Below are 288,358 nucleotides of genomic sequence, written 5' to 3' on the forward strand. Positions count from 1 at the left end.
GGCGGCAGTTGGACACAACTGCTCAGTGCCCGCTGTGGCGGGGGAGTGGGTGACCCAGCGCTGCCCCCGGGCCGCCGCGCGGCGCCGCTCCTCGCCCCGCCCGCTGAGCCGGGGGGTATAGTTAGGCACTGAGCGAGCGCGGAGCTATGTGCCCTCTGCGCGGGGCGCCGTGTCCGGCCGCTCGGAGCGGAGGCTTGTGGGAAAGGGAGGCTGGGTGTCAGGCTGAGGGGCGGGAGGCGGAGGATGGGGGCGGCGGGAGGCAGCGGCAGGGACAGTGACTCGCTGCGGGCGGCGGCCGCTCCACGGACTGAGTGACACCGCGAGAGAGGGGCAGCAGCGAGCCCCACGCCGCCGCCGGGAACCGCTTCTCCCGCCCAGCGCCGCCGCCGGAGGAAGAGGAGGGGAGCCAGCCTCGAGCGCCGCCCGCCGCTTTCTCTCCGCCGCCGCGGGTGTTTGGCTGGTGCAATGGCCTGGCCGGTGCCGGGGACCCGGCAGTGACTCGGTGCCCGCCCAGAGCCGTGCTGAGCGGGGGGGGAGGCGCCGCGGGAATCTCTCTCCCCCCGCCTCGCTCATGCCTTTGCAGCTGAGAGGTGCCCAGCAGTGGAGCAGCCTCAGCCTCGCCCAGGCGGGGAGCGTCCCCTCTGCTCCCCGCCCTGCTCCTGAGACAGGGCCCAGGCCCGACCGGGAGCCCCCGGCTTCTCCGCAGCGCTAGGCCCCAGAGCGGATCCCGGGACCGGCTATAGCGATCTCCAGCCAGGCAGGTCGCCACTCGCCCTGCCCCGCGGAGAGCGGGCGGATGAGCCAGCATCCGACAGCGAAGATGTCCGCTCCCCCCGCGTCTGCGCCCCTGGAGCTCGGGGAGGGAGCGAGCCGCCAGAGGAAGCTGGAGTCCATGATCCGAGACCCTCGGTCCCCAGTCAATGTGGAAAGTTTGCTGGTGAGTTAGACCCACCCCGGCACAAAAGGAGCCGCGAGAGCCTCCCCCTCCCAGGCATCGATGGATTGGCGGGGCGGGTTGACAAAGAGAGCGCTCTCCTTGGCTTGCTGGGGGTGGGGGTTCATTCCAACGTGGATAGGTTTGTGGTGGATGTCCCCTCTGAGATGAGGTGAAAGGAGTGCTTGCCCACAGCCCTTCTACCTGAGGGGATCTGCTGGGGGGGGGGGGGGGTTGGAGGAAGCTCTCACTTGGGGCTTTTGAAAGAGATGAAGAGTGGTGTCCCTCTGAACGAACTGGGGTGGGGTGTTAGTGAGATCCCTGTTGGGGGAGAGGGTGACGAGAGAAGGCCATGTTGGTGAGAACGTGCTCATCCAAGGGTGGCAGCCTGTCTGGCGTTGGGAAGAAGAGGGGTAGAGAACAACTCGTTTTCCTTGAGTGAACTTTGTGTTGGGGCGGAGGTGGGGAGACGGACTGTGGAGTGCTTCCTGCTTGACTGACTGCGGGTTGACTGAGAGGGCCCTTTCTTGGATGGATGAGGGAAATGCCTTTGGATGGATGGGCAGAGTGCTTCTTACCCTTAGCTTTATTTGCACTTTATGCACTCAATCTGATATCAAAGCAGGGCACTAAGTTTATTGTGAGAATTGGAAGTAAATACATTCCTCTCCCCATGTGTCTTCTAAGTGTGTGCTACCACCTCCTCCTGGGCCCCCCCAAACTAAAGCACCCTCTATTGTGAAATTAAAGATAAGGCTTGCGCCCCAGGGCATGATGAAGACACAGTGCAGGAAAAGAACATGCCTAGGAAAGAACTGTATCTTGGGTTTATAGCAATGGCACTTATTTCTCTCTGCCTTTTGTAACATAGCATTTGTTTTCCTGTTTGAGTATGGAGTGCTGTTTTCTTCCTGGGGAAATCCAGTCCTCCATGAAGGAGTAGAAAGGGAGTGTGAGCTCCCCTTTTGAAACATGTAAGCCCTAAAAAGGTGGTGGGGGTGAGTATTAGTGTTTTTATCAGGCATCAGGTCTTTTCTGCAAGAACAGTGTTCTGTGACAGAGAAGTCTTAGTGTCTGCAGGCTGTGTGAAAGGTTTGGATGTTTTTCTTTCTCATTGCAGGCACTCATTCTGAGAGGCCACAGAAATCATTTGCAAAAATGACTCAATTCTGTTTGGCCAAAGTACAGGAGCTGACAGCAATAGTGTGTGTGTGTGTCTGTGTCTGTGTCTGTGCTGGAGGGGTTGGGTGAGAGGGGAAGGGGAGAATTCAGGGACCTTCTGTAATGTGCATGAAGTTATTTTCATGCCTCTTTTATGTTGTGCTATTCTTGTCATGGATACTCAGAAGTGTACTGTCACCGATGATTTTTGCTGGAGTGGGTAGGATGTGGTGCTGCTTATTTCACTGGGCCTTGATAGGGTATAACCCTGGCCAAAGCAAAGAGAGCTGCCTCCGGGCTTCCCTCCCAGCATTTTTGTCGGCATTTCACTAGGAAAACTTTGACCTATGGCCAGAAAGGGTAGTTAAAAATAGTATAGCGGATCTGAAAAACTCATCAGGTTAATACTTAATGCTGGCTGATTTTTTTTTTCATGTTATATTTTCAGCTTTTATATTTGTTGTTTTTGTTCTTGGGCTTGGCAGGACAATATTGTAAAAGCACAGTTCTTAATGTGATCTTGAATAAAAATTGCACGGTGCAAGTGTCAGCTTAAGAGTAGTTTTGCCTAGCTTATACATTTTGTAAAATTGCACCAGTGTAGATCAGCTCATATAATAAATTAGACAAATTACCAAAACAAGGTAAGATGTTTGTTGAGCAGACCATTAATGCATATTTTTTATAGTAAAGGACATAATTTTGTCATGTTCACTCTGTCTTACTAAATAGATGTATCTTAAATATTCATTATAATGAATATCAGTGGATGAAATTGTACAATTTTGTGTGTAAACATTATACTATTTAGATCCCTCTCAATTTCATACCTCTCAGCTATTCAGAGAGTAAAAAAATGTGGTGTTGTACATGAAAAGTGTAGCAATTTTCCTACAAATATTTTCACTTTTAGAGCTTGGTAGTGTTGCTTTGTGAAGTTTGGCTTGGTATTCTGTGCTTGGTTTCTCTTAGATTGACTAGGATGAATACATTCAAGTTGTGAAAAAGGTTTCCTTCTAAACAACTAGTTAGGGCAATTTGTGCTGAAGGCAGAAAATGTACTTTAAAGTGGGAATACAGTGGCACATATTGGACATGGGGAAACAGTCTTCAAAAGACAAGTTACATTACAAAAAAATAATGTTTTACATTATTTTTAGGTTGATGAAGTGGTAACTGATCATTGCCTGAATAGGAAGAGCTTAGAACATACACTATCAAATGGAATCTGAAGCTGAATATATTTCCTAATACTGGGCATCTAATAAATCATAAAATAGCTGCTATTCTGCATTTTATGTGTGTGTTTTATTCTTGGTAAAATGTAGAGAGGGAAGAGTAATAATCTTAATCTGCAGCACGTGGTGGAAATTTGAAAATTGATAAAATGAGGTAAGAATTACCTTTCTCTAAATATCAGTTCTATTGCCTAGCAAAGGCTGTACTATTCAGTAATTTCTAAATGAAGAGATTTTTATGTGCTGTTTGGATCATGGCTAAATACTCATCAGTAGAGTCTATGGAGCCCAGTACACAGATACGTAGATTTAAGACCATCTAATCTGGCCTCATGTATATTAGGGGCTGTTAAATTTCATCTCTTTATTGAGTCCAGGAACTTATTTGATGGTAACATACCGTCCACAAAAATGTTGACATCAAGAGATGGAGAATTCACTGCTACCCTTGAAAATTTGTTCCCATGGTTAATCACCCTCGCTGTTTTTGTTTTTTAAATGTGCCTTATATCTAATTTGTCTGGTTTTAGCTTCCACCCCTGGTTCTTGATAAGTCATCCTATGCTATATTGAAGAGTCCTATAGTACCCCATATATTTTCCTTGTGAAGATTTACATACAGTACTACAATCAAGTAATGATTTGTCATCTTTATGATAAACTGAATGCATTGAGCTCATGCTTAAGGCATTTTCTTAAGTCATTAAATTATTTTTGTGGCTCTTGTCTGCACCTTCTCCAGTTTTTCAAGGTCCTCCTAAAAATATGCACACCAGAACTGTATGCAGAATTCCAGTGTTGGTCTCAGTGATGCCATAGCCAGACATAGATTGCTTCACCATTCATTATTCCACTTCATATATCTAAAGATTGTTTTAATCCTTTTTGCCCAAAGCATTGCTCTTCAGTGAGAGCTCATATTGATGTGCTTGTCCACTGTGACCCATATCTGTTTTTCAGAATCACTGCTTTCTGGGACATTGTCATTATTCCATGGATACAGACTGAATTTTTTTCTTTTTGGATGTATGACCTTGTATTTGGTTGTATTAAAACACATTTGTTTGAATGGGACCAGTTTACTAAGCGATACAGATTATTCCATAGTACTTGACGTGTCCTCCTCATTATATACCATTCTGCCATTCTATGTCATTCACAAATTTATTGGAGCTGATTTTATATTTACTTCCAGAACATTGAAAAAATGTTGAATAGTGTGCCACCTAGTACAGTACTGACTCCTCTGGAACCTTACTAGAGATACCACTCTTCAGTGATGATTCCCCACTGACAGCTGCTTTTTTTACATGTCATATAACAATTTATTAGTCTGTTTAGCTCATCGTTTATTATGCATCAGCATTATACACTTCATTTATGTAGCAGTTGCATCACTCAATAGGTTTGTTCTTACTAGGATTTAAAAGTGTATTAGTAAGTGATCGCTAATACTTAACATACTTTAAAACTAGTAACCACAAGGGATTGTAGACTGAAGAGTTGAAGTTAGATCCCTCCTTTGATTCAACTCTATCAGTTTAGTACACATGCCATTCTAATAGTTTAATGTAGACTTTTTTAGCTAATGCCTAAACAACACAGCGTACACTTTGATTTGATCTAAGAGAAGAATAGTAGTAGTTGAGTGTTAAATATCCTGGTATAGTCATGCCTCCAAAACTTTTATTTAAAACCAGATTGCTTATTTCCTTAAAATTCATCTATTTTCTTAAAATGAAGTGTGACTTATAAACATATTTAAAGATTTTAAAATATGTTAATGGAGGAAAGCCTCATAACAAATATTTTCTGTCAAATCCTAGGTATTATATCAAGCATAGATGAGACATATTTTTGGAGATTAGGTAAAAGACCGACATATATAGGCATTCTTTTCTATCTCAGTGTTTCTCAAGTGGGCTGCTGGCCCACTTTGGCGAACCGGAGCCAATGGGGGCCGTAAGGCTCTGTGACTGCTGAGCCGTTAGATAAACAAAGTGGAGTGACCTGTTAGCATCTTTTTCAAAGTGGGACCATGGCTTGCTTTGAAAAACACTGTTCTGTGTACAAGTGTCATCAGGGGAATAAATTAGGGATTTAAGAGGTTAACTGGTTAGCCAGTTACCTGGTAAGCAGGCAGCTTCTCAGCCTGCTTGCAAGATAGCCAGTTAACCGATCCAGCCGGCTGTATCCTGCCTGCGGCTGAGGCAAGCCCAGCTGGATCAGCACTGTGGTGAGCCTGGCTGGCTGGTCCCTACCCACAACATGGCAGGCTGGAGCAGTCTCAGCAGGCGCATCTGGCCTGATTCTGCCTGCAGCAGGCTGGCACAACCCTGCTGTGCAAACAGTCCTAGGTGGCTGGACACTATTTTAGGGTGTTTTTACATCCCTAGAATAAATGTTTCAGTTTTATTCCAGCTTTACTAATTGAGGCTCCAATTAATAAAGCTGATCTGTATTAGCAGATCACTTAGCAGAGCCACATTTGTTTAGGGGCTTCATATTTTAATAAGGATCTGCTACATGGATCAGTTTGTAGAAGAGAGTCTTTAATAAGGAAAACTTTGAATCAATTCCTATTTTTTCTTTTAATTGAGAAAAAATCTCCTTGATTGGCATGAATTTTCCACTGTATAATTTTGAAAAAGTAAATTAGTCCATCATTTATTAATTTTTACAGGCAAACACCTGGAAGAGCCAGTAGGCCAAGTCTACACTACAAGTTAAACCTCTTTAGTCCGGCACCCTCAGGACCTGACTGGTGCCAAACCAGAGATAGTGAGATAGCAGTATAGTCTAGCAGCATTCCCAATACTTGTACTTCTTACTGGGCTCTGAGAAGACATTTAGGGGTAAATTAGAGCTACAGTAAAACTCCTGTGGTCTGGCATCCAATGGTCCAGCACTCCTGATGGTCCGGCACCATCTGGAACCTGGAAGTGCTGGACAATTGGAGCTGCTCTGCCCCTGGCTTCCCTGATTCAACCGCTGCTGAAACTGACCAGCGGCTGACTCCGTGAAGCCCGCGGCAGAGCAGCTGGGGTGCTCTGCCCGGGGTTCCCGGAGTCAGCCGCTGGTCAGTTTCAGCAGCGGCTGAATCGGGGAAGCCTTGGGCAGAGCAGCTGGGGTGCTGCCGAGTTGGTCCCGTAGCGCTGCCCCTCAGTCGCCAGGCATGAAAGGTGGAGAGCATAAGGCATGGAAGCTCAGTTCATCATCTGTCCTGTGTGAGAGAGGAGTATGGGAGTGTGTGTCACGTCTCTTCCCGTGGGGTTAGGTATGTGTGGGTGATCCCATCCCATGTAAATTCTAAAGCCTTAAAGATCAGAAGGTAAATAAAAACAGTCCAACTACCTGGTATTCCTTTTTAACAGGGGCTCAGTCCATTTGATGTTGAACATTTGTGCATTGCCATAGAACTTGCCTGAATATGAGCCATTTTATGAGGTGTCTTGTATTCAGCGTAGGGAAATATGGCCATCCTATTTATAATTCTGGAAGCTTGATTAAGTTGCAAAAGTACCTGAAGAGAATGAGCTTTTATAGCAGAAGAACTCAAGGATGATGGGGGCATGGAGGGGAGGGGCGGGGGGCTAATAACTGTCTACCTGAGCCATCCTGTCCATTGCATGGTTTTGGGGCAACCGCCCTGGACACTGTGCTTTGGGGGTCCTGTGGAGCCCAGGCCAGCCCAGGGAAGTAGCTAGTGACGTGGTGCCAACAGTTGGAGGTCTGGCCCACCCCTTCAGTTATCAACTGTGGGAAACAAAGCAACCCTGCCTGCTCTGCTCCCCTGGTTCCCAGCTGCATCGCTTTGTTTCCCACAGACAGGAGGGGTGGTTCCACCCATTTTCTCAAGCCTCTTCCCCTGAGTGATGCTGCTGGTAGCTGAGGGAGTGGATTGGGCTGGTGCCAGGTTGCTAGGGACAGTTCTCCCACACACTAGGGGTGATGTGGGGAGGTGTCGCCTAGAGGTTGTGGTCATATCAGATAGAATTGCTCGATTTCTGTTACTTCTGTTCATTGTTGGCCTACAGTCTTAATGGCAAACTTCATAGTAGAGCTGACTAGCTGCTGTTTCATTGCAGCTTTCTAGGTTTGAAAATCTGTTTTTTTTTTTTTTTTTTATTATTTCTGCATTGGAATAAAAATTAAAACATTTCATTTTGGCAAAAGTATTCTGACAAGTTTTATATCTCATATCTTGTTACAACAAATTCATCCACGTGGGTGGACCACTGTTCAGCCCCATTGATTTCTGTTTAGGGGCTCTCTGCTATAAAGATCAGCATGAATCAGTTTGCAAGATTGAGTCCTTAATGAGCACCCTTTCTCTGTTCAATAGCTACAGTGATTTAAGGAAAAGTGAACTAGACAGTTTTGTGAGTTAAAGAATTTTTTGGTTTAAAAATATAGATTGAAATAAATTTAGGGTGCCTTGCTGGTGCTCTACCTTTTTTCATCAAGCTATTATTGATGCAATCTAATATCATAAATAATTGGTCTTGTTGGCTGAAGGTTACTAATCTATTAAATTGAAAAAAATGGCACTTTTTTTTAAAGACGTATGTCTATTGTGTTCTTAATCCATATTGGGGCTTACCAATGTTTCATCTGTAGAAAGGACCTGTGACTAAACCATTTGCATGGAGAAGCCAGTTGTGTATTTTAAAGATACAAATGATTGTGTCTTAAGAAATAGGTTACATGGTAAAGATAAAAAAAAGTCACGGATTAAGTTTTATATTCTTACCCAGACTTTGTTTAAGCTGTTATAAAAGTCATCAAATGATTTTTAGTAACAGATTTATTTAAAATACTTTTTATAATGGTACATAGTCTTAGTTAAGAACAAGAGCATTGTGTTTATTCTGGCAGCCTTTTATGAGGCATACACTTTTTAAATTTGTCTATAATACTGTAAACAGTACTGAAGTTAGTGCTTCATTTGTAAGTCTCACACACACTGTTTTAGGCCTTTCTGACATTAGGGAAATGTTAACAAGAATTCCCACCATTGTTTGGAGTACTAGTATGAATGGGATGTCAGCTGCTTTCCATATTCCAAGCACTAGGTTCATTAGATCTGCCATGAACAAGGTTATGTGACACAGTGCTTAAAATGGCAGCAGTGGTGCTATATACATCCCATTGCTGAAATTTACATTGTTGCTGTTTTGAGAAATGTTAAACAAAATTATTTAATCTAGACAGGGCCTTACTTACTCACTTACAGGTATTTGTTGGATGCAGCTCTTACGGTTTTTTTTTTTCTGCATTCGTTTTCTTATTCAATAAACTCATATTTTTATTTAAATTAGATTTTTTTGGTTAAGTTAAAACATACTATTCTTTTGAAATTGACAACTTATTTTATGCCCATCTTACTATAATTTATTAAAATAATTTAAGTTAAAAAATAGCAAAAAAGGAAGCATCCGACCCTGTACCAGCTGAAAGGGTCTATAAAGCAACATTTCTCATTTTCATAGAAAGTTGGGTTTATAGTCCAGTTGGTGTGAGACTGGCTGGCTTCCTACGTGGCTCAGTGTGGCTCCCTAGAAGCAGAAAGATGTCCCTGTTGCTCTTAGGCTGAGGAGTGGCCACAAGGAGTTTGGCATGTGTGAGAGGGTGTGTGGATGGGGATTTGGGTGCAGGGCGGGGGATTGGAGCATAGAAGGGGTTTTAGGATCTGGGGGTGCTCACGTTCGGCCGTTCCCCTTAAGCAGTGACCTATCCCTGCTGCTCCTAGCAGCAACATGGCTAGGCAGTTCTGCATGCTGGTCTCTGCCCACAGGCACCATCCCTGCAGTTTGGGGTAGGGACAGCACAAAGAGCTGCAAGGATGCCGCCACCTCTAGGAGCATCAGGGTTAGGTTGCCACTTGTGGGGAGCTGCCTGAGGTGAGTTTCCTCCCCAAGGAAATTAAAAGGTACAGTGCCAAAAGTGAAATCCCTGCAAGCTGCATGGAAACTTTTCAGAAACTATAATAGAGGCTCAACTTAATCGTTTACCCCAAATTAAAACCCCCCCACAGAGAACCAAAAAGTTCTACTGTGGCTTATGAACCAAGTAAAAGAAGAGATAAAAAGGCATAATTTAAAAAGTGGAAGTTAACATAAGAATGGCTGTACTCGGTCAGACCAAAGGTCCATCTAGCCCAGTAGCCTGTCTGCTGACAGTGGCCAGCACCAGGTGCCCCAGAAAGGGTGGACCAAAGACAATGATCAAGCAATTTGCTTCCTGTCATCCCTCTCCAGCCTCTGACAAACAGAGACCAGGGACACCATTTCTATCCCCTGGCTAATAGCCTTTTATGGACACTAACCTCCATGAAATTATCTAGCTTCTCTTTAAACTCTGTTATAGTCCTAGCCTTCACAGCCTCCTCTGGCAAGGAGTTCCACAGGTTGACTACACGCTGTGTGAAGAAGAACTTTCTTTTATTAGTTTTAAACCTGCTACCCATTAACTTCATTTGGTGTTCTCTAGTTCTTCTATTATGGGAACTAATAAATAACTTCTTTATTCACCGTCTCCACACCACTCATGATTTTATATACCTCTATCATATCCCCCCTCAGTCTTCTCTTTTCTAAACTGAAAAGTCCCAGTCGTTTTAACCTCTCTTCATATGGGACCCGTTCCAAACCCCTAATCATTTTAGTTGCCCTTTTCTGAACTCTTTCCAAGGCCAAAATATCTTTTTTTGAGGTAAGGAGACCACATCTGTACACAGTATTCAAGATGTGGGCGTACCATAATTTTATACGGGGGCAGTAAGATATTCTGTGTCTTATTTTCTATCCCTTTCTTAATAATTCCGAGCATCCTATTTGCCTTTTTGACTGCCACTGCACACTGTGTGAAATTTTCAGAGAACTACCCATGATAACTCCGAGATCTCTTTCCTGATTTGTCATAGCCAAATTAGCCCCCATCATACTGTACGTATAGTTGGGGTTATTTTTCCCAATGTGCATTACTTTACATTTATCCACATTAAATTTCATTTGCCATTTTGTTGCCCAATCACTCAGTTTAGTGAGATCTTTTTGGAGTCCCTCAGTCTGCTTCTGTCTTCACTATCCTAAACAGTTTGGTATCAGCCGCAAACTTTACCACCTCACTGCTTACCCCTTTCTCCAGATCATTTATGAATAAGTTGAACAGGATTGGTCCCAGGACTGACCCTTGGGGGACACCCTTCTCCATTCTGAAAATTTACCATTTATTCCTACCCTTTGTTTCCTGTCTTTTAACCAGTTCTCAATTCATGAAAGGACCTTCCCTCTTATCCCATGGCAATGTAATTTACACAAGAGCCTTTGGTGAGGGACCTTGTCAAAGGCTTTCTGAAAATCTAACTATACTATATCTACTGGATCCCCCTTGTCTGCATGTTTGTTAACCCCTTCAAAGAACTCTAATAGATTAGTAAGACATGATTTCCCTTTACGGAAACCATGGTGACTTTTGTCCAACAAATTATGTTCTTCTACATGCCTCACAATTTTATTCTTTACTATTGTTTCGACTAATTTGCCCGGTACTGAAGTTAGACTTACTGGTCTGTAATTGCCAGGATCGCCTCTAGAGCCCTTTTTAAATATTGGTGTCACGTTAGCTACCTTCCAGTCATTAGGTATGGAAGCCGATTTAAAGGATAGGTTACAAACCACAGATAATAGTTCAGCAATTTCCCATTTGAGTTCTTTTAGAACCCTTGGATGAATGCCATCTGGTCCTGGAGACTTGTTAACATTAAGTTTTTCTATTTGTTCCAAAACCTCCTCTAATGACACTTCAGTTCGGGACAGTTTCTCAGATTCATCACCCACAAAGAATGGTGCAGATTTGGGAATCTCCCTAACGTCCTCGGTCGTGAAGACTGAAGCAAAGAAATCATTTAGTTTCTCTGCAATGGCTTTATCGTCCTTGATTGCTCCTTACATATATCGATCGTCTAGGGGACCCATAAGAACATAAGTTATGTTCTTATCTGTGCTCCCCCTGCTGGCCCCAGGTCAATCAGGGGGAGCACATGAAGTCTCTCGCTCCCTGCCCCCACTCTGCAAGGGAGTGCTGCATTTAGAGTCAACTGCCTGCTGAGCAGCAGTTGGCGGTTGACTTTAAGTACTGTGCCCCTTGCAGGGTTGAAGGAGACTTGGTGTGCTTCCCCCCGCTCCAAGCCCTGATGGGAAGGGGGAGTGCACAAAGTCTCCTCCTGCCCTGTCAGGAGCACATGGCGCTTCTAAGTGCTGCACACGCCTTGCAAGGCGGGGGCAGGGTAGGAAGAGACTTTGTGCGCCTCCCTCATCCCTAGACACTGATTGGCCTGGGGGCGGGGGGACCGGCAAGGCCTCTGCAGGCTGAATCAACTCCCGTGGCGGGCGGGATTTGGCCCACAGAGGCCCTTTTGCCTATCCCTTAGCTAGCCAAAAATTTAAAAAGTTAATAACCAAGTTTGTTAAAGCACATCTGAAGCAGGAAGTCTACTAAACAACCGGTAGGGCCACTAGACTATTAAGATGCTAAAGGAGCACTCAAGACGATGAGGTAATTGTGGAGAAACTAAATGAATTCTTTGCATTGGTCTTCCTGGCTAAGGATTTTAGGGAGATTCCCAAACCTGAACCATTCTTTTTAGGTGACAAATCTGACCCAGACTGAGGTGTCATTAGAGGAGGTTTTGTAACAAATAAATAAACTAAATGGAAACAAGTCACCAGGACCAGGTGGCAATCACCCAAGAGTCCTGAAAGAACTCAAATGTGAAATTTGAGGAACTACTAACTGTGGTGTGTAATCTAACCTTTACATCTGCTGTAAAAATGACTGGAGGATAGCTAATGTGACAACAATTTTCAAAAAGGGCTCTAGAGGTGTTCCTGGTAATTACAGTCTAAATTCAGAACTGGACAAATTGCTTGACACTACATTAAAGAATAGAATTGTCAGATGAGCATAATTTGTTGGAGGGGAGGGAGGGGGAAGTCAATATGGTTTCTGTAAAAGGAAATCATGCCTTATTAATCTACTAGAATTCTTTGGGGTGGGGCCAGCAGCAAGTGCAATCTGGCCCCACTCCTGGGAAGCTCCCTGCCACCCCACGCCAGTGCCTCTGTAAGGCAGCAGCGCAGGGTGCCAAGTGGGAACCGGTCTGCAAGGGGAGGTAATTTAAAAATCATCTCCCATTGCAGACCAGCTGTTTGCCACCCCATGCTGCAGCAGTCACTGTTCGTGTGGGTCCAAGATCCCTATGCTCCACAGCTGGGAAGGCAGGGACCTTGCGCTGAGTGGGATGAGGAAAGTTTGGCTCTGATGGGGATGGAGCCTAGGTAGTGGGGGCGGGGCCGTGGACTTGTCTCCCCAAGTCCTACCTTCACCCACTGCCCTTGGGCTCACATAAACAGTCATCACTTTGGTAGAGTGTTTTCCCATTCTTTATTTTCTACCTGTGTGAGTTCATTTGGGAGCATAATGATTATCTGGTTTGTCCTCATAGTTATCAGGGCAGTTAATGTACTGGATGCGATATACCACATTAGTAATAGGCATGTGTAAGATCTATGGATGTTGTAAGGTATATTGTGGGGTCTTGATCATTGTAGCAGTGGAGATATGTCTGCAGGTTTTTCATGTGTTGTTCTGACAAGGTCTGCTTTGAGTTGATATGCCCTGGGGAGCTTGCTTCTGATGATGAGGTTAGGGGTATTGTTTGAAGGCCAGAATTGGGCATTCAGGGAAGATTTCTTTCAGGATGGGGTCCTCATCAAATATGGGTTGTAGTTGTTTGATGATAACTCCATATGGATTCCAGTGTGGAATGATATTTGACAAGTAAGGGTATCGGGGGAGGGATGTTGGGTTTTTTTGTTTTGTTTTTTTTTTTGGTCCTGAACCAGGTTCTCTCAGGGTATTTGGATGTCCTTTTCCATAATGTGATCTTCTCTTGTGGAGTGTTCTTGTTTAGTGAACGTGGTTTTAAGTGTATTAAAGTGTATATCCCGGACTTTCTCTTTGGAGCATATTCTGTGGTATCTGAGTGCCTGGCTGTAGATAACAGATTTTTTTGGTGTGTTTGGGGTGGTCATTGGCTCTTTGAACATAAGTGTGATGATCAATGTGTTTCTTGTATATGACTCACTATAAGGTTCCATTGTTGAAGCTAATTGTGATGAGCAGGAAGTTAATTCCAGTGTGGGAGTGTTCCAGAGAGAGAGATCAGTAAAGGGCTGATGGTTGTGGAAATCCATGAGGGAGTTTAAACTGTTCGTCTGGAGGACTAAAACATCATCAATGGATCACAGTTATATCATTAGTTTTGTGGTATATTTGTCCAGTAATTCTTGGCATGGGTGGGGAGCCATAGAATGACAGAATTGGAGGACTGGAAGGGACTTTGAGAGGTCATCTAGTCTAATCCCCTGATTCATGGTGGGACTAAGTATTATCCAGACCATCCCTGACAGGTGTTTGTCTAACCTTCTCTTAAAATGATGCAGAATCCATGATCTCCCTAAGTAATTTATTCCAGTACTTAACCACTGAGACATTTGGGAAGTTTTTCCTAATGTCTAACCTAAACTGCACTTGTTGCAATGTAAGGTCCTTGCTTCTTTTTCTATGCTCAGAGTTTAAGGAGAATATTTTTTGTCCCTCCTCCAAGTAAAAAATCTTTTAAACTGTTTCATGTTACCTCTCTTCTCTTCTCCAGACTATACAAACTCAATTTTTTCATCTTTCCTCATAGGACATGGGGTTTTTTTTTATTTGTTTGTTTGTTCTTCTCTGGACTTTCTCCAATTTGTCCACATCTTTCCTGAAGCACATTGCCCAGAACTGGACACAGTACTCCAGTTGAAGCCTGATTATCACAGAGTAGAGTGATAAAATTACTTTTCATATCTTATTTACGATATTCTTTTTCATACATTGGAAAATGTATGTTTTGGGTTTTTTTGCAACATTGTTATACAGTTAACTCTTATGCAGTATGTAATCCACTGTGATCCTGGAAATCCCTTTCTACAGTCCTTCTTCCCATTTTGTATGTATGCAACTGACTGATACTTCCTAAATGGAACGCCTTGCATTTGTCCTTATTAAATTTCAACCTATTTATTTCAGGCCATTTCTGCATATTGTGCAGGTTATTCTGAATTTTAATCCTGTCCTCTAAAGCTCTTGCAACTCATCCCAGCTTGGTATTGTCTGCGAACTTTGTGGCTATATCTACACTGCAGGCTTCTTGTGCAAGAACTGTTTTGCTCAAAAGGTCTTGTGCAAGAGCACGTCCACACTGCCATGTACTTTTGCGCAAGAGCATCCACGGCAGTGTGGACACTTTTTTTGTGCAAGAGACCCCTGTTGCCCGTCCACAATGCCTTCTTGCACAAGAGCTCGTGTGCAAGAGGGCTTATTCCTTGGGGGGGTGGGGGGGAAAGGAATAACTCTTGCCCAAGAAGCTCTCTGTTCCGATGCTTTACTGTAAATTTACTTGCGCAAGAACACGCGTGCAATGTAGATGCTCTGCAAGTTTTTGCGTAAGAACAGTTGTTCTTGCGCAAGAAGCCTGCAGTGTAGACATAGCTCCCAATTGTCCTTTCTATGCCATTATCTAAATCAGTGGTTGCCAACCTGTGGTCCACAACGGTACTGCAGAGAGTCCATGGAAAGTTTAAAAGTAAGGTTCGGGCCCACCTTTTTCTTTTTCTTTCCTTTTCTCTTTTTTCCTCCCCCCCGGGGGGGGGGTCTGTGAAATTTTAATAGATTGAAAAGGGGTCTGTACGCTCAAAAACATCAGGAACCACTGATCTAAATCTACGAGATCTTGAACAGCATTGGATCAATAGCTGCTGCTTATCCCTTGCCCCCATATGCCCTTTCAGGTTGACAAAACCACGGATAACTACTCTCTGGGGATGATTTTCCAGCTAGCTATGCATCCACTTTATGGTAGTTCCATCTAGGTTGTATTTGCCCAGTTTGTTTATGAGAAGGTTATGCAGGTAGGGAGGGAGAGCTCAGTGGTTTGAGCATTGGCCTGCTAAACTCAGGCTTGGGAGTTCAATCTTTGAGGGGGCCATTTAAGGATCTGGGGCAAATCTGTCAGGGATGGTACTTGGTCCTGCTATGAGGATAGGGGACTGGACTTGACCTCTCAAGGTCCCTTCCAGTTCTATGAGATAGGACAGTATAAAAAGCTGTAGTAAAGTCAAGGTACACCACATCTACAGCTTCCTCCCTAGCCTCAAGGCTTGTTACCCTGTCAAAGAAAGCTATTAGGTTGATTTGACATGATTTGTTCTTGATAGAGCCATGCTGACAGTTACTTATCACCTTATTGTTTTTCAGGTGTTTGGAAATTGATTCCTTAATTATTAGCTCCATTATTATCCCAGGTACTGAAGTTATGTTGACAGGTCTGTAATTCCCGGGGTTGTCCTTATTTTCCTCCTTATTGACTGGCATTCTTTGACCTTTTCCAGTCCTCTGGAATCTCTGTTGTCTTCTGTGACTTTCCCAATATAGTTGCTAATGGCTTAAGTATGTCCTCAGCTTCTTGAGTATTCTAGAATGCATTTCATCAGGCCCTTCATGATTTGAAGAATTCTGACTTCTTTTTTCTAAATAATTTTAACTTGTTTTTTTCCCTATTTTACCCTCTGATCCTACTTCATTTCCACTGGCATCCACTATGTTAGATGCCCCCTCACTACTAACCCTATTTATTGAAACTGAAATGAAGTAGTCATTTAGTACTTCTGCCATATCCACATTTTCTGCTATTGTTTCTCCCCCTTCACTGAGCAATGAGGTCTGCCCTTGTCCTTGGCTGTTGTCTTGCTTTGAATGTATTTGTAGAATGTTTTCTTGTTACCTTTTGTGTCTCTAGCTAGTTTAATCTTGGTTTGTGCTTCTCTAGGACTGTTTTTCCCTTAGTCTTGTGTCCCATGGAATCTTACCTACCAACTCCCTGAATAAGCTAAATTCTTGAAACCCATTATCTTTAGCATGCTGTTTTTCCCTTCTACCATTCCTTTTAGTCGTGAACTTTACTGTTTCTTTTACCTAAGCTGCCTTCCACTTTCAAATTCTTAACCAGTTCCTGCCTATTTCATCCTAATAACCATGCCTTTTCCCATGTTTGAACAAAGTTGATATTGTTGCATGTAAATTTGTTATGGTTGAAGATGAAAGGGATGAGTTTAGCAATACGTTTTGGGTGGATTATCTGGGGATTGTCTATTACCTCGGAAATATTTGAAGCAGGCAACTATGCCATTGTTGTGAGGGATGTTGTAAAGGGAACTGATGTCCATGTGAGGATGATGTTCTGTTGTGGAGTTGGTAGAAGAGAAGTCATTTGTATCCTGGAGGAAGTTGGCATTTTCTGTGGTTAAATGGTATGGGTACTGAGATTTCTTCACTAACTATGCAGTGGCCAGATACATTTTTTTTTTCCTGGATTTTCTTGTTTATGCATCTTACGAAAAATAGGGATATTAGAAAGTGGTTATTTTAATAATCATGTAATTGCTAAATTTTGTAGATGTTACATCATTGCAGTCCCCATCCCTGGGGTATCGAGTAATCAGTGTATTTCTGGCTCCACGCCTGGGGAGCCACCTCTCACCTCCCACTGTTGCTCAGTATCCAGGCCCCCTCGGAACAGAGGTTGCTCCGTGGTTGCTCCAGGTCTGTGGGGAGCCTGAGTTGTACTAGAGGCAGCAGCCCAGGATGGCAGGTGGCTCCCCTACATGCTCTTCATAGAAAACATGGACTGGTGGGCTGGGACTGAGCCAGCCTAACGGTTTTAAATGCAGAACACAGTGGGAGGAGGGTTGTTGCAGTTAACCAATTAGCAATTGCTTATCAGTTAAATGGGTAGCGGACTAGCAGTTAATATCCTTAATGAAGAATGTAGAAGGTGAATGGGGGATGGATTTATAAACTTTTGGGCTATGTCTACACTGGAGGGTTACTGTGCAAGAACGGCCATTATTCTGGAAAGCATTCACACTGCCCACCTGCTCTTGCGCAAGGAAATTTACAGTATGGCGTGGTAAGAGAGCGCTTCTTGCGCAAGAGCTACGCTCTTTTCTAACAGATGTAAGCTCTCTTGCGCAGGAGCTCTTGCGCAAGAGGTCAGTGTGGATGCTTGGCAGGGATTTCTTGCGCAAGAAACCCCTATGCGTAAAATGGCCATCAGAGCTTTCTTGCGCAAAAGCACAGTTCGCACATCACAGTGTGGATGTTTTCTTGCACAAGAACCCTTGTGCAAGATGTTCTTGCGCAAGAAGCTACCAGTGTAGACATAGCCCTGGAGTGGTTTGGGGAAGGATTTGATGATATCCTTTAAGTTCCTGGATAAATTTTGAGGTGTTTTTCTTTATAGTAGGTGGTGTAGAGAATTATTGGTTTGCCTCATTAAGATACTTATCACAGTTGATGGTTACAATGGACCATACTCTCAAATGAATTTACATAGGAAATTGACAAAAGATAAAAATTCTTCATTGCAAAATGATTATATCTGACCTATCAATCCCCACAGGAAACTTGCACAACACTTCAATAAATAGCCTGGGAGTTAGATTATTCTGCTAGACACCAAAATCATGGACCGAACAGATATACTGGATTTTATGTTTACTACCATAATCTGTAATCCATTAACCCCTCTTTTTGTCTTTTGACTGCAAAGGTGTTAATGTACCACTGTAATTTGAATGGTCCCTTGCAATATGCTAAACAATGTGTTGCACCTAGCATTTTGCTGTGACGCTGGGAGTTCCTTATATTTCCCAGACTTGAAGATGAACTCAGTAGGGTTGTAAGTGACTAGTCAACTAGTCACTCCCCCCCTTGCTGCTTCTATCAGCTTAAAAACCAGTCCTCCCCCAGCACCATCTCCACAGGGGGGCAGGGGAGGCAGAGGTGTAGCAGGAGCTGGAAATCACCGGATTCTCAGCTCATGCCCATAACCCCGCCTCCTTTCCCCCACACTCATACTTTTTAAATATATTAAGACCCACCAGGCTCTTAATACATTTAAAAGGTTAAAGTGTAGTGGGGGAGACCATGTCTGAGCCAGGACAGCTGATATTTTTTGGCTCGTGCCTCCCCCCCCCCCCCCCCCCCTCCACTGTGCTTCAGCCTTTCAAATGTATTCAGAGACTGGCAGTTCTTTTATTTATATTTATCTGTCTGTCTGTCTGTCTGTATAAATGTATAAATAAATAAATAAAAGGCAGAGCTCCCAGGGCCAGGAACGAACTCAACTGTAGCTCTGCCATTCTCCCTCCCCTCCCCCCATCAGTCAGTCAACTAGTTGATGGACATTCCATCAACTAGTCGATTATCTGGTTAAATGCCATTTAACATACCTAGAACTCGGTGTGCTTCAAAATCTTTCTCATTAACAAAAATTGGTCAACTTGAAGATATTACCTCACCAACCTTGTCTCTATTTTGCTTAATAGCCTTTGGTGAGGGACTTGTTAAAGGCTTTTTGAAAGGTCAGGTATGCTATATCCACTGGATCACTCTTCTCCACATTTCAGACCTCACTCCAAATTCTAATGAATAGGTGAGGCATCATTTCCCTTTAAAAAGCCATTTTTACTTTTCCCCAGCATATCATGTTCTTAGACTTGTAATTGTCAGGATCACCTCTGGAGCAATAGGCCCTCCAATTTTTCATCCATGTGTGGAATAAATTTTGTTACGTGCACCGTTAGAAATACATGCTGGTGGCCGTGGGCAGTCTGCTAATAGGCTGTCCAACATTTGTATCTCTCAAGGTTGGTCACCCAAGCACACAGTTGATAAGGAAGCCATTTTAAAAAAAATAATCAGTGTTTTATTTGTCATTCTCCAATCATCTGGTACAGAAGCTGATTTAAGCAATAGGTTACATATCACAGTTAGTAGTTCTGTAATTTCATATTTGAATTCCTTTAGAGTTCTTGGGTGAATATCAGCTGGTTCTGGTGACTACTTATTGTTTAATTCATTAATTTGTTACAAAAGGTCTTCTGTTGATACCTCACTGTGGGATAATTTGCTAGATTTGTAACCTGAAAAGAACAATGTGAGTGTGGGTATCTCACACTTTCTCAGCCGTGAAGACAGACTGAAGAATTCATTAGCTTCTCTGCAATGGCTTTTTCTTCTTGGAGTGCTTCTTTAGCATCTTACTCATCCGGTGGACCCACTAACTGTTTAGCAGCCTTCCTGATTCTGATACAATTTATCTTTTGTTAAGTGCATGTTGCTTTTTGTAATTGCTCTTCTGATTTTTTTTTTTTTTTTGGCCTGAATAATTATACTTTTACACTTGCCAGAATTTATGCTCTCCTGTATTTTCCACTATAAGATTTGGCTTCCAATTTTACAAGATGCTTTTTTAACCTCTAACTGCCTCTTTTACTCTCTTGTGCAGCATTGGTTTCATGCTTGGGGGTCCTGCTGCTGGTTTTTTTAATTTTTTTTATGTTGTACATTTAATTTGAGCCTCCATTATGGTGTTTTAAAATAGCTTCCTGGAGTTTGCAGGCATTTTCACTAAGATGACTTTTCCATTTAACTGATGTCATTTTTGTGTAGATCCCCTTTTTGAAGTTAAATCCTAGGTTTCTTTGGGATTCTTTCTTCCTACAAGGATGTTAAATTTAATTACATTATGGTTGCTATTACTGCGCAGTTCATCTTTATTCAACTCTTGAACCCCATACTATGTGCTACTTAAAATTAAATAAAAAATTACCTCTTCCATTGTGAGTTCCAGGACTAGGAGCTCCAAAAATCCAGTCATTAATGATGTTTAGAATCTCTGTATTCTGTTCTGAGGTGAAATGTTCTCAGTCAGTATGGAGTGAGTTGAAATCCCCCTTTATTATTGAGTTTTCTGTTTTTGTAGGCTTTCTAATTCTCCCCTAGGATTTCACAGTCACCATCTCCATCTTGGTCAGGTGGTCATTAGTATATACTGTGGTACTCTTAGTCAAGCTTGGAATTTCTACAGGCAGTGCCGGCTCTAGGCACCAGCAAATCACGCAGGTGCTTGAGGCGGCACATTCCCAGGGGTGGCATTTCCAGGTAAGCAGCCACCCCTGGCCCTGCCTGGCCCTGGCCCCGGCCCCGCCCCACCGATTTTAAAGGGTCGTGGGAGCTCGGCTCTGGCTGTGTCCCCGGGAGCTGACTGCGGAGCGTGGCGTGGCCAGGCTCTGCCCCTCCCCTCCGGCTTCAGTCCTGCCACTGCCCCAGCCCCCTTCACCGGCGAGAGACTGCTCCCTGCCGGCCACCTGGCTCACTGCGCCTGCCCTGCGCCCCTCTGGATCTGTGCCACCCATTCCCTGCCCTGCTCCCCTGCACCCCAGTCTCCCTGCTCTCCCTGTTCCCTGCGACTCTCTGACTCTGCGCCACCCATTCCCTGCGCTGCCCCTGCATCCTGGTCCCCACGCCCTTCTGGGTCTGTGCCCCCCTTTCCCTGCACTGCCTCTGGACCCCGATCCCTCTACCCCCCCGTTCCCCACATCCCATTCCCCGTGCTTCCCCTGCACTCCACACCCTTGTCCCCCCAATCCCTGTGTCCCTCTGGCTCTGCACCTCCCATTCCCCGCACCACCCCTGTAGCCCCCACACTGTTCCCTGCACCCTTCTGGTTCTGTGCATCCCAGCACTCCAGCCCCCTGGTTCCCCTAGTCCCCGCACCCCTCTGGCTTTGCACCTCCTATTCCCCACGATGAACCCTGTTCCCCATGCCTCTCTGGCTCTGCGCTGTCCCTGCTTCCCATGTGGGTTGGGAGTGAGGGGTGCTTGTCCATTGGAAGGGGCTGGACAGGGCAGAGAAAATGCTGTTGTGACCCAGCAGCGAGTGAAAGGGGAGGGGGAGTTTACTTGAAGCGCCTTTGCATTTATGGGAAAAAAGCATTAACATTATATTTGCTATTTACGTATAGGGCTAAAATGCTGGGATGAAAACGAAAACAAAACAAAAAAAATTGCAAAGTGCAAATGTGTAAAGCCGACACAATTTTTTTCGCTTGGGGCGGCAAAAAACCTAGAGCCAGCCCTGTCTTTAGGTAAAGATTGTGTGGTACAGTTTAATTCATATAAGCTTTTTACTATAATTGACTGTATCCTTTCTGTCACATAGTGTCACTCCCCACCAGTGTGTCCTACTGTCATTCCTGTATATTTTATACAATGGTATTATTGTGTCCTGTTGATTATCATTGTTCCACCAAGTTTCAGTGATGTCTACTATATCACTATCCTCATTTAATACTAGGTACTCAGGTTCACTCATGTTACTATTTTGATTTCTTTCATTCCTATTTCAATGCAGGAAAAAAATAAATAAGGGAGAATGAGATCTGCTACAGGTTGGATTTCCCTTGTCCAGCACCCTTGGGACCTGACCCATCCCTAATGATGGAATTTGCCAGCTCAAGGGAGGTCCCCTGCCACCAGTCTCCCAGGATGCTCCCCCTCCCTGTGACTGGCTCTGCTCTGGCTCTGCTCCATCTCCACTGCCACTGGGTTCTAGCCTGCAGGTCTTGGACTTGGGCTCCAGTCGCTGGGGCACCCTGTGGGTAGAGCTCCCCAGCTGCTGTGGCCCTGCTTTTCCCCTGCCTGTCTGGGGATCCCTGGGGACAGGGCTTGCCAGCTGCCACGCTTCTGCCATGCTCTGCCGGGGATCCCTGGTGATGGGGCTTGCCAGCTGCCCTGCTTTTGTCGCAGGCTATTCTGCAACTGCCCCAGCTGGCCAGGGCTCCCTGGGCTGGGGCTTGCTGGTCCCTCTGCTGTCCTGCCAGCTGGGGTTCCCCAGGAATGGGGCTCCTAGCCAGTTTACACTCCTGGGTGCTGGGGCTTTCTGGTCTGGGTTGCCAGACCAAAGAGTCCCAGATTTTGGAGGTTTAATCTGTCCTATTAACTTTAAGAACATGGTGACCAGGAGCAATCAATCCAATACTCTAAACACAGATAATATTTCATTTGTTTAATAAATAAGATAATTTGAAATGCAAAATATGTCTTGTAATGCTCTGGATACATAAGTAAAGGATTTTCATTTAATTTAAATTAACTTTAACATACTCTTTTGTGCATTTTGAACTGAATTTCAGATTCTATCGTGTGTGTGTGTGTGTGTGTGTGTGTGTGTGTGTGTGTGTGTAAAAAAAAATATGTATTAAGTAAGGTATGCATCATTTACAATTTTTTTTCAAAATAAAAATGTAGAAATTAAAAATCTAAATTTTCCTTTAAAATAAGCAATTTAAATCACTCCAGCTTCCTAATTTATAAAACGAAATAATCCTCAATGTGTCTCCTAGTTACAAGTGTGAATTAGTGAGTTCCCACTGTACTTTAAAAAAAAAAAAAAGAAAAAAACCCAGACATAAGCATCCTACCAAGTAAGTAATGTACAAATTAAGTTTATATTTCTCACTGTCAACATGTTATACAGAACGGATGCTGACTTTTAAGATTAAATTACGTACAAACTTCTGGACTTTATCCAAGATCAAGTACAGTGCTGGGCTCATGATTGGAGAAGCAGAAAGCCTTATTTGTGCATTCTATCCCAGGATGTGACACTTAATTTTTTCTATCTTGCTGCCAAACCTGATTCCTAGGGCAGAAATATCCAGAAATAAATTTCATGCAAGTTACTGCCCTGTCCCCAGCACTGTTTTCTTGGAGTAAGGGAAATCAGTTGTATTAAAACACTCAAGGGACAAAACAGGTCATTTTCTGTAGTACAGAATCAAATAAGGATTATTTTTACAGTTGTACAGTTTGGACCTCCCTAGTCTGGCACCTTTGGGACCTGATTAATCTCAAACAAGGGGATTTGCTGGACCAGGGGAGGTCCCCTGCCAACAGCCCCCAAACTCGCGCCTGATGAGTGCTGCTAGCTCTTCTGGCCCATGCCTAGTCCCACTGCCCATGGGATTGGGCTCCAGCCCTAGCCACTGCACCTCCTCCTCCTCACTGTTGGCCCGCAGAGGCTCTATGACTGCTTCTGGGGCCAAGGCTCCACAGCCACAACTGGTGCCAGAGCTCCCTGCTATGCTGCCTGCCCCCCTGCCACAGGGCTCTGGACTGAGTTGCCATTGCCCCTCCCCCTCCCCCATGCTCCTGGCCCTGTTGCCAGAACTCCCTGGCTCTGGGCTCTGTGGTACAGGAATATACGTGGTCCTGCCGGACCAGGGAGTTCTGGTTTAGGGAGGTACAACCTGTATTTTTTTTTCTTATAGAAGAACAATGCTGGGGAAACATTGCGCTAATGGTCTTTGTTTTATAGAGGAAAATGCATTAGCAATATTGATACTGTGGCGATTGATTTACTGGATCTTTTGCAGTGACATTGGAAGCATGTGAGGGATCAAATGGGAATCACTTTTTTCAAAATATATTAAGTATGGGGAAAGTTATGACTTTCAGAATATAAAAAATATAATGAAGTTTGGGTATAATGTAGGAGTGGCCTTTAAAATGTATATTTCCAGTCTCTTAAATCAGTTATCAAAGTAGGATGAGCTCTGTCAGAACAGGCCTGATTTTACTGTGGATTAAGAATATACATGTAAATGGGAGGTAGGAACCAGAGGCTTATTTTTAATATAGGAAGAGACCACCTAGAATCCTAGTGAAGAGGACCAGTTTTATCCAGATTTTGAATTGTTTAACATGTATATGTGTGCCTATTAATATGCTGTCAGGGCCAGAGTTCAATTATTTTGTTAAAATATGTATTGCAGTTTAAGGCATATCTACAGCTCAGAATTAGTTGAGGTATCTTTATGATTTTAATCAGTACAATTCTTCTCTGATGCTATGCTTTCAGCTAACTCACACTCCATTCATGATCTGTATGGCACAGTATGAGAGCTCTTGTTGAAATCATCTGCACTAGCAGTTTATTTCACTTGTACTTTCTGGGTTTTTAATGGCTGAGAGACACTGAAAAAAAGAGAGGGAAACCTAAAGTTTTAGCTATAGAAAAGGAAGACTACAAAGATTTTTATTTAAAGTATTTCTGAATATAAGAACTTAAGGGCCATGCAGGGGGGAGGGATAGCTCAGTGGTTTGAGCATTGGCCTGCTAAACCCAGAGTTGTGAGTTCAATCCTTGCGGAGGCCATTTAGGGATTTGGGGCAAAAATTCATCACAGATGGTACTCAGTCCTGCTGTGAAGGCAGGGGACTGGACTCGATGACCTTGCAAGGTCCCTTCCAGTTCTAGGAGATATGAAATCTCCATTATTTAAAAAAAAAAAAAAAAAAAAAAAAAGATCAGACCAAAGGTTTGTCTAACCCAGTACCCTGTCTTCTAACAGTGGCCAATGATAGGTGCTTCAGAGGAAATAAACAGAACAGGTATTGATTGGGCAACATGTGATGAATTATTCATTCTCAGCTTCTGGCAAAAATTGGCTAGAGACACAGCTGAGCATGGTTCTGCATCCTTGCCCATTGTGCCTTATAACTAAGGCTACATTTTAGTCATGGGTGTTTTTAGTAAAAGTCATGGATAGGTCACTGGCAGTCAACAAATGTTCATGGTCCATAGCCTGTCTGTGGCTTGTACTATATATCACTGACACAATCTTAGGGGTAGGTGCTCTTGGGGGAGGCAGCCTAGAGGGTGGGCTCCCCATGGTCATGGTGTGGATGCTAGGAGGGAGGGGCATGCCACAAGAGGAGGGAATGTGTGATGGGCCTGGTAAGCTCCCTATACACTTCCTTGGAAGTGGCAACATGTCCCCTTCTCAGCTCTTAGGTCCACGCAAGTGCTAGCTTTATAGCTGCTTTTGTTCTGGAACTATGGTCAGTAGGAACTGTGGAGGAGACAGTGCTGCTGAGGAGCTTCTTCAAGGAAAGTGCTGCCCAGAGACCTCACCCCCTTCTGCGTGTTAACACCCAGCCCCCTTCCATATCCAAACTCCTGCTTTTGCTGGGGCAGAAGGGCTCTGTGGCCCAAGACTCCCCCAGCAGTGATGGTGCAGCTGGCCTGGGACTGCCCAAGCTGCTCATGTGGCCCTTGGGCCAGCTGAACAGGTTTTGGCAGAAGTTATGGTGGTTCCAAAAAGGTTATGGAAGCTGTGACTTCAGTGACCTCCGTGACAAACTTGTTACATAACTAATAGCAATCCATGAAATTATCATATCGTCCATGGATTTATCTAGTTCTTTCCTGAACCCTGTGATAGTCTTAGCCTTCACTACATCCTCTGGCAAAGAGTTCCCTAGATAGACTCTGGATTATGTGAAGAGATGCTTCCTTTGCTTATTTTAAACCTCTTGCTTGTTAATTTAATTTGGTGACCCCCCCCCCCCACATTCCTTGTGTTTAGGAAGTGTTACTCATAATTCAGTTACTGCATGCCATTTATGATTTTATAGATCTCAATCATATTGGGGTTCAGAATGCAGGCTGCCCCAGGGAGAGAACAACCCCCACCCTCTCCTCACCTGGCCCTAAGCTGCTGAGGGAAAAGTGTCTGTACCTGACCACAGTAGATGCAGCAGGCACGCACTGGGGAAGGGGTGCGTGTACCCTGGCCAGGGGTAGAGTTGCCAGGTGTCCGGTTTTGAACTGGACAGTCCAGTATTTGAGCTTTCTGTTCAGGAAACAAACTGAGAAAATATAAATGTCCAGTATTTTCTAAATAAGATGTAATGTGATTGTGATGTAATGTCAAGTGTGTCCGGTATTTTTGTTGAAACCATCTGGCAACCCTAGCCAGAAGACAGACGCACAGACAGATACACAAACAGAGGACAGATACACAAACAGAGAAACTCTCTGAAATACATAGTAGATAGCTGTCCCTTTCATCACCCCTACCCCCTGCTGGCCCAATGGGGTTATATCTGTCCTGGTCCCCAAGTCTGGCCCCTTGCTTGACCCCCTGTGGTCATTCTGCAATTTAATTGTCTCTCCTTCCAGACCCATCACTTTCCATTTTATGAGAATTCCAGGCATATCCTGTTTTCTTAGCATAACCAAACCCTTAACTAGCTTTAAGATATGATAAGAAGAAGCTGCATACTACATTTGGTGGTTATAGCTCTTACTGTTTAGGTAAGCACTGGGTTGAGGGCTGGGGTTGCCACCAGCTCCTGGCCCCCTTGTCTGGGCTGGAATAAGCCCTCTGCTTGCAGCAGGCCACGGACAGGGGACTACTGTCTGGGGAACTGGTTAACTGTCACCTGGTAAGCATCATCTAGTAAGGGTGATGGATAACTAGTTACCTTTTCACATCCTAAGTTTTCAGAGAACTATTCATAATGATTCCAAGATCTCTTTCTTGAGAGGTAACAGCTAATTTAGACCCCATCATTTTACATGTATAGCTGGGATTATGTTTTCCAATGTGCGTTGCGTTGCATTTATCAACATGAAATTGAATCTGCCATGTCTCACCCAGTTTTGTGAGATCTATTTCTAACTCTTTACAGTCTGTTTTGGACTTGTCTATATCAAGTAGTTTTGTATCGTACACAAGTTTTGTCACCTCACTGTTTATCCCTTTTCCCAGATCACTTATTAATATATTGAACAGTACTGGTCCCAGAACAGACCCTTGGGGAACACGACTACAGGCAGTCCCCGAGTTACGCGGATCCGACTTATGTCGGATCCGCACTTAAGAACGGGGCTTTCTCGCCCCGGAGCTCGCAGGCAGCGGGACCGCCCAGAGCGCAGCGGTCCCGCCACCTCGACCTCCGGGGTGAGAAAAGCTGCTCCGGGTGCCCCTGGTCTGCTGGGGACCGTCTCCAGCAGACCAGGGACACCCGGAGCAAAGCCGGGGAGGCGGAGGGGTCCCGCACCTGTGAGGCTTTGCTCTGGCAAAGCCGGGGAGGCGCGGGACTCCGCCGCCGCTGCGGCTTTGCTCCCGGTGTCCCTGGTCTGCTGGAGACGGTCCCCAGCAGACCAGAGGCTCCGGGAGCAAAGCCGCAGCGGTGGCGGGGCCCGCGCCTCTGAGTCTTTGCCACAGCAAAGCCTCAGAGGCGCGGGACCCCTCCGCCTCCCCGGCTTTGCTCCGGGTGTCCCATGTCTGCTGGGGACCGTCTCCAGCAGACCATGGACACCGGGAGCAAAGCCTCAGAGGCGCGGCACCCCGCCGCCACTGCGGCTTTGCTCCTCGTGTCCCTGGTCTGCCGCCCCCCCCCCAGCAGACCAGGCTTTTGTTGTGGACCCTGGGGTAGAGCAGCTGGGGTGCTGCCGAGTTGGTCCTGCAGGGACCTACCTGGCAGCCCAGCTGTTCTGTCCCAGGCTTGAGATTCAGCCGCTGTTGAAACTGATCAGTGGCTGATTCCAGGAAGCTGGGGGCAGAGCAATTCTGCCTCCAGCTTTCTGTAGTCAGCCCCTGGTCAGTTTCAGCAGCAGTGGCTGAATCTGGAGCCAGTTCCGACTTACATACAAATTCAACTTAAGAACAAACCTATAGTCCCTATCTTGTACATAACCCGGGGACTGCCTGTATATAACTGTCTTCATTTAGAAAGCTAGCCATTTATACTTTCGCTTTTTTCCCCTCTCTTTTAACCAGTTTCCAGTGCATGAGAGGACCTTTCCTCTTATCCCATGATAGCTTACTTTGTTTAAGAGTATTTGGTGAAGAATCTTGTCAAAGTCTTTCTGGAAATCTAAATACATTATATTCACTGGATCCCCCTTGTCCAAATGCTTGTTTACCCATTCAAAGAATTCTAATAGACTGGTGAGGCATGATTTTCTTTTACAAAAACCATTTTGACTCTTTTCCAACAAATTGTGTTCTTCTGTGTATCTTGATCATTCTATTCATTACTATAGTTTCAACTGGCTTGATGGTATTGAAGTTAGCCTTAGGACCCCTAATTGCTGGGATTGCCTCTGGAGCCAATAATTTCTTTCTTTCCCTGCAATGCCTCTATCATCCTTGAGTGCCCTTTTTGCATCTTTGCTGCTTAGCTGGTGGCTGACTCTAAGCGCAGGCGTTCCCTTGCAGGGCGGGGGCAGGGAGCAAGAGACTTCACGTGTTCCCCCTCCTCAGGCCCTGATTGACCTGGGGGCAGCAGCGGGGAGCATGTGAAGTCTCCTCCCACCGCCAGGGGCATGGGTACCTAGAGGGAACCGCCAGCTGTTCAGAACTGGGGGGAGAGGGGGAGAGGCAAAGACTTTGCACACACCCACTCCAGACCAATCAGGGTCTGTGGGTGGGGAAGCACAGAAGTGTCCTGGCCCCGCCCTTTCTGACTGAGGCCCCGCCCTTTCTGACTGAGGCCCCACCGCTTCCAGGGCCACTCAGTGCCACTCAAAAATTTCTGAAGTGGCCCTCGGTCAGAAATTATTGCCCACCTCTGTCATAGGGACTCCAGAGATGCTTGATTTGATCTGTTGCTCAAGCTGAAGGGAGGAAGAACTAAATAGTTGGATGCACATTGACTAACTGCAGTGTACTTGATGCAAATGTATTTGCTCTTTTAAATGTAGGCGCTCTTAGTACTCAACCATTACCTGAACAAATTATTGATTCCTGTGCTCCTTTGGGAACTGATTTGCTTGCCTGTGGACAAACATAGCTGATACGTAAATGCCTTGCAACACTGGCAACAAAAGTGCCAGTTGATTGCCTTATCTCTTTCGTTGACATGGTTGCCTGCTTATTTACATTATCTCCCATAAATGTGAACACACTTGTTTGTTGTAGTGATTGGCTGAAGAAGAAGTAGGACTGAATGGACTTGTAGGTGCTAATGTTTTACATTGTATTATTTCTGAGTGTAGTTTATATAAAAAATTGGCCAATGGGAGCTGCCTGGGCTGTGTTTGCAGTGCAGGCAGTTCACAAGGTCTCACAGTGCGCAGAGAAGCACATGGCCTCCACAGCCGGCCGCTCTGAGTAGTGTGTGGAAGCATATAAGACAGGGAGCCTGCCTTTGGCACCCCAGCCCCTCTCCCCTCCAAGCCAGTGCCCCCCTTCTTCACCCATGTAATCCAAGCCCCCTGTGTCTCTGTTTCTGCACCCATACCCCCTCCCTGCCCCATGTCACAAATCCCTCCTGCCCTAGGTCACAGCGCAAACCCCCACACCACCTCTTGCACCCCTGTCCCGGGTTAGAACCCTCTCCCAAACCCTGCACTCTCCCCTGTACTCCTTGGTTGCAAAGGGGGCAACTGCCTAGGGGACCAGCAATTCTTAAGGGCCTGGGGCTTCTGGCCACTGCTGCTACTGAGGCTCGAGCCCTTTAAATTGCCACTGGAGCACAGTGCACTCCGGACAGCTCTTAAATGCTGGGCCCATGCGGCATGCTCTGGGTGGTGCGGAGGGCTGACTTCCCCAGCCCCTCCCCTTCCACCTAAGGCTCCACCCCTTGGGAATGCAGAGCTGCCTCCCTTCCAGGGACCCGGCATGACTGTCGGATCCTCTGGCCCTAGGTCACAACTTCCTCCTTCACCCAAAAACCCTCCCAACCCCCACACCTTGTACTGCCTACCTCAAGTTCCCATCTGCATGCAACCTCTATCTCAGACTTTGTAACCCCTCCATTAATATCATGGAAGAGTGCAGCCCTTGACCACTTACCAAATTCTTGGAGTGGCTTCTCATCATAAATTAGTGCAAACCTGTGATCTACAGCAACGTAGTTATAGTGACTATTGTGCTGTAATTCAAAGAAGAAAATGAGAGAGCCTATTTCTAGGCCCTTAAAGAGAAAGATGGATACACATACCAAAAAACCCAAGGCTGATATAACTATTTCTGATGTAATATACACTTTTAAATACAGTAGTTGATAAATTTTTATAGACGTAAAATAAAGTTCATTTTGAGTGGACAGACTATTTTAAACTATTAAGGGAGGATCTGGTTACTTCAGTGATAGGTTTTCTTTTTTTAGGCAGTGGTGGTTGGAAATGTAATGAAGCATTCACTAAAGTTAAAGTGGAACTGGTACTCTCAATTCCTCACTTCTATATCTTTTGAAAGTATGTCAAGTATGCTGTATACAGGAAAGAGAGTTTTTCAGTTTCATCACAATCTGTTTTACATTAATTTATTTCCTAGTTGTACTATGACATTAAGCAATTCTGAGCACTGTTTTAATAAGAAAAACACACACAAAATACAAAGACAAAATACATGAAGTATCAGAGTTCAGGAGATGACAGAACTCACTGTCTATAGATATAGACTCTTGTGGTCGGACATACCAAAGGACAAAGTCATTCTCAGAAATATATATTTGAATGAAATTCAAGGAGTTCAGCAAGTTGTTTTTTTTTTTTTTTAAAGGTAACATTTATTAAAGGAACTATCAATGTAAAAATAGGCAATTATTAAAAAAAATATTATTATACTTTCTAGGTGTGCCCAAACTTTCATTCTTTACCCATGTTAGAATATGAGCTTGAAAAACATTTCTTTTAACAAGGAAGCTGTTCATTGTGACATACATGAACTTCTAAGTTCCTGTTGCTTATCTGTGGGCTATACAATGTTTCTCATTACAAATTCTTGTTTCCAAGGATTTATAACTAAATGGTTACTTTTGGATGAAATCCTACAAAGATTGACTATTATCTTATTTGTTGGAATTTGAGCCATTTAAAAAAAATGGCATGTACATTGTTTTTGTTTGTTTTGTTTATAAGTATCCTTGTTAAGCCCCAATCCTGCACACATTTTCAAATATGCTTAATTTTAAGGTAGAGAGGTGAAAGGGTAACCAGTTACCTGGTAAGTATCACCCTTAATTCATGATGCTTACTGGATAATGGTTAACAGTTACCCTAGAGCAGCCCTTTGGGGCTTCCAGGTCCCAGCCCACATGGACTGGGAGTCGGCAACCTCACATGGGAGAAGGGTTCTGTTCTGCAATGTGATTTGTCCTTTTCATATTTGTTCACTTTTTTTTAATTGTATCCTTTGGTATATATGGTTGTGACTACTTTCTTCCACTATTTGATCTGAGGAAGTGGGTCTGGCCCACGAAAGCTCATCATCTAATAAACCATCTTGTTAGTCTTTAAAGTGCTACATTGTCCTGCATTTTGCTTCAACTACCCCAGACTAACACGGCTACATTTCTATCACTATGGGAGAAGGGGTGGAAGTAGCAGTAGGAAGAGAGGACTGCCAGCTCCCAGCCTGTGGGAGCCTGCTAACTCCTAGCCCATGAGCCTGTGTGGGCTGGCAGCTCCCACCCACCTGTGGCTGCTTCCACACTCCCCTCACCAGACTGCCAGTTCAGCCCGGCTGTGGCAGGGTATGTGTGTGTAGGGGCCTCTCCAGCCCAGCTGGCTGGAATGCCCCGCCCACTCCTGGTTAATCATTTAACTAGTTAAACTTAATGTTGACCCAGTTAACTAATTAAACAAGATTTTTAAGCATGCAAGTAGTCTGGTTTACTTCATTGTGACTACTTATTTAAAGTGAGGCACATGCTTGTGTGTTTGCTTACAGGTTTGGAATTTAAATAGCAGTTTGTTGCAAAATTGACTATATGAAAATGTGACCTTTCGATATGTAATGTTTGTGTGTTGTTTTATAATAGATATTTTATACAATTTCTGTTCTTTAAATCTTCCTTACCACCGTTTAGAGCAGTGGTTCCCAAACTTTTCGGCATCATGCCCCCCCTTTTTGATTTTTGAGAAACCCTCACGACCCCCCTCCCAAAAAAGTAGCAGCAAAACTTGGAGTGGGATTGATGGGGGGTGTGTGTGTGTGTGTGTGTGTGTGGCTGGGTCCCCTCGTCCCCCCTGAAATTTCTTCATGCCCCTCCACGGGGGCACACCCCCCAGTTTGGGAGCCCATGGTTTAGAGAGTGAAGGAGTAATTTAAATAACAGTTGAGATGCAAAAACTGAGACCTATTTTCCAGTAAAAGTATATGCTTTAATTGTTTTCCTGAAGTGTGGGTCTGAGTTTGGATGTTTTTATTTTCTTGTAACTGTGTAAGAATCACTTGCCTTGAAATCATTCCTCTTCCGGATAACTGTTTTGAAATACACATGCACTGTGGGACAATAATTCATTCTGTTTCATTGATTTCCTCACCTTGTTTCTCAGTTCTTTAATTGTGGTTGCATGACCACAGATGTACTATACTAATCTCAGTGTGAGGGAAAAATCTAAAGGTGAAGAAGATGTCCTGGACCCACAGTGTCCTGGACCCACAGGCCTGATTTTCTGGTATTTTGTTCAAGTATTTGTGACATAGTGGGGATTGTATTCACTTGTGTAGTCACTGTATTCACTCTGTTTTTGTATTCACTTTGTTTGCTTTGTTGTGTTGTATGTGATTCTGCTGTCCTGCACTGTTCTATAGTAACTCTGTGTGTGTGCGTGCCTCAGTTTCCCTGAGTACTGCAACACTGTCTGGATGAGGAGGGGAAGGTTGGGCATTACTCACTGTGGCAGTATTTTCACTCTCTCAATGTCCTCAGGACCAGGTGACAGCAGATAACACCTTGGTCCCAGGACTCTGAACAAAGGAGGGGACTATAGAGCTGTCATGGAGTTGCTAGGTGTGTGAGTTTAGTTTTTTGACTGGCTTAGGGAGGGGCAAGTCTAGCTGGCTTGTGGGGCTGGGCAGGGGCCCAGAGCCCTGGCTCTGGGTCCCCTTATCCCCAAGATCAATTGTACTGAATGCTATTACAAGAACCAAGAAGAAGTCTGTGCTATGCTGTCAATGAGTAAACCTTCTGTTCTACTGGCTGGCTGAGAGTCGCACCTAACTGCAGATGGGGGTGCAGAGGCTGGCGACTCCCCCACACTCCATGGCAGAGGTCGTATGGACTGCACCCTGTGGATAGAGCATCTGGCAGTAAGTGACTGGGGTGAAGTAGAAAGAAGGGGGGACTTGCAAGAGCCAGGTGTGTTGAAGGCATTGAGAAGCAGTTCCAGGAAGCAGAGGGGCCTAAGGATGATCTTCAAAAGGGGTGTTGCTCCTAGGAGGGGTTTCTCCTGTGGTCCATGGGAGGTGGTCCCAGGAGGCAGAGGGGTCTATGATCTAACCCCCGGAGGGTTGTGATGCCTAAGGAAGCTGGCACACTCAAGGGCTTCTTCCTGGGAATTATGGGGTGCTGCAGCATGGGCCTGTGAGTCTGTGTGACCATGCACCTGGGGCGGACGCCATGTCCTGAGTCCCCAGCCCTACACACTCCCGGGCGTCTGACCAGCTTGTGGGGATTACAGTGGATGAGAAGCTGGATATGAGTCAAGAGTGTGCCCTTGTAGCCAAGAAGGCTAATGGCATATTAGGTTGCATTAAGAGGAGCATTGCCAGCAGATCCACAGATGTTATTATTCCTCTTTATTCGGCTCTGGTGAGGCCACATCTGGAGTATTGTGTCCAGTTCTGGGCCCTCGCTACAAAAAGGATGTGGACACATTGGAGAGGGTCCAGTGGAGGACAATCAAAATGATTAGAGGGTTGGAGCATATGGCCTATGAGGAGAGGCTGAGGGACTTGAGTCTGTTTAGTCTGCAGAAGCGAAGAGTGAGCGGGGATTTTATAGCAGCCTTCAACTTCCTGAAGGGAGGTTCCAAAGAGGATGGAGAAAGGCTGTTCTCAATGGTGACAGATGGCAGAACAAGGAGCAATGGTCTCAAGTTGGGGTGGGAGAGGTCCAGGTTGGATATTAGGAAAAACTATTTCACTAGGAGAGTGGTGAAGCACTGGAATGGGTTACCTAGGGAAGTAGTAGAGTCTCCATCCTGAGAGGTGTTTAAGTCTCGGCTTGACAAAGCCCTGGCCGGGTTGATTTAGTTGGGATTGGTACTGCCCAGAGCAGGGGGCTGGACTTGATGACCTTCTGAAGTCTCTTCCAGCTCTATGGTTCTATGATTCTATGATTCCACCTAATTCCGTATATTTTTCATGAGGTTGGGAGAGTTAAGGAAAGACAAGAAGGTAGAAGAATAAAAGAGATGTAGATAATAGCAGATTGAGAATAATAGGAAGGCTCAGATATGGGTACCATAAGGACTGAAAAGAAAAATCACTTACCAAAAGTGGATTTTTCTGTTGGTTTTTAAAAAATGAAATACAATGCACTGTACTTAAAATAGACTCTTGATTTATAGTGGTCAAAAGCAAAATTTCCTAATCAAACATTTAAATTTAGAACACGCTGCTTTGAATGTAATGGACTATATTAGTTCTCTCAGAATGAAATTGTGGAAAGTGCAAGTATAGAAGTCTGTTTTGAGAAGCTGTAGAAGTTTAAATTTAATATGTAAAATTATTCCTAAAACAAGCACATTTTTTGTAAATGTCATGCAATAATATTTGTTTTTATATGCCTTGTACTGAAAATTCAAATTCTCCAGTCCTGCTAATAGAATTCCTTTCTCTTTTTATTTTTAGCAGAAAATGTCTTCTGTTGTTGTGATTGGCAGATTATGTAATCTATTGTATTTGCAACTTTATATTTATTCTGCAATCGGTAGTTCTGTACTAGACACAGTTTATGCTTTTTAGATTACAACAACTATAATGGATGAACACAAACACCCCCAAGTAACCAGCATATACTATATACATTTTTATAGACTCAATATGTGATGTTTGAATTAGAATATTATATTGGTGCTATTATTGTGACAACTCTGGGATTTAAAAAATCCATTTATCGGAGCTCCACATATATATATATATATATATATAAAATGACGACAAATTCATTGAAAAACATAATCCCTTCAAAAAAAGTAATGTCCGTGCTCTGAAGACAAGCACTCTGTTCTTCCACAGAGTCAGAACAGTGCAGGCAAATATAATTGAAGTTTCTACTACGGATGTTAAATTTAGATTAATTGGCTAATCGAATAGTCGATAAGGGTGTTTCTGCCTTTGAAGTGTAACAACAGCCCTAGGGATAGGAACTTTTAAAAAAGCAGACCTCACAGTTAAGGGCAGAAGAGACTTTATTTTTGAGTTGATTTTGTGTTAATGAGACAGACACCCCAAAAGGGATGTTGTTATTGGACAGAAGAATCTATGATGTTAATGAGGAGCCTGAGTGAAGGGAAAACCAAGGCCAACCTTTGCAGAGCAATGCTTGGCCAGGAGGGGGGACACAAGGGTAGATGCACCCTTTCATATGAGTCAACAGTGTGACACTGTTGTAAAAACAGCAAACATGAATCTGGGATGTTTTAACAGAAGTGTTGTGAGCAAGACATGAGAAGTCATTCCTCTGTGCTCGTTAGGTTGCAACTAGAGTATTATGTCCAGTTCTGTGCATCACTTTTCAAGAAAGATGTGGAGAAATTGGAGACTGTCCAGAGAAGAGCAACACAAATGATTAAAGATCTAGAAAACATGAGGGAAGACTGAAAGAATTGGGTTTGTTTAGTTCGGGAAAAGAGAACACTGAAAAGGGGACATGATAGCAGCTTTCAAGTACCTGAAAGGGTGTTAAAAGGAGGAGGGAGGAGAAAAACTGTTCTCCACGATCTCTGATGACAGGACAAGAAGCAATGGGCTTAAATTGCAGCAAGGGAGGTTTAGGTTGGACATTAGGAAAAAACTTCCTAATTGTCAGGATGATTAAATACTGAATACATTGCCTGGGAAGGTTGTGGAATCTCCATCACTGGAGATATTTAAAAGTAGGTAAGATAGATGTCTAGGTCGTGTGTGGCCCTGCCATGAGGGCAGAGGACTAGACTTGATGAAGACCTCTCGAGGTCCCTTCCAGTTAGTGTTGTATAAAAGCGGCGAGAGTCCTGTAGCAATTTATAGACTAACCGAAGTGTTGGAGCATAAGCTTTCGTGGGCAAAGGCCCACTTCGTCAGATGCATGTCTAACACGGCTACCCCTCTGATACTATGATTCTACGTGACTCAAATCCTCTGCACCCTTGCTTCTGCACCTATAACCCTTCCCTGATCCTGTACCCCCTCCTATAAACCTCCTCCACATCACAAACCTCTCCCAGACCTTGCACTCCATTCTCCTACCCCTAGTCCCAACTCAAATCCCCGCTCCCACTCCTGCCTCAGGTTACAACCCCCTCCCAGACACTGCACCCCCTCCTCCAGCCATCCTCCAGATCACAACCCCTCCTTTATCCACATTCCCTCTGAGATCCCACACCACCTCCTGTATCCCAATCTCTTACCTCAAGCTTCCTTCTGCACTCAACTTCCATCCCAGACCCTGCACCTCCTCCATTAATTGGAAGTGTGTGGCCCTTGACCACTTACCAAGTTCTTGCAGTGCCTCCCCCATCAAAAATATTGCCCAACCCTAGAAATGTGCTTGATCTATCCAGTTTTTCACTGCCAGCAGTTTAACTTTGTTTTTTGGGCACTTCTCCAGTGTTTCTTGAGGTTCCTTTCAAATGTCAGCAGCAGGGTGGTTTGATTTAAATGAAGGCGGTTTAAATCATCAAAAAAAATCACTGATTTAAATCATGTTTCCCACTGATACTATTTATATATTTCTTCAAACAGTGGTGCAACACTGATCACTACAACTTGTTAATTTACAGTTCAGTATAGCATTTTACAATATCGAAGAGGGTATACTTTGAGTAATTTTTTTAGATGCCTGGATTTTTATGAATTTGGGTAATACTACTAGAGGTGTTAACTTTGTATTTGATCAAATTTGTATCAGCTACATAATTAGTCGATAAGGGGCCCCACTGCGGCTCTGCAGTTTAAATGTAGTAAGACAGGCCTGGGCAAAATACGGATCCGCTCGCCAAGCCACCGGATCTGACCTGTGGAGGCAGCTCAGAGCGCCAGGCAGACTCCCCGGCTTGCCCCGCAGCCCACTGCAGAAATGTGGATGTTGGGCTTCCTTTCTGTTTCAAAACTGGAGCGGGGGGGGCGGGATTTCAGGAGCTGCCCTGCCCCCAGCACAATTCCATTGACTGGTTTCTGGCCAGAAACCAGCCAATGGGAACTCCTTGTTTGAATAACAGCTAGCCAAGAAGAACCCCACACACCCTCCTCGGCTCAGTTATTCAGTGAAGCACATGGCCAGGCAAGCAGGTAGGCTGGCTGGCTGGGAAATGTTTTAAGCTCTGCAGGCAAGCAGGCTGGTTTGGCTGCTGGCTGATAAGTCTTCTGGCCACAGCCTGCCTCTGGCACCCCAGCTCCTCCCTGCCCCAACCTTCTGTCCCCCCACTCAACATATCCAAACCCTCTGTCCCCCTCTTACAGTCAAACCTCCTACTAGATCTGGCACCCCAATCTCCTGCCCCAGATCACAATCCTTTTCTACCCTAGCTCACATGCTAAACCCCTGCACTAGGTCACAACCGCCTCCTTCACCCAAACTCTCTCCCAGACTCCAGTCTCCCCACTGCACCCCAGTTCCTTACCACAAGCTTTCCCTCTGCACCCAATCTCCATCCCAGACTCTGCATCTCCTCCATTAATATCATGGAAGAGTGTGTCCCTTGACCACTTTCCAAAATCTTGGAGTAGCCCCCAGTCAAAAATTATTGCCCACCCCTTAGTAGGAGCAGGGTGCTCAGGCAGCCTGGCTCCTACTATGTTAAGAGCCGCAATGGAGGTATGTCCGAGACCCAGCGTGAGCTAGGACTGAGTGGTTCCAGTTGATGCTGGATCCCTGACCGCTGTGCATCTGCTTGCCCTACCCCTCCTGCACCGTGGAGACAGTGCTGGGGGAGCCAGCTTTTAAGTCAGCTCCCCGCAGCACTGGCTTCTGCTTTTCTCCTCTCACTGCCTCTGACTCGACTAGTCGCTTACACCCCTAAATAGTACATAATATTAATTACCTGTACCAAGCTGCACATGCAGCAGCAGTACATCAGGAATGGCAAGAACCAAATCACATACAAACACAATATCACTTATATTTTTTTAAATTGAATCTTAAATGTTACACAGATGTTTCACACATTTGCAACTGATGCCATCTCCTGAGTTGCCAGCTGATGGTTGTCCTTAAAATCTTTTTTTTTTTTTAAATTTTCAAATTTTATTATTTCTAACAGACATGTTCTCAGAACATGAAATGTATGGAACTCTTAAAACTTCTACAACTACCTTCCCAACTTCTACTGTCATTTTGATGCAGTTCTGATTCCAAGTTACCAAAAGAGCAAAGGCTGATTGTTCTTAGAGTGCACTTAATTTTGGAGTAAGCCCCATAGAAAACACGTATAAGATAGGATTCCTTTGGAAAAGCTGAGTTATGCTGAAGGGAATTAGACTGCTGGCCTCACCATTATGGTCTCTGGCTGATGTTCCAAAATAAGGGGCATTTACTATGCAGTATCAAATAAAATGACACTTACTGTCAACTGGTAACTCTAGATTTCTCTTACTGCAGTTTTCTGTACAGGCAGTCCCCGACTTACGCGGATCCGACTTATGTCGGATCCGCACTTACGAACGGGGCTTTTCTCGCCCCGGAGCTCGCGGGCGGCAGGACCACCCAGAGCACAGCGGTCCTGCCACCGCGTCCTCCGGGGCGAGAAAAGCTGCTCCGGGACTCCCTGGTCTGCTGGGGGGGACTCCCCAGCACAGCAGGGAGACCCGAGCAAAGCTGCACAGGCGGCGGGACCCCGTTGCCCGTGCGGCTTTGCTCCTTTGCCCCGGAGCAAAGCTGCACAGGCGGCGGGGTCCCCCGCCTCTGCGGCTTTGCTCCTGTCTCCCTGCTGTGAGCACAGCAGGGAGACCCGAGCAAAGCCACACAGGCGGCGGGACCCTGCTCCTGTCTCCCTGTGCACAGCAGGGAGACAGGAGCAAAGCCGCAGAGTCAGGGGACCCTGCCGCCTGTGCGGCTTTGCTCGGGTCTCCCTGCTGTGCTGGGGAGTCCCCCCCAGCACACCAGGGAGACCCGGAGCAGCTAGTGCGTCCCCCGCCCCCAGCAGACCAGGCTTTTGTTGCGGGACGCCTGGGGTAGAGCAACTGGGGTGCTGCCGAGTTGGTCCTGTGGGGACCTACCCGGCAGTGCCCCAGCTGTTCTGTCCCAGGAGACAGATTCAGCCGCTGTTGAAACTGATCAGCGGCTGATTCCAGGAAGCTGGGGGCAGAGCAACTCTGTCTAGGGCTTCCTGTAGTCAGCCGCTGGTCAGTTTCAGCAGCGGCTGACTTGGGGACGCCTGGGGCAGAGCAGCTGGGGTGCTGCCGGGTTGGTCCAGTAGCGCCAAGGAGCGATGCTGCGGGACCAACCGGCAGCGCCCCACCTGCTCTACCACAGGCCCCCGGCTTTGCTCCACGTCTCCCTGGTCCGCTGGGGGGGGCACTAGCTGCGTCCCCCCCCCCCCCCCCCCCCAGCAGACCAGGGAGACGTGGAGCAAAGCAGCGGAGGACCCGGCCGGACACGCGGCCACTTCCAGATCAGCTGATCTGGAAGCGGCCGCGTGTCCGGCCCCGGGTCCTCCGCCGCTTTGCTCCACGTCTCCCTGGTCTGCTGGCTCCCCCAGCAGACCAGAGAGACGGGGAGCAGCTTTTCTCGCCCGCTCCAGTCCTCCGGGGTGAGAAATCCTCGTTCGTAACTGCGGATCCTACATAAGTCAGATCCGCGTAACTCGGGGACTGCCTGTACTGTTTTTTTTGGGGTGATAGATTCTAAACCTAGTTAACTAATTAAATGTCATAAAGATTAGCTAAACTAAACTATTTTTATAGCAGCATCCGGCATAGCACATAGCTTGGGAATTTACTTGTTAAAGCACACTTACACAAAGGCCTAGAGAGAGTCTTGAAGAATGATGCATTGCAAAGTTGATCCACATGGTTCTTCAGACATATACGCATCTCCTTCCATATCATTTTCTTCCAATAAGCAGTTTTTCTTATGTTTCATTCTTGCAGCTAGTCTCTGCATCATTTTCTTGAGATGTTAACTAATGTGTATTTGTGCAAACGTAGGATTTTTTTAGCGGTTACATGCGGGGGTGGGGAGGGGAAGTAAAGCTGGTTCTCTGTGAGCCCTTGCTTCTGCTCCCCCTCCCCGGCTGCATCTGATAAAGAGGTAGCACTACCTGGGTGTGGAGGTGGGGGGGAGAAGCAGCTCCATGGGAACTCATTGTATGTGGGGATCTAGCTTGAAAGCACCAGCTCCCACCTCCCTCCCCCTGCTGCGGCCTCTCTATCAGAGGCAGTAGGTATAGGAAGGGGGTGGAGGTGGCGTTTGTCAAATATGTATTCATTTATAGAGTCTCTCAGTGCTTTATGCTTTCTGTTTTACTCTATAGTTTTCCTTACTTGAAAAAAATCATTTTTCAGCTAGTGAAACACATATCTTAAAAGCTTTCTGAAATTGAGATTAGTGTCACAAGCTTTAGTGTCACAGTTGTTTGGTGACTGTGCAGCTCCCATTAGCTGTTGGGTGGTGGTGCCCCCAGCATCAAATTGGCTGGTAGAGTCAGCACCTATGGTGTAATGCAGGGGTGGGCAAGAGGCTGACAGCAGGCTTGATGCGGCCTGCTGAGCCACCGGATCCAGCCCGCAGCCACCTCCTGAAACCCTTAGGTAGAGAGTAGCTTATGCTTTAAAAAGCCAGTTGCTCTCTGCTCTGGACTGCAGGGGAGGGAGTCTTTGCATGCTGCTCCCTCAGCAAAATCTCTCCGCTCCCATTGGCCATTTTCCGGCCAATAGGAGCTGAGAAGTTTTGCTGGGGGCAGGAGCAGTGTGGGAATTGTTCCTTCCTTCCTCCTGCGCCCCCCCATGCTTCGAGTAGAGCCATGTGGAGCAGCGAGCAACCTGCAGCAGACAGTCTGACTCAGGTTTCTGCAGGGCTGCTGGCTGGGAGCCAATTAGGTAAGTGCCTCCCCAGCAGAGCCTGCTTCTAACACCCCATCTCCCTTCTCACTACCTGCTCCACAACTCAAACCCTCTGTACCCCTTCTCCCAGGGCACAACTTCTTCCCAGACCCTGCATCTCCTCCAACACTCCTCCCCCAATTCAGAATTCTCACTTGCACCTATACCCCCTCCCTGGCCCCGCACACTAATCCCCAGCTCAGGTCGCACCCAAACCCTCTGCACCCCTGCCCCGGGGATGGACCCGGCTCCCTCAACTCCCTCCCAAACCTTGAACCCTCTCCTAAAGTCCCTCCCGCAGGCCACAATCCTCTCGGGGGCCATGCTCCCCAGCCCCAGATCACAGCCCCCTCCTCCAACCAAATTCCGAGATCCCTAACCCCCTCCTGCATCCCAGTCCCTTACCCCAAGCTCCCTTCTGAACTTAACTTCCATCTCAGACACAAACCCCCTGCATAGAAGTGCGGTCCTTGACCAATTGCAAAAAGTTTGGAGTGTCCCTTGTTTAAAAATTATTGCCCACCCCTGGTGTAATGGATTGGGTCTATAGCTTCCAGCCAGGGGCCCTGGGTTGGTCTGGGAGTGTAGTATTTGTCTCATTCCTGCATTCCGGTTTGAAGAACCTGGGCCAGTGATACCCTGGTGAAATCCACACAGGAGCAGACTTGCCAGGCAGTTTGATTAGTGGTTTCTTGTTGGCTAATAATTTAAATGAAATTGTAGCCTCCTCATTTACCAAATTACATCATATGTATCTCATAGTTTCTGTATCTGGATCAAGAGTGGTGGCTGTATTTGAGTCCTATAAACTCTCCAATTCAGGCTAATATTAGCAGGATTACTGAAATACTGATGTATTTGCTTTGCTTTTCTAGGTCCCATTTTTTGAGTAAGTTTAAAAGAAAAAAATACTTTTCTTTTCCATTTTGACATAGCCACATAAAGTCACAAATATAATGCACATTCCTTTTGCAATACTTATTCATGCTATTGTTCATCTGAATTCAGATACTGTGAAAAATTTGCTTTTACTTAGGAAGACTTTCTCAAATCTGTCTTTCAGTGAATCTATTTACTGAGGTTTTATAAAAATTATTTTTCTGGGTGGAGACAAAGGTATTTTACACTCAGTCTGCCTCAGGTCAATTGCATTCTGCTGTATATAAATCAGCAGTTCTCTTAACTGCGGGTCAGGGCTGGCATTAGACTTGTTGAGGTGGCATGGCTCGGGCTTTGGCTTCAGCCATGGATGGTGGGGTTCAGATAGGGATTTAAGTGACTAGTCAATTATCTGATAAGTATAAGCATATCAGATAGTCGACTAGTGATGCGACTAGTTGCATCCCCCCCTTGCTGCCTCTATCAGTGCTCAGGGAGCCCGCTTAAAAGGTGGTTCCCCCAAGCACTGTTTCCATGGGGGAGGTAGAGGCAGGGGCGGTAGAGGCACAGTGGGAAGCAGCGCAAGCGGGGACTGAAACAGTCTGCACTTGTGCCACTTCTCCTGCGATTCTGCTTTTGAAATGTACTAGAACCCCAGTGGGGGTTTGAAATGTACTAGAACCCCAGTAAGGCTCTTGCTGCAGTTCAAAGGTGAAGGGAACCTTTATTAACTACTTAACGAATCAAATAGTCAATGGGATTTCTATCAAATATTTGATTAATCTAAATTTTGTATTCCAATGTTCAGGTTACAGCCTTTAACCTGGGACTGAAACCCTTGGACTTTAGTTTTGACCCTCCCCTTCCCAACCGTTATTGAAATGAAGTACACAAAATGTTGCAACCTCAATATTGTGGTTGAGCCAGATGTCCTCAGAGCTCAAAGGAGTAGAACAGTTAAATTTCAAAGTGGACCTTAAACATTACCCAGACGTGAACTACTTCGAGACAGGCCCAAAAGTGAAAACAACAGAATTCTGCTTGTCATCACCTACAGTCCACAAATTAAACCCTTCCAACACATTATCAACAATCTATAACTATCCTGGAAAATGACCCCTCACTCTGATGCCTTGGGGGAAAGGCCAATCCTCGATTACAGACAACCCCCTAACCTCAAAAAAATTCTTTCCAATAACCACGTAACACACTTCCAGCATAATCATCCATGAACTCAACCCTGCAATCAGCCCCGGTGCCAACTCTGCCCACACATCTAAACAAGCGATTTCATCACTGGACCCAACCACATCAGCCACCAAATCAGAGGCTTATTTAACTGCACATCCACTAATGTGATTTATGCCATCAAATGCCAGCAATGCCCCACTGCCATGTAAGCTGGCCAAACTGGACAGTCTCTACTGGAAAGAATTAATGGACACAAATCAGATATCCGAAAAGGCAATACACAAAAACCAGTTGAAGAGCACTTTAATCTATATGGACACTCATTAATGGGTCTCTAAGTCATCCTTTTGTTTCAGGCAAATTCCACAAGCCAAATATACAGAGAAGGGTTGGAACTTAACTTCATTTACAAGTTTAATTCTTATGCAAATAGTATCAACAAAGACATCCGCTGGTTCGCACACTCACTTCCACATCCTATGACTTAATCTACCAACCAAACAATGGAGGTCCTAATGGTTCTTATCAGCCTCTTGTAACTATTTAGTTTTTAAGGTGCTACTAGACTATTTGTTGTTTTTTATGTTTTTCCTTTTACAGACTAACTCATTTATCCCCTGAAGCTTTTAAACATTTTGGTAACTCCTTTTAATAAGGTTGAACAATGGGCAATACCTTTCACATAAATTAGGGGCATACTCCTTGTTTGACTTCTGAGCAATTGTACTTTGCAATTGACTTCTGACAAATCCAACTTTGTCTTTCACCTTCCTCTCAACCTCATTGTATCTGCATTGATTCCCTGCCCTTTCCAATACAGAGAATGGCCTGTAGCTGCAGCACAAACTCAATGCATACTCTGAAGTGGCAGTATAACATAATTTATGATGTATCAACCAGTTGAGGGGCTTTTTGAGTCCATGTGGTTGACCGTTCTTGACCTGAAACTTGCTGTTTGGACAGTGCTGGGACAGAATGAATATTCCTGAGATAACTGGATTATTGGAATAGATTGACTACTAGTTTGATTAATGTACTTCCAGCTGATTACAAGGTGTAACAGAGCATGCAGAGTTACTTAGAAAGTGATTTTATTTTAGAGTAATGTAATTTTAACAACGGCCACAGGACACATCTTCACATCTGAAGGTCTTGGGAATGAATGCCAGAGTTTAATATATATACAGTAATACTCAGGCATTGCACTGATAAAGAATTTGGTTTTAATGTTGTAATTTAAGGGTTCTGAACAAAAAGTAAAATTTCAATTTTTTTGTGCATTGGCCTCTGTTCTTAATAGTTGCAGAATAATTGATGTGTAAAATCATTTTGTGTTTCTCACTGGATGAATGATACAGCTAGTCTGCTGAAAACAAGACTGTTTATGTAACTTTCAGTTTAAGTATGATCAGTAAATTAAATACTCTACTGTGAAGGAATTTGCTTTCTCAACTAGTTATGTATTCATCACAGTAGACTATTGTAGTAATAGTTCTTAGGGGTGGACAGATTCTCTGTTCTCTCTCCTCCATGCATTACCACGCAGCAAGGAGAAGATTGAGAAAATTTCATGTTGATTATTCATATCTTTGTTTGGTAAAATGTTATTGTTTTTAAATTGTGTACCAAAGGCCACTGAATGGTTATGGCAACTAGTTTGGGTGATTGTCAAGGTAGGTTTGGAGTGGGTTGGGTTACTGTTTGATACATTTTCAGCTTTAGAATTTGAGCCCATTGATGTACTACTTTTTTGATTTTTGAAACACACTGCAAGGCACATTTGCTTTTTTATGTGAGAGAGATTAGTAGGACTCTGTTGCTACATCATAAGGATTAGAAATAGATATTTAGTTGCTGAGTTATGATTTATGCTCCATGAGTAGTTAGTTGTTTGTATAACTATTTTTAAAATGTCAAGGAATGCCAGGAGCAAAAGAGAGACTGTTTTTGTACTGAATGAACATATAAACTGAAAAAATAAATAATTTCAGAAAATGAATGTTTCTAAAGTGACATGATCAGACTCTTGGCCAAATAATCAAAACCCTCAGTCATTTGTCCTGGCATAATCTGGAATAACTTCAACAGTAGTTTCTGTTAGTTTGAAAACTTGAAGTGAAGCCGGTTCCTTTTTCATAAGTATTAACATAAAAGGTTCCCTAGTTTGCAACACAGGGGAGTGGAGGAATCTGTCACAGTGTTGGGCTTTAAGGTATTTTTAAAACAGGGTAGAAATAATAGAAAGGTAGGGCTGGAAGGGACCTCAAGAAGTCATCAACTCTAGCCATTTATGTTGAGGCAGACCAAATAATGCTAGAATAGTAATAGAGATGTAGCCCTGTTAGTCTAGTCTAGCTGAAACAAAAATCAGAACTATGTAGCACTTTAAAGGCTAACAAGATGGTTTATTAGGTGATGAGCTTTCGTGGGCCAGAAGTGGGTCTGGCCCACAAAAGCTCATCACCTAATAAACCATCTTGTTAGTCTTTAAAGTGCTACATAGTCCTGCATTTTGTTTCAAATAATGCTAGACCATACTTGACAGGTTTTTGTCTAACCTGTCTTTAAACAGCTCTAATGGTGGGGTTCCACAGCCTCCCTTGGAAGCTTATTCTACTTCAGTCTTCTTTTCTCAAGACTAAATATACTCCATTCTTTTAATCTTTCCTCATAGGTCAGATTTTTCTAAACCCTTTATCATTTTTGTTGCTCTTCTCTGGAATCTCCAGTTTGTCCACATCTTTCGTAAATTATGGTGCCCAGAATTGGACATGATACGACAACTAATTCTTAGTCAGTCCCATGTTTGACATATGGCATTACCCAGGATATTAGTCTTTTTCACAACTGCATCACATTAGCTCATATTCAGTTTGTGATCTACTATAACTCTCAGAGCATTTTTATCAGTATTATCATCTAGGCAGTTATTCTCCATTTTGTAGTGGTACATTTGATTTTTTTTTTCCCCCTTCCTAAGCGTGAACTTATCTTTTATTGAATTTCATCTTGTTGATTTCAGGCCAGTTCTGTATTAGTCATGGTCATTTTCAATTCTGATCTTGTCTTCCAAAGTGATTGCAGTTCATCCACTGAAAATCTCAGTGGTTCCACGGTTATCCGTGCTGCAGGCTGTGCAGTGTACAGATTACCTTTTATACTACAAAGCCCACAGCGAAGCCTCCCCAGGAGCAGGGGCCACCAGCCCTTACCCGTCCAGCTCCTAGGGAGGTGGCTTCGTTGCCCTGCCACAGTATAGCTATCTCTCTATGAGCTGGTTGAGTGTAACCAAGTCCAGTTACCTATAAGCATCAGCTTTTCAGTTAAATGGTTACTTGGTTATACTCTAACATCCCTATTCTCTAAGTCATTAATAAAAATTGTGAAGAGTTATATATCCAGAACACAGCCTGTGGGACTTCACTAGATACTTTTTTCCAGCTTGACAGCGAGTCATTTATAACTACTCTGAATGTTGATCTTTCAACCAGTTATGCACCTGTCTTATACTAATTTCACCTAGATAACATTTTCCTAATTTGCTTATGAGAATATCATGTGGCACTGTGTAAAAAGCCTTAATTAACGAGTTAGTTTTAAATTGCTAAGTCTCTTACCAAATTGATCACATTGCAGTTAAGGATCCGATGATAAGATTTATTGGTTAGATGCACAAAATACAAGACCACAATGATAGTTTCTTCCATCTTTCCTGATCTCTCAATCCAAATCCATCTCCAGGTATTAGTAATATTCATAGACTGTAAATTCTTTGGGGGCAAGAACCATCTTTTTATTCTGTCTCTGTACAACACCAGAGTCTTTGACTGTGGCTCTTAGGTATTCTAGGAATATAAACAAGAGTTTCCCAAGTACCTAAAAGGGTGTCAAGTATCTACAAGTGTGTTACAAGGAGGAGGGAGAAAAATTGTTGTTCTTGGTCTCTGATGATAGGACAAAAATTGGGCTTAAATTGGGTCAAGGAAGGTTTAGTTTGGACATTTGGAAAAACTTCCTGTCAAGGTGGTTAAACGGTGGATTAAAATGCATAGGATGGTTGTGGAATCTCCATCATTGGAGATATTTAAGAGCAGTTTAGACAAACATCTATCAGAGGTTGGGAACTTTTTTTCGATAGGGGGCTGCATACCACTGAGAAGAAAAAAAAAACACAAAACAGAGCTCAGTTTGGCTGCAGGAGAAGGGAGGTGCTGGTAATCAGGGGCTAGACTCAAGGGGAGGGAGGGGCAGGTAATCAGAGCTGGGCTCAGCAGTTTTGCAGGGTTTGGGGGGAGGTGCAGGGAAACAGGGTTCAGTTGTGCTGTGGGCGAGGCATGCAGGGAACCAGTGCGGGGCTCAACTGAGCTGAGGTGAATGGGGGAAGGCATAGGGAACAGAAGGGCAGCTCAGCTGGGCTGTGAGGGGCTGCAGGGAACTGGTGCTGCACTCCCTTGGATTGTGGGGAATAGTTTTGGGGGAGGTGCAGGGAACCAGCGGCGGTGGGCAGCTCAGCTGAGTTGCAGGGGAGGGAGGTGTAAAAAAGCCTAGTGGGGTGTGGGGAGGGGGGACGACCAGGAGCCCTGAAATGACCTCCCTTGGTCTAAAAAATCCCTCATCTGGGACCATTCGGGTCCAGAGGGTGCCAGACCAGGGAGGTCCAACTCCTACCCAAGTCCCCTCCTTACACCCTCCCTCCTAGCCAGATACACTATGCCCAATCTGCTCCTGCTGCCGCCTCCCGGAGTGCCTGTGCTGGGCGTAGGATGCAGCAAGGTGAAACTGAAAATTTATTCATTTTTCATTCTTTTTTATATGCGTTTATATTTTTGGGCTACAAAAAACAGTACTAAAAGAAACAGGTTCCAACTAAAGTAAAAAGTTTGGGAAACCCTGGTTTAGCCAGTCTTCTATCCATCTTACAGTTCATTTATCCAATCCATATTCCCTTAACTTGCTGGCAAGAATATTGTGGATGACCGTATCAAAAGCTTTGCTAAAGCTGGCACTGGGGGCTTTGGGAGGACCAGAAAGAACTTATTTGCATATTCATCATTTTCTTAGTGAATATACAAATATGTAAATGAATGCTACCAGTCTGCCAACAGCTCGTGAATGGATTTACTGGTCCCCGTGTCAAAAAGTTTGGGAACCCCTGACATAGATCTTTGATAAATCTGAATTTCAACCAATGTCAGTAGCTCGCATACTGTGGGACATGACCCTAAAATGGGTCATGACCCAGAAGTCTCCAAGGCTGGTATTAGACTTACAGGGCTCTGGGATCCAAGCCCAAGCCCCATCACCTCGGGCCGGAGCTGAAGCCTGAGGACTTGAGCCCTGGAAAGTGAGGCTCAGGTTACAGGCAACCTATCTGGTGTTGTTGCCTTTGGGCTTAAGCTTTGTCTCCCATCTATTTCCAGGTAGCAGGATTCAGTCTTGACTCCTGGGGTCATGTGGTAACTTTTGTTGTCAGAAGGGGGTCATAATTCAGTGAAGTTTGAGAACCCCTGACCTATATTGCAGCCTTTGGATACCAACTTAGTTTTGTGTACATGATTATAGTAATTTCTCATAGCTAATCAAATCCCTTTGTTTAACTATTGGTGGGAGTTTTGTTGGTTTAGTTTACTTACCCCCTTTTTACAGAGGCAATGGTAATATGTTCTCTTTAAAAAACAAACAAACAACAACCCTGACAATACAGACCTTTCCAGATGATCACACATTCTTTGAAGAAGGAGAGGAAAATGGCAATAATTAATATGACTGTATCATAGGGCACATCTACACTGCAGGGCAAAAGTTGAATTAAACTAAGGAACTTCAGCTGCGTCAATTGTGTAGCTGAAGTTGAATAGCTTAATTCAGCTTTTGGAGCTCTTTACACAGCAGGAAGTCAAAGGAAGAACACTCTTTCTTCTGCTTCATTTACTCCTTGTGAAATGAGAGTTACAGGAATTGGAGTAAAAAGTCCTCCAGTGTACCATTACTTCAAAATAATGGCTTGCTGTGTAGACACGCGCTTTGTTATTTTGGAGTAATGTCATTTATTCTGAAATAATGCTGCTGTGTAGACATAGCCATAGTTAATAAATTAATTTCTATTGTTAAGAACAGCAGAATAACAGATTAAATTGACTCTCAGTAAAGTTTAAATCTATATAATTCCTTAGTATTCTTAATCAGTTCACAATTTTTTATTATTTTTACTGAAATAGTCCCTTGATATGATCAGGATTTTTAATTTTATAGATTTCAGAAACACTGGTATTTGAGCATGCAAATAAAAAAAGATGTGTACTTTTGAAGAAATTTGAATTGTATTTTTAGATCCAGCCAAAGCAAGGATTAATGTTTCCATGACTCCTATTTTGAGTATCTAGTAAAAAGAATTTCCACTGAGAGTTATGGCTTTCTAAATGAAGAGATGTGGTCATAAATATAGAATTACATTAGTATGTAGGACAGGATGATATCAGAAGCTAGAAAAAGGTTTTACAAAATATGAATTATTCCATACAGTAAGATATAACTCCTTTATATTTATTGACTATCTAGTATGTTAGCTTTTTATTTTTAAATGCTGGGTTTTGTGGTAGTATTCTAAATGTTTAGCTGTGACTTTTGAGATAATCTTTAACATTTCTCCATCAGGACCTCAGCCCATATAGCTGAAGAGTGAGTGTGCGCGTCTGTGCGCTTGTGTGCATGCGTGCCGAAATTGTTATCTTTTTGCAGTTCACTTTCAAGTGGAGGATGGGGGAGGAGAAATTTCTGGAGTGCTGTCTGAATATGAAGCTATTTCACCATGTTTTTATACTGTGAAGCAAGAAGTATGGTATCAGCTCAATACTTCTGCTTTCATAAATGTTACCAACTCAGTCCAAGTTGTGTAAGTGACTAGAGATCCATCTTATTTAGAAACGGAGTTTATTAGTGAACTTCTAAATCCATGCTAGTTGGTTGTAAGATAAGTTGTGTAGCTAACCTTAAAAATAATGAAATGATTGTGTTGTGCATAGTACCCCTGTTCTTTCTTGCTCCAGACCAAGGGCATAAGGGGGGATGCAGATCAATCACCTCTCCAGTTACTTTGTCACCACATGGTCTGAGACAAAACCTCCTGTGTCCACAGAGTTAATCGCCTGACTTCAACCTGTAAATATTTGTTGTGATGTTACTCAGAGACTGGACAGCTGTGTCCCCCTCAGCTCTCCAACCTAGGTGCCCTTTACACTGCTTCACTGTGAGAACCACCACTCTTGGCCTGCTCTCACACAGCCTATAGCATTTAGATTAGTCCCAGCTGAGTTATATGAATGCTTTGGCTAGCCACTCTTGAATTATATTGCAGAATGACAACAACAAATTCCCAGTCCCAAAAATGTGCATCTTGTACTGTCCAGTTATTTTTTTATTAATAGAAAGTGTTATCCCAAACTAAGATTCCCAAACTCAGACTAGTTTAGATAAAATAATAAAACAAGTTTATTAACTTCAGAAAGATTTTAAGTGATTACAAATAAGGTTAAAAGTCTGTCATGGAGGTCACGGATTTTGTGACTTTACTGGACTTCTGTGACCTCTTCGGCTTCAGCCTACAACAGTGGCAGGGCTGGAGCAGCTGCAGCCAGCATCTGGCAAGACTCCCACTATTAGTAGTGTTTGCTCTCCCCACTAGGGATTTTTTTTCATAAGACACAGAAAAGACTCTGGCTTTTATTATTAGATAGATGATGCTTGGTCTAAAGATGTTAAGTATCAGGCAATTGACTAATTGACTAGTTGGTAGGGCACCTCTGCCTTTGAAGTGTAGCAAAAGCTGTAGGCGAAAAGTGCCAAAGCCCAGGGTTAGCTGCGGACTCCCCTGCTGACCCCAGGCTCCATGCAGCGCTGCTGCTTTGAAATGACGCGGCTTCCCATGGCATTTCAAAGTGGCAGCTCAGGACAGAGCCTGGGGTCAGCTGGGGAGTCGATGCATTTGCTTATTGAATAGTTAACTAGTCAACTAGTCCTTACCATCCCTAGCTTGGTCCTGCAGTGAGGGCAGGGAACTGAACTTGATGATCTCTCAAGCTCCCTTCCAGTTCTAGTATTCTATTATTCTATTTTTTTTTATATGTAGCCCATGACCTATCCATGACCTTTATTAACAAAGCGCATGACAAAAATCTTAACTGTAGTAATGAGGCATAAAAGTCAGAATTGGTTACAAAGAACTAAAAAGTAAAACCAAGCTAATAACTAACAAGATGAGTGAATTTAAAGCTTATACCAAGCTGGCTGGATATCGTTAGCCGGGACTCCTGACCCAGTTCAATAATGCTTACTTTGTCTTTCAAATGTTGATGCCATGAGAGGCATGGAGAGAAGTGATTTGAGATCTCCATTCTCATTTTTCTTTTATCCTCTTTTGAAAATCATTTCCAGCTGAAGTTTAGGTGATAGCAAGTCTGTTTACATGGGAACCACCAGCTATTCCATTGCCAACATTAAAATGTCTTGCTCTCACCTTTCTTCCTGCCAAAGAGTGGCTGGTTAACTAGCTGATAGGTGTCAACAAAATCAAATAGACTATCTGAGGTGTCAGTTTGCCTTTTGTCTCAGAAGAACTGGCTTAGGCCTGTTTTTCTAAACTTAGAGCATGTTTTAGTTAAGTTAAACAGTAGAATCTTATAACTTTACATAGAGTATTGCCACACACATGAATTTATGTAGCTCTTTTTTGAACCCTGTTAAAGTCCTAGCCTTCACAACATCCTCTGGCATTCACAAAACATTACACACGCATACAAGTCTCTGCAACTGATGTATCTTTTGGATAGGTGGTCATTCATTTGTACCTTCCTCTTCAATGATCGCAGCTTATCAGTCACCCACAGTAGAGTACACATAGGGATGAAGAAAAAAGAAATGTTCCTTACTTTGTATGGTAAGTGGACTTTTTGGAGATGTGGGGTTCCTATTTGTATTCCTTTGCTTGCCCTCTTGTTTGGATCCTTTACTCATCATCATTCATGGTAGAGAAGGAACTGGAGAGGCAGTCTATTTGCACTATTCTTTATACCAGGAGAAGGAGAGCACAAGTGTAGACAAAGGACATTGTTTATAAAACCTTCTATTTTCGGGTACATGGAGTACATGCATATTTATCCACAGTGGAACACACATAAGGGCACATCTTGAGTAATTCCAGTTATTATACAAGTAAGTATCAGTGGGTATCATCCATCCTGCCTCATATAGATCACAGGATGAGGATTCCTGTGGGGAAAAAGAGTATGTAATCATGTAATTAAATACTATCAGAAAACATGCACAAGGGGACCAAATTATGATTTCATAGGCCACCTTAATACTGGCATTTCCTAAACTTTGAGTATACAAGCTCAATGTTCTTATAATGGAGTTTTTGTATGTATTCTATCAGGGATGGGCAAGATACCTGGATCTGGCCTACTGTTACCTGGGGAACTGAGGTAAGCAATTGTTGTGGGAACTAAAGCTAATGGCAATGACTAAGCCCGCGGCCTAAAGCCGGGTGTTCCCCTCCCAGAAGCCAGATTCGGCCTGGTGTTACGTATCTGATCACCATTGGATTGGGTAACCACAAATCAGGCTAGACCAATGTTTAGGGCCAAATCATATATTTTTGAACAGTGTAACGTACATCAACAACAACAGCGTAAACCCACCCTATCCCAGAAGAAAAGAAGATAGATAAGTCCCGGATACAACAAAGGGGAATATACTTTACAAATCAGAGGCAGATGGCGATTGATGCCTGCGACCTTCTACCCTGTGGCTAGTGTAAAGCCTTAGGGGAGGACCGCAGGGAGTCCCTCGCTGACAGGGAAAGGTAGTTCAGTTGAACAGCCCTCCTGCAGGTGGATCTCTGCCTCCAGTGAGTCGAGTAGATTCCCTCTGGGATCGGTGCTTGGTAGCTCTTCGACTTCCAGTCCAATCCAGCGGGTAAGGATGATGGTAAATGAGTTCAAGTCCATGTGGCAGAAGCCAATAATCCTTAAGTGGGGCGTTCCCACACTCGCGAGGCTCTCTCTCCCACACTCGAACAAATCCTTATACCAGAACCCACAAACTAAAATGGATCACCATGGGAGACGAACAGACACTAACAGCAGACAGTGACTGACAGGCTACGATACGGACGGACGGTGGCGAACCTGAACCCTTCCTTGGTCAGGGCTTATAAGTCCTTCAAGGCGGGAAAAGGGTGGTAAGGGTGGTGTGCAGCAAATGGTGCCGTGTGCAGCACTCCAGTAGGGAGGGGTGCACAGTTTCTGAGCGGTGTGCAGCTCATTTTAGTGCCCAGTGCATAGTTTTGGACTGAGTGCAAACTATAGTGCGGGGTGCACCGAGCAGATGACCATGTACACTTAGGTTTTGGCGGGAAAAGGGTAACACAGGGAGAAGAAGGAAAACAAGATGGAATCTAAAGAGGCTCCATCTTGGACATAAGCTTTAAATGTCTTTACCCTGGCAACACCACCAAGCCACCGAATCTGACCTGAGGACCACCCTGCCGAAATCCTTAGTTACACAGCAGCTGCTGTTTTAAGGACAGGGCTGTGCCATATGACTCTCTGCTCTGGTGGGAGGCTTCATGTGATCTCTTCACCCCCAGCCCAATCCTCAGCTGCTTTGGCCAGAAACAACCAGCCAATAGAAACTGAGAGATTGGCCTAGGAGGATGGGAGCAACACATGCCACTTCCCGCTCCTGGAGCTGAGAGCCACATGGAGGGAACAGCCTGCAGTATTAATTAATCTGGGGCTACAGCAAGCAGAGAGCCCAACCTGCTTTGGGGATGCTGCAGGGCTGCTGGCTGGGAGATGCTTAGGTAAGTGCCTCCCAGTCAAAGCCTATCTCTAGCATCCTAGCCCCTCACATGCCCCAACTCCGTTCCCCAGGCCACCATCCAAACCCTCTGTACCTTCCTGCCCCAGGTCACAACTCCCTCCCAGATCTTGTACCCCCTCCTATACCTCTCTCCCAGGCCAGAATCCTCTCCTGTACCCATACTCCCTCCCTGATCCTACACCCCAATCCCCTGGCCCAGGTTACAACCAGTGTTCCTTCTAAGCTGTGCAGCAGCACAGCTTCACAGGTGATTAATTAGCCCTGCCCAGTCAGAGGCTCAGGGCTCCATGCATAGAACTGACTGACTGGGCAGGGCTGATTAATCACCTGTGAAGCTGTGCTGCCATTCAGCTTAGAGAGAACACTGGTTACAATCCCCTCCTTTACCCAATCCCCTCCTTTACCCAAACTCCCTCTCAGACCTCACACTGTCTCTTGCACCCCAGTCCCTAACCCAGTGCGCCCATCTGCACCCAACCTCCATCCCAGACCACACACTTCCTCCATAGAAATGTGTGCACCTTGACCACTTTCCAAAAATTATTGCCCACTGCTATGTTATATTATAAAATTTGGAGTAATTGAAATTGGCTTATAAATGCAGCATTGCTTACAAGAATCCCTATTCATTTCTGTCTCATCAAAAAATTATTTTTACATTCAAACAATAGTGTGAGCTGTATATCATTTTAAGAAAAAAATCAGTGGGGTGGGTTGAGCTGGTCACAACAGTAGTTCACCAAATATTTGTTTGCCTGACACTTAAAAAGTAGAGGATAATTGTGAAAGGATCCTGGTTAATAATTAACCATCATGTGCTAGACATGCTTTTAATAAAGGAGCTATACAAAACTATCTCCATCTAAATTCCGATGTAGACTTTTAGTTTTATTTTCATAATGACAACATGGGTCCAAATACCCCCAGTATTTTTAAATGAGGTACCTAAAGTTCACATAAGTTGATAAAGTAAGAATATTACACTCTTTGTCTGACTTAGAGGACAGCACAAATACTATTTTATAGAAACCTATAGTGGAATCAGATGCTAAAAATGAATTTCCTCATGGATTTTTCTATGGGTTTATCACTATAGTATCTGAGTATTTCATTTACATTAAAGACATTATTTCACAGTACTCTCTGAAGTAAAATGGTAGTATTTCCCCCATTTTACAGATTAGAAACTGAATTAAGAGTCAAACTGTAAAAAGTTTGTTAATTTTAGGTACCCAGTTTGGGATGTTTAAGGCTTAATGTTGTCACAGTACTTAGGCTTTCAACATTTGAAATGCTACATCATACTAACTCCCATTCACTTCAGTTACAGTTGGGAGTGCTCCTCTATTCTTCAAATCAGGCTTTAGTGTGTTTAACTGCCTATCTAGAAATGAGGAACACACAGAAAATGGCCCATAAAAATTTGGTTTAAGTGGTTTTCCCCATATCACACAGGAACTCTGGCAGAGGCAGGGATAGAATCTAGATAATCAGGAGACTCTCTCATTCTTTACATCTTCAGTTTCTGCAGTAAATAAGGCAGGGTTCCAACAAACAACATCTTCATTTTGCTATACAACTGCAATTCATTTCAGAAGCACCATTCATCTTGTGCACTGAATGAGGCTGTAATGTTATGGAAATAATAGTTTCTGATCATGTATTTAAAGACTACATGACATATGCCAGAGAGCATTAATTGCACAGACAACATTAATTCTGGAGTTTCCTAAATGTTGAGTGACTAACTTTAAAACTTTAATGCATTTCCCTAATCATTGAAAAAACACACATTCTGTCATGTAGAAATTGACTCTCAAATGGGTATTCTGCAGTCTTAAATCCACAGCCCACATCTTCAACTAGAGTTAGCAGAGTAAATTATAGTAGTAGTAGTAGGCTGTTATCCTTTTTATCAATCCCTATTAGGGATGTAAGTGACTAGTCAATGAGTCGCTTCCTCCCCCTTGCTGCCTCTATCACAAAGAGGCAGCAGGGGGATGGGGAAAGAGAAGAGGGTGCTGAGGGGAGCCAGTTTAAAAGCTGGTTCCCTCCAGCTTCATGGGAGGGGGCAAGGGCACAGCAGTGGCCAACTTTGAAATATACAAGAGTCCCTGCTGGGGCTCTTGTACATTTCCCATTTGGAATGCCATATGGAGTCTGGGGCCAGTGGGGAGTCCTTGTACATTTCAAAGTGCCCACATGGAGCCTGGTGTCAGCGGGGGGCCCCACGCAGTGTGCCAGCTTTGAAATGTACAAGGGTCCCCAGTGGGGTCTCTTCTGCATTTCAAAGAGGAAGTACAGCATGGAGCCTGGGGTCCCCACTGACCCCAGGCTCCATATGCCACTTCTGCTTTGAAATGCATGAGAACCCCTGCTGGGGCTCTTTTACATTTCAAAGGCGAAACATGGAAGTTCCTATCGACTAATCAAATGGTCGATGGGAAATTCTATAAAATATTCACTTAGCTAATTAATCGAAATTTAACATCCCTAATCCCTATTGCATGTTGAAAGAGAGAGAGAGTAACTTTGCAAATAGTTTTCACAGTTTAGCAGTGGAATCTTGAGACTTGAATACAGGAGGCCTCCAACTTGCAATGCGATTAGTTCAGGGGGAAGTGTTGCAAGTCCAGGGCATCATAAATTGAACCCTCATTTACGATAGGCGCTTTGGACATAAGTCAGGGATTTCCAACCCCTTCTGCACTTGTATAAATGGCTGTAAGTGCGGGAGAGTCAGAACTCGGGCCATCGCAAGTCACGGGCCTCCTGTATCATAAATTCAAGTCCAGATTCTGGAAGGAAGGATGGTCTAGTGGCTAGCATTTCTTCTATTTTTGTCCCCTAGCAGGACATCTCATTCAACCTGCCCTTTTTGCTTCTGCTAGTCCATCCCCTGCTATTGTGTCTAGCCTCTTGCCTGTCTCTGGTTTCCTTCTGCATCTGAGACAGGCTGCTTCCTTGTCCTCCTTGACACTGTATGGGCACCAACAAAAGGAGCATCAAGAGCATAGAAAAGTCAGCTCCCCATCCCAGTGTCACAGTGGCTTCTGACAGCTGGGAGGAACAGTTCTGAGGAAAGGTTCCCAGAGAATGTTCAGCACAGTTGGGATCTTCAGAGATTTTAACTTCCAAACTCTTAACTTTCAGTTACTTATAATTTGATTACATTTGGGTGCATTTCCTGAGTTACTAAAAGAAATGTCTGTCCAAGTAACATTCCCCTGCCAAATATCAATATCCTGCTCTAAAACAGGGAGATACTAAATTTCTTGACAAAGCTTGTAAGAATTTTTTAACATGAACAAAACATGTTTTCCTCCTAACTCAGCTCTCAAAAATAGCTGAAGTTTTTTTGCAGAAAGTTTGCAATGTGTGCCCCATCTCCACGTTCGCACACAAAAAAAATAAAAGTTAGTCTAAAACACACCGAGAATGGAAAACTTCAGACTCTAGTAGTTAAAATTCAGCAACTGAAATAGTTTTATAGGAAAATATTTGTCAACCTTAACTACAACCATTTCTGTCCACTGTTCCTATAATTAAACAAATACAAAAAATGGTAGAACAAGTTGACAGCATATGCTTTTTGTCAGCAAAGGATGGTGGAATTGTGAAATTCTTATCTTTAATATCTGCTTGACTTTTTTATGTGAATAAAATCAAAGTATTCTCTTGAATGGCATGGTTTTTAATTCAAAGATGGAACCTTCATTTACTGTGCCTAAATGGTAAGAGCTAGGGCCACCCAATTTAGTATACAGCTTCCTCTTATCATAACTTCAAACAAAGTAAGGGTTTGGTTGCCCCAGGAAAATGGGATGTGCCTGGAATGGGATAACTCAGTGGGTTGAGCATTGACCTACTAAACCCAAGGTAGTGAGTTCATTCCTTGAGGGGGCCATTTAGGGATCTGGGGAAAATCTGTCAGGGATGGTACTTGGTCCTGCAGTGAAGGCAGGGGACTGGACTCAATGACCTTTCAAGATCCCTTCCAGTTCTTCATTTTTTTGAGGAAGAGCTGTTTTTCGACAAAGGGGGGGAAGGTTCGCTGAAAAAGCTGCATCTAAACTACTTTCACTTTCAAAAGTGAGATCGGAAAGAGATATTCAAATTCCCGTGGAATTTGCATAGCCCCTTTGGACACTGTAGCGTAGTCTAGATGGGTACGTCTACACTTGCTCCCTAATTTGAGCCAGGGATGCAAATATAGGCGACCAAAATCGCTAATGAAGCGGGGATTTAAATATCCCGCGCTTCATTAGCATAATCTTGCCCGCGCGTTATTCCGCTCAACAGCTGATTCAAACCAAGAAGCGCGTTCCAGGATGCGTTAGTTCGAATCAAACCTCTGGGCTCGAACTAACATGACACCTCAAAAAGGAGTAATGCTGGTTTGAACCAAGGGATTTGATTCGAACTAATGCGTCGCAGAGCGTGCTTCCTGGTTCGAATCAGCTGTTGAGCGGAATAGCGTGCGGGCGAGATTATGCTAATGAAGCGCAGGATATTTAAATCCCCGCTTCATTAGCAATTTTGGTCGCCTACATTTGCATCCCTGGCTCAAATTGGGGAGTAAGTGTAGTTGTACCTGATGAGCCCAGAATCACCAGGCAGGTGAAAGGAGCTGGCTGGGAATGCCCCCCCCCCCCCCCCCCCCCCGGTCTGGGACTGTTTCGTATGGGAACATTGTGGGCTGTTTCCCCTTTGTCAGGGAATGAGGGGAAAGTGCAGTTTTCTGGGGAGCACAGGGAGCAGACAAACTTGGACCTGCCCCAGCTGGCAGACATACACCCCTCCTCTGGCTGTGACTGCTAGAGCTTCAGTGGCCATGGAGAGGCACTTCTTACCTGTCCCCAACCTGCTGCAGTGAGAGAGGGCCAGAGTAGTTCTCTCTTCTCAGGTCAGATTGCATACTGAGCCCCTTCATTTGCGTCACACCAGAGTAGTGATTCAAATGAAACGTGTACATTTTAACTTCATATTCCAAGCTACAAAAATTAATTAAGGACCTGAGCAATGCTGGGTAAATCTTCCAGTAATATAAAAGTATGTTAATATATACTAATTTGCTTTCAATTTAAAATCTAAGGTTTTACAAAATGAAATAAAAAAAAATAAGATTAGAACTTTTGACTTATTTTGGCCATACTAGTTAGTTCATTAGGAGAAGGGGGTCTGTTTTCTTTTAATAATGTAAGTCTCATGTTTATATTGTTGAAAGTGTAGTCATTTTTATTACAATTTTAAGCTAACAGAAGTAAGCATATTCAGAATTAAAGCTGATACTTGGCCTTTACCTATTGTGTGCATATACAGGCAGTCCCCGGGTTATGTACAAGATAGGGACTGTAGGTTTGTTCTTAAGTTGAATCTGTATGTAAGTCGGAACTGGCGTCCAGATTCAGCCGCTGCTGAAACTGACCAGCGGCTGACTACAGGAAGCCCGAGGCAGAGTTGCTCTGCCCCGGGCTTCCTGGAATCAGCCACTGATCAGTTTCAACAGGCTGAATCTGGACGCCAGTTCCGACTTACATACAGATTCAACTTAAGAACCCCAGGCATCCCCAAGTCAGCTGCTGCTGAAACTGATCAGCGGCTGATTCCAGGAAGCCCGGGGCAGAGCAACTCTGCCTCGGGCTTCCTGTAGTCAGTGCTGGTCAGTTTCAGCAGCGGCTGAATCAGGGCGCCTGGGGCAGAGCAGCTGGGGTGCTGCCGGGTTGGTCCAGTAGCGCCCAGAGCGGCGCTGCGGGACCGAGCGGCGCTGCGGGACCAACCGGCAGCGCCCCAGCTGCTCTACCACAGGCGTCTGGAGAAAAGCCTGGTCTACTGGGGGGGGGGGGGGGGGTGCGCACAAGCTGCGCTCCCCCCCACCCCCTCCCAGCAGATCAGGGAGACGTGGGTGGCAGACCGAGACGCACCGCGGAGCTGCTGCTTGGGTCCTCCGCGGCTTTGCTCCGCATCTCCCTGGTCTGCTGGAGACCAGCAGACTAGGGAGACGGGGAGCAAAGCCGCGGAGCACGCGAGCAGCGGGACAGCCCAGACGCGCCTTGGCTGTCCCGCTGCCAGCTCCCCACCCAGCAGACCAGGGAGACGGGGAACAAAGACAGCCGCGGCGCGTCTGGGCTGTCCCGCTGCCCGCGTGCTCCGCGGCTTTGCTCAGCGTCTCCCTGGTCTGCTGGGTGGGGAGCTCCCCCCCTCCCCCCCCAGCAGACCAGAGAGCAGCTTTTCTCGCCCCGGAGGACGCAGGGGGTGGGACCGCGGCACATCTGGGCGTCCCGCTGCTCCTGTCCTCCGGGGCGAGAAAAACCCCATTCGTAACTGCGGATCCGACATAAGTCGGATCCGTGTAACTCGGGGATTGCCTGTAATGTAAAAATCTTCAAAAAATGAGGCTGCTGTTGGCACCGGTCTTGCAAACAGATATGCTGATGGAATCCCACGGATTTCATTTGAGTTGCACTCCATGTAGGTATAATGATATGCACTAGCACATCTTTGAGAACTTGTGGACGATGGAAGATACTTGATGACTGAAAAAGGGAAAATATAATATCTATCTGTAAAAAGAGAAATAAGGACAACCCAGAAAATTTTGGACCAGTGTGATGAGGCAGAGTGACCACCCACAGACATATAGGGGTAGGAGCTCACTTGGAGTTCAGCTGTGGAAGGCTACATGCCCTTCTTGAGTCCCTGAGGTGGGAGGTTACTACAGACCTCCAGGAATCTGAGGATTGACCAGGACCACTAACTGACCCTGACCCAGAGGATCTGCAAGCTCGGACTGAGGTTCCATTCCCCAATGTCCCGGAAGACCAGCAGCCAAGCCAGGTATGTCCCAAGGGGGATTTAGGAAGTGACCTAGGGGTAACTGAGCCTGGTCTGTCTGAAACAGTGCTGGTGAGTGAGTCAGTGTGTTGCAGTCAGGATCTCTGTTGATCCAATGGCAGATCAGTCTTCAACTGTTGGGGCTCTAGGCCAGGATGCAAAGGAGCAGATGGGCCTGCATCTCTCCCGCCACCCCAATACGTGGGTGGCAGGTTCCCTCCTCCCCTGTTTCCACAGGCAAAATGCCTGAACTTGTCAGCTGCTGTTCAGAAAAGGGCAACACAAATTATTAGGGGTTTGGAACAGGTCCCACGTGGAGAGATTAAAAAGACTGGGAGTTTTCAGCTTAGAAAAGAAGAGTCTAAGAAGGTATATGATAGAGGTCTATAAAATCATGACTGGTGTGGAAAAAGTGAATAAGGAAAAGTTATTTACTTGTTCCAATAAGATAAGAACTAGGGGTCACCAAATGAAATTAATAGGTAGCAGGTTTAAAATAAACAAAAGAATGTTTTCTTTACACAGTGCATGGTCAGCCTGTGGAACTCCTTGCCAAAGGAAGTTGTGAAGACCAGGACTTTACCAGGGTTCAAGAAAGAACTATGTAAATTCATGGAGGTTAGGTCCATCGATGGCTATTAGCCAGGATGGTAGGAATGGTGTCCCTAGCTTCTGTCAGAGACTGGGAATTGGTGACAGAAGATGGGTTACTTGATGATTTCCTGTTCTGTTCACTCCTTCTGGGACATCTGGCATTGGCCGCAGTCGGAAGACAGATGGACATGCGCCCTGTTTGTTTGAAGCCCACTCCATAATGGCAAGTCAAGATAATGGTTTTCTGTTGATATGCGTTTTAGTAGTTAAATTCCTGGACTGTCATTGCTCATTAAAAGTGCTGCCATATGGGTGGAAATCGGGTAAATATTGTATTTTATTCATATCAGCATAACTGACTTAAATGGGGCCTGCATGTAGTCTTGCCTTAATCTTTATATTCATGCCTATCGGTGTGAAAGAAGCTATTTGCATATATATTTGCACGTACATGCAACCACATGTAAGTTGTGGCATTCGGCATGTAGTGGGAGTATCATTGTGGCCCCCAGGGCTTCAAAGGTAGAGCAACCCTGTTCTGGACTATGTCAGAGAGCTTTACTAACCAGGTGGATCAGTTACAATTAAAATTTGATCAATATTGTGTAACTTGTCAACAATGGAAAGGGACACTTTGTATGACTTGAAACCTGAACATTAATGTGTCTTTTTCCAACTCTACTTCTAGTTTGATTTTCCCCTCGCCTCCCCACTCTGAGTGTAAGTTCCATTTTGGTTGTTTGGCAAGCATTTAACTGAACTAAAACAGTCAGTTACCTATGTGGAATATTAGTAATCAGAATTATTTTGCTTTCCTGTATCCATCAATATACTATTGGAAATCTTGGAGAAATCACCCTTAGTACTGTTGACATAGTTACTTAACACTCTTAATTTTGGGACTCAAATGCATCTTTATGCTTTGAGAATAATGCCAAAGCAACATTTAAAACCAGCTAAAGAATTTATAAATGTATAGTGACATTTAACTCAGGACAGGTTATACTAGATGACTGAATTTTCTGTGATTGCACTGTCACAACAAAAGTAGATATAGAATTTGTTATCTATTGCTGGAGTTTGACGACAAAAATGGCAACAGATGAACTGTGGGAGGGGACAAATGATGACATTTAATAGAAGTGGAAATAATATTTAATAGAAGAATTTCTGGCTAAAATACATATATAATTTTAATGTCTTTATTGCTAACTACACTAGTATTGAAAATAAGAATTATCTATAAAACCTGTGTTCAACAAGTAAGTTATGAATATTCTACTTCTTTCCCCTTTCCTCTAGTTAATCTCTTTTGTTCACCTGTTAAATTTCATTTCAAACTACATAGTAAGCTTTTTAGGGAAAGATTATATCTCTTTGTGTACACTGCCTAACATAAGAGGATGCCAGTCCCTGACTGGTGACAGTATATGCTACTGTATTATAAATGGTAATCAAGGTGTTTTTTCCCCAGTAGTAAAATAAATAATTAAATACAATTCTAGCAGAATTGTTTTAAATATTGCCCAGTTGTAAAATCTGCAAGAAGGACCAAATTTCACTCAAACTTGGTCTATGAAACTGAAACGTGCTGTCTGTTACATGGTTTAAATGTCTAAATATGTATTTACTTATAGATGATGACTACACTCAGAGATATATTTAAATATTATTTATTTTTAGTCACAGTCTAGCCAGATTTCACATGGTTAATACTTTCCAATAATTTAATCGGCATTCATCTACAGGTTGGACCTCTCTGGCCCAGCACCCTTGGGATGTGAGTGATACCAAACTAGGAAATTTGCCGGACCAAGGGAGGTCAGGTATTGGGCTTCCCCGGAATTCCTCTCCTGGCTGCAGCCCCAGCCAGTGCACTGTCCCCAGCCTGCCTGCTGGGCTCTGCTGCCTCCAGTCCTCTAGTGGGGCTTCTCTCCGGGCTGCTGGCCCAGCTCTGGCCGGCAGGGCTCTGTGCCCTGGCTGGTAGGACTTCCTCACTCTGGCCACAGCAGGAACTAATGCCCACACCCAGCAGGGCTCCCTGCCCCGGGCTGATGGAGCTTTTCTCTTGGTCAGCCTCACTCCAGCTGGGGTAGGACTTCATGTCCCTGGCCAGCAGGGCTTCCCTACTTGTTGCCTGCAGACAGGGCTTCTCTATGGGCTGGTCTCACTCCAGCTGCAGCAGCACTCTACTCCTCCAGCCAGCAGAGCTCTCTGGTCCCAAGCCACTGGCCCTGCGGGCTGCCAGCTGCTGGCATTTCTCTGGCTGAGGGGCTGTGGTGCAGCAACATCCGTAATTCTTCCAGACCACTGATGTTGTTGGACCAGAGAGTCCTGGACCATAGAAGTTCAACCTGTATTACATTTCAAATAGTGTTGTTGAACAATAAAACCGTACAAAAATCTTCTTCACATAATAAATGTCTTGAAGTAGATGGTTTCTAGGTATTCATCTGGCTCTTTCAATTTGCTTTTTTATTTCTCCGGGTGGGTAGTTGAGGTTTATAAATGCTTGGTAGAGATCCTGAAGTTTCTGGTCTCTGTCAGTGGGATTAGACCAGACGCGGTTCTATCGAAGGGTTTGGCTATAGATGATGGATCATATGGTGTGTTCTGGATGGGAGCTGGAAGCATGTAGGTAACTGTATGAGTCAGTGGGTTTTCTGTAGAGAGTGGTGTCTTATTTTCCATTGTTGATTTGTACTGTGGTGTCCAGGAAATGGATCTCTCGTGTAGAATGGTCCAGGCTGAGGTTGATGGTGGGGTGTAGGTTGTTGAAATCTCTGTGGAATGTCTCCAGTGTTTCTTGGCCATGCGTCCAGATCATAAAAATGTCATCGATGTAGCGTAAGTAGAGAAGGGATAAAAGGGGACGGGAGTTGAGGAAATGTTGTTCTAGGTCAGCCATAAAGATATTAGCATACTGTGGGACCACGTGTGTACCCAAATAAAGCAAATTGAAAGAGCCAGACGAATACCTACAAACCATCTACTTCAAGACAGACCCAAGAAAACCAACAGTAGAACACCACTTGTCATCACCTACAACCCTGAACTTTAAACCTGTCCAACACATAATCAATAAACTACAGCCTATACTGGAACAGGATACCAAACTCCAAGAGGCTCTGGGAGACAGACCCATAGTCTCCTATAGACAACCAACCTAACCTCAAGATGATTCTTACCAACAACCACAGGACATACCACACTAATACCAACCCTGGTACCTTCCCTTGCAACAAACCCCGTTGCCAGCTTTGTCCACATATTCACTCTGCTGATACCATTATTGGACCTAACCAAGTGAATTATAAGATCAAGAACACCTATTCCTGCGCATCCAGAAATATAATTTATGCTATCCTGTGCCGAAAGTGTCCGTCTGCTATGTACACTGGACAAACGTCTCAGACACTTCGGCAAAGGATCAATGCCCACAAAACAGATATTTGACAGGATCACAAAGAAAAAACAGTTTCTTGCCATTTCAACCAGAAAGGACATTGTTTCAACGACTTAATTACCTGCATCCTGCTTCAAAAGCCTTTTAAAACTGCACTTGAAAGGGAATCCTCTGAACTGTTACTCATGCTAAAATTTGACACTTTGTGTGGGGGTCTTAACAAAGACTCTAGTTATCTTGCCCATTACAAAGATAGCTTGCCCAATTATCACCTCTAATATCATTAGCTCACAGACATTTACCTTCTCCCCCCGCATCCCCCTTCTGTTCTGAAATTTGATTTGTCCTTTTCATATGTGTTCTTTTTTTTAATTGTATCCTTTGGTATATATGGTTGTGACAGTTTTCTTCCACTATTTGATCTGAGGAAGTGGGTCTGGCCCATCTAATAAACCATCTTGTTAGTCTTTAAAGTGCTACATAGTCCTGTATTTTGCTTCAGCTACACCAGACTAACACAGTTACATTTCTATCACTATATAAAAGATGGCATTTCTCCCTAACAACTGCTTTAACATGCTAGTTTTTTCCACCCTTTTCTGGTTTCTGGTATCATTTTTCTGCCTTCTTCACAATTCAAGTTAGGGATATGGGAGATGTGAAATCTGTTTTTGTTTATTCCATTTGTTTATGGTTTTGTAAAACTGTTTAAATTTGAAGGCAATTTGCATTCACCTGCTAATGAGTATTTAATCTGTCTCTGCCAATAGTGCTATGGTTTGTTTCTTTTTTGGGGGCATATTTGCTCATAGTATGATGGGCCCTAAGTTTGAGTAGGTGAGGCCTTTCAACTGATTGGGGTTAATATGTCTACATCAATCCTGAATGGGCTCAACCAGCCGTTATGGCTTTACAATTAAGTGCCAGTACAGGGGGGGCAGATTCTGTGCTGATTTCAGTGAGATTACCTGAAATATTTATTAGCAGAGAATTTGACTGGCTGTTTTGTGGCTTCTGTTTTCTCCCTAATTGTGCTTGTCAGAGTGAACACCACACACATTTAGCTTTCCTCCTCTCTTTCTTAGTTTTTCCTCTTTATTATGGTCTTCGCACTGTACAAGTTGCCTGATGAGAAGGCAAAATTGAGGGCTACTTTCAAAGCCTCCTTTTGGCTAATAGTTTTGTGAAATCCTCTCTTGACGCAGAAGAATGCTGAAAAAAATTAATTTTGATTTGTCTGCTGGAGAAGTGCAATGTAAACAGAGTGTTAAAGTAAATTTACACAAGTGGATCTCTCTTGCATGCGCATATGTGTGCGTGCACACGTGCGCGCGGGGGGTGGTGGTGTCTGGGGTTGCCTATGCTTGCCTGTGCTTTTCCCAGTAATGTGTTTATTTGGTTCCTATTTTTAGTTGTGACAACTTTAAACCTTTTGTAATAACACAAAGAGGAAGTTAACAGTGAAATCACTTTAATAACATATTTCCTGGTTGGAATGACTTATCTATGAGGCTTAGACAGAAGATGTCATTTCCTGGATTACTTATCTTCAGTTTGGATGGTCTGTTTTACTGATCTTTTGACCCATTCATGTTCACCAGTGTTCATAAATGTAATACAGACTTAATGCTGTAAGGTGAAAGATACCTCTAAACAATATCTTACAGCTTAAAACATCTGTTGGTCAATTATTGAAATAGAAAGGTCTTTCATACAAAAACTGTTAACATGTATTTGAAATGGTTCATTTTTGTTTAATGTTTGTGTGGACCTTAAAATCTGCTTTTTTTGAAATTTTATTTACAATAATATTTATTTTCTACTACTACTTCCCAAAATAAAGCAAAAATATTGGCCTTTTGGGGTTGTTTTTAGCTTGTACTTTTATTTAAAAAAAAAAAAAGATGTTTATAAACATCACCTAAAACAAATAGACAAATTCAGGGATAACTTTTAGGCTTTGAAATTTTGCTTGTTTTTACCAGGTCCTGATTTGTTGTTGCACTTTGTGGACGACAGACATCAGAAATTAGGAAGATTTCTAATAATCTAGGTGGCATAATTTTCATCTCAATTGAAATGATTGTTCATAAAAATTTAAACAGCTTTTACATGTAGCTGGCAATGAACAAAAGTTGTGGAAATCTGGGTGATGAGAAAGCTAATCATAGTTAATTTGGTATAACTAACTTGATAAATGTTTACATACTTCAAAAAATATAGAAAGTGCTGGGTTTAAGAGAAGGCTCTTTGACATAAGTGTAAAGGTATGGTGGCAACTTACCATTCCTTAGGGCTTCTTGCTGGCTGGGTGCATGCCTTTTTTCTTTTTGGTGCTGTCATGAATAGGAACTGCAAAGGAGAGTCTGGCTTGCTTGGAGAGCAAGGAAAGGGCTAAGCTAATTTGGAGATACACCCGAGGGAGGGGGCTTTGGGCATTCAGCCAATGAAATGCAGATGAAGTATTTCAAATGAGAGAGGTTTCCTCCCTCCCCCTTAGTTTTGGAGCAAGCAGCAGTTTTTCCCAGGTAGCAAGAGAGATGGACTTTCCCAGGAACAGACTTCTTAAAATGTGTAAGTAGAGAAAAGTTGAGAGAGTCAGGTTTTTGTTGTTTTCCTTGTTTGGGGGTTTGGAAATAATGTCTGAGGCGATTAATTGTTTTTCTCTGTTCTTTTGTAAGGATTACAGCCCAGGGATTCTCCTTGGGTGTGTCTACATTGGCATTCCTTTTCCGGAAAAGGGATGCCAATGAGACACTTCGGAATTGCCAGTCTAGACGCGATTTTCCAGAAAATAAGCCCTTTTCCTACTTTCAAGTAGGAATAAGGGATTCTCCAGAAAAGGGCTTATTTTCCGGAAAATCGCGTCTAGACTGGCGCTTTTCTCCGGCATATCCCCAAGCCGGAAAAAAGCGGCAGCCATGTAAATGCAAATGCTGTGGGGGATATTTAAATCCTCCACGGATTTGCAATTCCGAAGGGGCAAGGTGTTGTGTACAAGGACTTCTAGATAGCCACACAAGACTGTCTGGAGGGACATCCCATCACACTAAGAAATTTAAAAAATGTCAAGGTGTGATGTGATAACTTACATATATTAAGATTCAAGGCCAGGCTTGCCTTAAGCAGACTTCCTTGTTAGGTGTTCACAACCACAACATCCAAACATGTATAAGACTTATAGTTGAGAGAGCCATGTTAATCCCAAGTCTGTTACGACTGGGAGATGTGGGTGACCTATAGAAAACACCAGCATTTTCTTTGGAAAATCCACAACAAAATGTGGGGGGATCTATCACCTCAGTAATGCCAACTCCTTTAGATTTAGGCTCTGATTATCTAGCACCAGCTGAGGTAGAGTGGGCACTGTGTGCTGATATATTTTTACCAAAACTCCTGCCTACGCAACTCGCCAAAGGAGAAAGGAAACAGAGAGGCCAAAAGGAATGGTACAGAGCAGGGTTTCTCAACCTTTTTTTTAGAAGCTTTAGATCCGTGGTCCCCAACATGGTGCCCGCGGGCGCCATGGCGCCCACGGGGGCATTTGCATGCGCCCGCCAGGTGCTTGGGGCTGGCCTGGCCCCGGGCACATGGCGCGGCGCTTGTGGGGGGAGCGCCGGCCCTGGGCGCTTGTGGGGGGAGCACCAGCCCTGGGCACTTGTGGAGGGAGTGGGGGGAGCGCCGGCCCTGGGCGCTTGTGGGGGTAGTGGGGGGAGCGCCGGCCCTGGGCGCTTGTGGGAGGAATGAGGGGAGCGCCGGCCCCGGGCGCGCGGCGCTTGCGGGGGGAGCGCCGGCTATGTACGTAACCCGAGGACTGCCTGTATTTGAAGAAAAAGCAAGCAAGTGAGCCTGGGTAGCCTGCCTTCTGGGAATAACAGGAAGGCTCCCTGCTTGTCTCGCCCCACCCACATGCTGCTAAAAAATGTGGCTACCGGGCCATTTTTCCTTAAAAAATGTGAGCCCAGAGGGGAGGTGGGGGAAGCTTTAGGAGATGCTTCCAGCCCCAGCACAGTCCCATTGGCCGGTTTCTGGGGAGCTGCCTGTTTCAATAACAGGCAGCCACGAAGCACAAAGGAATCCAGAGCACATGGCTGCAGCCTGTGAAGGGGTGGGGCACGGCAGGCAGCAGTTTTCCCTCTAAGCGGCCTGGCAACAAAACTTCACAGCCCCTCCCACTCTTCATAATCTCACTTTTGGATACCTAGTGTCCAGCTTGAGCAGGAACATCTACACTGCTGTTTTTAGTAGCGTTGTAAGCGAGTAGTCGACCCCAGCCAATCACCTATGATGACAAAATGAGTGCAGGAGGAGGTGGAGGTGTAAGGTCTGGGTTAGAGGAAGGGTGCAGGAATGGGCTGAGGGTACTGGTCTGGGCGGGTGGGTGTCTGGGCTGGAGGGAGGGTATGCAGCAGCACACAGAGTCACTTCCTTCTCCCTACCCCTAGCAAGCCAGATTCAGCCTACAAGGCTCAGGGCTCCCCACTCCCTTGCTGCAGGGAGCCCATGCTGGTGCTTTAGCCAAGCAGGGACGGGCTGGAGCACCAGTGTTCCAAGCCTGTGGCCCACCTGCAAGACAGTTACTGACCACTAGTGGTCCTCAGACCACACTTTGAGAACTACTGCTCTACGGTCTTCAATACATGATGAAAATGATTATTTTCTCACTTAATAAACAAATAGTTAAATCTTTACCGAAGAGTTAAATCTTTATGTTCAGTGGCTTCTTTGTTCAAGTCAAATGCATAGCATCTGTGGACACCTCAGTTATCTTTTTTGAACTCTTTTTCAAAAATTATAGTTCCTGCCAATGTTCCCCTCTAATCTTTTCCATCCATATGCTGATATTTTTCATCCATATGCGGAATGAATTTTATATGCATTGAGACGTAAACTTGTTTCTGTTGGTGGTGCACCAAGTCTAGCTGCAGGCACTCTGTTAATCAGCAAGGTGGCATAACTCAGCTAAATACATTCTACTCAACCATGTCTGACTGCTGTTCCCAAGAAGTAACTGAATATGTGCCTTCTGGGTCAATTTCAGTTTGATCAACTTACAGTTAATACACCTGTCTCTGATTAAAGATGCTCCACAGCAGCTCACAAGGACCTGAGATTTTCATATTTTTATTGGTTTGCAAAGGAGGCCTTATATACAATTGGGGAAATGTTAGTCCAAGCAGAAAGACGGAGGTACTTCCTTGGGTGTATGTTCTATGGATGTAAAATCCCAGTTAATCAGTTAAGTTCAACCAGTTAACCAATTAAGCAGAGGTGCTGCTCCAGCCAGGCGAGGGCTGGACAGGCTGGAATGCCCTCCACTCGCAGTGGGTCCTACTGGGCTGGTGATGTTTACCAGGTAACCGGTTAACCATTCATATCTCTAATATGTGCCATTATGGCAGTAGTTCACTTGTGTATTGTTAAGAATAGAATCCGATCACAATTGACACTCCTTTGTTGAAGAAAAAATTGCTGTATAACTGCAGAAAATGGTCTATGCTTCTTTTTAAAGTCAGTACCCATTGGATAGCTGAAAATGGTTTGCATCGCTATGTTAGAATCTAAGATATGTTTGTCAAATTGTGTATTTGACCTGTGTATTAGGTGGAGATTATCATCATACTTGAGGATCATCTTCCCTCAGACCAGTTTTTCTTGAAGGATTTCTTGCTGGCTCTTTATTCAGCTGACCTGTTTCTGATGCCTATTACAGTGTCTTATATAATCACATTTTCTGGACCAAAAGTCTGGCCTAACTCTTGAATTTTGCCAATTAGAAGGAATATGTGGTGTTCTCTACATGTATCTACGTTGTAGCACAAATCTTACATTATAATCCTCTTGAAGACCTAATTGGCCATACGTTTTAACTGTTTTCCACCTCATACATTTTCCCCCATAGTTCTCCTACGTGCTGCTGTGGATGGGTGATTTGGATGCTCTCTGATTCTTTAGGCTGAAACGTCCTTTAACAGTTTTTGTTTCTTCATTACTGTACAATTTATGTATTTGTGGAGACAGAATTTTGGGCTTTGTTTTTTAAGAGGAAAATTCCAGTTCATATGGAATTTGCATTTTTCTTTCTCTGAAGATATCACTGAACTAGATTCTCATTCACCTGTCACTCTTCCCTACAATATTGATAACGATAAGAAATATTTTCAACAACTAAAATTTTTAATGGCCATATTCTGTGGACTTCTCTGATGCTTAGGTTTTGGGGAACTCTTAGGTTACTGAAACTCACTCTCTCACACACACATATATAGAGGTTTAGGCAATTGATTTTAGAGTGAGGATTGTGACTTGAAGCTACGTCTACACTGCAGAGGTTTTTTTTTTGGAAAAACAGCCGTTTTTCTGAAAAAATTTCACATTTGTACACATTGCAATTATGTTCTTTTGAAAAAAAAACAAAAGAACGGAGGGTTTTTTTCCAGCATTGGTAAACCTCTTTCTACAAGGAAGAAGACTTTTTCCTAAAGAGCTCTTTAGGAAAAAGGAGTGTGTGGATGGGGAAGAGGGAATTCTTTCCAAAGAAGAGGAAAAGGCATGGGTGCCTTGGTGGCCACTCCACCCATAGTTATCATAGCTTAAATGAGAGAGAATGTCCATTTAGTGTGGATGCTATCTTTCGAAAAAGCAGATTGCTTTTTCTATGCGCTTTGGCAGTGTGGATGCTCTCTTTCGGAAGAAGTTTTTTCAGAACATCTCTTCCAGAAAAGCTTCTTCCGAAGCTTAGTCTAGATGTAGCCAGAATGAAAATGTTTTAAATTGTAAGGAAGTTCTGACCTGTCTTGTCCTAGGGAGTCTGGATTCAAGATCAGAAATCTAGTGAAATGATATCTTGAGTGAGGAAGAATGTTAAAACACAAGCTGTTGCCTTTGGGCCTGTGCAGTCCTTTTGTGTGCATTAAGATAACTATATTTGCATAATGGGAATGTAACCTGTGCTTGAGTAATATGAAGTCATACCTATTACAACACTTTTAAGATAAGTTAATTTTTAAATTCTAGAAACATGTTTACAGTTAACTTATTTTTATTTCTTTACAGGATGGCCTGAATTCTTTGGTCCTTGATCTGGATTTTCCAGCGCTGAGGAAAAACAAAAACATAGATAATTTCTTAAATAGATGTAAGTTGCACTTAAACATGTTTCATGTTGTCATGATTGTAAGATAAATAGTCTTTTAAGTTGATTGTTCAGAAATACTATACACTACTCATGTGGGCTTTGCTAATCACCACAGAACAGAGCTTGCTTTCTAAAACAGCATTCCCTTCTCAATAGCTACTTGAGAGCCAATTGCTATTGTGATATTTCATTACTCTTACTAATGTGTTGCAAAGTATTTAACAGTATACAATCAATACTAAAGTGTTATCAAGACCAAAACAATACTAGTCAAGTAAGTATTTTTATGATATATGATCCTTACTTTATTTTATCTTTTGTTTAAATGCTAGTGGTAATTCTCAAGTTTTGCGGTTGTTAGTGAGGTTCTTTTGTAATCTGCAGAAAAGATGTAATTACTCAAAATGGCATACACTGTCTTGTAAATAATTAATGAAATTGTACTATTGATTTAATTCAGAAATGTCATATTACTATTTCTCTAATGGATTTTAAAGTATGGTTGTTTAGCCATGTAAATACATTTACTATGCCTGTCTATTAAGCCACATGAAAACATAGCTGTCTGTCTATGCAAGGAAAATTTTCCCAAAAAATCAGTCTTGTTTTAAAACCTGTTGGATCTTCAGTATAGACCAGGATGTGCTGGCTGAGGCAGTTTTTATAGCTAGTTTAGTTGAAACTGTTTTCTAAACTAGAAATCAAGCTTGTTGGGGGAAAATTTGCAGCTACTCTGGAGATACCCGCTCCTTTCAAATTAAGCATCTTGTAAAAGGATGCATAAGCCAGGGAATAACAGGAGAAAACATAACTTCATTAATGTTTGCAAAGATCTGGGAAACAAACATTTTGTTGGTTGTGGGTCCCTTAAGGATAGCGTAGCCTAATGGTCTGTCCACCCCATTATGTGGCATGGCCCTTTAAGAGAGATTGAAAGATCTGATAATACAAACCTCTGGCAGAGAGGAAGCAGTACTGGGGGTAAGAAGCATCCAGGAGGAAATCCCATTACTCTTTCTTTGGACTTGTCTACACTAGGAAATTATTTCAAAATGATTTATTTTGAAATAATAACTTTGGAAATAACAATTTTGAAATCTTCTTTCCTCAGAGAATAAGCTTGAGTACAGATTTTGAAATAACCAGCCCCTTACTTTGAAATACCTGGCTTGGTAGTGTGGATGCTCTGCTTATTATTTTGAAATAAGGGGGGTTATTTAGAAATAACTCCCTAGTGTAGACCAGGGCTTTAAGAGTCTAAGATTGGGAGCTTTATAGCAAGGGTGGGGCTCCCCTTTCACACAACCAATTGGGGATGACCTGGGAGAAGGGTACTAGCATAAACGTTTTAAAACCAGGAATTTTAAAAATAAAAAAGCTGGTCTGCTAAGCAACATAAAGCACAAGTGGCTAACTGAGGCAGAAGCTGGTAAAGGTCCCACAGTTGGCTAATAAACATCTCAAGTTCCAGAGAGGGGATCTGGGAGCTCCTGTTAAAGGAAGCACTAGAAAAATCTGACTCCTAGAACCCAGCTGCATGGAGGAGAACTGGGAAGACTCCAGGATAGGGAGAAAGTGTAGAACTAAGTAGTACAGCCCTGTTCTAAAGAGAAGAGATGAGGATTCTTGCTTAAGGAAGGACTGGAGAGATGCACCCCAAGAAAGAAACACAAAGAGTTCCTGGGCCAGAGACTGTTCTTTGGCCTGTGTTGTGAGAAACATAACTAATAGTATGCTTAACCACTTGACAGTTACAGAATCTCACAGGTATATCCTGGCAAATTTTACCTGCTTTGCTGGGATATGTGCTGGATACTTTAACATTTCACTCTCATCAAAAGAATATTAGTGAATGGTGACAGCCCAGCATGTGGCAGCGGAGTAAAAGTCTGAAAGGTTTAAGGTTGTCATGATGGCTTTTTACAAATCACAAGAAACTTTTTAGCAGTTAAAGCATATTTTTTAACACATTAGGTAAAACACAGCTTGAAATAAGACTAGTGCTAGTTTTCACATTTAAGGGAAGATAATTCAGCTGTTTACCAAAAAATACCAAAACCACTGGAGTTATGGCTTTTAAGCCCAAGCAAATGGGTTTAAAGGCAATGCAGAAATTAGTTGAAAATTTTTAACATTTGTGTTCAAATTGTTTGTTTTAAACTGAAAATATCACCAGAGATATTCACACATTGCTCCAGATCTGTCTATATGACATTATTCTTGAAACTTTTTTTAGATGAGAAAATTGTGGAAAAAATTCGAGCTTTACAAATGAAAGCTGAAGACTATGATGTTGTTAAGGTGATTGGAAGAGGTGCTTTTGGAGAAGTACAGTTGGTAAGAATGTCTACTCATTATCTGATTACTACTTGTCAGCTAGATTTATTGTATCAACTTGATACTGTTAGTGTATCTTTTAATGAAAAGTATGCAAATGTTCAAAAATTGATACTGGTTATTTTAAGTTTCTTCTTGTAATCTACTGTCAAATTCCTTCTTAAATATAAACTTTTTGACGAAGAAACCCAAGGATTAAAATATTGAAGTTGAAATTCTATGTATATACTATATTCTCCAGGTTCTTTCTTGTGCTGAAGCGTAGCAGTATATTAAACATCTTAAAATGAGACCTCTAAAGTACATAACCACAATGGTGGATTGCCAGGGAAAGAATTGAAAGTAGCTTCCCTTACCTGCGTCAGCTTCAGTGTGTTATATGCGTGTCAGTTATGTTTTTTTTTCTTTGCTACAAATGGTCAGTGTGTAATAATAACCGTATCAGAAAACCTCCTTGGTGGTAAAGTACTAATAGGGTAACAAGAAGGTTTTCCCCCACAGATTTTTCTTGTCCCTTGTACCAAGAGCAATAGTTTTATAATACATTCAATTATTCTTATTTACATACAAGATTTGTATTCCCGATTTCTTGTCTGAATTTTTATTTTTAATTTAAAAATCCAAAGTTTGTTTTCAAGTTATATTACCTAATATAAAATACCTGTTTAGAAATTTACAAAAAGATGACATTACATTGAGAGAGCCCCTAAACACTCCATCTGCTCATTTGGGCTATCCATTGTTTCCTTGGCAATTGATTTTGACATGGTCAAAGCTGCCAAGTAATGTTGTAGGATAAATCAATAATTTTAAAATTAAAAGGTGTGTGTGTGTGTGTGTGTGTGTGTGTGTGTGTGTGTGTGTGTGTGTGTGTGTGTGTGTGTGTGTGTGTGTTCACTGACTTTTCATTGTAAATATAATAGATGTAGGACCAGCTGGGATCTGTGTTGAAATGTGCTTATAAATTTTATAGCTTTGTAATAGTTATTTCTAAGAAAAAGAAGGAAAACATATTTTTGCTCTTTACCAAAAAACACTTCTCTAAGTAGTTACAAAATAACACTTCAAGAAAGGATGTAGAAATACTTAGAAGCTTCAATGAAATTTGATACTTAGTCCATTTTTAAAACTAAAGCTGATGAAATAATAAAACAGAGCCAAGAAAATTATCCAGAGTATTTTAATAATAGAATGCTGAAGAAAAACAGGGCAAGCCCATAAGGCTTAGGAAAACTTTTGTTGTTTGTATTGCTGGTTTCCTCTGCAGCAGTCGTTTTGGTCCAGGCTGGATTAATTTTCAAAGAGAAATAGTGTAGCTTTAATATATCTTGACCAGTAAAGACACATTTGGACTGTTTAATGTAATTAGAAAAAGGTTTTATCCTCTATCTCTACACTTAGTGTGATTGATTTATTGCTCCTCTAATTAGATATTAGATTCCTCATTACAGTTACCCTAACTTAAAAAGAAGTTTTGCAGTTTAAATAGAATAAAGCTTTTTGGATAATGTCTTGCATACAAAATATGCCTAAAATGCTTTCCAAAGTGAAATAATAGTTTGGAAGATAAATGGGAAAGAAAAAAAATAGCAACTGTAACAATATTTGCATGACTCATGGGTAACTTGCAAGTTTGGATGTGATTCATGTGAATAACATGAAAAAGCAGTGGGGTTTTTTGTTTTTGGCAAGGTCATCCTCCTCTGACAATGTGGGAGTGCAGTTCTTGCACACTCTACCTCTAAGTGAACTATGCTTAGCTTCAGGAGAGTTAATAGAGAGCCCACAGAATATAGGCATCTCCAGGGATAGCCATCTATCATCAGGGCTTTGAAGATGCATTTTTGAAATTGAGTTACCTGTCTGTTCTTAGTGATAGAATAAGAGAAGCTGCAACTTGGGGCCCTGTTTGTTAGAAGAGGAGCTGCTGCAAAGAATTTTATAAGGTGAAAACTCCTTGCAGGCTTCCTTTCTGTCTGTCTTCTACTACCAGTTCCTGTATCAAGTGTTTCTTTTGTTCCATAATTGCAAGTCAATATAATGGTTTTCTGGTGATACGCATTTTAGTAGTTAAATTCCTGGACTGTCATTGCTCATTAAAAGTGCTGTCATATGGGTGGAAATCAGGTAAATATTGCATTTTATTAATATCATCAGAACTAACTTAAATGGGGTTTGCATGTTGTGTAGTCTTGCCTTAATCTTTGTATTCATGCCCGTCGGTATAAAAAGTGATTTGCATATATATTTGCATGTATATGCAACCACATTTAAGTTGCAGCCCTTGGCATGTGCTGGGAGTATCATTGTGAGCCCCGGGGCTTCCAAAGTTCAGTTGACTAGTCCTTGACATTCTTAGTCTCTACCAGCTTGAAACTTCCTTTAGGAAACTAACTGTGGCTCCTTCTCTATAGCAGCTTTAACTAATTTTACTTCTTTATTACATCAGCAGCAAGGCCTGTGATACTTGTGTAACGCCCTTTTTCCTCCCTGGGTTATTCGGGAGCAGGTCACAGGTGTGCCTGGGCGCCTGATGGCCTTGACATAAGAGATTCTGAGTACCCCAGTAGTGATGTTGTTTCGTTGGGGAAAACCTATCCACCCCCTTGCTGCAGTCTCTTGCTAATGAAGAATGTACAACAACGGTGGCTCCACCTGGCTGGCCTTGTACACACTTACTGGTGTGCCTTGAGAGCCTCCAGGAATAAACTCATTCCAGCAATAATCTGGATCTAATTCCAGAACAACAACTACAAATTATATACATCTAATAGATTACATTAAAATAAACAATATTTACTTAACTTAAATAAACAGGGTTTAACAGATTAACATGAATAACAATGAATAAGTGCACAACAATAATTGGAACTTATATATCTAGCATTTGCACTGCCAATATTGATCCCACCCCAGAGTGTGCACACCCCAGAGTCCCAGACTCTTGCTTGTGTGGGTGTGCTTGAAGAGCTCCAGCTGTAATGGAGATTCTCTGTAGGTAGTGTGTATGAGGGTCCAAGCTATGTAGCAGCTCTGTCCCAGGCAGCACTTTCCTAAAAATGCCCAATTACTTACAGTCTCATGCTGTGCCTATCAGAAGCAGCCTGCTAGATCCCAGTTCCAAAGGCATCTAGTCCCAGTCTGTAGCTGCACTCTAACAGTCCCTGGATTGGATCAAACTCCTCCACAGCAGCCTGGCTCCCCTTCTGTTCCAAAATCCAAGAGCAAAGTCCTAGACTACTAGACCTCTCTTCTCATGCAGGTGGAGAGACCCCCCATCTCCCACATAAGTCACTTCCTTCCTGTTTTTCCCAAGGGCTCATGGGAATTGTAGTCTTTGATGCTAGATTGCAGCATACAGGGTCTTCCCAGAAAATAAGCAGAGGCACCTTTAGTAAGGGGACTACACTTGAAATTACTTTCAAAACCTTTCTTCATCCTAGGACTTTAAGTTTCTTTCTTTGTGGAAAAAGCGATTTAGAGCAGTCGTATAATTTCCTCAAACTGTAGATTACCTTTTGATACAGTCATTGGGAGTTGTCTTCAGGGCGCATGTTATGTGATGGCAGAATGTGTCTTGGAGAGACTTGTCTTCTAAAACACCATTAATTTGTTTTACAGTAACTGTGATGCATTAAGAAAGCATACATTAATCATACTAGCTTTTAGTGCATCATAGTAAAAGGAAGTAAACTTGACAAATTTCCCCCTATATTAGTATTTTGGTATAGGGGCTGATTAATCTCCTGTGAAGCTGTGCTGCCATGCAGTTTAGTGGGAACACTGGTGCCTAAACAAATGTTAGCACCTCGATGAACATACAAACATGTATACATGCTGCTTTTGAGGAAACAGCTTAATAATTCATCTCAGATGTCTTTAACTTAGTTGCTTCACTGATGGCAACTAATATTGATACTACAAGAAAGGTCTCCCCTAGGTCATTTTGAGCACAAGGCCTGCTCAGGACAAAGCAAATGTTTGGATATGTCATTGCCACGTTTATTGATTGTCTTGAGGTGTTTCTGTTCAATGCTGACTGAAGTATTGGATGCATCCTGCACTTTTTCTCAGGACATTTTTTAGCTACCTGATAATTGGATACCACCAGCCCAGTCAGTGGGACTGATTCTTGTCTCCATTCACACTGCTTTGTAGTGCACATGTGCTACATAGGATCTGGTTTCTGTCTGTAATCATCTAATGGAGAATTTCTTTAGTGGCAGGAAATTTTTTTTTGGGCATTAAGTCAGCTAGCTGTGCATGCCACCCACTCCCAGAACTGCTACTCTGATCCCTCCCCCCCCCCCCCCCCCCACTAGTGAGTGATTCCTTAGGGATCATAAGCTGGTGGCAAGTGTTAACCATGACTTTAGGCAGTTTTTTCTCAATGCTTCTGATGAGCATGTTTTTCACTAAGGGCCTCTCTGCCAATATTTCATCTGCAATTGAGCAAAGGATCTATGGATGTTCTGGTTTATGTAATATAATTTTCAGTGCCTCCAACTTGTTTCACAATGTTGATACAAGTTGAATCTCCCTAGTCTGGCACCCTCAGGACCTGACTGATCCTTGACCAGGGAATTTGTCGGAACAAGGGAGGTCAGTGCACCAGGGGCTCTGCTTTTTCTCCTTGGCTGTCCCACTGCTGCCTGGGGCTTTGCTCTCCTGGGCAGGGAGGAAAGGGGGGGAACTGTTTTTCCCCTCACAACTCTGCTGCCACTTGGGTCTACTTTTTTCCCCACGACTCTGCTGCCACTTGGGGAGCGGGAGCTCTTCGCTCCCCCCAGTGGTTCCTGCTCCTACCTGGGGTACCATGCTCCATCTAGCAATTCTGCTGCAGTTAGGGGCTATCCTCAGAGGCCCCACTGCTGCCCAGAGGTCTGCTGCTGCCATGAGCTCTCTCCCTAGCTGGCCTGCCGCCAAGAACTCCCTGCTCTGCCTGGTGGCTCTGCTGCCTCTCAGGGCTCCACTCTCTCAACCCCGTAGGCTGGCAACACTCATGGCCTCATGGGGTCACCCCAATGAGGTTGTAACCCCAATAAGGTTGTATCAGGGGTGTTCCCGGATAAGGGAAGTCCAGATTACAGAGTTTCAACCTGTATTTGGAGTGGAAAAAAGAACTAGTTTTCCAAGTAATGTTACGTGAAGATATGTCAAAGGACAGGTATTTCCTTAGTGCCTTAAATTGGTATTTACTTTAGGGCTGCGTCTAGACTGGCAAGTTTTTCCGCAAAAGCAGCTGCTTTAGCGGAAAAACTTGCCAGCTGTCTACACTGGCCGCTTGAATTTCTGCAAGAACACTGACTTGCTACTGTCTGAAATCAGTGCTTCTTGCGGAAATGCTGTGCTGCTCCTGTTCGGGCAAAAGCCCTCTTGTGCAAATGCTTTTGCACAAGAGGGCCCAGTGTAGACAACGCGGTATTGTTTTGCGCAAAAAAACCCTGATTGCGAAAATGGCCATCGGGGCTTTCTTGCGCAAAACCGCGTCTAGATTGGCACGGACACTTTTCCGCAAAAAGTGCTTTTGCAGAAAAGCGTCCGTGCCAATCTAGACGCTCATTTCCGCAAATGCTTTGAACAGAAAACTTTTCCGTTAAAAGCATTTGCGGAAAATCATGCCAGTCTAGACGTAGCCCTGAGGTATTGCAGCATATTGGTAACGTTTTTAGTTTTCAGCTCTCATGAGCCAACCACCTAAAAAACTGTTGCCTAGTAACAAGCTACGCAAGAGGATGATCCTAAAATGTGCATGCCTGTCTTGGCTCATGTATTCAAGTATGCACATTCCTAATGATATTTCGAGACCTGTTTTGCTGCTTTCCATAGTATCTTGTACCTTGATTATTTTTCTGTTCGTACAACTAGTGCTTATTGTCTCAAGAAACTGTAGAGCCTATAACTGCTCAGAATGAGGTGGTTGTTTGAGATTTCCATGGTTACAGACCAGACAAGAGTCTGTACACATTTTGAAGATTTTTCCTATGAGGTCAATAGGAGTACAGAACACATGCTGTTATGCAAATCAGCACATTCTTAAAATAAACAATGTTTAGTTGCATTACTTTAATTGGTTACTATCTGATCAATAGTTTTCTAGTTGATTTGACTAAATAGTCTGTCCTGGAATATACCAACTAATTCTCTAACCTTCCAATTCTGCTTTTACAAATTTAGATTATTTATTATGGAAAAGAAAGCTGACTCCCTTTTGTAAAACCAAAAAGGGAGATACATGTACAACAAAATTTGTGTTCTGTATGATTCTAGTTACAAGTTCTGCTCATAATTTGTTTTATTCCTCAAAAAAAATTTTAGGAGAATTCAGACATCTGTCCTAAATGTGTTTCATTTCAATACTATATTGTGTCATTATATTGGAATCCATCTCTTTAAAGATTGTAAAGTCTTCAGTCGGTCCTAAAACTGCCAGTTCATCTATCTTTTTATGTCACAGGGATTATCTGCATCAGATATCTCCACAGGGTCACATGTCAAAACTTTGCCTACTGTAGACTTGCCAAAACTACTCCAGATTTTGTGATTTAAAAGTTCTCATTAACACCATAATACAAGTTTCAGACCATTTATTCAGTTGGTGCCTCAATGGATTGAGAAATTGATTGGGAACACAAATAGGAATAAATGGTTAATTTTCAGTATAGGAGGAACCTAAAGAGGAGTATCCCAAAAGATTTGTAGTGAGACATGTTGTTTTAATACTTCAATGATCTGGAAAAGAGAGCAAAAATTGAGGTGGTAAAATCTCAAATGACACTACTTAGGCTAGTCAAAACTAATATTATGAGGAACTGAAGATCCTAACAAAGTTAGACATCTGGGCAAGACTGGCAGGTGAAATTTAATGTAAATAAGTATAAGGTAACATGCTGGAAGGAATAAGTTGAATTACTTATAATAATTGGGCTATAAATTAGTTGCAACAACCTAGGAAAATGTTTAATATGAGTGTGGATAGTTTAGTGAAAACATTTCTTCAGAGTGCAGCATTGGTTAAAAGCAAACAAATGTTAGCTTGCATTATAAATAGGCTATAAAATAATATTGAAGTGTAACTACACTATTATAGATAGGTCATACAGTTGAATGAGGCCTAGAGAAGGACAAGTAAAATGATTACAGACATAGAAATATTGGGAGTTTACATAAGCTGTAACATAATAGGATATGTGAAATCTTTAGAGAAAAGTCAGATGGGTGTAATTTGCCATTTTTTGTAGTAGAATATCAAGATGCTATCTTATAAAGTTAAAAATATTTTAAACGATAAAAGGCAAGCAGTGGTTTTGAACAATGTATAATTAAGCTGTGAACTCACTGCTCTAGGGTACTATTGAAACAAAAAGTTCAATGGATGTTGTGGCTAGGTCCTCACTCAAGCTCCTCGCCCTGGGACACCTTCTTTGTCCACAAATTAGCCGGAGACGCTTTCTGGTGCAATCACCAGTGCCTTTTATTGTCAGTTTCCCACCACCTTCTATTTACAGAGCTTTGGATTACAGCAAACTCAGTTAGCCTCTCCTTCTACCTGGGGAAGCACACTGAGCCACACCCTGGCTCTTCTCTTTGCTCCTCTCCTCTCTTTTCACTTCACCTCTGGCTACCTTATATAGCCCTCTGGCTGATGAAGCCCACAGCTGCTTCCATTAGCCCTTCAGGCCTGGGCTTGCTCAGCTGTCTTCAGTTGGCCTTTTCAGCCAGGCTGTAATGGCAGAGCTCTGACTTAGCCAGCAGCCTGTCACAGTGTTAAAGAGAATTTTATGAATATTAAAATCTGTAATTAAGTTTATTAGAATAAAATTTATAAGGGATTGCAACCATTATGTTCTTAAGATGTAAAAATGCTTTTCTTCTATCTCATTCTACATGTGCTGATGGCTTTTCACATATTGGTTTTATTTTGTTTGTGTCACCATTTACACATGAGTTTGCAGTAAAAATATATTCCAGTTGTTACACTTTGGTTTTAGTCTGTTTTACGTCTGGATAACTTTTAAAAAAGAGTTGTAAAGCTTTGATCTGTGCAGTGCTAATTCAAGGATGTGACTGTCGCTAGTATAGGTGATGTGTATGTCTGTCAAAGTTCCCTCTAATTTTCCATCCATATGCAGCATAAATTTTGTTATGTACACGGAGGCACGTATTAATGTACACCACCAATAAAAACTTGTGCTGCCAGCTGTGGGTGCTCTGCTGATCATCTGGGAGATATTTGAATTAAAGATGTTAAGGTCTAGTCGACTAGTTGCTTTCTCCCCACCTTCCCACTGCCTTTATAAGATTGAGGCAGCAAAGGGGTGGGGGGAGTGTGGGCTACTTCAAAGTGGCAGAGTGCCACACAGACCCCGGGATCAGCTGTCGGGCGTTGCCCCTTTGAAAAGCCACCACGGAGTTCCAAAGCAGCAGTGCCATGTGGAGCCTGGGTTAGCTAGGGACACCCTAGATGTCCCCGAACTCTGTGCAGCGTATCCGCTGAACCTGGAGTTAGGTGGGGAGTCTCCAGCTGACTTGGGGCTCTGTGTGGCATTTCAATGGAATCTGGGATCATATGGGAACTCCCCAGCTGACCCCAGGCTCCGTGCGGCATTTCAAAGCCGCAGCGCCGCATTGAGCCTTGGGTCAGTGGGACTTCCTGCTGGCCCCGGGCTGCACGTGAAGTTCCAACTTTGAAATGCACAAGAAATGCTGGGACTCTTGTACATTTCAAAGGAAGAATGCAGAAGTGTCTATCAACTTAGTCGATGGAAATTCCATTGACTGCTCGACTAGTAAATTAATCAGGATTCAACATCCTTAATTTGAATCTTTCCTGGGTGGCCACCCAAGCACTCAGCTTACAGGGAACACTAGTCTCTGTCATCTGTCAGTCTTTTTCATGCCCTTTTCCTGCTAGCAGGCATTGTCACTAGAGTACATAGACTATTCCAGTTGAATTTTTGGAAATTGTACAGTTGTAAGCTTAACTTCAGGAACGTATCTTCGAGTGTTTTGTTTCAGTAGATAGTCTCAATCAGTTGACACAAAATCCATTTCACTAGCTGTCAGCTTCCTGGGGTTGTCTGCCTTAAACTAGTGAGTCTTTTGGGGGAGAGAAGTGTTTCAGCTAAATTTCATCTTGTCTCCATTCTTTTTAAGAGCTCTACACTATTTGGATGTTCTCTATTCAATGAGCTGTTTCCAAAGACATTTTCTTTCTGTGCCAGCCTCCCAGTTGAACCCTCAAGCCTGGTGCAATTTTTATTAAGGCCAGTGTCTTTCTTGAATAAGGTTCTGCTGTGCTGACCAATTGTTTATAAAAGTCACAGTGTATCAGAGGACAAATTATTCTTGCCTGTTAGTTTTTCATATGGTGACTCCAATAGACATCTTCTAAATTATGCTAGACAATTAACATACTCTGGCAGAATACCTAGAAGTAAGTAGAGTTATAACACTTTTTCCTCTGGCTTTAAAAGCTTTCGACTACAGCTTGAACCTCTCTGGTCTGGCACCCTCAGGTCCTAAGCTGTCCTGGATCAGGGATTTTGCCAAACCAGGGAAGGTCAAGGCTCCCTTGCTGGCTGCCCCACTCCTGGCTCCTCTCCATGGGGCTCCCAAGGCTGGGGCTCCCCGCCTTCCTGCCTGCCAGCTGCGCCAGGGGGCTCTTAGGGGTTCCCCAGCTATGGCTGCCCGACCACCTCCAACCTTGCTACCTATGGTGGTTCTTTGGGTTTCCCAGCCCCGGGTTGCATGGCCGCTGCTTGCCCCGTTGCTGCAGCCCGGCCACACTGCCACTAAGGGATTCCCAGGGTTCCCCGGTCACCATGGACCGTGCTGCCAGGTGCTCTCCATCAGCCTGGCCCCCACTGACATAGGGGATTCCCTGTTTGGGGCCAGCACTCCCCGGCTACCGCCTGGCCCCACTGCTGGGGTTCCCCAGCTGGAGCTCTCAAGCCACTGCCTGGCCCTTCTTCCACGGGGTTCCTAGTCAGGGCTGCCCAGCCATCCCACCCCCACTACTGCGGGAGGGGGGTGTTCCCCGGGCTCCCCAGCTGTCACTGGTCCCAGTTCCAGGGGCTCTCCAGCCACCTGACCCTGCTGAAAGTGGGGTTCCCTGTCAGGAGGGAGGCTCCCTGATGCCACCTGGCCCCGCTGATGCCAGAGTTCCCCTGCCTAACTGTTGCTGTCACCACTGGGACACTGCAACCCCCACATCCTTTCGGCTGGCTCCCGTTCCTGGGGTTCTTTGGTCCAGTAACATCTGTGCTGGACCATGGATGTTGCCGGACAAGAGAATTCCAGGTTTTGGGAGTTTCAGTCTGTAGTAAGAGAGTTCCTAACTGCCTTCAAATTGCGGACGCAGAAATCTGGATTGGTTACCACCTGATGTAGGGGACTTGCCACATCTTAGAAACAGCAGGTAAGAGAAATTAACTTTTCTTTGTTTCTTATAAAGTCTTCTTCAAAAACATAATTACCTCCCCCCCTTCTTTTAACCAACAGGTTCGCCACAAAATATCACAGAAGGTTTATGCAATGAAGCTTCTTAGTAAATTTGAAATGATAAAAAGATCGGATTCAGCCTTTTTCTGGGAAGAAAGAGATATCATGGCCTTTGCCAACAGTCCCTGGGTGGTTCAAGTAAGGAGTGTTTTTTGTTTTTTTTCCTGTTTTAAAATTTAAGTTAAATGTGTTTCATTTTTGGGTCAATTTTGAATATTAAAAATTGAAAATTAAAATAATGGGTCAGATTCTGATTTCAGTTTTGAAGTAATACCACTGTAATTGAATTGGGAATCGGGATCAATGACTTTTATTTAGTTTATATCTGTCCATGCTTATAGGCCAAGTTTTAGGGTTTGTCTCCACTATGGCTGGGATCCCAGGGAGCTTCCCCTCGCATGTAAAGTTGTAACCACTGAAATTTTTCATTTTACTATACCTAGTGCAAACCTGCTAAATGAACAGTCAGTTGCTCCGGTGCCCCACCAGAATAAGATGAGTAAGGGGAATCAATGGGAGTGTTTCTCTCATTGACCCAGCATGGTTTGGATGCCGCGGTCAGATGATCTAAGTTACATCTACTTGAGTTACAGTGCTAATGTAACTCAAATTGCATAGCTTAGATCAACTTGAATCCATAGTGTAGACATGCCCTCAGTTTGATCACTTCAAACGAGGTATAAATTGAAATGGAATTTTCAAACAGCATTGAATGTGTACTCTACCTGAAATGTAATTGTTTTTCTGTGTTTGAAAGGAAAATTGTGATTTGGATCAGCCATTTTTGCAGTTATATAAAATGTGAGGGAACTGAATTTTTGCTAAAAAATCTTTTTTGCCAGATTAATTTTATTAGTGTTTGCAATACGGCTTCATTGTGATGTCATAAACATTACATTGTGTCATTACTGAGTATATTAGGGAAGAAGAAAGTGGATTTAAGTGTAAAGTATTTATTTATGCACCCATGTACCTCAGTCTGAAAAGATAAAAGCCTAAATATAGGGAAAAAATCTTGGTACCTTGATTTAAGAATTAAATAGTTATCATTTGAAATATTTTCAAGTGTGTAAATAAGCTTCTCTGTATGTAAAAGGTAAATACAGCCATTTCATTTGAATACTGAACACTGAATATTACATAGTACAGTAAACTTCCGATAATCCGGCACCTTTAGGACCCAGGGGGTGCCGGATTATCAGATATGCCGGACTATCGGAAGGGGGGGGCTATGAGGGGTGTGGGGTGGGCGGGATGCCACCCCAGACCTCTCATAGCCCCCCCTTCTGATAGTCCGGCTCTGCCCCAGATGTCCCTGATTCAGCCGCTGCTGGTCAGTTTCAGTAGCGGCTGAATCGGGGACGCCTGCAGCAGAGCAGCTGGAGTGCTGCCAGGTTGGTCCGGTAGCGCCGACCCTTGGCGCTGCGAGACCAACCTGGCAGCACCCCAGCTGCTCTTGGGGACGCCTGGAGCAGAGCAACTGGGGTGCTGCTGGGTTGGTCCCACAGCGCTGCTCCTCAGCGCTACTGGACCAACCCGGCAGCCCCCCAGCTGCTCTGCCCCAAGTGTCCCCAAGTCAGCCACTGTTGAAACTGACCAGCGACTGACTCCAGGAAGCCCGAGGCAGAGCTGCTCTGCCCCGACTTCCTGGAGTCAGCCGCTGATCAGTATCAGCAGCGGCTGAATCGAGGACAGCTGGGTGCTGCTGGGTTGGTCCTGCAGCTCCGAGGGACAGCGCTACGGGACCTACCCGGCGGCACTCCAGCTGTTCTGCCCCTGGCTTCCCCGATTCAGCTGCTGGTCAGTTTTAGCAGTGGCTGAATTGGGGAAGCTGGGGGCAGAGCAGCTTCAGTGGTCTGGCTGCCCGCAGCACTTCCGGGTTCCTGATGGTGCCGGACCAGTAGGAGTGCCGGACCATCAGATGCCGGACCATCGGAGTTTTACTGTAATGGCCTGGTCTTTGCTGGGCCCTTTTGAGACTGATGGGACCTAGAGGTGGAAGTCCCAGAGTGTATTCAGTGAAACCAACTAAAGCAGTGTTTCCCAACCAGGGTTCCATGGAACCTTGGGGTTCCGCAGACCATTATCAAGGGTTCCACGAGAAATCGTGGAATAAATAAATAAAATTTTTCTTACTGTGTGTGTGTGTGTGTGTGTGTGTGTGTGTGTGTGTGTGTGTGTGTGTGTGTGTGTGTGTGTGTGTGTGTGTGTGTGTGTGTGTGTGTACATATAAAACAGTTCTTTACAAATACATTTTCTTGACAATAATTTAGCAGTAATTGAATTGCGTCCCCTCTGTCAACTTTTTCTGGCCAAGCAAATGTTTTCATAGGTAGGGGTTCCTCGGGATATGAAAAATTATTTTAGGGGTTCCTCCATGGGGAAAAAGGTTGGGAATCACTGCTTCTAAAGAAATTTGTAAATAAATACTTACTTTCAATGCTTCAATAATCTAACTGTAATATATACCAAGCTGTATTTATTAGTAAAGATAATCACTTCTTGCATCTCCACTTTAGATACACGCTAGCCAGCATTTATCATTTCTACTCTTGCTTGGTGGTGATATTTAGAAGCTGTATTATAATACAGAAAAGAAATTTCATAGCAATTTTAGAGATACCAGTCTCTGTTTAGCTATATCCACTACTCTGAATTGTGCTTGTGTCTCAAAGGGAGCTGAATTTTCAGTGATACCTCGTTATGCTGGACTTCATTCTGAGAAACAGAATGAGAAGCACTTAATAAATAGAATAAATAAGAAAGTAGTAGTTTTTTTTTAAGATTGAGATAAAGAAGTTTTGAAGTTTAGCAGATGTTAGGTTACTGTTAAATTAACCAAAATCTTTATTAGAAATTTTTTTAAAAATTGCCTTGTAACCACTTTAAAAAGCTCTCATTATATGTGGGGTTTTCAGGACAAATTTTTGGTGGCTTTACAGTGTAGCCACCAGCTTTTGCTGGTGGCAGCTCTCATATTTTTTCTAAAAAGCTTGATTAGCTTTAGGGAAAAATGTGCGTATATACATGTCCATATCATTGTAATTTAGTATTTCTAGCTAGTAAATCTATTGTGAAATGTGAAACATGTATGTTGTATTAATACAACTTTTCACAGCAGACTTACTCAGCCCTAGGAAGTCTGGTGACAAATAAAGTCCTGGATGGCAGTCAGGAGAGGCAGTGTAGGATGAGGGGGCTGGGGCCTGAGGTCCTGTGGCCAAATCCTGAAGCCCGATGCCCAGGAAATGGGACCTAGTGCCAGAACATAGTTGTGCAGCTGAAGCCTAAAGCCCCTGTGGCCAGTGTCTACCACTTCACCCCCAGAGTCGAAGCCCAAAGCCTGAGCCCCAGCCACACCTGGGAAGGTCTGGAACTCACCAGCTGCATGTTCCTCCAGTGTTGTGCTCCAGGTATTTCCAGAAAGGGCAGGTTCCAGCCCCTAGGTTGTGGCTGCAAGAAGAGCCCCTGTTGGCAGCATTTGAGAAACACTGTTCTAAGAACAGAGTTCCATTAAATCGCCCATCAGAATAGAAAAATTGCTTTTCCAGATATCTCTCAGGAGTAATTTTCCTTCTTTTCTTTTCTAGCTTTTTTGTGCCTTTCAAGATGACCGATACTTGTACATGGTAATGGAATACATGCCGGGTGGAGATCTTGTAAACCTTATGAGCAACTATGATGTGCCTGAAAAATGGGCCAAATTTTACACAGCTGAAGTTGTCCTCGCTCTGGATGCAATTCACTCCATGGGCTTGATACACAGAGATGTGAAGCCTGACAATATGCTTTTGGATAAATATGGGCATGTAAAGCTGGCCGATTTTGGCACTTGTATGAAAATGGATGAAGTAAGTATGCAGTTGACATATTTTATCTACCACAAAGAGACTGTTCAGGTTTTCATTTTATTGTCAATTACTCAGGGATGTAAGGCCCGAAGGGACGTTCAGTTAATTTAGCTTCTTGATTGGCAGAATATTCTTTGCTATCTAATTTTAAGTGGAAAGAAACTTCCCCTTTTGTTGTTTGTGTGAATTAATTTCTTTGTGCTCACATTCTTAGCCACACATTTGAATGGATCGTGAGAGCTCCTAATTACAACATTACTAATCTAGGAGCAGTTTATAAACTGGCACGTTGGTATAAATTCGGGTTTCTCAAACTTCACTGTACTTGCAACATCCTTATGACAAGAAAAAATATTACATGACCTTGGGTGGGGGGAGGACTGAAGCCTGAGCCTAGCTGCTTCAGATGGTAGGGCCAAAGCCCAAACTCCTACCATCCTGTTAGTGGGGTTCCCAAAGCCAAAGCCCCAGATAGCAGTCCTGTAATCTGAGCCCCACCACCCAAGGCTAAAGCAGCTCTTGAGCTTTGGCTTCAGCACTGAACAGTGGGGTTCAAGCTTCAGCTTTGGTCCGGGTGGGTGGTGGGGCTCAGACTTTGGCTTTGGCCTCAGGAAGTCTGAGGCAACTCTGGCAACACTATTCAAATGAAGTTGCTACCCACTTTGGGTCCCAACCTAAAGTTTGAGAACCACTGGTATCAATGAAATTATTACAGAAGAGGCAACAATATGCATAGTCCCACATACTCATTACTATATATAATTGCTCCAACAGCACCCCCTAGTGGTTTTCAACTTATTTTTATATAATGACATGACATGATTGAACTAATTGGGACTTCTAATGCTAGTATTTAAAATACTGTATTTTTTCATTGCCCAAATGTTAAAATGTACTGCATAATGGACCATATTCCTTAATGGGATGGTTTCAAGATAAAATTCGTAGCTTTAAAAAGCATTATTTGGGCTACTTATAATGCTTTAAAGCAGACTTTCAAAATCTTCTCTATTTTTCAGTTTAGACTTTGTTCCTGTTAAATGGAGAGTAAAATGTAAACAATTAAATTACTCTGAAATTAGACATATTCCCTCCACTCTTGTGTTTTACCCTACAAAGGTACAGTTAATTGTGATGAACGTTATGTGAATATGCAGATGTTTGTTCATTTCCCTTAGTTTTAAAATGTTTCTCTAATTTTTAATATGCTTTTTCGTTTTATCCACTTTGACTTAACTTAGGAGTATAATTTGGCCTGAAAGATACTACTTTAGTGCTGTCTTCTGCTGTATTGGGCTAGAATTTATGCACATTATTTATGCAATATATGCTTATTCCTTTCCAAGCTATTTAACATAAACTTTTCTCTAGTATTTTTCTATAATGTATTTTTGAGTAATACCCTTTTATAGTACAGTAGTTGCAAATGTACTCGGAAATACTGATGTCTTCTTTCCTCCTATCATCTTTCATAAACTTACTGAGAAATGCAATACCTTCATTTCTAGCACCATTTAGCTACTTGATTTTGTTAACACTACAGTGATTCTCTTCCATAGGCTGGTTATTTATCTTAATTTGACTATTAGTGAGACAAGATGGCGGAGATATTATTTTCTATTGGACCAATTTCAGAAGTTAATTCAGTAAAAGATATTACTTCATCCATGTAAAAGAAGTTGGCCAATGACTATTCAATTACATGCTATCTAACATCCCTACTAGAAATGAGATCAGTTTTGCTTCCTACATGGGCACAGCCTGGGCTCCCAGACAGAGCTACTATTCCAAGCATTTCCCGCAGTTCCTGTGGTTCACAGGGCTCTTCTGAAAATCAGGTGAGAAAAGGTGACAATTATTCTGATAGACTGAGTCTGGCAGCCTCAACACTGGTTTGGCACACTGCAAGACTTATCAGTAGCACCCCCACTACAGCTCCTACTCTGCCTGGACGTGATCTCACAAGACCATGGCCATTTACTCCACCCAAACCTAGGGTCCCTTTACCTGTCTGCTTGGAAGTTACATGGCTGACCTGGGTGGAATAAATCTGTTTGGAATACGTTTGAAAGGAACTCCTCCACTAGGGCTATATATCTCGCTAAGTGGAACCGTTTCTCAATATGGCCAATCCAACAGAGGCTCTCTTCAATTCAGTCTTCCTTTCAGTCTGTTGTAGGTTACTTATTCCACCTAAAACAACAAGGTCTAGCCTTCACATCTGTCAAGGTGTATTGAGTGGCAGTTTTAGCCTTCTACCTGTCAGCGAACTGTAAGTCATTTTTCTCTCACAGGATGATCACCCAAATTCCATACTGTCAAAACTCACAAGCCCTCCTTTTGAGCCACTAGCTTTGTGCTCTCTGCTTTTTCTCTCCTTGAAGGTCACCTTTCTGGTAGCCGTTACCTCAACTAGAAGGGTCTCTAAAATCAGAACCACTTGCTTCAAGAACGAAGTCCACCTGTGCCCTGTGACAGTGGGTGTCCCGTGCCCAATGGGACACACCGTCCGCGGGGCCATGCTCTGGGTCCTATTGCCTGCCCTGTGTCTGCCGGCCTCCCAATTTAGTCCAGCTGCTCCCTTGAGGAGGAATTAACGTTTTTAACGTAGTTGCTAGTGCGTGGGCTAATACAATTGTCGCCACTTACCGTGTCCCACCCTGCCCTGCGGGGCGGTAGGTAGGGGGCCCTGAGCCCACCCACTCCTCCGGGTCCCAACCCAGGGCCCTAAGGAAGGTGAGACTGTTTGCTCTCTCTTCCTTTTGGTCAACAGGGATGCCGCCTGAAACTCGTCGACCCACGGGTCATAGGCCCTACCCTGGATCACTTCCTGCCTGCCTCTTCCCTCTTCCTGCTTCCACCCCACGACCGAACCCCAGAACTCCAGCCCATCACATCCTGACTGCCCCAATGTCCAGCCCACCAACCACAATCACCCCGGAGCCTCCTCGCTCCCTCTCATCTCTCTGGCCTCCCGTCTCCCCACTCAGCTGCAGTGGGCCCTTTTTAAAGATGGCACCACAGCGCCGCGTTTGCTACCCAGCGCACCGTGCGCCCTCACATCCCCAGTGTGACGTGGGGTTCACCACAGCTCCTCAGCTTGACGGCGCCTGTGCCATTCCCTAGTTGCCACCGTGCTTACCTCCCTGGGAGGACACCCTCCACAGGGGTGTGGCCTCCCTGCCCAGTGGTGCTTGTACTGTTCCCTGGGTGCCCCTACACCACCCCTATCTTCCCTGGCGTGGCAGCCTCTGTGGTAGTGTGGAGCCCAGTGGCTCCGTCACACACCTCCCCCTTTGAGTTCACCTGTACATTCCCCTTTGTTTCGTCCTCCCCTTCTGGAATCCATGAAAGAGAGTCTGCATTTTGATGGGTGTTACCTGGACGGTGACTCACATCGAAACAGTATGGCTGCAACGATAGGTACCATCGCATAACCCTCGGGTTCATATCCTTCATAGGCTTCAGCCATTGGAGGGAGGCATGGTCTGTTACCAACCGGAACCGGGTTCCTAAAAGATAGTAGTGTAATAAATTGATGGCCCATTTTACGGCTAGCGCCTCCTTTTCTATTGTTGAATAGTTTCGCTCCTGTGTAAATAGTTTGCGGCTCACGTATAGGATGGGGTGTTCAGCCCTATCTACCTCTTGGGACAGGACGGCCCCCAACCCTACCTCCAAGACGTTAGTCTGCAGCACAAACAGTTTTTCGAAGTCGGGCTGCATCAATACCGGCGCTTGTGTTAGGCGCGCCTTTAACGCTTGAAAAGCCCTCTCACTATGCTCTGTCCACAGTACCTTTTTTGGCTGGCTGTTCTTCATGAGTTCTGTTAAGGGGGCTGCTATCGTTGCAAAATAGGGTACGAAGCGCCTATAATAGCTGGCCAGTCCTAGAAACTGACGGACTTGTCTATTAGCGCTCGGTTGGGGACATTCTTGGATAGCGCTTATTTTACTCACTAGGGGCTTCAGCATCCCCCGCCCCATTGGGTATCCCAAGAAGGAAACTTCCTTTGACTGATATGGCATTTGCTGGAATTCGCGGTGAGGCCTGCCTCTTTTAATGCTATTAGCATGGCTTTTAGATGTAAGATATGTGCGGGCCAGGTATTGCTATGTACGATTATATTGTCTATGTATGCCACGGTTTACTGCCATTGGTCGTACAGTATGTTATTCATTAATCTCTGGAATGTGGCCACGGCCTCATGCAGGCCGAAGGGCGTCGTCACAAATGGATATAACTCAAAGGTTGTAGAGAAAGTGGTTTTCTTTTATGACAAAGGGGCTAGGGGGATTTGCCAGTAGCCCTTCGTGAGGTCCAGGGTGAAAATACACTGTGCTTGGCCTAAACGTTCTAGTACTTCGTTCACTCTTGGCATCGGCTAAGCATCGAAGCGTGACACCGAATTTATCTTCCTAAAGTCAGTACAGAAACGGACCACCCATTGGGCTTGGGCACAAGCACTATGGGGCTACGCCAGTCATTGAGTGACTCCTCTATCACTCCCCGCTGTAACATAGTGTTTAGTTCTTCCCGCACAGTGTCCCGCAGTTTCCGTGGGAGCAGGTGTATCATGTCATGGACTTTCTTACCGGATTCCACTTCAGTGTGATGATTCATGAGAGTTGTCCATCCTGGGTGTACAGATAGCACCTGGGTAAACTGTCAAATTAGCTGTTGGACCTCCGTCCGTTGCTGCGGCGTCAGCTCCTCCCTGATCTGTACGGTTCCGCCTCCTTCCCTCTGGTCGCCGCTCCAAGATCCCAACTCAAATTCGGGTGGTTGGGGTTCAGTCAGCATGTTTTCTTGAGGCTTCCAATTTTTCAACAACTTAACATGATAAATTTGGGTATCTTTGCATTTCCCTGACAGTTGGACCTCGTAATCTACGTCCCCTATGCATCGCCGTACCTCGAAGGGCCCTTGCCGCTTCGCCATTAACTTGGATTCTCTGGCCGGTAACAGCAACAAGACTCTGTCCTCGGGTTCAAAGGTCCGTACCTTGGCAGCCTGGTTGTAATACCGGGTCTGCTGCTCCTGTGCCTGTAGTAGATTATCCTGGCAAAAAAAAACCCAGGGCCTGGGTCCGGTGTTGCTGATTCTGCTGCTGCTGCTTCGCCAACCACTCCCACATTTTATTTGACTCCATCTTTCGCTCTCTCCCTTCATATGCAAACCGGGGCTAAGTCTGTCTTGGGCCAAACTGCCCTGCCCCATTACTCCTTATCCCAGGGGTGAGATCAGTACCCACATTCTCCACCATGTGTGACAGTGGGTGCCCCATGCCCGACAGGGCCATGTTCTAGGTCCTAGTGCCCATCCTGTGTCTGGCGGCCTCCCACAATTTAGTCCAGCCACTCCCTTGAGGAGGAATTAACGTTTTTAATGTATGGGCTAATACAATAGTCGCTACTCACTGCGTCCCGCCCTGCCCTGTAGGGCGGTAGGTAGGGGGCCCTGGGCCCGCCCACTTCTCCGGGTCCTGACCCAGGGACCTAAGGAAGGTGAGACTGTTCACTCTCTCTTCCTTTTGGTCAACGGGACGCCTCCCGAAACTCATCAACCCACTGGTCATAGGCCCTACCCTGGGTCACTTCCTACCTGCCTCTTCCCTCCTCCAGCTTCCACCCCACGACTGAACCCCGGAGTTCCCGCCCCTGGTATCCCGACCACCCCGACGTCTAGGCCACGCACCACTGTTGCCCTGGAGCCTCCCCGCTCCATCTCACCTCTCCAGCCTCCTGTCTCCCTGCTCAGCTGCAGTGGGCCCTTTTTAAAGATGGCGCCGCAGTGTCGCGTTGGCTGTCCAGTGTGCACTCTGGCACGCCGTGTGCCTGCACACCCCTGGTGTGATGTAGGTGCCAGCTCACCGCGGCTCCTCAACCCAGTAGCGCCTGGGCTGTTCCCCAGTTGCTGCGCTGTCGTGCTTACTTCCCTGGGGGGGGCCCTCCCTGCCCGCTGGCGGCGTTCCCTGGGTGCCCCAACACCACCCCATCTTCCCTGGCGCAGCACCCGCTTCAGGAGTGCGGAGCCCAGCGACTCTGTCACATGCCCACATATGGGCTTCCTCCCAAAAGTAGTTTCTCTGCCAGTCTTCTTCCTGAAGTCTCACAAGAATTCAGAAGATCAGTGGCTTCATTCATTGAATGTTAGGCATGTCCTTGCCTTCTACCCTGAGAGGACTAAATTGTTCCACAGATCCACACAACTATTTTATGGCAATAGCAGAGAAAATTAAAGGCCTGCCAGTTTCAGCCCAGAGAATGTCACCCTTGATAGCTTCTTGTATTTGGGCTTGTTGCGAGCAATCCAATCCAAAGTATCTGCAGGGCTGCAACTTCATCATCAGTGCATACATCCCAGAATACCGTCATCCAGCAGTCTTGTGACAACATGAGGTTCAGGAGAGTAGTGCTGCAGTCTGCTTCTCCATGAACTTCGAGCCCACTGCCTGTGAGCCATCTATTGTGGAATGGGCATGAGGAAGCACTCGAAGGAAAGAATAACTACTGACCTTCTGTACCTATTGTTCTTCAAGATGTATTGATCATGTCCATTCCATGACCCAACCTCCTACCCCTCTGTCAGAGTTAGCTGGCAAGAAAGAAACTTAGAGTGCAGGCCTAGTGGAGTCCCTAATACTGAGCATATACGCGTGGCACCAGAAGGTGCTAGAGCGAACCCAATGCATTACACTAAGGGAAAAATCACAGGCAACAATGCAGACAGTAGGCATGCATGTAATATGGAATAGATATGAGTATTATTACATCTTGAAAAACTACATTTACAGAAGGTCAGTAAACATTTTTTATTCTATGTTTATTTTAAAGGACTCCTGGTTTAGAACTGAAAAAATACTAGTTCAGCAGTATATTTTAAAGGGTTGACACATATACAAAGACTGCTGAGAGCATTCTTAATTAGAGCTAATTAAGAAAACAGTAATATGTATAAAATTATACTGACCACAAAGTTGAGGGGACCTGCCGATAGTTTTTCTGGGAGCTACACAAAGGTAGTAATCCTAAAATGAATCCTGTTTTCTGTTAAGGAAATTGTTCTATAATAAGACAGGTCCTTTCTAAAGCTTGAAATAGAGATGTTAAAAAGTAGTTAATTAGGAAACCATGTAACCACTGAAAATCTTAGTAATTACACAGTTACATGCTGTGGGCTGTGCACTTTGAAGCTTATACTGCAAAGCCCGCAATGCATCTGACTCCCCAGGAGTAAAGCTAGCTAGCTCTACTCCCAGAGAGACAGCTGCACTTCAGGTTCTGCAGTAGAAGTGTTACGCTCAGAGCATACAGTGTGGGGCGGCATGTGGCTCCCCCAGAGCTGGTGCATACCAGAAGCCAGCTCTTAAGCTGGCTCCAGGTGCCTGTTGTCCCTGCTCCTAGGGAGCTGGCTGCTGTCCCATGCTCTTGCCTCTGAAAAGGAGGCAGCAGTGTGGGACGGCAGCTGGCTCCCTGGGAGCGGTGCTGGGAGCCTGCATGTAACCTTTAATGTTAACCCATAAGCTCAGGCTTGTTGGTTAATCATTTAAACAGTTCTACTAATTACATCCCTAGTTTGAATTATTTGCAGCATTCTTGTAAGTAATTGAGGCAGAAACTACAGGCTTGGACTGAGAATAAAGACTAAACTATCGTCTGACCCCTAGAATGTAGGGTTTTTTTTAATACCTTAAAGTTTGTCTTTATACATTTAGATGATCTGATACTATATGGAATGCAGGAGATCTTTTATATGAGAAACTGTAGAATCAGACACTTGTACTTATTTCTGAAATGACTCCAAATCCTTTGTTATTTTCTACACAGTATGGGGATGTCCCAAGTGTAAAAATATATTGATATTGGCAGGATGACCTCTGTAAAACACATTCCTTCCTCGCACCTATTTTTCTTCTCTAACTTTGAGTTCCTTTACCAGTATTAATGAATCACTCACATAAAGAGCCTAAAAAAATGGCAGCATGGATTTGTGGGAGATGTAAAAGAGGAATCTTACTGTTGTAGAATTCAAATCAACACTTTCTATTAAATCTTCCATAACAGGTAGACACTCAAAATATAATATCTTCCAACCAGCAGATGCACAGAATTGCTAATTGGTCTGATGATATCATCCCTCATATATGGGACTAGCTGGCTTCCAAAGCACAGTTGTTTTTACCTCCCGCAGGAGCAGCATGTATATTCTTGCCCCTAACTGAAAGTAAGGTCTAAACAAAGGAAAGAATGGAGTAGGCGTCAGAGGACTTCCAATCACATGCTGGTATGCAGCTGCCTCAGCTACAGTACTTGGGGCACCAAAAGACTGCAGCCGTTTTGGTTCCATGACTAATGAAACAGCAATCACAGGACTGCAACATGCATTCTAGCTGATTTTTGCTGAAACTCAAGGGACAGGAACCACACACAACACTTGAATTTTCAGACAGACAAGTCAGCATTTCTGGGCCCTTCTGGCTGAGTTCTTAGAGAAGCTCAAACACAAAGGCAACTCTAAGGAAAGGGGAGGTGTTGCAGGAGAGAGAAGGAATGGGAGTGAAGCAGATAGATGAAGCAACCCCTTGGGGGAGAGATTTTTCATCCTTCTAGAGCTCAGCCTTTAGCTCCCCATATACCATTGCACAATGATCTTGGATAACTTTTGCTCCAGCTCTGGGCTGTAGGCCCTGTGGTATGCAGACTCAGGCTCAATATTGTCCTCAGATCTGACCTAACTTATTCCATCATCTCCACAAAGAAGAGTTAGAGGATGCTGGTGCTTTTGTTTCTTCAGAAAAACACCATCAGGAAGCCTCGCTCATCACTTTTGTATCAATATTCTTATACACTGAGACATTCTGACCTCTTCAGAGAGCCCTGGAGATGAGTAAAGAACCATTCTGTGTGCAGCATTTGCAGAAGCCAGTCCAGCTCATTCCCAGCCACAGAGACTTGGGGAATTGAGCAGCACAGAGCATTTATATGAGATACCAAGAGAGAAGACAAAAAGTTTCCCATTTTTCTAAGATGTAAACATATTGTATCTTATTGGAGGAGTCCTTCCGTCTCCCAGTTGGGACTATTTAGCCCCTTTCACCTCCCAGCTCCTACATCTTTCACCTCTGAAATGCTTCTGCCTCTGTCCTAAGTGGAGCAATAACAATCTCAGGAAAAACAAAGGCCCTTTACTTAACTAAAGAGACATGTCACAGAGCTCCTCTGATATCTGGTATCCAGAGCACTACAGGCTTATAGAGAAACAGGCTTAGGAGTTAACGAAAAGAGAATAGTTACAGAAATGTAGCCGTGTTAGTCTGGTGTAGCTGAAACAAAAAACAGGACTATGTAGCACGTTAAAGACTAATAAGATGGTTTATTAGGTGATGAGCTTTCGTGGGCCAGACCCACTTCCTCAGATCAAATAGTGGAAGAAAATTGTCACAACCATATATACCAAAGGATATAATTAAAAAAATGAACACATATGAAAAGGACAAATCAAATTTCAGAACAGAAGGGGGATGGGAGGGAGAAGGTAAATGTCTGTGAGCTAATGATATTAGAGGTGGTAACTGGGGAAGCTATCTTTGTAATGGGTAAGGTAATTAGATTCTTTGTTCAAACCTAAGCGTAAAGTGTCAAATTTAAGCATGAATGAGAGTTCAGAGGATTCTCTTTCAAGTGGAGTCTTGAAAGGCTTTTGAAGGAGGATGCAGGTAATCAAGTCGTTGAGACAATGTCCTTTCTGGTTGAAATGGCAAGAAACTGTTTTTTCTTTGTGATCCTGTCTAATATCTGTTTTGTGGGCATTGATCCTTTGCGAAGTGTCTGAGACGTTTGTCCAATGTACATAGCAGATGGACACTTTCGACACATGATAGCATAAATTATATTTCTGGATGCGCAGGAATATGTGTTCTTGATCTTATAATTCACTTGGTTAGGTCCAATGATGGTATCAGCAGAGTGAATATGTGGACAGAATGTCTATTCTGTATAGTCTGATCAGAATGTCTGTCATCTGTATAGAATCATAGAATACCAGGACTGGAAGGGACCTTGAGAGGTCATCGAGTCCAGGCCCCTGCCCTCATGGCAGGACCAAATACTGTCTAGAGACCATCCTTGATAGACATTTATCTAACCTACTTTTAAATATCTCCACAGATGAAGATTCCACAACCTCCCTGGGCAATTTATTCCAGTGTTTGACTACCTTGACAGGAACCTTTTCCTAATGTCCAACCTAAATCTCCCTTGCTACAGTTTAAGCCCATTGCTTCTTGTTCTATCCCCAGAGGCCAAGATGAATAAGTTTTCTCCCTCCTCCTTATGACACCCTTTTAGATATCTGAAAACTGCTATCATGTCCCCCCTCAATCTTCTCTTTTCTAAACTAAATAAACCCAATTCCTTCAGCCTTCCCTCATAGGTCATGTTCTCTAGACCTTTAATCATTCTCGTTTCTCTTCTCTGGACCCTCTCCAATTTCTCCACATCTTTCTTGAAATGAGGTGCCCAAAACTGAACACAATACTCCAATTGAGGCCTAACCAGCGCAGAGTAGAGAGGAAGAATGACTTCTCGTGTCTTGCTCACAACACACCTGTTAATGCATCCCAGAATCATGTTTGCTTTCTTTGCAACAGCATCACACTGCTGACTCATATTCAACTTGTGGTCCACTGTAACCCCTGGATCCCTTTCTGCTGTACTCCTTCCCAGACAGTCGCTTCCCATTCTGTATGTGTGAAACTGATTGTTCCTTCCTAAGTGGAGCACTTTGCATTTGTCTTTATTAAACTTCATCCTATTAACCGCGGACCATTTCTCCAATTTAACCAGGTCATTTTGAATTATGACCCTATCCTCCAGATTAGTCGCAACCCCTCCCAGCTTGGTATCATCTGCAGACTTGATAAGCGTACTTTCTATACCAATACCTAAGTCGTTGATGAAGATATTGAACAGAGCCGGTCCCAAAACAGACCCCTGCGAAACCCCACTTGTCCTGCCTTTCCAGCAGGATTGTGAACCGTTAATAACTACTCTCTGAGTACGGTTATCTAGCCAGTTATGCACCCACCTTATAGTAGCCCCATCTAAGTTGTATTTACCTAGTTTATTTATAAGAATATCAAGCGAGACCGTATCAAACGCCTTACTAAAGTCTAAGTATACCACATCCACCGCTTCTCCCTTATCCACAAGACTCGTTATCCTATTAAAGAAAGCTATCAGATTGGTTTGACATGATTTGTTCATTACAAATCCATGCTGGCTGTTCCCTATCACCTTGCCACTTTCCTAGGCTATGTCTACACTGGCTCGAATTTGTGCAAATACTTTTAACTCAAGAGTTTTTGCTTTAAAAGTATTTGTGCAAGAGAGCATCTACACTGGCATCTACACTGGTGGAGTTTGAGTTAATGTTTGACTGCCGTGTGTAGTTGCGGGCAGTTAGTTCAGACTAGGGGGATTTAAAAATGGCGCCCGGATGGGAAGATGCAAATAAAGCCTGGGATATTTAAATCCCAGGCTTCATTTGCAACTTCGAATACCTACATTAGCCTCCCTAGTTTGAAGTAGGGGGCTAGTGTAGACATACCCTCAACTCTGAAAGGGTAAGGTGAGTGAGAAACTTGTAGCTATCTTGACTGTGTTGGAATACATTTAGTTGAAGCTTGAATTTAGGAAAATTGAACTTATCACTTTGAACCAGTGTGTTAGCAGATCTGACATTTGACTTTTATTGATTGTTCATCTGGGAAGGAGTACAGATAGACAGGACCTTTACGTTACTTCTGGACTAGGAACTTTAGGAAACATTTAAGGCTTCCAAAACTACTTCGTGCCATGTTTTTCTCAAAAGAACAAAATGGTTTAATTTTAATTTTGGTGAAATACTGTATATATTGTATTCTTTTAATTAAATGGATTATTACTTGCAATTTTTTGTAATTACATAGACTGGTATGGTGCGCTGTGATACAGCTGTTGGAACACCTGACTACATATCGCCTGAAGTCTTGAAGTCACAGGGAGGTGATGGCTGTTATGGACGGGAGTGTGATTGGTGGTCGGTGGGAGTTTTTCTCTTTGAGATGCTTGTTGGTGAGTAATAATTTAATTTTGTCAAGTCGGGACTTAAAAACCTCTCTGGTACGTCTAGACTTACATGCTTCTTTCGAAAGTGATCGTATAGACAGCTATAACTTTTTTGAAAAAGCGATCCATTTTTTCAAAAGAGAACACCCAGGCAATCTGGATGTACTTCTTCGAAAAAGCCCTGTTTGCGGTCAATAACATCTTTTTTCGAAAGAGCTCTTTCGAAAAAAGGAGTTCTTCATAAAATGAGGTTTACCTCTGTTGAAAAAACCACTGCGTTCTTTCGATTTAATTTCAAAAGAACACAGCAGCAGTCTAAACGCAGGTGAAGTTTTTTCGTAAAAAGGCCACTTTTTTGGGGAAAAAACCTGTAGTCTAGACATAGCCCTAGAGATGGAGATTCCACTACCTCCCTAGTTAACCTATTCCAGTGCTTCACCACCTTCCTAGTGAAATAGTTTTTCCTAATAGCCAACCTAGACCTCCCCCACTGTAACTTGAGACCATTGCTCCTTGTTCTGTCATCCCTGAGAACAGCCTCACTCCATACTCTTTGGAACCGTCCTGTCAATTACATGCACTTCTTCCCCCTCCCCCTCACTTGTTGCCTCTGTATCAGAGGCAGCAAAAGGGGGCATGTGGGAGGCGGTACCTAGATGCCACGGAGCTGCCTGCTTTCTTCCTCCCCCATATGCTGCTGCTTTTGATAGAGAGGCAGCAACACGGAGGGTGAGAGGGGCAGGTGGGAGCCAGTACACACAGGAAGCCAGCTTTCAAGCCAGCTTCCCAAGTGTATTGGCTCCCATGGAGCCGCTTGCCCCCCTGTGCTACTGCCTCGTCATCAGAGGCACCAGTTGAGTTGGGGCCAGGCGAGGGCTGATACGAGAGCTGATACGTGTGGCTTTTAGGATGGCTCTCTTCACTTGCTGGCTCTGCAGAGCTACCTCCCCTCCCTCGCTATCTCCTACAGCGGCTGGCAGATTAGGTAGGACTAGTGCTCGCAGGACGGAGGCAGCAGTGCAGAGTGGCAGGGGGCTCCCTGGGAGTGGGGCTGGGAGCACACTGGCTGTTGGCCCCACTCCTGAGGACTATAGAATAATCATGTAATCGAAATTATTTGGTGCAGTTACATGATTATTCAATTACAAGGTATCTAACATCCCTGTTCTGGACTAGCCCTTGCCACTTTACCCTGGAACAGAGATTTGCTCATATAAGGCTAATATACTTCCCTTCCGTCACTATCTTACTCCTCTGGCCTGACCCTGTCACACTTGATAGGAATCTTTTATGATGGTGTTGAAGAGAAAAGGGGAAGAGGGTGGGAGCATTGATTGACCATGGAATCTGCGTGTCTGATGAATGACTTCTGCAGGAGCCAAACTAAGACTAATTAGAACCTAGTTGGGAGGTCTCAGCAGAGTCTGAGAGTTTAATTGATACTAATGTACAGGCAGTCCCCGGGTTACGTACAAGATAGGGACTGTAGGTTTGTTCTTAAGTTGAATCTTTATGTAAGTCGGAACTGGCGTCCAGATTCAGCCGCTGCTGAAACTGACTGCCAGTTCTGACTTACATACAGAATCAACTTAAGAACCCCAAGCGTCCCCAAGTCAGCTGCTGCTGAAACTGATCAGCAGCTGATTCCAGGAAGCCCGAGGTAGAGTAACTCTGCCTCGGGCTTCCTGTAGTCAGCGCTGGTCAGTTTCATCAGTGGCTAAATCAGGACGCCTGGGGCAGAGCAGCTGGGGTGCTGCTGGGTTGCTCTAGTAGCGCCTCTCCTCGGCGCTACTGGACCAACCCAACAGCACCCCATCTGCTCTGCCCCAGGCGTCCTGATTCAGCCGCTGCTGAAACTGACCAGCAGCGGCTGAATCAGGACCAGAGCAGCTGGGGTGCTGCTGGGTTGGTCCAGTAGCGCCCAGAGCGGCGCTGCGGGACCAACCGGCAGCGCCCCAGCTGCTCTGCCACAGGCGTCCAGAGAAAAGCCTAGTCTGCTGGGGGGGGGGGGGTTGTACTGGCTGCGCCCCCACCCTCCACCCTAGCAGACCAGGAGGACGCGGGCGGTGGACCGAGACGCACCGCGGTCCCGCCGCCTGGGTCCTCCGCGGCTTTGCTCCCAGTCTCCCTGGTCTGCTGGAGACCAGCAGACCAGGGAGATGGGGAGCAAAGCCTCTGAGGACGCCGGCAGCGGGACAGCCGCGGGGCGTCTGGGCTGTCCCGCTGCCGGATTTCCCCGCGGCTTTGCAAAGCCGCGGGGAAGCCAGCAGCGAAGCAGCCCAGGCGCGCCTGGGCTGCCTCGCTGCCCGAGCCCCCCCGCGGCTTTGCAAAGCCTCGGGGGGGCTCGGGCAGTGAGGCAGCCCAGGCGCACCTGGGCTGCATCGCTGCCGGCTTCCCCGAGGCTTTGCAAAGCCGCGGGGGGAAAGGGGGGGCCTCGGGCAGCGGCTTTGCTCCGCGTCTTCCTGGTCTGCAGACCAGGGAGACGCGGAGCAGCTTTTTTCGCCCGGAGTACATGGGCGGCGGGACCGCGAGGTCCCGCAGTCCGTGTACTCCGGGGCAGCCCCGTTCGTAACTGCGGATCCGACATAAGTCGGATCCGCGTAAGTCGGGGACTTCCTGTATGTGCTATCTTGTTCTTTCTCAGAGCCTACTTCCGTTGATTCTTCTTTTTTATATCCTCCTCCAGAGCAAAAGGGTCTCTGTATATTAGTGTTTAAAGGCTAATAGAACATTTTCACCATGTGCAAAGTATCATGGCTGATAATTATTGAATCTGTTAAATCAAATGCCTTTTTATTCTGATGAATGTTTTTCTCCTGATCGTCAAAATAGGGAACTTTGGTCACTAAATCTATTCCTCCAGGTTTTTTTTCCCCATTAACCTGTGTTTCAACTCTGAAAGAAATTTATGTAAAAATGGCAGCTTCTTAGTCAATGGATTTGTTCATTTTGCATATTCAGATTATAACAGATCATTTTAGTTACATACATTTTGATTTCTGTTGTTCTTAGAAGTGCAGAATGGACATCATTAAGAGTGATTTCTATTTCATAGTATGCATCAACAGAAGTGTTTAGTAGGTTCCAGTCAATTATTCCTGTGCAAGCCCCTTGAAATTAGTGGATTTACACAGGTGTCACTGAGAGCACAATTGAAAGGCAATGTATAAGTATGACAGATCTTCTATACTGATGGTGCACAAGGTAGAAAAATCCTACACCTTGTTTCCTCTGGCAAGACTTTGTAGTGCAGGTATTTAGGGGATAGTAGTTTTAGTTGTCAATGGAATACCATATGATTACAAAAAATTAGATACAGTAAAAGTGTTGTTATCCAGTACTCTGTTAAACAGAAAACTGATAACTGGCATTGCCCCCAGCCAATAAAGAAAATTTGAAATTAACAGTGTGAGATGGACTGCCAGCTTCACTCCTGGGGAGGAGGCTTCCTCCTGCCTGGGAGAGGAGCCGGAAAGGGCTGCTTTGTTATCTGGCACATTCAGTGAAACCGCAATCGCCGTACATCACTGTACAATGAACATGGATCATACAATCCCAGTTTTATGGAGCCATTTTTCACAATAAGCATGCAATTTATAATTTATAGTTCTGCTTTCCTCTTTCTCTGTTTAATTTAAAATACTTAAATTTAAAATTTATTCATATTTTATTTTAGGGGACACTCCATTTTATGCAGACTCCTTAGTAGGAACATATAGTAAAATCATGGATCACAAGAATTCATTAAATTTCCCAGATGATGTGGAAATATCTAAGCATGCAAAGAATCTCATCTGTGACTTCTTAACTGATAGGTAGGTGTGTGTACTATATTTGTACAATCTCACGTACAGTTGGTGCAAACACATGTGTGGTATCCTAAACAATGGATTTCTTCCCCTTTAATTGTGCTGTCTCTGTCATTCCCAGTTTTAGATAAGGTTAATTTGCCTCCTGCTTTTTAGTGGCTGGCTGTTTTGCAAGCTCTGCAATATGTTTAACTAAAACTAGTGGTTTTATGAGTACTTTTGGCAATAACTTCATTGGCCATATTCTTCTTACAAAAAATTGGCCAGTTGCCAGGTAGGGATATAAAAATTCTGATTAATCAGTCAACTGATTAAACATTGGGCCTGCCTAACATTTAACTGATTAAGCAACTAAGCAGGATCAAGCCCCGAGGCTGGGACTGTTGCCACTGTTGGCAGCAGGAGGCTCCAATCCTGGCGGAGGGGGGCGGGGCTACAGCCACCACCTGCAGCAAGGACGCTCCCAGTCCCAGTCGTGGGGATGGGGCTGCTGTCACTGCAGGCAGCAGGAGGCTACCAGCCCAGCCTCAGGACTGTTGCTGCTGCTGGCTCTCAGCCCCCCTGGGGCAGCCCTGTGCCTGTAGCAGGCCATGGGAGGGGGGGAGGGCTGCTCCCAGGCACTGGTTAATCAGCACCCAGTAAGATGATGCTTACCAGGTAACTGGTTACCCATTCAAATTCTTACTGCCAGGCAATCAGGTCCAAAATATACTTATAATGTTTGAAATACATTGTGGCTATGTCTACACTAGCATGATTTTCCACAGATGCTTTTAACGGAAAAGTTTTCCGTTAAAGCACTTGCAGAAAAGAGTGTCTAGATTGGCACGGACGCTTTTCCGCAAAAGCACTTTTTGCGGAAAAGCATCCGTGCCAATCTAGACGCGATTTTCCGCAAAAAACCCCGATCGCCATTTTCGCGATCGGGGCTTTTTTGCGCAAAACAAATCTGAGCTGTCTACACTGGCCCTTTTGCGCAAAAGCTTTGTGCAAAAGGACTTTTGCCCGAACGGGAGCAGCATAGTATTTCCGTAAGAAGCACTGATTTTAGAAAGTAGGAAGTCAGTGTTCTTGTGGAAATTCAAGCAGCCAGTGTAGACAGCTGGGAAGTTTTTCCGCAAAAGCCAAGTGCTTTTGCGGAAAAACTTGCCAGTCTAAACACAGCCTGTGAGTTCTTTGAGGCATGGCACAAGTTATTTTGTGTTCATTAAGCACTGAGCGTGTTGTCAGCACTCAGTAAATAATAATGAAAACAAATATATTATCAAAAATAGATAGTTTTATGCAGAAAGTTATTCCAGTTTTCTTAGAAGAGATGCTTATGCTTTTTAAAACTGTATTAATTTACAAGTATAGCTAATTCTCCAGAAAAGGGAGTAATTCTGAATGTAAACTGCTAAATGAGATCTGTTGTTTAGTGGAACTCTTCATTGGTATTAAGCTGATGTAGCTTGTTCTTGCCTCAGCCACCTCCACCTTTCTCTCTCTTCTCCTCCCTTTCTCTTATGCTTTGCTATGCTGATCCTCCACTTCCATGTGCTAGGACAGTCCAGGAGATGCTGTAATGGGCACAAGAATATCTAACTGCCCCTGTATAAAACTATGGTACGCCCACATCTTGAATACTGTGTACAGATGTGGTATCCTCACCTCAAAAAAGTTATTTTGGCTTTGGAAAGAACTCAGAAAAGGGCAACTAAAATGATTAGGAGTTTGGAACGGGTCCCATATGAAGAGAGGCTAAAGAGACTGGGACTTTTCAGTTTAGAAAAGAGGAGACTGAGGGGGATGTGATAGAGGTACAGTAAAACTCCGATGGTCTGGCATCTGACGGTCCGGCACTCCTGATGGTCTGGCACCATCAGGAACCCGGAAGTGCTCCGGGCAGGCGGACCATTGGAGCTGCTCTGCCCCTAGCTTCCCCTATTCAGCCGCTGCTAAAACTGACCAGCGGCTGAATCTGGGAAGCCGGAGGCAGAGCAGCTGGGGCGCTGCCGGGTAGGTCCCCTAGCGCTGCCCCTCGGGGCTGCGGGACCAACCGGGCAGCACCCCAGCTGTCCCCGATTCAGCCGCTGCTGAAACTGACCAGCGGCTGACTCCAGGAAGCCCGGGGCAGAGCAGCTCTGCCTCGGGCTTCCTGGAGTCAGCCGCTGGTCAGTATCAGCAGCATCTGACTTGGGGACACTTGGGGCAGAGCAGCTGGGGTGCTGCCGGGTTGGTCTAGTAGCGCCGAGGAGCGGCGCTGCGGGACCAACCCAGCAGCACCCCAGCTGCTCTGCCCCAGGCGTCCCCAAGAGCAGCTGGGGTGCTGCCGGGTTGGTCTCGCAGTGCCAAGGGTCGGCGCTACCAGACCAACCCCGCAGCACTCCAGCTGCTCTGCCCCAGGCGTCTCCGATTCAGCCGCTGCTGGTCAGTTTCAGCAGTGGCTGAATCAGGGACGCCTGGGGCAGAGCCGGACTATCGGAAGGGGGGGCTATGAGGGGTCTGGAGTGGCATCCCCCCCCCCCACCCCAGGCCCCTCATAGCCCCCTCTTCTGATAGTCCGGCATATCTGATAATCCGGCACCCCTGGGTCCCAAAGGTGCCAGATTATCAGAAGTTTACTGTATATAAAATCAAGAGTGGTGTGGAGAGGATGAATAAAGAAAAGTTATTTATTAGTTCCCATAATAGGAAAAACTAGAGGACACCAAATTAAATTAATAGGTAGCAGGTTTAAGGCTAATAAAAGAAAGTTCTTCTTCACACAGTACGTAGTCAACCTGTGAAATTCCTTGCCAGAGGAGGCAGTGAAGGCTAGGACTATAACAGAGTTTAAAGAGAAGCTAGATAATTTCATGGAGGTTACGTCCATAAAAGGCTATTAGCCAGGGGATAGAAATGGTGTCCCTGGCCTCTGTTTGTTAGAGGCTGGAGATGGATGGTACGAGATAAATCGCTTGATCATTGTCTTCGGTCCACCCTCTCTCTGGGGCACCTGGTGCTGGCCACTGTCAGCAGACAGGCTACTGGGCTAGATGGACCTTTGGTCTGACCCAGTACGGCCATTCTTATGTTCAAGAATGACACAGTGTAGAATCAGAGGGATAACTAACTCCCTGTTGCCCTCATACTCCCTAGTGCTGAACAGAGCTTGGCCATAGTAGAGAATCTAGTCAGTAGTTTTGACTGAGTAGAATGATTGATTTAAAAAAAAAAAAAAAAGTAAAGAAATATTTGTGGTGGTATGTACCAGTTCTGTATTTCAAAGAGGGGGACTGTGTGGTCTGCTGAAGAAGATTGCATGCAGCTAAAGAAAAAGTAATGAAAGAGCTGCTTTCGTAGGGATTTTTCTTGTTCAAGACCTAGGATGTCTGGAAAGTGGAGAGTATGTGTGTGTGTGTGTGTGTGTGTGTGTGTGTGTGTGTGTGTGTGTGTGTGTGTGTGTGTGTGTGTGTGTGTGTGTGTGTGTGTGTGTGTGTGTGTGTGTGTGTGTGTGTGTGTGTGTGTATATATATATATATATATATATATATATATATATATATATATATATATGTGTCCAGAAGTACTTCCCCCACGTGGGTATGCCTTCCTGTTTATATTAAATGTGGTGCTTGAGGGGTTTATTTTAAACAGATGCCTTTTTTCTGTATGCATGATTATTACTGAAGCACTTAAAGTGACAAGAAGGAATGAGTATCTATCATGTGACTGGCTTGTTTAAGTCTGTAAGTTGTTTTTATGTTCCTAGAGCTAACTTAAAAGAGAGTTTTATATAAAGAATAAGTTTGTTATAACTTCTAAAACTTGCCATATAGTGACTTCATTATATATGAAAGCAAAAGACATGTAAGGGTTATTTTTCAGGGGAGGACGTTAGAAATTTTGAATACTTATTTCATTGGGATTTTGAATAACCGTTCTGTGTTCTAAGCCAGACCTCCCTTCATTTGCGTCCCAAGGTTTGTCATGTGGTTTGGCAGACTTTCTAAGTTTGCCGTTAATTTTTTTTTTTTATTTAAAACTTGTGCCTGTGTGCTCCCCTTCCACAAAAAAATCTAGATGGAAAAATGTTGTACTCCACACGTGGCAGATTCAGAATTCTAGCCATTTTAATACTTACAGCGAGCCTGCAAAGAAACTGGGAGCATTTTTAATATGAGAAATGACTGATGAGTTGATTTTAACCAAAGTTAGCCTGAATTACATTTACTGTCCATATATCTTTGAATCTTAATTTTGTTTAAAGTTTCTTTAAGTGCAAGTTACAAGTTATTTAACAAAAATGAAGTAATGATTTTCTAATGTGAAATTGGGTTAATTGCTATGTTTAGGGAGGTGCGACTTGGGAGAAATGGGGTAGAAGAAATTAAACAGCACCCTTTCTTTAAGAGCGATCAGTGGAACTGGGATAACATTCGAGAGAGTAAGTAAATTGTAGTTTAGATTTTAACATATTGAATATTTGCATAAAAAGCTAATTTGATTAGCTTTAGTTAATTAACAGCATGGAATTAAAAATGTAACACTTAAAATATTACTGTACAAAACTTATGTGAAGTAATTTTTTGTCTCAAGGGCTTTCACATAAATTGTTTCTCTTGCTATCATTCTTGTCAATAGAAAAAGCTGTCCTAAATACCTCTTTTCTCTTTTAATCAAAACTTCTGTTATGAAATGCACTTATTGAAGCTTCTTAATATAGTTAAAATTGGGATTAAATATGTGTCTTAAATCTTGCTGCTTTAGAAAATGTATGTTTTGTGAGGTAAAAACTGTGCCTGCCTCAGGAAATTGATTTTTTTAATGGTTTTCTTTGTATTGTGTGGTAACAGATAATTTCAAACCAGTTACTTTGTCAAATGTAGGTGTGGAAAGAAAATATATACCATGTACCAGGTTTACCGTATGTGTTGATATTGTGTGTCGAAATACCCCTAACGGAATGTTACCATAAAGCTGACTATTTTTTCCTTTGTAGCTGCTGCTCCTGTTGTACCTGAGCTTAGCAGTGACATAGACAGCAGTAATTTTGATGACATTGAGGATGACAAAGGAGACGTGGAAACCTTTCCAATCCCCAAAGCCTTTGTGGGAAACCAGCTGCCTTTTATAGGATTTACCTATTATCGAGAGAATCTGTATGTGACATATTTTAATGTACATTTTGTCAAATACAGCTGAAAATTATTTAATTATATTCCTGTCTTCTTGGTTAAACACACGTGTAATTTTACACTGTAATATAGTTCTGTCCCTTGTTGAATATGTAAAATGTGGAGTTTAAGTTGGATTTATCAAAATATGCCAATTTTTAGATGTTTCTAATTTTATGTAGTAACTTATAAAATTGCTGTTGTGTTCTAGCCTATATACTCTTTTTTTTTTTAATTAGCTAATTTCAGAAAAAAAGTGTACAAATAGAGCATATGCTGTGTTAGGGCTGTTTCTTTTCATTACTATTTAAGTTCAATTTGCATTATGAGTCATGTGTATTCTATCTACATAATTAATATAACTATTGTAAGTAATTCCTTTAAACATTAGAAACTAGTATTGAACTGAAGTTAAGTCTGAACATTCATTTTGGTCAAGAGAACATTCAAATGAAAACTCATACTGAATAAAAATGGCTTAATTCTGAGACTAGCCTAGTGGAGATTAAGACTTGAGAGAATTGATTAAAATGAGTTGATTGGCATGGTTGCTAGAGTTGTTGAAAACTTGAATAAGAGTTGGTTTTTTTCTGACAGGTTGCTAAGTGACTCTCCTCAGTCTTGTAGAGAAAATGAATCCATGCAATCCAGGAAAAATGAGGTAAGTACTTTTTAAAAATAAACTTTAATGTATGTTTAACTTATTTTGCTATGACTGTTAAGACTTGTACAATGTTCAGTTATGAATAATTGTGTAATTCTGTATAATATATTTTATCTAATTACTGACAGATTCAATCTGTGAACATGAAAATGTCAAACTACTATATGAAATTGTAGAGTATAAATTTTAATGAATGGCTTGTGTTTATATAGTATTAATTTCATGTAGAAATAAGAGTTGTATTAATGTTTGTGTAAATTACTGCAATAATTGAAAATGCATTTCCTGTAATTAAACAAATATTTGTAAACTCCAGAATATTTTCTAATTAAAACATGATTATAGTCCAAGATGACCTTCAAAGTATAAGATATTCTGTGTCTGAAATTTGAGTACTCATAGTAATACAATTTTTTAAAATAGGTTTTTGGAAATATTTCTTTGCCTTTTTAATGCTCACAATTTAAAAAAAATGATTTCTTTTTTACAGGACAGCAAAGAGGTAGGTGCATTATTTTGAATAATGAAAAAGTAAGATAGATATTTTTTGTTACCATGAAATAATATCTTAAAAGTTTAGGATGATAAACCTTTAACAGTAGATTAATCTGTTTATGAATAAACAAATTGTGTAAATTGCTTATAAGAAGAGACCCTACAGTCAGTTATAAATGAAATAAGGTTAATAGTCATTCAAATTTATACTATAGTTACCTTTAATTCCTATTTGGCAACCAGAATTTGTTTTGCAAATAAATGTGTAAGACATTTTTTTCACCAGAAAACATTTTGCTCCAGGGAACATTGTAGATTTTGGCTCCACATCTATGTGATTCATCACAAATTTGTCCAGGGGAGGAAAAGTTAAATTTTCACGCATTATTGGTGAAGGAATGGTTATAACCTTAAAACTGACCCTCAGCTGGCATGAGTGTGTGAATCAGGAACATTTATTCAGAATTTGTGGATTGCCAACTGAGTTAATGCACTAAAATGACAGGAAGTCTGTTTGGATTTTTGTATATATCAAAGTAAATTAATATATTAACACTATTGATGTTAGCCCTCTCTTAGTAAATCAACAGAATTTTGTCTTTAATTAAAAATTGTGAGGGTTTGCTCATTTTTAAACCTTACAAGCAACTGTGGAAAAAGATCATACTACACACCAGGCAAACGTAAAAATAAATAATCACATGCTTCCTTTCCATCATATGTGCTGATTACCAGTTTTTCATGTTTTACTTAAAGCCCCTAGCTTTTAGTCATGTAATTGTGACCATCTCACATTCCATTTTTTAAAGTGTTTCTATTTCTTATAATAGCAGGAAAAAAATTTGAAAACATGAACCCTGTAGACTCAGAAGCCCAGAAGGCAATTAAAATCTCCCAAATTTATTGTCTTTAAGCCAATCTTATAAATGGTTTGTATTGACTCATGGTTTTAGAATGTCAGGAATTGAAAATACGGAGTTTTCCAAAATATCATTGGGACAAATCAGGTTCTGAGCAAGTGTTAGTCAAACACATTTGTTACCTTCTTTCATGATAAATTCTACCGAAACGTTTTCAGAGCATTCTTAAAATGTTGTGTATTTTGGTCATATACCTGATAGAGCTTTTATGGAGGGACTAATTCAAAGAATCTGCTCTCAAAGGATGCAGTTAGAGAGAATAAAGGAGAGGGCCAGAAACAACATTCTGTTCCTGTGGAGCTTTTGTGGCTCACCATCTGCAGCACGTAATACTGTGATGGCTAGATATATTTTTTTTTTATTGTAAGCAACAAGTTTAGATTCTATGGATATCTTCATGAAGAATCTTCATGAATGTTCCTGTCTTGTAGAGAGATAGCTTTAATTCCCAATAATAGAGTGGGGGTGATTGGTTGAGAAATAATGTTCTGTCCCCATCAAATTGAAAGATTATCTTGATATTCATTGCTCATTTTCCTTGGTTAGTTAACTGAACTACACTCATTTTTATACAGCAGTACTTTATATGTAAACCATACACTTTCTGACAGTTTGCACAGTTTCAGAAAAAACTGAGCAAGTTAGAAGAACAACTCAGTAATGAAATTCAAGCCAAAGATGAACTAGAACAGAAATGCAGGTAAGAATTATATTTGGTATATTTATGCCAGACATATTTTAATTTTCCATTTTGAAAACTTAAAATACAATTTAAAGCATTCTTCAGGGACTGTAACTCCACCAAGCCTATCTCATTTTAAACAGCCAGTTTGTTAGCCCCATATGATGAACACTACCTTTGAAAGATAACAGGGGTTCTAATGGGTCAGGCCAGTGGTTCATCTACATCATTAGTCTCTCTTCTGACAGTGGCCAGTGCCAGATGCTTCTGTAATGAACAGAACAGGGCAGTTACTGAGTAATCTATACCTTGTAGTCAGTTGGAGATAGGGATACCTGGAGCATGGAGTTGTACCCCTAACCATCTTTTTTGTGTGGTGGGTTTTTTGTTTTTGTTTTTTCGTTTTTAAGAGAAGACATCTCTGCAGGACACAATATATTTTTTCTCAGTGCTTGTCTGGTTGCTTAAAATAGGATTCACTATAGAAGATTCACAAGGTGCATCCACGTTATTTTGTTTTTCATTTTAACTGATGGTTGCTTTTGTTCTAATATTTGTTTTCTTATTCTTTAGGTCTGTCAATGCTCGTTTAGAGAAGATAGTGAAAGAACTAGATGAAGAGGTAAATCGTATTTTTATTGCACTTATACCTTAATTGTTCTGATATATGTCCTAAGTATGTTTACTTTCCTCAGGATGCACCAACTTTTACATGACATTGGTACAACAGCATGAGTGTATGTTCTAACAGTACATCCTAACATAAATGTGCTGCCACTATTGCAATAACTTGGCAAGAGGAGGGTAAAGTGATACCTACAGTATTTTAATTGATTCCAGAATCATGTTTACTATGTCCTATGCCTTAGTTAATAGTTTATAGAGAAATAACTTTTAAATACAATTTCTGTGAATTGAATTCCCATGAAAGATGCAGGGTTGATTCTGTTGAAGGCTGAAATATTCCCTCCATAGAGCAGATAACAGGCCTTCAACTATCTCTCTATTGCCCTATCCTTGTATCTCAACCCTAATTGGTATGCCCATTTAATCATTGGTTTTGCTGCTGAGTCTGCCAGTTTTGCTGATGTCGCTTGTTCATTCTGTACTCTTTTGCTGGAAACTAGATAGAAATCCCTGGATACATTTAGCATAGACCAGGGGTTTGGAACCTTTTTTGGGCTGGGGGCCATTGACCCACAGATATATCAGTTGGGGGCCACACACAAGTGAGAAGCAACCAAACCCTCAATAACGTGGCCCTTAGCAGGGAGAAGCCTCAGAGCCTGGATCCAGGCAAGTTGTGGGCCGCATGCAGCCCTCAGCCCTTAGGTTCCCCACACCTGACATAGAACATCAACAGCCTTCATACGGGAACAGTTTTTGGGCACTGCCAGCCAGGAGTATATTTGAACTGGTCTTATACCCATTGCTGGTCTCCTGACTACCCAAATTCCTCAGCAATAATATTTTATGACTGTACAATTATATGCCAATTGTGTATTGTTCTGCAATTATATAAGAACACAGCTATTAAGTGTTATGGTGTATGCATGCTGTAGTCAGATTAAGTACATATTTGTGTATTTAAGTTAATTGCAATTCATGAGCTACCTTTAGAATTTTTGAAGTAATACCATGGTTCTGTGATTTTTCTTTAAATTTAACTATGATTTATCTCCAGGTAACATCAAGGAAGAATGTAGAATCTGCATTAAGGCAATTAGAAAGAGAGAAAGCTCTTCTTCAGCACAAGAATGCAGAATACCAGCGCAAAGCAGAACACGAAGCAGATAAAAAACGCAATTTGGAAAATGATGGTATGTAGAACAGTACTTTAAATGGGGTACATGGAGATTTTAACATAAGGTAGCAGAACTGTTGTCTTGTTTGTAAGATCTGTTTAAAGATAATCAGTGTGTGATGGAGGGCACTTATGATTATTTTATTGTAGTTAACAGTTTGAAAGACCAACTTGAAGATTTGAAAAGGAGAAATCAGAACTCTCAAATATCAAATGAGAAAATCAATCAGCTACAAAGACAGGCAAGTTGTGTGTGTTAATTTAAAATCATTGTTTTAATAGGCTATTGGGGCACCCTTCTTAGCAAATGAAAATTGCATGTAGTTACAGAAGTTGCTATCTAACATGAAATGCTGGTCTACTAATATAATGTTAGTAAACGTTTCCATACTTCTCTTTTTCCTTTGATCCATAAATTGTTGATTAAATTGAAATAGAGATGGTTGTTTTGTATTTTAATAGTCTAAAATGTGTTTTTACTAATCAATAGCTGGATGAAGCCAATGCTTTGCTACGCACAGAGTCTGATACTGCTGCCAGGTTAAGGAAGAACCAGACTGAAAGTACAAAGCAAATTCAGCAGTTGGAAGCTAATAATCGAGAATTGCAAGATAAAAACTGCATGCTGGAGAATGCTAAACTCAAACTTGAGAAGGACTACATCAATCTTCAGTCAGCCCTAGAATCTGAAAGAAGAGATCGAAGTCACGGGTCAGAGATTATCAGCGATCTACAAGGTAATGTGTCTACTTTGATTCAAGGTGCAGAAATAGAAAAGAGTATAATATAATTATTTGATCTGGGAATTGTAACTAAGTTTAATAAATTATCCAAGTCAACTATATCTTTCCATAATAACATTTCATCAGTAGATGTCAAATGATGCTAGCACATCTGAATCACCTAGAAGACAGACATTTTTGAGTAGTCAAAACATATTCACAATTAACAGTTATGAATTATTGCTAACTTTTTATTGGACTAATTGATGTTTTCAACATTTTTAGGTCGAATATCTAGCCTAGAAGAAGAAGTAAAAAATGGAAAGTGTGCATTAGCGAAAGCAGAAGTGGAGAAGAGACAATTACAAGAGAGATTCACAGATTTGGAAAAGGTAACGTCACATGTTAAAGTAGAATGTATACTTAATATGTGTGTAAAAGGTAGAATAGAAATTGGTTGCAGTCATGGAAATCAAACTAGTCAAATTGAAGCTTCTTGGTTGTTACATGAATTGGTAATTTTTTTCCTTAACATTTCTCTCTCAAATCATTTTCAGCATATGTAGGAAATCAATAACTGTCATTTTAAGATAGAGGAATATCTTATAGCAGTAGTTTTCAATCTTTTTTCATTTGTGGAGTCTTAAAATTTTAAATGCAGGTGTGAACATTTTTAGAGATAATAGATGTACACAGATTGCTTTAAAAACTCCCTATGCAACATGTTGAAAGATTGCCCATAGCAGTTTGGATGTTACTGGGATGCTTTATTGTGTAGGCTGTATTGTGCTGAGGGCTATTTTAGTCTCCATTGGGGGAAAAAAAATCAGAACTTGCTGAAGCATAGAAGATTTTTACTTGCTGTAGTATAGAATATGATCTGCTTTCACAAATCCTAAATTTTGTACTGTATTTAACTAGACACAGTATTCCTTTGTTAGGTCTCAATCCAGTCATTTTCTACTCAGAGGAATACTATTACATCAGTGCAGTGCTGAAGTCTTAATTTGTATGCTCCTTGGAGTATGGGCTATCTTTTTCTGTTAGCATATTGCTTTTAGTTGTGCTCCATAATACTACTATTGGTATCTATTTTAGCCTTAATTTGCAGCCAAAAATAATTGTTTTGTCAAATATGTCAATTTCCTTTTTCCTGTAACTTCAACAGGAGAAGAGCAACATGGAAATAGACATGACATATAAACTCAAGGTTATGCAGCAGAACCTGGAACAAGAGGAAGCTGAACATAAAGCCACAAAAGCACGATTAGCAGACAAGAATAAAATCTATGAATCTATAGAGGAAGCCAAGTCTGAAGCCATGAAAGGTACAAATGCAACCTTATATTTTAAATTATGTAACCTAGATAATGCAAGTTTTAGAATGCTCACTGTGAAATTGAAATTTATATGGTTTTGCACTTCAGAATCACTTCTTAGGAAGCTGATTCAAGAATTTTGTGTCTAAATTAAAAATTCTAGAATTGTCCAGATCACATAAAGTAATCAGTTATGGCACAATTCTCCCCTCCCCCCCCCCCCCCCCCCCCCCCATTGACTGGCTCAAGAGTGGCCAAGGTTTGTTATGAGGATGCTATTTGAATTATCCTCTCCTATATGTTGGGGTTGAGATACATTGGAGGAATGATTTAAGGATTCTTGCACTGCTGTATTGGTAGCTATTCTGTGTATAAATAAAAGGACTTTAGTCCAGGCAGTCGCATACATCATGTGCATTAACTTCTTCAAATGGCTCTGTGTATTCCCACTTATGGGTCTTGCACTACCAAATAGTGCTTAATGGTAGAACCTTTTCCATTAGAGCACTTATTTGCCCTCTTGTATCCTTCCCCTCTGTTTTTGAACATTCTGAGTATGAGGCTTATAAGGAGTTGTGGTGTCCTCTACTACTTCAGTTCCTTTCAAGTGCTGTGCTAAATGGAAATGAACTGTTCTAATCTGTTCAGATCCACAGGTTTTTCTCCATTGATATGATCGTTTTGCTGGCGGTTGTTTTTAGTGTGTAATAGGGATGTAAATGGTGGAAGAGTTACCTGGTAAGAATTAGTCTTACCAGCATACTTAACTGGTAATCAGTTAACTGGAGGTCCCAGCCACTGAGAGCAGCCATTCCGCCCACAGCAGCCCAGATGGCAGGGCCCTGGACATAGCAGGTCGGGGCAGCCCATAGACCAAGAGACTAGAACAGCCCCTGCCGTCTGCAGCACAGCAGGGCCAGAGCAGCTTGCATGGCAGGGTTGGCAGTACCCCTGCCACTGAGTTCTACCAGCCTTCCACAATTAACTGATTAAACAATTACATTTATATTGTTTAACCAGTTAACTTTTTTACAGGATATTCACATCCCTAGTGTGTAGTGTAATCTAAGTATAGTAATAAATGTTGTTGATTTTATAAAGTTGGTAAGTTTGTTTCTGTGTTATGTCAAACGAAAGAAGAAGAAGCAGGATTTAAGAGACATGCTTTGTGCTCATCTGTCTTCCCAGTGTTGGGCAACTACTTTAGCTGCCTGAAGTCACTGGGGGAAGGTCATTCTCCTATGTGTTTGATTTGCTGGACTTTCATGACCAGAGCATGCAAAGAGAGGCAGAATAGACTGCAAGTACATACTTTAAGGAAGATCTAGCTGCTAAACCCTCCAGTTCATGGGTGTTAAGCATCTGACAAAGAGACTAGGTTTGGTATCTCTCTCTTTCTCTAGTAAGTAAGTTTCCTAAAGGTTCTAGGACATCAGAATCTTCATCAGTTCTAATCGGTTCTAACTCCGGAGCCTTCTGTTAAAGCTGTCAAGGCTTTGAAGGTATTATTGGTAGAAAAAGGCTGTCTGCTTTCTAAGGATTTTAGACTCACATCCTTGGCTCTGGCTCTATCAGTTCCAAGAAAGAAGACATGGAAGAAAGCAGCCATTGTTAGCAGTTTCTGATCCTGCACCTTAGATTTACTGGATCGGTAAGATTCTGATGTAGTTTCTGTGGTTCTTACTCCGAAATCTAGTCAGTTCTGGGCTCAGCTTTGGAAACAAGAGCTACAGGTTTGAGTATTTCTCTGGGTAAGGTACTACCCAGATCTGTGGGGTACGCTTTGAAGAATCTCTGCTCTGAAAAGGACTTTTACAGTGGGTGACTGAAAAGGACTTTTACGGTGGGTGACTGCTGTGTACCCTCCCTTGTTTTAGTGTTCCTTGGATCTAAACAAGAAGCAGATGGCAATGAGGAAGAGGCATGCATTATCAATTATACAGTCTACTTCACCAGAAAAAAGAGAAGAGCAGAAGAGAGTATTTCTCAGGGTGCATCTCTGTCCCCTCTTCTGCTAGCAGGTTACTGTGTTCTCTCTCCACCTTCCAGTTCCATTGTAGTTTCAGAAGTATTCCATCGTGATCCAAGATCAGATTCTCATTTAGAGGAAGAAAGGAAGAATTAAGAGATGTGATTCACCCCATTTTATGCCTTTTCTCAGCCTGTGTGCCCTAATTCCTTTACTGCTCCTCTTTTTTAAGCAGTCCTTATCTCCAGGGCTCGACAAACCGCTGAATTTACTCGCCCGTGGCGAGTAGATTTCAGCCGGTCGCTCCGTGCACCCCATGCGCAGTGCAGGGCTAGCAAGTGGCTCTCACCAGGGTTTGTCAAGCCCTGCTTATCTCCATAGCCCAATTGGGTGCTACCACAGAATTTTTTGAACCATTTTCCTTATGAATGGAGACATGATTTTCATTTGATAAAGATCCAGTGGCTCAGCAGTCTTTTGATCTGGCAGCTCTGGCTGAAGAGGAGGATGAAGAGGTAGTACCTGTTTTTGAACAAGAGCAAATGAGCTTCAGTCATGATTTGTCACTTGATATAGGTGTGACTTCTGCTTCTTCCCCTTCTGAGAATGCTTTGCAGTTCCATGACCTGGTTCATTGCCTTGTGTCCACACGGAAACCTACCTTCCATGACTGTGGAGGAAACCTCCCATCCAGTATTCAGCATCCTTGGGACTATCTCCAGGAATAGGTTACCATTGTTATGGATGGTCTTTTTCAGCTTGCTAAGATTGTTTGGTCACTTCCTGCTTCCTATCCACCTGTTTCCAAAAAACCAAAACAAAACGAAAAAACCCATGACCTGGCAAACTATCATATATCTCATTAAGGGTTTTCTTATTTTCATAGATCTTGTGCCTAATTTATTGGTTGTGGCTGCTGCCAAAAACAGACTTACAGCTGGCCAAGTCCTCTCCAGTCCTGCTGACAGTGAGGGGAAAAAGATGGATATCTTTGGGGGAGAGGTTGTTTTTTCCTTCTTCCTTTGTTATTAAGGTGGCTCATTGCCATGCAGTGATGACCTATTATCAGTTCCATCTACTGTGTATGTTCAAGATTTGCAAGCTGATAAAAGAAAAGTGGCAAATGCTACCAGAGCCTCATACTTCCTATGCCTCCTCACTCCCTCCAAGGGCTTTCAGAGGAGCTGTGAATTGCCTGATTTGTGCTCCATCTCCACTTCTCCCCATCCCTCCCAGAGCTGGAATGCTGTGAATCAGTGTCCCTGGCATTTCAGCTCTGGGAAGGAGGGAGAGGAGTGTGGATAGAGCGTGAATCGCCTAATTCACATGCTCTGATAGTTCAGTGAGGGAGAGAAGCAGGTAAGTGTGGGGCACCAGAGCCCCACAATGTGAGAGACATGTGAAGGAGGTGGTAGATGGGGAGGCTGCAGGTGGAAATCTAGTGAGTCATGGGCTCCTGCAGCCCACTGAGGTGAAGGAGGTCCATTCATGTGGTCCACCCACTATTTTTGGTTATCTATCCCTGTTTTAGACTCTTGCCAAAGCACTAGCATTTTTTCCTATATTTTCTTCAAATTAATTGTTTTCCTCCTCCATGCTGCTTGGGTGCCACCAGGGAAAACTGGGTGCCACCGGGTGCTAAATCTTCTTTTTCCTGGGGGAGCTTCACCCCCACTCTGCACTGAGGCCCTGAACCTTCCCCCAAGGCCTGCCTTCACTCTGCTTCTTCCTTCCTTCCCCTGCTCTGTTCCCTCTTCATTTGGCCACAGCACCACTTCTCCACAGCTGATAGTGGTGGGCGGGAGGGAGAGGGGGAGGGAGTGAACAGCTGTGGCTGGTGAGTGCTGAGCAGTCACTATGTTTTTTTCAGTGCCTATCACTGAGTGCTCAGGAGAGACCAGGTCCCTGACTTCAGTTCCAGTGTCCAGCCTCGCCCTGGCCCAGAGTAGCTGGGAAAACCCATTCCAGGGAAAGTCTGGCATCTCTTTTGTAGGCCTGGGCTGGAGAATACTCAGTTGCTCTGTGGGGATGGAGTGTGCACAGTCTGATGTACAGTAGGGGCTGTGATTTGCTCTAATACTCATTCAGGATGGGCTCTGCAGATTTTAGCTACTAAAAGTGAAGTCTCTACTGAGCATATGTGAACTGTGATTTCTTTTCAGGGCTTTAATTATGTGGCTAACTTTGGGTAGATTTTCACAGGAACGGCACATATCATAGAGTTGCAAAAGTTCAAGCTGTTCAGCAAACTGATTCACCAACTGAACCCCCCTGATATTATTGACTGTCATTGTGCATACTACTCATGTTTTTAAAAAAGCTTTTTTTAATAGTTCAACATGTTTTTGAGCAGGGATCTGAAATTGGTAGGAGCACCACCTGCATGGCCCAAATCTGAAGAAGAGCTTTGTATAAGCTCTCTCCCAACAGAAGTTGGTTCCGTAAAAAAATACTGTGTCACCTACTTTTGTGTATTTGTCTCCTAATTTTATCATCAGTTTCAGTCATATCATCTAATATCTTTAATTTCACAGAAGTCCAAAGTATGTTAAATTGTTGGCTCCTAATTTTAAACTTTTGGTCACTGCTAGGCACCTAAGTAAGTGTCCTTATTTTCAGAAGGGCTGAGGACCCACAGCTCTCAATCGACTTCACATTTTAATTCTCTTATTTCACAGAAATGGAAAAGAAGCTGTTGGAGGAGAGAACTTCAAAGCAAAAAGTCGAAAACTGCTTGTTAGAAGTTGAAAAGAGGTGTTCTATGTTGGACTGTGATATCAAACAGTCTCAACAGAAAATAAATGAACTGCTTAAGCAAAAGGATAAACTAAATGAAGATGTAAGTAGCAATTATATTAGCGGTTTTAGTTGTAACCTTTAGGATATTGTAAAATTTATTCCAATTTAAAAGTATTGAGTTTCTTTATTTTGGGCAGTATATGTGAATCTTTACAAATGAAAATTATAGTAAGTGTATCTCCATACTCAGTTCTGTAAATTTTATAGGAAAGATTCCTTAATGTGTAAAGTTTCATTTTTCTGAAGTTTTTCAATATTGTAACACATTTTTCTAAGTTTGTCATGCAGAATGTAAAATTCTGTGAAACTAGGGTGAAAAACTTGTTTATTCTACTTAGAGATAATTTTAGCTATAGAATAATCTTTATATTGAAAAGATATGTACAGCACAAACAGTAGTTCATAGTTAATACAATAAAACCATAGCAAATCAGTCCAACTATAAATACCATTTTAAAAGTTTACAGTATGGGGCTGTAAAATTCCTCTGATGTTAAAAAGTAAAAGAAATTAATTTGTTTTTCAGGTTAAAAACTTGACACTAAAAATAGAACAGGAAACACAAAAGCGCTGCCTCACGCAGAATGACTTGAAGATGCAAACGCAACAAGTCAACACATTGAAAATGTCAGAGAAACAGCTAAAACAAGAGAATAACCATCTTCTGGAAATCAAACTGAGCTTGGAAAAGCAAAATAATGAACTCCGCAAGTAAGTAGAGCTGCATCACGGTTTTATTTAATTAGTTAATTTAAAAAACTCTATTGCATTTTTATCTTACACAAAATTTGAGAGCCATTTATATTTAAAATCCTGGCTATACAATACCAATCGTATCATAGACATTCCTTTAGTATAGAACTTTATTGTTCATGTTGTACAGTAAAACTCCAGTGGTCTGGCATCCAGTGGTCCGGCACCATCTGGAACCCGGAAGTGCTGGACAATTGGAGCTGCTCTGCCCCAGGCTTCCCCGATTCAGCCGCTGCTGAAACTGACCAGTGACTGACTCCAGGAAGCCCGGGGCAGAGCACCCCAGCTGCTTTGCCCTGGGCTTCCCGGAGTCAGCCTCTGGTCAGTTTCAGCAGCGACTGAATTGGGGATGCCTGGGGCAGTGCAGCTGGGGTGCTGCCGGGTTGGTCCTGCAGCGCCGAGGGGCGCATCTCCCCGACTCCACTCCAGACCCCTAGTAGCCTCCCTCCCTCTCCCCCCAAATAGTCCAGCATATTTGATAATCCGGCACCCCCTGGGTCCTAAAGGTGCCAGATTATCAGAAGTTTACTGTAGTTGCACCTTCTTTTCCTGGCAGAAATTGAGGCCTTATTGGAATAGGGTATCTACAAATACATAATAAGAAATGGTTGTTCCCTAAAAGAGCTTACAAAAAAACAATCCTGGCCATATGAGTTACATCTGTAGATTCAGTAGAAAATGACTCTGAAATGCTGTTTCCCCAACCTCTGCCAAAAATAGATAGTGTGAGGTATAAAGTAACTTTTTAGAATTTTAATGAATTGAAAAGCTGAATTCCTTGAAGTCTGTTGGAATCAGAGTAAAATGACTGCACGTCTCTAAATTTGAAGCTAAAAGTGAATTAATAGACTTAGTAATTAGTACCTTTGTCTTCAATGTGACTTACAAACACTCATCAGTTACCACTAATTTTAAAAAATATTTTATGATTATACTAAAAACAAATTGTAAAGGGGACTTCATTTCATGAGAGATTTGTTGCTGTCTGTAATGAGCAATTTTTGATATCTGGAACAAGAATGGTCTTGTGGCTGAAAAGGCAAGACTAATACAGGAGTCAGAAGGATCTCATTTTTATTCCTGGTTCCTGTGTCACTCAAAGTGAATAAATGTGCTGACTAATGATTAATTGATTGAATTGCTTAACAATGACTGTAGTTAACACATTTTGCATTATGAAGAATACTAAATTGATGTTCAAGGTCCATTTTGCAACTCTCACTTCCCAAATCTATGGAGCTTGGATTGTCACTGTACTGATGACCTCCATGTTGTTAAGAGAAGAGGGCAGTAACTGTTTGTATTAGTAAGGTCTCTCGTTGGCTAGCCCACATAACAGAATTGTCAGTTTAAAAGTCTGCTTACTAACCTTTCGAGATCTGAAGAGATCATAGTATTCATAGCTGTCCAGGCATAATGGGGGGCAAGAGACAATGTGGGGAGTGGGGTCGGAGGAACCCTAAGGCTTTGGTATAGAAGGCCTTGCTTTTGGTGAGGTGATGTTAAAATAAAGAAGAGTTTTATAGATGCATGTGCATACAGAAGCCTTTTGCTTTTATGTAGTTGTTTGTAGTATTTTCACAAGTTTTGCTTACAAGTACTGTTTTATGGTTTTACAGAGAACGTCAGGATGCAGATGGACAAATGAAAGAGCTTCAAGACCAGCTTGAAGCTGAACAGTATTTCTCAGTATGTATTGTTTTTATTTTATCAATCCGGCCTTTAAGGAGCTGAAAATGATACCATCTAAGTTAGATGTACAGTTGCTTCACAATAACTTGGCAGATATCTTTTAGTGAACAGTCCACAAACATTAATATAGGCTGAAATTTGTTCACAAAGTATTCTACAAATACTTGTGGAAAAGTAGGGTCTACTATGCAGTGCGTAAACAGGAAGAAAAGGATTCAATTTCTCATGTAATTAATTTGCCAGCTTAAAATAATAAAAATCCTTAAAAAATGATGCGTTTCTGTGGGTGATCAGCTTTGCACACAGGCAAATAATTCTTGATTGTTAATTATGTTTCTATCAAACAGGTATGATAGCTTATACATACCAATGTCTTAGTTACAGATTTGGAAAGACTACTTTTTCCAAGTATTTTAATTAGTTATGTTGCAATAAAAAGAAACTTTGAAAAAGCATATAATAATATAATATATGGAGATGAACCTGTCTCATAGAACTGAAAGGGACCTTGAGTGGTCATTGAGTCCAATCCCTCGCCCTCACAGCATGACCAAGTACCATCCCTGACAAATTTGCCCCAGATCCCTAAATGGCCCCCTCAAGGATTGAGCACACAACCCTGGGGTTAGCAGGCCAATGCTCAAACCACTGAGCTATCCCATATCCCCTCTGCTGAGCTATCCCATATACATGTGTATGTGTGGTGCATAAATTGTACATGCATACACACTTTGAAACCTACTTGTGTGAGGATAGCACGCACATTTATGGAGGAATGTATTAGCAGCTGGAGGATTTAAATGTGCTCTCTTTTCCTCACTAGCTGGGATTTAGGGCGATAGGAAGTATGGTTGCCTTAAGTCAGGGGTAAGAGGCTATGTCTACACTGCACCGTAGTTCAAAATAAGGTACGCAATTTGAGCTATGCAAATTGCATATCTTATTTAGATTTTATTTCAAAATAGCTTATTTTGTAATTTGGTGCTGTCTACACAGTGCCAAATTTTTAAATAACCCACTATTCTAAAATGTCCCTTATTCCTTGTGGAATGAGGTTTACAGGGATGTCAGAATAGAAAGCATGAAATAACGGGCTTGCTGTTAAGATGCGGGATAGCTATTTTGGAATACTCTGCTATCCCGAAATAGTGTTGCAGTGTAGACATAGACAGAGAGAAAAGACACTCCCGTGCTTGGCATTTTATTAAAGATTTTTGTATTTAGTGTGATTTTTGTCCCATTCATTTAGATATTCCTTAAACTAAAATATGCAAGTCATTATTCTTTCCCTTGTTTAAAACTCTAGACTTTGTACAAGACCCAAGTTCGTGAGCTTAAAGAGGAGTGTGAAGAAAAGACTAAACTTTGTAAAGAAATTCAGCAAAAGATACAGGAGTTACAAGATGAGAGGTGAGAGTTTGCCACTTACTTGGATATGTTCAGAAAAATGAGGTTATTTATCTGAGTTGTAAAAGGCTTTCATTTAACTTCTGAATTATGTATTTATCACTAATTTTCAGAGACTCTTTGGCTGCACAACTTGAGATCACTTTGACAAAAGCTGATTCAGAGCAACTTGCTCGCTCCATTGCAGAAGAACAGTACTCTGATTTGGAAAAAGAGAAGATCATGAAAGAATTGGAGATCAAAGAGATGATGGCAAGGCATAAGCAAGAACTTACTGAGAAAGATGCTACCATAGGATCTGTGAGTAATCTGTATCATAACTCCTGTGGTATATTTTTATTATGTGCTAAAAGTTCTTCAAATGTATCTTTGTTATAATGATTAGAGTCTGATAGAAATATGTAGCTTGAAAAAATGTTAGAGTTTTGTCCAAGTAGATTGAGTTAAGCAGCATCATATCATGAATTTCTTTTTTTTTTTTTTTAACCACTACATGGTTAATATTGTTTAATTAAAATTTAGCATTGTTTCCAATACTAAGACACATTTTCTGTGGACGTATTTTTCACATCTGGATTACAATATAATTATTTCCATATTTTGATGTATGGAAACAAAACGGAGAAGTATATGTATATTCAGTTGTGTATAAAATCTATGTATGATGGTACAGTTTATGTTTCTATAATTAAGATTGTCATGTTTTCTATTCTAAATCATATTTTTTCAGATATGTATAGTTCTAAAACATGACACCCTAGGAATGGATTCCTTTGTCTAGAAAACCTTTGTGGCTGGAGGGATTCACTTAACAGTGTAGTTTAATGGGTTCTAGTAGGCATTCAAGACTTTCTAATAAGTATTCAAGGCATTCTAATAGCTTGGTCTCGAATGCCTATTAGAAAGCCTAAGTCCCCAATATACAATTTTTGACAATTTTGTTATTTTGAATGATCGCTTAGAAGCATCATTAGGCAATAGTTATATTTTCAATGTATGCATTTTTGTTTAAATTACGTTTTGCTACATATTTCCATACTGATATTGTGCCTGTGCCTTCTGTGGATAAATCTGTTACCAAATATAGACCTAAACAAAAAAGGTATCAACGTGTTTGGGTAGTATCTGGACTTCTGGTGACAGAAGAGCCCTCCCAGCCCTGTAATAGAGGCAGCTTAGCCGTCCTCTCCTTAAGTTTCTCGAATGGGCTGTAAACAACCTCAGGAAGATTTCAAAACTGTTAGCTAGTTCCAAAGAAAAGATCAAGGCCTGCAAACTCTGTATCCCCCTGAAAATAATATGCTAAACATATAGGTAGAGGCTGCCCTTTCTGCCCTTCTTTAGGGTCCTCTGGAGAGCAAGGAGCAGCACGAGCTGCAGGCACCCTCAATTAAGAACTGACTTCCTTGCAGTGTTGCATTAATTCTTAGTCTCATCCCACAATATGGAGCCACAACCCACTTCATCTTTCATAATCAGTATTCATGTGGTCTACATTTTGCATCAACTGCTGTTGATTCCATCACTGGTACCATTACCTCTTTTCCCTCCTTGAAATTTGTCTTTAGTTTCAACCCCTAGCTTCCACGTGCATCCTCTGAATCTTTACCTCCACTGTGTTCCTCACATAGGCCTTGCCTTTCTCCTGACCTGCCCCTCCTTACTACACCCACTTTCTGTGCTTCAGTTCCATCACCTCTCTCCAGATCTCTTGTATCATTATCTAAAATCTGCCTCCTTTTCCTCCTCCACACTTCTGAAATCACCATTAAACCTGATGATTTATAGCCATACACTTTTCTATCCCTACCAGTCTTAAACTCAAACCCTTTCCTTCAAAATCTATGGAATGCCTGCTCTGTTTTGGAAGAACGTCACTTCAGCATATCATAGAATATTAGGACTGGAAGGGACCTTGAGAGGTCATGGAGTCCAGTCCCCTGCCCTCATGGCAGGACCTAGTACTGTCTAGACCATCCCTGATAGACATTTATCTAACCTGCTCTTAAATATCTCCAGAGATGGAGATTCTACAACCTCCCTAGGCAACTTATTCCAGTGCTTAACCACCCTCACAGTTAGGAATTCTTTACTAATGTCCAGCCTAAACCTCCCTTGCTGCAGTTTGAGCCCATTGCTTCTAGTTCTATCCTCAGAGGCCAAGGAGAACAATTTTTCTCCCTCCTCCTTGTGATACCGTTTTAGATATCTGAAAACAACTATCATGTCCCCTCTCAATATTCTCTTTCCCAGACTAAACAAGCCCAATTCTTTCAGTATTCCTTCATAGGTCATGTTCTCTAGACCTTTAATCGTTGTTATTGCTCTTCTCTGGACCTTCTCCAATTTCTCCATATCTTTCTTGAAATGTAGTGCCCAGAACTGGACACAATACTCCAACTGAGGCCTAATCAGCGCAGAGTAGAGTGGAAGAATGACTTTTCATGTCTTCCTCACAACACACCTGTTAATGCATCCTAGAATCATGTTTCCTTTTTTTGCAACAGTGTCACACTGTTGACTCATATTTAGCTTGTGGTCCACTATAATCCCTTTCTGCCATACTCCTTCCTATCAGTGGCTTCCCAGTCTATTTGTGTGAAACTGATGGTTTCACATTTGTACTTTGTGTACAAGTGGAGTACTTTGCATTTGTCCTTATTAAACTTCATCCTGTTTAACTCAGACCATTTCCCCAGTTTGTTTTAATTATGACCCTATCCTAGAAAGCAGTTGCAAACCATGCCAGCTTGGTCTCATCTTCAGACTTAATAAGCGTACTCTCTATGCCAATATCTAAATTGTTGATGAAAATATTGAATAGAACTGGTCCCAAAACAGACCTCTGCGGAACCCCACTTGTTATACCTTTCCAGCAGGATTGTGGACCGTTAATAACTACTCTCTGAGAATGGTTATCCAGCCAGTTATGCACCCACCTTATAGTGGCCCCATCTAAGGTGTATTTGCCTAGTTTATTGATGATAATATCATGCGAGACCGTATCAAATACCTTACTAAAGTCTAGGTATACCACATCCACCGCTTCTCCCTTATCCATAAGACTTGTTTTCCTATCAAAGAAAGCTATCAGGTTGGTTTGACATGATTTGTTCTTTACAAATCCATGCTGCCTTCCCTATCACCTTCTTATCTTTCCTGGCACAGAAGTTAAACTGACTGGTCTGTAGTTTCCTGGGTTGTTCTTAGTTCCCTTTTTATAGATTGGTGCTATATTTGCCCCCTTTCCAGTCTTCTGGAATCTCTCCTGTCTTTCATGATTTTCCAAAGATGATAGCTAAAGGCTCAGATAACTCCTCTCTCAGCTCCTTGAGTATTCTAAGATGAATTTTATCAGGCCTCGGTGACTTGCGGACATCTAACTTTTCTAAATGATTTTTAACTTGTTCTTTTTTTTATTTTATCCTCTAAACCTACCCCCTTTCCACTAGCATTCACTAGGTTAGTCAATCCTTCAGACTTCTTGGTGAAGACAGAAACGAAGAAGTCATTAAGCATCATCTCTGACACTTCCAAGTTTCCTGTTACTGTTTCTCCCTCCTCACTGAGCATTCGGTGTACCCTCTCCTTGGTCTTCCTCTTGCTTCTAATATATTTATAGAATGTTTTCTTGTTTCCTTTTATGCCTGTAAGTAGTTTGAACTCGTTTTGTGCCTTTGCCTTTGTAATCTTGCCCCTGCATTCCTGTATTGTTTGCCTATATTCATCCTTTGTAATTTGTCCTTGGTGTGTGTGTGGGGGGGGGGTGGTTTGGTTGGGTTTTTTTTGTGACTCCTTTTTTATTTTTAGATCATGCAAGATCTCCTGTTTAAGCCAAGACGGTCTTTTGCCATATTTTTTATCTTTCCTTCACAGTGGAATAGCTTGCATTTGGGCACTTAATAACGTTCCTTTGAAAAACTGCCCCTCTCCTCAGTTGTTTTCCTCTCAGTCTTGCTTCCCATGGGACCTTACCTACCAGCTCTCTGAGCTTACCAAAATCTGCCTTCCTGAAATCCATTGTCTCTAGTTTGCTGTTCTCCCTTCTACCTTTCCTTAGAATCATGAACTCTATGATTTCATGATCACTTTCACCCAAACTGCCTTCCACTTTCAAATTTTCAACCAGTTCTTCCCTATCTGTTAAAATCAAATCTAGGACAGCTTCCCCCCTAGTAGTTTTTTCAACCTTCTGAAATAAAAAGTTGTTTGCAATGCAGTCCAAGAACTTATTGGATAATCTGTGTCAGTTTCCCAACACATGTGTGGATAGTTGAAGTCCCCCATCACCACCAAATCCTGCACTTTGGATAATTTTGTTAGTTGTTTAAAAAAAGCATCATCCATCTCTTTGGCCTGGGTAAGTGGCCTGTAGTAGACTCCTAGCATGACATCACCCTTGTTATTGACCCCTTTTAGCCTAACCCAGAGACTCTCAACACGTTTGTCTCCTATGTCCATCTCCACCTCAGTCCAAGTGTGTACATTATTAATATATAAGGGAACACCTCCTCCCTTTTTTTCCTACCTGTCCTTCCTGAGTAAGCTGTATCCTTCTATACCAATATTCTAATCATGTGTATTATCCCACCAAGTCTCTGTGATGCCAACGATGTCATAGTTGTATTTATTTATTAGCACTTCCAGTTCTTCCTGCTTATTACCCATACTTCTTGCATTTGTATATAGGCATCTAAGATACTCATTTGATCTTGCCCAGTTCTGCCTTCTCCCTCCTTTCTCCCTACTATTATAGCCGACACTCCCTCCCATTTCCAACCCATCTCCCAGGTCTCTTATGTTCTTCATTTACCTGTGGGCTTTGGTCACTTGTCCCCATTGAACCGAGTTTAAAGCCCTCCTCACTGGGTTAGCCAGTCTGTATCCAAATACAGTCTTCCCCTTCCTCGAAGTTGAACGCCATCCCTGCTTAGCAGTCCTTCCTGGAATAGCATCCCATGGTCAAGGAAGCCAAAGTCCTCCTGGCGACACCATCTTCGCAGCCAAGCATTCATCTCCAGGATGCACCTGTCTCTGCCTGGGCCCCTACCTTTGACAGGAAGGACTGAAGAGAATACCACCTGCGCTCCAAACTCCTTCACCCATACTCCCAGAGCCCTGTAGTCACTCTTGATCCGCTCAGTGTCACACCGCTCAGTATCATTAATGCCCATATGAATGAGTAGCATGGGATAGTAGTCAGAGGGCTGGATAATCCTCGACAATGCCTCCATAACATCTCGGATACGGGCCCCCGGCAAGCAGCATACCTCCTGAGATGACATGTTAGGGTGACAGATGGGCACCTCTGTCCCCCTCAGAAGAGAGTTTCCGACCACCACTATCCTACTTTTCCTCCTCGCAGTGGTGGCAAAAGACCTCCCAGCCTTGGGGGTACGAGGCGTCTCCTCCTCTGCTATAAGGGGTGATTCCTTATCTCCTGTATCAAGACGAGCATAATCGTTTCCCAGTACCACAGTGGAAGGGTTCAGAGCAGGGGTGGAGCACTGCCTGCTGCCAGAAGTAACCAACTGCCAGTGTCCACCCTGAACCATCTGCTTCTCCACCAGTAGTGTGTCACCAGTCTTGTGTACTGGGGCAGCTATCTCAACTGTCTCCACATGAATACTGTCCAGGAATTGCTCGTGGATTCAGATGCTCCCCAACCTAGCCACCTCCTCCTGTAGCTCTCTCACATGCTGCCTGAGAGATTCCACCAGCAGGCACCTTTCGCATTGGAGGAGCTCCCCAGCCTGGATTTCAGTAAGTGGGAATTGCAAGCCACAGTCCCTGCAAAACCACACCAGGATCTGGGTAGAGGCATCCATTGTCAGGTGGTCTGTCCAGCTACAGGTGCAGGTGGAGGAGACAGAAGCAGTGCTGGCACAGGTGTTGTAGGTCTTTTTGACAATCGTCGGTCTCCCTGTGTCAAACTCCATGTTAAACTCCCCTGTCTGCAAACTCCTGTCTGCAGACCCCTGATTGTCTTCAGCTTTGTGCTTTTGTTTCTCTGACTCTGCTTATATCGCTGCCCTCTTTCAGCAGACTCGCCTTTAGTTCTCTTTCATTCTAAATATTTGCTACAGTGAACTCTGTTCCTCCTTTTCAGTTCCTCCATACATAGCACACAAAACTTGCACATTCTCTGTTTTGAAGTCTCACCTTCAGATGGTTGTAATTTTTCATGCATTCTACCAAGTCCTGAGCTTATTAGTGTCTTGATTTTGATGGCAGACTATTCCTATTCATTTTTGCCATGTCTTACAGCCTTTACATAATTATTTATTTTGCTCCTTCTCTCTCGTCCCTGTCCCCACATACCTTTGCTTGCTCATTCTCTGTGCCTCCCATTTCTCTTCCTGCTCCAAATCCTCTCTTCCTTCACTTTGATCTAATTCTGATATATTTTCCTTCTTTCCAGTAAACCAGTCATTTGTTACATTATTTTTTTGTTGTGTAGTAATACATAGTTTTGTGTTTTGTTTTGTTTTTAGCTAGAGGAAGCCAATAGGACACTAACGAGTGATGTGGCTAATCTTGCTAATGAGAAAGAAGAACTGAATAATAAGCTGAAAGAAGTTCAAGAACGTGAGTTTTCACTGAACAACTTGAATTTAATTTGAAAAAACTTTTATCATCAAAAAGTGTACCATTAATGCTCTAATTAGCCATGACAGATTTCTTATTGCCTTATTACAGAAATTGCAAGACTAAAAGAGGAAGAAACAAATATAATTGTTGTTAAAACTCAGTTTGAGAAGCAATTGTTGAATGAGAGAACACTGAAAACTCAGGTAAATGTAAAAGAATGAGCAGATTATCACGATAATTGGAACAATATACTATACTGTTCATGCAGGAGATCACATTTTTAGATGGAATGGTTCTTTCCTTTGTAAATCATCTTTATGTACTCGTTGAAGTCTGGAAACAATTATTATGTCCTTAGACTTTTTTTACTAAACCATGTTAGATTAGGAAAACTTGCACACTGTGGGTACAGACGTATAATATAGATACATCGTTCTTGAATAAAACAACTTATCCCAATGTGATTTAGCCCATTGTAAATCTCTAATCAAGGTAAATCCTTTATTTTGATTCAGAGAATCTACTTTTGACATGTATTTTGCTTATGACTAAGTTTGATTTAATTTTATTGTTAGCAATTTCAAATTACCTTCTTCGGTGTTTTTCATCTTTTCCTGAAGCATCTAGCAATAAACTCTGCCAAAGTTAGGATACTAAACGTTGTGCTCCTTCATTGTGCTGTAGATATTTAGAGGAATATTAGACATTCCAATTAAAAGTTGTATATGGCTTCTAACTAATTGGGGCTAACTTTAAAAAAAAAAAAAAAAAAAAAAAAAAAAAAAAGAGAGAGAGAGAGAGAGATTGATCCAGAGATTTAAATTGGTATTTCATTTAGATGGGCACTCACAAAGATTTTTGAATTCATATATAAAATATTTTAAGTTAAGCTAATCATGGATGGAGAGATTACTTTATTTGTAGCTATTTATCTATGGGAGCTTTATTGTGTGTTCTGTGTTCTTTTTGTTTGTTTGTTTTTCAAGGCTGTCAACAAGTTGGCTGAGATCATGAATCGGAAGAATCCAGTCAAACGTGGAGCTGACACTGATGTGCGGAGGAAAGAAAAGGAAAATAGGAAACTGCACATGGAACTGAAATCTGAGCGTGAAAAGTTAACCCAGATGATGATTAAATATCAGAAGGAGATCAATGAAATGCAGGCAGTAAGAAGTGAATTTGTAGCAATAAAAATGTTCTTAAATTTTACTTAATTTTAAACCCGGTTTCAAATGATTATTTCAAGATGTCATATTTATTCATTCATTTTCTATACCTTAAGGATGACCCAGCTAAAAAAATTAAGTAGTTGTGCATGTCAAGATTGGTTGTGAAGACCTCATTCCACCAAGAAAAATATTGTAAATAAGAAATTATAGGGTATAACAATAATACAAAAAGGCAAACCTTTTCAAATAATTTTCACAGCAAATAGCAGAGGAGAGCCAGATACGAATCGAACTGCAGATGACACTTGATAGCAAAGATAGCGACATTGAACAACTTCGCTCACAGCTCCAGTCAATACATATTGGGCTAGATACCACCAGCATTGGCAGTGGACCTGGAGATGCTGAAGCAGATGATGGATTCCCTGGTATGATTTGTTCATTAATATTCCCATTTTTATTAGTTTTATAGTGTATTATCATGGAAATCAAACTATTAAATTACCTTATTATTCTGTGACTTCCTTGGTTTTTCTGTATTTCCTTATACCTTTTCAGTAGTCTGATAGCACTTAATATCCATGCACTAACTGAAACAATCTTTATTTTCTCTATACTTAATTCTTTTTAAATGATGTTTTTAGAAAAAGTTCATTCAATTTTTTAAGAAATCAAAGATTACATTTTTCTCTCATTGAACTAACAATTTTTTCTCTTGATTGATGAATACTGTGAATACTGCATTAAATGATAAAATATAAAAACTAATATTCTCTTTTTAGTGTTTCTGTTTTAACTATTCTGTCCTTTTTCCTCCTTTGTGCTGGATGCTTAGTCCATATCACTCAATCCCATACTATGGAATCAATGTCTCTTACATACCAGCATTCTTCTACCTCTGTCAGTATTGCCACTAAGCCTTCCAGTTCTCACATGCTTCTCGACTCTGATTCTGACTCAGAGGAAGAACCATTGTCTTGTGCACACATCCCTTCTGAACCTGATAGCACAGGTGACATTCCTGAAACCATTTGGTGCATTTATGTTTTGTTCTAACTCTGCCCTCTTGGCCTTTTTTTTAAATAACTAACACTATTTTCAAAAGCACTGGCAGCGCAAGTTGTAATCCGGAGCATATTAAAGAGAATGTTGCATGAACAAAGAATTGGCTTGTGTTTCAGTTACAACCAAATTTTAGATCGATAGTTTAAAAACAGTCATTTTGCAGCAGGCTTTGATAAGGTGATTGTATTGCTATATGTTCAAAGTGGTCTCTATGCAAGGTCTGTGCTAAACTTTATGCGCCTCTGAGTTTTGGTTTATCCAAAATCTTACGTTAGTATTCTAGTTGAGCAATTAAATATTCCAGACTAATTGACTATCTAACAGTTCACCTTATCAGTACAAATACTGTTTGCCTATTCAAATCCAGTTTTGGTGTGACCAAATTCTTTCTGTAAAGTTGGATGTCACATGATTAAAACACTAAAACTTGGAGGCTTGTTTAGAAAAGATTGGTCCCTAAAACGTAAGATTTGTGTGTTCATTATGGATCTTTGTTGTCATTAAAGGCAGAAACAAGCTAATAAAATGTACTTTTTCCAGCAGCAAGAAGAAAATAATCCTTTGTGGAGAAAGATAGCTCTTTTTATAAACATATGTTATATATATTATAACTGTTTATATGTGAGTGTACACATACTCTATAGATCAACCCTCCTAGTACTGAAGTGAGGTTTTTTTTTACCATAGTGACATTTAATATCTCCCTAAAGATTCCTTTGATTATGGAGGGTTTTTTTAATTTAAATTTCAATACATGGATCAGTTTTATTTTGGAATGTTATCAGCACATTGTCAGCTGAGGTAAGGATGAAATAGATTCTTTAGATTCTTTATTTTCCCAAAGTGCATAATTTTTGTGTTCTGATGCTCCTTATAAAAGAAACACAAAGTATATTTTGGTGTCTCTTCTTTCTAGATGCTGTTACAATTTCTTTACTTTTATCCCCGGACACTTGTCAGATCAGTAGGGGTTTCAGAGTTCAGACTGAATTAGACTATCTTTAAGAAATGTTTAATTATATCTGACTTCAGTAAATAAAATCTGTTTCCTTTCTCATAAGAAGGCAGGGCTGGGAAAAAGGTCTGAGAGAAAACAAGGTTTATGTCCATTAAGCACACAGGCAAATCTAAGATGCTATGAAGGTGATTTCCTAGACAATACATTCTCTTCTGTTTTGTCCCTGCTACCAAACTAAGGATTAAGTTGTGGAGAAACTAGATTCTCATCCTGTACCTGTCCCCAGACTAAGGATGCTGTTTAAGAGGAGAGACACCAGATTCTCATATTTCTATTACTATATACGCTATACGGATACACAACAACAGAGGCAGGCAGGTGAATGCTTTTGCAGATTCACTGAGAGATTTTTTTTTAACTCCTTGAGCTGTTCCTGGTAGGATCCAGCCAACCCTAGCTTCTCCTCGCAATTCCTTTTTCTGGGGATGGCTGAATGTTTTTCATGAGTACCTTTTCTCCTGTTCTTGTCTGTGAGAAGAGTTAGGGGTAGAGAGCATTTGGCCTGTATGGGGTGGAGTCAGTTTTAGCAGCAAACTCAATGAAGAGTATTTAAACTATACAGTTGCACTGACAACAGGTAAAGAACAATTGCCTGTTGCTTTTTTTGTTGTCTTAATGAAAATTGGGTGGACTTGACTACTGTCTCCCCTCAAGCTGAATTCTTAGAGGTTGGAAAGGTGAGGAGTATGTAAATGTTTCTCCTTTAGTGAATAGGTTCTTTTCATGCTGGGGATCAGTATTCTGGTATCAGGCAGTGTGAGAGTAGCTCCAGGCAAACCCACTAAGACCATGAAAAGTCATATGTCAGGCTCTGAAGAGCCACAGGTGATGCTAGAGGCATGAGTTGTGCACCACTTAATTGACTGCTGAAGATTTAAATTTTCATTATTATTTAATATGCCAGACATATGAGGCAATGTGCTTCCCATGTTATGAATGTAAAATCCCATTTAATCACTTAACTCAGGGGTTATCAAACTTTGTGATACCACGACCCCCCTCTAAGTTGCTCACCCCCCCGGAGGACCCACAGTTTGAGAAACGCGGACTTAACTGGCTAAACATTTTGTTTAACCGGTTAAACGCTTAAACAGGGAGTAGATGGGCTGCAATGCCCACCCCTCGCTGGTGGCGGGGACTTCTCCGTCTGGACTGGAGTGCCTTTGCCTGTGGCAAGCTCCACTAGCTGGGCTGGTTCCCTACCGGTTAACCAGTAACCGTTCCCATCCCTTTCCCATATACTTGATGTGTGTATTAAAATGTGTGTCCTCATTAAAGTCAACAGCAAACAAACAAATATACTCTAAAGACAGTGTATACATCATACTAGATAATCTTTCTCCCTCCCTTCTCTTCTTCCTAACCTTTCTCTCCACTGTGCTGCGGCTTCTGTAACTTTATCTTTTCATTATTCAATTCCCATTTATACACACAGAAATAATTTCACCACCTGCTTAAAAGGAATCAGTGTCTACAGGACTAGGGGATGTTAAAATTTCATACATAGGCTAGAACAAGATGCCCGTGTTAAAATGAAATGTTTTAGAACTTTGAATTTAAAGTTCCTGTGCAGAGACTGTGCTCTATAAGTATTATCTCTTTTGATATAAATAATCAGAAAGCAATTATTGTGGGTAGGGCAGTTCTATCTAATACTATTTACCTAACAAATCAGACAAATTCTTATCTTCAACTAGTTTGTAAGCTTGGGCAGGGAAATTTTGTGTGTTGATACAGTGCCTCGCACAGTGGGAGCATGATCTTGATTGATCTTTGGTTTTTATCACATAACAAATTAAGGATGTTAAATTGCAGTCAATCAGCTAATCAAATAGTCGATGGAATTTCCATTTACTACTCAATTAGTCGATGAGGGGGGCTCGTCTCCTACTGCATTTAAACTGCAGAGCTACAGCAGGGTTAGCTCTTGGGGTGGCATGAGCTGGGACTAAGCAGTCCCTGCTACGCTGGCCCTGGGAGCTAACCCTGCTGCCACTCTGCCTTTAAATGTAGCAAAAGCCCTGGGCATTACTACATTTAAAAGTCAGGGCTGCAACATGGTTAACTCTTGGGACTGGCGTGAGCTGAGACTGAACAGTCCCGGTTCGCACCGGCTTTGGGACTGTTGCACCTCTGTCTCCCCTGACCTCCACCCGACCTGCACTGTGGAGACGGCTTCCCCCAGCACCGACTCCTACTTCCCCCCCTTCCCTTGCTGCCTGTGACACAGAGGCAGCAAGGGGCAGGGGGAAGCGAGTAGTCGATTTGACTGGCCAATAAGCATATGTTCATCTGGTAGTTGACTAGTCGACAACTCTCTTACCATCCCTATAACGAATATTAAATTACAATTGAGATGTCAAGGCTTACTGTATGTAAGGCTATTTTGAAATCTTCAGAGAAAAGATGGTATAAAATATGTTTGTTGTGTGAAACTAGCTGCAAAAGCTATTTCGTATTAAGTGTTTCAGTGAAAATGTATGGAATGCAGTAAAGGCAAAAGGCGCAGCCAAAGGTGACTTATTGTTACTGGTGAGAAAGCTGTGATGATTTACATGGGTTCTGAGAAAAAGGTTGTAGAGCAATTATAATGCCAAAACTCTTCAGATTTAGCTATTGCTGTTATTTGAGAAAATAGTCAATTTTATTTATAACTCTCCGTAACTCCCACAGTATATTAATATTTGAGGTAAATTTATTGAATTTGTATAATATATATGAAGTATGTATTAAATAAATTAGTTTACAGGATGCAAAATACATATTTGATTGTGTATTCATATTTAGAAGTTTTTATTTAAAACAATGTATTCTGTACGAATGTTTTCACACAGACAATTTTAGGTCTGGAGACTATTAATAATTTTAAATGCCTATAATTATTTAATGTCTTGTCTTATTTTTACTAAAAAGAATGCATGTGTGCTAGCATAGTTTAATTGGTTAGACATTGGCTCTTTTTTCCTAGTCTGAATGATTAGTTTTTGAGGTGCATTATTTGCTAATAATGACTGTGCTTTTTGGTCCCTGAAAAATGTTCTGTGAAAAATCTTGCAAGGAGTTTTGCTTATCAGGTTATGGTATTTGTATGTCTGCCTTATTGTTTCTAAATACTGTAAAGGGTATTTCACATGTCCAGTGGTCTCAGATGAATGTGTGTTCTTTAAATACTTACTTTAATATTTCATTTGCAGAATCAAGATTAGAGGGTTGGTTATCACTACCTGTCCGAAACAACACTAAGAAATTTGGATGGGTGAAAAAGGTGAGAATAAACCACTGACCTGTACTTAACAAATTGCTTTTGTACTAAAAGTTGCAGCTTTTTAAAGGTGTGTGACTTGTTTCTTACATATATGTTCTATCTAGTAAGTCTTGAAGTTAGTCTGTGCATAAATCACTGTTGACAGGCCTGAGTCTGTTAGGTCAGAGGACAGATGGAAGTAGACATTTTTTATGACTCCGTGGTTTATTATTTGGTCATATAACCATCAGGAGTCTGAACAGGATTTCTAAGTCTATGGATTGATATACTCCAAGGCATATGTCCTTGATGTCAGAGAAAGTGCCTTCCTTTTCCTACCAGCATTACCGCTATTTTGTTTTGGTCAGGTTAGTTTCCTACTAGTGTTACCTCTATTTTGCTTTGGTCAGGCTCGTCATCTAGGTGCTGATCCCAACAACACACTAAGATAGGTAGACAATAAATAACTGAATGTCTTCCCTGAACTACCATTGTTTTAGCCTGTGATGTGTTTCAAGCTTCCCTGATGACTTTTTTAATCATAGAATAGGTACAGCATAAGTGAGGATGGTGTCAGCTCTCTCTCCTTACACTCTAAATATGCCTATTCTGGGCAACTTTTAGGGTGAGAGATTTTCTGCTCTGTACTCAGTCTTTGGCTTCTTTATTGAGATTATCCAAAAAAGTGCTAACTCTAATAATTTTTGTGAATGGAAAACCTGTTCACTATCAATAGGACCAGTCTTAGTCAAAATTAGAAACATAGAAACCAAAGGCTTTGTATCCTGTTAGCAGTTCTTCTGGGTTCCATTTTTTGCATCTTTTAAAAATGGGTGTTTAAAAATATAAACATAAAATAGATGTTTATAAATATAAAAATATAAAGGTAACTTGTTACCAAATTATTGCATCTTAAGTTATTGTGATGTCAAGTATGACTTGCTTTGTGTTCATGTAGTGGATCCAAACTACTAAGCTGCTATTGTCCATTGAATAATAATAAAATTATGCAAGTGTGTTGTAAAAATATTTACATGACAAATAAATATTTGAGATAAAACCTGTATTTTAAGAACTATGTTAATACCCATGTATCTTTTTTTTTTTAACAGTATGTTATTGTAAGCAGTAAGAAGATTCTGTTCTATGATAGTGAACAAGATAAAGAACATTCTAACCCCTACATGGTTTTAGATATTGAGTAAGTATTATTAAAAAAGATTGTGATACACATTACTTTGGTTAACTTTCAGATGAACATTAGCAGATGACTTTGAAAAGAAAACCGCTTTAGAAAATACTTTTGAGAGCTGATAGTGAGTCTGACATATGTTATTTAAACTGCAGTTTGAAATCAGTTGGTGTATGTCTGACTGCCCGCTTGGCCAACACACTGGGGACTGATCTATAGACCGCCAGAATTAAGAACTATAACAACTCCTATCCTGTACAAATTGGCACAAAGTGGGGAAACTGTATCACACACTTGGTTTTGGGATACAAGTTAGGTACATTAACATAAGAATGGCCGTACTGGGTAAGACCAGAGGACTGTCTATCCCAGTGTCTTATCTTCCAACAGTGACCAATGCCAGATGCTTCATAGAGAATGAATGGAACACATAATCAAGTGATCCATCCCTTGTCCATTCCCAGTTTCTGGCAAATGGCACGCAGAGGCAAGCAACACTCAGAGCATAGTGTTGCATCCGTGATCATCTTGGCTAATAGCCATTGATGGACCTAGTTCTTTTTTGAACCCCATTATAGTTTTGCCTTCACCTCATGCCCTGGCAACAGGTTCCACAGATGAACTGTGCTTTTGGAAGAAATACTTCCTTTTGTTTGTTTTAGACCTGCTGGCTATTTATTTCATTGAGTGACCATTGGTTCTTGTGTACAGGCAGTCCCCGGGTTACATACAAGATAGGGACTGTAGGTTTGTTCTTAAGTTGAATTTGTATGCAAGTCGGAACTGGTACATATTGTAGGGGAAACTCTAGCCAAACATTTCTCCAGAGCTCAGTTTTATTCTCCCACACCTCATTTCCCTCAGTCCTTTATTCTCAAGCTGAGGTGTCTGCTGAGAAAAGCTGCTCCGCGTTTCCCTGGTCTGCTGGGGGGAAGCAGCTAGTGCGGGGTTGCCTCACCCCGTTTGTAAGTAGGGATCCGATGTAAGTCGGATCCATGTAACCCGGGGACTGCCTATATATGTGAAGGAGTAAATAATGCTTCCTTATTCACTTTCTCCATTCCAGTTAAGATTTTATAGATCTCTATCATATCTCCTCTTAGTTGCCTCTTTTCCAAGCTAAAAAGTCCCAATCTTTTTAATCTCTCTTCTTGCGGAAGTTGTTCCATACTTCTTCATCATTTGTGTTCCCCTTTACTATATCTCTTTTTTGAGATGGGGTAACCAGAACTGCACACAGTATTCAAGGTTTGCATGAATGTAAATATATATTATTATATATTTATGTATATATTATCATGTATCCATTTCTTAATTAAGGTTTGGAGATTGATATGCGGAGTTGGGACTAGGAGTTGAATGAAGTGGATTTAGAATTTTGTTTACTGGAAATCTTTACATCGCATTTATATAACTTATTAGCTAGGATACAATGTAATTCCGTAATTAATTGTTCATATTAACTCAGTGCATTTAATAATTAGATAATACTCTCATATCAGATTTAATTATTTTTGTTTTATTTCTTTGAAATCTACTTCTACAGTAAATTGTTCCATGTCCGGCCAGTCACACAGACTGATGTTTACAGAGCAGATTCCAAAGAGATTCCTAGGATATTTCAGGTATATAGTTATAAATTAGTGTTTTTAGGAAAAACTGTTAAAATTCCTTATGCAATTAAATAAAAGATGCTTTCAAAAGGTTTTTTTTATTAAGGATTGCGCAGGTATAAGTGAGTAAATCATATAAATTCTCAGAAAATCTATTCTAACCTGCTCCTAACTTTTATTTCTGGATATTTGTTAACGAAATAATTGCCCTTTACCTACACCATTGTGTACAAATGTTGTGGTTATTTTGTTTTAATTCTAGATTCTGTATGCTAATGAAGGAGAAAGCAAGAAGGAACCAGAATTTCCTGTTGAGCCTCTGGGGGAGAAATCAAATTACATTTGCCACAAGGGACATGAGTTTATACCCACTCTGTATCATTTTCCAACCAACTGTGAGGCATGCATGAAGCCGCTGTGGCACATGTTTAAACCTCCTCCTGCTCTAGAGTGTCGCCGTTGCCATATCAAATGTCACAAAGATCACATGGATAAAAAGGAAGAGATTATAGCACCTTGCAAAGGTAAATAGTAAATAACTGAATAAAGGTATAGTTGCCAGTTAACTACAGGGAATAATTCAGATACATATTTTTAATGATGTGATCTCAGATGAGTTCAAGGTAAAAGGTAGTAACTGCTTGAATACCAGATCTGTGGGTACATATCTGCTGGGCTCTGCTATTGTACGTAGGCTATGCAACCTTGTCATGATTCCCTCAAGGAAGATTAGCTCACTCTGCAGTGCAGTGACATTCAGGCGGCATAAGGACATGTATATCATATACTTTTAGTGCTGTTAGCATCATAAGAGGTGGGCCACCCTAAAAGGCTACAGTACTCACCCAGTGGATTCTGTTGCATTTCAACAGAGATATTAGCGTATATAGCAATACAGATTATGACACTCATAAAAGTTGCTCATTCTGGGCTGGGTTCCATAGTCCTCTGTGCTCAATATCTCTTACGGGCATGAAATGGCAGTAAAAGAATTTGTTTGTTCTCCTATGTAATTGCTACCTCAGGAACATGGGGTATGTCTACACTACAGCGTTATTTCAAAATATCTTATTTCAAAATAATTAATTCGAAATAAGTTATTTTGAAATAGTGCGTCCACACTGAGTGGACGCTGAATTGTATTTAAGGCTGCCCAGAATCAGGTTCGGCTGGTCATCAGGTCAGGGGTTACTTTGTGGGGCTGCTGCCTGAGGCTATCTGAGGCCTGTGCTTAAAGGGACCCCCTCCCTCCCCAGGACATCCGGTTCTCAGGTTTCCCTGCTTGCTTGCCTACCTTGACGAGGGACAGCAAAGCATTTTGTCTCTGCATGCTCTGGTTGCCCTCACTCGGGACAACACAGCACTCTGCAACATGGAACCAGAGCTGCCCCTGGGCACGTTGGACGCATTGCTGCGAGCCTGGCTGCACTTTCTGCAGGCTGCCATCCGGGAGGTCCCTCGCGGGGCTGTCAGTATCCAGGAGGCCCTGCGGGATAGCTTCCACCCCAATAAGCACTAAGAGCCTCCCTGGTCTGCCCCACTGGGGGCTTGTGCCTCATTCCTCCCTCACGTCCTTCCACTTACCCCTCCCTAACCCCCCTTCCTGTTGACATATAAAATACAAGTATTTTCATGAACACAAACTCTCTTTATTTAACAAAACGGGGGGGGCGGGAAGGAGTGAAACTCTGGTAACACTGGGGAAAGGAGGGTGGGAGAGGGGAGGGGGAAAACCTGGGAGGAGGGAGCTAGAAGCGGGGAGCAAGGGGAAGAAGGGGGAGGGGAAGCTTAGGGTTGGGGGTCTCGCTGGACCAACTTGATTTTCATGCATACCTTCTCCAGGGTTCTCATGTGGTCTTTGGTGGCCAGGCTGGCAGCTATTCTGCCATAGATGGCCGCATTTCTCTGTCTAGTGTGGAGATCATGGACGTTGGGGGCATCTCCCCCCAAACCTGAATAAGGTCCATGATCTCCACCATGGACCAGGAAGGCACCCCCCTTCTCCAGGCCCTGGCAGGCTCCTGGCAGCTGGCAGACTGCTCCTGGGGAGCGGTGGAGGGCTGGCTGCCAGTGAGTTGCTGGCTCGTGTTTTGGTGCCACTGGGTCAGGGGCAGTGACTGCTGGCTCTGGGCTGGCAAGCTCGGAGCTAACACAGGCACTGTGGCCAGAGTCAACCCCTTTAAGGGCTCGAGGGAGAGGAGTGTTCTTGGTTGAGGCTAGAGTGGCCACCAGGGCACCCTGGGAAGGTTGGAGGCCCCCTATTTCGATACAAGTGTCTACACAGCACTTATTCCGAAATAGGTATTTCGAATTTGGTGTTATTCCTCGTGGAATGAGGTTTACCAAATTCGAAATAAGCACTCCGCTATTTCGAATTAATTTTGAAATAGCGGTTTGGCTGCGTAGATGCTAATAAAGTTATTTCGAAATAACAGCTGTTATTTTGAAATAACTTTGCTGTGTAGACATACCCATGGAGAATAATTGTCTCCTTATCCTCCAAAGCAGTGTTTCTCAAAGTGGTCTGCAGGCCCCCTTCCCGTTGTTCCCCTTGACTGGAAACAATGAAACAGAGCCAACGAGAGCTTCAAGGCTCCTCAGCTACGGACCCTTTAGGTGCAGGCCCCCCAAAGTGGTGCAGGCCGACTAGCAGCTTTCTCAAAATGGGCATGCGGAACACTTTGAAAAACACTGCTCCAAAGGGAAGAAATTGGAAGGGGGTGCAGACTGTGGATAGATTTAGGCTCCTTTGGAGGAAAAGTTAAATGTAGACTCAAAGTTAGCACTGTGATCATGGCAGTCCAACTAGCAGCTTTATACTGGGTTTTTATTATACCACTTGACTTCCAGTCTCTGCAATTTATGAGAGCCCAGGGATCTGGCCATTGGTTTTTAAGGTGAACTCACATTAAAAAATAATGATAATTTTGTTTTCAAATTTCTCTTACAGTATATTATGATATTTCAACTGCAAAGAATCTACTACTCTTAGCTAATTCTATGGAGGAACAACAGAAATGGGTGAGCCGATTGGTGAAAAAAATTCCCAAAAAGCCTCCAGCACCTGATCCCTTTGCTCGATCTTCTCCTAGAACTTCCATGAAGGTACAGCCAAATCAGTCTATAAGACGGCCAAGCCGACAGCTTCCTCCAAACAAACCAAGGTAACACTAAAGTTGCTGTTAAAGACGATAACTTAGTTTCTCATTGTGATACATTGTTATGGGCAAATGAAGAACATTTTTTGTTTCCTTCTGTATTTATACTATTACTAGTGAAATGTGAGCTCATCCTGTCATCTTTTGTGAAATCGGGTATACAAAATATTAAGAAAGCTATGTAAGGAAGCATGTTTCTTGTTCTTATTTGAATTAGCCTATCACTGAATTAAATCTACTGTATGTATTATAAGAAGAACTCACCTGTGTGTGATGTTGCTTGATGCTTCACATTCTCAGAACCAGTTTTCAGTTGCTTACAATTTTGAGAAATGTTAACCATTTGGACTAAAATTCCTGTGCCAAATGTCTTGGGAACATTGCAGTGAAAATAGTTCCTCCCTCTTTCTTGAGAATTAGATTAGGGAAAACATGTTTCTCTGATGTTATAAAGTTTTTAAAGGTATTTGATTAAGAAGTAATAGTGCCTCAATGCTTTGGAGCAGGGAATTTAAATCTGTTAATGTTGGTTGCTTTTGTGTCAGGAATGTGCTTTTTGCTGTCCATAGGTGAGGGAGAACACCCAAATTTGGGCAATTTACAGCCTTTCAAAAATTCTGAGGCCACATATGCTCAGTAGAGTTGTTAAGTTAAATTTTCTGAAGATTCTGTCTTCATTGAACATATTGCACCTCACGGTTATAGAGTCTGAGTAAGATTTTTCCTTGCAGATACTCCTACAAGTGGTTATGGTTCTTTTGTATTTTCATTGATTCTGTGAAAGCATCCAAAAACTAGGCAGTATAGAGGAGGAGCCATGTCACTTGAATGCAGAGAGTCAAGAGCCAAACCTCCAGGGAAATGGGGCAGTAGAAGGAGTAGATTGGGATGAGGATCTATGTGGTAAGGATATGATTGCAGGGAGAGAGGGAGAGTAGTTGGGGCAGGAAACAAACTGGCAGGTTGGTGAGGAAGATTGGGATGTCCAGAGAAGGAGACTGGTAGCCAGATAGGAAGAAGGATGCCAGTGGAGAGTAGGAGGGGAGAATGTGATTGGTTGACCAGTGAGACAGTGGCAATGAGCAATGGGCAAGTGAGATAGGACTGGTTAGACTGAGAGTCCTGGTGATGATGAAGACTGGGACTTGGACATGGAGCCTGAAGGGTGAATCCTGGACTGGCTAGCTAAGAAGACAGGAATGGGCGTGAGGAGTCTAGGGATGTAAAAGTGTAACAGTTTAAGTGCTTAACTGGTAAGCATCAGCTTATCTGTTTCCATTACGGTTACTCATTAGCGGCTCCCACTCCCAAGGAGCAGGCTGCCACCTGGCACTTCAGGCTTTGCAGTATAAAGTGAAAAATGGGTAAAAAGTTGTCCTGGCAGAGACACAAGGTATATAACCATCTTTTCTCTGTGAAAACAAAGACATTTTCTTATAAAGAGCAGCAGGACTCCCCAACCTTCCCCTCCCCCCTCGCATTGATGGTTGCTTTTCAGAGGCAAATCCCATGATAAAATGCTGTATGAAGAAGTGGACTCATTTCTCCACTGGGAAGCCATAGAAAGAGTTCTACCTGAACATGAAAGGAAAGCATTCTTCTTACTACTTAGTCCCCCAAAAGAATGGGGAATGAAGATTGATTCTCAACCTATGCTGACTAAATGTGTTTATATGAAAATTAAAATTCTGCATGGTAACATAAGATACTAATATGTATCAGTAATTCCCTCTTTGGATGAGACCACATGGTTTGTGGTTCTAGACTTGAAAGATGTATTCATCCACCTCACAGAAGTTTCCTTCTTGGTCATGACCATTAACAACTCAGAATCCTTCCATTCATTCTAATTATGGTGTAACCCATACACTGCTGGGTGTGGTTCACTGTCCCACGAAGTGGCACTTAGACCACTTACCGAGAGAATGAGTTTGCTCTATATCCAGCTGGCTTTTAGCTCAAACTGAAGAGGTTCATGCACCAAGCTGTTTATTCCCCATATCGTTGTACATAGCCACAGGTTTTTTCCCCTCTTACTGCTTTTTTGAAACTATTGTAATTATTTTACCTCCCTCCTTTCTTCCCCCTGCCCCAGGATCTAGCCCTCTGTAAAGATTACTTTTTTTTACTGACCTGTGGGTATTTTTCGTTAGCCCCTTTTGAACCTTGTTTAAAGCTTTCCTCATTAGATTGATAATCAGTATCCAAAGATCATCATCTTGGTCAGATGGGCACCATCTCTGACTAATAGTTCTTCCCAAATTGCATCCCATGATTGAGACAGTCTAAGTCCTCCCATCAACACTATCTTTGCAGCCATTCATTCATCTCCAAGATGCATGTATCCTTGCCTGGGCTCTTAAGGTTTAGTCTTTCATATTCTTGTAGGTAATCTCCACTGGAAATACCTTTGCTATTGACAGAGACCGTTTTTATTTCTGTCACAAGCACATAGAGTACCAAATGAGAATGTGTACATATACTTTATTCCTCTAGCCCACCTTTTTTAAGAAAAGTGATGTCTACTAGTTGCAAATTGTAGAAGCTACCTGGAAGCCAGTGTGGAGGAGGAAAAGACATCTTTCCTTGCATCTCTCTTAGCTTTTAATGCTGAACGCACTAAAGATAAATTTACTCCAAAAGCAAAACAATAAACTGACCTCATTTTTAATGTCTTTTTAGGTAAACATTGAATCTATTGATTACTTTGCTGTTCAATAGATTATTGGGATCACAATCTTACTAGCAATTTTCCTGACTAAAGAATGGTCAATAGTACAGTTACTGATCTTGGAAGATCAGATGCCCATCCACTCAAAGAGCAAGGACAAAACGTGTGAAGTTACAGTAACTTTTCATAGTAATGACTGTCAGAGGATTACATTTTGCATATGTTTGCAGTAACTGAGGTCCCCCACTCTTGGCCAATTTCTCTCTTTCAAATGAATAGTCACTGACCTTCTTTTCACTGCTTTGGCTGAGCATGGTGCCAAGACCATTTTGGTACCCCAAAACAACAAAATCTTAACCACGGTCACAACTTGTAAATAATTTACTTTCAGACTATCAGTGAGATACAAAAGATAAGCTATAATAGTCCTATTTTAGAGTTAAATTTGTATTATTATTATTATTATTGTCAAAAACCAGTCAAACTGGGTGAGTGAGGTATATCAGCCAAATACACAGAGTAGGTCAGTTGCCAACCATCCTCTAAGGAATTATCCTAATACAGAAATGTCCTTGGAGGAGTATTTTTGCTAAAACACTCACTTTTCAAATGTCAGTAGGATTTTCATGTATTTATAATCAGTTGAGGACCTGTACATTTCCACTAAAATATGTTTGTAACTGAATGTTCATACTAAGTCCTTAAAGCTAACTGTTAGAATCCTAAGTCCCAAAAGCCTTTATTGTACCTGAGCATTTTAGTAACCTCCTTATGATCATATCTAATCCATATTTGCCCAATTTATTAAACTCATATGACTGTTGTTAAAGTGAACATCAATCTTTATTGATATGAGAAGTAAATGTTGACTCAGGTACAGCAATTTAAACAGTATTTAATTGGAGGGGCACTAAATCATGATGATCACTCTGGGAAGACTTCCTTACAGTCTGACATACTTTCAGAATATCAAGAAAGCTTTCCATCAGTGTCATGAAATTAATTTTATGGTATTTTTAAATTTACATTCTAAATGGTAGACCAATTTAAAAGTGTAAAAAAAAAAAAAAAATCTTGAACCAACCAGAAGTTTGTAACCAGACTGAATCATCAGTCCTGCCAATACTGTCTTTGACTGTTCAGAAGCAAAGTAGGCTGCGCTGACTTGCAAACTAATTGCAGTGTAGTTAACGTTATTCAAGGCTGAATTACTGACCTCTGAAGAAGCAAGCCAGAGACTCCAACTTCTCAACAGCAATTTTCAGTTAAGGTTTTTCTCCCTATATGTACCAGTTTATTTTCATCCTCATGATTTTTTTTAAACAAATTGTTCATGTAACACATACATGTAATAATATTTACTGTACATTTTTATTACTAATTTTTTTTAGCTCTGGCCCTGTCCTTCGAATCATTCTTCACTGATTTTTTTGTATACTGTATATTATACCATAGCAACAGTAAGTAATAGGGACCTGTGTTTCATCCTGCAAGCATGCTGACTGTACTAACCATGAGAACTCACTTAAAATCTGTAAATGACAATATTTGAAAGTTATATAATATCACACATTTGGTAATCTAGTTTTTGAAAAAAGAACAAATTCGTTTAAATATGTGTGTTTCCTGAATGACAACAGGCATATATTTTAAACATATTTGTCATTTTTGGATTTTATACGTTGCTTGTGTATTGCTGTTTTAAATCTTTCTTCTTTGTAACCTGTATACTCTGGTTTTTTTTATTCTAATACATGTGGCAGAGTTTTTAGAAAATGTAAGTCTGATGCTATTTTCAATTAAGGGAACTGCATAATTGCTCATATTACTCCCTGGTGGAACTTTGGCTTCAGCAGAGGTAATCAGGGATGAATTTGGCCAAGATACTGTAATTTAATATACTTCACATTTCCCACTGTATGTCAGAATAACAACAAAAAATGTATTCTGTGGGTCTTTGTGCTTTTACACATTTTATTACTGCATCCACACTGTCCAGATTTATTTAGTGTTGAATTATGTTGTAAATCCTAGGAGTTACAGATGGAAGCAGTCTGAGGTTATCACATCCATCATCTTACTAATGCAAGATTCTTTGTCAAATCAATTAAGATTGTGTATGTGTGTCTTTATCAAATAGTCAACTGATTTTTGTGAATTAGTGTAAATACAATGGTTGATGTGTTTGAATTGTGTTTCTGTAAAGGTACTTACCGGAAGGATTTACAATGTTTTCCTATATATATTTCATTAAGAATGAGGAGTCTTTCTTCATAAGACTTTTAAGAAACAATCAGGACATTCAAGTTTCTCACAGCTATTCTTTGTAATAATTGGCAAACCAGATTCCACATACACTATCTGTAGTTTCATTGAGTCACTGAATTAGGGAAAGGAAGATTAATCTTCACATCCCCCATGAATGACAATATATTCTTTTTTTGATATCTTAATATGCGCTAAACGTGTATCAGGAATGACAGCACTTACAGTTTATAGAATGAACCGATATCAAAACATTAGTGAGCCATCATTTTTTGAAAGTTAAGGAAATTAAAAATAATACTCGCACCCTATCACATTTAATTACATGTAAAGTAATTATAATACAGGCAGTCCCCGACAGACCACAGGCACCGGGACTGAAGCGGCAGCAGCGGCGGTTCCCCCCGTGTCCCTGGTCTGCTGGGGGGAGGGGGACGCAGCTAGTGTGCCCCCCCCCCCCCAGCAGACCAGGCTTTTGTTTTGGACCCTGGGGCAGAGCAGCTGGGGCGCTGCCGATTGGTCCTGCAGCGCCGCTCTGGGCACTACTGGACCAACCCGGCAGCACCCCAGCTGCTCTGCCCCAGGTCCTGATTCAGCTGCTGCTGGTCAGTTTCAGCAGCGGCTGAATCAGGACGCCTGGGGCAGAGCAGATGGGGTGCTGCTGGGCTGGTCCAGTAGCACCGAGGAGCGGGGCTACTGGAGCAACCCAGCAGCACCCCAGCTGCTCTGCCCCAGGCGTCCCCAAGTCAGCTTCTGCTGAAACTGACCAGCGCTGACTACAGGAAGCCCCAGGCAGAGTTGCTCTGCCCCGGGCTTCCTGGAATCAGCTGCTGATCAGTTTCAGCAGCAGCTGACTTGGGGACGCCTGGGGTTCTTAAGTTGATTCTGTATGTAAGTCAGAACTGGCGGTCAGTTTCAGCAGCGGCTGAATCTGGACGCCAGTTCCGACTTACATACAGATTCAACTTAAGAACAAACCTACAGTCCCTATCTTGTACGTAACCCGGTGACTGGCTGTACATAGATGCTTTATTTTAAACATTATTCATTTTATTCAGCATAAATTGATGCTTTATTTTAGCTCTATTCTTGTTTTGTCCTGTTTTAAAGGCTTGATGCAGAATTAATTGAAGTCAATGGAAAGCCTCCTATTGACTTTATTGGGCTTTTGATGAAGTCCTAAATATTGGATGATAAAATCTACATTAATTTGTTTGCAAATGCAGACTGACCAACCTCTTTAGAATCTTCAGATCCTTTAATATTAATTAATCTTGACTGTTGTATGAAATATCTGCTCTCCAGATAAGCTGAAACTATTGCTCATGGATGTCATATTGTTTCATGGAAGATTTAGCAAATGAATGTCAAATTGCAGTTCAGTCGAGAAAAACTGCAACATCAACGTAATGATTTCACAACTTTATAAAATGTAACAAAAATAAGGATTCCTCAGTTGAGCTTGAAAGAGTGATATGAATAATATAAATGGAATCCACATTATGTTGTGATTTCCTTCTCAAATTTCAGTGTATAAAATATACTGATCTACATGAGCGCTAACTTAATCTAATTTATTAAAACAAGGTGTGTGTGTACGTGTTAAAACAAGGTGGAATGTAAGGAAATGCACTTAGCATGGTCATGGACTATGTATAAAGAAATGAAAACTCTTGTATAAAGATTAATCTTCATTTATAGTTCGCTTTTTGTTGTCACATGTCATGAAATGTTAGATCAGAAGATAATGTACACAAGGCAGTGTTGTTATAAATACTAATTTTAATTATACCATTGAACTCTGGATTATTTTAATCAAGTGTAGTTTATCTTAAACATCAAAACCTCCTATTGCAGATTGCTTGATTTGGCATTTAAAGACTGGGATTGGTCATTTGATGATGTTGATGATATTGATGATGATGACGATGTTTTTGATTTCTGAAGATGTAAAAGGGTAAATCAAAGTAGTGAGGAATGCAATGTTTGCCTTTTGAATAAAGCATGCTAGTTGGATTTTGTTTTTCAAAGCAGAGAAGGTATCTGAGATCTCATTTTTGAATACATATTAAAATGAGATTTCGGTTTGAAAGATCCATTTTCAGAATTGTCACTTTAAAAGGCAAATATCATTTTTAGTTAAATACATTATTTTAATTACAGATTTCTGTTCAGAATTCATGCCTGCCTGCCCTGTTGAGCGGAAAAGGAGATAACTGATACTGTCAAAATATACTTATAGCAGTGGTAGTATGGCTAACCTTTATATACAAGCCAATTTTGAGATACAAGAATAAAACTGTCACATTTTAATCTTTGACACACTCAAGACATGTCAGTTTGCTGTAATAAATGCCTTTTTAAAGTGTAAAGTGACTTGTCTATGGCTAGCAGACTTGAAACAAGCTTTGCATTTTGCATCTCCTAATAGTGCTGTGAAATACAGATTTATAACATGGCTTTTTTCTGTAGTGCTGTGCTTTTTTGTTTTCTAACAGAGCACTTGGAAAAATGCAAAGTAAAGTTGCATTGCTAATGCAATGAGCTAAATGCCTTGAATGCTATAATAAAACATAAAGTTATAATGCTATTATAAAGTTTTCATAATTTAACTGAAAGTGATCTAATTAGTTTGCAAATCTCCCCCTTTTGCATACACTCCTCTGCCCTGCTTTCTGCTCCCATTGCTCCTCGACCACAGAGAGAAGGGGTCACTGTATGCAGAACTGGACTCCCGTCCATCCAAAACCCATGTTTCAGCATTCCCTCTCCTCCCCCCCACACACACACAGTCCCCCTTCTGTACCTCGTGCTCTCCTCCACACACAGCTGGACTCCTCCATCAAGTCCCCCCTCCACATGTGGACCTACACCTCTACACCCAGTTTATACCCCATTGAGCCCTATACACTTGAGACCCCATATCAGTGAACTCCACTCCCTCTGCACCTGGATTACCCCAATGAGCCACTCAGACCTTAACACACCAATCACCACTCCCTTAACTCTTATCTCTGCTGAGCCCTCTCCACCCAGACCCCTGCAATAAGCCCTATTTCCCCCAATACCTCCCCCGCCTTGCTGAGACTCAGTCACCTTCCCCTGTACTCCTCCTGCAGACTCATTGTCACTGCACCTGGAACTCTGCCTCAGTGAGTGCCTGTGTATTCAGATTGAATCTAGACCCTCACACAAGGCCTTCTCAACTTCACACTGGGATCTCCCTCCACATACACACTGAGCTCCTCCACACTTGGATACTGTTATGCCAAGCCAAACCTGCCTGTGTGTCCAGCGAGGCAGGCCCCCAGGGTGTTTCTGGGGTAGGTGTGGCTCTTGCACTGTCAGGGGTCAGGTGCAACCTCACTGCTGAGTCTGGGTCCCAGCTGGAGAGGAGAGTTGTAGGGTGACCTCTAGGCAGCCAGTGGCCTGTACTCTCTGCTGCCATACTGAAGCCTCTAAATTGTTTATTAAGAAATAGCATTTGCAGAATTTTAAATTATTGGGCACAGAATTATTTTTTAGCTTAGAATTCCATCAGTTGAATGCTCAATGAACTAAATTATTAGTATAAATAAAATGTAATTTTCTTAATCTTAGAATAAGATTGAAATTGCGATGCATAAGATAGGGGTTTTAAACAACATATAATACTATTTAGTGCAAATGAGTAGCATTTGTTGCAAATGCCAGAAGTACGTATTTAAAATAAAAATTTGGAGGAAGCTTCTTTTCTCAGCAGAGGGACATGCATTGCATTTAATGACCAAACTTTTCTTCTTTTTCAGCTAACTGCCTTCTGTGAATGCAGTCACTATTCAAGGTGATACTTTTCTTCCCATTAAAACAAGACTGAAACATGATGCCCAAAATTTATTAAAAAAAATATATTTTCCTGAGAGACTGTGCTATATATATCAGAGGTTTACAATATTTTGCTGCAATATAAATTCCTGATCTCTGAGGGCTACTTTAAATTTCCTTGGGGGTAACTGATCTCATAAGGACTGTTGGTAATCGTAAAAGGATACTTTAGGTAACCTTTTATAGTCTTGTCCCCAAAAAAGTTCACTTGGAAAGACATACACACTACATTTCACAAAAGAAAAAAGAAGAATGAAAATTGAAACTGAAGAAATCCATCTTTCAACTTTCATAGAGAGATGCCACCAGCATATTTGCCAGAAAAGTAGGCGGGAAAGATCCTCCACAGTGGTAGAGACTGCATCTTTAAGAAGTGACCATTATACTGTGTATATATATTGTACTGTAATACTGCAAGAGGGTTTTAAAAAACTTTCCACTTTATTTTTTTATGCATATTAATCAGATACCATTACTTACTGCAGTTGCAACTATGCACTTGTGTAAAGCCATAATGTTGAATTTAATATCATTCATACATGTTTATCAAAAGTTGCATGTTGTATGAGACGTTTGAAGTACATACTAGTTTCAATTATTTCATAATGGGCGGACCTATTTTACCTATCTGAATGCCTTAATTTAATTTTTCAAGGTCTATGCCTATTTTATGTATTTAAGGAAAAAAGAATGTTTACCAGCTCTTAGGATACAAATTTGCTTTGTGGCAGAAAAAATAGTGCACTATTTTTACACACAATTATATCAATGTCAGCCTATTTTGAATGTATATTGATTGGTTTTGGGGGGGGGAATATTCGTTACAGAAACAGCAATTGATAGTATTGAAACTAATATAACTTTCACGTGTTACATGTAACTTTCCATCCAGTCCTTTATACAAACCTCAATATTAGTCATTGACTTTATATTACCCTTATTAAGTGCTATGAAACTTCATTTTGCCTTGTTTTGAGTACTCTCCTAGATGTGTTTTTTATTTCTGGAAAAAAATCTGACTATTTTTACATTTTCACAGTACAATATCCAAGGACTGTCCCAAACTCTAAAGAAAACTAAAAGATTATAGATATATTTTAAATGTTTGAATCCAGTTCTCTAGCACATAGGCATAGAAAAATATTTCAGTAGTGTGTTTTGAGAACTTATAGCTGGGAATAAAGGGCCTCAGTGGCACTTAATCTGACTTTTTTTTTTTACTTGGATTTGTACAAAAATATAATTTATGTGGGCTCATTCATGCTGTGTTCATAATTATCCCAGAAAATGCATGTTTTATACAATTACAGGAAGCTGTTAAACATGGACAGTAAAAAAAAAAAAAAAAATATGTAGCCTCCTACTTGGTCTCTTTTTTATATATATATGTTGTGTGGTAATGTGATAATTAAAAACACGATCTAATATTTCAAGAAAGGAAGACCTTTCGCTTGATCTTTGGGAACAGTGTTGAATTGTTTAAAGGATAGGACTGTGACTTTTATACAACACTATAATGAAGAGTGGACTTAGGCCCACTAGAGTGCTGAAAATGAATATAGTTACATCGTATTAGTAATGTAATTTACCCAGTCTGTACTCAGTTTTATATTTATGCATTCTCAACCTGAAAATGTTATTTGTGCATTCTTAAACTAAAATGTTTATTTCATTTCAGTTAAAGCATTAGCCCAATGCACGGAGAAGGTGTTTGTCCTTTCTCTGCTTCATGTAGCTTACTGAAATAAAGCATACTTTTAGGTAATGCATATTTGCATACAAAACAAAATTTTAAATACAATAAAACTGTTTCCATTCATTGAATGCATAAATAGTGAGTGTGTGTGTGTGTGTGTACACACACACACACACACATGCATAACTGAATAAGGTAAAATAGGTCCTGATTTTGACATGCTGGTAGTTAATTGGGGGGAAAAGGCAACATTTGTCATGATTGTATGAAAATAAACATCTGTCATTTACAGGGGAAAGTGTAAAGAAATCTAATGCAAGAAGGAGGTCACATTGAAGGCCAAGAGTGGTGCAGCCTTAGAAATAAGAAGGGAGAGAGATCCAAGTCTCTTCCCAAGAGAGGCAATGAATGAGTAGGAACCTGAAAGTGGGTGCTCTTCTGGGACCATTGAGGGGATATACAGATGCATTGCCCTGAACAGTGACAATCAGTACTCTCTGTAATGTGTAGACTGTTGGCCTCTGGTATTTTCCCAAGGGCCAAAAGAAACATTTCTAGAAAATCTGCCGATACTGCCTCTGCTCTCTCAGGAACAACAGTACTCAGCCACTGGAGCGAACATAGGAAATCTGAGGTAACATCTTCTAGACTGTAATTACTAGGCATGATTGCATCTTGAGTCAACATATCAGAGCTAACCAAAATCTAACTAGTCCAGGTCCTGGAGCAGCAAAGCCATGGCAGTACAAGCTTCAGGGAGGGCTAGCCCGATGAGAAATTATCATACTTGTGGTGTGTTTGCCTACCCTGCACTAAAGCACGTACTGCTGCGACTTCAATCTTCTGGGACCTCAACTTGCTAGACTAACATTAACTCGGGTATGTTGACTGGAGCTGCAGTCAGAACCCGTGATTGCAGTAAAGACATATCTTCAGTGAGAATTGGTTTTAGTTTTACAGACTACCAAGGCTCTTTTATTCTAAGCAGTGCTTGAGAGCCTGGTGTTGGGATTCAACAGAGAGAATTTAAATAAAGGCAAATCAAATTTTCTAAACTAAGAGTGTGACTAAAAATTCCCATATCTCTCCTTTACATTATGCCAATGTCAGTAGCCTTTATTAAATTAATGACTGGTGTACATTGTATTATAATCACTTAATCTTATTCACAGAGAAATGCCTTTAAAAGAAAAGTCAAGTTTGCAATGATGTTGAGGATTAGTACCACAAAAAACATGGTATTGGCAAATATTTCTGAAACTCTGCCCAAAGGATGAGCTTGTCCAATACTGAATATAATAGACTCTACCTGGACTATGGTGGAAGTGTGACTGAGAATAGAATGTAATCAAATCAATAGGTTAATGTGGGTAATGTTTACAAAGCAAGCGAACGGGGAAGAGCTAAGTATGAGGAAAAGGAAGCTGATATACAGGTATGTGTGCAATGGTTGTAATTAAAATCTTTACAATTTTGCATTCCAGATTACATTATTATTAGCAGGCTTCTTAGTTTTGTGTGATTTAAAAAAAAAAAAAATTCTCCCATAAAAATCTGGTCGGCCTTTTTTTGGTGATTAAAATGCAACACTGAACTTTAGTTTCTTCTTTGAGTGAGTGCTCATGTTCATTCCATGCCGGTGTGCGCGTGCAGCATGCATGTGTCGTCGGAAATTTTTTCCCTTAGCAATACCCGTTGGGCCACCAGGGGAACCCCCTGGAGTGGCGCTGGTATACCAGCCAATATATATCCCTGCTGGCCCTCCATCCCCTCAGTTCCTTCTTACCGCCCGTGATGGTCGTTGTAATGTACTAATGTATTCTTGCTATGCCCTGTGGTGACCTACGCTCTGCTTGCCTTAAGTGCCTGGGAGAGGCTTACTTGTCCAAAGTCTGCAAAATTTATAAGACTTTTAAACCATGGACGAAGCAGGAGAGAGAGAGTCACACCTGAAAATCATTCTAATGGAGGCGGCTTTACGTCCGGCACCAGCATCAGACCCGGCACTGGCAACGCAGAGCGCACCAGTCAGTCTACTCACGCACCTCCCCAGCACCACACAGACCTCAGCACCATTCCCAGTCCCCAGTGCCTCAGAAGAAGAGGTGGTCTAGCAGGGGTAGGTCGCCCCCATGGCATGTGCCCTCCAGTGGGACACTCGGCACCATCAGGTGCTGAGCCCAGACTTTCTCAGTTGGGCAAGCAACTACATCCGCACCAAGACACCAGCCTGATGGGGGACTTCCCAGAGCCCTTGACTCCGGAGGCTTTCGAGGCAGCCAGGGATCTGGTTGAACTGTCTCTCTCTCCAGTCCCGGTCCCGGCCTTGGGAAAGGATCAAGAACTCTGGGCAGCATCGATTGGAGCGTAGGGCACCAGGTTTCCTGGCACCAGATCTTAAGATCCGCTACGGTCACCTCCCACACCACTCCGGGCCCCAGTCCATCGCTGTCTACAGGGCTGGTAGCAACAGCGACCTCAACCCCCACCTGTGCCTCGGCACCAGACCTGGCACCAGGGCAAGGGTCCTGACTGGCATCAAGTGCAGCAACAGCCACCATGACCACCAGCTCTGTTCAAGGCCTCCAGGTCCCGGGCCTGGCCATGCCTCCTCCTGTTCTCAGCCGGCACCGAGGTAAACTGGAGTCAATAGCTCGGCACACCCCATCAACCAAATCACCGACTGCATCTGCCTCCGCCCCACCATGGTCAGTGTCAGAGTATTCAACTGACTCAGAGGCAAAGTCCACAGGGTCGTTTAGGGGATCCAGGTCCCAGTCCCACTCCCACAGATCATGGCACTGGAGTATCTCTGCTCATCAGCAACAGCATAAATGGGCACAGCAAGTCCTGGTACTGGTGATGCAGCAGTCCTGGCCCCCACAGATCTCTAGGCCTGTCTCGATGGCTGTTTTGGACTCCATGAGCCTACCACCAGAGCCAGGGCATGGGCTCCTTTAGGCTGGCATTGGTCTTTTCTGAGTTCAGGGCACCCCCTTGGGCGACCCCACGGACCCTGTCACCCACGTGGGGCAGTAACTTCCTCCAGGCCAAACCTCCCCACGGCCCTTAGAGACAGAGGGCCAGGTGGTCCAGCCACCCACAGAGCCCTCACCAGTGGCCTCTCAGGTTCTCTTGCAGGCTGAGGCCCCTCTGGAGATGGGGCGAAGGGGTCCTCATCTTCCTCCCCTGACGGGGCCATGGGTGACACTCTTCCTACCACGCCCTCTATGGACTCGAGGGCACATCAGGGCCTCCTTTGATGCCTTGCCCAGAGCCTGGGAGTTCAGGCTGACAGAGTGTCGGAGGACGCCGACCCAACTGTCAACATCTTGAAGTCTGATACTCCTACCAGAGTGGCCCTCCCCATTAACAAAACGGTGGCCAAAATATCTAAGTCCCTCTGGCAAACTCCAGCCTCTATTTCACCGATGGACAAGAGGGCCGAGCATCGGTACTTTGTGTTCCCAGGAGGGAAACGAATATTTCTTCTCCCATCCACCTCTAGGGTCCCTGGTCATCCAGGCAGTGAACTAAAAGAAGAGGCAGGGACAAGTGGGTGCTACCCCAAAAAATAGGGACGCCAAGAAAATGGATTTGTTAGGCAGGAAAGCCTACATGTTGGGAGGCCTACAATTTCGCATAGTGAACCAGCAGGTTCTGCTGTCTCACTATGCCTATAACACCTGGGCCTCCATGGATAATAAGTTCACTGAGCTACTCCCTAGGGACTCTCGGCCTGAGTTTAGAGCCCTCTCGGAGGAAGGCAGGGCAATCTCTACAGCCACCCTCCAGGCTGCCCTCGATCCGGCTGCACGTGCCATGGGCACAGGGCTGGTTATGCACCGCAGCTCCTGGTTGAAAGGATTCAGGGTGCTCCCTGAACTATAGAACACCATACGGGACCTCCCTTTTTGAGTGCTCCTCCTTATTCTCTGAGCAGACGGGCCAACGTCTGCACAGCCTCAAAGATACCCGGGCCACCTTAAAGTCCTTGGGTATTCACACTCTGGCTACCCAGCAGTGCTCCTTCTCAGGCAGGAACGCCCCTAGGTCTTCCCAGCACACCCCAAATTCCATTGCCGTAACAGGAACGGCAATGGGAGGAATGGCAGACGTTGTTCTCGGCTGACCCAGGACCAGTGTCAAGGTCTACCCAGTAAATCCTCAGGATCTTGCCAAGGGTTTTGAGGGTACACCCAAGGATAGCCTACTAGCCTCACCCCTTCCCTTCTGGGACCATCTATTCCCTTTCCACTGGGCCTGGGTATCTCTTACATCAGACCGTTGGGTCCTAGAAACTGTGCGAAGGGGATATGTCATCACCTGCCCCATCCCTCTTCTGGGACCCCTCTCACGAGCTTCTCCTGCAGGAGGAGGTGCTTCAGCTTCTCACGCTGGGGGCCACAGAGGCAGTTTCCCCCGGGGGTGTCGGGCAGAAACTATTCCCAGTATTTCCTGGTCCCCAAAGCCAAGGGTGGGTTTCGTCCCATTCTGGACCTCCGAGATCTCAACACCTTCATCGCCAAGACAAAATTCAAGATGGTGACTCTGGCATCCATCATTCCTTCCATAGCCCCCGGAGACTGGTACGCTGCTCTTGATCTAAAAGATGCATATTTTCATATTTCTATTGTGCCCCACCACTGTTGGTTCCTCCGTTTTATGGTGGGCAGGAACCAGTATCAGTTTACGGCACTTCCCTTTGGGCTTTCCACGGTCCCCCAGATCTTCACGAAGTGCATGGCTGTCATTGCTGCAGCTGTCAGAAAACGAGGCATCCAGGTGTTGCCATACCTGGACAACTGGCTCCTTCAGTGGCATTCTGCCAACCAGGTACGGGCCCACAGCACCCTAGTTCAAGATCTCTTTCAGGAGCTGGAGGTGCTTCTGAATGTGCCCAAATGGTTCTGGTGCCTATCCCAGTAATTGGTGCCCACAAACTCTATCTGGACTAGACAACAGCCAAGGCCTCCTCCCCAGATCCCGCTTCTTGGTAATCAGGTCAGTGGTCTCGGACATGCAGACATTCCTGATAACCACGGCCTGGGCCTGCATGATCCTTCTGGGCCTAATGGCCGTGTGCACCTATTTTATACAGCATGACAAGCTCTTCATGTGTCCACTGCAGATATGGCTGGCGCAGACTCCCCAGCCCGTCCTTTCATGCTTGGGACAGAGTGGTGATAGTTCCCCCCGACGTCCTTTGCTCCCTGGACTTGTGGACCCAGGAAGAGGAGGTCTGTGCTAGAGTCCCGTTCTCCAGGCCATTACCGATCCTCCAGCATGTGAGGAATGCATCAGACACCGGTTGGGGAGGAGGGGGCCCATCTCGGAGACATACAGACGCAAGGTACGTGGTCAAAGGATGATCTCTCTCTGCACATCAATGTTAGGGAGCTGCGAACAGTCTACCTCGCCTATGTAGCCTTCCTCCCCCTGCTCGGGGCAAATAGGTCCTCATCCTGTCCAACAACATGTCGGCAGTTTCATACATCAACAGGCAGGGCAGTGCCCGCTCTCCTCACCTGTGTCAGGAGGCCCTTCACCTGTGGGATCCATCAAGGTGGGTATCCATCCAATTGCCTCCTATCTCCCAGGTTCCCAGAACACTCTTGCCGACTGGCTGAGCAGGTCCTTCTCCAGCTATGAGTGAACCCTCAGGGGAATGTAGCCCTGGACATCTTCCGCAGGTGGGGGTTTCCCCATCTGGACCTGTTTGCCATGCATCAGAACAGGAAGTGCTTAGGGTTCTGTTACCTCAGTTTAACATCAGTTTAACGTCTGTCCCAGGGAAGATAATGGAGCAGGTAATTAAGGAAATCATATGCAAACACTTGGAAGGTAATAAAGTGATAGGGAATAGCCAGCATGGGTTTGTGAAGAACAAGTCATGCCAAACTAATCTGATAGCTTTCTTTGATAAGATAACGAGCCTTGTGGATAAGGGAGAAGCGGTGGATGTCATATACCTAGACTTTAGTAAGGCATTTGATACGGTCTCGCATGATATTCTTATTGATAAACTAGGCAAATATAACTGAGATAGGGCCACGATAAGGTGGGTGCATAATTGGCTGGATAACAGTAGTCAGAGAGTTGTTGTTAACGGTTCTAAATCCTGCTGGAAAGGGATAACAAGTGGAGTTCCTCAAGGGTCTGTTTTGGGACCCGTACTGTTCAATATCTTCATCAATGATGTAGATATTGGGATAGAGAGTACGCTTATTAAGTTTGCAGATGATACCAAACTGGGTGGGGTTGCGACTTCTTTGGAGGATAGGGACATAATTCAAAATGACCTTAGCAAGTTAGAGAAATGGTCAGAGGTAAACAGGATGAGGTTTAATAAAGAGAAATGCAAAGTGCTCCACTTAGGAAGGAACAATCAGTTCCATACATACAAGATGGGAAGCGACTGTCTAGGAAGGAGCATGGCGGAAAGGGATCTAGGGGTCATAGTGGACCACAAGTTGAATATGAGTCAACAGTGTGATGCTGTTGCAAAAAAAGCAAATCTGATTCTAGGTTGTATCAACAGGTGTGTGGTAAGCAAAACTCGTGAAGTCATTCTGCCGCTCTACTCTGCACTAGTTAGGCCTCAGCTGGAGTACTGTGTCCAGTTCTGGGCGCCACATTTCAAGAAAGATGTGGAGAAATTGGAAAGGGTGCAGAGAAGAGCGACAAGAATGATTAAAGGTTTAGAGAACATGACCTATGAAGCCAGGTTTCATGAACTGGGCTTGTTTATTTTGGAAAAAAGAAGATTAAGGGGGGACATGATAGCGGTTTTCAAATATCTAAAAGGGTGTCACAAGGAGGAAGGAGACAATTTGTTCCTCTTGGTTTCTGAGGACAGGACAAGGAGTAATGGGCTTAAAGTGCAGCAGGGGAGGTTTAGATTGGACATTAGGAAAAAATTCCTAACTGTCAGGGTGGTCAAATATTGGAATTAAATTGCCAAGGGAGGTGGTGGAATCTCCCTCTCTGGAGATATTTAAGAACAGGTTGGATAGACATCTGTCAGGGATGGTGTAGACAGAGCTTGGTCCTGCCTTGAGGGCGGGGGGCTGGACTCGATGACCTCTTGAGGTCCCTTCCAGTCCTGTGATTCTATGATTCTACCTCATGGATCTGAGAAGCGTTGCTAATTCCCTGGCCCGAGAGTCTGCTATATGCGTTCCCACCATTTCAGCTGATCCACCAGGTGCTTCTGTGGGTGTGGGAATTCAGGGCGTCCCTGTGCCCACATGACCGAGGCAGCACTGGTTCTCCACTCTCCTGAGTATGTCATGACAGAGGCTGGTCGCGCTCCCGCTTGTCCCTGACCTGATCTTGCAGGACTTTGGCAGACTTCGCCACAGGGACTTGCGGTGCCTGTACCTGATGGCATGGAAGCTCCGTGGCTGACAATGGCAGAGCTTCAGTTTACGTCCTGTGTGCAAGACGTGTTGCTGGGGAGCACAGAAAACCTTCCACTAGGGCTACTTATTTGGCTAAGTGGAAGCAGTTTTATATCTGGTCTACCCAGAGGGGGGTGCCCCCTATGGACACCCCAGTCCTCCTGGTCCTGGACTACCTTCTGGATCTTAGGCTTCAGGGGTTATCCTTCTCCTTGATTAAGGACCACCTAGTGGCTATCTCCGCTTTTCACCCAGGTGCCAGGGGTAAGACCCTCTTTGGGGACCCAATGGTAAATAGGTTTTTGAAAGGCCTGGACGGACTTTATCCTCATGTTCAGCAGCCTGTTCCCCAGTGGGATCTTAACTTGGTGCTGTCCAAACTCATGGGACCTCCATTTGAACCCCAGGTGACATGTTCATTACTACACCTGTCCTTCAAGGTGTCCCTACTAGTGGCCATCACGTCAGCCAGGCGCATGTCCGAGTTGAGGGCTCTCACTTCGGACCCCCCTTATACAGTTTTCTTTAAGCACAAAGTCAGGTTACGCCCCCACCCCGCCTTCCTGCCTAAGGTGGTGTTGAACTTCCATGTGTCTCAGGACATTTCCTGCCAGTTTTTTACCCCAAGCCCCGCACATCGCATAAAGAACAGGCGTTACACACTTTGGATGTTAGGAGGGATTTAGCCTTTTATTTACAGCAAAAAAAGCCCTTCCACAGGTCGCCTCGTCTCTTTGTTGCCATTCAGAAACAGCTGAAGGGTCAGCCGGTCTCTGCGCAAAGGATCTCCTCCTGGATCACAGTATGGATTAGGGAATCCTACGGGATGGCAGGGGTCACAGCTCCTCTCCTCATGGCCCACTCTATTAGAGCACAGGCCTCCCCTGCCCCTTTTGTAGCTCAGGTCCTGATCCTGGACATCTGCAGGGCAACCACATGGTTCTCTGTCCACACCTTTGCTAACCATTATGCACTGACACATCAGGCAAGGGAGGATGCTGCCTTGGGGAGGGCTGTCCTCCATTCAGTAGAAGGTTAGAACTCAGATCCTGCCTCCTGGGGTTTCTGCTTTGGAGTCACCTACGTGGAATGGTGTTACTGGTCGGAGGGAGGCCCCCCTCTTACTCCACCCTCCCGGGTGACTTCGAGGACACACTGGACCAGTGGTGCCACCAATCCACTGTCTAGGCCAAGCCTGCCACTATATCCCCGCAGACAGAGGCCTTCGTGGCCTGCTAATAGCGGGGGAAAGTGTGTGTGGGTGGAGATTGAGCCCACCCTCACTCCGAGCCCCGACCCAAGGCCCTAAGGACTGGGAATGTGTTCCCAGGTCCGGTTGGTGGGGTTGAGACCCGTAACGCACCAACCCATGGGCTGTCCAAAAGCCGCACCCTGGGTCACTTTCTACCTCCCTCCTATTGAGTTGCTCCTTCCTCACGCCACGTTGCGACCTCTTCCTGCCATGGTGGTGGCTCTTTTATACGTCCCACCGGGGCTGCATGTTACGTGGGGAGGGCCGTGCAGCCATCTTTGGCTCCTACCCCTCCAGCTTCCTGGCGCATGCACCCAAGCCCGTCTCCCTGTCAGCTACGGGGCCGGTGCGCACAAGTGGGGGCCAAACCACCACCTTCACCTCTCCCCTGACCGCTGGGGCTGGTGTGGCCAGTGGTCGAGGAGTGGGCCAATGACCATCCCACTGTCCGGCAGCCGTGGAGCATGCGCGGCACAGCCTGGGCCGGGGCCACATGGCCGCTTCTCCCCAGAATGCCATGGCCGGCGTGCGGGATGCCAGGGTATCCGTGTCGCAAGTGGACATGAGCAATTATTGGAAGAAGAAAGAACGATTACTTACCTCGTAACTGTTGTTCTTCGAGATGTGTTGCTCTTGTCCATTCCAAATCCCGCCCACCTCCCCTTCCTCCGAGTAGTCCGGTAAGAAGGAACCTAAGGGGTGGAGAGCCAGCAGGGTTATATATTAGCCGGTATACTGGTGACACTCCAAGGGGCTCCCCTCCTGGCCCAACGGGTACTGCTGAGGGAAAAAATCTCCGATGACATGTGCATGGTGCATACACACACCTACATGGAATGGACATGAGCATCACATCTCGAAGAACAACAGTTACGAGGTAAGTAACCATTCTTTCCCAGGTCAGAATGTATATGGCGATAGGTAAAAAACTGGGTTCAATGGTACACAGTAAACCCCTGTTTATCCAATCCTCTACTAATCTAGCTATCCATGTTAACTGAACCATCAGCTGTCAGCCGCTGGCGGCTGGTGGGTCAATTAATATGAAGAGCTGGATAATGGAGGCTCAGATAAATGGAGTTCATTCTGTATCTGTTTTTTATTCAGAAAATGTAAAAATTAAACATTCTCTGTAAAAATGCAAATTCCACTTTTTTCCATAGCAAACCAATTTCCAGGGGCCCTGACTATTAGGGTTATTCCTAACTTTAGGACAGGGAATAATTATGGAGTAACATAGTAAAATTAGTTCTTCAGGGTGAAAGTGCTTCCAAGTATATAGTAAAAAGAACCTAAAGATGCTACCTAGGCCCATTGCTCAATGAGGAGGAAGAAACAGTAACAGGAAACTTGGAAATGGCAGATGTGCAATGACGTCTTTGTTTCCATCTTCACCAAGAAGTCTGATGATGAAGAAATGCCTAACATAGTGAAGGCTAGCGGCAAGGAGGTAGGTTTAGAAGGTAAAATAAAAAAATAAGTTAAAAATCACTTTAAAAAGTTAGATGTCTACAAGTCACCAGGGCCTGATGAAATGTTTCCTAGAATACTGAAGGAGCTGATAGAGGATCATCTTAAAAAAAGCATGGAAGACCGGAGAGATTCCAGAAGACTGGAAAGGGCAAATATAGTGCTCATGTATAAAAAGGGAAATAAGAACAACCCAGGAAACTACAGACCAGTCAGTTTAACTTCTATGCCAGGATGATAATAAGAAATTCATCTGTAAATACCTGGAAGAAAATAAGGTGATAGGTAATAGCCACCATGAATTTGTAATCAATAAATCATGTCAAACCAATCTGATAGCTTTCTTTGATAAGATAACAAGTCTTGTGGATAAGAGAGACATGGTGAACGAGGTATACCTAGACTTTAATAAGGTCTTGCATGATCTTCTCATCAATAAACTAGGCAAATACAACTTAGATGGGGCTACTGTAAGGTGGGATAACGGGCTGGATAACCGTTCTCAGAGTAGTTGTTAATGGTTCATAATGCTGCTGGAAAGGTATAACAAGTGGAGTTCTGCAGGGGTCTGTTTTGGGACCGGTTCTATTCAATATTTTCATCAATGATTTAGATACTGGCAGAGAGAATATGTTTGTTAAGTTTGCAGATGATACAAACCTGGGAGGGGTTGCAACTCCTTTGGAAGATAGGGTCATAATTCAAAATGATCTGGACAAACTGGAGAAATGGTCTGAGGTAAATAGAATGAAGTTTAACAAGGACAAATGCAAAGTACTTCACTTAGGAAGGAACAATCAATTTCATACATAAAGAATGGGAAGCAACTGTCTAGGAAGGAGTACTGCAGAAAGGGATCTAAGGATCATAGTGGACCATAAGCGAAATATGAGTCAATAGTGTGATGCTGTTGCAAAAAAAGCAAACATGATTCTGGGATACATTAACAGGAGTGTTGTAAGCAAGACACGAGAAGTCATTCTTCCGCTCTACTCTGTGCTGATTAGGCCTCAATTGGAGTATTGTGTTCAGTTCTGGGCACCACATTTCAAGAAAGATGTGGAGAAATTGGAGAGAGTCCAGAGAAGAGCAACAAGAATGATTTAAGGTTTAGAGAACATGAGCTATGAGGGAAGACTGAAAGAATTGGCCTTGTTTAATTTAGAAAGGAGAAGTCTCAGAAGGGACATGATAGAGGTTTTCAAGTATCTAAGAGGTTGTCACAAGGAGGGGGGAGAAAAATTGTTCTCCTTGACCTCTTAGGATAAGAAAAAAAGCTAAGGGCTTAAACTGCAGCAAGGGAGGTTTAGGTTGGACATTAGGAAAATGTTCCTAACTGGCAGGGTGGTCAAACACTGGAATAAATTGCCAAGGAAGGTTGTGGAATCTCCATCTCTGGAGCAAGTTAGATAAATGTCTATCAGGGATGGTCTAGATCATGGGTTCCCAAACTGGGGGGCATGAGGCAACCCAGCTTCCATCGATCAAGTTTTGTTGTCCCGGTCAGTACCTTTTTTTTTTCTCAACAAGTTTTGCTATTTTTGGAGTGTGGGGGTTTGAGGGTTTTTCAAAAATCAAAAAGGGGGCGTGATGCTGAAAAGTTTCGGAACCATTGGTCTAGACGGTGCTTGCTCTTGCTGTGAGATCAAGGGACTGGACTCGATGACCTCTTGAGGTCCCTTCCAGTTCTAGTGTTCTATGATTCTATGTGCTAATTTTACGAAGGATCAGCCCTTCCCAAACATGGACTCTGGCTAGAGCAGTTCTTCCAAAACTCACCATTTTTTTGTGATCTCAGGTTCATCACAGCTTCTGCTCAGAACAAGTACATTCATACCAAGTGTAGTCTATCTTTATATTTTTCAGGGGACTTCTGATCTGGAGTTTCTAGGACCAGGTAATTAATGTTCATTCTCAGGGCATAGTTTCAAAAAGATGAATTCAAAGTGAGTCATTTGCATTCTCCGTACACCTAAGTATTTCATAGAAAATCTGCTTTATATGTAGTATTTTTAAAAGCCAGAGATTGCATTAGGCAGTGTCCTAGAGAAGTTTAATGCATATAATTCCACAGTGACATACATATAATGCAGCGTTTCCTAAACTATGGTCCGCGGTCCAGTACTGGGCCGCGGAAAAAAAATGCCGGGCCTTATGGTGCCTGGTGGCTGCTGGCCCTTAGGCCGATTGACCCATCTGGTCGAATTGGGCCCCGCGCCCCTGCACCCGGAAGTACCGGCGAGTTAAGAGCCGGGTCCTGCTCCAGCGCTATGTGGAGCTGGGTCTTTCCCCGGCTCTGCCTGGAGCGGGCCCCGCCCCCGCGCGTCCTCTCCGGCCCCGCCCCCAGAGCGTCCCCTTGGCCCCGGATGTCTCTGTCGCGCGCGGCTCCTCCTCGCCGCCTGCCGCTCATGCGCGGCGTTGCACGTGGGCGGGGAGGACGTGACGTCATGGCCCGGGGTTTTGAAACCCGCGCGAGGCACATGGCGGGGCCTGGCTGGCTCCGGGTTCGGCCTCCGGGGCCTGAGCGTGGACCCCGTCCCCGCAACGGGGAAAGAGAAGGTGGGAACCGGCTCGTGCGGCGGGGAAAGGGGCGGAAGGAGAAGGGGCTTGGGCGGGGAAGGCACCAAGGGACAGGGGTGCGGGAGAGAGAGACAAATGCCAGCGGCCAAGTGCAGACCATGAGGGAAAGGGCAGGAGGGGAGGTGTCCGTGGGAGGGGGACAGGGGGATGCTGGGAGAGGAGAGGGAAAGGGCACTGGGGGCTGGAGGGGGAGGTGCTGGGAGGAGGCTTGTAAGAATGGGGGGCGTGAGGAAAGTCAGGATGGAACAAATTGTGTGTGAGGGCATAGAGGGGCAGGAGGGGAATGGGGCAGAGACTGGTGAGGGGGTGGGTATTAGGGAAAAAGGAGGCACCGGGAGGGTGCAGGGCTAAGGGAAGGTGCAGGTGCCAGGGGATTCTGGGGTGAGGAGGAGGGGAGAGCTGGCCACTGGAAGCAGAACTGGACGGGGGAATCAGGGCAGGCTGGGGATATTGAGGGGCCGGTAGAAGCAGGGCTGCCGGGGGGTGTGAGGTTAGGGACAGGGAGCTGGCCAGGGAAGATGTGGGCGGGGTGGGAGAAGTGGCCGCTGGAAGGAGGGCTGGACTCAGGCAGCAGGGCTGGCCAAGGGAGATTGGGAGGAAAAGCGGGGGAGAACTGGCTGCCAGGGAGGGGGTTGGGGGAAGTGGGGCTGGCCAGAGGTGCAGCAAGGGGAGCAGGGGGGAGGAATGAATCTGCCTGCAGGGAGTGGGACTGACCTGACCCTGTTCTCCTCTCCCCCCCCCACCCGCAAAGCACGAGTTAGTCTGGCACAGGGATTCTACTGCCGCCCCCCTCCCCCCCACACACACACACACAAACTCCTTGAGTAGTTGCGAACTATCTGGCTGGTAGACACACTCATGCAGCCTGAGCACATTTACCAGCCAGGCAGTTTGAAACTACGAACTGATACATCTAGTAATAATACAACTTACCTACTGAGAAAATACCAGACATGTTATAGGTCTGGTATTTTCTTCGTTTATTTTTCATGTGTTTATATTTTTGGGCTGCAAAAAGCAGAACTGAAAAAAAAAGGGGGGGTTCCAATTAAAGTAAAACGTTTGGGAAACCCTGGTCTAACTAGCTTTCTGTCTGTCTTACAGCCCATTCATCCAATCCATATTCCTTAACTTGCTGGCAAGAATATTGTGGGTGACCATATCAAAAGCTTTGCTAAAGCTGGCACTGGGAGATTTGGGGGGACCAGAAACAACTTATTTGAATATTCATAATTTGATTAATGAATATGCAAATATGCAAATGAACATTACTGGTCCTCCAAAAGTTTGTGAATGGATTTACTGGTCCCTGTGTCAAAAAGTTTGGGAACCCCTGATATAATGCAATGGGTAGAGTGCTCTCACTCCCCTGTATAATAGTGATAGAAATGTAGCCGTGTTAGTCTGGGGTAGTTGAAGCAAAATGCAGGACGAAGTAGCACTTTAAAGACTAACAAGATGGTTTATTAGATGATGAGCTTTCGTGGGCCAGACCCACTTCCTCAGATCAATCTTGCTGGTGTGCTGCAGCACATACCTGCTTCACCTTAACATAATTGGAGTAATTAGGGCAACACTTTAGAGTACTCTACAAACTCGCCCTCCTCCCCCCAAGGTATGCTTTGCCACAGTGGATAGATAAACCCTGAGTATTAAAGCTGCAAATTCTAGTTCACATACATAGATTTACAGGAATTTGTTGTTACATGTAATACTTGAGGATCTGGGAGGCAATGAAACAAAACCAGAAAAATTAAAAAGGCAGTCACCAGCATCACCAACATAACAGTAGGACTGGAAGACAACCGGGCTTCCACTGACCTCTACCTCTTCGTGGTCTATCACAAGAAGAAATGACATTTAGTCTAGTGAGTCCAAAACATTTTTTTTCTTTAGCTCCATATGCATTGGCAGGGACGATGATTAGATTATCTCCTTCTTTAGAAGGAACATCACTATCATGCTTTGTGCAGAGGACTAGACAAATTCACTCATGTGAAGCTAAGAGATCCTGCAGGAAGACTGTTCTGTAGGAGTGGGTTTTTTTTCTTTTGTAGAGGTTATCTCATTGGTATGAAAAGTCTCGGTACTCAGCAAGGGTGCTAGTGTTCAGGGAAGAGGTACCCATCTTGGGACATCATGTAGCTCAAGGGGAATAGTCTGTAGCTCTCTACAGATATTTTAAAACTTGGAAGCTCCCACAGCCAAAATACAGGGTGGTTTGTTTTTTTAACTTATTTAGGACATTGGAGCTATGTCTACACACTACCCTTATTTCAGAATAATATCAGAGCGCTTCTACACAGCAAGCCATTATTTCAAAATAAAGGCAAGCTGGAGTACTTCTTACTCTAACTCCTGTAACTCTTATTTCACAAAGAGTAAGGGAAGTTAGAGGAAGAGTGTTCTTCCTTTGATTTCCTGCAGTGTAGACAGTGCCAAAAGCCGAATTAAGCCATTTCGACTTCAGCTATACAATTGACGTAGTTGAAGTCACATAGCTTAATTCGATTTTTGCCCTGCTGTGTAGACATACCCTAAGAGAGTGGATGGTTTTGTGACCTTATTCAAATGCATAGTTTGTTAATTATATCATATGAAAATATGGTTTCTTTGGCATGTTTGGGCACTGCCTAAGATATTTGTGAGCAGAATGGGCCTGTTTTGAACTGCACAATTGCTTAATGTTTCTGAATCTCTGAGTGTCAGATGTGAGTCATGTAAACCATTTTGATGTTTAGTGTTCACTGAAATCATTACTGAAAATCCAGACTCACAGGAAACTGGAGGTCTATGAAAGCAGCACAGTAATAGAGTTCTTCATACACTTTAACAGAAATAGAATTCCTGGTTTGGTGGATTTGACGACTTACCTTTCAGCATCAGTTATTCCAAAATAACGTAGTGTGCATCTACACAGCAAGACCGTTATTTCAAAATAAATTTCAAGTAACAGGTTTCTTACTCCGATTTCTGTAAACCTATTTCATGAGGAGTAAGGGAAGTCAGGGGAAGAGTGCTCTATTTTGAAATAACTGCTGTGTAGACAGCGCCAAAAGGCAAAATAAACTATTTCGACTTTAGTTATGCAATTAGCATAGCTCAAGTTGCATATCTTATTTCGAGTTTAACCCTGCTGTGTAGAGGTGCCCTAAGAGATTTTCTCAAACTGAGATAGCTGTTTGGAGTAGATTCAACTGTTCCCAAGAATGGGTTTTGAATCTTAGTATCTGGAGATTTGTGTTCATGTTCAAGTACAGGAAAACAATCAGAATGGGAATCCAAACAAATATGTTAATATTTGATCATTGATGACATTTTGGTTAATGTGGCACCTCCAAAGACAGGAATCCCCACCCCATTTTTCTTTTCATCTTTAATGTATGTGTATTCCTACCTTGAAGTGTAAGGTTCAGTGGATTCAATTTGCCATACATATCCAACAGATAAGCTACTGTAGTTAAGTCCACATTATGCATGGAATCTGCGAGGTCTGTTTTCCCATGGAGGAAAATTCTGGCTTTATTATACAGTTCATAAACACACAATCACCTCACTTCACTGTGAAACAGAAGCTGAATGCAGTCATGGCCCGTTTCTCTGCATAGCACATTAAACCAACGGGATCACTGCCCAAGATTTCATAAAATCAACAATTTTAGTAAGGCTGAAGGACTCGTATTACAGCTGCAACGTCTGTGATGCCAAGGCTTGGCAACGATTCATGCAGTGTGTATACATTGCCGCCGCTGCTACTTTCTTTTCTGTTCAACCTCATTAAAATCATCTTCAGTGGAATGTTTGCTTACACATAGGTTTAGCACTTGGTAAATATCATTCCATTATAAAGATGAGATGCATCTGTCTTTCCCTCACCCTCTTTTCCCATTCTGCTTGTGCTGGGGCTGCTGCTGACTTTGGGAGCCTCTTTGCAACCTCTGCCTTCCAGATGGGGGTTTTTAGCTATGAGACTTCCTGATGAATGTTTTTCCCAGAAAGGATTCTCTCTGCTGAAGAGCGGAGGGCACACACGCTCCTAGACCTGGTGGAAGCATCTAATGTAGACCCTGAGAAAAGAGGTAGGTGATTTTAAGCATAGTTTAATAGAAAAACCAAAAGCAGGCATATTAAATATGCTTCATAGCTTCCTAAGGGAGCCATGACCCACACTGAACTAAGGGACACTCCTCTTCATTATAAAGGTGGAGAAAATTATTCCTCAGAAAAACAAATGCCTCTACAAATAATCCATTACTAATATCCAAATCATCCTGTATCGCAGTGAGTTAGTGGTGGAAATGTCAAGACATTTAATTGTGTGAGCTTTTTAATACATCGCTATAAGAGGAGAAAAGGGAGAGACCCAGCTTAGGGTTACCAATTTCCCTGACTAGATGCCATTGCCACAAATGGCGTCCAGTCAGGAAGGCTGGCAGCCCTACATGGTACTTCCAGCATTACGGTTAAACGTAGCTAAATACATAAGTATAATAGATGTTCAGTTTTCCCTCTATGTAAGATGGCAAGATCAAGATTAATGTCATTAAAGTTTTTTTAAACTGCAGAAAGATATTTTTCATGTGCCACTACAGAACAGAAGAGCTGATGCTTCCTTACCCATTTAAGTGTGTTATACACTTTTTTACCCAAGAGATTTTTTAAATGCTTCTTCACATAGCCATGCTTTGCGCAGCTGACACAGAAACATTTGAAAATGTTTAGACTGTTTAAAGCTAAAAATCTACCTATGTATTCACTCTATTAAAGCAATATTAAGTAATTGATTTTGAAATACAATGTATTGTTTTATCTGAAGAGTTAGCAAAATTATTCTAATATTATTAAGCTACTGTGATTTCTGGATCCATGCAAGCAGACCCTTAGTGCACCTTGAATCCACTATGAATCCAATGGAGCTCTGCACAGGGACATGGGTTCACCAGATTTTATTGCTGGAATGGCACCTATGATTTCACTGGGGTGAAATCACAGTCATGTTGAATTAAATGGAAGTTTTGCCATAGACTGCATTGGGACCAGGTCTCCTCCTTCCCCCAGTGATCAGTAGCTGACATCAGTAACAGTGTAGAAGCTCTTTTGAGAAGAGCATGTTTTTCCATCCGAAAAACATAATTCTAGGAGAAAACAAGGCAAGCTACATACCAGTATATAACAATAGCTAGCTAGAACCACTGTAGCATTAATCCACAATAGCCAAAATCACTGCTAGTAATTATGCAAATATATCTCTTTTAATAAAATGGGTATTTTGCTTTACTACAATACAAGTTATGAGTGGAATGTTAAAGTACAAACTCAGGTGAACATTTACATCTTGCAGAACCATACAATAGAATGAGTTTTGTCAGATTCTATTCGAGAGTAGATGAGTCCATATGAGAGAGAGTTTGTCTCCGGTTCTGCATGCCCTGCACTACGGTGAGTCATCAGCAGAGGAGACTGAACCTGGCATCATAGTGATTTTAAAGCAGAAGCCTCTAAAGCCTGAGCTATATGTATGTATGTTTGTTTTGGGGGGGGAAGGGGCGAGGCCTAGGACACCGGAAAGAACCCTGGGCATTCCCTTCTCTGAATGAAGTCCTTCCCCTCCCTCCTGTCCACTCAGCAGGGAGCCTGCACTGCCCTGCAGGCAGGGAGGTCAGCTGATTGTTAGGGGGAGGGGCATTGTCAAGCAGCTACTAAAGGGAGCGGCAAGATGAGATGTTACTGGCTTAAATTTACAAATACCTAAAGAAACAGGTGCCTAATGAGAACTGCATTTATTTTCATTTGACTTTTAATGGGAGTTAGACATCTGGGCTGCGTCTAGACTGGCAAATTTTTCTGCAAAAGCAGCTGCTATTATGGAAAAACTTGCCAGCTGTCTACACTGGCCGCTTGAATTTCCGCAAGAACACTGACGATCTCATGTAAGATTGTCAGTGTTCTTGCGCAAATACTATGCTGCTCCCGTTCGGGGGGGAAAGCCCTCTTGCGCAAATGTATTTGCACAAGAGGGCCAGTGTAGACAGCTAAAAAGTGTTTTGCACAAAAAAGCCCTGATGGCGAAAATGGCGATTGGGGCTTTCTTGCGCAAAACCGCGTCTAGATTTGCATGGATGCTTTTGCGCAAAAGCGTCCGTGCCAATCTAAACGCTCGTTTCCGCAAATTCTTTTAACGGAAAAACTTTTCCGTTAAAAGCATTTCATAGAATCATAGAATAATAGGACTGGAAGGGACCTCGAGAGGTCATCGAGTCCAGCCCCCCGCCCTCAAGGCAGGATCAAGCTCCGTCTACACCATCCCTGACAGATGTCTAACTAACCTGTTCTTAAATATCTCCAGAGAGGGAGATTCCACCACCTCCCTTGGCAATTTATTCCAATATTTGACCACCCTGACAGTTAGGAATTTTTTCCTAATGTCCAATCTAAACCTCCCCTGCTGCACTTTAAGCCCATTACTCCTTGTCCTGTCCTCAGAAACCAAGAGGAACAAATTTTCGCCTTCCTCCTTGTGACACCCTTTTAGATATTTGAAAACCGCTATCATGTCCCCCCTTAATAGGAAAATCATGCCAGTCTAGGCGTAGCCCTGGGGTTTTCTGGAGTGTAAAGCAGGTTAGGTATGTATCTGCCTCTGCAGGCACCCAAATACCACTGTATATCTGGGTCTAGGTCTAAAAAACAAAGCCAAAGGCTGGGAATTGTCAACCAAAGCATAACTTATGATTTTTCCCTGTGTTACCAGAACTGGCTGAAACACGATGACCTATTTTGACAGAGGAGAAAAACCAAGGCTAAACTTATGAATTTGTTTTCATTTCAAAGTGTGCCAAATGGATTCATTTTTCCCCCCTTTTTCAAAATGTCCTACATCTTTTCTATTTCCCCCTGCCCTCCAAAGAAGTTAGTTAAATTTTTCCTTTACAAAAAGCCCCTCCAAAAACTGGCACACACTAGCTATAAAAGACTTTGAAGTATGAGTTAGTGAAAAAGCATGGCATTTTTTTTACACAAGAGGAACCATTTTGACAATGTCAGCAGTTTGGGATGCGATAGTTTTGTGTTAGAAAAGAGTCCTTTCCTGCTCCCTTTATAAATAAAAGCTTTAAAAATTTCAACCATCTCTGTTGCATTCAGACATTTGAGTGCATCTTCAGCTCCCCTTAATGCTACCAGGAGGTGTGTGTACTCCACACCTTACAGCAGTATAGACCTACCCTCCGTGCACTAGCTCAGCTAATGGTAGGTATGTATGTTTCCTTGTGCTGTAACTTACACCTCCAGCTGTAGTGTAGATGTAATCTTGGGGGCTTACCTGAGCTCACTCAAGAAGTCTGTGATGGAGCCAAGAATTAACATTGTGTATCCCACAGTAAGAAAGAAAAAGATTCTTTTAACTGATTTTTTTTAAAGTGTTGCAAATATCTAAAACTCTGACCTTAGTGATTTTTTTTAAAAATCCTGTGTTACTAAAATGGTAACATCTGCATCTTTATTAATGAAGCTGCTATGCGTAGGACTATTATTGAATTTAATAGACGGCATGCAGACCCATAAATAGAAGTGAATGTTACATCTTGGCATGCCGCTTCTGAAAGGTTGCTGACCTCTGTACTAATGTAATGAAGTGTGGTCATACAACTGCAAAACAAAATCTAAAAAATTTGGAGAAGCTAAACTATGCCTACATAAACGAAGAAAGCTGCTGAAAAGATGAACCTTAGTCTGTAAGAACTAGTGTGTTAACAAAAGATACTTTTAGCAAAATCCTCTAGCCCTGCAATGCAGAATTTTTTTTCCATGCAAAGTTAGAGCTGTAGAGCCCCAGTAAACTCAGCAGCCCCTAGCTCACAAATAGAAGACACTTGATAGAGCTGAAGGATACCCAGCAGCTGCAGCTCCCAGCATGTCCTGAGGGAAGAAGTAGAGCGTAAGAAATATCATACAAATCCTGGACCCAGTGTCAGCCTATTTCTCTCTCTGGAGGGAGGGAATGCAGGTGTCTGGCTTGGGGAAACTATGACCGGCCTTTGGGAAGAGAGGTGCAGGTGTCTGGGCTGGAGATGCCCTGCAGCTGGGCTTTGATGAGAGAGGTAGTGTAGGTATCAACTTGGTGACTGGGCTCAGGTGGGGTCAGGGAAGGAGTGTGGGAGTTTGGGGCTGTGGGACCTCACAGCTGGACTCTGGGGGGAGGGTGTGGGTGTCTGGCTATGCAGCTAGATCCAAAGGGGGTAAGGCATACAGGTGCATGGGCTAGTGGGTTACCCAGCAGCTAGAGTAGGCAATGCGGCTGTCTGATCGGGGTGGGGGGGTGAGATGTAGCTGGTCTCTGAGCTGGGTGTGTCTCGACTGGTAGCATCTCATGCCTGGGTGCAGGAGGAGCACTCCCACTGATTTCTGGTGGGAAAGAGTGCAGATGTCTATGCTGGGGGAGGGGTTTGGGTGTCTGGCCTGTGGCTGGGCTCTGCATGGGAGGGAACAGAGAAACAGGAACTGGGTTGTCATAGGGTTGTTTGGTTTTTTGGGGTGTTTTTTTGCTCCTGGGGGAATCATAGTTGCTGATCGGTATTTTGAAATAAATTACCAAAATAACTGAAACCAGCATGATTATATAGTGTTATTTTAAATAAAATAGGCAGTATTTTAAAATACTGTGCAGAGACTTTTTAATTTGACACAAAATTCCCCCAGGAGTAAAGAAGAAAGGAATCTACGTAGTTCAAAATATGGAAAAAAAAAAACCCGAGAGAAAATGTCAGGTACCTTTTGAAACCTATCTGAAATGACAAAATTTACTTATAAAAAAATATGCTTCCATTTAGTAGCAGTAAGTGTATTAAAACACGGACACCACTGTTCTTAAATCTTTTGGGAATAATATGAGGCAGATGGCACACAGAAGGCTGCCTGTCTTTGGAAGTCCTTTGTTCAGGTTTCACTATGTGAGGTTTTTTTGGTCCATGTTGCAGCTGGGAAGAGCTGTCATCTAATCAGTCTTTTCCGTCTTCCTGTAACGCAGTATTGTGGCTGTGACCCATATATTAAGAACCAGCATGATTATGAAGCGGACTAGAACTAAGGAGGAGAAAAAACATTCAATTAATAAAATATTGTAAAGCACGAGTGCTTGCAATAACTGTTGCCACTTCCACAGGATACAATAACTTGTTTCAAAGCTTTTATTAGTGTACATTCTGAATAGTTCACCTCCCATAACTTCTTAATGCACTGCCTCAAAATACTGTGTAAAGGAAGCCATGTGTAAGACGTGGAAAATACTGAAAATAATTTCCAGCTTTGTGTTTTGTTTAAGGGAGAATGATGAATCAGGTGTCTCCTCATCTGATGAATAGTGATTTCATTGTGCTACTCAGAAGTATCTAAAAATATTCACATCTGGGTTCCTTAATGTTAAATCTGCTTCTTTGAATCACTTTGACATGAAAAATGAACTTGCTATATATGGCAAGTTTAATAAATTTGATTTAAATTCACACAATGTATACCTATTTCTTACAGGAGCATATAAGCATAGATAGTGCTGTATCTAAATAACCTTGTCTATTAAATTCAGGCTGGTAAGCTTTTTTTTTCTAATTGAAAAATCTTTATTGGTACATTGTTTGAGTTTAATAGGCAAAAATCTGTTTCTTTCAGTTTGTCAATCAGATTTGCTCAGTTTTGATTACCTTGAGGTTGTGGGTTTTTTTGTTTTTTTTTTTTTATAAAGCTGCAAAATCTATTTGAAAATCAAAGAAGCAGTTTCTCTGGTCACCTGACATTGCACATGTGTATGTATCCCATTTGTTTTATTTGAGGAAGTAAACAGTATAGCAGATGTATAAATTTATAAATATACTATAGTGCATAACACCAGACATGGAGTAACTAAGAATGAGGGGGAAACGGTGTGAGCTCTCAACCCCCAAACATTTGACAGGCCACATTTTTGTTTAAACTCCAAATGTCACTGCTTCCATCCGGTTGTCATTGTGCTACACTTTGAAGCAGTTTATGGGCACTAATGGCCTTTTAAAATTCACTCTGGGTAATATATGATGGGGCAGTTTTCTTTAGCTCATTCTAGTAAAACATCAAAATCACTGACTAACTTATTTCCATTGTCTAAAATTGCTTTCTACTATATGCAAATTTAGTCATTTTCTACTAAAAAGGACACTTTGGATTGTACTAGCTTGAGTAAATGAAATGCCAACAGATAGGGGCAGTTTCTCAAGTGCACTGTTTGACCAGAATGAAAAAAAAAACACAGGCTGATCTTATCTATCCCTTAGAGAGTTTTATAATAAATTTATTCTAACATGCCCATCACACGGTATCCGAATTCCATGTGTTGTCCACCAATCTCTTATTTCACTGCACTTGCTGGTGGCAGCATACCAGCAATCTATAATACTTTCAGCTACATGTAAGTTTCATGTATCACTTACACTTTTTAAACTAGTACAAATAATTTAAATAGTTTCACAGTTTTCAAATAGTTTGTTTTTAAAAATTCAGTCTACCAGTTAGAGAGAAGCAGCTGTTTCTGATATCTTATCCATTTGGGGAAAGTTACTGCTCAATGTGTTGCAACTGAAAGAGGGTATGGTTTTTGTTCTTGTTCCTTTAAGCAGGCATTTTCCTAATTAAGCACATTTTAAATCTGTTTTTTCTGTTAAGAGTAAGAAACTGCCTTTTAAACCATGAATGCACCCGATGATGAACACAAATAGGGTTTTTTCTTCCAATTGTCTTCCACCTGGGTGTTAAACACTGAGCCATAATCATAGTCCTGTGTTGTTTTCTCAGCAGTAGTCCAGTTACCCTGCTGGAATAAACTACTCAGTTATCTGGTTCTCAGTACAATAAACTATATAACTGCTCATAAAACAGGACAAGCTGCTGTTATCTTTGGATAGCGAAGAAGTGAAGGCAATTTCATATATTACTCACCCATAGGATCATTTGTGGTCATTAAAGTTGTAACGATTCTTGCTGTAAATTAAAGGAATTGTGGTTAGTGTACCCAAAAGGATCTGCTGGTGCATCCAACTACTACCAACAATGAATTCTCAACTTTGCAGTTAAGAGAAAAATTAAGCAAAAAACTCCCCAAACCGCATACAAATATCCACATCTTAAATGTACCCACCACCTACTGTATTCTCAAAATGAAGTCCCAACCCTGAGAGAGCTTTTTCTTTTCAATTTTAAGGGGTTATTTGACAATAGTAAACCAAAATGCTGATATAATTGGTACTTTTCAACATTTTAAAATAGAAAAATCTTACTACAAGGTAAGCCATGGTAAAAACATACTATTTCTCTTACTCCCTATTTAACACAGTCTTCTCTCTTTTGATATAGTATTTTTCAGACTGTCAGATGGCTATGAGCTTCTATATTCAAGTTTCAGTTAAAAACTAGAGCAAAATTTACCAGTTTACTATATTAGAGAACTTATTTACTCCCATATATCTCTGTTCATGTTTCACTTATGCTACACACAAGAATAAATCGCTCCACTGCAGGAATTCCTGAGTGAAATTCCATGGCCCTGTATAATGCTTGGGGTCAGACTTAAATTATCAGAATGGTCTCTTCTGGCCTTAATCTTTGAAGCACCATCATGTCTCATAACGGGTGTGATTTGACACAGTATCTCTATTATAACTAATCTACACACCAGAACCCTATATAAATTATTGCCTAGATTCAAGAACATGAACAGGATATGACTTAAGCTTTGTCTACACTACATAGCTTTTAGCAAAACACTGTGTCGCTAAAAGTTGGGCAGTGTAGCTTTGGTTTGTCATCTCTTTTGCCAACAAAATACTTCCTCCCCCAATAAGCGGCGTTTACACCGTGCTGCTCACGCTGGCACTTGATGTGCAAAACTTGTATCTTTTGAGGGTAGAGAGATTAGCACCTCTGAACGACTAAAGTTTTGTCATTCACTTGCCAGCATAGACCCAGCCTTAATGTTTAGCAAATATTTCTAAATGTTTCCAGAATTAGTGGTATGCCTTTAAAATTATCGGTTGAAAATGGCTAGAGATCCTTTCATTAGGTCCTTTAAGACAGGTGAGCTTTTTCTCCAATGAAATATAGAACTATATATATAAAATCTATTTAAATGAAAAAAAAATGATGTAGGCTTTGATAAGTGATTTTCCAATATTGTCACTTGTCTGGAATTACAGTAATAAACTAATGGAAAGTATTAGGATATTAAGTTGTAAAGACAAAATAGGAAGACAATTGCAATGCACATCAGAGCTACAAATTTTGATATTTTTCTATCCTGGATTTTCATTAACTTAAAATAATAAAGGACTGAGACCCTTTCTTCATAAAAGTAACAGAGATGACACGTGCATAAAAGAACAGGTACTCTTGCAGAAAGATAACATTCAAACACGACCAAACAGTTAAACTTAGGGTGATGTCCTGATTAAGCTGAAGTCAATGACAAAACCTCACACTGACTTCAGCCAGGTCAAGATTTCACTATTATTTTTAGGCAATAATATGCAAAGATACCCTGGAGAAGAATCCGATTTACTACGGGTTTGCCAAAGCCTCTTGCTATAGTTACAGATGCATTAGAACAGTAATGGCTTTGGGGTAGTCACTTTATTATACAAAACTCCAATGCTTTTGCATATTGCTTACTTGCACAAGTGTACGTAGACATACTCCAGGTCAGGGCGCTCACTTGTCCAGAATCTCTTGTTTGCCATAGATATCTCAGCTGAGCAAATTTACTTGCTGCACTGATTAATGTACACAAATTCTGCAGAGAAAGATTTAAAAAGAGAGACAAAGCACAGCTGTTTCTAGTTCCATCTAAAAAGGAAGTACTTAGCTTAGGCCTAAAATGTATGCTTTACTTTAAAAAAAAAAATAGAAATTTTTGATATTTAAAAAAAAATCCTTAATTGGTTGTCCAAATATTACAGAACCTTACTAGGAAATTATGAAACAAAGTGAAACTATCCAAAAACCAATTGGTCTAGTTCTGTGGTACAGGGTCTGACAAAAGTGTAAAATATAAAGGATAACAATTACTACACTTGGTAGCTTCTGATAGCTACATCTTAAAACAAAAGTTATTTTTAAACTAAATGTGCTCAATAAGAAGTGCTACATTCTCAAACTATTCACACAAGTGATAGGCAAAACTACTTGGAACTTGCTCATTGAACAGTCACGTTCAAAACACCCTCTAGAGCAGGAGTGGGCAAAAGGGTCTCTGCGGGCCGGATTCGACCCACCAACCAAGCACAAGGAGGCCCTGCTGCTCCCCCAGGCCAATCAGGGCCTCAGGGTGGGGGGAAGTGTGTAAAGTCTTCTTCCGCCCTGCCCCTGCCCTGCAAGGAGTGCACGGCCCATAGAAGCATCATGGCAGGGTGAGAGAGGACTTTGCATGCTCCTCCTACCCCCAACCCTGATTGGCCTGGGAGTGAGGGGAGCGTGCCACATGCTCCTTGCATACTACCCCCGCCCCCAGGCCTGCTCAGCTGGCAACTGACTGTAAACACAGCACTCCCTTGCAGGGCAGGGGTAGGAAGTGAGAGACTTCACATGATCCCCTCCCCAGGCCCTGACTGACTTGCGGGGAGCACGCAAAGTCTCCTCCCATCAACAGGGGCATGGGCACCTAGAGGGAACCACCAGCTGTTCAGAACAGCTGGCAGTTCTCTTGGGGGGGGGGGGGGGAGAGGGTAAAGATTTTGCATGCTCCCCCAATCTCCAGACCAATCCTGGCCCCGCCCCTTCCGGGGTGGCCCGAATCACTTCAAAAATTTCTGAAGTGGCTCCTGGTCAAAAATTATTACACACCCCTGCTCTAGAATAAGTTATAAAATACAATTCTTTACCTGATCTAAGTGGGACTTGGACAGACCAGATCATCAAAAATTCAGATAATCATAATGGGCAAAGAGCTTTATATTTATTTTTAAATGCAGGGTTGTTTTTAAACTAGCTGTCCTCTCCTGGAAAAGCAGTAAGACATATTCCCCTTCTTATCTACTTACAAAATGCACAAACTTTTAGTTCTTGCAAACAATGTTTTGTTCATTTATGTACAAGAAACCCAAAATGAGTTTTTAACAATGAGACCCTCCACCTAGGTTGAAGCATTAGTTTCCCATGTTTCTGGGTGTTTTGGTTAAGACGGAGAACTGGAAAAAGGTAGCTCAGATAAATGGGGGGGTTGTATGGTACATTAAAAGGGTTAAAATGGCTTTTCACTGATAAATGGAACTATGAAAAGTATGACAAATATATATATATGCAGTTTCAACTTAAGAGCTGCTACTTACCATCGCCAGGTCTATTACCCATTTCTGAAGAGTTAGAAAGTACCATCCTCCCACAAATCTTACCTTGAGTTAAGTTTCCTAATGCTCAGTTATATGGGCACTGAACAAAGAATTTGTAGATCAGGGTATTAGCTATTACAGTAAAACTCCAGTTGTTCGGCATCCAGTGGTCCGGCAGAACCCAGAAGTGATCTGACCAGCCGGACAACTGGAGCTGCTCTCCCCCCGGCTTCCCCAAGTCCGACGCTGGTCAGTTTCAGCAGTGGCGGACTTGGGGAAGCCCTGGGGCAGAGCACCCCAGCGGAAGCCTGCCCCGGGGCCAAACCCCCCTCCCGCAGCGCGATGCGGCCAACCCCCGCAGGCGCCTGCCCCAGGGCCAAGCCCCCCTCCTACGGTGCGGCGTGGCGTGGCCCACCCCACCCGCAGCGTGGCCAACCCCTGCGGGTTCCTACCCCGGGGCCGATCCACCTCTCCCGCGGTGGGGCCAAACCCCCCTCCTGTCGCGCAGACAAACCCCCGTGGGAGCCTCCCCAGGCCAAACCCCGCACCCGCAGCACAGGGAAATCCCTGAGCTCAACTCATCCCTCCCAGGGAAGCCGCCGGACTCCTCTTCTGGAGCCGAAGCCCCCTCCCCTAGCACATGACAGAGTTGTGGGAGGGAAGCAGCCTGCGCACTTTCGGAGCCCCCGGAAGTGACATGGGCTTCACCCAGGACTTCCGTCCACCCCACGGGAAGCCGGCACTACACTAGAGGTAGGTAGTGGGACTTCTCAGGGGTGGGGGTGCAGAAAGGGTTTTTTCTTGAAAAAAACGCATCTAGACTACTTTCTTTTTCGAAAGAACCTCTTTCGAAAAAGCGAACGGAAGAAGATATGCAAATTCCCACTGAATTTGAATATCTTCTTTCGAAAGTGAAAGCAAGTCTAGATGTGCCCTCTAACACAGCGACATTATTTCAAAATAACTAGTGTTATTTTGAAATAAGTCCACTTCTACATAGCAGGCAGTTATTTTGAAATAATGTTGAAGTACTGCCCAGCTGGAGGACTTCTTAATTCAACTCCTCATTATACTAGAGTAAGGGAAGTCAGAGGAAGAGTGCTCTATTTACAAATAAGTGCTATGTAGACTTTCCCAATTTCTAAATAAGCTATTTCAAAATAAGCCACGCAATTGATGTAGCTCAATTTGTATAGCTTATTTCGAGTTAAGCCCTGCTGTGTAAACGCACCCTAATTTACTATTTCTTCTCTCTTTTTTCCTTCGTTCTTTTCCCCCTCCCCCTAACCCATCCCCTATTTATTTCGAAACTGGACCTTTAATAACTCTTTTCATCTGAAGAAGTGTATTGTGCCCATGAAAGCTCATGATACCATCTACATGTTTTGTTTGTCTTTAAGGTGCTGCAAGACTATTTGTTGTTTACGGTAAGTTTTTCTAGTTACAGACTTACTTGGCTACCTTTCTAAAGCTTTTAAATACACTGACAGTCCTGTTGAATTCAACTGAACTATCCACGTGAATAAAGACATATACAGTAAAACTCCGATGGTCCGGCATCTGATGGTCCCGCACTCCTGATGGTCCGGCACCATAAGGAACCCGGAAGTGCTCTGGGCAGCCGGACCATTGGAGCTGCTCTGCCCCCAGCTTCCCCGATTCAGCCACTGTTAAAACTGACCAGCGGCTGACTCCAGGAAGCCTGGGACAGAGCAGCTCTACTTCGGGTTTCCTGGAGTCAGCCACTGATCAGTATCAGCAGCAGCTGACTTGGAGACACCTGGGGCAGAGCAGCTGGGGTGCTGCCGGGTTGGTCTCGCCGTGCCAAGGGTCGGCGCTACCAGAACAACCTGGCAGCACTCCAGCGGCTCTGCCCCAGGCGTCCCCGATTCAGCCGCTGCTGGTCAGTTTCACCAGCGGCTGAATCAGGGATGCCTGAGGCAGAGCCGGACTATCGGAAGGGGGGGGCTATGAAGGGTCTGTGGTGGCATCTCCCCCACCCCATTCCAGACGCCTCATAGCCCCCCCTTCCGATAGTCTGGCATATCTGATAATCCGGTACCCCCGGGTCCTAAAGGTGCCAGATTATTGGAAGTTTACTGTACTTGGTTACGGGTCAGGACCATAATTTTCAAGACTTTTATTTGAATTTTACAAAATTGCTATAAGATGTTCTATCCATAGCAGCATTTTAGAACCCCACTGCATTGTAATTTTTTATTACAAATTTTAATCTAACATTGCATTAGCATAAGTCTGTAGAACATAACAAAGTAAAATTAACTATACTGTTTTACTGCTGCTTTTCAAAACCATAGGAACAGTTGTGAAACTGTCATGAATAATGTCCAGCAACAAGTGGCAGCATTAAAGTCACCCAAGTTGGCTTGGAGCTCTTGGCAGGGAGGGTAATAAAAACCCAGGACCAAAGAGCCACTCCTTCTGTCCTCCAGAAAATAGAGGCAGTAGAATTTCACATTTAACACCTACATGCAGGCTAAAGTGGTTCAGAAAGACAAAGCCCCAAAACAGAGCCCAAAGCTGATGTAAATCCCAACACAACCCCCTTCTACAGCCGCAGGAATAGAAGGGTGGTCACTTTCTCCCTAGATCCTGCTAGTAGTTTCCCAGACTCATTTTTCATATTATTTCTGTCTGGGGTCAGATAACTTATCAAGCCCTGCTACGAAGTGTCCAGTGCCAAATGTAAACCCAAAACTGTATATCTTTCCAAAGGAGCACCTAAAAGTCACGTGTGTGCAATCTGCAGTTGACATGATTGTCTAAAAGAGTTAAACAAACTTCATATTTTCCATTATGTGTGTGCATGACACATGTAAATTTATGAATTAGCTTCATTCCTCCTCGGTTGTGGGCCCAGTACAATCAAGTACAGATGCAGCTTATGCTGCATAAAGGCTTTTACAAAAATCTAAAGCTAGGTCTACACTGTGGAGCTATTTTGGGATACGGGAAGTATCCTGAAATAGCTTTTCCATGTCTACTGAAGCAGCCCATTATTTTGAAATAGATTTTGAATTAATGAGCAGCTAATTCTGATGTCCCTGTAACCCTCATTTCATGAGGATTAAGGGGAATTTCGGAATAGCAAGTTATTTTGAAAAATTATGAAATAAGCTATTTCGGAAAACACTTGAAATAAGCTATGCAATTTGCATAGCACAAACTGCATAGCTTATTTTGAGCTAAGGATGCTGTGTAAACGCACTCTATGAGAGTTGCATACAAATAAGAAATGCACATTAAAAGTGGGTAGACATCAAAGGATACATGACTACGTAAGGCAAAGCTTGCTTCATGTTGCCACTATAATGCAGAACAAAGAGCAGGAGTATGACATCTGAAAGAGAAGATCAGTCATTACAAATAAGAAATCAAGGTTACGGTAAAATATAAAAAAACAAAAAAATATTACCTTGTGCAATTAGAATGGGGTACTCCAGGTAAGTCTCAAGGGGGTAACTGTAGTAACTCTGGTACCTTAGAAACACAAGGAAACTAAAGAGAAAAAAATTGAACAGTTTACTTGCCTACAGAGAGAGGTTCATTGACAATTTCATTTTAAAAACCTATTTATTATGGGAATGCCCAAACTCTACAAGCTGAATCCAGGCCCCATAATGCAAACTATATTCAGAAAGACAAAGTCTTGGGCCTGAAAATTTTGCAGTTTATTTCAATATGTATGTGTGAGCTGACAAGCTGTACAGATAAGCCAACACATTCACACAAAAGGTCTCAATACCAGTGTCTGAAAGAGTTAGTTCAAACCGTTGCTATTTATGAGAAAGAAATGAAACTTTCATGTATTTAAACTCCAGCCATAATCTATGGGAAATCTCCCTTTACTGATTTCTCAAATTATAATAATCCTACTAATGATGTTCCAAATTAAAAATGAGGTAATAATTGTTTTAAAAGGCTGAATAATTGCAGAATCCAAGTACCTTGAAGTGGAAAATATCTACTCAACCATTCAGAGCATCTCACTGTTAGTGCAGGATTGTGCATTGCATTTCCTATTGGATCCTCACTAGGGTTGTGTCTAATTTAGTTTTAAATGTCTCAAGGAATGGCATTCTTACCACTTCCTTTGCAAAACCACTCCATTACTATAACAGATCTTCATCTGAAAGTTTTCTCTGACACCAAGTTAAATTTTCACAAAAATATCTCCTATTAACCCCCTGGCTTTTTGTAAAAATCAAAGCTCTGGCACATCAAGAAAAAACCAAATTCCATACTCAAGGAATATAGGGGTAGAATTGAGAAGAAATGTAGAACAGATGATCTGATGTATGGGGCAGGGAAGAGAGGCAGTTCCCTGAGTAACTAGCTCCTACACCATTTAAGACTTCAAACTTATGCTAAACTCCAGCTGAAAGTTTATTAGACACTAGTGTAGCTTTTTGGAGTAAAAGTATCAAATATTCTTGCATAATTCTCGGAGAGGTAGCTGTGTAACTTTTAAAACAACAACCATAGAGACTAACAGAAAAATATAGTATCATGAGCTTTGGTGGGTAAAAACCGACTTCATCACATGAGCTGGAGTGGAAATAACAGAACCAGGATATTCATAACCGACCGGGGGGGGGGGGGGGGTACCTATCAATTTTGGGATTGGTGCTAATGAGGTTAATTAAGTGGGCTGTAAGTGTCCCATTCTTGGCTTTTGATGTAAATATGCAGTTGTTAGAGGTAGGGGAGACTGACTTTATAATATTGACATCCAGTTAATGTCTTTGTTCAAGCCCAGGGAAACAGTGTTAAATGTGTAGATGAATACCAATTCTGCACTCTCTGCCTGGTGAAATTCCTTTGTACTTCTTGCATGATATGCCTCTTGGGAGGCAGGCCGCTAAATTATATACTAGTCTAGTCTACTGAGGGGCCTCACTTACAGAATATTCTAGTACTGAAATATGTACTAGACTGCATGGTAATTAAACTCCGTGACTTTACTGGTAGAAAGACACAAGAAATGGTACCAATGACCTTACCAAAAACAAAAAAACCCACATCTTTAAAACAGTCCCAAAATAATTTCCCTGTAAAACTCATGGAAGTAGCAGAATCTATGTTGTGTATGTGGGATAAAATGTACTGCCATTTGTATAGACTAACCTGCACTTTTGGCTTCTCCATACCAATCCCAAATGTTGCCCATAAATCCTGAATATAGTACATCATCATGTATTCCTTTTCCATAAACAACATTTTAAATGTTGGCCTCACCTCATTGATACTGGCACCTCTACTGCAAAGTTCTACTTTGAAAAGTAACACTGTGAAGTGGCATTGTGTAACGCTGTATCTCTGACTTGTTGGTCATATCTACTCAGTTAACAAATATTTTCTAACTGGCAATCCCGCTTACTCACTCAGGGTTTGACTGATAGGTTGTTTCCATATAATTCACACATCAGTACCAGCAATAACAATTATGAAGGCCAAACAATCCCTCAATCATATGCTAGAAGATGGAGGTGGGAGGACATAATTTGACTCTGCAACTGGAACTTTAATTAAATTCACTTGTCCTTAGCTGTTAACAGATCTGCAGGGCTAATGAGTAAAAAGTAGTGCACTACTTGCTTGTCCAGAAATACCCTGTTCTTAGGGATGCTCAAGTGCATGTGTAGCATGAAGTCAACAGGGACTGCTAAAGTGCATAATATGTGTGCTCACACTTTGCAGAACTAGGCCACAGCAGCTGCAATCCTGAATAGGCCCATATGTGTGAAGAGAGAACCTTCAGGCTGTGTCTACATTGGCACTCCTTTCCGGAAAAGGGATGCTAATGTAGCACGTTGGAATAGGCAAATCCGCGGGGGATTTAAATATCCCCCGCGGCATTTGCATTAACATGGCTGTCGCTTTTTTCCGGCTTGGGGAAAAGCTGGAGAAAAGCACCAGTCTAGACGTGATTCTCTGGAAAATAAAGCCTTTTCCGGAGGATTTCTTATTCCTACTTGAAAGTATGTAGTAGTATGGTTACTTATGACAATAGCAAGCATATGAAACTTTGTATCTATCATGACTAAATTTAAGCCTGACTAAAAATAAGCTTAAAGTCAAACAATGCCTCTTAAGTCTTTTGGAAGGGAGAAATGGTACCAGCCATTAATTCAAGTGATTATCATGTAGCAACATTCATCTTGTAATGCATACAATACAATTGAGCAGGCTAATATAGTACATCTGATTAAAACAACTTGGATGCAGTCAATTATAACCAACAGCAAAGTAGGATACAAATACTGCTTTCAGTTCTAAAAATGTTTATTGTACAAACCGATCCTGTTTTGAATATTTGTAATGTGGTACTGCAGTTAGTTCCTTTTTATTCAACATATTTAAAACTGGTTTTTATTTTTTAATTATAATTGGTTTTAATAACTGGAACTGCATACTTTGCATTCCCATAGCTTCTTCTATCCTGTACTCTTTAAAAGGATGCTCTGCAAACTTCATACAACTTAATTTCTCAATACTTCCTTGAGGTAGGTAAGGAAATAAAATAGCCCAATTTTAGATGAGAAACCTGAGAAAAGAAATTTTGTACAAAGTTACAGAGGAATCCAGGGAGAGAACAGGGAACTGAACTATGATCTCCTGACACTCAGACTTCTGTCTTAATAAGAGCACCATCCTTCCCCTCAAGCCTACATGTTGGTAAATATTGTACTGAATGCTGCCTTTATGATTTGCAGCCAAATGACAGGTACTTTATTATGGTATTCTCAGCTTGTCACTTAGGCATAGATGCTGCAAACTGCCATCATCCAACGTGCAAACAGTGGCTAATTCAGGAAAAACTGAGGCCACAATGTGGCTAGGTCTAAACTGCTAAGGAGGAAAAAATATGTCCCTTTATTATTTGCAGTGCAAGACCAAGTATAGCTGATATCTCACACAACAGATAGAGACCGATCCTGTCACAAGATGTTTGTAACCCAATGTTCAGACACAACACAAATGAGGATGAGAACAGCTGAGTAGAACAGAGTACAGCTGGACAGTGTTACATATTTAAGATCAGCTTTTTAAGGCTCAAATATAAGAGTTATTGAGCACTCTAGTTTTACTCTGAACTTTAAATAATAGTAATAATAATAATAATTAATGTAACACTGATTTGTGGGGAGAAATTGGTCTAACCTTACCAATAATGCATTTCTCCACTTGATACATTCAGATTTTTTTTCTGAATCAAGGGCATTCAGTTTTCATTACATAACATAGGTGCAAGTAGAGTTCGATGAACTATTCTTAACAAGCAATTTATTCAACAAATGTAACCCCTTTTATTTTTGGCAAATCATTTGCAAACAAACTTCAATCCTTATGAATCCAGGAGTCAATTTATACTGACTGTGGAATGAAGATGGCCAGATCAGGCATTTGCTGACTGGCTTATCCCTGCATATTGCAGCCAGTGGGTTTCTTGCAATTTATGCACAATTGTGTTTATTGTTTCCTTTGTGTTTAATGTTTCCAATTCACTTTCATACAGTGCTATGGGTCACCTAAATTAAGTAGTATATTACTCCTGCTTCCTAACTGGATGAGTCCAGAACTTACAAAACTTAATTTAAGGTCACCATGTGAAAATGACACATGCAAAAACATATTTGCATGAATATTTGGGACACATTTTCTTTCTACAATCATTTCTTACCAACAAGACTTCTCTTTCCATGAAAGTTTATAGAAACTGTAACTAAGTGATCACTGAGCTCTATGCACAGCTAACCAGGTGAAATTTTATGGTCTTTAGAGTTGTCTACACCACATCTGGAAGCAAGCCTTAAAGCCTACGTACAAAAACTTGTGCTCACACAAAGGACATATCTAGACTACGCCAAACAGTTGAAAGAGGATATGCAAATTCCGCAGGAATTTTGAATGTGAAAGTAATTAAGATGCGGCTTTTTCGGCAAGCCACCCTCTTCATCAAAAATCTGCTCTTCTTTAAATGCCGGGGCATTTATGTGCGCCCGCCTAGTTGGGGTCACAACGCGGGATGGCTGGGGGAGGACAGGCCACACGTGCTGCAGGGCTGAACTCGCTCTGTGACAGGGTGCGGGGAAGCACCGGCAGCAGGAGAACCTGCCAGGGAGCACGGCGGGGATTCCGCGGGAGTAGGACGGCCGGTCTGGAGCAGCGAAATGGCCACGATGGGGGGTCTGGCGCCAGCACAAGTGCATTTGGGACGGGGCCGACTGGCCAGGCGACGCAGCGGAATGATGTCACCTACCGGTGCAGCGCCCACCACACAAAAAAGTTGGGGACCACTGATCTAGATGGTGTTTGGTCCAGCTGTGAGGAAGGGGGACTGGACTTAATGAACGCTTGAGGTCCCTTCCAGTTCTAGTTTTCTATGAAATTTTCCTTCTTGCAGGCTCGACAGCAAAACTGAGTTTCTAAGAGAGCCTTGGACTGAAGGTGGGGGTTTCGTTCATAGATCTTTATGTAGGCTGCAGTCTAGCAATTGCTCTATTCTCAAATATAAGCTATAAATTGTAACTCCAGTCTGGCAGATCTAACATCAGCGCATCTATAATATAGAGAGCATTGCCCATAAAGAGCAGTGCCACCTCTTTGACTGAGTCTGTGAGCTTAGGAATAATTGTTACCTCTTTGCAAATGTTTGTGATGAGAACAGGACCATAGTAGCGGCACATACACTACAAAGTGAAACAAACCTGTATTGCAAAAAGAGAGCATACAATTCTATTATTCTAATTTGTATGACAGTAGCACCCCCGAGGCACAAGTCAGGAGTGTGGGCCTCATGGTCTTCAGCACTGCCCTCTGTAAACACAAATTAAAAAGACAGTTCCTGCTCCAAAGGGATGCTACAGCTACCTTAAAGATAATTGGATGGATGTATGGGAGATAGTGGAGGAAGGACTCAGAGGGGGTAGCTGTGTTAGTCTGTAATTAAAAAGATGTAAAAAACAACACTTGTCCAGTAGCACTGTAGAGACTAACAAAAATATATAAATAGTATCATGAACTTTCATGGACATAACCCACTTCTTCCGATGACAAATATGGAGCAGGAGGCACAGAGGTGGAACTATAAAGCAGAAAAAGGGGGGAGCTTGTCAGTAAGGAGACAACTGTAAAGAAGATCAGGTTACACAGTCTAACTCCATAAATAGGCAGGTTTCAGGCTTTTTAAAATAAACCTGAAAGGATGAATCACTAACCTTGATTAACAGGAAATGTTCACGTTACAAAGAGTTCAAAACTCAACCCTAAGCACTAACTGTTGACTAACATGGAGTGGCCTTACTTTTAGCCAGACTTACACAAAGTCTATTTGATCACTTTGTTATAGTAAACAGTGTATTTTCCTAAGAGGTTAATTGGTTTGAATATTCCAGTGCACCCCACCACCAAGGACTTCTAAAGCAGCATTCCATTTCAAATTCAAGTCAGGCAAGCTTGGCCCAGGCATCCTCCTGGGCGGGGGGCCTTTGTTAAAGAATGAAGCCAGGCGAAAGCACTCGCTCATTTCCCTTACACGTGCTTTCCGGGGAAGGGAAACTCTTAGGCTAGTCTAGACTGGCATGATTTTCCACAAATGCTTTTAACGGAAAAGATTTCCGTTAAAAGCATTTGTGGAAAAGAGCTTTTAGATTGGCACGGACGCTTTTCCGCAAAAAGTGCTTTTGCGGAAAAGCGTCCGTGCCAATCTACACGCGCTTTTTCACAAAAAAGCCCCGATTGCCATTTTCACGATCGGGGCTTTTTTGCACAAACCAACTCTGAGCTGTCTACACTGGCCCTTTTGAGCAAAAGCTTTGCACAAAAGGGACTTTTACCGGAACGGGAGCAGTATAGTATTTCCGCAAGAAGCACTGATTTCAAACAGTAGGAAGCCAGTGTTCTTACGGAAATTCAAGTGGCCAGTGTAGACAGCTGGCAAGTTTTTTCGCAAAAGCTGCTTTTGCGGAAAAATCATGCCAGTCTAGACGCAGCCTTAGAAGATTTGCTGACAACACACGCGGCAACAGCCGGGTTTGCTGGCCAGGACGCCTCGGGCTCCTAGCTCCTGTCCTGGTGGTGCGGGTGGGGAAGGTGCCGTGTTTCTCAGCCATCAGTCAGCGCTGGGAAGTCCCTGGCTGGCCGATGGGGTGTTGGGAGGCAGCTGCTGCCCGTTGAAGCTGGAGCGAGCTCAGCTCTGTCGGTGGGGGACTCACAGGCCTCGGTTTCCCCAAGGACTCGAGGCTGGGCGCGCGGGACCCGCAGCCCGGGGAGCAGCGACTCGCCCTGCCCACGTGGAGCCGGGGCGCAGAGCAGCCCCGCGGGGCGCGGTCAAAGCAGGCGGGGTCGCGCTTCCCCCGCGGGCCCAGCCCGGCCCTGGCTGCCGCCTCTTACCCGCTCAGCTCCAGCACCAGGCTCTGCAGGCTGAGGCCGCGCGCGGAACCGGCCGCCCGCACGGCCACCACCTGCGGCAGCTTGAGCACCAGGCACACGAGCAGCGTGCTCCAGTTGGCCAGCGCCAGCAGCGCCTCCATCGCCCGGCCCGGCGGGGCCCGTCTCTTCCGCTGGCAGCCGCGGGGCCGGCCCGAGCGCGGCTGGGCGGGGAGGCGGGCTGCAAACCCGGAACGGGAGCGCCGGGGGCGGGGGACACTGGCGGTGGGGAGCCCTGGTTCCCAGGCCGACAGGGATGGGGGGGGGGGGGCCGTGCTGCCCCAGCGCTCGTGTGCGTGGGGGGGAGTGAGACGCGCCTGCGGGTGTTTCTGTGCGTCCGCCTTTTCCAGCTCATAACCCAACTCGGGGGAAAGCAGCTGGCCCCAGACTCCTTCATGTCTCCTTGCCCCTAGTTCTGGGCCACTGGCTGCCAGTCCCGAGCTCCCTGGCCCCAGGCTCAGAGCTAAGGATGAGCTGGTGGCTGCTGTCTCTGTGGAGTGTGTTTGGCAGGGGTGAGGCCAGAAGCCGGTGGCCCAATCCGGAGCGGGCAGCACCATGTAAATGCGCTGCCTCCAGAGTAAGGGCTGGGCACGGGCTGCACAGCACAAACTCCTTGGCTACGTCGAGACTGGCATGATTTTCCGCAAATGCTTTTAACGGAAAAGTTTTCCGTTAAAAGCATTTGCGGAAAAGAGCATCTAGATTGACACGGACGCTTTTCCGCAAAAGCACTTTTTGCGGAAAAGCGTCCGTGCCAATCTAGATGCGCTTTTGCGCAAAACAAATCTGATCTGTCTACACTGGCCCTTTTGCGCAAAAGGACTTTTGCCCGAATGGGAGCAGCATAGTATTTCCGCAAGAAGCACTGATTTCTTACATGAGATCGTCAGTGTTCTTGCGGAAATTCAAGCAGCCAGTGTAGACAGCTGGCAAGTTTTTCCGCTAAAGCAGCTGCTTTTGCTGAAAAACGTGCCAGTTTAGACACAGCCATCGGCTGCCTCCACGTCCTGCTCCCAGGTCACATCCCACGGCTGCACCTAGAGGGGGCTTCCTGCTGCAGCCATGGCAGCTCCAGCCGGTGGAGTAGCTACCACCTCCCATGCAGCTCTGGCCTAGCTGAGCTACTGGAGTAGTTGTCCCCTGCCACATGTCTCGCAGTTCCAGCCCTGGGGAAGGGCTGTAGGTAGGGCCCAGGGCTGTGTGTTGGCTGCCCTGCTGCTTCTGGCAGGGATCAGCCAACCACTGTGCAGCCCCTCCCAGGAGCATCTGAACAGCCACTGCGTGGCCCTGCTGATAAGGTAGGCAGGCCTCAAATTCTTGTTCCCAAGCTCACGGTACAGTGAGCCTGGACCTTTGTGACTGTTGGGCTGGAGAGGCCTGGGACAGCCTCCCCTCAGTGAGAATCACACCCCAAATTCCCATCCAGGCACCAGTACAGTGCCCATGGAAACTGAGGCACATACACAGAGTTACTACAGTACAGTAGAAATCGCATGCAACATAATAAAGTGAACAGAATGAATACAATCCCCTGAAAAAATGAGGAAGAACAGTTCTTATGCGGGGGGGGGGGTGTTGTGCAAAAAGGTGCTGGGTAGACACTGCCTTTTTGCACAAAAACCTCTCGCACAAAAACGGCTCCTAATTAATTATGCAAATGAAGCTTGGCAATATGCTAATCCACACTTCATTTGCATACGCTTTTGCAGAAGAGGGAAGCTGTGTAGACGTAGCCTTTGTCACACATGGGTTCAGTGTATGCAATATACCTGTCATTAGATCTGTGCTTTCATGTTATAGCGGTGCCCCAAAGAGCTTACCAAATTACTCTGATATTTTTGTTTATTTCACAAGGATGTTTTGATTGCCCCATGTAATAGAATGGGCACATAGGTTTCTTGTATCCTTACAAGTTACCTTGTCTTGTATGATGCTGATGATGTAAAGCAATAACATGTCCAGAACTTAATTAACATCTAAATCATACAACAACACTTGTAAATCAGTGATGTAAAAGAAGCACAGTTTACTTGGACCAGAAGTCACAGTTTTTTTCCCTAAATAAAACAGTTATTATAAGTGGAAAAATATAAATATAAATCTAAATATATATCTAGATAGATGTGTGTGGCATTTCAGATATTCTGAGGATGGCAGGAAGATATTTAAGGTATTATCTGCTTGACCATGAAACTGCAGCTTATGGTCTCAAAGATATGCCAAAGAAAACTGTGACTTATAAAATCTTGTGTTGCTGTGAAGTGTACCACATTTAAAGTGATCAAGAATCAAATCTATACACCTTCACCAGCATATTTTACTCTAATATTTTGTATGAGTGCTTGTGTTCATTTATCTGTTAGACAAAATAATGTGTCAGTTCTGCAGATATTTTAACTACACCTCATCTTCTAGAACAGGAAATGAAACAAGTAAAATTATTTACTGTCTTTCCTTGTCCTATTTATATAATGGCATTGCTTTGCATCTATTTACAGATTATTTTAATCTAAACTCCCAGCACTGCTTAGGAGAACACCATGCATCACAAAGTCGGAATGCTTTACTGTAGGACAAATAATTTTTAATTCAAATTCTAACATTAAAATGATGTTTTGCTCATTTTGTTGACTGTGGACTACCTGTCACTCAAACCAAATTGTGCTTTTTGTACCAAATATAGGCTCCTCCCAATCAATATTTTGCAGAAAAGGTCAGTATTCCTTTAAATTGCTATTTATATTTCAAGTCTTTACATTCTTCTAATCTTCAGCTACAGATTGCCTGTTTTGTAACAGATGGCCCATGGTTACACACTACAGCCCTTGAAATAAGAATACACAGAGCATTCTTCATTGCTGATTGCTATCTTGAAAATAAATGGAAAAAAGAAGATAAGCTTCCAATAGCAAACCATTCTGATAATGATGAAGAATTATCTTTAGTGTGTCCTAAATCAGAATGAGACACAATTTTTTCCACCAGGAATTCCAATCTGCTTTTTTTATTTCAGTCCATCCTCTTAACCTTGCATGGTAACAGGGATGGCTACAATTTTAAAAACATCCTCTAATTTTTGCAGGTGGGCAAAAATAAAATTGGCCTGAAATCTGTGGAACATATATAGTTATTACCTTGATCAAGCTACAAATTCACAGCCACATTCTGCCACTGAATGCCTTTATCTGGCTCCCATAGTATTTAAATGGAAGCCACACATGCACCAGAGTATAGTAGTTGGCTCTCATGTGACTGGAGTTGTTAGGTTGCTGTATATGTAGAGAGTCAGGACTTTTCCCAAGTTTGCTGTGGTATGTCGCTAGTTTCTGACCCAGGCGTAAGCAATTCCACATCTCTTGAGACATAATATTGTTGTAAAGTTCAAAAGCCTCTTCATACCTCTGTAGAAGTCGAGTGGGAGTTTTGCCACTGACTTCAGTGAGGAGTGGGACTGGCCTAGAATTGACCAGTCAGAGACAAGGGAAAATAAGCTTAGGCTGCACAGCATCCTGTTGCAAAGTGGTACAGATTCATGACTAGTGTAACAAACACATCTGTGCTGCAGATCCCTCATCTTGTGCAGTGCTGAGTGCCCCTTGGATGGTGCTAGCTCCTGCAGCTCTCATTGAGAGATGAGGACACTGGCATGGAATGGGGCACCTTTCATCCCAGCATGGGGGTTTGTTGGGATAGTGGAGGAAGAAGCACGTCCTTCAAACATGGTGCCTTCCACCTGAGGGGGTGGTGTTGGTAGCCTCCACCTAAGACCCCCCTATTGCTGGGATGGCAGGCAGGAGTCACGTGCCGCTGGTCTTCAGATTGGCAGGGCTCCTTTCCTCCTCAGCCCCCTCTTTCTTCAGGTCGACTGGGCTCTAGCCAGGGAGAAAAGAAGTCTCATACTCTGCCATTCCTCACAAGACTCTATCGAGTGATGCTCCACCAGTCCTACCTCACAGAGCCCTCTGCCAAGGAAGAGGATGGTCTTAAGTGAGCAGGACCATCTGCTGGGGTGCTAGGAGATCTTCCTTCCTCTGCACCCAAAGAGCAGGAACAGCACAAGCCAAACCTCCACCTTGGCTTGTGAGGTTACGTCTGCACTGCAGGCTTTTTGCACAAGAAGCTTTTTGTGAAAGAGATCTTCTGCAAAAACTTCGTGCGCAAAAGGGTGTCCACACTACAAAAGCACATGACAAAAGTGATGTGCTTTTACACAAGAGAACGTCCACACTGCATGGACACTCTTGCGCAAGAAAACTCGGATTGCCGCTAACAGAATGGCCATCAGAGCAACTGTGCTTTTTCTGATAGGCTCTTTTTGTGCAAGAAACCCCTGTTGAGCGTCCACACATACCTTTTTACGCAAGAACTCTTGCGCATAAAGGAGTTATTCCTCGTAGAAAGAGGTATACCTATACCGCAAAAAACCCTCTGTTCTGTCATTCTACTGTAAATTGTCTTGTGCAAAAACGTACGTGAGGTATGGATGCTCTGTGGGTTTTTGTGCAAAAATGGCCATTTTTGCACAAAAACCCTGTATGTAGATGTAGCCTGAGCGGGCACTAATAGCAGGTGCACTGATGGCTGTGAGCCAGCAAGGAAGACATCCCAGGCTGCCTGGAGGAGGAGGAACACTAGTAGCTGGATGCTTCCTCTTTGCTGCCAAAACCAAAGGACCAGTGTGCAGCAGTTGTGCTGATTTGGTGGCCCCAGTCTGTGCATCTACCCAAAAGAGGGAAAATTCAAGGCTCCTAGGAGCTCCTGACAAATCTGTAGCTGGCTGACCAAAGAAGATCCTATCAGCCCTTTCCACACCAGCTGCCTGAAGAGCAAAGACAGGAGGGGTACGTCTAAACTGCATGCCTCTGTCGACGGAGCCATGTAGATTTGTTTTTTTGGCAAAGGCAAATGAAGCTGCGATTTAAATGATCGCGGCTTCATTTACATTTACATGGCTGCCAAGCTGAGCTGACAAACACCTGATCAGCTGTTTGTCCGCTCAGCGCGCTAGTCTGGACACTCCCCTGCCGACATCAAAGCCCTTTGTCGGCAGCCCCGGTAAACCTCATCCCACGAGGAATAACGGGGCTGCCGACAAAGGGCTTTGATGTCAGCAGGGGAGCGTCCAGACTAGCGCGCTGAGCGGACAAACAGCTGATCAGCTGTTTGTCAGCTCAGCGCGGCAGCCATGTAAATGTAAATGAAGCCGCGATCATTTAAATCGCAGCTTCATTTCCCTTTGCCTATGTGTCTAATATACATGCCTCTGACGACAGAGGCATGTAGTCTAGACACAGCCGAGGTGAGAGGCCCTTTATCCCATCCCTACCTGGATTAGGTGCTTTGGCCAATTTCTCTCCTAATGTAAACTAAGCTGGTTGTATGTTATATGGGAGGGCAGTGGTGGACAACCTGCAGCCATGGGTCACATGGGGCCCATTGGGGTTCTATGCATGGCCCACAAGACATTTTTCCTTTGCAGGTATGCCAGATTCTGTTGGTTTCTGTCTGTGTTGTCTTTTCACTACTGGTAAAAGTGACATGCATGTAGAGCAAGGCCACATAAAGTGAGATGTGCACTGATTGCACACAACATTGACTGGGAGTATTGTGCACCTCTCCCCATCCCCCCATCCCTCTGCTCTCACCCCCGGACTGTAGGTTTGATTCAACTGGCACACCCTACAAATTCTAGGTACACAAGCGCAATTAGCAAAACTACCCTATCCCGGGACACAGTCTTAGTTACAACAATCTTGCAGCCCACCGAAATGAAGGAGGCCACTCATGAAGCCCACTCATTAGCCTTGATTGCCCATCTCTGTGGGAGGGCCATGTGGAGGCATTTGGTCTGGGCAGGAAAAGGTTTTTTTTCCTTCCACTCTAGCAGCTGTGGCTGAAGTTGCAGCATTGCACCGCCCTGCTGCAGAGTTGGCAACTCAGATATTTGGTGGTTCTTGAAACAGGTAGGACTGTGTCAATAGTGAGACTCTCACCTTTCATTTTAAAACAAGAGAAACTGTCTACCTCATGCTGTGGAGAAAAGCTCCATCTCAAAAGCTGGAAGAAAGTACAAAATGTATTATTGAAAAAAATCTTTGTCTTAAAATGCTTTTTGTGAGTCTACTTTTTATATGCTTGAGTATGGCAATACTGCCTCCAAGCATGTGAATGATGATCTCATGCTGCGGTATTGTTACCCCTTTTCAACCCAAACAGCTAGTCACATTTCAGAGCCCTGGGAATGTGCCAGTAGGAAGTCGAAGTTGATGGAATCTGGTATTGCCTTTGATACTATCATGTTTATTTACAAGGAAACTACAAAGTCCTGCTTCACCAAATGCAAGAGAAACTAAATAAAAGGAGCAGCTTTTTAGCCTCAAGCCTGTTAAGTCAGCATCAGGGGCCAAACCCCATCTCTTTCTGGCATTTTCTAGCCTGATCTGGTGCTTGGCTTTCTTGCTTTTTGCCTATGTTTCTTTCTCTCTGCTCTCTGTCTTCTCTTTTGCCTTCCCTCATGCACATAAACCCAGAACAGTACTCAGCACAACTTATCCAATCACTCAATACAAACACCAGGGTGGGGTCAGAACCCCCCTTTTTTCTCACAGGGGAGTACTTCTAATTAACTCAGCCTGGCAGTTATGTTAATTGAAGTGTGTGTTCAATGACCCCACCTCAGAGAAGTTTGTGGTCCAAGCATCTCTCATAACAAGATCTGGAGAGCTCCAGGGCCCTAAACGCATACTTTTTGAAGTGTTGGCCTTATGCTGGCTTTGGAAACGGGATAAGGAGAAGCAGATGTGACAGGGCAGCTGCTTTTCGCTCCGTGCCTGCTAACAACCCTTGGCAAAAGTGGTACTAGAGTCACTGGGAGTACAGTTATGTGAGAGCAGAATCAGAGGAGGCAGGGGAGTGGGTAGGCATGGTGGGCAAATAAACAAATATCTTAGACTTGCTTTTTTGCTCTCCCTACTAGAAAGCCAGAACACAACAATTAGAACATTCCTTGAAAACCAGGAGACTTGGCCACATGATTAGTTTTAGTTCACCACTTTTTAACAGTCTACTGGGCTTGTTTTCAGTTCAGTCAAATTCTTTTTACTTGGTATCCTTTGCATTTGGTGGCTTGTCCTGCAGATTTCTGTTTTTCCATAAGCTGATGATACTGTGAAAGAGCGTGTGAGGGGAATGTATAAGAAATGTTGTCGGCTGCATGCCAATTGAGTGGTTTTACGTGTGCTATGTGCCATATGGTTTTTAAAAAGCAGAGTGAGAACATTGCTGTGTTTACAAAAGGCCTCCTGAATGTTAGGATGAATAGAAGCTTCACAGAATGTTGAATGGAAGTACTGTAAGCAAATATATAAATTGTGGATCAGGATTTGTTTTGTGAAATAGCTTATTCAGAAACAGCAGAGCAGTTGTATTAGCATCTATGAGCCACTCTGGGAATTGGCATGTTATTTAAAATAATATGGCTAACTAAGAAGAAGGTTATTAATATTCTAAGGCCTTGTCTACACTACACAGTAGATCGATGCTACAGTGATTAAACAACCAGCCATCAATTTATTGTGTCTGCTGTAGATGCAATAAATTGATCTCCAAGAGCGCTCCCATCGATGCTGGTACTTCACCAAAACAAAAAGAGTATCTGGCGTCAAAACAAGAGAAGCCTCCACTGACATTAGTACATGCAAGATGCCATAGTGATTATGTTGACATCAGCTATGCTATGCGCATAGCTGAAGTAGATCGACAATGCAGGTAAGTGTAGACAAGGCCAAACATAGAAAAACATCACGGTTTTTTAAAAATAGAGATGAGATACATAGGAGGAGTAGTTTGTACTGAATGGCTTTAAATGTGGTTTTATATTATATTAGGAATTGCCCCTTTTATGTAGAAAGTTCATTTGTCATTCAGAGCAAAGACCTACTACAGAAGGTCTGAACCCAAGTTAAGGGTATTTGGGTCTGTGGTTGGCTTGTCTCTAATTGGTAGAATTAGTCATAAGGTGCTGTGAAATACAGCAATTCTCCTTCACAAGAGTTCTTGTCAACGTTTGCAATTCATGTGGGTTCTATGAAAAAAACAACCCATTTTATAGCTATTAATAAACTTGACAGTCACTGGCGTTTGTCCAATAGATTGTTGGGTTGGATTGTCTTTGTTTCTAATTTACATCAATAATTACTACCTAAAATACTTACATGACACTTTAAATTCATACCTTACAACTACTTTATAGAGTAGTTGTATTATGAAGTCAATAGATGGGAAACCAGAGGCAGAGAAAGTTTAAGTGACTTGCCCAAGGTCACATAGCAATTCAGTAGCAACCTCCGGAACAGAATCCAGGTATCCTGATTCTCTGCTTCCTTTACTGAATCAAGCTGTCTCCCATGATAACTGGTTTACTACTTTCTTCTCTGCATTTGCACTCTGCATTTTAATGTTATATACTGATTCATTTATGCCACCTGGGGGATCCAATGCGCAAGAGCACATGCTTAGAAACTGATTGAGCTAAGTTTGCAACCTGTGTGCATCAGTGGAATCGCATAATGGGGCTGGATTGAAGCAAGGATGTGGCCTCAGTCTTTATGTAACATTTATACACAACTTCTGTGGGTAATTTTGAGGATGCTTGTGACTTACTTGACAGATGTTGAGTGTTAATGTATATGCCAGACAAAGTGTGTCTGCTGCTTGTCCTCTCTGGGAAAGAGCTGTGATTTACAGAACTAAGTGACTTCACTGATGCAGAACTTGAGAGCTCCTTGAGAGAGAGTGAGCCAGGATTCCAGGCATTTAACCAGCTGGTCCATGTACGTTTCATGAAAGAAAGAGCTATTCTTCACCCCTAAAGAGCCAATAGAGCTTTTATGTTAGAAACCCTGAGATTACTTAAAATATCTTACAAACTTAGTACTGGCTCGGATCTGGGTGGAATCAGGAAGTTTGATCCCACCTCTAAGAAATTATTGCAAATTACCACTGATTTTAAAAAAATTACTTGGTCTAGGCATGAGTATTTGAGTTAGTGTGCCTGACTGAGGGTGACTGTTGACTCAGACCTGCATGCTGTATAAGCATTACTGTATAGAAATGGGGATAGAGATGTAGCCGTGTTAGTCTGGGGTAGCTGAAGCAAAATGCAGGACAATGTAGCACTTTAAAGACTAACAAGATGGTTTATTAGATGATGAGCTTTCATGGGCCAGACCCACTTCCTCAGATCAAATAGTGGAAGAAAGTAGTCACAATCATATATACCAAAGGATACAATTAAAAAAAATGAACATATATGAAAAGGACAAATCACATTGCAGAACAGGAGGGGGATGCAGGGGGGGGGGGGAGAGGAAGGAAGGTAAGTGTCTGTGAATTGATGATATTAGAGGTAGGGAGAGTGGGATGTTTGTGAGTTAATGGTATTAGAGGTGATAATTGGGGAAACTGTCTTGGTAATGGGTGAGATAGTTCAAATGTTTGTTGAGTCCTTTTTGGAAAGTGTCAAATTTTAACATGAATGACAGTTCAGAGGATTCCCTTTCAAGTGCAGATGTAAAAGGTCTTTGTAGCAGAATGCAGGTGGTTAAGTCATTGAGAGAGTGTCCTTTCTGGTTAAAATGGCAAGAAACTGTTTTCTCTTTGTGATCTTGTCTGATATCTGTTTTGTGGGCATTAATCCTTTGGCGAAGTGTCTGAGATGTTTGTCCAATGTACATAGCGGACGGACACTTTCGGCACATGATAGCATAGATTATATTTCTGGATGCGCAGGAATATGTGTTCTTGATCTTATAACTCACTTGGTTAGGTCCAATAATGGTATCAGCAGAATGAATATGTGGACAAAGCTGGCAACGGGGTTTGTTGCAAGGGAAGGTACCAGGGTTGGTATTAGTGTGGTATGTCCTGTGGTGGTTGGTAAGAATCATCTTGAGGTTAGGTGGTTGTCTATAGGAGACTATGGGTCTGTCTCCCAGAGCCTCTTTGAGTATGGTATCCTGTTCCAATATAGGCTGTAGTTTATTGATAATGTGTTGGACAGGTTTAAGTTGGGGGTTGTAGGTGATGACAAGTGGTGTTCTATTGTTGGTTTTCTTGGGTCTGTCTTGAAGTAGATGGTTTCTAGGTATTCGTCTGGCTCTTTCAATTTGCTTTTTTATTTCTCTGGGTGGGTAGTTGAGGTTTATAAATGCTTGGTAGAGATCCTGAAGCTTCTGGTCTCTGTCAGTGGGATTAGAGCAGATGCGGTTGTATCGAAGGGCTTGGCTATAGACGATGGATCGTGTGGTGTGTTCTGGATGGGAGCTGGAAGCATGTAGGTAACTGTACGAGTCGGTGGGTTTTCTGTAGAGAGTGGTGTCTAATTTTCCATTGTTGATTTGTACGGTGGTGTCCAGGTAGTGGATCTCTCGTGTAGAATGGTCCAGGCTGAGGTTGATGGTGGGGTGTATGTTGTTGAAATCTCTGTGGAATATCTCCAGTGTTTCTTGGCCATGCGTCCAGATCATAAAGATGACATCGATGTACCGTAGGTAGAGGAGGGGTGAAAGGGGACGGGAGTTGAGGAAACGTTGTTCTAGGTCAGCCATAAAGATGTTAGCATACTGTGGGGCCATGCGTGTACCCATGGCTGTGCCGCTGATCTGGAGGTATAAGTTGTTCTCAAACGGGAAATAATTGTGGGTGAGAACAAAGTTACATAGGTCTGCTATCAGATTGGCAGTAGTGTCCTCTGGGATAGTGTTTCTAATTGCTTGTAATCCGTCTTCATGTGGGATGTTGGTATATAGAGCTTCTACATCCATGGTGGCAAGGATGGTATTATTGGGGAGGTTATTGATGTTTTGTAGTTTCCTTAGGAAGTCAGTAGTGTCTCGGAGATAGCTGGGGGTATTGGTTACGAAGGGTTTGAGAAGAGTGTCTACATATAGAAATGGGTGGTAAAGCAGAATGGCTGTCTTCTATTTCAGATCAGCATCTAACTGTTCATATGTAACTTGTATGTGTTTGTTGCAAGAATCTTGTTACCTTTTTATTGTTCATGCAGGACTGGTGCCCTTGTTGACTTACTGAAATGACTTCTACACAATGAAATTGTATAATTTAAAAGGCAGAAAATGTTGAATTTAAGCTCCATTATTGGATTTATAATCATCATCTATTTCACTATATCTTGAAGCAGCAGATTTACTCGGTGTTGCTTGGGTCCTTAACTCAATTAAGAGGTTTTTTTGAAAATAAAAGGAAAATGTACATCCTTTATTTAAATGACTATATTTTTCAAAAATACACTGTTATTTTTATGAAGTTAATATTTATTTCAGATTTCTTTAAAAGGGATTGTTAAAATTTGTCTGTTTAACTTTTTTTAATGGTATTTTTTACTTCTTCCCTAGAGGCCTTTTTTTTATTAAAGCATAGCAAAAGATAAAAGTTTAAAGTCAGTTTGGTTCCCAATAGCACCGTCTTTTACTTTTCAAACCTTAAGCATTGATTTGGGTGCTGGAGGGAATTCAGTGTCTGGGAGGGGGACTGTGACTGAGAAGGGTGCAAGAGGGAGTGCAGAGGGTTTGGACTGTGACCGAAGCAGGAGGGAGTTGTGACTAGAGGCAGGGAATTGGGATGCAGAAGGGGATGGAGGGTCTGGGAAGGGGTATGGGTGGAAGAGAGGATTTTGACTTGGAGGAGGGTGTGCGGGGTCTGGGAGGAGGTTGTGACCTGGGGCAGGGGTGCAGGAGAGGGTATGGGTTCATGAGAGGATTTTGACTTGGAGGGGGTATAGGAGGGGGTGCAGATGGTTTGGGTTGATCTGGGGCTGGGAGTTGCGGGGAGGGAGGGAATGGGGTGCCAAGTATAGGCTCTGGTCAGGAGGCACTTATTTTAGTTGACTCCTAGTCAACAGCTTCCAGGGACCCTTGCATGTTGCTCAAAGCAGCCGGCCGCTAGGGCCATATGTATCTCTGTGTGCCCCCTGCCCACTGGGGAGACCCCTCTGCTTGCTGCCTATACTGCAAGCATAGCCCAGGCAGCTCCCTTTGGCTGGTTTCTGGCCAACAGTCCATAAAGCTGGCCACTTTGATCAGTAGGCACTTTGATCAGCACAGTAGGCAGGGAGCCTGCCCGAGGACAGTGGCAAGCTGGATCTGAAGGTTTAGCAGGCTGGATCTGGCCCAAGGCTGTATTTTGCCTGCCTCTGCTCTGAAGTGTGGATCCACCTCCATATTTTTGTAACCTTTAGACTGAACCATTGCATACATGGAGCGACGCCTCAGATACATTTGAACACTGAAACTGGTATAGAATGTGACAGCCCACTTCTTGACTAAGTCATCTCACCACAGACATGTTACACAAGAGCTCACTGATGAGCTGTAGCTACCCATTGGTTGGCATTAAGCATTAGCTTTGATCTTAGCACTGATGACTTAGGGAGCATCACCTTTCCTGTGTGATATTGTTTCCATTGAGCTCAGCATAGGGTCCCAACTCAGAGCACCCTCAAAATAAAACGGAGAGAACAGCGGACAAGGGATTCTCTGCAAGGTGCTCGCCCGTTATATCTCCCCAGGTGTTTGGGAAAGGAAGGGTGTGATAAAGGCTGATAATATGTGGGTGAGGTAGGATGTTATTTGGCTTTGATTTTTATTTATGGGTTGGTAGTTTCCCTGAGGTTTGGATTACAACTAAATAACATAAATTATCTAGGTCTATTCAGAATGTCTGTGCATCACTCAGATTATCAAGGCTGAAATGTCCTTTGTTCACTTTCCCCCTTGTAGACATTTGTGAATGAACTGGATTTATAACAGGTTTGCCAACTTTCTGCAGAAAGCCAAACACCCCTGGCCTTCTCCCAAGGCCTTCCCCACTCACTCCATTCCCCGCCCTCCTTCTGTCACTTGCTCTTCCTCACCCTTACTCATTTTCACAAGGAGGAGGTGAGGGCTCCAGTTGAGGGTGTGGGCTTTGGGATGGGGCCAAAAATGAAGGGTGTGGGTTGCTTGAGAGATCTTAGGGCTAGCGTAGGGGATGGAGTGTGGGAGGAGGCATGGGATGAGAGATATGGGATACAGGAGGGGGCTGAGTGACTGGAGTGTGGGAGGGATGTGGGGTGATGGCTCTGGGAAGGAGTTTGGGTATAGGAGGGGGTTCAAGGCTGGGGGGGGGTTGAGGTGAAAGAGGGGTTGGAGTGCAGGCTCTGAATGGTGCTTACCTCAGATGGCTCCGAGAAGCAGCCACCTTGTCTCTGCAGGTAGAGGCCCCAAGGACTCTGAAAGCTGCCCCTGGCTGCAGGTGCCATCCCCACAGCTTTCATTGGCCATAGTTCCTGGGCAATGGGAGCTGTGTAGCCAGTGCTTGAGGTGGGGGCAGTGTGCAGAGCCTCTCAGGCTGCCCTTCCACTTAGGGCCTGCAGGGACACACTGGCCCCTTCCAGCAGCCATGCAGAGCCAGCGCAGGCAGGGAGTCTGCTTTAGCCCACTGCACTGCTGACAGGAATTTTGGTTTGCCTGAGCACCAACGCTGACCAAAGTCGCTAGGTTCCCTTTTTGACCAGGAATTCCCGTTGAAAACAGGATGCCGGGCAACCCTAGTTCATGACCTGATTTTCCCAAGGTGCTGAGTACTTGTAGCCTGCATCGATTTCAATAGTTGATTGCTCATTATCTTTGGGGGAGAAATGAGCTATTAATATCTAATTACCATCCATCAGTATTTTCAATCCCCTTTTCAATCATCTTAATCAGAAAATCAAGGTATTAACATAATTACACATTGAATCTGGGCAACAAAGTTCAGGAACAGTACAATCTGGCAACAATGCATGCAGTGTTCATTCTAAAGCTGCACACTTTCATGATTAAGATGAAAATCCTTGTACGCTTTGGCGTGATCCCAGTTGTGCTCAGAGAGATTTTCTGTAAAACTGCTGTTGCTTTTACCCAGGTTTTTGAAATGGTAACATAAGCGATCCGGCAGACACTTACTGATGTGCTTTCTGCTCATGAAGCGGAGTAACCCCATAGAAATCAATAGGCCTCTGCACAGTAGATTTTTAAGCATATGCATAAATGTTTGCAGGATTAGGACTAGGGATGTTAGCTATTGGATAATTGAATAGTGGAGTAACTGCATGAATTCTTATTGGCTACTCAACTGTTCTGTAGTCCCCAGGGGCAGGGCCAGCAGCCAGTGCGCTTCGGCCCCACTCCCGGGGAGCCCCCTGCCACCCTGTATCAGAAGCAGCACTGCGGGGTGGCAGGCGGGAGCTAGTCTGAGAGGGGAGCCAGCCTCTGTTTGCAGCGAGCCTGGGCCTGTCACTGAGGCTGGTTTGAGCTGCCTGCGGGACTCTGATAGAGCCAGCAGCACTGGGAAATTGGGGATGGGGGGGAGGCAGGTGGCACCAAAAATGCCCCACATTTCCCCAAAATGTTGATATATATAGAAGAGGTATTTTAGGGATAAAATCCTATTTGAACTACAGCTGCTTGTAAAATGCAGGAAAAATGTGGATACTTATTTAAATGATCAAAATCTCAAATACAGATTAGACCTATCGTCCGGACTTCTGTTGTCTGGCAACATCTGTGTTCCAGCCTCCCTGTGGGTGCTGCTGGGCCGGAGAATTCACTGAGAAAAACCAGGCCCCATGCTCAGCAACTCTTCTCTCGCCCTCCCACAGCTTCTAGAGTGCTGCAGTTAGCTCATTGGTGGGGCTCCAGCTCAGGGAGGGACGGAGGAGGAAGAGCGGACCTGGAGGGACACTTGTAGTAAGATGAGTAGCTGTGGCATAGCTGAGCCCCGTGGCTGTAGGGCTCAGTGTGTTCATGCAGGGCGGTGCTCTTGCCCCAGACCATAGGGCTCCACAGCCACCCTGCCTTTCACCCCAAGTGTCCTCCCCAGCCCCCGCTTGATCAGTGTTAGTCCCTTTGCTATCACCAGAGCAGAGCCCTGCAGCTGGCACTGACCTGCTCTAGTTCAGCAAATTCCCTGGTTTCAGACCAGTCAGGACCAGGGAGGGGCAACGTGTACTGGAAAAAAAATTCAACCCATCTATGACCTGGTCAAAACCCAGTAATGCTATTTTAGAGAGAGTTTTTGGTCAGCTCTAATTTCAACCCCTCAAGTGTCAAACTCTTGTGCAACAGTCTTTTGAGACATAGATCTAATTTCGACATAGTCCTGAAAAGAAGCCATTTCCTTTACTTGACCCAAAGGACTTGGCAGCTCTTTTCCAACGACAAGTCAGAAAGATGTGAAATGTTCCTTTTCTCATCCCCATCATGCCAAAACCTCTGCACAGAGTAGCCTGGATGATGCACAGCTACTCATTCCACCCAGACATCTAAATAGCTGCACAAAATATTTCTTCACCAGTTGAAGCCAAAAGATTTTAATGAAAAAGACAAACCAATACGACATTTCATTACAACCCCTGCCCCACCCCCTTAAACTACTATGGCATTATTTTGCTTCATGCTTTTAATCCAGTTTCAAAGAGAGATTGTACTCAGCATTTCCAGTGTAAATCTGGGGTCACTCTTCAGTGGATTCACTCTGGATTTACACAGGGGTAGCCACACTGGGAATCAGGCATGCTGTAAACAAGAATGTTAAATTCCAAAATCATTGGGAAACATTTCCTTGCCTTCGTTTTCTTTCCAAGGGATTTTTTGGTCTGGAGTGCCACCTGGAGGTTGTTTGACATGTAACTTCATGTACGCTCCCCTGTTCTTTGCTGAATGAGCTATACATGAGGGGTGTGTCTAGACTGGCAAGATTTTGCGCAGAAGCAGGTGCTTTTGCGCAAAAACTTGCCAGCTGTCTACGCTGGCCGCTTGAATTTGCGCAAGAGCACTGATGTTCTAATGTAAGAATTCAGTGCTTCTTGCGCAAATACTTTGACGCTCCTGCTCAGGGATAAGCCCTCCTGCGCAAGAATACTCGTGCAAGAGGGCCAGTGTTTTTGCACAAGAAAGCCCGATGGCTAAAATGGATGTTAGTTTCCAAAGACCTAATGGTAATTGCACGCTGCACAAGCTAGTTCTGGATGCAGTGCTGGACTTCCTAGCACACAGAACGAGCACATCTCTGTGCTTGCATGGGGCAGCATCAATTCCCTTTTGCAGCTAGCAAACTCTGCTGGTCAGGGTGGAGATGAGGGAGCACCTGGTCTCCTCTCTACCTCTTTTAGATCCTGGGGTGGGGGAGGAAGGCGAGGCAGTCTGTGGGCCCAGGAGAGAGCATGGACTGTCATGGTGAGGGGTCAGAGTGATGAGTGTGCTTCGTGCATCTATGTACAGTTGTTTTGAGACCATTTACTACAGAAAACTGCTGCACCTCCTTCAAGCTCTGAAATGGAGCCGGTTCTCCTTTCAGGCTGCTGACAGACTGTGGTGTTCCTCTGTCTCCAGAGAGCTCAGTTGTGCCATCTCACAGGGATCAGTTCTTTCCCCAGCCCTTAAAACACAGGTGAAGCCATTAGGGGAACCATGTGTTGCCATGGTCTTAAATGGCAGCAGGTGACAGCAACCTTTGTATCTCCTCCCCACCCACCCTGCACAGAGAGCTCCACTCCAGACTGTCCCTTTGCCATGCTGAAATGTCATCACCTTGCCTTCAATTGAGGGTGTCTAGCTCAGCTGTCAAATAGGTCTCCTCCTCTGGACTGCCCACTGCTGCTGGAGTCTGAAGTAGCTGCAGCTACAGAACGACGCTCTTCCACTGAAGTTTGGCTAGAGCACTGGGCCCTGCTGTACTTGGGTGGTGACTCTGCTACAGTGATCCATACTTTTGGGAACTTCAAGCTGCATTGCCAAAGACCTTTTCATCATGGTCTGACCACTCCAATTTTAAACAACTAAAAGTAGTCCAGAAAACAGCTATGCTCTTTGCATCCCCTCAGAGCTCTGCACTGTACAACCATCCCCTCTAGTGTACCAGGTCAAACAAAGTCTTGATGTTTGTCTTCGAGCCCCTCCATAGAATTGGCTCTAGGTAGCTTAAAGACTGCTCTCTCTCCTGATATGATGATGATTTTCCTGGGCAGCTACATTCTTGAGGACAAAAGTGTTTCCCCCAGACATAACTAGATCAGAAAAAGAGGAGACGAGAACGAGGAGGGAAGTGATGGTCGTAAAAAGGAGAGGAGGAAAAAACAAATTTAAAAAATGGAAAATTAAAGAACAAAAATTGCATCCCCTTCTACAGAAGTAGGAAGAACAATGAGAACAGAGGCTTTTGTCTTGGGTTTTGCTCTCTGGGGGTGAGTTGAGACATTGAGGTGATGGGGAATGTGATAAAACCATAGCTAGCTAAACAGAACATAAGGGCTTGCTGTTATCTAGTGCAATGATTCCTTTAAAATTAAAAATATTCCATTATATTGCATCTGGCAAGATTTTGTGACTTAAGTAAGTTAGGGTTTCTTTGCTGCTGTAACCTTGTTCCCTCTGAAGTTAATGCAATTTTGTTCCATGGGAGCATGATTGGACCCTGTTACTTAAACAGTACATGTTTATATCCATTCTAATCTGATCACTTGAAATATTAAGAGAATTTTTCCAAAAGAATATTAAGCACAAGGTCCACCTTTGTTTATGAAAAAAATGTCCTGTAAGACAGCGATATCAGAAAAGGATTTGATGCTTTGTAACTTCATTACAAAGAGATTTAATTACATTGTTCGCTTGAATTCTGCCACACATCTTGTTAGGGATATTTTCTTTCTAATCCTAGGAGGGCTGGAATTCGAGCTCAGGTTTCTTTTTTTGCCTTCCACTGTTGAGGAAGAAATCCATGTTTACTAGAGTTTTGCCAATTTCAGTGTTCATTCTACTGCCGATAATCTGGTTGGTGGTGTTGGGAATTTGGTCTGAGAACACAGGCACATACTCTGGAAGTTGCTCCTGCTCCTTTTTCTTGCCCTGGAAAAAATAAATGGAAAGACCTTGCTTAAGATTATGGATAAAATTTTCAACACCCTCTAATTCCCATTTTCAAAAATGAAAGTCAATGGGACCTAAGATCTGAAGTAATTTCTGAAAATGGGATTTAGGTTCCTAAAACACTCAGGTATTTTGAAAATTTGTACCTGACATTTTATTCACCAAATGTATATAAAAATTTTACTGTAGAGACAGTAAAATTAATTATTATTAAGATAACTGAATTAATGTCTAAGAAGACAATGCTTAATTTGCTGTGGAAAAGTGGTGTACCATCTTACTCACCAAGAATCTACAGTCTTTAAGGATGCAGCATCTAAGTAGTTAATTCTCTGAACTGATCAAACAACAGTCTGAGCACTTGGTAATTTAATATACCATCTTTCATGAGGATAAAGTGGTTTCTGAATGGCTGGTTGAATCAACCATTTAAAAAAATATTTTTAAATATAAATAGTATTTATAAATATTTTTAAATTTAAATATAAATATTTTTAAATTTATTTTTAAATATAAATAGTTTGGTCCTAAGTCCTTACACAGGCAAATTTCCATTTAGGGTATGTCTTCACTTGCTGCCCTGGGATCGACATCCTGATGTTCGATTTAGTAGGTCTTCGATAGACCCGTAAATCAAATGCTGAGGACAGCTCATGCTGGCATTTGTACTCCTTGCAGTTGCAAGGAATAAGGGAAGCCAACAGGAGTCTTTGCTCCCATTAGCTTCCCGCAGTGGGAACAGCACCAACCTCAAATTAAGGTCAGTCAACTCCAGCTATGTATACTATGTATGCTGGAGTTGTGTACCTTAAGATGACCTTCCAGGTCTAGTGTGGTTCTGGTCTTATTCCATGGAAGAGTTTTGCCTGAGTAAGGTCTGCAGGACTGGGTCTAAAGTCATTGGTGTATGTTCTTGTGGGAAAATTCTGCTTCAAGCCAGCGCCTGATACTGCTTCCATTCACAGGGAAAGTGAGTTTTATCATTGGGAGCATGACTTCCCATGCAAACCAATTGACTTCAACAGCTTTGCATATACTGTAAGTCAGGACCCATTATGATGGTGGTGATGATGATAAGAATATAAAATAGATGAGCCCTTCCCCCCAAGTAATCAAGTGCAGAACCCCGTTGTTGTAGGCAAACTCTATATAAACTTGTCGAGCAAGATGATGATTTTTTAAAAATAATGACTGATTCTGTTGTGCTGACAATGTTTCTTAAATTCCTTTTAGGCTAATTCTTCAAGAACCCTTTTTAAATGATTGCCCTTTTATGGCATTTCAACTTTTTTCAAAACTAAGATGAAATACACACACACACACACACACACTGCATTCCATCTCCTTAGAACGAGAATAGTAGTCAAGTGGCACTTCAGATTTTTTAGACATATTTTCCTGCAGTATTTAATCTTGAACAATTTGACAAATTACATTCCAGGATGGCTCAGTTTAGAATATTAGCCCACTAGGAAGTCTGTTGTAAACCAAAAAGAGCCTGGATTACAGTTAGTAAATTTGTGTGTAACCTACCGTTGGATCATAGTCCTTGAGGAAACCCCAATTCTGGTACCTTGTAATAGAAAAAAAAAAGGTTTTAACTGACTTGTTCTGTACTTTAGTTTCATAAGTTTTCTATGATTTAAAATAAACCTGGTTCTGTACCATAAAATAAATCAGCCAATGACAAAGAGTAGTGATTTCAAGTGATCACTTAATTTTTTTTCTTTTTACAAGAGAAAATGGGCAGACTCAACCTCTAATGATTAGATTATTTTGGCCCATTTTAAATGTACAAATATTTGCAATAACTATAGATGTCCCTCTGAGCAGAAATGGATATTAATGGAAGACCCTCATTGCAATTGGGATTGTATTATGCATAGCAGTATACAAACACATAGTAAAATGCGGTCCCTGTAACAAATAATATATGAAAAGTTTTCATTCATATTTTCTCAGGACAAACTGTCCTCTCAGCAGAAATTTTCAGATAATTACTATAATGATTTTTTCCTTTTAATTAGCATCATGGTTTTGAGGGATACTATTGTACTGCTCTCTCTCTCGCTCTCTCTCTCACCAGATAATTTTTATTTCAGTGGTGTGACTAGAATATCTCAGTACAATCAGACTTTATTTTAGAACCAAGTTCAATATTCTTCTCAGAATGAATCTAGCTCTGAATCTGAACAGTACTGGGCCACAGGGTGTTAAGTTGTATTCTTATATAATGCTCCTCCTTAGTGGAATTAGTGCAATTAGACTCGTGCACACAGTGAACACACAGAATGGTTTCACACATGGCCCAGACATGTTGATCTGCTCTTAGCAGGAGCTGCAAATATCTCCATTTACTGAACTGGCTGGAAGTTCAAGAGTTTCAGCTTTAAGGCATGTGGATGAGCTCTTGTGTTCCAAAGACATCCATGTTATAGTTGCTGGAAAATGATCCCTCGCCAATCTCTATCATGCCAACAATAGATGCTGCTCTGATGTCTGTCTTTACATGCTTTTTCTTGCAATGAAAATTCCATTTACAGCATACCGCCTCTGGCCCAGAAATCCACTGGTGTCAATTAAAAGTTATTACTACAATACCCGTAAATTGACAGAGTAATCCCCATGTTTAGCTGGAATTCTCTTCATTTTTCTAGTTAATAGCTATGCTGATAGAAATTCCTCCTAACAAAACATAGTGGTATTCTGTATGTTTTTTTCTCAGAATAAATCACCCACAGGCTGAGTCTACTTTAAAAGTATGAAGGCAGAAGCATCCTAAATATGTGTCCTTTTTAGACAAATAACTCCATAAAGAGTAGTGTGTTGCTGACACGCCACTGTGGTGTTTGCCATTTAAGAATCTATTTTAAGTTCCAAATCTGCCATTTACAATCCATCCATTTCTTGCTGATCAGACTCATTTAATATGAGAACAGTTTCTTTCCATCACAAAGAGCTCTGTGCTTAACACCCCCCTCCAGCAATGACCTGGCTTTCTTTGTTGTCATACTAAGCTTTATTTGCTGCTACAGTGTTTTGTACAAATTGACAAACTGAAAGAAGCTGTGGTGTGGTCGCAGGGTTGTGACTGGGAAAACCTGTCGCTAATTTGCTTTGTGAATTTGAGCAAATCCCTTTACTGTCCCCATCTGTAAAATGGGGATACTGACAGTATGCCCACCTTTGTAAAGTGCTTTGGTATCTGTAGAGAGAAGGTGCTGTCTAAGGGCTTGCCTTCCTGGAGAGGTGCTGCATGGCAAGCAACGGGGTAATTAGGGTTGCTAACTTTCTAATTGCACAAAATCAAACACCTCTGCCCTGCCCCTTCTCTGAGCCCGTACCCCTGCTCCTTGGGGGGTCAGTGAAAGTAAAGTTGGGGGAGGCAAGCCCTCAATCCCACCAGAGGTGTAGCGAAGGGAAGGCGGGGGAGCAGCTTCCCCCAGGCGCCACTCTAGGGGGCGTCAATTTAGTCCCCCTCCGCTCCCCCTGTAATCCCTCGGTTCGCCTGCTCCTCCTCTGTCCACTGCCACTGGCTGGAACCTCCTCCCTGCCTCTTTGCCCCCAGCCAGACCCTCCTCCATCATCACTGACAGGTTAGTGTGGGGGGGGGGGCCTGGCCCCAAACTGGAGGGGACGGGGAAAGATGTGGTACAAGCTCCCCGCCTCCTCCCAGGGTCAGGCTCAGCCATGCGCCAGGTTCGGGGCCCCACCATGTGGTGGTGGTGGGAGGAGGCGCAAATTTTGCTTTTGCCCCTGGGCGCATAACACCCTCACTATGCCTCTTTTGCTGAGACCCTGACCCCACGAGAGCCAAACTCCTCCCTCCCTCCATGGGGAGGCGGAGCAGTGTGCTGCATGCCCCCCACCACCATGAGGAAGGTAAGAGGGCAGGCAGGCGCACGGCTCCAACTTCCCTGGCCCAGGAGCACCAGGGAGGGATGAGGGCGAGTGTCTCCAACCTTCCCAACCCCTGCGCACATGGAGGGCGGGCACTGGGGGCAGCAACCCCTACAGTAGGCATTCTGGAGGCGGAGTGTGGGTGGGGCCAGGCTGGCGTTTTTTGAAAACAATGCCTCCCCCTGCCTAGGCTACCAGACATCCATGCCCTGCTCCTTCCATCCCTCTCCCTCCTTCACTTTCACTGGGCTAGGATATGGTTGGGGTGTAGGAGGGTATGTCTACACTACCCTCCTAGTTCGAACTAGGAGGGTAATGTATGCATACCGCACTTGCTAATGAAGCCCGGGATTTGAATTTCCCGGGCTTCATTAGCATAAGCGGGGAGCCGCCATTTTTAAATCCCCGCTGCTTCGAACCCCATGCAGCGCGGCTACACGGGGCTCGAACTAGGTAGTTCGGACTAGGGTGCCTATTCCGAACTACCGGTACGCCTCGTTTCACGAGGAGTAACGGTAGTTCGGAATAGGACCCTAGTCCGAACTACCTAGTTCGAGCCCCGTGTAGCCGCGCTACACGGGGTTCGAAGCAGCGGGGATTTAAAAATGGCGGCTCCCCGCTTATGCTAATGAAGCCCGGGAAATTCAAATCCCGGGCTTCATTAGCAAGTGCGGTATGCATACATTACCCCGCTAGTTCGAACTAGCGGGGTAGTGTAGACATACCCGGAGAGAGGTGGGAACTCTGGCTGGAGGAGCAGACTCTGGAATGGGGACAGAGATTATGGGTTTGGGGTGCAGGAAGGGGTTTTGGGCTGGAGCAGGGCTTGGGGGGAGGGTGTTGGAGGGTGGTCAGGGATCTAGCCAGGAGTGTGGGCTCTGGGATGGGTCTAGGAATGAGGGGTTTGGAGGGGGCCCTAGGCTGATGGGGAGTTGTGGTGAGAGAAGTCCAAGTTGGATATTAGGAAAAACTATTTCACTAGGAGGGTGGTGTAGCACTGGAATAGGTTACCTAGGGAAGTAGTGGAGTCTCCATCCCTAGAGGTGTTTAAGTCTCGGCTTGACAAAGCCCTGGCTGGGTTGATTTAGTTGGGATTGGTCCTGCCTAGAGCAGGGGGCTGGACTTGATGACTTTCTGAGGTCTTTTCCAGCTCTATGATTCTATGGGGCAGGCAGTTGGGGGGTACATGCAGGATGCAGGGTCCCAGCAACTCTTACTGCAGCTCCTAGGAAGCGGCTGCCAGGGAGGCTTGGTTTGCTGCTCTCGCGCCTGCAGGCACCACCAGGGGCCACAGTTCTTGTTGACCATGATTCCAGCCAATGGGAGCTGTGGAGCTGACACATGCAACGGGGGCAGTGTGCAGAGCTTCCCTGTGTTTAGGGGCTGCAGGAACCTGGCAGCCACTTCTGAGAGCCATGTAGAGCTAGGGCAAGTAGGAGCCTGCCCGGGTGCTCCACTGTGCTGCAGACAGGACTTTTAATGGCTTGGTCAGCAGTGCTAACTGGAACCACCAGGGTCCCTTTTTGATGGGATGTTCTGGTTGAAAACCAGGTGCCTGGGAACTCTAGGTGTAAATCTATAACTCACTAGCTTGCTGTGCAGTAACTCATCATATGGACACTGCTGCAGTGGTGTGAATGTCTTGCAATGCAGTTTAGCATATAATAATTAATTGGTATTGTACATGTATCTCAGTAGTGCCTAGAGGCCACACCTAAGATCAGGGTCTGATGGTGCTTGGCTCTGTACAAACATATCAGCTCTCGATAGACTATTGGTATTCTGAAGTACTAGTCATCAAGGAACACCTGGACCTCAGCATATGAATATCGGCCTATTTGCCCCATTCCCTTACACCCTCTTTTCATTTCTAGGCTACCATAATAGAACAGACTTCTCCCATCCCAAACTGTGGGGGGTTTGGAGCTGCTGGTGAGTTTTGTTCCTCTCACCTGGAGGCTGAGCTGAAACAGCCCAACGCAGAAGTAAAAAATATGTCCCTGAGGATAGACTCAGTCTTTGTCAGGGTTGGTACCATTTTCAGGAGACTGGTGGGAGAAGGGAAACCACCAAAAGATCTTCTCTTCCCATCTACCAGCTGAATCCAAGGAAGTTCATGCTAGCTGATCACCTTCTTATTGTTTTGCTTCCTTGGTATTTGGCTGGATGAAGCTGGCATATAATCTGAATTTAAGTTAACCTTGTTTTTCCCAAAGATATTATTTTACCAGGCATGTTTATGTTGTAAACTGGAGCATGATCACAAATAGTGTAGTGTGTGTGTATGTGTGTAAAAGAGAGAGAGAGATCTGAATGCCTGGTCTCATAAGCTCAGCTGTGTGTATATATCCACTCAAAGCATAAATTATGCCCTAAACATGCTGAACACCCTACTGATCTATTAGTAACAATGGGATTTTCTCTGTGTATGCATGTTTATGTGAGGGCCTAGGGGCACTCAGGAAATGTTCAGGGTTGAAGTTCAAATAATTTTTTTGGCAGAACACTCTGTCCAATCTCCACTCCAGCCATTTCCAAGAATTTGAGAATAGGCAATAATATCAGCATCTGTGCAACCAATTACTGATGAGTTATATTTGTCTCCTCACTGTCTGGTCTTCCATATACAATATATTATACCTGGTGTTCCTTAGAATTTCTGTTCCAGCTCTAGCCTGACTTGCCAGGAAGTACACTTCAATGAAGTATTTCAGAAAAGAGGAGGACACAGAGGGTGTTTGATCTCAGGAGTTACAGGGGTAGGGCCTGATCCAAAGTCTTTCTGTTGACTTAATGGGTTTTGGATCAGGCCCTTGGAGTACATCTGCAATGCAGGTTCAAGATTCAGCTGACATACCCACAGTAGCTCAGTCAGAGCAAGCACACTGAATATAGACTCTAGCCACAGCAGTGAAAATGTCAGGCTGCGCCATCTTTACCTGAGTGACATTCCATCCAAGATCCTAGGCACATACTCGCATAGCCACTCACAGCACCATGGCTACATTTCTGTCTTTATCATGCTAGTTTGACCACAGCTACTACAGGTATATCTACTCAAGTGAGAAACTACGCCTTTCAGCTACAGGGCACCCTACCTCTCTCAGCAGTAGCACGTGAAGTTTAACTTGAGGTACTTACCAATATTTTCTTCCCCTCCGCTCAGCCTCCATAAACTCCCTCCAGATCTTGTCCTGCCGAACCTGATCCCTCCACAGTGGTGCCTGCTCCTGTTCCTGGGCCCGAGGTGCCTGTTTTGCTAAAACCCGACTGGCAGGCAGCGCTTTTCCAGGCTGGGCGGTGCTGAGAGGAGACGAGGATGAGGCAAGTTCCACCAAAGGTCTGGCTGCTGGTAACCGGTACCCAGCTGAGGTGGTTCTCCTAAATCCAGTTGATTTGCTTCCCATCTGCGTCTCTCCTGTTATGTGATATGCTGTCACCACTCGGAAGGCTGAGAGGCAATGCTCTCCAAGACTTTCCAGTCCCACAGCTCTCTCCTGCTTTCCTTTCTCTCCTAGCACTTTCTTTTAGTATTTGACAAGGAGCCGGTACTAAGAACCCAACTTCCAACAGGTGACCCTATGTGCGATCTTGTCTCTCCTTTATTTAATAACCTACTTCAACTAAGCAGCTGGTTTATGTTGCTTCTTTGGGGGGCTGCTAAGAGGAAGCATCATTGTAATAATAATCATAAAAAGAACAGTCGTTCTCAAAGGCTAGAGATACCAGCTGTAGCCAGCAGTTCCGAATTCTCAGCTTCTGAGACACCAGCTACTGGTGTGTGCAGTTGCAACCACTCCACGTTGGTCTCAAAGTCCCCAGAATGGCTGCTGTGTTAGTAGCAGTGTTGTCGTGTTGGCCCGGGTTAGTTTTGATCTGCGTGTGCCACTGAAACAGAACTCCTTGATAGCTGCTGGTTTTCCGCCGTGTGTTTACTGTCTCCATTGGAAACCAAGCCGGCTCATGAATATTTATTCCAGAGGGAGAGGAAACCAGTTGCTGGGGACGAGGCTATGAACTCTCATTAGGACGGAATTTCTGTTTGTTTAAAATTAAGTCTTTCCAAGGATCAATGTGAGTTTCACACTTTGAAAGTCTTTTAATTTCAGGCCTGACTAAGAAAGCGCCTGTTGAAAACCCCTGCAGGCCTGAACAATGAAAAATTTGTTGAGGAAGAGTGACATTTAATTACTTGCTGCTCTCAGAGCAAGGAGCTGACCAGCTGCTAAAAGTCCCTGGGTATGCTGTGACAGATGAACACTTCCAGCTGGTAGTTGAACATTCAAACTGTCCTTCAGCCTCATTTTCCTTATAAATGCCAATGAACTGAAGAAATGAGCCATTTTCCATTCCCCTCCCCCGCTACTTTGCTGGATTCCTTCTCAGGATTTGCTCAGTGACTTGCATCCCAGATTGCTCTTCAGGGTACAGTACATGTGGCTGGTTAGCCATATGGGGTGATACTGCTCTTCAATGGCATTTACAAGCAAGCTGAAGCAGGAGGCCATTTTAAACTTTGAGCCTCAAGTCCAATGTGTTTATCAGTCAGTTCACTCTGGATTTAAACTCCGGATAGCTCAACAGCGGGGTCTCTGAGGGAGGGTAGCTATCTATATTTAGATCTGAATATATATGTAAGCTTAAAGCGATTGCCTGTAAAAGTCAATATTTGCCAACAGACATTCTCATCACTAGAGGGAGCTTCTGCACTTAGATAATGGAACAACATTGCTTTATCCTATTTTATCTTTCCATTTCCCCCCTGCTTTGTTGCTCTAAATAATTCCAAGAGAATTTCATTGGGTTTGGGGGATAGCATGACCAATTATTTATGAAACCTGATATCAGTTTAATAAGAATCTAGAACAAGACAGCTCTCTATTCTATAGTCACAAACACAAGTAGCCATTATTAGCAGGCAGATTTTCTAATTACAGCAGCTGAGAGATCTGTTTCAGATATGCTAAAGAGTATTTGGCTTGTTTGATCACTATTCATACCAATCCTCTCTGTTTCATGGTGTAGGATAGCATTCGTAGTAGTATGTTGCATTCGTAGGTTATGATATTTCAGAGCCTATTTTAATTTTCAAGATGTCTTTTCACTCTCTCTTTCCTACTATTAGCCGTGAGTTGTAATCTTAAGTATCCAGGAGCATTTTCCTTGAACAGCACTTAACCCCCTTACCATGTTCAGAGAGTGAGAGCACCTTTGCTTTCTGCACAGAATTGGGTTCAGGAATCCGTTGGAGCAGTTGGTTGCCCAACAAAATCACTGTAGCTCACTTTCAATACAGTAAGGCTACGTCTACACTGGCCCCTTCTTCGGAAGGGGCATGCTAATTTTGAAAGTGGGAATAGGGAAATCCACGGGGGATTTAAATATCCCCCGCGGGATTTAAATAAACATGGCCGCCGCTTTTATTCCGGCTTTGGGAAAAGCCGGAAAAAAGCGTCTAGACTGGCCCGATCCTCCGGAATAAAGCCCTATTCCGGAGGATCTCTTATTCCTACTTCGAAGATTTTCTGGGGCAGTTCCCCTGCAGGACTGTGATGAGAGAAACTCTCCCGTCAACTTCCTTTACTCCTTGCAACTCCTTGCAGTTGCACAGTCAATGAAGGTGCCCTCAGTGTTCAATTTAGCTGGTCTGTATCAGACCTGCTATATCAAACAACAGAAGTGCCCTTAGAAAGGTCTCCGTATTTAAACATAAATATTTAAAAGAATTCTGAATTATCAACATTTATTTTAAAGCTTTTTGGTATAAATTTTGATAGTTGCATGAAATTATGGGTTTTAAGAATTTTTATTTATTTAAATTTCACAGTTGCAGGAAATATTGGGCAGAACCAGACAATTATTTAATTGCAGTGGACACTGAGATCCAACAAGGTTAAGTGTTATAAAAGTTAAAACAACATTTTTGATATCACATGTCAAAATATAAAAAGTAAATCAAACATAAGTAATTTCTGAAGTAGCATTTTTCTTTCTTTGCATTTGTAAATTTAGATTTTTATTGGTGGAAATAGCTTTGTGTGTGTACAGTGACATTGATGTTTATTGAGATTTACTGATAAAAAAATCTAATTCTTCCATACCTGTTTAAAAATTAGGTCTTGATTTGTTTCTTTTGAATTGTCAGGTTTCAATTGCTATATTTCAAAAAAGAGGAGTATTAATTCAAGGGAATGATTATTTGATTAAATTAACAGAATTTTTCTGCTGTGGGTGTTAATGTATTTGCCAGTCTCATATTAAATTTCTTCCTTCTTGTTCTCTAGAAATGGGCAGATTACACACTGCAGTGTTAGAGTTTCAAAGACTCACTCAGACTGGAGTAAATTATGTGTGAAATGGGAAAGGTTTTGTTTGTGGTTTTGACATGGTTCATTGTGCTACCCTGTCTTTCAACTATCCAATTCACCCTCTACTTCCTTTGGAGTCAAGACTCTGCAACTCTGAAGATCAGGTCACTGACCTGATATAACGACATAGTAAAACAATCTGGGGATTTTAATATGTTAAGATTTGATCCTGCATTGACTTTGATGGTTTATGCAAAATTAAACACATGCATAAGAGTTTGCACTATCAGAGCTTCAGTTAGGATATGTATTATGTATATTATTAACAACACACAAGATTTTTTTAGACTTGTACCATATACTTTATTTTATCTGCAGTTCTGGAGATAAAATTTGCTTCAGACAAAGGCTATGTCTACACCATAACTTAAGTCTGCAGCACTTATGTTGCTCGGGGATGTAAATGGACCCAGAGAGCTTCTCCCACCAACACAGCTTCTGCTGCTGCTGCTGCTGCTGCTGCTTGGGGAGGCAGCTTTATTATCTGGAGATGCAGTGCCGTAGATGTAGACGAGCCTTATGTCCATTTGCACGACTCAAAACCTGAGCCTTGTAAGACAATGATGGGACAAAAATTCTTGCTCTTCCTCAGTCTCAAAGAGATGCTGCTTTGCAGGTCTTCCTTGGCTGCAGCCTTGCAAGGCATTTCAAGTTACATTTTTAGGAGTAAAGGAACATGGTCTGGGTGTTTCTGGAATGTATACTTCTGCTCTTGGCATCATGAGCCATCTAATCATGCAGATCGTGCCTCTTAATGCCAACTCTATTTGTTCTACATAAGGATAATGATACCAGAATGTTAATTTGTATTAAATCTAATTTCACTCATCTGGGGAATATTACTCTAATTCAGGCCTGGAGATGTATGTAATTAGGGCCCTAAGGCCCTTTACTTACTTTGGCTTTTAGTCATAATTCACTCAGGGTATGTCTACACTTGCACCCTAAGTTGAACTAGGGATGCAAATGCAGGCATTCGAAACAGTCAATGAAGCGGGGATTTAAATATCCCGCGCTTCATTAGCATGACCTCGCCAGCATGTTATTCTGATCAACAGCTGTTTCGAAAGTGAAAGTGCGCGCCGGGACACGTTAGTTCGAACCAAACCCCTTGGTACGAACTAACGTTTCTCCTCATTTTTTGGTTCGAACTAACGCGTCCCGGCGTGCACTTTCACTTTCGAAACAGCTGTTGATCGGAGTAACACAACGGTGAGATCATGCTAATGAAGTGCAGGATATTTACATCGCCACTTCATTGACTATTTAGAATGCCTACATTTGCATCCCTCGTTCGAACGAGGGTGCAAGTGTAGACATACCCTAAGAGATCATGTTGTGTTTGTGACACATTCCGTAAAGACACAAGCACATCCGAGCCTACGCTAACTGTACAGAGACATTTAGTTAAGACAATAACCTGATCAGATGCAAGTTGTTAGTGAGATGATTTAACATTTTAAAAACATAGAGCAGAAATTAGTAGTTGAGTTAGCTCAATGGAATTATTTGTTCTATTTCTGTTTTGATTAGTAATATATGTTATGTTGTTTATAACATAATATAGTTCTGAAGGAGTATCATCAGCTTTGGATCAAAATTGAGGGTTTTATAAACAAGATTTTACAAAACATAAGACAAATTTCCACAATTGAAAAAAGTCCCATGGAAATAAATATTGAAGTAAACGTTTCCCTGCAGAATAGTCACCATCTAGCTAACTAGAAATAGAGGAGGAAGCAACTGTTCTATATTCATTTTCCAAGATATGAGAGATTAAAAAGTAAATGAGCTACAAATGTTGAAAAGAAAATTTGACTGTATATTATATTAGGGGGCTGTTCCCCCTGCTTGCTATGCTCACTAACCCCTCTCCTTCCCCGGCCTTTATGCTCTCCAACCCCCCTCTCTCTGGCCGTTATGCTCGCCAACAACCCCTCTTTCTGGCCACTACACACAACAACTGCCCTGTATCAGGCCACTACGCATGCCAACCCCACCCCCGTCTGCTTTTGCTTCGCTGAGAGAGCCTGTTAACACCAATGACACTGATGACGTCATGGGCGTCCCGTAGCCTAAGTGGGGGAAGGCTTTGCCTTCCCAAACTTCTAGGCATGGCCCACCCACACTCTGCCCTGAGGGTGGAGTGTTGCTGCTCCCAGTGCCTGCACTCCCTGGTGCTCCGGGGGCCAGAGAGGCTGGAGCTTCCTCAGCCTTGGAGCAACAGGGAGGGGAGGAGGCTGTGTGGCCCAAGCTTCTCTGCGTGGCCACAGCCCCCAGAGCACCAAGGAGAGCGTGCATTGGGGGCAGCAACACGCCACCCTGAGGGTGGAGTGTGGATGGGCCATGCCTGGAAGTTTGGGCTTCTTCCATCCAAGATGCTTTGGGGGGTGGGGCTGGAGCCATGCAGCCTCCTCCCTCCTCAGTATTCTGGAGGCCAGGGAAACTCGGGCTGTGTGGCCTCCTCACTCCCTGGTGCTCCTGTGGTGTGTGCTCACCCCTCCTCTCTCTTCCCCACCCTGCAGGGGAGGAACTTGCGCACTTGGTGTGCTGCCTCGCCTCCTCCCCTGCTCGTGGCGGGTGGGGCCTCAGCAGAGAGGGTGGGGCTGTAGGTGGGGCTAGGGGCCTGCCTTCCCCCAGTCCCAGCTGCACTGACCACCCATGGAAGACGTCATTCTGTTGCCCACCAGGAACATTCAGTCGTCCAGCAGGAAAAAAATTTTATACATAGAGAAATTCTAATAATCTACAGTTTGGGGTTTTAAAAATAACCTTCTTATTAATGTTTTCCACATTCCTATATCAGAAGTTCTAATGTTTTGTTTATTTCCAAGATTAATTTATTACATAAATAAGAAATGACAGAATTGATCAATAAAAGGTACCTCTTCAGACCCATCCCATCTCCATCTTGGAGGACCGGCCACTCAACAAATGGTTATTTCATTATGTTCTGTTACTAATAAATGAACAGAACTCCTGTTTCATATATTGCCTTCTTTTACTAATGAAATATTCAGTTCTTTGCCTGACTAATTACAAGTGTAGCTCCTATTATAATTAATTATTCACAAGGGAGCCAAACCACTATTTCCCATTAAAATTGGCTTCCAGACGATTTTTTTTAAAGCATCAGACTTTCTTCTAATAACCTTATAGGACTATTTAGAAAGACTGGACTTTTTATTCTAAAATTTTTAAACAGAATTCTTATGGAAGCTTTTACCCGTCCACATACTACTGTAATTCGGATTTTAGTAAGACATGTACTCTCTGATCAGTTAGCTGCTATTTACTTATGTGAACTTTCTTACACTTGTAGATACAAGATAGACACAGTTTAAAAATTCTACAGTTATTGCGTTATTTTCTAATTTCAGGCCATGTCTACACTTTAGCTGCTACAGAGGTATGCCTATGGCCCTGCAGCTATGCCACTGTAGCACCACAGTGTAGTTGTACTTCTTACATTGATGGAAGGGGCTTTTCTGTCAATGAAGTTATCTATCTCTATGAGGAGAGAGTTCTTCCATTGACTTAGCTTTATCTGTACTAGAATTTAGGTCGTCATAATATGGTGCTCACAGCGAATATATATGTTTGCCTGCAGCTGGAAGACTGGAACGAGGTGTACAGATAGCTTCCTAATCCGAACTATCTAGTCCGTGCCGCGTGTAGCCGCGCGGCACGGGGTTCGCACTAGCTGGCTTTTAAAAATGGCGGCGCCGGCTTTATGCTAATGAAGCCCAGGAAATTCAAATCCCGGGCTTCATTAGCAAGTTCAGTATGCATACATTACCCCCCTAGTTCGAACTAGGGGGGTAGTGTAGACATACCCCCAGTTAGGACTGCAGAAGTTTTAAGACTGAACTGAACTCAAAGGTAAGAGCCATCTCATCTGCCATATACCATTTGCAACAAATGCTGAGAGGCGTATTTAAGTGTAGGGGAGTGGTACAAATAAATCAAGCTGCATCATGCCCTTGGGCACTCTTCACTCCTATTCTGCAGCAGCCCACACCCCCTGTGGAGTCTCAGAAATGTCCCTTTCACCTAATACATAGTAAATATTCATTTAGAATTTGTATTTTAACTCAAGGAAGGCTATAACTTCTAATATTTGAACTTGTAAAAATCATAAAAATAAATAAACTTTGAGAGCTGCTTTATATCTTGATATCACAAAATAGAGGTTTAACTCACCCCATTTAAAATGAAACCAATCAATCTGATTTCCTGCTAGTACATGCCTTTGCTGTTGATCATTGGTTGTCTTGAAATAAGGACTCTGCAGAGTCATGTGAAGGAAAGTTGTTTTACTCCTGTGCGCTGAGTTTTATGAACTCCACTCTAGGTTTTGTTGTTTGCTCAAAGGACTAAATAGCCATTGAGAAAAAGAACACCATAGCAACGCCCAGCTTCTGTTTATTGTTGAAATAAGTTAAGTTAAATAGCCAAGAAGGCTAATGGCATATTAGGTTGCATTAGTAGGAGCATTGCCAGCAGATCTAGAGAAGTGATTATTCCAATTTATTTGGCTCTAGTGAGGTCACATCTGGGCTGTGTATCTTTCGGAAAATAAAACCTTTTCTGGAAAATCCCTTATTCCTGATTTTAAGAGGAATAAGGGATCTTCCGGAAAAGGGCTTATTTTCCGCAAGATCCCATCTAGACTGGCGCTTTTCTCCGGCAAAACCCCAAGCCAGAAAAAAGCGGCAGCCATGTTCATGCAAATGCCGTGGGGGATATTTAAATCCCCCGCGGAATTTGCAATTCCAAAGTGTCTCATTAGCATCCCTTTTCCGGAAAAGGCTGCCAGTGTAGACACAGCCCAGATGTGACCTCACTAGAGCCGAATAAATTGGAATAATCACTTCTCTAGATCTGCTGGCAATGCTCCTACTAATGCAACCTAATATGCCATTAGCCTTCTTGGCTACAAGGGCACATTGTTGACTCAAGACCTGTTGTTCTTTTAGCACCTTGACTATCCAGTGACCCTCCTGATTGTTTACCAGGCTTTCTACTTCTGATGAACTTAAATATTTTTTGTTGCTGATAATTTTTTTTTGCAAGTTGCTTTTCAAATTTATTTTTGGTCTGCCTAATTATGTTTTTACACTTGAATTGCCAGAATTTATACTTCTGTTTTTCTCGGTAGGATTTTTTTAAAGTATGCCTCTTTGCCTTTAACTGCTTCTTTTACTCTGTTGAGCCCTGGTGACTTTTTTAGGGGGGTCTCTTACTGATTTTTTAATTTGTTGTATACACTGAGTTTGAGCCTCTGTTATGGTGCTTTCAGATAGTTTCCATGCAGTTTGCAGGCATTTCACTTTTGTGACTGTTCTCTTTAATTTTCATTTAACTGACTTCCTCACTTTTATGTAGTTCACCCTTTTGAAGTTAAATGCTATTGTGATGGATTTCTTTGGTATGTTTCCCTCACCTCTACCACAAGGGTCTTAAATCGAATTACATTACGATTGCTATTACTGAGTGATTCAGCTATATACGCATCTCAGATCAGAGTTTGTGCTCCATTTAGGACTAAAGAATTGTCTCTCTCTTTGTAAGTTCCTAGACTAGCTGATCAAAGAAGCAGCCATTAATGATGTCTAGGAAGTTTATCTCTGCATCCTTCCCTGGAAGGATATGTACCCAGTCAATATTACAGTATTTGAAATCCCTAATCATTATTGGGATCTCTATATTTGTAGCCTCTCTAATCTTCCTAGGCATTTTACAAGCACCACTACAGCTGCCATCCTTCTATTTTTCAAGCATGGCATTTCTATCTGTAGATTCTTCGTTACATTTTGATTCCTTTCAGATTTTTACTATATTTGACTTTATGGTTTCTTTCACATATAGTTTTACCCCCCTCACCAGGACAATCCACTCTGTCATTCCTAAACATTTTATAACCTGGTATTACTGTGTTCCATTGATTAGCATCATTCTGCCAAGCTTCTGGGATGCCCTGTATGTTGATATCCTCATTTAAGGCCAGGCAATTAAGTTCACCCATCTGTATTTAGACTTTTAGCATTTTTATACAAGTACTTGCATAACATTAGCAGATTACCTGGAATGGCTCAGGTCCTTAACTCAATTTTTTGAGGGCAGAGGGAATAAAAGGAAAATATATATGCTTTATTGAATTATTGTATTTTTTCCAAAAATATACTGTTATAAATATTTCTGAAAGTTTTTGTTTGTTTGTTTGTTTGTTCCAAAAGATCTCTGAAACGATAAGAGCTAAAAATACCAAATTTTGCATGGATACTACTGATTTCTTAACTTAAATAACTGGATTGGTCTCATCACAAAATAAGTTCTCCCAGTTCCCCCAGAACCCCAATTGGGCCCACTGATAATTCCGACAGATCTTCAAAATGGAAGATCTCTGAAACAGTAAGAGCTAGAAACACCCTATCTTGCACGGAGACTACTGATTTCCTAACTTCAATAACTGGATTGGTTATATCTCTAAATCGGTTCCCCCAGAACCCCAATTGGGCCCACTGATAATTAGCTTTTAGTAGCGCCTGATCATAAGCATTTGCTGGACTCTTCTGTTAAGCGTGTCACGTAAACTGCAACTATGAGATCCTAGAGGATAAAGCAGGTGGGCGCCTGCAGCACCATCAAGCGAAAGCCCATGGGGAAGAGGCTGCAGTGGGGCAGAGAATCAGCAACCTCCCCTATACTAGGACACAAGCAGGTCTCTGGGACAGACCCAAAAGTGTCTGATGCTGGCTGGGGTCTAGCTTTGCTAATTGTGGCCAGGAGAAGCCTCCAGCTATCACAGCCTCTCAACATCTTCACAAAGCTGGGCTCTGACTGACCCCCTTCTGGAAATTAAAGTTGCTTCCCTCCCCCCACACACAAACGAGCCATCCCATCACTTGCCCTCCTTTGGGCTGTGTGCGTTCCCCTGGCAGGGCTGTGTGCATTATCAGCCAGTGCCATGGGCATTATGCACTTTGCAGGATTCAGCTCACAATACAAGGTAGGAGGACAAGGTTTTGATCACAGTGGAGCCTGAGGAGGACATGGTACACTCAGAACAGCCTATTGTCATTAGAACAGGTATGTTCAGGTGCTGCATGTTCTGATCATCTAGATATCACTCATTGCACCTGGTCTGAAGGTGTTTCTCTTTGTCTGATCAATGCAACCAGTCCAGCTGCCGCTAGGAAGTCCATTGAGGTTGTCCCATGGAGCTTGCACTGAAGGTACTTGGGGAGTGGCTACTTGGGAAGCAGTGATTTGCTGCTGCTGCAGAGCCCAGGAGACATCCCCTCCATTTCTCAGGGCTTCTGGCAAGGAGTCTGCAGCATTGGTTTGCATAGAGTCTTTAAGGAAAGATGGGCCTTCCTGATTTGTGGGGATTAAGAAAAGAGACCCTATGGGATTTGTAATTTTGTAAGCACATCACTAGCTATGTTAATTTCTTAAAGTAATATATAAGGGTATGTCTACACTACCCTCCTAGTTCGAGCTAGGAGGGTAATGTAGGCATACCGCACTTGCAAATGAAGCCCAGGATTTGAATTTCCCGGGCTTCATTTGCATAAACCGGGTGCCACCATTTTTAAATCCCTGCTCGTTCGAACCCCGTGCCGCGCGGCTACACGTGGCATGAACTAGGTAGTTTGAACTAGGCTTCCTGTTTCGAACTACCGTTACTCCTCGTGGAGTAACGGTACAGATAGTGCGGAATGGCTTGCTAGTTCGAACTATCTAGCCCATGCCGCGTGTAGCCGCGCGGCACGGGGTTCGAACGAGCCGGCATTTAAAAATGGCGCCGGCCGGCTTATGCAAATGAAGCCCGGGAAATTCAAATCCCGGGCTTCATTTGCAAGTGCGGTATGCCTACATTACCACCCTAGTTCGAACTAGGGTGGTAGTGTAGACATACCCTAATGGTCTTATTAAAGACTCCTTCTCTATATTCATTCCTAGGTGTTATGTTCACGCACACCAAGTATGTTATATTTTTATCTTTCAGGATACAACATAACATTCTTTTTTTTTTTTTAAAGAATCTAGAACTCTAGGACACAAGAATCAGAGACAGAGAAAGCAGATTTCTCCTTAAGACACAGATGCTCAGCTTAGAAGAATCACCCATACTCTATGCTTCCCTAAAGTTGTCCCTAGTCTGTAAACAGGACCAGAAAACCCATTACACTTAAAATGCTAAATTAGTATAGTGACCCTAGGAATAAAGATGCAAGTGCTGATGGCCTGAAATATATTGGGAATTCCTGTAATGCAGCAGCTTGATTAGAGGAGAAATGGCATGGTGGTGAGATGGAAAAGAGCAAGTCATGTTAGTTCCTCTTGTGTCATGGCACATAGTGCCTGATATCCCAGTATTCTTGAGAGAGGGAATGATGGAGACTGTAATATTTTCATCCAGTTTGTCAAACTCTTCTGGACTTTCTGCATCGATTGGAAAAGTTCTTGTGTTCCTCATCCAATCTCCCCCTTTCAAGTACTGAATATAGATGAGGCCATCACTAAATACAATTGAAAAGTTCAACCACATTTGTTTTCTAGCTCCAGGATAAGACTGTTTCATCCCCTCATTTGTTCTCCTCTTAGTATGATGCCTGTTCTTGCAAACGTGCTTTGACTTTCGACACAGGTCAGTCGTAAATCATTCAGGATATGCAGCCAGTTCCTTAGGCATATTGTGACAAGTGTCACCAGGGAAAATGCTTCTGTGGGCAGACGGTGTTATGAAAATGGCTCCATGACCTTTACAGCTTCAGACGATTGGGTGAGATATCTATCATAAAGGCTTAAGTAGAATGTGATGAATGTTTGCAACTTAAATCTAATCCGTAATGACTGCTGTGCTGTCAGGGGATGAAAGCTCTCTTCCAAATCATCCATCTGACACTGAGCTGATCTCTCAGGTACCAGGGCACCTAGAAGGAGACATGATTGTTGATCTATTTAAAGGAAGCAACTGAAGTGAATCAGGAGAAAACTCAAAAGCTCTTTGACCCAAACAGACTAACCACTCTGTTCTTTTATTGATAGATCCTTCAAGTATTTCACCATACTCAATGTATCACATCCTTATTTTAAAGAGGTTAAACCCCAAAGAAACTGGGCAATGGGTACAGGGGATGAGATGCCAAAGAAAATCACCTGTGATTTTCAAGGCTCCATTAGATACCTCACTGGCAAGTCCAGGAGTCGGCAATAATTTTTGACGGGGGGGGGGGGGGGGGGGCACTCCAAGAATTTGGGAAGTGATTGAGGGCTGTACTCTTCCATGTTATTAATGGAGGAGGTTCAGGGTCTGGGATGGAGGTTAGTGCAGAAGGGAGCTTAGGGCAAGGGAGGGAGTTTGGGTGAAGGAGGCAGTTGTGGCCTGGGGCACTGAACTGAAGTGCAGGGGGTTAGAGTGTGACATAAGACAGGGAATTGAGGTGCAGGAGGGGGTGCAGGTGATTGGGTTGTGAACTAGGGCAGGAGGGGACTGTGATCTAGGGCAGGGGATTGGGGTGCTGGATCTGGAAGGGGGTATGGGTACAGGAGGGGAGTAGAGGATTTGGATATGTGGAGAGGGAGGCAGAGGTTTGGGAAAGGGAGGGGCTGGGGTGCCAGAGGCAGCCTCTGGCCAAGAGAGTTACCAGCCAGCAGCCCGCTCCTGAATCAGCCTTCCTCCCTGCCCCGCCCCCTGCACAGGCTGCAGTCATGTGCTCTGTAAATAATTATGACCCCCTTGTGCTTCCTGGCTGCCTATGTGGGTATGTCTACACTTGCCCCCTACTTCAACCTAGGGAGGCAAATGAAGCATACCGAAGTTGCTAATGAAACACAGGATTTAAATATCCCGTGCTTCATTAGCATATTTGTGGCCGGTTGCCATTTTAAAATTGCATTAGGAGTAACAGTTAAATCAAGTGAAGGGTTTCCAATCGAACTACCACATCTACACGCAGCAAGTTAAATCGGGCTACCGGCATTTTATGTAGTTCACTAGTACATAAGTGAAGTGAAAAGCAAAGTATAAAGTTGGCAGCTTCTTCTGAATATCCAAAATATAAGAGTCTTCCTCAGCCGTAAGATGAGACAGGACTGAGCCCAATTCTGAACCCTTTCAGAGTAGGCATCTATTTGCAGAAGCCACCTTGCAATAATCAAAAGAGGCAAAAAGCAAACCAAATCAACTCCTCCCCCCACTAAATGCAAATTGGATCCAGCCCCCTCTCCTCTGCCCAAGCTGTGGCATATATGATTCTGTTACAGCCACGTAAAGGTGGTTCACTCATTGTGGATGCTCCCTTCTCAGTGCTGTGGTTGTTTCTGGTCTGCCCTCTTCCATGACTCAGCCCTCTGGCCAGATCATGAATTATGTCCACCCCCTTTGATGCAGACAAAGAGTCCAACAAAGCAAAGCCCTGCTGTCCTGCAAGGGGCTACAGGCAACACCTGGGGCAAAAGTCCCAGAGTCTGAATTCTCCTGGTTTCATGGTCTCCTTTGTCCAGATGCCTCATACCAGGTATCGTCTTTCTACCTTCAGCACTGGCTGGTGGGTTGGGCTCTCCACCAGATTCCAAGCTTGGGCTCGCTAGTTGGCAGCAGGTGTTCTACACCCTGAAGGGACTGCACTGTGTTGCTTCCTACTAGCTCCTTATACAAAAGGGCAAAGTGAAGACAATTAAAGAAAATAAATTATGCTAGATCCCAGAACTTGCGAGTTTCCAGGGCTCTTTTGCCCTTCAGCAGCTCAGTTAGAATCTCAATAGCCCAAAGACCCAAGCACTTGTATTTTTGATAGTGTTTGCTCTGTAGAGCTAAGAATGTAGGTCTGTTCACAACCACTGGTTGCCTCTTACTGAGCTGTTCTTCTTCCCTTTTATGCTCCTCCTCCAGCTCAGGCATGCTTTGCAGGTGTACAGCAGGGTGGGCTGCCTGAGCCCAAAGCAGTCCTTCCAGTGCAGATTTGTACGCCTCATTGTAAGCCTTAGCAAGAGAGCTATAACTCAAGGTTCAATATCTCATTCTTTTACTTCTGGAGGTCCCCAAGCCAACCCCAGTGAGTTGACCAAGACAGTAGCCATCAAATAAGCAAAACTCATTAAACCAGATATAGGGGAACACCACTATGGATACTGCTAGCCCAGAAGAAATTTAATGTAACCTGGACTTGGTGTTTAGGTATTAGGCTTTGTCTAGTCTACATGACACATGTGTTTAGGTATTAGGCTGTGTCTAGACTACATGTCATCAGAGGCATGTAGATTAGACACATAGGCAAAGGCAAATGAAGCCGCGATTTAAATGATCGCGAATTCATTTACATTTACATGGCTGCCGCGCTGAGCCGACAAACAGCTGATCAGCTGTTTGTCGGCTCAGCGCGGCAGCCATGTAAATGTAAATGAAGCCGCGATCATTTAAATCGCGGCTTCATTTGCCTTTGCCAAAACAACAAATCTACATGGCTCCATCGACGGAGCCATGTAGTTTAGACGTACCCTTAAAGTCAAGAACGTTCAGCCACTCTTTAGACATATGAGAACTGTATCAAATAATCTAAAAAAAATCCCTTTAAAAATCAGAAACCTCTCAGGACTTGACATTTATTTTAGTTGCAAAAAATCTAGGATTATTGCTACTATGCACACAAAATTACTCAAAGCCACAGCTGCAATAGGAAAAAATGTCCATGTGTTTTTCTCTTTTTACTTTCTTCAGGGCTTTGCAAGCTGTGGAAATGATGAAACACCTAAAATGGTGAGAGAAAAGACACTATAAGATTATGTTAAAAAAGCTTTCCTGGAGGAGGGTGTGCAATTATATATTACTGTCAGCCCATGGAGTGTGATGGGACTGTAGTTTTACCTATATTATTTGTGCTGGTTGCCAGAGAAACCACACAAATTAACAGGCAAAATGTTCCTGTCCTTACTTATCTTAACAAACACCCACAAACAGCATCGGCTGTTATAATTACTTGCTCTTCATTGAATTCATGTCTGGTGGTGTTGCGCAGAATACTATCAATATCAACTGCAATGTCCACAAAGCACTCTAGACCTCAGATTATAGTAAACCTTCATTTATGCTGAGTGGAAAACAGACCACTGTAAATACAGTAGTTGAGTGTGTTCATTTTTTTAATTTCAAGTTTTCTTTTAAAAACCTTATTTTGGGAGATAAAAATGAGGAGAGAGGCTGTGAAGTTCAGGAAAATCAGCCTTGCCAATTTTAATGTTAGGGAGATTATGATTAAGTGCCTCATTAATGAAATTTACACACAATCTTGCAGGATACTAGCATCAAGAACTTTTGTTGATGATGCATAAGTTAATTGAACGAAAGGTCAGAGACAATGCCTGATCTCTCACCATGCAAATCAGAATTAATTTCTTTTGAATTAATGGAGCTGTACAGGTGTAACACCAATCTGAGGAAGAGAAATAGCTAATACCTTTCACTCAGAAGTCTCTCTGGAAGTTTTACCTATTCTATACCTGGTTGTTTTCTGAAATGACAATAGAGTTCTGCCTGAATCAGAAAACATGCAAGTTCTCCTGGTGCTATCCCTACCTTCCAGTGTATCTACCTCTGCACCCTGCTTAGTATCATCTGGTACCTTGCCAAGGGTGCAATACATCGCATCATTCAGATCATTAATGAAGATGTTGAACAAAACTGGCCCCAGGACCTGTTTCTTTCATTGGTGCCCGTCTCCCTCTGAGAACTTCTGAAGAGTTCTCACAACACAGATATCTTACTTTTTCTTTCCAATAGACTTAGGTTTAATTTTGGTTATTTATTGAATAAAGTTGCATGGGAAGGCTGACATAAGTAAGCTTAATGTCTGTGTGGGAACCTTGGATGAAGAGGCAAATTTGCAAATAGCTGATTAGTGCTTATTCTTATTTCATAGCATGCAGTGCACTTTTTAAGCTGCCAGTGAGTTCCTTAACTTCCTTGTGTTGTCTGACTCATGAAGATTCCATCTTCCATTCTCCCCTTAGTGGTTGACAGTTTTATTCTTCCATTGGAGAGTGGCTGTTGAGGGAAGCTGTCACTGTAGGGATAGAAGGTGTCTCGGATCATTAGGATTTCTATGCAGCGCTTTGAAAATTGTGATATGTCCATATCTAGTCTGAGAAGCTTTAATGGGAATTTCAAGACTGAAAGCAACTAAAACTTATTTAGGTTTGTCAGTTCAAAGTAAGTCAAACATCCAGCAAAAACCTCACACAAAGTATGTTTCACTAGAAGTGAAAATGAATATCACAAAATGCAACCAGGAATAACTGTGTTATGTGGGCTGCTTTTTGTTCCACTCTTTCATGAAGCCACTGAAACAGGAAACTTTTCTCAGGTTTATTTTAGTGTGAAGAATTTTCTGGAATAGATAGAATAAGATGAGGAAAAGAAGTAATAACTTATTTTTGCACCCTCCAGCTAACTCGTAATTAGTTTTTCTTAAAATTTTAATTTTTCTTCCAAGTAAAGGTTTAAGTTCAAGATATTACATTAAAAGAAATTAGAACTCAGTTTTATAACGTCTCTTTATCAAGCCATATTCATGCCCTCATGCTATTCTAATGCTAGGAGGTTGTTTCTGACAGTCTTTGAAAGTGTGAAACAAAACATGTTTCTCTGTGTTTAAAGACTAAATATTCAAGTAGTTCAGGCTTGTGGATATTTCCATCTTCCTGCCAAACTTCTGATAAAACCTAAAACTTAAATTTCACTTCAATAGGCAGTCCCCTTATTTGGAAAGAGCAGATAATATAGTAGACAGAATGCTATTTCCTGCCTTTTGGGGAGCACAGGCAGAGAGCTGAACCCCATAAAATCTCCCTGTCATAAATCACTTAGAATAACCCCTCCCAAATGGTCTTAAAAATAAAATGTGTATCAGAGTTCTGTGTTTCATGCATCAGATTTGTATAAATTTGAGGGTTTTAAATACATATTCCAGTCAGAAGCCAACTTGAGTTCCTAAAGGGTCTGTTTTGGGACCCGTACTGTTCAATATCTTCATCAATGATGTAGATATTGGGATAGAGAGTACGCTTATTAAGTTTGCAGATGATACCAAACTGGGTGGGGTTGCAACTTCTTTGGAGGATAGGGACATAATTCAAAATGACCTTAGCAAGTTAGAGAAATGGTCAGAGGTTAACAGGATGAGGTTTAATAAAGAGAAATGCAAAGTGCTCCACTTAGTTCCATACATACAAGTTCCATACATACAATCAGTTCCATACATACAAGATGGGAAGCGATTGTCTAGGAAGGAGCATGGCGGAAAGGGATCTAGGGGTCATAGTGGACCACAAGTTGAATATGAGTCAACAGTGTGATGCTGTTGCAAAAAAAGCAAATATGATTCTGGGTTGTATCAACAGGTGTGTTGTAAGCAAAACTCGTGAAGTCATTCTGCCGCTCTACTCTGCACTAGTTAGGCCTCAGCTGGAGTACTGTGTCCAGTTCTGGGCACCACATTTCAAGAAAGATGTGGAGAAATTGGAAAGGGTACAGAGAAGAGCGACAAGAATGAGTAAAGGTTTAGAGAACATGACCTATGAAGCCAGGCTTCATGAACTGGGCTTGTTTAGTTTGGAAAAAAGAAGATTAAGGGGGGACATGATAGCGGTTTTCAAATATCTAAAAGGGTGTCACAAGGAGGAAGGCGATAATTTGTTCCTCTTGGTTTCTGAGGACAGGACAAGGAGTAATGGGCTTAAAGTGCAGCAGGGGAGGTTTAGATTGGACATTAGGAAAAAATTCCTAACTGTCAGGGTGGTCAAATATTGGAATAAATTGCCAAGGGAGGTGGTGGAATCTCCCTCTCTGGAGATATTTAAGAACAGGTTAGATAGACATCTGTCAGGGATGGTGTAGACGGAGCTTGATCCTGCCTTGAGGGCGGGGGGCTGGACTCGATGACCTCTCGAGGTCCCTTCCAGTCCTATTATTCTATGATTCTATGAACATTATTATGGACAGCTCATGGGGATAATAGGATACTTTCTGCACTAAGGAAGCCTTTAAATTAAACTAAGCTCTGACTGAGCTGGTTTAGAAGAGTTGGCCTATGTACAACTTGTTTTCTTCAACTTCATAGTATTAAAGGCATATATTATTATCCAGATGAAATTTATGTAGCAACCTGACATCAAGCATAGTGTGACCAGTAGCAGACTCTATTATGACAATGTGATGTGAATAGCAGGGAAGAATTTGAATCAGAACTATGGATCTAAACTTTGGGGAATTGAAATGTAAACTCTGCCTCATGAGTCTGGTGGTGTCTGGTTTGAGAGTTCGCTGCTGTAAAGTCACATGTCTGAAATCACCTCTTTTTGCATAGATGCTGTCCTCGCTAACTTTAAATGGCAAAACTGATTTTAATAGTGCGAGATCAGGGCTCTTACTAGCACCTCTTAAAATGATGATATGCTACAGGCTGGATCAAATTGTGCTGTGAGTTACACTGACCAAATCTAGTGAAATCCATTAATATAATCCTAATCTAGTTAAATCCATGAAATCCATGGGAATATACTGGTGTCACTAAGGGTAGAAACTGCGATAGTAGGTACAGGATTTCTTTATAATTAAAGGGGACTGAAGTGTGGCTGATTTAGAGTTAATGGGATGCTGTGTGCAGCTTTGTTTTCAGAATGTTCTCCCCATGACTCAGCCAGGAAAAAGAACATTCTCTCTTATTGTCTTCCCCCCTGCTGCTGCTGTTGCTGCTGCTTCTTCTTCTTTCTTCCTTCTTCCTTCTTCCTTCTTCTTTCTTCTTTCTTCTTTCTTCTATATTATAAGTAATAGAAATTCAATGAAAATAAAGAGAGGTACCTTGATTGGGTCAAGGTGGAGTGTGGGGACTGGGCTCTTGGAGGGAGTTTGGATGCTGGCTCTGGGCAGGGGTAATGTGGGGATTGGAAGGGGTAGGGTTGGGGCTTGGAGGAAGAGGTGGAGTGGGGGCAGTGTCTGGGGTGGAGTGGGGAACTTGGTGATGCTGTTAAGGAGTCTTCCTTCTGTGTATGTGTTATGGCACTGTCCTTAATTACATGATCACATCCTGGTTTTTGCAGAGCAGTAAGCATTGGTCCCTTGCAACACTATGTAACCTACTTCAGTGCAGAACTGTCAGACCAGAAGGTGTAATGTTGTATTTCTTTGGAGAACAGTTGTCATCTTTACTGACAGACTTCCATATCCATAGTGACACTTCCCTAGAAGAGAATATTTTGCTAGATTTACTCAGTGTAATATTTCACTAATCTGTGTACTTGCATAAAGAACCATAAGTATAAATGTCTTTGATACATATCCCCGTTCTTGTTTAAAGGCGTATCAGTATCTGTTGTTCAGGACACACATAATTTAATAGGAATAATAATACAAATAACAGGGGACTGCTCCCTGCTGCCTTTTCCTTGCATAGACCAGATAAACGAGCCTCCTGTAATTCTGTAACCTGAGAATTGATTCAAACCAGATCTCTTGTACTTGGGAAGTGATGATCTTTATCAAGAAGGTTTTGTGAACCTTCTTGACAGTAAGATCATACCCAGGGACCACTGAAGTCTGTCATTTGTTTTATTGGTAGCAGGAATCAAGCCTCTAAACATATGCATGTTTTGCTCTTACAGGGTTAATTTGTAATTGTTTTTCAATACAATCAATGTTGAGTTTGGTGCTCTGTTCTCAAGCTCTTAGAAGTGATAGGGGTTTATTGAGACATCATCTCTTCTAGATCGTGTCCATCAGTGCTCTCACAGGGTGGTGCTTGTAGAGTCTGGTCAGCTAAGAGCAGGCCTGAGAGCAGAATCTTTAGATAATTTAGCTGTTAAGCTCTAATTGTGATTTCTTTTTCCTGTTAATCTTTTAATTTGGGCCAGTTTTATAGGGATGGCAAAAGGTATATCCCTTATATCTGGGGAATTCCCCTGATAAATTTAAGTCTTTGCTTCAAAGCAAGAGGTGTTAGGGTATGTCTACACTACAGCGCTAATTCGAACTAACTTAGTTCTAATTAGTTAATTCGAACTAAGCTAACGCATCCAGACTAAAAAACTAGTTCGAATTAGCGTTTTGCTAATTCAAACTAGCATGTCCACATTAAGTGGACCCAGAACCGGGGTTAAGGATGGCCGGAAGCAGTGCCGGCAGGGCATCAGATGAGGACTTAGAGCGTGGAGCTGCTGCCTCAGGCTAGCTGAGGGCTGTGCTTAAAGGGTCCCAACCCCCACCCCGGACAGACAGTTCTCAGGGGTGCCCCGCTTGCACAGCAGTCCTGTCTTGGAGTGCCCTGAGTGCCCAGACTGGGCACATCACAGCACTTGGCCATCAGACCAGCTGCACTTGCCACAGGCTGCCATCTGGGGAGAGGGGGCAATTGGGGGGCTGCAGGAGAGCTTCCACCCCCAGAAGCCCGCAGAGCCAGCCCAGTCCTCCCCATCGGGGGCTCGTACCCCATTTCTCCCTCACCTCCTTCCACTTACCCTTCCCTAGCCCCCCTTCCTGATGTACAAAATAAAGAAAATGTGTGGTCAAAAATAGAATCTCTCTTTATTGAACAAAACTTGGGGAGACTGGCAAAAGGAGGTGGGAGAGGGGAAGAGAGAGGGTGGGAGAGGGGAGGGCAACTAAAATGATCAGAGGTTTGGAACAGGTCCCATATGAAGAGAGGCTAAAGAGACTGGGACTTCTCAGCTTAGAAAAGAGGAGACGGAGGGGGGATAGGATAGAGGTCTATAAAAGCATGAGTGGGGTGGAGAGGGTGCTTAAAGAAAAGTTCTTCATTAGTTCCCATAATAGAAGGACTAGAGGACACCAAAGGAAAGGAATGGGTAGCAGGCTTCAAACTAGTAACAGAAAGTTGTTCTTCACAAAGCAATGAGTCAACCTGTGGAACTCCTTGCTGCAGGAGGCTGTGAAGTTTAAAGGGAAGTGAGATCAAGTCATGGAGGTTGGGTCCATGGAGTGGTATTAGCCAGCGGGTAGGAGTGGTGTCCCTGCCCAAAGTTTGTGGAAGGCTGGAGAGGGATGGCACGAGACAAATGGCTTGGTCACTGTCTTCGGTCCATCCCCTCCAGGGTCCCTAGGGTTGGCCGCTGTCGGCAGACAGGCTACTGAGCTAGATGGACCTTTGGTCTGACCCAGTACGGCCATTGTAAGCTCAGGGCTCAGGGTCGGGGGTCTCAGTGGACCACCTTGATTTTCATGCACACCTGCTCCTGGGTGGCCAGGCTGGCAGCTCTCCTGCCCTAGATGGCCACTTTCCTGTGCCTAGTGCAGAGGTCGTGGACAAGGTCCACGATGTCCACACTGGACCAGGCAGGTGCCTGCCTCTTGCGGTCCCAGACAAGCTCCCGGGAGCCACCAGCTTGGTCCCGGGAAGAGGGGGAGTGCTGGGGGGCATCGGGTGGCTGGCTCGAGCCGTGCCAGGTGTAGGGACTGCTAGCTGAATGCTGGCAGGCTTGCACCTGGCACGGGCACCGTAGCCATCCCGTGCCCCTTTAAGGGGTCCGGGGCTGGGAGGGGGGCAATAGAGTTTCCCTGGTGTTGGCCAGAGTGGCCACCAGGGAAAGCTGAGGAGGGCTAGCCTCCCACTAGTTCGAATTAAGGGGCTACACACCCCTTAATTCGAACTAGTAAGTTCGAACTAGGCTTAGTCCTCATAAAATGAGGTTTACCTAGTTTGAACTAAGCGCTCCGCTAGCTCGAATTAAGTTCGAACTAGCAGTGCGCTAGTGTAGCGCCTATCAAAGTTAATTTGAACTAAAGTCCGTTAGTTTGAATTAACTTTGTAGTGTAGATATACCCTTAGAGCTTCTCAACAAAAGGGTTGCAAGATTTTTTTCAATTGACTGGGAAAATAAGGATTGTTTTAGTTGAAACTCTCACCCCTCACAAAAACAAAACAACCCCAAAACAACAACAACAAGCCCTAAGCCCCCCAAAAACAAAAAAACAACTGACCAAGCAACCAGACATGAACATTTCAGTCCAAATGGCTAAAGTCTGAGAAAACATTAAATATGAAAAAAAGTCTTATGATTGCTTGATACGTTCCCAACATAACTATAAGCAGTACTATCAGTGCCATATAAAATGTGTTCAACATTCTGTGTGCAAACGGTATGTGCAGTTTTTCCCGCCTTATCATTTGTGCATATAAATAATAAATTTGCATTTATTTATATGAATGAATGGGGTTTGCACATGTAAATTCTAACATTAGCACACCCAGATGATAGTTTTCAAAAATTGCACGATTATTTTATTTCAAGTGTATGAGTGGTGTCAACTCTTGGGCTGTGTCTACACTGCACCCTTTTCCGGAAAAGGGATGCAGATTAGACACTTCGGAATAGCAAAATCCGCGGGGGATTTAAATATCCCCCGCGGCATTTGCATTTACATGGCTGCCGCTTTTTTCCGGCTTGGAGATAAGCCGGAGAAAAGCGCCAGTCTAGACGTGATTCTCCGGAAAATAAGCCCTTTTCCGGAGGATCTCTTATTCCTACTTGAAAGGAAAGTAGGAATAAGAGATCCTCCGGAAAAGGGCTTATTTTCCGGAGAATCACATCTAGACTGGCGCTTTTCTCCGGCTTATCCCCAAGCCGGAAAAAAGCGACAGCCATGTAAATGCAAATGCCGCGGGGGATATTTAAATCCCCTGCAGATTTTGCTATTCTGAAGTGTCTAATCTGCATCCCTTTTCCGGAAAAGGGGTGCAGTGTAGACACAGCCTTGGTGTGTGTATAGCTTGTGTTTTATGCATGTAACTCACTCATATGCACTTTTTAAAAATTTTAACTAATTTTTAAATATCTGTCTCCCAGGTTATGTCTATACTGCACTGCTCTTCCAGAAAAAGCTACGCAAATTGCAATTTGCGTAGCTTTTTCCGTTTCTTTTTTTGGAAGAGTCTTTTCCAACATTTGGCCCATCTACACCGGGCCAAATATCGGGGAAAAAAAACCTTTTTCAGAATATCCCTTATTCCTCATAAAATGAGGTTTACTGGGATGCCGGAAAAGTGCTTCTGTTTTTCCAAAAACAATTTTGGAAGAGCAGAAGTGTTCCCTGGACACAGCAGAGTTTTTCCGGGATACCTCCTGGAAAAACTCTGCAGTGTAGACATATCCCCAGACAATTGTGAGGTTGTCCTTGCAGCTCTTTATCTATTCTGTGACATGAAGAAAATGACAGTTAAAAGGAAAGATGAAAGAGTTGGTGACTCTGACATCAAATTTACAGGAAACAAACACTTGTTTCTTATAGCAGTCCTTTTTATATTGCTTTCCACAGGTTTATGGAAAAATAGCATGGAACCAATTAGATTTCTGCTCATAAATAATAACTCTTTTGGAGGAAATTGTCTTGCTTGGGAAAGTATTCACACAACTGGGTGTTCTGCCAGCTCTTCAGTTTGTATTCAAGGATTCACCAGGAGAGGGCAACCTGAAGCTTGGTATCTATGCACATTGAAGCGCAAATTATTAAATACTGTCTTCTATGACTCATAGTTCCTATGCCTTGAAATATGTGTTGTTGTGATGCTGTGCCCCTGTATATTTTTATGGAAATGTTATTTGGATATGAATATGCATAACTTGAATATGATTTATGCCAACTGAGCATGTAACTGAATCTTGAAGAACTTCTAATTCCCTGAATGTGTATATTCTATTTGTGTGCCTGTCTCATTCTTGGATATGAAGTTAGAATTCTGAAATACTAGGGGGCTGTGCCCCCTGCTCGCTGTGCTCACCAACTGCCCTCTTGCGGGGGCCAGGCAACCTCAGCTCTCATGTTGGCCTCTGGAGAGGGCCGGGCTGTGGCTGTGCCAGCCCAGGCCTCCCTTTTGCCACGCCAGCTTGGGCCCCTTCTCTCTCCTCCCCTCCCCTGTCATGCCAGCCCTGGCTCTTTCTCCCCCCTGCCCCATGAGCCAGGGTCCTTTCTCCTTCCATTCCTCCTGACCCAGGGCCCTTTCTCGGTCCCTAGCAGTGGTGCATACCAGGCCTGGCTCTAACCCTGGTGGCTGGGGAGGTGCTGGGGTGCCTGCCCACCCTTATGCTGAACAATATAGTTGACACAATCAATCTTTTGAGACTCTGTATAAAGTGGAACACCTAAGAAGTACTAGGGAACCACCATCTGCTGACCCAGCCTTCCCTTCTCCTCACACACACAGAGGGAGAGAGAACGGAATGGACCAGTCATGTTAGGAAAGCTCCAGTGATGCAGGAAAAATTGGCAGAGGAAGAAGGAGTGTGGTGTGAATCACAAAGGGGACAAGGACAATGGTTACTGAGCAACATGAGAGGAGAAAGAAGAGATGGGCAGGATCCAGGTGGGAGGAAAGGACACTTGCCAAGATCACAGGATGTGGAAGGATATGGGCAGATTAGGAAGAGAGGGTCAGATATGGGAGCAGGAAATATTACTTGTGTGATAGCAGCTATGGTGTCAGAAGAACATTTTAGGAGAACGAGAACAAGTGAAAGAGGGTGGGAGTGCAGAAATGGGGAGCTGGATCGAGGAAGGATGCCCTTGTTATGAAGACAACAGAAGAAAAGGAAAGAGGAAAACGATAAGTAATGAGCACAAAACAGAGAAGAGATGAAAGGAAGAGAGAGGTGGCTGAAGTCTATCTTGCTGGAAACCACATCTTTGCAAGGGATGGGACCCTGCTAGTGGACAAGAGGATGCTTTTGTGGCTCTGTCCTAGTTCTGTCCCTGAGAGATTTAGGTTCAGTTCATGGCTCTGCTGGTAACGTCCTCTGTGAGTCTCTCTGCTTCAGGTTATGTCTATACTTACGTGCTGTAGATCAGTCTGCTGGTGTTTGATTTAGAGGGTCTAGTTAAGACTCACCAAATTGAATGCTGAGGGCACCTCCAGTTGGCACCAGTTGCCAGTACTCCTTGCTGTCACAAGTAGTAAGTGAAGCTGACAGAGCCATTTGCTCCCATCGACTTCCCACTGTGAAGATGGTATCTAGTTTGGCTTAAGGTATGCTGAATCCAGCTGCATTATTTATATACCTGGAGTTGCATATCTTAAGCCACTCTTCCAGGTCTAATGCTGAACTGGCCTCAGTTAGCAATCAGTAAATGGATATAGCAATACTTCTCCTGTCTCTGTGTCTTGTCTATTTATATTGTAAGGTCTTCTGCTTCTTGTCTGCATGGTGCCTACCACGAAGGGACCCTGACCTTGGTTGGGACATCTAAGGGTATGTTTATGCATCAATTAAACTCCTGCAGCAGAGTCCTGCTCAGGAGACTTGGGCTCCAGCTTGAGTCCAAATGTTCACATAGAAATTTTGCAAACCCACAAAACCAAGAGGCATTTAATTACTTCATACACATACACTGCCCTACATGTTACTGTAGTAACCTCCCCCCCCCCCCCCAAAAAAAGTGCTGCCTCTTTTTGAGTCAATTCAGGCTTTGCCATTGGCCACATTTCAGAATTTATATTAGGAAAACTGAGAGAAAATAAGAGAGAAGTGTGGCATTTCTTCTGGCAATAGAATGGTTCTGGCTGACACCAGTTTTTTATTGTATAAATATTTACCACACGAGACTGCTGCTCTGTTATATGTTGATGTCCTCCCATTTGTAGCTCTTTACAAATGTCATTTGAGATATAACTCACCACACATGAACATTTTGTACACAGACAAGTGAGTTACTCAACCATAGAATTGCAAGTCAGAAATGAGAAGCCACTGGGGATTTCACTCCATGAAATGTAACAGACAAGGAGAAATACTTGTATTAGAATAACTGGTCAAGCTAAGTAAATTACCCTACAGCTTCAGGAAGCTTTTAATGGATATTCTTAAATTTAATTTTCATACTATTGCATTTGGTTTTGATTTGATCTGAGAGTCAATGGGATTATTATACTGGGAAACACCAAGTGATGTCTGCTAAGAAGTTGTGTTGCCTTTGCAGTTGGCAATAGTGACTGGTTGTAAAGAAATTGGGTATGCATAGAGGCCAGATCCCCAAAAATATGGTTTTCTGGATAGAGGCAAAAAAGACTGAAGAAGTTACACTCCAGAAAAATGACATTTAAAGTGTAGTTCAGATTTTTTTTGTTTAAATCTATTAGTGGGATTTTGTAACATCTCCTCCCTGAGTAAAGATGGTAACGTTGCTACAACCATCCCTAGCATTACGACACAATTGAAGGCAGAAAGCACTAGAAATCTTCCTGCAGCCTTGTTTCTTGAGATTTATAGCTCAGTTTTACATACGCAAGGAGGCAACTGTGCAATCTAATGATATGAATGTGTGGATGCTTATCCAACCCCCTGAGGATTGCCTTTCCTTGATTAAGGAGACTTGTGTGAGACACTTTCATTATCTACAGATCATAGGAATTGATTAGTGACTAAGACTTCATGACTCTAGAACCAAAAAACAGCATCCCATTATGTGCAGTGAATTGCATTCTGAGTGAAATGGAAACTCTCTTCTGGTTATCTGCCCTCATCACTCATGGGAGGAGACCTGTTGGCTTACAGTGAGGGAAGGATGTTGAGGGCCCATATTCAAGTGTTATATCTGTAATCACATGGCTTTAATTGCAGCTTTATTTTACACCCTCCTATTCAGGTTAATCCAAAGGGTTTGAGAGGTTTTCTTCTTTTTGCAGCGGTCCAGTCACATTAGTAAAAACAGCCACAGTCCCTAAATTCCCTCCTTTGAATCTCATAATAGTCATCGGTGCCTTTACTCTAGCCTGGAGAAATATGAGCCTGTCATTCTGGGAGGAGCAGAGGTGGCCACAGTAGCAGTTTCTGCTTTGGATTAAAGATACCTGTCATACAGCAGATTCTGAATTACAGACCTCTTGGGAATGGAGGTTGTGTATAACTCTGGAATATTCAGAAGCTTCATGGGGTAGCCAGGTTAGTCTGTACAGGATAAACATAAAAAACAACAAACTCCGGTCATCTGAAGAAGTGGGCTGTGCCCATGAAAGCTCATGATACAATCTGAAATATTTGTAACTCTGAACAAAATATTATAGGGTCAGCCGACGGTCAGGGCAGTGCGTGTGTGTGTGTTCAACTGCTAGGACACGAGGTCCTGTCGCAGCGGAAGGCCTAAGGGGAGGCCAATGGGTGCCCCGAGAAGTTTTACTTCCGTGTCTTTGACCACTAGGACCAGGGTCCCTTCGCGGCAGGCAGCCAACAGGCTGACAGATGCCCCAAAGTTTACAGGAGAGCTTATTACACTCGTGTCTTTAGCTGCTAGGACCGAGGTCCCTCCGCAGCGGGCAGCCTATGGAAGGCCGACGGATGCCCCTACGGATCTGCCCCCTGGAGGCGACAGGATCCAAAACGCCCAGCTCTGCCTGCGTCTGCTCCCTATGGCTGGCTGGAGTTCTTTTAAATTGTGCTTGGTTCTATTACAGCAACTGAAGGAGTCAGGTTAAAGCTTAAACAGTTACAGGTTTATTAAAGAAGCTTATAAATCATGTGGTTACAATGGCTATTGCTCTATTTCTTAACTGCTAGCAAATATAGATCTTAAAAATGGTTACAAAGAAAATAAAGATAGAAAATAGAAATAATGGTACCAAGTGACAGCTTAATCTTTAAAGAGCTTTAAGTCTATGTGTACACTTAAGACAAAGGACACATCCAGGTACAATTTTTATCCCCTTCTGTATCTCTCGAATCCAGCATATCAGACCAGGGCTGGTCCCTCAATTCCTAGGAAAGACAAATACGAGGTGGGCATCCCCGTGGAACCTCCGGAGGCCAATCACCTAACCCGACCAGCAGATAGATGGTAGATTGACGCTCAGAGTGAGTGTGCTGTTGGACCCATCTTTATACCCATAGGGGCCCGTATCCTCTTTCTTATCTAAGATGCCAAATTGTGTTGGTCCGTCTTTGTGACACCAGTTCTTACAAGGGAGTTTCAACTTAATTGACACTTGCAAGAGAGAGAACTAAATTGTAAGTACTGGACATTCTTTACTGGGCGGGAGATTCCTCCTCCCGCGGACGGCTGTGTGTTCGTATCAATATAGGTGCCAGTCAAAGCAGTTCTCGCAGCCTCGAGGTCAACAATTGGCATATCTCTGTTTACAGCCATCCAGGGTCACTGTGAGCTAGCAAATCCGGGCCTCCTGTCAAGGCTTCAAAGAGTATGCTGATTTTACTGCTCTGTGTGCCCTGTATGCTTCCAGGCAAGCAAGATGGATGTTACAAGGTGGGGGGGGGGGGGGGGGGGGGGGGGGCTCCTGTCTGGCTACATATAGTGTCTTTTTTCCAAATGTTTACAACTGAATACTGACTAAATATAGTTTTGAAACTTTACTGTGAAGAACAAATTTAATTTCAATGAAACACATACAGACACAGTTGCCTTACCTTGTCAATTTTTTTAAACTTTCTCTTTTTTACTTACAAAAACCAGCATCCCATTATGTGCAGTGAATTGCATTCTGAGTGAAATGGAAACTCTCTTCCGGTTATCTTACATTTACCACAGTACTGTATTATATTTTCTTGTGTGTGTGTCTGCTACCGCCTGGCTGTGTATTTCCAAATAAGATGTGTGGCTGATCGGGTCATAGCTCTGCTTTTGCAATTTTAAGGCTTTACTGTATTTCCGTTGGTCTGGGGAGGAGTGTTCTCTTTAGATTATTCTCATGCTCCTCCTACATAAAGTTGTGCTAAAAATATAACATCATATGAAATCTTTCATAAAACCAATCTCTTTCTCTGCACATCTTAACCTGTTGCTTCTTTGCATTGGAGTTGTAATAAACTCCTGCCAGAACATCCACTAGCAACTTGGCTGTGTCTCTGCTGACAGTTTTCTAACAGCAGTCTCAATTGTTATCCCAGTGTCTTGTGATGACTCATTTGTGCAGGATGGCTTGAAATTCTCCCAGCATCAGCCCTCTGGGTCAACTTCAGAGGAGTAAATTACATTTCCTAGAATATCAATATCAGGTTAAAAGATGACTAATTATTGATTTCATGTCCTAACTTGATGCTGGGACTTCAAATGTTTACAAAACATCAATTCAGTAGCAGTCATTGCATTATAGAAAGTGAGTGGTGTGTAATTTATAGCAAATATAAATGAATTAGATGAAGAAATCAGAGTACCTATGCAAACTAAAGAAGTGATAAGGTTTTCCAATCTATGCAGGTTTAGTTAAAATTAACAAATCTACCACATTTTTTATTAATCTTGAAGTATTCTCCATTACAGTGTCCTAAATATGCTGATTCACAGTTGAACTAGATATAGTCTGCATTAATTAAAATGTCTATGTTATATATTTTAGTTGCATTTCTATCAGCTACAGAATGTTAAGCAGATTTAGTTGATTGACAAAAAATAGAATGTAGCTCCATTCCATTTTGGAGCTGCTAGACAAAAGGAGATCAAAATAAATGAATTCTCTGGTTTCACTCATAACAGTGCTAGTTAGAATACTAAGATTCTTGCAGTCTATAAAAGCAGCATACTTTATTTTGGAGATCACACACACCTCATGAGTCTCCCGACCTGGTCCCCAAACTACTTTAAATATTGGTTAGCTCTCAGTGCTTGCCCCCACATTAACCAGACTCTCAGATGCCTTCTTTTTTTGAAAAATTGTTTTGTTGTAAGGGAATTTGATGGATGAAGAAGGCCAGGCTTTAACCAATATCCATGGAATATCTTTTAAATAATGGTCTATAGGCCACTCTGCAATGATACTCTGGGAAAAGGGTGGATGCAGTGTCTTCCCTACTCACTGGTGTCCACCAGGCTGACCGCTGTCCTTCACAGAAATTTCCTGCCTCTTTTACCTTGTGCAGCCCTCCAAAATTCTGCTTTGTCCCCTGGACTCGAAAATCTGGTTCTTCTGCTTGTGGACCCGTTAGCACCTGCAGAGATGAGGGACCCAATCTCTTCCCTAAAGTGAGTTTTTACTGTTTTGTGGGATATTTCAGCTCCCACTGAAGTCAATAAGAATCTACTTCAGTGGGAACTAGCTAAAGCTCCTGTGTGCTCTTCCCCCATTCTTTGTCCTGATTTAGCCTTGGATAATTCAATACCTCTTCAAACCACTAGAGGACTGGTGGAAATGTCAGCCCACCTAAACTTCACCCTCTGGGACTTTTAAATAAAAATTCTTCCTTTAATTCCCCAGCTCAGTCCTAATCATAGACTAGAAAAGGAACATAAAACTAAAGGGAAATTGCAGGAGTGAGGCTGGAACCTAAAGCTGGTGGTGTCTTAACTTTGCCTACAAGTTACAGGGACATTGCATAATCAAGTTAACTCCATACATAGATCCCAGTGAATATAATAAAACAATCTGTTGGCTATACAAGATCTGGTATATTAAGGATCTTGGCTTTTTTGTCGGGTTAATGATTTAAAGGGAAAGTTGGCTTGTGGAAGAGCCACTAAAGTCCCTAGCTGTATGATTATACAGTATATACGGTAGAACTTGTAGATATTGTTGGATTTATGTTTTCTGATACATTACAGTTAATTGTGAGTTTCACTAGTTTGTGTGAGGGTGGGGGGAGGGAGGTTTAGCTCCGTGTTAGGGAAATGGCCAACTCAGAAAAGAAGACCAGGTCTACCAGAGGGACTGTGATAGGCTGTGTAAACTCCTTATGCTAGGCTGGTATCTGCTATGACTGTACAGAATGTAGGAGCTACTGTATCTATGCTGTAGATAGACAGCCAGCCCTGTGCCCAGCCAGAATCACACTCTTAAAACCCCCCCACCTTCATGAGCTTTCGTGGGCACAGCCCACTTCTTTAGATGACTGGCCGGCACAGCTCACTTTTTCAGATGACTGGATAGCACCAGCTACCATCTTCAGATGACTGGATAGCACCATCTACTAGTCTGGTAGCACTTTAAAGACTATTTGTTTTTTTTAAAGTTTTTTCTTTTACAGACTAACTTGGCTACCCCTCTGAAACTGTTTTTTAAAATGCACTCAAAGCGTTAATTAATGTACTCAGATTAGAAGATATTTATGAATTGTGGGTGCAGTGTGATATATAGGACTTTGACTAAGAATAAAGCACCACTGCCTAATGTGACAGGAGAATTCATAGAAGTGAAACAGACTTGCTTTTGAAAAAGCTGAAGGTAACTTATATCAAGTAAATTTAAGACTCATCAGGCAGACAGTAAATAGCAGGGTATTGCTTTCCAGAGTCAAGGAAGGGTTAAGACTAAGGCAAATGTTTTCCTCTTAGTTGGATCAGAGAGTTCAGATGAAGTACAACTATCCAGTCTCTAAAATACCAGCTGGAAATGTCCTAGCTGAGATTCCTGAAAATATTTCAGCCAGTCAGGGCGTCAGAATAAACTCTCATGTGACTCCATAATGTGTCTTGTCCTTTGTGACCTAATCCACTCAGCCAGGTTAAATGTTACTGCCTTTTTTAAAAAAAGTTTTCAGTTATACTGACAGAGCAAATAATAATACTTCCATAATGTTTCTCCACACAGGTGCAGAACTATATGCATTTCTAGTGAACCTGTGGGATGGCTGTATAATTTATGCTCAAAGTGAATTTTGAGCACTCGTGCCTTTCAAATCTTTTTTTTTTTTTTTGGTAGCTAGGAAGTGCTCCGATGTTACATAGCTAATAGGCATCAGAACTCCCACTTAGCCTGAATAATTGGTAGAGATGTTGCCACAGATGTGCAATTTAAAATAATAGATAGTTATGATACTGTGTGTATATTATGTGAAGTATTTTCTGGAGACCTGAATGTTTATGCCTAAATAGGTTCATTAAGCTAGTAGTTGGTGGTACTGCAGTTGCCTCCTTGACCTTTTAGACAAAACAATGTATTGTAGTTTGGCACAGCTGTCTTTATTTTTATGAGAGTCTGAAGAGACATGTTACACAAGGGTAAAAAATAATCAGTCCACTACTTGGTTGAATTCCATCAACAAGTAGTTTGGGCTTTGCAGCAAGAATCCAAGAGTTGGTCCCCCATAAGATTCTCTGAAATCAGTCAAGCCAACTGTATTGTCTATGATGCTTATTGTTGAACATAGGAAATGGTTATAATGTGGCCCACCATCTCTCAAGTCCTTGAAATCCTGCTAAAATCAGAAAGCAGAGCTCTCATTGTAAACACTCTGGGGTCCTGAGAGATCTTGATTGCTGGAGACCCTCGTGCATTGTTACCTCCCAGCCCTGTGCTCTTGGGGATCCAGGGAGTGACATTCATGGAAAACCATCCTGCCCTTCCCCTAAGTCTCTGCTACAATCAGACAAAGCAAGGAAAAGGCCAGGGAAGACCTAAACTAATTAAGGAAAAACCCCAGCCTCATCTGCATTAAAGACAGAACAGAGAGGGAATGTGACTTTTAAAAGATTATGCTGAACAATGTAGCAGACACAGTGAATCTTTGGAGACTCTGTGTAAAGTGGAACACCCAGGAAGTATTAGGGAACCACCATCTGCTGAGACAGCCTGTAAAACTTCACCATGAGGAGGGAACACTTTGTGTCCACTGATCACCTGTTACTGGAGAAGGAGTCAAAGACCCTGCCTGCATTTTCCAAGGACCAAGAGACAGCATTGGTCTGCACTTAAAATGTTACAAGTGCACTGCTGTAGAGCTTCAATTAAGACCCTACCTATGTGTAAGGGGACTGTTACCCCTTACTAAAACTCTGTGGGAGTTTTTTGGTTTGCCAGCTCCCAGCTTCAGAAGGGGAAGGGTTCATGAGACTGACAGACCCCAGAGACAATGGAAAGCAGTCAACACTCCAGCTCAGCCTGACTGACAGGTTGGACAGGCCAGTGAGGAAGGGGAGAGGCCAGGCCCCATCCTCCCTGTAAGCTGGGATTGTTCTGGCTCTCTCTGAGCAAACAGAGAGCTGAGACACAGCCCAAGGAGTGCAAGCTGTGTGCAGAAGAAGTCCCGCAGAAACAGAGAGCTGAAAGAGTAGTGCAAGCTGTGTGAAGAAGTCCTGCAGCGACAGAACCAGACACAGACAGCCCAAGGAGTGCAAGGTGTGTGGAGAGACAGTCTTGCAACAGCAGAGCCAGGCATACACAGCTCAAAGAGTGCAGACCCTGTGTTGAGCAGCAGACTGGCAGTGCTCAGAGAGCCAAAAGGAACAGAGAAGCAACACAAGGAGCTGGAACTGGCCAAACAGCACAGCCTGGAGCTGGATGTGGTGAGCACCTGGGACCAGCAAAGTGTGGGGAAAGGCTCTGGACTGGGAGAGGGGTCTGGCCACTTCGAGCTTGAGACTGTGTGGTCACTACCAGAGCTAGCGTGTCCAGCATGTAGCCCCCCCTGCAGCATATCCAGGGCCTCTAAGAAAGAGACTGTGGACTGTCCTTATAGTCTGCAGACTGCTGTTTTGATGTCCCCGTGCTACAGAGCAGGACTGTGTGTTCTCATTTAACCATTCTCATTTTTTCTTATTCTTTTCTTTTTAATCAGTTGATGTTTAATAAATTGTATTTGCTTTGAACCTTATGAAGTGATCACTGGGCCAAGAAGGCCTGCAGTGTAAAGAGAGCACCTCGGAGTGGGGACACCCTAACTCCTGCCCCCAGTGACTACAAGGTCGGGGATTAAGCCCCAGGAAACCTGGGCCCAGCCTTGTTGGGGTTTCAAGGGCTCTGCTACTCAGAAGAGGGGAAGGGGAGCCCTCAGGATCAGGGAGGCCGTGGGGTAAAGGAAGTGGGAGCGGGGACTCAGATCCTTTCGCTGGTCCATTTCACCGGGGTGGTATAGAAGCCAGGAAAGTTCCCCACAATAGCGAGACCATTCCCCCGCTTACATATGCTGTCATGAGAGAGTATCTCATCAGTGTAAGTAATGCACCTATGAGAGGCAGTAGATAGGTCAACAGACTTCTCCTGTCAACTAGTGCTGTTTACCCCAGTGGTAAGATGGGTTTAAATAAATCGTTTAGGGGTGTATTTATACTAATCTAATTTCCTGGTGTAGACCAGGCCAAAGAAAAGACTTTTGAATAAACAGCTTGGGTGCATCTAGACTGGCAAGATTTTGCACAAAAGCAGCTGCTTGATTTTGCGCAAAAACTTGCCAGCTGTCTACACTGGCCGCTTGATTTTGTGCAAGAGCACTGACGTTCTACTGTCTGAAATCAGTGCTTCTTGCTCAAATGCTTTGATGCTCCCGTTCAGGAAAAAGCCCTCTTGCGGAAATGATTTTGCGCGAGAGGGCCAGTGTAGAAAGGCAGCTAAGACGTTTTGCAGAAAAACAGGCTAAATGGAAAAAATCCCTAGTGGCCGCTTGGAGACTCCGTAGCCGCAGTCGCTCCTTGTCAAACACCATTGATTAGCCCAAAGCCTCACAGCCTCCACCAGCAGGGAGTTCCACAGGTTAACATGACACAAGCGTCCTCCCACGGGGGCCAGGACACAGACTGGTGGTTCCAATACATGGAGGAGAACCCTACTCCAGGGGCAGTCCTGTATGCAAACATACAACACGGGGGAAAGGGGGGGTCACTGAGTGGGCCCAAGCCACACTACTGTGGGGTCACCTGGGCTCAGGGGTAGAGGGCATGAGGTGTGGGGACAGTGGCTGGGCTGCCTGACTGACCCATCCTTTCTTCTCTTCCCTGCAGTGGGACCAAGCACAAGCTGGGGACCCTCTAGTTCTGCAGCAGCGGCAGCAGCAGCACCCCCAGCCGCCCAACCACTGAGGGTGTCGAGCGCGTCGAGGCAGCCATCACTCGGCGCATGGAGATGGACCTGCAGTGGCGCCAGGAGCCCTGGGACTCCTTCCAGGCCCAGTGCATCCGCATGGCAGATTCCATTGCAACCCTCACCGCCCACATTGGCTATGCCATCCATTACGGCATGGCCTTGCCCCATACACCAGCCATCCCTCCCCTAGCACTGCCCCTGCCCCCTCCTACAATGGCCCCTCCTGCTCCTGCCCCTGTCCCTCCTGCTCCTGCCCCTGTCCCTCCTACCCACCTCCCCGTGCAGCCTGCCCCGACGCGGCCTGCTCCCCATGTGCAGGTCTGCCCCCACAGGAGCGGTCACAGGGGCCACCCCTCCCAGGAGTAGCTCCTCCCCCTCCCAGTTCAAGGTCTCCTCCCCCTCCCATCCTAGATCTCCCCTCTCCCCATTGTAAATAAAACAAAGACAAGTTTTTGTGTTCAAGAAAAACTGTGTTTGGTGTTTATTGGGAGGTAAGGAGAGGGGAGGGGAGAGGAGGGGGAAGAGTAGGGGACGGGAGGGAGTTGTAAAGGGAGACCGAGGCAACCCTTCTATGGGGCCTGGGAGAACATGTCTGTCAGGGCCTCCCGGATGCGCACTCCATTCTGGTGCGCCTGGCGGATGGCAGCTGTGCGGGGCTGTTCATAGGCCTGGCCCTCGGCTGCCATCCATGTGGGGAGGAAGGCCTCCCCACTCCGCTCCACGCAGCACGCGGCCACTACCTCTGTGACATTCTGCTCACCCATCTCGAGACGGGTGAGCAAACACCGGAAGCGGGCTTTCAAGCGGCCGAAGGCGCACTCCACTTGATTGCGGACCCAGTTGAGGTGGTCGTTGAACCGGGCCCGGTTCTGGTCCGGCCGCCCTGTGTAGGGCCGCATTAGCCAAGGCAGCAGGGGGTAGGCCGCGTCCCCGATGACACAGATGGGCATAGGCACATCCCCAACAGTAAACTCCCACCGGGGGAAGTAGGAGCCCGCCTCCAGCCTGCGAAACAGGCTGGAGTTGCGCAGTATGCAGGAGTCATGTGCCCTGCTGGACCAGCCTGCATAAATGTCGAGGAATTGTCCACGGTGGTTCACGAAGGCCTGGAGTATGATCGAGCAGTACCCCTTCCTGTTCATAAAATGGGCTGCTCGATGCTCCGGGGCCTGGATGGGGATGTGGGTTGCATCCAGGGCTCCCCCGCAGTTGGGAAACCCGAGGGCAGCGAAGCCGGCCACTGTAGCATCCATGTCAGGTGGCCAGATAACTCTCGGAGCAGGACGTCGTTGATGGTGTGGACGACCTGCAGAAAGGTGCAGAGAAACACAGGGGAACACATCACATAAGGCAGGGTGAGTGTGCCCTCCCTTGGCCCCCGCCCCCCGCCCCCCTCTGTGCTCACGCGCACATACACACACACCAGGGCCCCCTCACCCCCCCCCCACCAGCAGGCCTGTGCAAGGGAGGGACGGCCCAAACCCCTGGGTGACCCAGCCTGGAGTCTTGGCTGCCCCTGGGCATGGATTGCAGTACCCTCCCCTCACCCCACTCCCCCTGGGACTTACCTCCATCACGATGACACCGATGGTGGATCTGCCCACCACGAACTGGTGTGCCACTGATCGGTAGCTGTCCGGGGTGGCCAGCTTCCAGACTGCAATGGTGACCCTCTTGTCGATGGGGATGGGTGCCCGAAGCTGGGTGGTGGTTCTCTGGTGCGCAGGGGCGAGCCAGGCACACAGCTCCAGGAACATCTGCTTTCGCATGCAAAAGTTCCGGAGCCATTGCTGGTTGCCCCATTGCCCCAGGACCAGCCTGTCCCACCAGTCTGTACTGGTGTCCAGTCTCCACAGTGGCCTCTTCACCCTGGGGTGGGGATGCTACAGGGATGCCATGGCCTCCGTGGTGAGGGAGTCCAAAGCGATCTGCACCTCCCGGTCCTGGAACAGGAGGTTAGCAGCCTGGAGCACCAGCTACAGGCACTCCAAAATGGCCGGAAGGAGCCAGAGCAGGCACATGGCCACCCCTGGCTCCATGGCAGAAAAAACAAGAGAGATGGAAAAAAAACCCAGGCAAAGGCACTAAGTGGCAAAAGGCAGTGGTGACCAAAAAGGCAGAGGGCAACCACCAAAACTGCTACGGCTGACAGTCCCTGCAAGGGGTCCTATAGCACGGAGCAGGAGAGAAACGGCTGTCCAGGGAGATCCCTTTAAGCACGTGTCTCAAAGGAGCTCCAGCTCCCGCCCCCGGAAAGGGCTGGTGCCCTTTTGCCCTCTTCAAAGTGGTTCTGGGCTTCTGCTTTTGCGCAAAAGCATCCTGCCAATGTAGTCACGCTTTTGCGCAAAAGCGCATCATTATGACGATAACTCCAGGACCAATCTAGACGCGCTTTTGCGGAAATACTTTTAACAGAAAAGCTTTTCTGTTAAAAGTATTTCTGCAAAATCATGCCAGTCTAGACTCAGCCCTTGAGTTTAAGCTGACTCAGGGCCTTCTTCTTAATGGACAGTATGTCCTGGCCACAGAAGACCCCCATTCTAAGGGATAGGTTGGAAGGATATTCCTACTGAGGTCCATGAGACTAAGGTCTTGTTCTGAGCAAAGAATGTGATAAACTTCAAACCTGGGGGTTGCTGTGCTGCTAGAGCCCATGTTGAAGGGTAAACTTATTATCATGTGTTTAGGTGCTTTTATTGTTTTGAATGTATTTTCTCTGTAGTTAAGCTGTCACACAGTTCTTCTAAGCAAACGTGAATAGCATATGTTTGCTTAGAAGAACTGTGTGGTAGCGTAGCTGGGGCTAATGATACCATTGTTAGTTTTAGAAGAGAAAGCAAACATAAGAACATAACATAAGACCATAAGAACGACCATATTGGGTCAGGCCAACAGTCCATCTAGTATTCTGTCTACCAATAGTGGCCAATACCAGATGCCCCAGAGGGAGGGAACACAATAAGTAATTCTCACGTGATCCCTCCCGTCACCCATTTCCAGACAAACAGGGGCTAGGGACACCATTCCTACCCATCCTGGCTAATAGCCATCATGCATCTAACCTCCATGAATCTATCCAGCTCTTTTTTGAACCCTGTTAAAGTCCTAGCCTTCACTACATCATCCGGCAAGGAGTTCCAGAGGTTGTGCATTGAGTGAAGAAAAACTTCCCTTTGTTTGTTTTAAACCTGCTGCCTGCCACCAATTTCATTTGGTGACCCTTAGTTCTTATAATGTGGGAATAAGTAAATATCTTTTCCTTATTCACTTTTTCCACACCAGTCTGCAGGTCTACTCAAGCAGTCTATTTTGCTGGGAAGAGCATAGTGAAGGCAGGGAGCTGTTAAGATTGGAGTTACTTTGGTCAGAAAGGAGGGAGAGGGACATGGGTCTCCATCCAAGAAAGTCAATAGATAGGGCACCTGAGAGGGTGTGCTCTTTCTGGACCAATGAGGGGAAATACAGGTGCACTGCAGCACCCACTAGATGCCAATCTGCATCTTTAAGCCTTAAGTACCGTGGAAAATATGGTCATAAGCCCATGGCTTAAATAGCGTTTGAACTACAGTGCGTCTTTTTAGAAAGAAAGTATTGATGTAAAATTTATCACATGTGGCAAAATCTACTGTGGCCCTATGTGAGTTTTTCAAATGGCTAATAACCTTAGCTGTTAAAAATGTCCACTTCCTTTCGAGACTGAATTTGTGTAGCGTCAGCTTCCAACCACTGGATCTCATTAGGCCTTTTCCTGTTGGATTAAAGAGCCATGTGCTATGAGAAATCTCTTCCCTGTGTATTTACTAGTAGATAGTGATTATCCCCTCTTAATCTTCTCTTGGATAAACTTAATAGATCTTTTAAAGTCTCTCACTAATAATGTATGTCGTGGTTCCTAATCTCATACCTTGACTAGAGAAATCTCCTTAATAACGTATGAAAGTCTGATAAGTTTGTGGTGTTCTCACATAAGGAGTCTAAGCAGCTAGGTTTTGGTGATTCCCTTCCCTACATTAGTCCCCTACAGCTTGTGCTATGGATAGTCTATGCTTTTTCAGCTGGTGGCTGTGTATGAGCAAGTTGCATCAATTTCTTAACTTCCAAGTTGCCTGCAGAGACTGGAAATGCAGATGCCTCTGAATTTCACCTCTGGGCCACCCCTTTCCCAAAGCCAAATTGCATATAAATGGGGTTCTGTCTTTTGTAAGAACTCCCTCAAGGCATCTTCTGTAGGATTGTAGTGGGGTTTGTTCAAACACAGTGGTTGCCTGTGTTAAAACGGCTGTCATACACTGGGTTCTCAAAAAGGGAACAGTTCACAGCTGAGCCATACAAAAGAAGCAGAATTGTAAAAACAACAGAGACAATGTTGAGTAAGGAAGAAGAGACTCATCACAGAGCTAAGAGGAAAATGAGTTCAGAGCCTAGAGCTGGGGGGGTTTAAAGTAAAGGATTTACCAGACTTTATCAGTTTAGTACAGGAGCTCAGCAGAAAGGCTTAATTTTTGAAGCTGTGATTAGAGAAAGAATCCCCCTTGTGTGGATAAATGGCCAGGTGCTTGTGGAAAGAGTCCCAATGTTAGAAATAACTTAAATACAGAGATTACAGCATGTCCCAATAGGAAACTTAGTGAACTATCTGCTGCTGTGGTGCTCAACCTTTCCAGACTACCGTATTCCTTTCAGGAGTCTGATTTGTCTCACATGCTGCCAAGTTTCACCTCACTTAAAGGGTATGTCTACACTACAAAGTTAGTTCGAACTAACGGAGCGCTTAGTTCGAACTAGGTAATCCTCATTCCACGAGGATTAAGCCTAGTTCAAACTTACTAGTTCGAATTAAGGGCTGTGTAGACCCTTAATTCGAACTAGTGGGAGGCTAGCCCTCCGCAGCTTTCCCTGGTGGCCACTCTGGCCAACACCAGGGAAACTCTACTGCCCCCCTCCCAGCCCCGGACCCCTTAAAGGGGCATGGGCTGGCTACAGTGCCCGTGCCAGGTGCAAGCCTGCCAGCACCCAGCCAGCAGACCCTGCACCTGGCACGGATCGAGCCACCCACCCGATGCCCCTCAGCCCTCCCCCTCTTTCCGGGACCAGGCTGGTGGCTCCCGGGAGCTTGCCCGGGACCGCAAGAGGCGGGCACCCGCCTGGTCTAGTGCGGACATCGTGGACCTCATCCATGACCTCTGCACTAGGCACAGGAAAGTGGCTGGCTAGGGCAGGAAAGCTTCCAGCCTGGCCACCCAGGAGCAGGTGTGCATGAAAATCAAGGTGGTCCACTGAGACCCCCGACCCTGAGTCCTGAGCTTACAATGGCTGTCCTGGGTCAGACCAAAGGTCCATCTAGCCCAGTAGCCTGTCTGCCGACAGCGGCCAACCCTAGGGACCCTGGAGGGGATGGACTGAAGACAGTGACCAAGCCATTTGTCTCGTGCCATCCCTCTCCAGCCTTCCACAAACCTTGGGCAGGGACACCACTCCTACCCCCTGGCTAATAGCACTCCATGGACCCAACCTCCATGACTTGATCTCACTTCCCTTTAAACTCTGTTCTAGTTGTAGCCTTCACAGCCTCCTGCAGCAAGGAGTTCCACAGGTTGACTCTTTGCTTTGTAAAGAACAACTTTCTGTTACTAGTTTGAAGCCTGCTAACCATTCCTTTCCTTTGGTGTCCTCTAGTCCTTCTTTATGGGAACTAATGAAGAACTTTTCTGTATGCACCTTCTCCACCCAACTCCTGCTTTTAGAGACCTCTATCCTGTCCGCCCTCCGTCTCCTCTTTTCTAAGCTGAAAAGTCCCAGTCTCTTTAGCCTCTCTTCATATGGGACCTGTTCCCAACCCCTGATCATGTTAGTTGCCCTCCCCTCTCCCAGCCTCTCTCTTCCCCTCTCCCACCTCCTTTTCCCAGTCTCCCCCAGTTTTGTTCAATAAAGACAGATTCAATTTTTGAACACAATTGTCCTTTATTTTGTACATCAAGAAGAGGGGCTAGGGAAGGGTAAGTGGAAGGAGGTGAGGGAGGAATGGGGTACGTGCCCCTGATGGGAAGGACTGGGCTGGCTCTGTGGGCTTTTGGGGTGGAAGCTCTCCTGCAGCCCCCCAATTACCCCCTCTCCCCAGATGGCAGCCTGCGACAAGTGCAGCCGGTCTGATGGCCGAGTGCTGTGATGTGCCCAGTGTGGGTACTCCGGGCACTCCAAGCCAGGACTACTTTGCAAGCGGGGCACCCCTGAGAACTGTCTGTCCAGGGTGGGGGTCAGGACCCTTTAAGTACAGCCCTCGGCTAGCCTGAGACAGCATCTCCACGCTCTAAGTCCTCCTCTGATGCGCTGCCGGCATTGCTTCCGGCCATCCTTAAGCCTGGTTCAGGGTCCACTTAATGTGGACATGCTAGTTCGAATTAGCAAAACGCTAATTCGAACTAGTTTTTTAGTCTGGATCCGTTAGTTCGAATTAGCTTAGTTCAAATTAACTAATTTGAACTAAGTTAGTTCGAATTAACGTTGTAGTGTAGATGTACCCAAAGCTACTTATTTGCAAAATTGGACATAAAAATACAAAAGTGTCACTGCACAATATTTCTCAAATATAACTTACTTTTCCATTTTACCATATGATTATAAATTAAACTGGAATATAAATACTGTATTTTACATATAGAGTAAGGTGACAAAGTTATTGTCTGAATGAAATTTTAGTTTGTACTGACTTTGCTAGTGCTTTTTATGTAGCCTATTGTAAAACTAGGCAAATATCAAGATGGCTTGAAGTATCCCTGGATGAACTTCCCATGCTCTCAGGGTATGCATTCCCCAGTTGAGAACTCCTGGCCCACAGCAGTGACAGTCTGAGAGATGACTCTCTGATTCCAGGAAAACACAGATGTCCGGGACATACAGAAAGCACATGTTGTGAGAGACAGTGGCTGAACATTCTTGATATACAGGAAGGGGAAGCCATCGAGTTTGCTCCAGACAGAGTCACACCAGAAATAGAAGCTAATTCCTCAGGGGTACAAGGAACTATTAATTCCAAGCTCCCAGTCAGCACAAAACAGCTCATCCTCCACATCCCATGGACCTGGGGCATTGAAGCTGATATCACACTAGCATTTCAGACCTGACCCTGGTGTGGTGGAGTCCCCAGGAGTGACAGGTTTGGTATTTGGAGTGCCTTGGTGTGCTTTCATGCTACTTTTTTTCTTTCTAGGGGAGAGCACTGTGACTACAGAGTCAGGGTGCTGTTTGTGCTGGTCCTGTATTGCTCATTGGGCTCACGCTTACATTGACTGGTACATGACACATGCCAGAGTGTAACACGGAAAAATCAAAGTCAACATGGAAGAAGGAATGGAATTTCCAGTTATACTTTCTTTTTTGGGGGGAGGAAGAGGGGAATCCTTCAGCAAGGACCCTTGAACTTCATAGATAATGGTAAGGTTCCTTTGCGCCAACCCCTACCTGTCTTGATGAAGGCAAGCATAAGAACATAACAAACTTTTGCCTCTTCTAATTTTGTGCCAATATTGAGACTCAGCAACTTGTAAAAAGTGTACTGGCTCTTAGTTCCAAGGTGACTGAAGTCATCTGCCAGCCATGGAAATGTAATGCACTCATCTCAAGTTAGTTTTGTCTGGGGTGCTCAAATGATGCAGGTTTGTAAATCAGGAATATCGTAGTGTTGGAACTTAAAACTTTGGTACAGTCAGAAAGCAACTTCTTCAGAGTCTAGGAAACTAACCCTGTCACCTCCTTCTCATTCTTAGAAAACCCACCAGAAAAATAATGCAATTTAGTTAGGCAGAACTGTTGCTTTAGATAGCCCGAAAGGCAGTGTGCTGCCTGGCTAGGCCACTGGGCCAAGACATAGGAGATATGGGTTCTTTTCCTGGCTCTGCAACCTTGACTGTGTCACATCAGTTCCTGCTTTCCCTCCCACTGTTTGCTGGTCTTCAGCTCTATGGGGCAGTGATTGTACAGGCACTAGCACAATGGTGTCTTGTTCTCAGTTAGAACCACTCCATGATGACAACAGATAGCTCTTAGGCCAGAGAGACCATTGATGGATCCCAAAATTAAAGTGCCTGAATAGTTAAATATCTTCTCCAGCTAATTTCACTTGCTTCTGGTGATATAGCTACATGATGTTAAACTGATCACTGTAATAAGCACACACGTTTTAAGGGGAAAGACTTTAAAATGTTCTGCTTAAATTCCCTAAGCTTGTTACCTGTCTGAAAGAATCAATATTTTATTCAGGCACTGTTCCTGCTTTTTGAGGCTAAGCCATCCCAAACAAGAACAGAAAGAATGCCATGTGATTTAGCTGTCCAGTCACTGAGCTCAAATACAATGAACAGTTGATGAACAGTTTTTTCGGGTGAAATGTGGTCATTCAAAAAACAAAAACAAATTGTGACTAATGAAGAAATTAGTAAAAATCACAGTTGGACTAGTCATGAACAGGAAAAAAAGAGAACTTCTTTGTGTAAGTTATTCTTGCTAATACCTCATCTAGGTCTTATACTAAGGTTCATGTTTCAGGAAAAGACATTTTACAGTATAACCAGATGGGGGGGGATAACATAATTTGATACCCTAAACTTTAAGGGAATCAGTGTTTGGTTAGATCTATGATACTAAAAAGAAATATAATTTGGACTTTTTTTTCATGCATTGCTATAGTCTTGATGCATTGTTTATGCCTTCTATAACTCCTTTTTCTCAGGTGCAAATAACTGACAATTCTGTTGCATTCAGGGCTGGACTGGGATATCCCCTAAGTTAAACAAAGACAAAACAAAACAGCCAGAACTGTGCCCCATCTTCTGGAAATTTAAAAAGAAGCATATAATTGAAAAATTGTTTTTATTATTATAATTAAATATAACGAGTCACAAATTGGGTAATATTAGAAATAGATTCTGACAGTACTCGACAGGAAAGTATCTTATTATGCAGGTTATCCTAATCCCATTGGTTTCACTAAGTTTAGCCCCAAGATCCAAAGTAGCATTTGGCGGGTATATATAATAGCTTTATGGAAAATGGATTGAATTCAAAGCATGACTTGCTATGCCCCAAGGAAGCTAGCAAAAGTTGGGTCTCACCCATAACTTACTACTATTACAGGAAAGCTGTCTAGTTAGAGTGAATGCTTTCAGGCAATTAGAGAGGGCACGTTAAATACTCGGATTTAGGATGGTTGCCAGAAATTGTTGCTGCACTTTTTTATGCTGTATGACTTCCTGGCATTAGCGCTGAAATATTTTAGCACTGTTCTGAATCTGAATCCTGCTTTGCCTCCTGTCACGTCCAGTTATCTCAGTACATTCTGTGCTAGGGTTAAAGTTTGTCAACTTCAGCAAGGCAAGACAGAGGAAACACACTTTTAACACTGAAGACCGTGGTACCTTTGTAAAGAGACCAGTCTGCGAAAGGAGCTGCTTTTGCACATTACTTGGCAGAATAACACTGTGTGATAATACAAAGCATTTTACATCGTCAAACTGCCTGTACAAACGTTAACTATTAACCCCTCTCATTATTCCTGTGAAGCACAAACACAGTTATCCCCATTCTAAGCATTGATAGGGTATATCTTCACTTTGAGTTTCAGGTGTGATTCCCAGCTCAAGGAGACATTTCCATGTTAACTCTGATCAAGCTAATGCACTAAAAATAGAGCCTAGCTGTGGTGCTACAAATGGTGGGAGAGGCTAGCTACCCTGAGTATCTACATATGGTCTTGGACAGGATTACATGTGAAGCTGCTCTCACTGCTTATACCACTGTACTTACATTCTATGTATAGTGTGTTAGCTTGGTTAGAACTAGCATGGGTATGCCTGCTCAAGATGCAAATCACACTCCCGGCCCTGAAGTGTAGACATATCTTTAGAGTGCTTATCTGACTTGTCCAAGACAGCAGAAGAAGCAAGTCAGGCCAGGTCCTTGGTAGTATTTAGGGACCAACCTGCCACTGTATGTGGCCCAAATCCAAAAATTTAGCTGCCACTGAGATTCTCAGAACCCCTGCTCAGCTCTGGCATACCCTTTGAGGTGCTTACATTCCCTACTTGCCTAAGTTTCCCCTGCACCTACGTTTCTGTTGAGGAGCAGACATAAAACAGCCAAAGTTCCCATGCTTCTAAGCAGTTCCAACACCTCTCTCACATGGTAAATCTTAGCAGGATTCTCACAGTAGGCATTCCTGCAGCTCTCTTGCCTGTGGGGCCCAGTGCAATCATCTAGTTATTTAAATCTCCATGTGTGGGCAGTTGGAAGGGTAATTACATACATAGTAAGCTTCTTATTTGAGGAGTGTCCTCCTGGGTGCTCCACCTTAAGTGCTTGAGCGCCGTTGAGTCTCTAATTGGAGACTGTAGTAGCAGTGCCCAGGATCAGCTGTGCACACGGAACAGCGGCACACAGCATTTGAAATGGCTATCACGCATGCACAGTTAACCATCTCTTCAGTTCCTTCTTTACCACCACTGCCCTCACTCCTAGGGTATGTCTATACTACCACCCTACTTTGAACTAGGGTGGTAATGTAGGCAACCGGAGTTGCAAATGAAGCCTGGGATTTGAATTTCCCGGGCTTCATTTGCATAAAGCCGGGCGCCGCCATTTTTAAATGTCCGCTTGTGCGGACTCCGTGCTGCGCGGCTACACGCGGCACGGAGTCCGCACTAGCGGACATTTAAAAATGGCGGCACCCGGCTTTATGCAAATGAAGCCCGGGAAATTCAAATCCCGGGCTTCATTTGCAACTCCGGTTGCCTACATTACCACCCCAGTTCGAACTAGTGTGGTAGTGTAGACATACCCTTAGATAGGAACAGACAGAGTTAATAATTAATACTTTAGCATTATTATTATGGTTGCTTGTTCTTCGACAGTGTTAGACAAAAAAAAATTGTTTTTGTTGTTTTTTCCTGGTTACTGTAGACTTAATATGGATAATTCACCGCCTAAAATTGTTCTTTTACTGGGACATGCCTGGCTCATTGGGATTTAAGTGGGGTCTGAGCTGCAGGATATCCATTCCCATATTGGACGGACATTCCCATATTGGATGGTCCACTGCTTGGGAGAGTCACACTCTACAGATCAGTGCCCCTGCTGCAAGAAACTTATGTCAATAATGAGAACGGCCAGCGAACTCCAGCTAAAAATGATGCAGCTGGAGAAGACAGCTCATCCTGCCTCAGACACTGAACATAATGCGCTGCCCAGGCAGCCATTCCCTGGGGTGGCATCAGAGAGTGGGGTTCCCACTAGGTCGAGCCCAAAAGCCCACAAAAGGTTCCATTCTTCTTCAGGAACCGAGTCTCCATCAATGAAGTGCTCTCTCCATAAAAAGTCTGCCTCAGCACCTACAGCACTGGAAAAACAGGCAGCTCGTGAGGCCAGCACCGACAAGAGCTGAGACCCCCAAGGAAAAGGTCCGTTCTTCCTCCTTCAAGGCACTGACAAAGCCAGAACAAAAGGCTCCACGTCGGCACCAGTAAAAACGCTGTCAGCACCAGCCACAGCACTGACAAGACTTGGTGCTGTTCTCATCCTCAGCACCAAGCGCCATGATGCCACCTCCTGCAGGGACGTCAGCACCAGTTAAACATTCTGCACTGGTGGTACACACAAAATAACCTGTAGCACTTCAACCCAGACTTCCAGCTCCAATGATGACCATTCCACTCCCTCCTCCACCAAGGCTAACTGTTTCCTTGATGCCAGGAACACCCCTCTTCGGCACCCCGAATACATCAAGATTCAGCCTTTCTTCCACTCCAGTCTTGGTACCGCCCCATCCAGTGGTGATGATGATGATGATGAACCCAGCCAGACACATATACCTAGGCACTCTTCACCCAAACCCACACAGCAGATACAGCAATGGCAACAACCTCAGTGGCTCCCGCCACCTATTCCACCTACCTGGCCATACTGGGATCCTTGGGCAGCATACAGAACACAGCAGCCACAAGTCACTGCCAAATCCTAAATCTCAGGCCCTTACGGCCTGGTCTCCAGCTGACTCCAGCTCATCTGGGGAAGAAGAGGACGTGGACATAATGGGCGAGGACCATACACCTGGCTCACCCCCATCTACACAAATTTCTTCATCATCTCTGGACAATACAATTATGCTCCCACCATCAACCTCAGGGGATGACTTCAAATCACTCCAAGAACTTTTTAAAAGAGAGGCAGACATGCTGGAGATATCCCTGTCAGCTATGCCAGAGACTCATCATAAGCTCCCCAATAAACTGCATTCCTCTCCTCGTGCCAAGCTGGCCATCCAGTGAACAAAGCCCTCATGGATCCAGCAAAGACCATCTGGCAGACACAAGCCATGATTTCCCTGACATGCGAAAGGTCAGATCATAAATACGGTACTGCATTGCCCCAAAAGGGGCTGACTTTCTATTCTCCCACCCCACTCCAAAGTCTCTGGTGGTGGACACTGTAAACCAGAGAAGGAAACAGCAGGCTACCCACACGGTCGCTTATGACAGGGATGGGAAGGGGTTGGACCTGATGGGCAGAAAGGCATATTCAGTCAGCCTCCAGCTCAGAATCTCCAACTATTCACCACTTCTCACCAAATATACACACCACATATTTGATCAGCTCACCTCCTTTATTGAATTTCTTCCTGACAACAAAGAGAACAATTAAATCAAACATCATTGAGGGTGCATTAATCTCCAGAATGGCTCTTCAGGCCACTCTAGTTTCAGCAGACACTGCATCAAGATCCCTTGCCGCCATGGTTGTCATGCAATATCATCGTGACTCCAGCTCTTGGGCTTTCCAAGAGAAGACCAGGCCACAGTCAGAGACTTGCCTTTTGAAGGGACCAAACTCTTCACTGAGTCCACCAATGCCTCACTCCATACATTAAAGGACTCACGAGACACACTAAAGACACTCAGCATACATGCAACTGTTACAAAAAGAAACCAGGGAAGGTCATTCATTCAAAGGTACAAACCAACACCTTTCAATCAGCAATCGAAGCATTACAACAACAGATGCTAACCACATCAAAACAGACATAGACAGGCCCCGAGCAGACAGCAGCTCAGCAACCAGCAACATCCTGACCAGCATTTTGAAGTCCTGGTTGAGGGTCTGACAGCCCCAATATTTCCCTGGCAGCAATCCAAATCCTTCACATTTGGCAGCAGACTAGCTTCATTCTATCCAGTGTAGCACACCATTACCACAGACAGGTGGGTGCTGGAAATCATCAAAACTGGCTATTGTATCCTGTTTTTAGTCATCCTTCCCTCCCAAATCCTTTCCCATCCCTATTCAGGGACCCCACTCCTGAACATGTGCTCGTACAAGAGGAACAACACCACCTGCAGCTAGGTGCCGTAGAAAAGGTATCACCAGAGAATGGGGGAAGGGATTCTATTCCCACTACTTTCTCACCACCAAGAAGACTGGAGGGTAGAGACCTATCTTAGACCTTTGCAAACTCAACTGCTTCATTTGATTCCAGTGATTCAAGATGGTAACCCTCACCGCTATTATTCCTGCCTGGAAAACGGAGCTTGGCTGTCTACCGTCAACCTCCAGGATGCCTGTTTTCATATTTTGATACACCCGTCCCCCACAGATGATTTCTATGATTTATGATAAGGGACCTGCACTTTCAGTACAGAGTGCTACCTTTTGGACTCTCAACTGCCCCACGGGTCTTCTCAAAGATCCTGGTTATGGTGGCACAGAAGGGGCATCACCATATTCCCATACTTGGACGACTGCCTGTCAAGAGCCCCCACAGTGTGCAACACGGAACAGGCAGTAAAAACCATCAGAGACCTTTTTGACAGCCTGAGGCACTCTCAGGTGAATTAGGAGCATTGATGGTGGATCCCATATACAAATCTTTCATAAGGAAAAAAAGTGATCCTTTGTACTCACCCGAAGTTCCTCCCAAAGGTACTTACTGCATTCCATTGCAAAAACCCCATATACTTTCCCATCTTCTTCCCAAAGCCCGACAAGGACTGCAGGGAGATGATAGTGCGCACCTTTGACATCCACAGAGCAGTTGCATTTTACTTACAGCACATGAAAACCTTCTGCAGAACTCCATGTCTCTTCGTCTCATTTACAGAGAGTTCACAAGGGTTGCTCATTTTGAAACAAAGACTATCTAAATGGATTTCAGGCTGTATACACCTAGCCTATACTATATTTCAAAAGGAGCCCCCCTCCAACATATGGGCCCACTCCATAAGAGCGATAGCAGCATCAATGGCATACCTCTAGGGTGTATCAACAGAGGAAATTTGTAAGGCTGCCACATGGGCCTCGCATACACCTTTATTCAGCATTATGCCATTCAGACTTTCACAGACACTGATATATGCTTTGGATGAACGATACTCTCAGTCCAACTCACAACTACTGAAGCTCCCACCGCTGAGCATGACTACTGCTTCGTAATCACTTAAGGTGAAGCACCCACGGGGACACTTCTCAAAGAAGAAGGAAAGGTTACTCACCTGTACAGTAACTGGAGTTCTTCTAGACGGCTGTCCCCATGGGTGCTCCATCACCCACCCTTCCTCCCCTCTGCTTCAGACTCATCTACATCCGTGTCAGAGACAGAATGGAAGAGACAGTTGGCTGCGCATGTGGGATAGCTATTTCAAATATCACACACCGGCATTCCATGTGTGCAGCCGACCATGGGCACTGCTACCTAAAGTCTCCGATTAGAGGTGCAGTGGTGCTCAAGCACGTAAGATGGGGACAACCATCTTGAAGAACTTCAGTTATTGCACCAGGTGAGTAACCTTCCGGTCTGTGCTAATATAACTAATATAGCCCTGTTGGATACTACTGAAAAGCTGTGGAAGGATCACATAAAAGATGGAGTTTGTTCTCTTTGGTAATTCTATGCAGCTTTCTTCTAGTAGGCTTTTTCTCCTTTTTCTTCCTGTCATTGATAAAAATTCCTCTAAGGGACTCCTGCCTTTTTGCTGGTGAGAGATATTCAGTGCTGCCTCCAGCCAGCAAAATAATTGGGGGGAGGGGAGAATTTATTTCTAAAAATAAGAAATAATTTCTTGAAAAGCTGTTGGCAATATGCAAATTGTCACTTTCCTCCTCTGCCTGCTTATTAGAGTTCAAATGATAATGCACATACATATACATTTCCCTTTTCAAAAAGGACCAGAGCTATTCTGCCCTATGCCTTGTAAACTGAAAAAGGTTATAAAAGGTTTTTCTTCCACTGGAGCACATATCACGCAAAGGTAATTGAAATCCTGATTCCACAGTGTTACTTTGCTACGAGGTGGTATTCTTCATTTGTGTTAAAAAGCTGGTGCTACAATTTTAAGAACCATTATATGCTGTTGATGCTGTGTTACCAGCAGCACATATTTTAGGATTTCATATTATAAAGCTAATTTAAAAAGGTAAGGTAATTAATGTCCTAATTTATGATTGTACTTACAGGAACAATATCCACCAATGATAAGTGACTATTATAATAAAATTTGTCACCCATTTCACAAGAAGGAATTTCATGGCTAACATTTCAATATGAACTGAGAATGAGGCTAGGCAAATAAACACTGATGCGATTGAAATACTATCATCAGAACAGCTGTTTGGCTGTGCCTCAGCTTTAATGTTTTATGGCTGCTGGTCTTAAATACAAATGTAAAATGCAAATTAGATCGAACAGCAGAGTTTTGATAAGGAATATTTCACATCCAGGACTCAGGGATGCACTGCTCCGTACACCATAATCAGAGAGTGTGTTTATCTGACAGTGCCAAAGCAGTACAATTAGTATTAAATAATGCCTAATTAATAAATATAATAGCCCAATGTCTCTGAGTCTGTAATGCTGTAGCACTTGCTCCCCCACCGCGGCCCAGCCGAGTGGCACAGAACTCAGCTGAGCACCATGGCAGGAGGTGAAGGGTGGACGGGGCAGTGACATACACAGCCCCACCCCCTGGCCGTGTATGTCATTGGGGTAGGATTAAAAAAAAAACCAGACACCCTTGATGGGGGGCGGGAGGGAGAAGTGACTGGCCGGGAGAGGAGTGGGGCTGGCTGGGGGTGGGAAGCAGAACTGGGAGGGGGTCAGAGGCAGCGTAGCTGGCCAGCGGTGAATGGGGGAAGGGGCGGCCAGTGGGAAGCAAAGCTGGTCGGGGGTGGGGATTGGAGGCCATGGGGCTGGCTGGTGGGAAGCAAAGCTGGTCGGGGGTGGGAGTTGGGGGCAGCGAGGTTGGCCATGGGAAATCAGGAGGAGGAACTGGCTGGTGGGGGGCATGGAGCCAGATTCACCCGAGCGCGTGCACATCCCAGGGTGCTGCCTGCCCCACTCATGCATCCCCGACGGAGACAGAGGAGAGCAGAGAGTGAGAGAGAGGCAGGAGGGGCAGAAGAGCTGAGAGAGAGGGGGGGGGAGGCAGTAGGAGTAGGAGGCGAGAGAGAGATGGAGCGAGAGAGCGGAGGCTCAGGAGAGAAGACTGACGTGGAGGAGAGACCTGAAAATCCTGTCTTATGATGGGCTAATTGGCTAGTTAATAATAATTACTGTCAAATGATTACACAAGATTTCAAACTTAATTAAGTCTGGTATGTGATTTTTCTTTAACAGCATTGCACTGTGTCAGGGTCTCAGCTTTCTCAGCTGTCAAATGGGGATATTAATGTTCATTTACTGCACATAGTGCTGAGAAGTTAAGTTCACTAATATTTGCAAAGACTCAGAAGGAATGTGTTATGTAAATGACAAGTTATAATATCAATATTTATTACTCCAATAACTAAGAATGCACTGAGGCCTTGATTCAATAAGGCACTTTAGCTACATGCTTATGTCCATCTTTAATCAGTAATGTACTTAAATCCCACTGAAGTTAATGAGACTTACAGTGAAGCTTGTGTTTAATTGTGTTGATGAATAGCAATGAGTTTAGCCATGTGGTTACATTTGCATTAAAATAGGTATATGCTTACTTTATTTTGCTGAACTGGCGTATAGAACACTAGTAATGCTAAGGTCAGGTGTTTTCAATCCATTATATTAGTGACCAATACAGTGTTTTAAATGTTGTCTTTTGCATAGGTACTCCTTGTCTACTGTTTGGATTTGCTCCAATTTCAGCCGTTAGTGGCCACCACCAGTACAAACTCTATTATAAGTCAGGGATGATTTGCACTGTTTGAAATATTAGTAGGAGGTGGTGTCTCTTCCCATAGTCATAATAATTCCTTGCAAATGGCAGCTGTAAAGAGTAGAATCACCAGTCAGCTACAGGCAGTGCCATCTAGATTGAGAAAGGATTTCATTGGCAATGAGAGTCCTGTGATGACCTTCTGGAGAAGGAACCATTCACTTTCTCTCTGTACAGTGCAGAGGAATGCGCAGAGATTGACACGTCACCCTGGTGCCTGCCCCACCCCTCCATTGTCCTGGCCTTCACATACTTACTGGAGGCTGCAGGTCAGGAAGGGTCACGGCTCAGCAGGCTTTCCAGGCCCCCCTCTTGCAGAACTTGGCTGCCAGCCCAGCTTCTCTGCTCTGGAGGCCATCAGCAGGCGCGCTAGCTGCAGTGTCTTTCCCAGGCATGTCTTCAGCTGCACTCAGCCCAACCAGACAGGAGGGAGGAGGAGCTCAGAAGAGGAAATCACAGAGCAGGGGCTGAGGCAGAAACTGCAGATGGTGCCAGAGATGATTACTAGGGGTACCTTTGCCCCTGATTCCCCCCATTGGGCACCCCTCTCTAGTACAGTGAGTCCGATAAGCCAAGCCACCTGTAACCTTGTGTATGTTGTATGATCACTTGTAACCTGATTTATGTTGTATTGTCTTCCACTACAGTACCTTCTAATCTCCATTTCCTGTCCAGTTTACTCAGGAGCAGGCCGCACGCCCCAGTGCGCCAGCATGCCTAGTTTGTTGACGGTAAAGGAGATCCTGAGAATCCCAGTGTTGATGTTGGAGAGGTGAGAATCCTATACTGACCCTGTCCTTTTAGTTATAAGGAAATTAATCTTGGTGGTGTCTCCACTTGGGTGAGCTGTGTGTGTGTGTGTGTGTATGTGCTTTGAGACCATCCAGGAATAAACCTGAGCTAATCTATGCACAGTGTGATCCCAAAGTACCTATTATAAACTATGTACACACAATATACCCTAACCTTACTAAACTTAATGTGGAAAACATGATATAAGAGATTGAGAGTAACTATAATGTCACAACCATAAGGCAGAAGGGGTACTTCAACATATCCCTTAATTAATGCAATGTACAGTAACAAATAAAGCAGAACCAAGTTACATTTATACTAGCACCAGCTGCCCCACCCTACACATATACGTCCTCTTTATGTTCTAGGCCCATGCCTAGCTGTGCTTGAAGACGCTGAATGCAGTGACAACCTCCTTCTGTAAACTTAAAAAACAACAAATAATCTAGTAGCACTTTAAAGACTAACAAAACATGTAGATAGTATCATGAGCTTTTGTGGGCACAGTCCACTTCTTCAGATGACCAGAGTGAGTGAATTCATTACTGGAGCCAAACACATAAGCCACCAAATCAGAGGTTCATTTAACTGCACATCCAGGAATATAATATATGCCATCAAATGCCAGCAATGCCCTACTGCAATATATATTGGACAAACTGGACAGTCCCTACAGGAAAGAATTAATGGACACAAATCAGATATCCGTAAAAGGAACATACAAAAACCTGTTGGGGGAACACTTTAATCTGCCTGGGCATTCAACAACAGATCTTCAAGTGGCTGTTTTGTTACAGACCAATTCCACAAGCCAAATACACAGGGAAGAACTAGAACTACAATTCATTCACAAAAGTTTGATACTCATGCTAATGGTTTAAATAAAGATACCAGATGGCTGGGACATTATTGACCTACCAAACAATGAAGGTGCCAATGGTTCTTTGTCTGTATAGTATCTGGTGTTAGTACTCTTCCTCTCTAATTGCTTATTAATGGTTTTTTTCTGCCTTTTTTGACTATCCAGTCTTTAGGTGCTTGTAGACTATTTGTTTTTCCTGTTACATTCCATTTCGGCTTTCCCCTTGATATTTTTATACCCACTGCCTCTTCTTGTCCCCCCCAACATTTTTTCCTTCTCCCCCGCTCCCTCCTCCCCTATTTTATTTTAATTCTGGACATCCAACACTGGTCATCTGAAGAAGTGGGCTGTGCCCACGAAAGTTCATGATACCAGCTACATGTTTTGTTAGTCTTTAAAATGCTACCAGACTATTTGTTGTTTTTTAAGTTTATTCTGTACAGACTAACTCGGCTACCTCCTGAATCTTTCCTTCTGTGAAGTAGCCCAGCCAAGTCAATAAGGGGCAGAGATTCTAACTTGGAATCAATCCAAGTTGCACAACCCGTCAGAAGATATGGAGTTGTTATAACCAGAGATTGGTAACCCTGGATCCTGGCTAAACAAAAAGACCTCTTTTTCTTTTCTCATACTCAAAGAAACTAGCTGTTACTATCCCTCATGAAAGGTTTTCCCCAGAGTGGCACCCAGAACTGGGGTACCACTTGTTGGCCATTAGAAGGTGGCCTAACTGGGTCTTTAATTAATTCTGCCAGGAGCCATTAATGTCAACGTCCAAACATAAGAATAAGACGAGCCTAATATGGCAGAACGAATTGAATAGGAATTATACCAGTAGTAAAGGCTTCTATTAAGCTTCTACATAGCTCCTCTGTTAGACAAAGAAATATGTTAAAAAACTATTCGTTCCCCTACGCGAGCCTCTCTTTCACAAACATACACAAGCAGTTCCTATGCTGGCCCACACGGTGCCTGCTTGACAAAGAGGGAAGGAGGTTATCAATGTATAGACAGATTCTCTTCTCCTTGGCTGTTCTTCTCAGGCCTCTGGGTCACAGTCCCATAGATCACAGAGCGAATCATCACTGGCTTCTTCAAATGACAAAATTAAAGAATCCCAAACACTAGTGATTTTTATTTGCTTGGTTTTGTATAGATTTTTTTTCCTCAAAAGAGTTACATGTCTTAAAGGCATGCCCAGCAGGTTTATGATTGCTATTTTTCCATTTAATTTAGTATTTTAGCAGGGGCTAGAGGAGGTGGTATCCAAAATTATCCTACATCCATACACTCATCAGTCAAGGGCTAAAACCACAAGCAAATATAGAAATGCGTATGTTATGGCCCACCTTTGCAGAACTGTTCTTTTGTCCTTAGCACAGTACTGTACATTGCATTATTGTCCTTTAGCTGGAAAAAACATTTTAAATTGAGCTGCTTGTGAAAAGAGAATGAGTTGGAATAAAAGGTTCATGAACTAGGACTATTTTTGAGAACCCCAATACTATAGTGTGGCATTTAAAAAGCTTCCCATTCCATCTTGTTTCCCTTTCTTGCTGCTAATGCTTATTGCATGAAGGGAAGAAAACAAGCTCAGCAGGAAAATAAATGATCCAAAAATAAATCACCAGATCTACTTCAATTTTTTTCCAGTCATTTGCCACTGCCAGTTCTCATTAGATGGATATTAATTAGTTTACACAATCTTAATAATCATATTTTGTTTATATCTTTAGTTACAAATTGCCTCTTAAGTTCATGATTTGATTTGTACAGGTTGGGTCATATTCTTGTCTGCTGTAATTACACCCAAGAAAAATTGGCAGTACGTCTCAGATGTGTTACTGGTGCATCACAGTTTTTCATACTTTATGGGTATTATTTGTGTACGTAAATACTTTATATTGGAGTCCAGCCACTAATACTTTGCTTATGCTGAGTCGCACCTTACTGCATGAATACTCCTACTTAAGCCAGTGAGATACTATACAAAGGCATGTTACTCCTCGGTGTCAGTCAAGACAGCAGAATGTGTCCTTTAGTTTCACAATAAATCCAGAACAACCTAGAAAATAAGGTCTCCTGTTGAGGCAACTTGTGTTACATTGTATCACGCGTAATTTGTTCCTCTAGCTCCTATGACATTTCCTAGAAATCCTGTTCTCCATAAAGGCACTGTGGAATTACACTGAAGGTCTGCAGTGCTGCTTGTTGTGGGACTGGGTTTGGAATATTAAATTTAAGAAATAATTCCTGCTCACTAGATAGTAGTAATTAACATGTGCAGCAGCATTTGAATACTATAAAAGGGGAAGAAATCATGATATCCTGAAATGAGTGTGGGAGGAGGAAATGTTTAATAAATAAAACTAAAATGTATTATCCTAGTCAATTTAAACACAAAAAAGGAGAAAGAGAGGCGCTGTTAATACCAGGGTCTTTATTACTCAAAGTGCTTTTAGAAAAGAAAACAAATAAGTATGTTTTTAGGCACACAAAAATCCTCTAATGTTTGTGAAAGGTTGGATGATATAAACATCACATTTTATACTGTCACCAGGTCTAGTCAGATATTTGACCAATACATCTTTTGATCCTGAACCTGCTCCCATTGTAATGAATGTGAGTTTTGTCACTGATTTCAGTGTGATCTTGATCATCCCAGGTGCCTTGTGTATGTATTCCTTTTAGGAGTAATATGACAAATTTGATTTGTACTTTTAAAGTCAAAGGGACTGGAAAACAAAATGACAGATGAAATTCAACACTGATAAATGCAAAGTAAAGCTTACTGGATAAAATAATCCCAGTTATAAATACACAATGATGGGTTCTAACTTAACCGTTACCACGCCAGAAGGAGATCTTGAAGTCACCATGGATAATTCTCTGGAAACTCCCACTCACTGTGCAGCAGCAATCGTTGCCTATAAACAGGGCTCGCCAACCGCGCGGTTTCGCGCCATTCTGCGGTCTGCACATGCGCAGATTGTTCTGCTCCGGCTCTTCCGGATTGTAATCTACTCACTCTGGGTAGATTTGTCAAGCCCTGCCTATAAACTTAGCAAGCTCAATATTGAACCCAGTTAGGTTTTTGTTCCCTACCCCAACTGCTCCCCTTGGAATGCCGTGCCAGAATGTCACTCCTTCCATGGTTAGAAACTTTTGTCTAATGTCCAGTCTAAACTTTTAGATGACCAGTTTGTTCTTGTGTCAACACTGGTGCTTAATTTAAAGAACCTGCCTTTCCTAGTATTTATCTTTCTGATGTATTCACAGAGAGCAACCACATCTCCCTTTAGACTTTGCTTAGGGTGAACAAGCCAAGCTCTTGAGTCTCCTCTCATAAGTTGGGTTTTCCATTTCTCTGATACCTAAGAACATAACAGCCACCATACTAGGTGAAACCAAAGATCCATCTAGCCCAGTAACCTGTCTTTCCAGGGAATGAGCAGAACATGTAATCATCAAGTGATCCATCTCCTGTCATCCAGTCCCAATTTCTGGCAAACAGAAGCAAGGGACACTATCTCTGCCCATCCTGGCTATTAGCTACTGATGGGCCTATCCTCCATCAATTTACCTAGTTCTTTTTTAGCACTATTTTAGTCTTGATCTTCCCAAGGGGCAGCTGGTCTGCACTGCCCCTGCTCTCACCTGCCCTAGCCCTTTGGCTCCTCTGCCCCCAGTCCAGCTCTGCCAGCTTCTCTCTCCTTAGCTTGGCACTGTGCTGCCTTGTGTAGCCCCAGCTCACATGTAAAATGGGCCCTGGCTCTTGGCTCCTTGTTGGCCTGTCTGCCCTGGCAATCAGGCTGACCTAAAGCCACTGACCTTTCACCGTGGATCCTGGGCACTGTCATTCTAAGTGCCCTGGTTTTCCTTCAGCCCTTCTCCTTTCTATAGGTTCAGGGAGAGCCCAGCCAAAACCCAATCTGAGTTTCAGAGGGGGCCAACAGCCCTCTCATGTTTGTCTAGATACAATCTTCATAACTGGCCCTTTGGACAGAATAAGAAATTGGGATTCAAAACACACACACACAGAGACACAGAAAAATCAGTCAGGTATCACACATGAGAAGCAAAGAACCAAACCAAAATTGCCCTCACCAACCTGGTCCCCAAATGGGAAGCAGAAAAACACACCCCTTACAGATGTGACCCCCCCCCAACTGAGAAGCAGGGGAAAAAAATAAACATCACTCAAGCTCCAGCCCCAGCCCCATAACGGGAGCGTCCTATCCTGGGGGCCTGGGGCTAGTGGGCCCTTCCTAGGCTCTGGGGTGGGGCCAAAAATGAGGCAGGAAATTGAGGTGCCTACTTGGCACAGCTCCCAGAGGGGCACAGGTGATTCCACACGGCTCTGTGTGCTGCAGAGAAGTGCTTCCGGCTGATTCTTCCCCCCTGCCTTGTGCTGCTGTGGTGGGGGGAGGTGAGCCCCAAACCTTGTGAGCCAGATCTGGATCGTGGACCATATGTCTCCCCTCCCCCCATCTTAATTGTTTCCATTTATTGTGTCATTTGTGCTTTACACAACAAGGACTATATATGAAGAAACCACAAAGGCACAGTGGGGTTCCAAGTAAACATGTTTACTAAATATGCACAAACAGCTCTGCTTTAGCATCACATATACTACTGGGTTACGTCTAGACTGGCCACAAATTCCGGAAAAGGGATGCAAATCAGGTAAGTCAGCATAGGGAAATCCGCGGGGGATTTAAATATCCCCCGCGGATTTAAATAAACATGTCCGCCGCTTTTTTTCCGGCTTGGGGAAAAGCTGGAAAAAAAGCGTCTAGACTGGCGCAATCCTCCGGAATAAAGCCCTTTTCCGGAGGATCTCTTATTCCTACTTTTTGCACCTACTTTCAAGTAGGAATAAAAAGTGGCGGACATGTTTATTTAAATCCGCGGGGGATATTTAAATCCCCCGTGGATTTCCCTATGCTGACTTACCTGATTTGCATCCCTTTTCCGGAATTTGTGGCCAGTCTAGACATAGCCCTGCTGTGTTATCTGGGAGCTAGGGACAGGGATTGGCAGTCCGTCAATCAGCTGAGAGAGGTTTCCTGCAGATTTTTTAGCAGTGAGCTGAGCAAAGTTCCTTCCCTCCTGTGCAACTCTTAGGGTGTGTCTAGACTACAGGGTTTTTTTGAAAAAAGTGGCCTTTTTTTTGAAAAAACTTCCTCTGTGTCTAGACTGCCGCTGAGTTCTTTCAAAATTAAACTGAAAAAACACGGTGTTTTTTTCGACCATGGTAAACCTCATTTTACGAGGAAGAACACCTTTTTTTGAAAGTGTACTTTCGAAAAAAGGCGTTCTTGAATGCAAACAGGGCTTTTTCGAAAGAGAGCATCCAGACTGCCTGGGTGCTCTCCTTTGAAAAAGTGGCTCGCTTTTTTGAAAGAAGTGGTTGCAGTCTAGACCCTCTCTTTCGAAAGAGGCTTGTAGTCTAGATGTAGCCTTACAGTTGACACTTGCTGCAGACTTGCCGCTGTGCTGATTGTTGCCATATTTAGACCCGGGAAGGAAATCCCCTTTCCCCACCCCCTTTTAAAGCCAATCAGGACTTTGGTGCAGGGAGAGCTTTGTCTTCTGGGATATTGTGGAAGATCTCTGATTTTCTCATTTTGTAAAGTAGAGCTGGCAATACCTGCCCACATGCTTAAACACCATGGGAACAGCGCATGAATGCTGTTATGTAAATAGAAATTATTATCAGCACCTTTCATGTGGTTATTTTACCACATGCTGGAGTATCTTCTCATCCATGGTGGACAAAGCAGCTACCCTTCTCTTCATTCACAACCTTCCTTAAAAGTAAACATTGTCACTTCTGTTGCTGTGGTACATTGCTGTAGTACATTGCACTACTCTGTTGTAGTCTGACAAAATATGGCTCACTCATGTGTCTGGTCAATACTTGGCTGTCTTCCTTAATGATTATCACTCGGCTTTCGCTTGTAGATGAAAGGGCAAAACAAAACCCAGGCCAAATATATTACTTTAGCTAATATGCCAAAAATTGCAACATGGCCAGGAAATGTCAACATCTCTTACTAGAAAGTGACAGGCTCATTGACACTAGGCTGTGGTTAATGAAGTGTCTTGCATTACTACTATTGCTGGGCTTCCTGAGCATCTGAAAAGCGAGAAGCAGTATGGATGGGCTGAGGGTTTAACCTAAGGGAAATGTTTAAAATGCAAGTAGAATAAAATGTTTTAAGTTCTGACCTACAGAGTCTCTTAAATAGAACAGGAAATAAATAGAGTTCTGTGGAAATGTAGCAGAGTTCTATAGAAATTACTCTTAAAAACATATGTTGTATGGTCATAACAGTGATGTCCCAGGATCATAAAGAGACAATGTGGGTGAGACAATATCTTTTATTGGGCCAATGTCTGTTGGTGAGAGAGACAAAAATATTGTCTCTCTAAAAACATATGCACTTTATAGAACGAGTAGTCCTGTAACACCTTTTAGTATGAGCTTTCGTGGGCAAAACCCACTTCCTTTATTAATGGTTCACAATCCTGCTGGAAAGGTATAACAAGTGGGGTTCCACAGGGGTCTGTTTTGGGACTGGCTCTGTTCAATATCTTCATCAACAATTTAGGTATTGGCATAGAAAGTACACTTATTAAGTTTGCAGATGATACGAAGCTGGAGGATAGGGTAATAATTCAAAATGATCTGCACAAATTGGAGAGATGGTCTGAGGTAAAGAGGATGAAATTTAATAAAGATAAATGCAAAGAGCTCCACTTAGGAAGGAACAATCAGTTTCACACATACAGAATGGGAAGCAACTGTCTAGGAAGGAGTACGGCAGAAAGAGATCTAGGGGTTACAGTGGACCACAAGCTGAATATGAGTCAGCAGTGTGATGCTGTTGCAAAAAAAGCAAACATGATTCTGGGATGCATTAACAGGTGTATTGTGAGCAAGACACGAGAAGTCATTCTTCCGCTCTACTCTGCGCTGATTAGGCCTCAATTGGAATATTGTGTCCGGTCCTGGGCACCACATTTCAAGAAGGATGTGGAGAAATTGGAGAGGGTCCAGAGAAGAGAAACAAGAATGATTAAAGGTCTAGAGAACATGACCAAGGCTGAAAGAACTGGGTTTGTTTAGTTTAGAAAAGAGAAGATTGAGGGGGGACATGATAGCAGTTTTCAGATATCTAAAAGGGTGTCATGAGGAAGAGGGAGAAAACTTGTTCATCTTGGCCTCTGGGGATAGAACAAGAAGCAATGGGCTTAAACTGCAGCAAGGGAGGTATAGGTTGGACATTAGGAAAAAGTTCCTAACTGTCAGGGTGGTCAAACACTGGAATAAATTGCCCAGGGAGGTTGTGGAATCTCCATCTCTGGAGATATTTAAGAGTAGGTTAGATAAATGTCTATCAGGGATGGTTTAGACAGTATTTGGTCCTGATATGAGGGCAGGGGCCTGGACTCGATGACCTTTCAAGGTCCCTTCTAGTCCTAGTATTCTATGATTCTATGATTCCTCAGAAGAACAGACTGGAGAGAAAAGGGGGGACCCTCTCAATTTTCTCTCCATGCTGTTCATCTGAGGAAGTGGGTTTTGTCCACGAAAGCTTATGATATATATATGTTGGTCTCTAAGGTTCTACAAGAATACTTGTTGTTTTTTAAAGTTACAGACTAACACGGCTACCCTCTGAGACACTTTTATAAAAGAGATAATTTTTGATCCATTCCTTTAGAACACTGTAGCTGGGATAGACTACTATATATTCATTCATTCATTCATTCATTCATTCTCTCTCTCTCTCTCTCTCTCTCTCTCTCTCTCTCTCTCTCTCTCTCTCTCTCTCTCTCTCTCTCTCTCTATATATATATATATATATATATATATATATATATATATATATATATATATATATATATATATTAGAATAAGTTAAAAACCTTTAGAGGGTTGTATTGTTTTGTATTTATTGTATAGGACTATTTCCTAGGAGAGCGGGATCACATTCAATTAATTTGCATTTTCAATAGAGTTGTAACTACTTACACCAGATCTGAATTTGTTCCAGTGCATGTAACAAACTACTGTGTTTCCTAACTCTTGAAGCATTTGGCCAAACTGTATTATTTTACATAATGAAAAAAAAAACCCAATATTACTGTTTGCAGACAAGTTCTATAGGCACCACCCAGTCCTGTTGTCATGGAGACAACTAGCAAGGCAATAATTATGCTCTGGATTAACAATGTGTATTATAAATATACAAGGAGAATAGTGTTTATTTCTTGTTATATGTTATTCCATTTCTGTTGTGTTCCAAATGTACAGAATCGGATGAGAGGCACCAACCATCTAGCTTTCCTAGACTCTCTTGGAAATCCATGGTTTTGGGAAAAGCTAGCTCATTTCTTCAGAGGTCGGAGATCTCTGAAGCTCATTTTGACTAGTGTGAGAGCTCTGAAGACTGACGACCAAAAGCACTGCACCCTTTACTGAAAACCTATTGTAAGGATTGTATACCAAAAGGAGTGTAGGTAAACACAGCTCCTTGCAAGAGAGAAAGATACAGAATCCAGAGTTGTTGTCAGATGTTTAAAATGCGGTTTGCCTCACACAGAAGGGCTGGAGTGAATAGGAGAGAGAGGGTGTACAGGGAGTGTCTGCTCCTTAACCCCAGTTCTCCTGCTCATCAACCAGGCAAAATATTGGCCTAGGTCCTAGGGCTTCATTATCTGTTAAGCAGGCAGCCATGGTGACCACACCGCGCTGTGTTTCATAGCCCTGACTTCTTATGCAGCTTTAGCTATGGTCCCAGCTACATGAGTGAAAGTAGTTCAGTTAAATCTGCATGGCTACTACAGTTGTGCTCCCTGCCCAATGACGAACCTCAGGGCAATAACTAATAGAACAGTAGAACTGGAAGGGACCTCGAGAGGTCACTGAGTCCAGTCCCTTGCCCTCATGGCAGGACCCAGTACTGTCTAGACCAGGGGTGGCCAACCTAAACCTCAGAAGTAGCTAGAATTTACCAATGCACATTGCCAAAGAGGAACGGTTCTATGTCACCAGCCCTGATCATCTCCCCACCACTACTCTCGTCACATCCTGCCCACTGGCAGCCCCACCGGTCAGTGCCTCCTACTAACAGAAGCGTTGTATGTAAGACACAGGGGGTAACTATCTTGGTCTATTTGGGACTGATAAGGTTTCAAATGGAGTGTTGTATTCAGTTCTGGGTGCCACACTTCAGGAAAGATGTGGACAAACTGGAGAGTCTAGAGGAGAGCAATCAATATGTTCAAAGGTTTAGAAAACTAGATTTATGAGGAAAGGTAACCCCCCTTCCCCAACAGACATGTTTCATAGAATCATTGAATACTAGGACTGGAAGGGACCTCGAGAGGTTTAACTCATAAGAAAGAAGACAGAGGGGAAACTAATAGCCATCATCAACTATATTAAGGGCTGCTATAAAGAGGGCAGTGATTAATTGTTCTTCTTGTCCATTGCAGCAGTCAGGTTAATCCTAGGCAAAGGGGAATTGGGCTAGGTATCAGGAAAAGCTTTCTAAATGATGTAAGCAGGATCTGAAGGGGTGCTTCCATTACAGCAACCTGGAATGGGAGAGAAACCCTGGGTATGTCTATGTAAATATAGTTTGCTCCTGCTTTGTGTAAATGTGTTAGATATTCAGCAAATGGAATGGTACTTTGCTCATTGTAATCAACTTAATTTGTGACCCAACAGCAACTATGTTTGTATTAGTGCAGGAATAGCTAAAATACGGTTACCCTAATGTTTGTAATTTTGCGGGAACACAGAAAACTAGGACTGTGCTAAATTGTTCCATATGAAAGGGCTCACAGCAGAAAGAATCTTGCAAATGCAGAGCCTGGGTTTTCAGAGCACTGAGAGGTAGGGGGTCAGGGAAGGTTATTGTGGTCAAGAGGCTGTGTGACTCCCACCCTGCCTACAAAGAATAGCGCTAAATGGCATAATTTAGGTGCCTCTTTTCTTATGTTAATTGTGTTGGAGTTATGTTTTTTCTACCCGGTGTGTTAGGAGTTGAATCACTGGGATCTGAAATCATTTGAGAGTGATGGGTAGAAATCACAGCCAAGAAGTGGATGGTGACTGAGAGCCAACAGGGTGGCAGTGGAGAGATGTAACAAGCGGTCAGCAGAGCAGAGGTGGAAGGATGAGCAGAGCGGCTATGGAGTGTGTAACAAGCAGCCAGCAGGGTGTCAGCCGAGAGGTGAAATAAGTGGCCAGTAGGGCTGCAGCAGCAGCGAGCAGGTGGATGGTGAGTGACCAGCTAGTGAGGAAGATGCTTCTTGACTTCCCCTCCCCCACTCAGGATGGGAGGTGAACTCTGAAGATGCACTTCTGAATTCTTGGTCTGCTTGACCAATGGTAGCATAGAATCATAGAACACTAGAAGTGGAAGAGACCTCAAGAGGTCATCGAGTCCAGTCCCCTGCCCTCATGGCAGGACCCAGTACTGTCTAGACCATCCCTTACAGGTGTCTGTCTAACCTGCTCTTAAATATCTCCAGAGATGGAGATTCCACAACCTCCCTAGGCAATTTATTCCAGTGTTTAACCAGGATCCATGAGTGGGGAAGGGGGCAGTGAAGGGTTGGGCATGTGAAGGGGACATGCAAGTGTTTGGGAGTGGGGAACCATTCCCTCTCGGAGAAGCCCAAGAGTAGTAGGTGAATTTCCCAGGTTACTGGATGGGGGCTTGAGCCAGTTCTGTGTTGGATGGCTGGAGATGAACTCCTAGCTATTGAACCTGACCTTGGCTGCCACTGGCAGAAGTGTTACACTAATAAGGATAATTGTGCACAGCAATAGGCTACTGAGGGAGGAGGTGGAATCCCCATCACTGGATGTTTTTAAGAACACGTTAGACAAATATTTTTCAGGCATGCTCTAGGTATATGTGGCTCTACCTCACCAATGAAAGGCTGGCCTAGATCAGTGTTTCTCAACCTTTTTTTTTTTTAAATAAAATACCCCTTTAAAAAATTATAAATACCCCCAGTACCTACAGTCTTTAGACACACATTTTTTTTCTACCATTGCAACACATTTGTTTAAACAACTTAATCGTAGTTGGGTGGTTGATGAAATTTTGGGGTATAAAAAGAACAAAAATAATAAAGCGCTGTAAAATTTACAACAAATATTCGGTTTTCTCAAAATTTCAGTTGTGTTGACGTACCCTTCAGAGTTCTCTCAAGTATCCCTAAGGGTACTCATACCACTGGCTGAGAAACACTGGTCTAGATGACCTCTTGAGGTCCTGGCCTTTCTGTGGTTCTATGATTTTATGGGGATATTTTTTTCCTTACTTCCACCCATTGTCTGCCTGATCTTTTTATATTATAAGGGCTTATGGGCAGCACAGGCTTGTGGGCAGTCTCACTCTGTTTGTACTCTGCCTAAACAATGGCCCTTGATTAATTGTGGGTTTGCTAAGTGCTTCCATAATTATCCACATCAATAAGAGTTCTTGCCAAAAGGCTTATTGGAAGAAGTGACCTGAGAACACATTAGAACTATTAAAAACTTTTGAGAATTAAATACTCCACTTGTCACTTTTTACTATCATAATTTGCCTCGCTCATTTTTATGATCTGTTAAATATTTAATTATACGCATGTAGCCTAAAGTTTAAGCCATATTAAGTTGCTTCAACACTGATTTTTCACATTATCTAGGAGAATGCTAAATAATAAATGCCAGCTGGCAATAGAATGAATAGTTTATGCAGAACACTTGAGAAGTTCCATTTTCTGAGAAATTGACATTTAATGATTTTTAATATAAAGAAAAATAGGGTGTTCTGCATGAAACACCATTTCAGACCCCGTTTGCTAAATATCAGGGGGGAAATCCAAGTGTGTAGGGGTTCTGTTGTTCCATGCAGGAATCCCATTTGGAAATGGGGAACCTGTAGTACTTTCAAAATGTAACTCAGGCTTTTTCTGGTCGAGAGAATTGTCAGTTTATATCATGTGTGCAGAAATCCAAGGAAAATCTAGGGACAGAAGTCTAAAAAGAAATAGGCACTGAGTCTTCCAGATATTTTATAAATGGTGGGCCCTAAAGAATGCAAATTATATTCCATTGTCTGTACTTCGTCTCATACTTAAACGTCAGATGACCTAGCCCAAAGATTTGAAATTTTAGTTTTAGATGTACCAGGCATCTAAATCCTTGTTTAGCCAGCCAAATAAAAGTGGCATGATTACCAGAGGTTGAGCACGTATAAATCCCACTGGATGCAAGACGGAGATGAAGATGCTCAGCAATTCTGAAAATCAAACTGCTTTTATTTAGGAGCCTAATTTTAGACATCTATTCAGGTTTGATGTTTTTGGCACAGTGTATTTAGTATTCCTATGATCAGAAAGCCTCTTCAGATCTTTATCTGTTAAATCATATGCCAGACACTTTTTTTATTTCCTGTAAAATATCAGCCTTAATCTAAGCTAATGCTCAGACCTACCTGTCCAGTTACTTGTATAAACTCTTAAAGCTTTTCATGTGGCTATGTTTTTGCCCTACTTATTGATGTTAGGTAATTTGATCTGCATCCTTAGAGGCTTGTCTGGAAAATTTTGCTCCCTTCTGTCTCATTTGGTAAAAATGATCAGAATTACAATTCATTTGCATGTCAGATTCCTTGTTCTTTGAATTTCCTTTGGGGGTGGGGAGTGGGGTGGGTACGTCGTGATGCTCACTGGCAGAAATTAAGCACAATTGTGCTTGCTTTCCTGCTCTATTTCTAGTGGATTTGCCTTTCTGTCTCACTGCTTCAGTACTGGGCAAATTAGTCGAAACAATAGTAAAGAATAAAATTGTGAGGCATGTAGAAGAACATAATTTGTTGGACAAAAGTCACCATGGTTTCTGTAAAGGGAAATCATGTCTTACTAATCTATTAGAGTTCTTTGAAGGGGTTAACAAACATGCAGACAAGGGGGATCCAGTAGATATAGTATACTTAGATTTTCAGAAAGCCTTTGACAAGGTCCCTCACCAAAGGCTCTTGTGTAAATTACATGGCCATGGGATAAGAGGAAAGGTCCTTTCTTGGATTGGGATTGGTTGAAAGACAGGAAACAAAGGGTAGGAATAAATGGTAAATTTTCAGAATAGAGAGGGGTAACTAGTGGTGTCCCCCAAGGGTCAGTCCTGGGACCAATCCTTTTCAACTTATTCATAAATGATCTGGAGAAAGGGGTAAGCAGTGAGGTGGTAAAGTTTTTGGATGATACCAAACTGTTTAGGATAGTGAAGACAGAAGCAGAATGTGAGGGACTCCAAAAAGATCTCACCAAACTGAGTGATTGGGCAACAAAATGGCAAATGAAATTTAATGTGGATAAGTGTAAAGTAATTCACATCGGGAAATATAACCCCAACTATAAGCACAGTATGATGGGGCCTAATTTGGCTATGACAAATCAGGAAAGAGATCTTGGAGTTATTGTGGATAGTTCTTTGAAAACTTCCACACAGTGTGCAGCGGCGGTCAAAAAGGCAAATAGGATGCTAGGAATTATTAAGAAAGGGATAGAAAATAAGACACAGAATATCTTACTGCCCCTGTATAAAACACCAAGGCTGTGTCTACATTGGCACCCTTTTCCGTAAAAGGGATGCTAATGAGACACTTCGGAATTGCAAATGCCACGGGGGATTTAAATATCCCCCATGGCATTTGCATGAACATGGCTGCCACTTTTTTCCGGCTTGGGGTTTTGCCGGAGAAAAGCGCCAGTCTAGACGGGATCTTGCGGAAAATAAACTTGAAAGTAGGAATAAGGGATCTTCCGGAAAAGGGCTTATTTTCCGCAAGATCCCGTCTAGACTGGCGCTTTTCTCCGGCAAAGCGGCAGCCATGTTCATGCAAATGCCATGGGGGATATTTAAATCCCCCGTGGCATTTGCAATTCCGAAGTGTCTCATTAGCATCCCTTTTACGGAAAAGGGTGCCAATGTAGAGACAGCCCACATGAAATTAATGGGTAGCAGGTTTAAAATTAATAAAAGAAAGTTCTTCTTCACACAGCGTGTAGTCAACCTGTGGAACTCCTTGCCCGAGGAGGCTGTGAAGGCTAGGATATAACAGAGTTTAAAGAGAAGCTAGATAATTTCATGGAGGTTAGGTCCATAAAAGGCTATTAGCCAGGGGATAGAATTGGTGTCTCTGGCCTCTGTTCGTCAGAGGCTGGAGAGGGATGGCAGGAGACAAATCGCTTGATCATTGTCTTCGGTCCACTCTCTCTGGGGCACCTAGTGTTGGCCACTGTAGTCAGACAGGATACTGGGCTAGATGGACCTTTGATCTGACCCAGTACAGCCATTCTTATGTTCTTAATAATAGACCATGATCAATAAAAGGCATTTTTCATTGTAATGATAATCCCAGGAATATGCCGTTTTTCAGCCTCCTAATCACACTGATTACCATTTATTAATAGCTTGGAACAAAATGTAATGAAATAGTTTCATCATATCTTAAAATCAGGAAAACTGGCAAATAGTATATTTTTATGATATTAATGTAGGCTATTACTTTTGCCTGCCTAGAGGATAGGAATTTGTATTGGTGGCAGTGGGTGCAACAAAGTTACTTATCACATAGTAAAGTATTGCCACAAACTGATATTATCCCATGACTGAGCATGACAAATGCAATAAACAACTGCTCGATCCTTCCTTGAGCTCTCTAGTGCATCCCATAGACTGGCCCCATAAGGTGTAACCATCATCCTGCCTTCTTTCCATCTCTTGGTTCATAGGTGAGTCAAGAGGTACAAATGGAAGGAGCAGGCCTTGGAGTCCCCACTGCAAGTTCCTCTGGCTCACCATGTTTGAGGCATAAAAGGATGAGGTAGGAATTTTATGCCCTTCCATTCCCTGCACATTGGCACAAAGGCCCATGACTATCCTGTACTAAGACAGCAACATGTTAACATAAGAACAGCTCATTAGAGTCATTAAGAACAACTGGAAGTGTATATATAAAAAGGCTCATTTTACAGGCTCAACAAGGGGCCTGAAAGCTTGAAAGTTTACAAGTTCAACTCTGCACCATTATGTGTATGCCTTAAAAAATGGTCTCATCTTACCTGAGCAAAGCGGGTGTAAAACTCTATCAGATTAGAATGGAATTTCTTTACATCCATGGTGCACTCTCTGTGCAGACTGAAGCTCTATCACCATGAATGCCATCCATAATATAACACAAACTACAATTTCTCATGCAGCTTTCCATACTTTCCAAAGCACTGCCTCTTCAAACTGGATTTGATTTTCAAGTTGCAAAACAAGCCAGGCTTGGAAGGAAATACATCTGGTAATTTTCAAAGTTAACCCTATGAACATTTAAAATTGGATGGTCCTGTTCTCAGAGTTTAAGACCAGAAGGGAGCATGGTCTGACTTCCTGCCTATCACAGGGCATTACATTTCAGCCAGTTATCCCTGTATTGAGCCCAATAACTTATGTTTGGCTAAGACACAGCTTCCAGGAAGGCATCCAGATGATCTGAGGACACCAAGAAATGGAGATCCACTACTTCCCTTGGTAATTTGTTCTAATGACTAAGATCAGTGTACATGTCACACTCCTGGCCAGTACCTGGCCCTCACCAGGGAAGCCAGTAATCCAACCAGTGGACCAAATTCAGGGGGGTTGCAGTACAGCTATTCTTACTTCTGTGCTGCTGCTGGCAGCATTGCTACCTTGAAAGGGCAGCAGTTCCAAAGGCAGAGCTGCCACCAGCAGCAGTACAGAAATAATAATGGTGTGGTATGGTATCATGACCATGCTCTGAAGGCAGCTGTGCAGGTATAAGTTTGGCATGGCATTGCCATCCTTATTTCTGTGCTGCTACTGCTGGTTTGATGCCTTCCAAGCAGGGCACCCAGCCAATAGCTGCTGCTTTCCAGCCAGCCAGCCAGCTCTGAAGGCAGTGCAGAAGTAAGGCAGGGCCGTCCTTAGGCATACTCAGAGTACGCCGTTGCTTAGGGCACCAGAATTTCTGGGGCACCACTCTGCCGGGAGAAACGGGAAGCAGTGAGCAGGCAACAGCAGGGCTGCTGGGTCCTAGAGAGAGAGCCCAATGTTCTGCCTAAAGCACAGTCTGAGGGAGGGGATTGGCTGCTGCGGTCTGTGGGAAAGGGCGGGGGTAAGGGTGGGAGAAGGAACTCACCTGTGTGACACTCCAGTAAGGTGAGGCAGGCTGGCTGGAAGGCTCTGTGGCAGTATCCTTTCTTCTCCCCTCCCCCCATGGAGCACCCTTCTCTCCTCCCTGCCCTCCGGCAGGGCTGGGTTGGGTTGGACGAGGTGCTGGAGGGGATTGGCCCTGCCGTGGGCCATCCGTAGAAGGGCTGGCTGGCGGTGGATACGCAGGGCGCCAGCACGCTACATCCTGAGGCTAGCATGTGGCACTTTAAATTCCCCGGCACCGGCCGGGGCACTGTGTGGGGCCGAGGGAGTGTATGCGCAGCCTGTTTAAATGCCGTGGAACAGCTGAGAGGGGAGAAGCCCCAGAGTCTTCCCTCTCAGCTAGTTTGAGCTCCGCACGTGGAGGCTGCCACCAGTAGGGTTACCAGGTAAAGCCCCCCCACCAAACGGACACACTTGATGGGAAGCAGAGCTCCGGGGGCTGTGAGGCTGGCTGGATGGAAGGGGGAGCGGGAAGCAGAGCTGGGGGAGGGGTGCAGTGGCTCTGGCCAGGGGAGATCAGGAAAGAGGAAGGGGCCAGTGGGAAGCAGAGCTGGGGGGCGGTGCAGGGGGACTGACTGGAGTGGGACTGACCCCACTTGCAGATACCGGGGCACTGCCTGTCCTGTGCAGGCTCCCAGTGACGTACGAGCGAGGAGGAGGCTTCCCCTCCTCCTCGCTCTCTTTGGGAGGAGATATTATGCATGTTGTGAAATACATATGTATTTATGTCCTTATGAGCGTATCTGGATCTTTAAGTGGTAATTTTCCCCTGTCCTGAGCCTCTTACATCCCCAAACTCCTGTATCCCCACATCCTCAGTCTTCTGACATAACATTCCTGCACCATCCACACATAGCAAATGTGTGTCCTGAGCCCATCATACTCACAGCCTCCTTGCCCTGAGTACCACAAATATCCAACACAAACTCCTGCACCCTCACATCTACAAGCCTATGGCTTGCTCTCAGCACCCCAACCTTCCACCTGAGCCCAACACTCCCCAGCCTGGAGCTCTCTCCCCGAGCAAGCATCCCCTTCTCCTGCATCCAAATTCCCTCCCAGAGCTTGTACTTCTCACCCCTTCCCACATCCAAATCCCTCATTCCTACCTCAGAGCCTGCACCTCCTCTCTCTACCAAGTGAAAGTGTATAATGGCTGGGGATAGCAAAGAGAGCATGGGGTCTCAA

At 43.4% G+C, this 288,358-nt stretch overlaps 3 protein-coding genes across 10 annotated transcripts; 1 reads left to right on the forward strand and 2 right to left on the reverse strand.

Moving 5' to 3' along the window:
* The first annotated feature begins 226 nt into the window (after window positions 1-226).
* On the forward strand, window positions 227-156,157 carry ROCK2 (Rho associated coiled-coil containing protein kinase 2). 8 transcript variants are annotated; one of them, XR_012902516.1, is made up of 36 exons: window positions 228-937; window positions 71,956-72,037; window positions 74,274-74,374; window positions 84,878-85,015; window positions 88,468-88,728; window positions 100,701-100,845; window positions 104,516-104,654; window positions 108,965-109,056; window positions 109,612-109,771; window positions 110,384-110,447; window positions 110,941-110,952; window positions 112,477-112,565; window positions 113,121-113,169; window positions 114,232-114,367; window positions 114,502-114,593; window positions 114,842-115,088; window positions 115,359-115,465; window positions 116,242-116,401; window positions 121,040-121,200; window positions 121,687-121,871; window positions 123,533-123,602; window positions 124,912-125,015; window positions 125,126-125,312; window positions 131,507-131,600; window positions 131,712-131,806; window positions 132,590-132,769; window positions 133,032-133,200; window positions 133,608-133,784; window positions 138,050-138,120; window positions 139,212-139,300; window positions 140,838-140,916; window positions 141,167-141,428; window positions 143,855-144,068; window positions 148,125-148,193; window positions 150,856-150,955; window positions 152,787-156,157. XR_012902516.1 is itself a non-coding variant. In XM_075923480.1 (35 exons), the coding sequence occupies exons 1-34, from the start codon at window positions 797-799 to the stop codon at window positions 150,941-150,943; spliced, it is 4,440 nt and encodes a 1,479-aa protein (XP_075779595.1). In that variant the 5' UTR covers window positions 227-796; the 3' UTR covers window positions 150,944-150,955; window positions 152,787-156,157. The 8 variants fall into 8 exon arrangements, 7 of the variants coding, with proteins under 7 accessions (XP_075779595.1, XP_075779597.1, XP_075779596.1 ...); XM_075923480.1 differs by lacking the exon at window positions 148,125-148,193 and having other exon boundaries at window positions 227-937; XM_075923482.1 differs by lacking the exon at window positions 150,856-150,955.
* Window positions 156,158-172,496: 16,339 nt separating this feature from the next.
* On the reverse strand, window positions 172,497-192,244 carry SLC66A3 (solute carrier family 66 member 3). The gene is made up of 7 exons (XM_075923496.1): window positions 192,022-192,244; window positions 185,042-185,124; window positions 184,897-184,966; window positions 181,606-181,663; window positions 179,951-180,071; window positions 178,226-178,267; window positions 172,497-176,344 (listed from the first exon to the last, which is right to left on the reverse strand). The coding sequence occupies exons 1-7, from the start codon at window positions 192,159-192,161 to the stop codon at window positions 176,256-176,258; spliced, it is 603 nt and encodes a 200-aa protein (XP_075779611.1). The 5' UTR covers window positions 192,162-192,244; the 3' UTR covers window positions 172,497-176,255.
* Window positions 192,245-207,450: 15,206 nt separating this feature from the next.
* Window positions 207,451-218,441, reverse strand: CIMIP5 (ciliary microtubule inner protein 5). The gene is made up of 3 exons (XM_006138539.4): window positions 217,062-218,441; window positions 211,554-211,593; window positions 207,451-209,999 (listed from the first exon to the last, which is right to left on the reverse strand). The coding sequence occupies exons 1-3, from the start codon at window positions 217,325-217,327 to the stop codon at window positions 209,808-209,810; spliced, it is 498 nt and encodes a 165-aa protein (XP_006138601.2). The 5' UTR covers window positions 217,328-218,441; the 3' UTR covers window positions 207,451-209,807.
* Between the last annotated feature and the right edge of the window lie 69,917 nt (window positions 218,442-288,358).

The sequence above is a fragment of the Pelodiscus sinensis genome, chromosome 3 (genome assembly GCF_049634645.1).
Source record: "Pelodiscus sinensis isolate JC-2024 chromosome 3, ASM4963464v1, whole genome shotgun sequence".
NCBI lineage: Eukaryota > Metazoa > Chordata > Testudines > Trionychidae > Pelodiscus > Pelodiscus sinensis.

What these genes read in the sequence shown, in the direction of transcription:
- ROCK2 (XM_075923480.1), top strand. Translation starts at nt 797, where the DNA reads ATGAGCCAGCATCCGACAGCGAAGATGTCCGCTCCCCCCGCGTCTGCG. An exon ending in CAAAATAATGAACTCCGCAA is followed by an intron (nt 121,872 to 123,532) that starts GTAAGTAGAGCT and finishes ATGGTTTTACAG; the next exon opens with AGAACGTCAGGATGCAGATG. An exon ending in CAGGAGTTACAAGATGAGAG is followed by an intron (nt 125,016 to 125,125) that starts GTGAGAGTTTGC and finishes ACTAATTTTCAG; the next exon opens with AGACTCTTTGGCTGCACAAC.
- SLC66A3 (XM_075923496.1), bottom strand. Translation starts at nt 192,161, where the DNA reads ATGGAGGCGCTGCTGGCGCTGGCCAACTGGAGCACGCTGCTCGTGTGC. An exon ending in CTGGTGCTGGAGCTGAGCGG is followed by an intron (nt 185,125 to 192,021) that starts GTAAGAGGCGGC and finishes TTTTCTCTTTAG; the next exon opens with TTTCCTTGTGTTTCTAAGGT. An exon ending in GTCTACGTACACTTGTGCAA is followed by an intron (nt 178,268 to 179,950) that starts GTAAGCAATATG and finishes TTTAATTTACAG; the next exon opens with CAAGAATCGTTACAACTTTA.
- CIMIP5 (XM_006138539.4), bottom strand. Translation starts at nt 217,327, where the DNA reads ATGGGAAGCAAATCAACTGGATTTAGGAGAACCACCTCAGCTGGGTAC. An exon ending in CGGAGGGGAAGAAAATATTG is followed by an intron (nt 211,594 to 217,061) that starts GTAAGTACCTCA and finishes TTCTATTACAAG; the next exon opens with GTACCAGAATTGGGGTTTCC. An exon ending in TCAAGGACTATGATCCAACG is followed by an intron (nt 210,000 to 211,553) that starts GTAGGTTACACA and finishes TATTTTTTCCAG; the next exon opens with GGCAAGAAAAAGGAGCAGGA.